The sequence below is a fragment of the Mya arenaria genome, chromosome 2 (assembly GCF_026914265.1).
Source record: "Mya arenaria isolate MELC-2E11 chromosome 2, ASM2691426v1".
Classification (NCBI taxonomy): Eukaryota; Metazoa; Mollusca; class Bivalvia; order Myida; family Myidae; genus Mya; species Mya arenaria.
In genome coordinates, this window is record NC_069123.1 from 69,268,015 (window position 1) to 69,492,353 (window position 224,339).

The 224,339-nt window shown below is 38.2% G+C and overlaps 4 protein-coding genes across 14 annotated transcripts; 1 reads left to right on the forward strand and 3 right to left on the reverse strand.

Annotated features, from left to right (window-relative positions):
- Positions 1-14,647: 14,647 nt before the first annotated feature.
- Positions 14,648-70,706, reverse strand: LOC128246806 (long-chain-fatty-acid--CoA ligase 1-like). Of its 3 annotated transcripts, none has more exons than XM_052965261.1 (19): positions 70,589-70,706; positions 55,941-56,083; positions 50,897-51,011; positions 49,097-49,164; positions 43,654-43,755; positions 40,544-40,643; positions 36,588-36,760; positions 36,282-36,314; positions 35,951-36,073; positions 33,912-33,995; positions 32,976-33,110; positions 32,451-32,533; positions 31,924-32,147; positions 30,695-30,783; positions 22,948-23,064; positions 22,251-22,394; positions 19,083-19,187; positions 18,498-18,569; positions 14,648-17,805 (listed from the first exon to the last, which is right to left on the reverse strand). In XM_052965261.1, the coding sequence occupies exons 2-19, from the start codon at positions 56,070-56,072 to the stop codon at positions 17,668-17,670; spliced, it is 2,037 nt and encodes a 678-aa protein (XP_052821221.1). In that variant the 5' UTR covers positions 56,073-56,083; positions 70,589-70,706; the 3' UTR covers positions 14,648-17,667. The 3 variants fall into 3 exon arrangements, with proteins under 3 accessions (XP_052821221.1, XP_052821229.1, XP_052821237.1); XM_052965269.1 differs by lacking the exon at positions 70,589-70,706 and adding an exon at positions 65,798-65,899; XM_052965277.1 differs by lacking the exons at positions 55,941-56,083; positions 70,589-70,706 and adding an exon at positions 53,506-54,285.
- On the forward strand, positions 54,542-91,840 carry LOC128246824 (ketimine reductase mu-crystallin-like). 5 transcript variants are annotated; one of them, XM_052965297.1, is made up of 9 exons: positions 67,076-67,091; positions 69,423-69,563; positions 73,623-73,776; positions 74,361-74,423; positions 77,052-77,153; positions 77,389-77,566; positions 88,076-88,197; positions 88,478-88,562; positions 90,051-91,840. In XM_052965297.1, exons 2-9 carry the CDS (start codon positions 69,466-69,468, stop codon positions 90,116-90,118), a joined length of 870 nt encoding a protein of 289 aa, XP_052821257.1. In that variant the 5' UTR covers positions 67,076-67,091; positions 69,423-69,465; the 3' UTR covers positions 90,119-91,840. The 5 variants fall into 5 exon arrangements, with proteins under 5 accessions (XP_052821282.1, XP_052821273.1, XP_052821257.1 ...); XM_052965304.1 differs by lacking the exon at positions 67,076-67,091 and adding an exon at positions 67,108-67,157; XM_052965322.1 differs by lacking the exons at positions 67,076-67,091; positions 69,423-69,563 and adding an exon at positions 54,542-54,609.
- Positions 91,841-93,755: 1,915 nt separating this feature from the next.
- On the reverse strand, positions 93,756-208,785 carry LOC128205504 (uncharacterized). Of its 5 annotated transcripts, none has more exons than XM_052907222.1 (17): positions 208,333-208,785; positions 187,849-187,908; positions 142,621-142,678; positions 129,567-131,661; positions 113,387-113,467; positions 112,065-112,172; positions 109,638-110,559; positions 109,293-109,426; positions 108,677-108,751; positions 107,525-107,679; positions 107,019-107,136; positions 106,004-106,155; positions 104,570-104,710; positions 99,682-102,026; positions 98,149-98,194; positions 95,733-95,767; positions 93,756-94,596 (listed from the first exon to the last, which is right to left on the reverse strand). In XM_052907222.1, exons 4-16 carry the CDS (start codon positions 131,635-131,637, stop codon positions 95,741-95,743), a joined length of 6,375 nt encoding a protein of 2,124 aa, XP_052763182.1. In that variant the 5' UTR covers positions 131,638-131,661; positions 142,621-142,678; positions 187,849-187,908; positions 208,333-208,785; the 3' UTR covers positions 93,756-94,596; positions 95,733-95,740. The 5 variants fall into 5 exon arrangements, with proteins under 5 accessions (XP_052763182.1, XP_052763173.1, XP_052763164.1 ...); XM_052907213.1 differs by lacking the exon at positions 208,333-208,785 and adding an exon at positions 192,257-192,302; XM_052907204.1 differs by lacking the exons at positions 187,849-187,908; positions 208,333-208,785 and adding an exon at positions 167,785-167,982.
- LOC128216821 (paternally-expressed gene 3 protein-like) lies at positions 181,522-182,391 on the reverse strand. Its single transcript, XM_052923507.1, has one exon. The coding sequence runs from the start codon at positions 182,389-182,391 to the stop codon at positions 181,522-181,524; it is 870 nt and encodes a 289-aa protein (XP_052779467.1).
- Positions 208,786-224,339: the final 15,554 nt, after the last annotated feature.

The window sequence follows — 224,339 nt, forward strand, 5'->3', positions numbered from 1 at the left end:
TTTTAACATACCATTACACAAGTCGTCTCATTATTGACAGATATACCACATGCGCTACAATATCTATGCAGGTAATTCAACAATATTTGACACCTTCTGCATTCTACGAAGATAATCAACGCGCGAAGCAAGTTTTGCAAGTTTTATTTGAACTATGGGAATGGGTGATGGGCACATAGATAAAAGTGAAAAATGTGCCGAGGGCCAAGACCGCTTGTGCCCACACTGGGCGAGGAAACAAACATATCTTTATCTATTTTAGGGCGTCTTGTGTCATTTTGTTTATGTAAATGTCACTTCAATCGTCGTAATACCCCTTCCGCATGTATTTAATGTTAAAATGCACGCCCCTTTCAATCATTTTCGCTGCTTTGCTTAGATATCATACAATAGGAAAATACGATACATCATGTATATTATTTCCTTTTATGAACATATACGTTTTGTTTAATGAAAATAATTTCTTAACGAACAACTCCAGCAATAATTCCATTTCAAATTGCACAGCGTATCAACTTCAGTCGACGTCACGATCCCCATGTATTTAAAATTACAATGCATGCCCCTTTCAATCGCTTCTAAAGGTTTTTCGGTGCTTTGATTAGATATATTACGTAAGGCAAGTTTTATAAACATACACGTTTTAAATGTTTGAGGAAAATGATTTTATTTTTACGAGCAACTTTAGAAATAATTCCTGAGCTTATCAGATGGGTCGTTTTCCCGCGGTGAGGACAAACATGTGGTCAGTTAATGTATGTAGAAACTATTTTTAGAAAATCTGTCAGTTTTTGTAGTTGAAACTATTTTTAGATTATCGGAAATTGTCTGTTCTAAGAATGGGAATATGATTGCTTTTTCAAGTTTTATTGATAAATAAATGTGATTTATGTGTTACGTAAATATCTGTGTAGAAATAATACAAGTACTGTTATGAAGGCTTCGCACACTTTAGATGTTTTACAGGTTAAATCCGAACTACTTTGCTTCATCAAGCGTATGCATGACTCACTGTCGTATCAGGGCATGTGTGTTAGAATAAATTAAAGCCTTATGTCCAAAACAATGGCAAGAATTCACCGGAACGAAGCTATTACGCAAAAAAATGAAAACATCTTATTAGAAAAGAATACGCCTAAAAATCATAGAATGAATAGTATTTTGTAATTGTATAGCAGTCATATCATAGTATTTGAAGCATTAGCAACGCGAAATTGAGATACAACTATTTTGACTTTCAGATAATCCTTTTTGTTTCTTATATCATTAAAGTTTTATCAAATATACACCATTACAAATAAGCGTGCTTCCGGGTCACTACAGGTTTAATATAATAACAAACCCTGCAGGCGATGGGACACTTGCGGTCGGTAATAATTTCTGGAACATCTTGGGCTAAACTCAGAGTGAATATCAGTATGTTACTTTCCTACCAGAGCTTCCATTATTTTGACCCATTAATCTGATAAATATAACGATCTAAAAATAGTTATATCCTGCTAAAAATAAAACGCCGGGATACAGAAATACAGCGCGGAAATAGGCGAATAACCAAGAACTCGTACTCGAAACGCAATACAACTAATCTATTTTTATGATTTCGTCGTCATTCTGCTAAGCATAGAACGCATTGAGACAAAAATGGGTTAAAACGACATGAATAGAAGTAGTTCTTTGGAGTTTGCGGTCTTAAGACTACCTGCGCGCATGTGCAGATAGTCTAAAAACCGTATCATTGGCGAACCCCCCCATAAACAAACGTACATCAGCAAGTGTAGTTGCATCTATATCATTTCTGTCTAAATGATTTGTACAATGAGTGTTGTCTTGTGGCGTTGTGTGGCTCTCGTTTTTATCCATGTGCTTCTAAACAGGATTGCGGTTACATTTTAAGCGTCTTTGATCGAACCAGTTTCCATTGTTTCTTGAACCAATTAAATGTAGGAAACATAGTTTAGTAGTGTCGCAAATTGTTTGGAAACAAATAAAACAGTTTTATTTTCGTGATGACCCCGTTCTTTATCATGGTTACTTAAGTAGTGCGTTCGCCTGATGGTCAAAATATCTTGTTGACAAATTATAATAGAAATTTGTATAACATTTAGCACACGCACGTGTTCTTTTATGCAAGTTAATGTTTACGTGACGTTTTTATGGCAATGTGTTTATTATAAGCTACTTGGTGAATAGGTGAGTATATAATTCATGACAGATAAAAGAAAGGTGTTGAAATTCTCTAATAACCCCACACTGTAACGCAACATGACAAAGACAGTTTGAAACACTCCGTTGGTATCAATAAGAGAAGTTGCAATTTTGTACACCTGGAGATGGGATTGGAGAGAATGTCTACAGAATGTCGCTAGATCTACATGTACATTACTCACCCAATATAAAAGTAGGTATTAACCAAGCACATATAAAAGGCGCACTTCGTTCAAGGTGACAGTATTGCTTTCATGGCAAAGAGTTAAACATGATCATGTTCAGCCATAACATGTATGGTACGAGTCTGTTATTGTTATTAACCGTTCATCACACAATCAGCTCAAAGGTGTTCGATGCTTTTATGGCAAGGGCGTTTCTGTCACACGCCGGAAACAAACTTGAACGACTTGGTGATTACAAAAGAGCAGAGGGAAATGAAAAACTTACCAAATCGACGTTAGAAATTATTTCGGGTACCAAGGCCGTGAGCAACGAACCCGGAAAATCTATCAAAGTTCACTACGAGGAGGAAAACGTCAATGGCATTGGTGAATCCGGAATTAGTGAAGCGTTGCACAAGAGGGCATGGGACTTCGGATACGGGTCACGAGTGGAGGCAGGCCATGCGATGGGTCAGGCGGTTAACGGATTCATTTATGGATCTAACGGACCAGGTAAACGGTCGGTCAACCACAACAGTCGCCATTTGCATGCGGCTCGTATGTGGCATGGACCACGTGTCATGACGCACAAACGATTTGTATGAGTAGCAGAATTGTGAACTGCGCGTAGAATCAATTCCGATGCCAAAGATGTTTCCCACAAAAACTCATGCATATATGGTTGTGTGCATTTGCAGATAATTTAGGACAACATTTATTTGACTATATTCTAGAATGCCCATCATATTATGCAAACATTTACTAGTCTTATTTTAAATGTAAACAACAAATGCAATCCCATATACTAATTTCGATTTCATGACTTTGTTCATAATCTGAACGACTTGAAAACAAAACAATATGTAAGCTGATTGTATTCTTGTGTCTATATTCCCAATGTGCCGGGGTCTATTCTGCATAATTTATGTAGCCATGCTTTTCATAATTGTCTTTCCTATAATCGTCTGTTGAAATTTAAAAAATACTATATTTTCCAATTTACAGCGTTTATTATATATGTTCTCATAAACTATCAACCAAGTACCAGATGAGTTGGTTCCATCACACCAGGCACCGCTCCGAGCTTTGTCGAACGTTTCTCATTCGTTGCTGTATAGCTTCGTCGCTTCGAAAAGCAACATTTGAAAGTCAAACGATCTGTTTGATAAAGGGAAAAGGATCGACACAAAGGCGTTGTAATAATTCTCGTTGGGTCTTATTAACGAATTATTTCGACAGTATTTTCAGACGATTTGCAAGTCTCAAACGATAGAAATGGACATCTGAGTCCCTGGATTAGACCCCCTATAGTCATCACTGACGTTAACAAGGGGACATACTTGTGTGGTAATATCGATCAGTCGGACAGTCGGACAGTCGGTCGAGATTTTGGATGGTCGGTAGATCATGTACATTGGTTGATCGGAGAAGGAGGCGCACTGAAATACGGACAGACAGTAAAGGAATACAGCTGTACATCTAGTTATCAATTAATAAATCATCAAGCTATAAATCTCGGTTAAAACGAATAGATGGCAAACATAGTTAAGATACTTGATTTTAAAAATGAGATTTCAGGGAAAATTGCGGAAAATGTTTTCGTAAGATATAACCACTATAACATGTGCTAGCAAATTATACGGAGCTATAGAGTCATGCAGTCGTCGCCTTTTGTCCATGTTGCGTTATTACCTGTTTTGAGAAAATAAATTTTAAAGTTTCAGAAAGTAATTCAAATTGTTGTGATACGGATTTTTGAAAGTAAGGTTCGACCAGGAATACAGTTCAATAAACAAACTTATTTATCCGTTAGAAATGTCTCGCGCAGACAGTTCTAACGGTACCAATATCACCAGAATGGATGTACGGGGTATTAAAATAAGGCGACGCAGTGTGTAAGTCAGGTGGAGCGCCAAATAACCGCAAGACAGACGAAATACAAACGGACAGACGATGGAATGAATATGAGGCAAAGACAAACGGACAGTTGCATGATGGAATGCACATATGAGATTAGTTAATATAGGGTACAATATTTCAGTAGACATACGAACTGTTTCCATGTTTTTGATAGATAGTGTTAATAGCGGTATAACAATAGATGCTATATCCTTTATATAAATGTTGTTCGCGACATAGTTATTTTTTTAAATTTAGAGGACTTGCAAAATAGTCTTGATCTTTTAAACGAATATTGCAAAAAAATGGGGATTTGAAGTTAACTTTTTATAAGAGTAACTTTGTTGCTTTTAGAAAAAGTGGTTATGTCAAAAAATGAGAAATGGTTATATGCTGATAAAACCCTAGAAGTTTTAGTTATTTTTGATTACTTAGGTACTGTATTTAACTACACTGCAAATTGTGTACTCAATCAAAGTACTCTAGCTGGTATAGGATTCGAGGCGCTAAACACATTGTTAGTAAATATAAAGCCTTTTGTTTTTAAATGAAGTACTGAGTGTCAGTTGTTTGATGCCTTTGTTAGATATTAGATAACGGAAGTGAGATATGGGGATTCAGTAAGAATAAAGAAATAGAACGTATACACTTAAAAGTCTGTAAAACATTGTTACATGTGAAAACATCAACATCTAAACCAGCTGTATATGGCGAGCTTGGAAGATACCCATTGTATATTAATAGATATGTTAGGATTATTAAATTTTGGTGTAAAATACTAGAATCTAATAATATTATAGTACAAAAACTATATGAAATATATGTTAGTTGATATTGCTCGATGAAAAAATAATTGGGCATCTAATGTTAAGAACTTATTAGACAATGCAGGTTTCTCAGATATCTGAAATAATCCAATTGGTATAAACTTGAAATATTTCCATGTCCTGTTCAAGCAAAGGCTGTTAGATCAGTTCAAACGAGTATGGTTTAATTCATTACAGATTAGCCCTGTTTTGATTTTGTTCAAGGAGTGTAAAAATGAATTTGAGTTATCATTATATTTGGATAAAGTTCCGAAAAATTACCGCATTGCAATTACAAAGCTAGGGCTATCCTCGCACTCCTTACGCATTGAAACTGGTAGATATGACAATGATAGAATAGGGCATAATCAGGGATACTGTCTTATTTGTGATTCTGGAGATATAGAAGATGAGTATCACTTTGTATGCATTTTGAAGGGTGGAGTCTTAAAAACGAGGAACATTGGGTCAAACTATTTTATTTGCAATTTCATACAAAAGTGTAATCGTTTTTAGGGTTTAGCAAATCCTTCACATATTAGTATTTTCAACTGAGTAATGGTTGCCTCATTTTTAAACGTTATTGGCTATACTTGTTTCGATTTTGTGAACGTTCATCGAAATCCAGATGTTAATGTTGTCAACGTTAATCTGTAGGAAGTTTTGCAAGTTCTATAGAAATCAGATTATGACTTTATCCAGAACCTTATCATTTAACACTGCCCGTGATCAATCCTGTGAGGAACTACATTCTCCGGTGTTGTAAAAGGTACGCACTGTTTTCCTCCATTTTCCACTCGTTATTACAGCAACGGAGCATTCGTTGATGCATTTTCAATGCATACCAAAGTGTTGTGGCTTCAATGAGTGGCCGTCGTGGAAACAACATCTCCCAACAATGCGTCGGACTGTCCTTTCCGTGTCCCCGGGTTATCAATAACAATTCAAGCATCACGCTATGATTATTAATTCTAAATGACATCACGTCATAAAACAATCGTTATAACTTAAGACGTTTAAAACATATGAGGTAACATAGATGTTACCTTATATGATCATCCTATTATGTCCGCCATTAACACACAGTTACACACAGCATTAGCAACTTTGAAAATATTCATAAAGACCATTGATTCTATCATAACTAAATGGTTAAGTTTCAGCATGGCAATTGCTTAAATCAGTGAACATGTGAGGCATTTTTTAAGAACAATAAGATAATTTGCATACTTTCAGCTAATTTGCACACTAGAATCCATATTTCAAATGCTAAACGGACTCATGGGACATCTTAGGATATGTCACATCGTTGCACAAATATAACTTGGTATGCATTATACTAATTTGCGATGCGTCGCTTGCATTATCTGATTTTTCTTAAGTTACGTAATTCGTTTTAAAGCCTGGTGAATATATAAGCTTCCCATATTTTGGGTGTTATAGATCGAGGAAATATCCGAAATGGGGATAAGTTTTAATACAGTTATTGTAATCCAAATCTTAACGATTGCTCAACATGGACAACAGTGTTCGTGTTTCTCGTTGGGATTTGCTCAAAATGGAAATGAAAATATATCTCAGAACAAAAATGTACTCCATATCATTAATAAACGCAGTATAGACTTTGTGCCAATAGAAACACTTTGGGATCAACCAATTGATAAACGGACACTCGATTTCGGCTACGGTTCTAGAGTGCAGGCTGGCAACAATATAGCGCAGGCTAAGTGGAACAAGAAAAACATATTCGGCGAGTTTGGGCCAGGCAAACGTTCCGTTGATAAAAGAACGTTTTCTGACTTTGGCTACGGTTCCCGACTTAAAGCTGGTACGAATATTGTGGACGACTGGAAAGAGGCGGAACTGTACGGAAAGCACGGGCCAGGCAAACGCTCCGTCGACAAAAGAACGTTTTCCGACTTTGGCTACGGTTCCCGACTCCAAGCTGGTACGAATATTGTGGACGACTGGAAAGAGGCGGAACTGTACGGAAAGCACGGGCCAGGCAAACGCTCCGTCGACAAAAGAACGTTCTCTGACTTTGGCTACGGTTCCCGGCTCCAAGCTGGTACGAATATTGTGGACGACTGGAAAGAGGGGGAACTGTACGGAAAGCACGGGCCAGGCAAACGCTCCGTCGACAAAAGAACGTTCTCTGACTTTGGCTACGGTTCCCGACTTAAAGCTGGTACGAATATTGTGGACGACTGGAAAGAGGCGGAACTGTACGGAAAGCACGGGCCAGGCAAACGCTCCGTCGACAAAAGAACGTTTTCCGACTTGGGCTACGGTTCCCGACTCCAAGCTGGTACGAATATTGTGGACGACTGGAAAGAGGCGGAACTGTACGGAAAGCACGGGCCAGGCAAACGCTCCGTCGACAAAAGAACGTTCTCTGACTTTGGCTACGGTTCCCGGCTCCAAGCTGGTACGAATATTGTGGACGACTGGAAAGAGGCGGAACTGTACGGAAAGCACGGGCCAGGCAAACGCTCCGTCGACAAAAGAACGTTTTCTGACTTTGGCTACGGTTCCCGGCTCCAAGCTGGTACGAATATTGTGGACGACTGGAAAGAGGCGACACTGTACGGAAAGCACGGGCCAGGCAAACGCTCCGTCGACAAAAGAACGTTTTCTGACTTTGGCTACGGTTCCCGGCTCCAAGCTGGTACGAATATTGTGGACGACTGGAAAGAGGCGACACTGTATGGAAAGCACGGGCCAGGCAAGAGGTCAGGCGGAAGTATATTTCCCTCAGACGTTGGGTCTCACTACAGAGTTCTCGCACTGAAGAATATTATAGATAACATGGATACAGAAGGCGTAAACGGCGTCTTTGTGCCAGGAAAGCGGCCGGTAGACTTTGATTACGGTTCCAGATGAAACAGTTGACGACATCATTGTGATTAAGGACAATACATTTATAGAACTGGTGGAAAAAGCTATAGGCGGACTTTGGTTACGTATCTCGAAATCAGAGGAAATGCAGGTAGACTCCATCTTGATGAGAACGTTACTGTTTTAACAAACCCATTTTGTTGAAAAATAGACATGATTTCAAAAACAGTATTTGGTCAAGTTTGATTTATTTGTATAAAATAAGAACTAAAATAGTTTATATGATCATAAAACAAGCATGTAAAACTGTAGTTAGCGTATTCACGTTTCAGTCTAACTAACGGTAGCGATGTAGCTCAGATGCTGGTTATTTTAAATCGTGCTTAATGATATTGGAACATTACACTTTGTTAATTCCAATAAAAATATTGAAAATTCAGAAAACAAGAATGTTATACCTATTTCTTTTTCCTGGCATTTTTTTCTTCTTTTTGGAACTGCTTAAGTATAACAGTCCGTTTATTAGATCATAAAAGCATGGCATTTCTTAACGAATCTATGCATTACAGGTTTAGGTATCTCCATTTTGCCAAATGAATTGCCGTAAGTTTATCATGATTATTAAATGAAAACTTTCATGTAATACTTAAAAAAATAGAATTACACAAAATACACCGAAACAAAATCCCAAGTTGTAGTATACACTAACAGAAAACTTGGGCGAAAACAATGCCGGTTACAAAACAAATTGTTGTAAACTTGCAAAATTTCCTACCTAATTGATGGAAAATTCAGATGCAATAATACTAGTAGCAAACATCCTAATGAATCGAGTATACAAGGTGCCAGAGCAGGGTTCATTTATCGAAATATAGTGTTAAAAAGGTCGTGCTTGTGTGATACTCAACTCAACATCTTTATTTCCCCCATGGCTGGAGATATTCATGGTATATACAAACATTTATAGACATAGAACCTATATAATATATGTATAATAATAGTACAGTTCTAAAGTATTGCGTATTGGTGTCAAAATATTTATACAAACATTGCAGGATATAGCTTCATATCTAAGTATAAATAGAAAGCTTATATTCTACATGCAAATAAGATTAGTCTATTTGACTTCCATGATAGTATAGTTGTATGTGATTCGCCGCTTGGATGCAAAAATCTTGTCAAAACGAAATACAAGAGATTTGCAGCAGCGAGTTATAGCATACATAATTTTGTTTACGTTAGAAGGATAACATGAGCATAGATTAATTGATAAGAGTAATCCATAAATTGCCTAGCAGTTTTATATGAAAAATGTCACTATGTTGACTCCCGCCTAGACGAAACAGCACATTGTAGAGCTTGGATTTTACTAACGAAAGGTTAGTAAAAGTATCTGTTTAAACAGCGTGTAATAAATTTAAAACATAATTTCAAAAATACGACGTGTTGATCGATTTCCAGTAGTGGCTCGATTGGGGCCCCTAAAACCTTTAAGCACCAGGTAAGGCTGTCAAGAGAAGAAAGAGTGTCACAAAAGTCGTGGTTGAAAGCTTCTTTTAGTTGGTTTGTAAAGTTTGCTTTTTCGAATAGTGTAGCTTTACATTCACACAGAACATGTGTCAGTTCTTCCTGGTATATCCTGTCACATTTAATGCAGGTTCTTGTAGCAAGCACAGCTGATCTGCACCATAGTTTTGCTATTAATCTAAGAGTCTCCCTGAATACACTTTTTCTTGAAACAGAGTATAATATAGAAGGCGAGACTACAGGGTGGAGGATTCGAAACAAAATAAAGTCACAGTCATTTGCGGTGCGATTTTCCCAGCAGTTGAGTTCTAGTAATTTGACTGAGTTATTAACAATCCTTTTCCATGTTGTTTTGAGTGGTAATTGAAATGACACGGTAAGGTACTCATTAAGTAAAAATTGCAAATTGTACTTTGTGAGTATTCTGCATATGTCCGGGATAAAACCAAGTTTAACAGAGTAATTGTCTTCCAAATACATACAATATTTCCTGATGAAAATCTCTTTCGTTATACAATGTTGAGGCAAACTTAAAATTTTGTACAAAAACATCGTTTTCCGTTGGAAATGGCCGAGGTGTTCCGAATGCATGTGAGTTGCGTTTTTTCTCTGTCTAAAGTTAAAGGTTGAATATACCCAACGGACCGATTGCTTAGAACTTTTTTAGCGTTAACTACGTGATAAGCGACATCGCTGTTAACTTTTAAACGAGAAATGTTTGATGGTGTTTTAATATATTCAAACAAAACAAGATCAGCTGAACTAATTGTCTAACACATTGTTACGAAAACGGCAGATAACAAGTGTGTCCATTAAACGTTAAGAGCAGTAACGACTTGAAAGTTAACAATACCGTCGTTAATCACGTTGTTAACTTTAACAACTTTCTGAACAATCGGGACTGTTAGTTAACTGAGCGTATCATATACCAGCACACACTAAACACTCACATATTTATGACTATAGCAGGCCTGTACTAACCGCCAGCTCCACCACATCATCACTTATCGTGGTGCTGAGACAATGAGCTGTCGACACTGCCGTGGTGCAGCTGTTCTATTGTGTAAATGTTCATACGTTGGTATGATTTATATTTCATCTGATATTTTTGTTACTTGGATATAACTCGAATTTCGGAGAATGTGGTACTTTGAAAGAACACTTGTACTACAGGTTGGCTTCGATTCCGTTTCAATATAGGAATTATGGGGGTAGGGCTGCAATAAGAAATTATATTATTGATGTGCAACGAAAGTAAAATTTAGATTTTGAATTGTAAAATCCTAATTAATTTAAAAGCCTGCCACAAAGGCTACGGGCAATTCTCGGTCCATGACTGTCACTAAGACATACAGCTCTGATGTACAGGCTAGTCTCACAAAACCGATTTTACAAGTCAAAATATTTTGGGTGCGAGCGTAAGTTATACACAAAACAGTTTTGGTTGCATGCACCATCATTTTCTTACGGCATGTCTATGCACTGAAATACAGTCAAAATGCTTACAGATCTCAAGATACGCGCAAGTCCGAATGTAATCTGATCTAAGACAACATTATCAAGGAGTACATTACATGCACATTTTTGTTCTCGGAGAGAACCCACGGACTAACCCGTTTCACATTTACACCTATAGTAGTAAGGGAAATGTACACCCAACGATATAGGGACCGTCGTAAGTCACTTATTACATATTGAAGCTAAACCTGGTAAAATTGGAATAGTAAAAACAACTTTATTTAATATATAAATATAGATTTTTGAAACGGATTTCAGTTCAAAGGTAAGCGAGATTCCGGACTCCAGTCCAGTCCACCCGTTCCTGGGTGAAGGTAAGCACTTCCCGCCTCCAAATGCGCCCTCTTTAACGTCAAATCCTGAAACCGCCCCTGTACCTGTTCATGGTTTTAAATGTGCAGTATCTGTTAAGAACATAAAGGCACTTTACCTAATTTGCAGCAGAATACATAATCAACATGACAAACATGTTCTAAAATACTCGAGGGGACATCTAAGGATGTATCAAATATCATGCACTAAATACGTTGCTTGCATACATTTGCATTTCTCCAGTATAAGCCACTGTCCCCTGTGGTGTTTGCGTATGCCATTTAGTGTCTAAATAGTATAAACATTTTTAAATATTTGGGTAACATAAGCTGTAGGGGAAACAAACTACAAGCTTTTATATAATTACTGTTGTGCAAATCTTATTGGTGGCAGTTATAATGGCGCAGCCGTATAGCAGTAACTTTTGCCGACGTATGTAAATATTCACCTCACGTTTAGCATAAGTTGTAATAAGGTATGTCATTTGCTATAACGCTAAATTCACGCAGGTATAAGGTGGCATACGTTGTTGTTTGCAGAGGCCGAAATAAATGTATGTGCATGCAATATATTTTAGGGCGTATGCCGACGTCCTCTTCGTAGGTTAGTCATACGTTAGGCATACTACAGATAAACGCTAGACCTACATTAAATACACTAGAGGTAATTCATCCGTCGAGATACGTCGGCATGGAGGTGTACTGTATGGTTAAATTTGTGTGAGATGGTTACTTCAAAATAAATCTTACCTATATCAGACATATCTGCGACGCATATTGACGTATGTCTGACGTTTGATAGCTTTGATACAACAGGCGTATTAGTGGCGTGTTGCCAGCGTTGTGCGGTCCCTGGAAGTGAGCTGGTGTGGTTGTCTCTGTCCTAAACCATCATCTGCGGAGTTCTGAAGTATTCCCCATCCGCTGTGCCTGGTCCTCCAATATATTGCCTTTCTTGTCAGTCCCCCAGTAGTCCGTCATCTTCAGGTTCCACAGGACATGATTGTTTTAGAGAAACTCAAGCGTGAACTCCTCATTTTGCACTGACAGGGAGCATGCAGTCTGCTTGACACTCCTCTTCTTGTTCTTGTCTTGAGACTGGCTGGAGTACATGTAGGTGGAGGCAACTGATGCAGCAACAGAGTCAACAGAAGTGGAACGGGAGGCAAGAAAACCATATCCGGAATGAGGAGATGGGGAACGTGGTTAACGCGAGCAGCTTGTTAGGGACATAGCAGGGAGATCATGGGCAGTGTCCAAGTAATTGGATGCCAGGGAAGCATCTGGTTGCTGATGTAGTCATTTTTTGCTATCGAAATCATTGGTTGATACGGAAGTCGTTGGTTGCTATGACTGTAAGTAGTTTTGGTTCTTATTTGTTGCCAAGGAAGTCATAAGTTGCTAAGAAAGTCATAGTCTGCTATGGATATATGTTAAATGTAGTTGCTTAGGAGGTCATTGGTTGCTAAGGAAGTAAGTGGATGTAAAGCAAGTCAATGGTTGCCAGGGAGGTCAGTGGCTGCTAAGGAGGTCCTTGGTTGCTTAGGAAAAGAGTGGTTGCTAAGGAAATCATTGGTTGCTATGAATGTAGGCAGTTTCTTACCAATAAATGAGGCTACATACAAGATATCGTGGGTCTGGGCCATGCATTTTCGGAGATGGTTTTCGAAGACTACTATATATGTTAATTGCTATTTCAATAGCTGACCTTGATCACTCCATGCAATTGAAACTTACAAATACCAGTAGAAGAGGAACATTTCATGATAGCCTGAATGTGGATCTACAAACATTTTATGTATTGCCATTTACCAAGTTTCATTTGAATCTCATAAGAACATTACAAGATATGGCCCGAAAAATCAACCGTTATCAAAAAAATATCATTAAGGGGAGAAAACTAAATAGAAATATGATAATTATTCGTTGTACTACTTTTCTTGTTCACCAAGTTTCATTTAAATCCCTCATGAAGATATGAGATGGCCTGGACAAGCATCCATTATGAAAAAAAACAAAACAGATTTAGGGGTGATAACTAAATAAATATGAAAGATTTGATTAGGATTCTTGGGTTATGCACTTTCTCTTATTTCAATCTATCTATATTTCAAGTTTCATCTCAATCCCTTTAGCATTTTCCAAGATATTGCCTGGACAAGCGCCAATAATGAAAAAAATGGTTAAGGGGAGATACTTAATAAATATGTACGATAGGATTATGGTTCTCGTGCATTGCACCTCTCATTGTCACCTATCTCTAAACCAAGACATATTTAAATCCCATCAGTAGTTTTGAAGTTATTCTCCAGACAAGGGTGTGACGGTTTGACAAATGGATAGATGGACGGAAAAAGCAGCAACCTTTTGCTCTCTTAGGGGAGCTTAAAACCAATGAAATTTAGATTGGCATTACAATTCTATTCCGTGACATCTGGGATGCTAGGACTTTTTGCTTGACCACTAAGGCATTTATTTGTAACAGGTATTATGTTACACTATACAATTCACGATTTTTATCAGAATTTGTCAACATTGAAGCCAAAACAGGTTTAGTAAACATGAGTGAAAGCTTATTTATACTCACACTCGGGCCGATTGTCAGGTTTAGTAAACATGAGTGAAAGCTTATTTATACTCGCACTCGGCCCGATTGTATCAGCAGTACTTGTGCCATTTGCGACAGCTTTAAACTGTTCGACGCCATTTGTTGACAAATACGTCGCCTCTGCAACGATATTACCATTCTTTCAATAGACATTAAAATGTTTTGCCTTGCCCATTGGGTGAGTGCTCCCATAAGATTGTTAGTCATTTTATGTTTTTTGGAGCATAGTGCTCAGACAGAATGTAACCCTGGTTAGAGCTACCCTGGTTCTTAAAAGTGCACAAGTCTATAGCACTGTCACACTGGAACCCCATTAAACGGCCCTTCCGGAACACAATGCCAGAAGAATTTTTAAGTGGTTCGGCCGGAGATTCTAACTTGCGACCCCTGGATTGACAGTCAACTGTGTTAACACTAGAGCACAGATCCGCCAGTGAATATAAAAGCTATCTCTTCTATTTAAGAGGTCTACTGCAACAAGTTTTTTGTTTCTTTATTCGTGAATATGAACAAATTACTGACCCAAGCTGAGAGTGTGGCAATTATTGAAGTTAAACAGTACTGGTGATAAATGAACCATAGGAATTTTGCTAAATGTATATGGCCCTAAACTTTAGCAGTTAAATTACATCGTGAAGGTTTTAGAAAAGTACTATGTACTATGACAGACAAAGTAAACACTAAAGATGGCTTAAACGCAATGTAAAACTAGTGGGAATCAATTTTCCTGTGAGCATTTTTTGTCTGCTATGATCAATAAAACACAAAATCTTAACTTTTCAAAAATGTATTTGCCAAACCATTAACATAAATGCACCAGCTTAAAATAATGAAGCGTCTGAACATCTAACTAGCATTTAACATACATTTATAATGGAAACAAAACTTCCAGTTAGCAACAAGAATAATATTAATCTGGCATCAAAGTAGTCAAACTAGCCAATCATTGTTAACAATGGGAGTATTTCTATTTCAGTACTTAAACATTTGATGGAGGAAGTGAACTCCTACATATATCCAAAAGGACACTGAATATATGAATATATGAATACTAGACAAAAGGAACATTTACCAGTACAAGACATTGTCTACATCTATTGTATAAAATATTAAACATATTCAACCTTCCATTTTACGTTGATATATAAATACATTTAGATATAAAGAAAAGATTGAAATAAATAGAAAAAAAACCCCGAGTAAATATCCAAAGAACAATTTCCATATACGAAAACAATATAAACTGTGAAACAGTGTGTAATCCTTTTAATTTGTGCCCATTATTGGATTCATATGATGAAATCGATGTTTCTATTAGAAGTACAACCTATTACATGGTTGTTCCCATTTTTGAAAATAATGCATGTATATAGTCATCTTATAAGCCAAAATGGTTAAAAAGACCTAAGCCAAAATGGTCCTCATTTGTAATTTTTACCCAACATTTTGATTTTGTTATATGTACATGCTATATTTATATGTAACTTGTGTTTTAAACTTGTGCTGATATAAATAATAAATCCAAAATGTCAGTTCAATACAGCTGACAAACAAATGTGGTCCACAATTTCATTTAAACTGTTTCTTAAGCACTAAATTCTGATCTTTTTAATGGAATCTATTAAGGTGAACTTCACATAATCAATGATAACTTCATGAATGTTCCCTGGATTCTACAGAACACAAATCATACTTCAGAACAATGGTGTTGTATTACAGACAAAATGAGTTCTTTGTACATTTAGTAATAATTTATGTTAAACAAATTTTCATTTCCATTGTGACTTACTTTTTAGCTATTCTAAACAACTCCTATATAGCCCCTAACAGCCAGTTGTATTAAACCTTGATCATTTGTACACAGCTTATCTTTAGGCTAGTTTGAACTTTTCAATGATTTGATTGGTTGATATTAAATTTTCAAATAAAAATTGACCAATCAATGAATATTTTGACCAAACTAAAGACTTAACCAGTTTTATACAATTGGCTGCTAAGAGATATATGTGGGGGTATAATTACCAAAGCAGTCTATGGTCAGGTACAATACTAATAATAAAGTTTATATGTGACTACATAATTTGAGGATGAGATACTGATAAGTATTAAATTGTGGATACAAAGTCCAACAACATTAAATGAGCAAACTCGTGGAGATTCCAATGCAGGCTTACTGACCAGAGTCTGTAGTCACAGATAAATAATTCATCAAAACATTTCAAATAAATACTGCCATTAGACTTTGATATGCATTAATGACATACACATATATACTATATGATATAATTAATGACAAATGCAAATGACACTGCGTATATCACTCAATACATTCACAAACGAAGTGAACAAGAATATTTGGTCAGCACACAAACACCATGCATGTATAACATACAAATAAGAACTTTAATAAAGGTCAAGATGGAGTCCAACACTGTTCCTTTAATTTGAAATACAGGGACATTGCCGTTTAATAATGTGTCAGGATCTTCTAATATCAAAATGACTGTGCCGTATATATATATGAACGTAATAGCCAGAAAACAAAAATTAATGTCGAATACTTGAATAACACAGAGTGAATGAATAGCAGTAATTATTGATAAATATTAATATTCCTGATATAATCTCACACTTAGTCAGTACTCACATCTATATTACACCCTTACTTACCATAAATGTCCTATTAAACATGCATGCCATAATGATGAGTAAACTCAAAGTGTGACCTTGAATGTTGAGGTAAGGACGTGGGTCTTGCATCTGATACATCATTATGTACTGAACTCATTATGTACAGAACACATTTGCCAATTAATGTTAAAGCCACCCTTGCATGACCAAGTTACAGCCTATGAATACTGTATGTACATATATGGAGCATTTCATAATGGCTCAACTTACATGTATGTGTGACCTTGGAACTTTTGGTCTTGCACGTGAAACATTGCCTTCATGAACCAAATACATGTGCCAATTTATTTTAAAATCCCTCCTACATGAAACAGTTACAGCTTGGAGACAACCAACTAGACTGTATATGAACATATGCATCATTCCATAATGATTAATTAGTAATTGTGACCTTGACCTTTGAGGTGGGGACGAGGGTCAACAAATCCCCTTTATACTAAAATGTGTGGCAGTTTATTTTAAAATCACTTTGCGCATGACAAGTTAACAACAAAACTGACCAACTATACTGGATATGCATCATTCCATAATTATTAAACTGTGTGACCTTGAACTTTGAGGAAAGGACGTGATTCTTGCAAGCAACCCGTCGTCATTTTGACAACATGTGCCAACTAAAAATCCCTCCATGAATGACAAAGATGAAGCCAGAAATGGAAAACCAGGCAGAGTACTCACGTTCACGGGCATCAAAAGGTGAAAACTAGTCAATATTGTAGTAATGTATGTTCTATGTGCCACTATCTTAGTAGATAAGGTATAAATTTGAGTCATTTTTGTATTTAAAAGCTTTGGACAATTTTTCTCCATGATTCAATTCAATTTATGCATATTGTCTTTGAACTTTGCTTTTTTACTCTTTACATGCCTGATCATGGAATCTAGCGAATTTTAAGTTTTCTGAATGGGGAAAAAAGATTCTTATTTCTTGTGCAGGTTTCTCCCAGCGATTTTAATAGGATATTTATGGTATGTAACAATTTTAAGACAGACTGCTTTAATCAAACTAGCCAATACATGTTTAATAGGAACACACATAATCTATATTAAAAAACCAAAACTGAACAGGTCCAGTCGCACATGAACTATGAATGAGTCGTCTAGGGTAGATCTTTATACATTTCTTCAATCTCCTTTTTAAAGAAGACCTTCAGTGTATTCCTCTTGGACTTGAAAGTCGGGGTAAGGAGTTCATTCTCAACCGAAAACAACTCGGGATAGAGGTGAATTGCTTTGGCCTAAAACAACAAGAACAACATGTTAAAATACTTACATTGTTTTGATATTTTCTCTTTATAGTATAATTGTATACTATCAGTTTAATTGTATACTATCAGTTTCATATAAAAAAATTTTATTAACTTGACAACACAATCAACTATTTAAAACTTATTAAATTGGAAACTGCTAGTATTATGCATAATTTTATTATCATATATAAAATTTTGAATTTTTTCGATTTTGCACATGTGACATGCTCATACAAAGCTTGCCATACATTCTGTCAACATCAATACCTTATATCAGCCAAAAGCATTAAATCTTTCAAATAACAAATAACTATGCATACATAGCTATAAATACAGAGATTTAACATGGTTCATACAGATTTTCAACTACAGAAATACAAGGACTTTTTAAGGACTATTTTCTATTTTTATTAAGTATAATTATTCATTCTGCTACCAGTTTTGCTTTTTGTTTTTTGCAGTTTCTTAAAGATGTTAACTCATTAAATTGACTAAAAAAACAAGATTGTTTAGGTTTTTAGTCTTTTCCTTGAAATTCAATTTATCTATATAAAAGTAAGTACTTTTCTTGGATTTTATAATTTTTTCCTAGATTCAAGGACTTTTTATAAGGATAGCTATCAAATTCAACGTGATTTTAAGGCCTGTGCAAACCCTGTTTAAGAAGACACATCCTTTACCTGTTCAAATGAAGCTAGTCCTGCCTTCTTGCCGACTGATGTGATGTCCTCCATGATCACCTTCTTCACTTGCTAGAAAACAAAAACACCACTCACAGTTAGGCATATGATAATACAGATAGAAATACATGGACTTTCCCCAGAAAATAATGACTTGAAATGATGATTCTATTAATTGCAGAAAAGTAGAGGTGGGGGGAGGGGGTAAACATATGGTTAGACATGGAGAAATACCTAGAAGAACACACACATCTCACAAAGAGGCATGAAGAAAATCGCTTCAGTCATGCAGATATTTGCGAAGTATATTAAAATAATTACAGAACAAACAAGTTAAAAGTTGTAAAGTAATAACATGTTATTACCTAGCAGTACACGCACCCCAAACAGTTGGATACAATGTCATAAAGGCTTGTCAATGGCATAGGAACCAGTTGTATCATATACACACCTCTCACAGTTAGTCACAATGTCATAAAGGCTTGTAAATGACTCGGGCACTGTTTGTATCACATACACACATTTTTCTTTCCACTTCCCTACCCACTAGGTTACAGGTTACGCACTGGGTTAAAGACTACCTACCTCATTATTGCACAGCTCCGCCATGTCCCCAGACAGGCCGAGTTTGTCCCTGGCGAATGCCGGGAAGGTGTCTGGATCTGGCACTATGACAGCTATGAGGCTTGACTGAAATATAAGACAGTATTCAATACCTCATACTAGAGCTTAATGTTACATTGAGAGTTTGAAACATTGAAATATTGCTTTATCTCTTCCTATAATGAAAATAGAGTCTGTTACAGAAGTCTGTAAAATAGTCATTATCACATTGCAGGACTGACCAGTTTTTGCAGGTCCGAAATATTTTGTGTACATTTTAGTCATTCTCGTCAACCAGAGTGATGATGCTATGCACACCATACCGTTAGATTTATCATTATCAAACCTCTGATGAATGATCATGATTTAATTGAAAGTCAGGGCTTTCAACAGGGTCTATAACCCAAGAGTCAATGACCCTTGAGGTTTGATTTTCAAGGTTCAAAATCAGATCTTTAAGAGCCATTGTCTGTTATATAAATTCTTTGCCGTTTTTCATAAATAATAGTTCTTATCTGTCACAAGATGGCATTGCAACGTTCATGCTTTCTATTCTTGTTTAATAGCTTTTGAAACTTAATTTAAAGCTGAATTCTCACAGAAAAAAACACAATCAAGGGCCATAATTTGTATTTAGGGTTAAAATGGAGTTATGTGACCTTATTGTAAGATGGTCGTCATTAATTGTGTGAAGTATGAACTGCATTGAATGCAGGGTATAGAACTTTAACCTGCCCTCTAACTTTAACCTAAGTTTCTAAATCATTCCGGAGCCATTACTTGTATTAAGGATTATATGGAGTTATGTAACCTCATTGTGTGATGGTCCTGAACAACTGTGTAAGGTATTAAGTCCATTGAATGAAGGTTATAGAAGTTATTAATAAATATCCCAACCTGCCCTTTAACTTTAACCTAAGTTCCATAGTCAATCAGGAGCCATAATTTGTATAAAAGATAATATGGAGTTATCTTACCTCATTATATGATGGCCCTAAACAACTGTGTGAAGTATTAAGTCAATTGAATATGGGGTAATGAAGCTACAAGAGAAAATCCCAGCTTGCCCTAAAACTTTAACTGGACACCGACGCTGGGGCGAGTAGTAAAGCCCTCCTTATCCTTTGAATAGTCGAGCTAAAAATGTTATTTTTTTCTGTTACACATTAAGAACTAATACAAATATACTTTTGAATTTCCAGTACTGGGTAAGACAAGATATAAACTAGAAATGTGTCCATAGGACACGGATGCCCCCACTTCGATTTTTTGTCACAGAAAATAAGCCATAATGATTATTCAGGATAATCTGAGGGCCCTAACTCCTAAATGATTAAAGCGATTTCCATGGCTATCGAACTTGATCAAGATATTATGGTCACAAACATGTGTTAAAAGTTTGGTGAGGAATGGACAAACAGTTTTCAAGAATTAGATCGGAAACAATCTTCGTGACGTATTTTTCAAGTCTTTTTTTGCAAATAAAGGGCCGTAACTCCTAAATGACAAAAGCGATTTCCATGGCTATCGAACTTGATCAAGATATTATGGTCACAATCATGTATGTAAAGTTTGGTGAGGATTGGACACATACTTTTCAAGAATTAGATCGGAAACAATCTTCGTGACGTATTTTTCAAGTCTTTTTTTGCAAATAAAGGGCCGTAACTCCTAAATGACAAAAGCGATTTCCATGGCTATCGAACTTGATCAAGATATTATGGTCACAATCATGTATGTAAAGTTTGGTGAGGATTGGACACATACTTTTCAAGAATTAGATTGGAAACATATATTTTTGAAGTATTTTTGGCAAAAAAGGGCCGTAACTCCTAAATGACTAAAGCGATTTCCATGACTATCGAACTTGATCAAGATATTATGGTCACAAACATGTGTTTAAAGTTTGGTGAGGATTGGACAAATGGTTTTCAAGAATTAGATCGGAAACAATCTTCGGGAATTTTTGGCAAAAAAGGGCCGTAACTCCTAAACGACTAAAGCGATTTCCATGACTATCAAACTTGATCAAGATATTATGGTCACAAACATGTGTTTAAAGTTTGGTGAGGATTGGACAAACGGTTTTCAAGAATTAGATCGGAAACAATCTTCGGGACGTACGTACGTACGTACGTACGTACGGACAAGGGCAACCCTATATGCCGCCACTTTGTGGGGCATAAAAAAGAAGAAAACAAAATATGTTTTAGCTTTGTTGTTTTTCGAACCATGGTACTTAGTGAAAAAGCCAAATGAACGGAGTTATTACGTCATTGAGTTTGAGTTGGTAACCGGTCAGATTCCAGATCGATAGTCACTTGTCACTTCGGCATTTAATTTCTTTTGATTTTAATTGATTTAACAAACATTTAGAGCTTGCCGTGCGGCTGCTTTCAAATGATACAGACTCTTGCACTGAAATTCTCCTGGGTCAAAACTGACACATAGTACAAATTATTGATGCATCATTTCTGGTCATTTACGATTTCTGTGTGTCCAAAACCCAGGTCAATTGAAAGCCCTGAAATTTATGTTGGTTTGACCAAGTAAACATAGGCTAGTTAATTATATTAACAAGAATCAACTTTGAGACATAATTATTAAACAACTGATTTCCCCCAAATTATTGCCGGACACGCAGGCCCACAATATGCAATTGCCGGACCTCGCCATTTATTACCGGCGGGAGCCGAGGTCCGACGAAATTTCATACAGACTATTACAGACTATGACTGTTACAGACAATGTTATGAGTGTATTGTTTATCCATTCTACCTGTCGTCATATTGCCATATTTTGATCAATAGTAAAATAATCTTAGATGGTGGATATGAGAAAAATTAAAGTAAGCAAAAGCCACTTCTCGACTTGTGTTTTTCAGTGGATAAAGGATAATTAAAACCTTAACCTTATTAAATATGAGCTATGAGACTTGCAATTTTTTTTATTGTCTCTTGCAACACCTGTACCAAGTAGTTTCATTTAATTTTTTCTATGAATTTTGAGTTATGGCCAAGGTTAAAAAAACAACCTGTAATACAAAACACCATCGACACTAAGGAATTGACAACATGTCCACTTTTTTGTTTGAAAAAAGATAAATGCTGAAAACCTTTCACTGGTAATTATTTTACTACCCTCATTTACCTTAAGGCTGTCACCATGAATGTAGACCTGAGCAACGTGTGGGGATCGTACGTACACATTCTCAATTTTCTCTGGAGCTATATACTCTCCCTGCGCCAGCTTGAAGATGTTCTTCTTACGGTCGATGATCTTTAGACAACCATTCTGTAGGTGATTCAATGAATGTAGGCAAGTATTAAAGAAATTGTCTCGCATTTTCGGTTTCCTCAGTCAACAAGCAAATATCACATATTGCTTTTGATTAAAATAAAACAACAAATGACTTATCACTTAAACACTTTGTACAATGCAAATCATTTTAAACAGATGGTGATAGTATATCAATAAAGATATATGAATTGTACTAAATGCCCACTTAGTTTTTGTAAGTGTTGTTTGTGTAGTGGCCACAATAAGCACAAGGCCACAAGCCCTGTAAAATGCTTTCTTGACTTCCTCACATTGTAGATTTTATATTAAAGGGCTTGTTGAAAATGTATATGCAAAGCACTAGTGTAACATACGGGCTTGTTCATTACAATGCTACATGTCTGATGAATTATAAAAAACTTCAAATGAACATGTTCATATTTTTTTTAATTCTTGCACCATGCTGATAGTGATACATACAAGAAATTGTTTGTTGCGCTGTATTATTTTGCTTTGTATCACTTCTTAATAAATATTTTGACAAGTTGAAACAAAGAAAACATCGTACATCCATCCACTGTCCAACGTCGCCGGTGTGGAGCCATCCATCCTCGTCGATGGCCTCCTGTGTCTTCACTGGATCCTTTATATAGCCTTTAAACACATTTGGTCCTTTGATACAGACCTGAATACACAAAAGAAAACGTCAATAGGACAAGGGCATAAGAAATATTAAACAGAGATAAAAAACATTTCTTGATAGTAAGAATAATTTCTAACAATATAAAAGAGGTACTACACAGCAAGTGGATTCCAATGTTGCCTCAATAGAGGGGTACTACACAGCAAGTGGATTCATATGTTCCCTCAATAGAGGGGTACTTCACAGCAAGTGGATTCATATGTTCCCTCAATAGAGGGGTACTTCACAGCAAGTGGATTCCAATGTTCCCTCAATAGAGGGGTACTACACAGCAAGTGGATTCCAATGTTCCCTCAGTAGAGGGGTACTACACAGCAAGTGGATTCCAATGTTCCCTCAATAGAGGGGTACTACACAGCAGGTGGATTCCAATGTTCCCTCGGTAGAGGGGTACTACACAGCAGGTGGATTCCAATGTTCCCTCGGTAGAGGGGTACTACACAGCAGGTGGATTGCAATGTTCCCTCGGTAGAGGGGTACTACACAGCAAGTGGATTCCAATGTTCCCTCAATAGAGGGGTACTACACAGCAAGTGGATTCCAATGTTCCCTCGGTAGAGGGGTACTACACAGCAAGTGGATTCCAATGTTCCCTCGGTAGAGGGGTACTACACAGCAAGTGGATTCCAATGTTCCCTCAATAGAGGGGTACTACACAGCAAGTGGATTCCAATGTTCCCTCAGTAGAGGGGTACTACACAGCAAGTGGATTCCAGTGTTCCCTCAGTAGAGGGGTACTACACAGCAAGTGGATTCCAATGTTTCCTCGGTAGAGGGGTACTACACAGCAAGTGGATTCCAGTGTTGCCTCGGTAGAGGGGTACTACACAGCAAGTGGATTCCAATGTTGCCTCAATAGAGGGGTACTACACAGCAAGTGGATTCCAGTGTTCCCTCAGTAGAGGGGTACTACACAGCAAGTGGATTCCAATGTTCCCTCAATAGAGGGGTACTACACAGCAAGTGGATTCCAATGTTCCCTCGGTAGAGGGGTACTACACAGCAAGTGGATTCCAATGTTCCCTCAATAGAGGGGTACTACACAGCAAGTGGATTCCAATGTTCCCTCAATAGAGGGGTACTACACAGCAAGTGGATTCCAATGTTCCCTCAATAGAGGGGTACTACACAGCACGTGGATTCCAATGTTCCCTCAGTAGAGGGGTACTACACAGCAAGTGGATTCCAATGTTCCCTCGGTAGAGGGGTACTACACAGCAAGTGGATTCCAATGTTCCCTCAGTAGAGGGGTACTACACAGCAAGTGGAGGCCAATGTTGCCTCAATAGAGGGGTACTACACAGCAGGTGGATTGCAATGTTCCCTCAATAGAGGGGTACTACACAGCAAGTGGATTCCAATGTTCCCTCAATAGAGGGGTACTACACAGCAGGTGGATTGCAATGTTGCCTCGGTAGAGGGGTACTACACAGCAAGTGGATTGCAATGTTGCCTCAGTAGAGGGGTACTACACAGCAAGTGGATTCCAATGTTCCCTCGGTAGAGGGGTACTACACAGCAAGTGGATTCCAATGTTCCCTCAGTAGAGGGGTACTACACAGCAAGTGGATTCCAATGTTCCCTCAGTAGAGGGGTACTACACAGCAGGTGGATTGCAATGTTGCCTCGGTAGAGGGGTACTACACAGCAAGTGGATTCCAATGTTCCCTCAGTAGAGGGGTACTACACAGCAAGTGGATTGCAATGTTCCCTCAATAGAGGGGTACTACACAGCAAGTGGATTCCAATGTTCCCTCAGTAGAGGGGTACTACACAGCAAGTGGATTCATATGTTCCCTCAATAGAAGGGTACTACACAGCAAGTGGATTCATATGTTCCCTCAATAGAGGGGTACTACACAGCAAGTGGATTCCAATGTTCCCTCAATAGAGGGGTACTACACAGCAAGTGGATTCCAGTGTTCCCTCAATAGAGGGGTACTACACAGCAAGTGGATTCCAATGTTCCCTCAGTAGAGGGGTACTACACAGCAAGTGGATTCCAATGTTCCCTCAGTAGAGGGGTACTACACAGCAAGTGGATTCCAGTGTTGCCTCAGTAGAGGGGTACTACACAGCAAGTGGATTCCAATGTTCCCTCGGTAGAGGGGTACTACACAGCAAGTGGATTCCAATGTTCCCTCGGTAGAGGGGTACTACACAGCAAGTGGATTCCAATGTTCCCTCAATAGAGGGGTACTACACAGCAGGTGGATTCCAATGTTCCCTCAATAGAGGGGTACTACACAGCAGGTGGATTGCAATGTTGCCTCAATAGAGAGGTACTACACAGCAGGTGGATTGCAATGTTGCCTCAATAGAGAGGTACTACACAGCCGGTGGATTCCAATGTTCCCTAAATAGAGGGGTACTACACAGCAAGTGGATTCCAATGTTGCCTCAATAGAGGGGTATTACACAGCAAGTGGATTCCAATGTTCCCTAAATAGAGGGGTACTACACAGCAAGTGGATTCCAATGTTGCCTCAATAGAGGGGTACTACACAGCAAGTGGATTCCAATGTTCCCTCGGTAGAGGGGTACTACACAGCAAGTGGATTCCAATGTTGCCTCAATAGAGGGGTACTACACAGCAAGTGGATTCCAATGTTGCCTCAGTAGAGGGGTACTACACAGCAAGTGGATTCCAATGTTTCCTCAGTAGAGGGGTACTACACAGCAAGTGGATTCCAATGTTGCCTCAGTAGAGGGGTACTACACAGCAAGTGGATTCCAATGTTGCCTCAATAGAGGGGTACTACACAGCAAGTGGATTCCAATGTTCCCTCGGTAGAGGGGTACTACACAGCAGGTGGATTGCAATGTTGCCTCAATAGAGGGGTACTACACAGCAAGTGGATTCCAATGTTCCCTCAATAGAGGGGTACTACACAGCACGTGGATTCCAATGTTCCCTCAATAGAGGGGTACTACACAGCAGGTGGATTGCAATGTTGCCTCAATAGAGAGGTACTACACAGCAGGTGGATTGCAATGATGCCTCAATAGAGGGGTACTACACAGCAGGTGGATTGCAATGTTGCCTCAGTAGAGGGGTACTACACAGCAAGTGGATTGCAATGTTGCCTCAGTAGAGGGGTACTACACAGCAAGTGGATTCCAATGTTCCCTCAGTAGAGGGGTACTACACAGCAAGTGGATTCCAATGTTCCCTCAGTAGAGGGGTACTACACAGCAAGTGGATTCCAATGTTCCCTCGGTAGAGGGGTACTACACAGCAGGTGGATTGCAATGTTGCCTCAATAGAGGGGTACTACACAGCAAGTGGATTCCAATGTTGCCTAAATAGAGGGGTACTACACAGCACGTGGATTCCAATGTTCCCTCAATAGAGGGGTACTACACAGCAGGTGGATTGCAATGTTGCCTCAATAGAGAGGTACTACACAGCAGGTGGATTGCAATGTTGCCTCAGTAGAGGGGTACTACACAGCAGGTGGATTGCAATGTTGCCTCAGTAGAGGGGTACTACACAGCAAGTGGATTCCAATGTTCCCTCAGTAGAGGGGTACTACACAGCAAGTGGATTCCAATGTTCCCTCAGTAGAGGGGTACTACACAGCAAGTGGATTCCAATGTTCCCTCGGTAGAGGGGTACTACACAGCAAGTGGATTCCAATGTTCCCTCGGTAGAGGGGTACTACACAGCAGGTGGATTCCAATGCTCCCTCGGTAGAGGGGTACTACACAGCAAGTGGATTCCAATGTTCCCTCGGTAGAGGGGTACTACACAGCAAGTGGATTCCAATGCTCCCTCAGTAGAGGGGTACTACACAGCAGGTGGATTCCAATGCTCCCTCAGTAGAGGGGTACTACACAGCAAGTGGATTCCAATGCTCCCTCAGTAGAGGGGTACTACACAGCAAGTGGATTCCAATGTTCCCTCAGTAGAGGGGTACTACACAGCAAGTGGATTCCAATGTTCCCTCGGTAGAGGGGTACTACACAGCAAGTGGATTCCAATGTTCCCTCGGTAGAGGGGTACTACACAGCAAGTGGATTCCAATGTTGCCTCAATAGAGGGGTACTACACAGCAAGTGGATTCCAATGTTCCCTCAGTAGAGGGGTACTACACAGCAGGTGGATTCCAATGTTCCCTCGGTAGAGGGGTACTACACAGCAGGTGGATTCCAATGTTCCCTCGGTAGAGGGGTACTACACAGCAAGTGGATTCCAATGTTCCCTCAATAGAGGGGTACTACACAGCAAGTGGATTCCAATGTTCCCTCAATAGAGGGGTACTACACAGCAAGTGGATTCCAATGTTCCCTCAATAGAGGGGTACTACACAGCAAGTGGATTCCAATGTTCCCTCAATAGAGGGGTACTACACAGCAAGTGGATTCCAATGTTTCCTCAGTAGAGAGGTACTACACAGCAAGTGGATTCCAATGTTCCCTCAGTAGAGGGGTACTACACAGCAAGTGGATTCCAATGTTCCCTCAGTAGAGGGGTACTACACAGCAAGTGGATTCCAATGTTCCCTCAATAGAGGGGTACTACACAGCAAGTGGATTCCAATGTTCCCTCAATAGAGGGGTACTACACAGCAAGTGGATTCCAATGTTGCCTCAGTAGAGGGGTACTACACAGCAAGTGGATTCCAATGTTTCCTCAGTAGAGAGGTACTACACAGCAAGTGGATTCCAATGTTCCCTCAGTAGAGGGGTACTACACAGCAAGTGGATTCCAATGTTCCCTCAATAGAGGGGTACTACACAGCAAGTGGATTCCAATGTTCCCTCAATAGAGGGGTACTACACAGCAAGTGGATTCCAATGTTCCCTCAATAGAGGGGTACTACACAGCAAGTGGATTCCAATGTTCCCTCAATAGAGGGGTACTACACAGCAAGTGGATTCCAATGTTGCCTCAGTAGAGGGGTACTACACAGCAAGTGGATTCCAATGTTTCCTCAGTAGAGAGGTACTACACAGCAAGTGGATTCCAATGTTCCCTCAGTAGAGGGGTACTACACAGCAAGTGGATTCCAATGTTCCCTCAGTAGAGGGGTACTACACAGCAAGTGGATTCCAATGTTCCCTCAATAGAGGGGTACTACACAGCAAGTGGATTCCAATGTTCCCTCAATAGAGGGGTACTACACAGCAAGTGGATTCCAATGTTCCCTCAATAGAGGGGTACTACACAGCAAGTGGATTCCAATGTTCCCTCAATAGAGGGGTACTACACAGCAAGTGGATTCCAATGTTCCCTCAATAGAGGGGTACTACACAGCAAGTGGATTCCAATGTTCCCTCAATAGAGGGGTACTACACAGCAAGTGGATTCCAGTGTTCCCTCAGTAGAGGGGTACTACACAGCAAGTGGATTCCAGTGTTGCCTCAGTAGAGGGGTACTACACAGCAAGTGGATTCCAATGTTCCCTCAGTAGAGGGGTACTACACAGCAAGTGGATTCCAATGTTCCCTCAATAGAGGGGTACTACACAGCAAGTGGATTCCAATGTTCCCTCAATAGAGGGGTACTACACAGCAAGTGGATTCCAATGTTCCCTCAATAGAGGGGTACTACACAGCAAGTGGATTCCAGTGTTGCCTCAATAGAGGGGTACTACACAGCAAGTGGATTCCAATGTTGCCTCAATAGAGGGGTACTACACAGCAAGTGGATTCCAATGTTCCCTCAATAGAGGGGTACTACACAGCAAGTGGATTCCAATGTTCCCTCAGTAGAGGGGTACTACACAGCAAGTGGATTCCAATGTTTCCTCAGTAGAGAGGTACTACACAGCAAGTGGATTCCAATGTTCCCTCAGTAGAGGGGTACTACACAGCAAGTGGATTCCAATGTTCCCTCAGTAGAGGGGTACTACACAGCAAGTGGATTCCAATGTTGCCTCAGTAGAGGGGTACTACACAGCAAGTGGATTCCAATGTTGCCTCAGTAGAGGGGTACTACACAGCAAGTGGATTCCAATGTTGCCTCAATAGAGGGGTACTACACAGCAAGTGGATTCCAATGTTGCCTCAATAGAGGGGTACTACACAGCAGGTGGATTCCAATGTTCCCTCAGTAGAGGGGTACTACACAGCAAGTGGATTCCAATGTTCCCTCAGTAGAGGGGTACTACACAGCAAGTGGATTCCAATGTTCCCTCAATAGAGGGGTACTACACAGCAAGTGGATTCCAATGTTCCCTCAGTAGAGGGGTACTACACAGCAAGTGGATTCCAATGTTCCCTCAGTAGAGGGGTACTACACAGCAAGTGGATTCCAATGTTGCCTCAATAGAGGGGTACTACACAGCAGGTGGATTGCAATGTTCCCTCAGTAGAGGGGTACTACACAGCAAGTGGATTCCAATGTTCCCTCAATAGAGGGGTACTACACAGCAAGTGGATTGCAATGTTCCCTCAATAGAGGGGTACTACACAGCAAGTGGATTCCAATGTTCCCTCAGTAGAGGGGTACTACACAGCAAGTGGATTCCAATGTTGCCTCGGTAGAGGGGTACTACACAGCAAGTGGATTCCAATGTTCCCTCAATAGAGGGGTACTACACAGCAAGTGGATTCCAATGTTCCCTCAATAGAGGGGTACTACACAGCAAGTGGATTGCAATGTTCCCTCAATAGAGGGGTACTACACAGCAAGTGGATTCCAATGTTCCCTCAATAGAGGGGTACTACACAGCAAGTGGATTCCAATGTTGCCTCAATAGAGGGGTACTACACAGCAAGTGGATTCCAATGTTCCCTCAATAGAGGGGTACTACACAGCAAGTGGATTCCAATGTTGCCTCAATAGAGGGGTACTACACAGCAAGTGGATTCCAATGTTGCCTCAATAGAGGGGTACTACACAGCAAGTGGAGGCCAATGTTGCCTCAATAGAGGTTACTACACAGCAAGTGGATTCCAATGTTGCCTCAGTAGAGGGGTACTACACAGCAAGTGGATTCCAATGTTGCCTCAGTAGAGGGGTACTACACAGCAAGTGGATTGCAATGTTGCCTCAGTAGAGGGGTACTACACAGCAAGTGGATTGCAATGTTGCCTCAGTAGAGGGGTACTACACAGCAAGTGGATTCCAATGTTGCCTCAGTAGAGGGGTACTACACAGCAAGTGGATTCCAATGTTGCCTCAGTAGAGGGGTACTACACAGCAAGTGGATTCCAATGTTGCCTCAATAGAGGGGTACTACACAGCAAGTGGATTCCAATGTTGCCTCAGTAGAGGGGTACTACACAGCAAGTGGATTCCAATGTTTCCTCAGTAGAGAGGTACTACACAGCAAGTGGATTCCAATGTTTCCTCAGTAGAGGGGTACTACACAGCAAGTGGATTCCAATGTTGCCTCAGTAGAGGGGTACTACACAGCAAGTGGATTCCAATGTTGCCTCAATAGAGGGGTACTACACAGCAAGTGGATTCCAATGTTGCCTCAATAGAGGGGTACTACACAGCAAGGGCAATCCAGTTTTTTACGAACTAAATCCAAGAAGGCCTTAACATCAATTGTTGCCTTTCAAAAGCAGGCACACCTATTAATGTTATTAAAACATATTTTTTATCCTGAATCTTGTTTACGGTTCAGGAAAAGAAATTATGTCATCAAGCCTATACCTCTCCCTTGTCATCTGAGGCATTGTAGTTCATGTCAGGCACATCCACCAGCTTGATGTAGTTACACCTCAGAGGAGGTCCAACATTGCCTGTTGATACAAGAAATGTAATTTATACCATGTCTACAGTAGATTATAGCAATCCTCGATAATAACCAATTTTGTTAAACAAAAGACTACATTGAATTAATATTTGTTTGTCAAAGATTCAGTATTCACAAAAACTTTTTGAGCTTAATGGACATTTTGTTTGACGTCTATAAGGATTACACCAGGGAGTTTTGTCTAACATCTATAATACTCACTCAGGACAACTTTGTCTGACATCTTAAAGTCTTACTCAGGTCAATTTTGTTTGATGTCTATTATGCTTACAAAGGACAACTTTGCTTTGACTGACATCTAAAGCCTCAAACCAATGGCCAAGTGCTATTGCAGTATGGTGTGAAAAAATGAGATGATCAAGTTTGAAATAAGGATTGATAAATAGGTGTAAAATGCCAAATCAGGACCATAATTTTTACTTCAAAATAGCGATTTGGTATCATTGATTAAAAATTTAGTTAAACAAAGAAGGAGTAAAATGGGGACCGAAAAATAATTTTGAAAAAATGATTAAATTTCGGATAAACAGTGTTTGGAATAGCGGTGTTAAAATGTATTGTTACTTTATTAAGTTTATTGTTCAGAAGTTACCCTGTAGTGTGAAAGCATGTTGTTGAAATGCTTATTTACTGGCATGCAGGCAAGTATGTTTTAATAAATTAAGGTCACCAATGTTTATAATGTTGTTCTATTACATAAAATACATTTAAAAAACAACAAAAAGAAGATATTTTACAAAATATTAAACTTCTGACAAATGGTGTATTTCAATAAGATGCTGCTCATGTTTTAATCAATCCCATACCACATTTCACACATGCACACCTGTGTTCATGTACATATGGGTTAGCATGTGACTTGTGAATCTCCCCATTGGTTAAACAAAATTTATATACATGACTTGGGATTGTCACTTTGTAGGTTCGGACAAAAGTGTTAACAAATGCCTGCAGTTCCCCGAGATAGCTCGTCAGTGTTAATTGGCGGTTAGCACTGAGTTCACAGCACAAGGTTTCATAACTGTGACATAGCAACCAAATTATCTATGTTTTTTAATCTTTCCTTATGAGTAAAATAGGCAAGCTCAAAAAACAGGGCATCACAGTTCTATACAAGGTTGCCTACCTATCTGTCCGTCTCCGGGGACCTGCAGAGTACAGATAGCACCACACTCTGTCTGTCCGTACCCCTCCAACACAGGGGCGCCCACACAGCAGCGTAGGAACATGAGTATTTTGGGTGAGAGGGGGGCTGAGCCAGTGGTGAGAAGGCGCACACGCCCACCGAGGCTCTCCTGGATCTTACTGAACACGAGCTTATCCCACCACGAGTTCTTACGGATGATACCGCTGCAATGGTTCACAAGTTTTGGTGAGAATTTGTGTGAACTAACAGAAGTCATACACATACTTAAAGTCAATAGAATGCCCTCAGTATATACGTCTTTTTTAAATCTAAATATGTGCATATAAATATCCCTCAAAATCAGTGTAAAGAACACGTAAAATACTACAGAAATGACAAGATTTTGAAGGGACCTCTTTAAGGCTAAGAAACAGACAGACAACTTAGAATTTAAACAACTTGCATTAAGTCCTATAATCTCAACGGACAATGGTGATATCTGACCATAGACTACCATATAAACATACCTCTTAATCTCAGCTTCTTTAGATGCTAGTGCCATATTCAACATCTTGGACTTTATGGCACTGACACTGGCCCCTGCCATTACCTGTAAAATCCATACTAGAGCTGTATACTAGGTTGGGTCAGCAAACAAATACTACATTATATCAGTTGTGTGCATAGCAGATACTTGTATGTAAATATATTACAACAATATCATTCATCTTTACTGCGTGCATAGCACATACAACTATTTGTAAATATATTACTACAACATCATACATTTTCACTGCTAGACATTAGTTATTAAGCTATAGGTGACGCACATATGGAAAACCAAGTGCCAATTTATTTAAATACTATTAACCCAAGGGATATAACTCAATAATTACATTGGCCTGGGTGATAGAACATGAGTATGCACATAGGAAATATTAATATTTTTACCATAATTTATATCAATATATGTTACAGTTTTGACTTATTTAGATCAAATAATTCAAACAAGTGCTCTTTTAAAGCAAGCTGAAAGCGGGCTATTATCCTACCTTATCAAAGACTCTGTTGAGCAATCTCGGTACAGACGGGAACACGGTCGGCTTTAACTCCTTGATATCGTCCATGAGTTTACGGACGTCTCCTTGGAAGAACCCAATCTTTCCTCCACATGAGTACATGCATGCCTGCAAACATTGGATGGAGTTCAATAATGTGTTGCCTTTTTCCATGATACATTTGTATTGTTTTTTATATTTTCCTTTTCAGTTTGATAATATGGAATATACTAAACAAGTCACATCTTAATCAATATACAGGTAGGAATTTAAATGAATTAAATTGGGAAGTAACAAACATTACAAATTGACAACATATAAAGTGATCAAATAAACTGATAAACTGTCACTTATCAGAAAGAAAACAAATTGTTTTTAACTAGAGAAATAAGGGAAACTCTGTAGTGATTTCTGGTCAAATTCATGTGTACAAATAATTAAGGCAAAATAAAATATGGCCATCTAGAATCTGATTGAAAAAAATTATGTCAAATACCACACCTGCTCAAGACAATTAATTATTTATTTAATCCAGAAGATGCAGCATGACCTTGAAAAGTTTGCTCAAAATGATAATGACAAAATCCAATATGACAGTCAGCACTCTTGAAAGCAGATGGAAAAAGTTTTATGCAAGGTACATGAAGTCATACTGTAGAGTCACTGTGCAAAGTAGAAAGAAATACTTGTAAAAAATCAAAGAGCCATAATTATTCCAGCAAATATGCCAAAGTTAATGCATAACTCGGCTTGGGACTTATTATTCCTGTGAAGTTTGATCAAAATCCCACCGCTAGATTTCTGGCAGACAAACTTTGTGATGTCCATCAATCCAGCTATCTAATCAAACAGATGGCCAACACAACATCAAATTGAATCCTATCCTATACGGGGGATACATAACTTCTCCTCTTGTCTAATAAAACCTACCTCACACAACCTTTCATACGAGTGAGCTAGGGGTAGATAGGATATCAACACATCATCTGGCTTCACAATTAAGTTGTTGCTATCCTGAAATAGACAGAATAAAAAAGACTGATTCAAACACATGTATTTCTTTTCTATAACATAATATTTTCTACAATGGGAAACTTACATACTAGATTAATATATTTCCATGTTCAGCAAAGATACATATAAAATAAAATGAAGTTATTTGACCTTACAACCCTACTTTAAAATGAGTCAGTAAAAAAAAAGTTGAAAAATACATTGCGAGCCTCCTCATCACCTTCTACATTTTGATGTAATTCACCTAGATCTGTAACCATCCCTAACATGTTGGTCTATTTAGGAGATTGTCACTTCCCATGTTTTACTGCAATCCATCTCACATTTAACAAGCCTTTACTCATATCTATAGTAGGCATTATCAGGTAGAAATGATGATTTTTGAATAAAATTACCCCATATATATATATATATATATATATATATATGACAACCCCTGAAGAAAAGGGTAAAAAGAAGGCGAAGTAATTATTCGAGAAAATCGAGTTTTAAGTTTCGCTGGAGAACTTTTATATGTGGTTCTTGTATTTTATATTAATTGCAACCAGTAAAATGCAACCAAGTATGAACATATCAAAGGTTCCGTATTTCCCCGACTATAAGGCGATCCGCTTATAAGATGACCCCCTTACTTTGCCCATGAAATCTGGTGTTTTTGTCTAGACTCGTTTATAAGACAGGGTCAATTTTTAAAGCAGATCCAGCATTTGAATTTCTCCAAGTCTGTGATAAAGTTCAAGCTAAACAGTCAATTATCAACTTAATTTGTTTGCTAGCTTGAAGAAAATTTGCCAATTTTATGTCAACTGTAAACTTTCTAATGTGGAGGTAGTTTAATAATAGAACAAGGTTACGCTGTTAAGGATTTATTTAAAGTATCATTTTTTTCGTCCAGCCAAATTTTCATTCATATTTGTAGTAAACTCAAATATATCAGTCATGATTTGAAGGTTCTCAGACGAGGATTACTGAAATGGGATCATACGGCAAAGACTGACCCATTTAAAAAAAACCCATTCACATGCACCTTTGATCTTTACACAGCTCATGCTGTGACGTCACAAATTGTACCTCGCCTCGCCTGTAAGACACACCCCCAACTTTAAGCTTAAAATTCAGGTCCCAATTTCCCCGTCTTATAGTCTAGGAAATACGGTAGTTGCAACACATTTGCATTGATTTTACAAATTTGTTTAAATATTTCTAAGAATGTACCCATGTAAATGAGCATTATTTTGTAGTACTTGATCATAAAGTTTCAGTACGATCTACATGTTTCAGACTGAACAGAAATCAGTGTTTTGTAAAAAATAATTGTAAGCTGTGAAAAAAATATGTTCTAAATATAATTTGAACATGAGAAACATTGCAAAGATATTGTTTCAAGAGTGTGTATCATTTGATTTATAAGATGATTTGATTACAGCAAGGGAGATCAATCTACTCAGGTAGTGTACAGCTGGGACAGTACATGTCTACATGTACCTGTTTAAGCATTTATCAAGGCATACACTATAAATCTCCCCTTTAAAATATTTCAATATCACATATACACAATAAAGTATCATTTATGCACATACTCATTGGCTTCCACACACGATTTTGTCAACAAAAATTGGGAAAAGGTCTGGACTTTTTATTTCAGGGAAATTCTTATCATGTGAACACTTCAAATTGGGACATTTTAAGGTGTACACTTCAAACTTACGAGGTATTCATTGAAATAATGACAAATAATTAGAAACAACCACTATGATGTCAGCACAAACAATGATTCCAAAACAATATTATTTTTTTGTAAAAAAAAAAGTTAAAAAAATTTGGAAAAAAAATATTCTTTTCTTTTCAATTGGGAGTAGGCATATTCCTGGCTTGTTCAAATACATGTAGGTGAGAAAACACTGCCATATTGCCTACTTTTATTTGTAAATCAACATTTGTCAGTTCTGACTTACAAAGAGGTTAGTACAGGCTAGTGTGGGAGCGAGGCAGTTCTCGTGTGTCAACATGGCTCCCTTGGGCAGCCCCGTGGTTCCGCTCGTGTAACATACAACCGCCAGGTCATCAGGGCCACTTGGCTGGAATAGAAATATGTTCAATGGTTCCATCAATTTATCATCCTTAAACATTTGTAGAGTTTCTTACACTTATGGTCTTTTGATAGTCTTAATGTTGCTCATATATAGGGGCTGAATTAAAATCAATCTAGATGCATGCATATCAGTTTTCATATAAAAAATAAAGTTGCTAATTACAATTAAAATAAGTAAACAAATAGAGTCAAACCTTAAGGTCCTGTGGGGCTTCCTCGCCCTTTTTCTGGAATTCGAAAATACAAAAGAATTGAGCGACCAAATTCTACCTCCTCTGTCAAAAAAATCACACAACAATCAGATAATAATTGGAAAGACTGCAGTAGTTCTGAAAGGATACAAAAGGAGTGCAATAGGTGAAAGTTTTATTATATAAAATTATTGACAATAGGGTGCTCAAACACATAACACAAAAGCAATATCTCATCAATGCAGCGTATTGAACACATATTTAATCAATTTTCAAAAAAGTGTATTTCCTGAAATTCTAAGAGCTTACCTCTAGGTCTGAGTATTGTATAAGGTCAACGCTGTGTTTTTGTGCTAGGGCCTTCACATCATCTGTGATAGTTTCCATGACAACAAGAATGCGTAGGTTTGGGGTTTCAGACATCCGACCAAGAAGATTGGTAACCTTCTCATTCTTGTCACAGATTATCAGGCTTAACTCAGCTGCAGATAAAACAACAACGGTCATTGTCACAGATTATCAGGCTCAAATCAGCTGCAGTTAAAGCATCAATGGTCATTGTCACAATTGATCAGGCTCAACTCAGCTGCAGATAAAGTAACAATGGTCATTGTCACAATTGATCAGGCTCAAATCAGCTGCAGATAGAGCATCAATGATCATTGTCACAGATGATCAGACTCAACTCAGCTAAAGATAAAGCAACAAGGATTATTGTCACAGATTATCAGACTCAACTCAGTTGCAGATAGAGCATCCATGATCATTGTCACAGATTATCAGACTCAACTCAGCTGCAGATTTATAAAGCAACAAGGATCATTGTCACAGATTATCAGGCTTAACTCAGCTGCAGTTAAAGCATCAATGGTCATTGTCACAATTGATCAGGCTCAACTCAGCTGCAGATAAAGTAACAATGGTCATTGTCACAATTGATCAGGCTCAAATCAGCTGCAGATAAAGCAACAACAGTCATTGTCACAGATGATCAGGCTCAACTCAGCTGCAGTTAAAGCATCAACAGTCATTGTCATAGATGATCAGGCTCAACTCAGCTGCAGTTAAAGCAACAACGGTCATTGTCACAGATGATCAGGCTCAACTCAGCTGCAGATTAAGCAACAACGGTCATTGTCACAGATTTTCAGGCTCAAATCAGCTGCAGATAAAACAACAACGGTCATTGTCGCAGATTATCAGGCTCAACTCAGCTGCAGATAAAGCATCAACGGTCATTGTCACAGATGATCAGGCTCAACTCAGCTGCAGATAAAGCATCAACAGTCATTGTCACAGATGATCAGACTCAACTCAGCTAAAGATAAAGCAACAAGGATTATTGTCACAGATTATCAGACTCAACTCAGTTGCAGATAGAGCATCCATGATCATTGTCACAGATTATCAGGCTCAAATCAGCTGCAGTTAAAGCATCAATGGTCATTGTCACAATTGATCAGGCTCAAATCAGCTGCAGATAAAGTAACAATGGTCATTGTCACAGATGATCAGGCTCAAATCAGCTGCAGTTAAAGCATCAATGGTCATTGTCACAGATTATCAGGCTCAAATCAGCTGCAGTTAAAGCATCAATGGTCATTGTCACAATTGATCAGGCTCAAATCAGCTGCAGATAAAGTAACAATGGTCATTGTCACAATTGATCAGGCTCAAATCAGCTGCAGTTAAAGCAACAATGGTCATTGTCACAGATGATCAGGTTCAACTCAGCTGCAGTTAAAGCAACAACGGTCATTGTCATAGATGATCAGGCTCAACTCAGCTGCAGATTAAGCAACAACGGTCATTGTCACAGATTTTCAGGCTCAAATCAGCTGCAGATAAAACAACAACGGTCATTGTCGCAGATTATCAGGCTCAAATCAGCTGCAGTTAAAGCATCAACAGTCATTGTCACAGATGATCAGGCTCAACTCAGCTGCAGATAAAGCAACAACAGTCATTGTCACAGATTATCAGGCTCAAATCAGCTGCAGATAAAGCAACAACAGTCATTGTCACAGATTATCAGGCTCAACTCAGCTGCAGATAAAGCAACAACAGTCATTGTCACAGATGATCAGGCTCAACTCAGCTGCAGATAAAGCATCAACAGTCATTGTCACAGATGATCAGGCTCAACTCAGCTGCAGATAAAGCATCAACAGTCATTGTCACAGATGATCAGGCTCAACTCAGCTGCAGTTAAAGCATCAACAGTCATTGTCACAGATTATCAGGCTCAAATCAGCTGCAGATAAAGCATCAACAGTCATTGTCACAGATTATCAGGCTCAACTCAGCTGCAGATAAAGCATCAACAGTCATTGTCGCAGATTATCAGGCTCAAATCAGCTGCAGATAAAACAACAACGGTCATTGTCGCAGATTATCAGGCTCAAATCAGCTGCAGTTAAAGCATCAACAGTCATTGTCACAGATTATCAGGCTCAAATCAGCTGCAGATAAAGCAACAACAGTCATTGTCACAGATTATCAGGCTCAAATCAGCTGCAGATAAAGCAACAACAGTCATTGTCACAGATTATCAGGCTCAACTCAGCTGCAGATAAAGCAACAACAGTCATTGTCACAGATTATCAGGCTCAAATCAGCTGCAGATAAAGCAACAACAGTCATTGTCACAGATTATCAGGCTCAACTCAGCTGCAGATAAAGCAACAACAGTCATTGTCACAGATGATCAGGCTCAACTCAGCTGCAGATAAAGCAACAACAGTCATTGTCACAGATTATCAGGCTCAAATCAGCTGCAGATAAAGCAACAACAGTCATTGTCACAGATTATCAGGCTCAACTCAGCTGCAGATAAAGCAACAACAGTCATTGTCACAGATGATCAGGCTCAACTCAGCTGCAGATAAAGCAACAACAGTCATTGTCACAGATTATCAGGCTCAAATCAGCTGCAGATAAAGCAACAACGGTCATTGTCACAGATTTTCAGGCTCAAATCAGCTGCAGATAAAGCATCAACAGTCATTGTCACAGATTATCAGGCTCAACTCAGCTGCAGATAAAGCATCAACAGTCATTGTCGCAGATTATCAGGCTCAAATCAGCTGCAGATAAAACAACAACGGTCATTGTCGCAGATTATCAGGCTCAAATCAGCTGCAGTTAAAGCATCAACAGTCATTGTCACAGATTATCAGGCTCAAATCAGCTGCAGATAAAGCAACAACAGTCATTGTCACAGATTATCAGGCTCAAATCAGCTGCAGATAAAGCAACAACAGTCATTGTCACAGATTATCAGGCTCAACTCAGCTGCAGATAAAGCAACAACAGTCATTGTCACAGATGATCAGGCTCAACTCAGCTGCAGATAAAGCAACAACAGTCATTGTCACAGATTATCAGGCTCAAATCAGCTGCAGATAAAGCAACAACAGTCATTGTCACAGATTATCAGGCTCAACTCAGCTGCAGATAAAGCAACAACAGTCATTGTCACAGATGATCAGGCTCAACTCAGCTGCAGATAAAGCAACAACAGTCATTGTCACAGATTATCAGGCTCAAATCAGCTGCAGATAAAGCAACAACGGTCATTGTCACAGATTTTCAGGCTCAAATCAGCTGCAGATAAAGCATCAACAGTCATTGTCACAGATTATCAGGCTCAACTCAGCTGCAGATAAAGCAACAACGGTCATTGTCACAGATGATCAGGCTCAACTCAGCTGCAGATAAAACAGCAACGGTCATTGTCGCAGATTATCAGGCTCAACTCAGCTGCAGATAAAGCATCAACAGTCATTGTCACAGATTATCAGGCTCAACTCAGCTGCAGATAAAGCAACAACAGTCATTGTCACAGATTATCAGGCTCAACTCAGCTGCAGATAAAGCATCAACAGTCATTGTCACAGATTATCAGGCTCAACTCAGCTGCAGATAAAGCAACAACAGTCATTGTCACAGATTATCAGGCTCAACTCAGCTGCAGATAAAGCAACAACAGTCATTGTCACAGATTATCAGGCTCAACTCAGCTGCAGATAAAGCAACCACAGGCTAGAAAGTATTAGAAAGTATATTATCAAGAGCACTACAAGTGAATGCATATTGTCAATGGGAACGTGTTTGTTGTGTTAACATCTTTTACAGTTTCAACATAGTTTAACACAACCACTATGACAACAACTACAACAACATATTGACTGATCACTGAGTCTAAAGGGAGTCATCTGAATGGTTGACTACAACATAACCTTGAACGATAGGCTAATACTTACCCTGATTAATGATGTAGTTGCAGGCTTCAATACCCAGGGTATCGTATAATGGAACAATGCACATTGAGTACATATAGCAGCCCTGCTCCGATATAAAGTACTGAAACACACAAGGAAATATCGTACATTAGGCGACTATAAAATAATTGCAAGATTTTCATCCCCGCCCGCCACCTTCTTTTTTCTGCCGCCCCTCGACTTTTATTGACTCAAATAAAGATGTTGAACTAGAGTCTATATTTGCGAATCAGTCTGGTAATGTCCAGGACAGTGTTTATAAATACATACTACAATGTTGATGTATAACATTCACATTTTATAAAGGAGAAAAGTTTGTGTTCGATTTTGTCTAGAAACAAGAGTATGTGGTCCCTTATGCAATAGGAAAGACCATGAATAGGAAATCAACAGTGAAACAGTCTTCAAAGAAAAATAAAATGTCATTCCCCCCATTTAAAGAATTTGAATGAAAATCTAGTGATTAATTTATAATGACGTTAGTACAGAGAATATACTGAAAGTATAAAGTACGACAGGAAAATATATCTTGTTAATTTGATAGTTCTATCAATCATTAAGTGGCTTAATTCCCTATGCATACAGCAGGGTTATAGTAAGCTGTCAGGCAATATACAATAAGAACAATTTAGATACTATGCAATATTTTCCTCCTAATATATCTTAGGAAGATACACCAGCTTTGAAACGACATGCATAAATATTCAACATTATCTTGAAATAATGGACTAAACCTTGTCCACCTTATAGTACTATTTCTAAGGTAAATACATTGCCTATAGTAAAGCTTTGCCAATATCTTTTAAAGAGGTCCATTTCCGATTCAAGTATTTACTAGGTGTGCAAATGAATATTCTATAAAACGTTTGGTATTCGAATGTCAAAATCAGTATTCGAATATTTGATGTCTTTTAGTTGAAAAAATAAAATAATTAACCTTTTGCCTACAATTAGGTTGTTGTGTATAAAGTTTATATGTCTTGTTTTTACAACCATTGGCCCATATTCATATTCTTATCAAGTCAGTTTGTCACTACAGTACCTTAGGCCAAAAAAAATAATTGTTTGTTTAGGGTAACTTTCCCAAATTTTTTAGGTAGGGTAGGTAGGGATTTTTTTTATTTTTATTTTATTTTTTTCAAAATCTGTCGTAAGTTCAGTGTTTCCTTGCACATGGCAGTCTTTCCTACATTACTGTCATTGCCTGACTTTGTTTTATCATATAAACAATAATTCTGATTGTCCAATTCCAAAAACATAATTTTTTTTTAGGCCTTACAACAAATTTTCTTTGTTATTAAACTGCTAAAGAATTGGTTTTCAAATTCTCATGTTTGTGATTTAAGAATGATTTTTAAAACATGTTAATGTTTACTTCTTACCATGTAAGAATTTAGTTTTCTGAGTTGTCTGAAAGAAAATGTTCTTGTAAAACATATAGAATATTAAACTGCTTGTTGAACTTGTTACTGACTGATTATTTAACAGAAATTGATATCTTTCTTTGTGTTTATTTTACACATGTATACAATACTAAATGAAAGACAAAAATAAAAGCCTGTGGTCTCATGTTCTGTAATAGTAACTTGTAAATACAAAAAGATAGTTGCTTTCTGAATGAATAATGTAATTTATACAAAGAAATGTACAAACAATATTGTAAGGGAACATTAGTGCTTAAAATTGGTGCATGTGCTGAATATGTATGCCTTAAATATGATGACCAAAGATAATTAAATAATGATTAAATCAATTAATAATTGATCATTGATCGGTTTCATCAACAGATATCGATAGTAATTTTTCTGTCCAATTCCCAACACTACCATCATCCTACCCCCCCCCCCCCATTCCCACACAACCTGACCTCCATATTCCCACTCAACCTCACATCCGTATTCCCACTCAACCTCACTCCCACTATCCCACTCAACCTCAACCCCACTCAACCTCAGTCTACACATTCCCCCTCAACAACTTCTCACCATCTCACTCCACTCAGCCCCTACCTTCCCCCTCAACCTCAGCACCCATATTCCCCCTCAACCTCTGCATCCACATTCCCCTCCAACCTAAACCCCACATTCAATATCAACCTCACACCAGCATTCCCCCTCAGCCCCCACACGCCCACTTAACCTCGACCCCACATTCCCACCCAACCTCAGCCTCCACATTCCCACTCAACCTCACCACCACATCCCCACTCAACCTCACCCCCACATTTCCACTCAACCTCTGTCTACTCATTCCCCTTAACAACATCTCACTGTCCCCCTCCACTCAGCCCCTACCTTCCCCCTTAACCTCAGCACCCGTATTCCCCCTCAACCTCTGCCTCCACATTCCATATCAACCTCACCCCAGCATCCCCCCTTAGCCTCCACACTCCCCTCAACATCAGCCCCCACCTTCACCCTCAACATAAGCACCCATAGTCCCCCTAAACCTTACCCGTAAATTCTCCTGAATCTCACCCCACCTTCCTCCTCAACCCCCACCTCCCCCTCAACCTCAGCCCCCGTCTTCCCCCTCAATCTCAGCCCCACCTTCCCCCTCAACCTCTGCCCCCACCTACCCCCTTAACCTCAGCCTCATCTCACCCCACCTCCCCCTCAACCTCAGCCCCCACCTTCCCCCTCAACCTCAGCCCCCACCTTCCCCCCTCAATCTCACACCCACTTTTCCCCTCAACATCTTCCCCCACCTTCCCCCTCAACCTCAGCCCCCACCTCCCCCCTCAATTTCACCCCCGCCTTCCCCCTCATCCTCTGCCCCCACCTTCACCCCTCAATCTCACCCCCACCTTCCCCCTCAACCTCTGCCCCACCTTCCCCCTCAATCTCACTCAGCAATTATAAAAACAATTTGACAGACCAAAACCCATAAAACAAACTATCATATTTGTGCAAAAGACATGCATGCCTTAGATGCATTAGGGGTCGTTTCTACTAACGTTACACACTACTAGGTTTACAAAATATTTGGACAATACTTCTCAAAAAGGCACATGCAGGGAACGTCAATTTGGTTGAGTATGGTACCTGTTTCTGAAAAAATACAGATGTCAATGTAACTGCCATTCAACTCACCTCTACTCTGTTCTGTGAGTAGATGCCAATGTGTGTGGAGTTAGATGCCGCCTGTCCCATGGCTATCAAGCCTGCTCCTACCCTACTACCCTTTGTCAGCACCTGAAATTTGGATATAGTGCTGTGTAAGGAGGTTGTGAAATCATTACAACTAGTTTTACATGTCAACAATTACTAATGTTGCGTTTATATGACAAACATTTGCCCATAGGACAATTTTGCCCCTAGGATACTTTTGGGATGTGTTAATATGGCAATTGAGAAAATGTTGTTTAAAAAAATACTAATAGTTTGTGTTGATAAAAATAAAGACATAATCATGAAGCTAATATTACTATTGTATGATATCAATATCTGTAAATAATACCACTCTTATTCATTCAGCTATAGTATGTTGCCTTCAGGAAAATAATCCAGATCTGTGACTTTCAAAAAAAGGTCATACTGTTAAAAAAACTCTGTGTCTTTCCAACGAAAATAGGTCATACTTTTAAAAAAACATTTAAACTGTACGCATTCATGCTTGTTTCATTCTAAAAAAAATCAAGCAAGCGTTAGCTGATAACTTCCAAAGTATCAGCTGAAATAATATAGCATGATAGCTTTTAATAAAGTGGGATTGAATGTAGCACTTCATTTTGATAGCATATTGGTCCCACAGTATCATGATAGCATATTGGTCTCACAGTATCATGATAGCATATTGGTCTCACAGTATCATGATAGCATATTGGTCTCACAGTATCATGATAGCACATTGGTTCCACAGTATCATGATAGCATATTGGTCTCACAGTATCATGATAGTATATTGGTCTCACAGTATCATGATAGCATATTGGTCTCACAGTATCATGGTAGCATATTGGTCTCACAGTATCATGACAGCATATTGGTCCCACAGTATCATGATAGTATATTGGTCTCACAGTATCATGATAGCATATTGGTCTCACAGTATCATGATAGCATATTGGTCTCACAGTATCATGATAGTATATTGGTCTCACAGTATCATGATAGTATATTGGTCTCACAGTATCATGATAGTATATTGGTCTCACAGTATCATGATATTATATTGGTCTCACAGTATCATGATAGCATATTGGTCTCACAGTATCATGATAGCATATTGGTCTCACAGTATCATGATAGCCTATTGGTCCCACAGTATCATGATAGCATATTGGTCCCACAGTATAATGATAGCATATTGGTCTCACAGTATCATGATAGCATATTGGTCTCACAGTATCATGACAGCATATTGGTCCCACAGTATCATGATAGTATATTGGTCTCACAGTATCATGATAGCATATTGGTCCCACAGTATCATGATAGCATATTGGTCTCACAGTATCATGATAGCCTATTGGTCCCACAGTATCATGATAGCATATTGGTCCCACAGTATCATGATAGCATATTGGTCCCACAGTATCATGATAGCATATTGGTCCCACAGTATCATGATAGCATATTGGTCCCACAGTATCATGATAGCATATTGGTCTCACAGTATCATGATAGCATATTGGTCTCACAGTATCATGATAATACAAAGGTTTTATTTGTTAATTACAATTTTTTCTGTAAACAAGAGGCCCAAAAGGGCCTATGCTCTACTGGCATGGCTTTTGTGGTCATATCAATCTACAGCATGTATGTATGGGTAAAAGGCAACAGACATATAGTTTATGTTTTGTGTTTGGGTTACCTGAAAACGTAGCACGTTCAACATCTGAGCCCAGAAAGCATTGTATGAACTATTTTAATATGTGCCAAGTAAAAGTCATCTGACAAAAAAACAAGAGGCACATCAGTGCCTGTGCTCCACTGGCCAAAAGGTTCAAGCAAAGACCACCTAACGAACATTTTCGTCAAGTTTCATAGAAATACAATCATCAATTTTTGAGGAGAAGTTATTTAAAAAAATTTTTTACTTTAATAGCTCTGGCTGCCATGTTGTGCAGTGGATCGAAATGATTTGGGCAATTTGAGTAAAGGAGCACCAAACAAACATTTCTGTCAAGTTTTATCGAAAAAAGGTCATCGGTTTCGACGACAAGTCGTATAAAGTTTTTTTATTTTTTAGCTCTGGCAGACATGGTGTGCAGTGGACTGGAACCATTTAACAAATTTTGGTTAATGACCACCCAAGGAACATTTCTGTCAAGTTTCATCAAAATCTGATCATCGGTTTCTGAGGAGAAGTGGTGTAAAGGTTTTTCCTATTTTTAGCTCTGGCTGCCATGTTGTGCAGCGGACCGGAACCATTTGGGCAATTTTGGTTAAAGGGCATCCCGATGAACATTTATGTAAAGTTTCATCAAAATCTGATAATCGGTTTCTGAGAAGATGTAGTTTAACGTTTTTTTCTATTCTTAGCTCTGGTGCCCATGTTGTGCAGCAGACCAGAACTGTTTGGGCTATTTTGGTTAAGGACTACCCAAGTAACATTTCTGTCAAGTTTCATTGCAATGCGATCATCGGTTTCTGAGGAGAAGTCGTTTAAAGGTTTTTCTATTTTACCTCTGGGGGCCATCTTGTGCAGTGGACCGAAACCATTGAAGCAAATTTGATAAAGGACCATCCAAGGAACATTTCTGTTAAGTTTCATCAAAATCTGATCATCGGTTTCTGAGAAGATGTTCTTTAAAGGTTTTTCTATTTTTTTGCCCTGGCAGCCATGTTGTGCAGCGGACCGGAACCATTTGAGCAATTTTGGTTAAGGACCACCCAAGGAACAATTCTGTCAAGTTTCATCAAAATCTGCCTATCCGTTTCAGAGGAGATGTCGTTTAAAGATTTTGCTATTTTTAGCTGTGGCGGCCATATTGTGCAATGGACCAGAACCATTTGAGCAATTTTAATAAAGGACCACCCAAGGAACATTACTGTCAAGTTTCATCAAAATCTGCCGAACCGTTTCAGAGGAGATGTCGTTTAAAGATTTTGCTATTTTTAGCTCTGGCGGCCATATTGTGCAATGGACCGGAACCATTTGAGCAATTTTGGTAAAGGACCACCAAAGGAACATTCCTGTGAAGTTTTGTCAAAATCCGCATATCAGTTTCAGAGGAGATGTCGTTTAAAGTAAAAGTTTACGCACGCACGCACGCACGCACGAACTCACGACGGACAATCTGTGATGACATAAGCTCCATGGCCTTCGGCCATTGGAGCTAAAAATGCTTTCAAAACTGTACTCATAGTAAAAATTTCTGTAGTTTTAAAAGTTAAAAAAAGTTGGTCAAAAGGTCAAAGTCAAGGGCATCCTAGGACAACATTGATCAATTTGAACAAACATTCCCAATCAATTGTGCTGAGATGGATGCACGAACACACAAAAAGATTTTCAAACCTTTCCAGATTTATGTTTACCAAACCTGTGAACCCTGGGTGTGGCCAGTAATGACACCAGGTGCATAACTTAAACATTCACAACCAATTTTGTTAAGATGAATGCACAAACTACAGAACTTAAAGCTAAAAAATGGCCTTTGGGCTTTCAACAAGAACAAGGCAGAGTAATTCACAAAATCAACTGCAGAAGCAAAAAGCAAATTGTCTCTCAAAATCCTAGACTTGCAAATTGTATACCTTAACTCTAGACTTGAATTTACTTGTACATGTAAACTTGGCTAAAAATAGAATTCGCTCATGCAGACCTGGCTAAAAATGGTTTTCGAAAGGAAGCGAGCTCTAATGGATATCTAGATACTGTACAAGTTTCATCAAGATACAATCAAAACTGAAGACTGTATCGTGTTCACAACAAATTGTTTACAGACGCACGAACGCACGGACGCACATACTACGTACACATTACCATCGCATAAGCTCTTCTGGCCTTTGGCCAGTAGAGCTAAAAACCTGTTAAAATCAAATTCCCCCCACCCTCTCGGCAAAGGGAATAAAACATGACAGCTCTCATAATGTTTGTTTAAGTAAACAAACATGATATTCACACCGGTATTTGAAAGATACCGTGTATTGATTTAAATAGATATATGGGACCCTTCATGTCTATAAATGTTAAGAAGTAGTTTGCTTCTACAAGAGCTTGTACAAGATTGCTATAATTTTTCATTGCCTTGAGTTTTCATGACATTAAGGCCGAGATAAGATTGTGATCACATGCTTGATAATAAAAATAAAATCTCTTAACCCTCAAATGTACTAAGGCCTTCTTTTTTTAATTCTATGTTTTGCAAACACCGCTGCTCCAAAAAACTCATTTTTGAAATAAAAATAAAATTGTGATTTCGTTGTTTTTTTTTATTTCCCCAAATTAAACTTCATCGCGGCAAATCATTAAAAGCAAAGGACATCGCATAGCTGTAAAATTATTGGTGTAAACATCTCTGAAAAAGTTTGAGCCAATGAAAAACATTCATTGGATTTGAAGGCTGGTGCTAAAAACCCGGTATCCGGTACCTGGTATCCCCCAGTATCCGGTATCACTTTCCGATACCGGATTATGTTGATATCGGGGTTATTATCAGATGATAAATCCAAGTATCCACGGTCCGTTATTTATTGCTTATTGACAACCAATGCATACTTTAAATAACACGGTATCAACACAATCCGGTATCATAAACTGTGATAATGGCTTTTCTCGATATCGATACCTGGTACCGGGTTTTAGCTCACCTGGATTTGCATCGTCATTGAAAAAATGGCTGCCCCCATTAGTTCCTGGCGGATAAATATTCGCTGTATAGAAGGAAACAAACAGATAAAAAGCTCTTTTGCTAACTGTAACAATGACATGGTTGGTGAATTGGTATCGGACAATTTGCAGCCAAGACAACGCAGTGGAGTGATGGCCGATTCCTTAAATTCTTAATGGCAAATAAATTTACCGAAAATAATTGATTTTTTTTTTATTTCACTTGTCTATTATAACATGCATTTACAAAGTTTAAAGAGTGATTAATGAAAATATGAAGTGAACTTGTCAGATAAAACAAAAACAAATGTGCACACACTTACATATATATTGACTTGACGTTCAAATAGAAAATCATAAAGGATACATCATAGCTTTTGCTTTTCTGTGTGTTTTTTTCCCCGACCAAAAAATAAAATTCCAGAAATGTAATTTTATTTTTATTTTTATTTCCTCCTCCTCTGACACTTTTACCTCTCTGGCCGTTCGTAAAACATATAATTAAAAAAAAAGGCCTAAATATGCACAATACTTTTGTTCTGTACAGTAACTATACTGTGCTTTTTCTTCACATCATGTAATAATGTCTATATTACAACTACACGCCTTCACACTTTCTTCAGATCTAAATTAATTCTACAGCTTACTAGATTGTTACATTTTACCATCAACCCTTGGAGAACTATCATAACAGCTTTGTATATTATCATTCTTTCATACACTGCCCAATAAGCCCACATGTGTACTATTTTAACTCACATCGTTATATGAGATCCAGTTGTAGGGCTCTGTTGGGGAGGGCTTCCATCCCAAGCACGGGCCATTGTCTGAAATAGAATAATACAGGTACGCTATAATAACTAACCCTACTTTTAAGTGACCAACAAGAGCTTGGCTATTGTTAACTTACAAGTATCCTAAAGACTAAAAAAAGGCTTCTGTACAGTCAAAAAGAGAGAGAGGTTGGTAGGTGGTAAAACTGTTTGCCTCACATCCAAGAGGGTCATGGAGTCCAACCTTCGAACATCTGAATTCAAGAACATCAGTACTGGTTTATACACTGGAATAGACTCTAGCTACCAACCATAGACCATAGACTCAATTCCCCTTTTGACAAGTTATCAGCTCTCATGAAAAATAGGAACATGGCATTTTCATGACCCAACACAAAACACTTAACTACTAAGAATGAATAACCTTGAAAGAATAGCCTCTTATCATAGCCTCTCCATTGATAACCTATTGTATCATTATACAGACAAGAATGTGGTCCATGTCTGTAACAGTTGAAAAGAAAGTTTACATCTTTCTGCTTTTGTGTATATTATGTATGAGCAATACAACAGTTGTTTCCTGTCTTTGAATGTTCTCTCTTCATCATAATCATGCTTTTGATGGAATTTGAACTGTTCATATAAACATGCATTGAGCATTGGCCAACCTAAAAATAAACCATATTATGCTACCATATAATTTGTTAAAATAGCCAATTCATGCATTGGTCATTGGCTGTTGGCTAAATATCAAATATTTTAAAGTGATTGATGATTAATTCAGAAATTAATTGTGTATTTGATGTCATCATCCGAGTATGAATGCAGTTGGGCTGGTTGAAGTGCCAATCGCACTAATTATTACTTATATTTACACCAATAGTCCATTATTTCTTTCTAGAATTGTTAAATCAATACTGAATTTCATTTATGAAAACCTTACAGAAATTCTTTCTCACCAATTCTGTAAACAGAATGACCCCACCATATCCAAACAGTTGACATTATAATAACACTGGAAAAAATCAATCTTCATAGTTGATACTTTAAATCACTTTTTAAAGTAAAATTGATACGCTGATGACAACAATAAATATAACAAATCATAAATTAAATCTTTTCAACATGTTGATAAAAGTTTTTTGTGGCTTGCTGACATAATACAAACGAGATGAGCAATTTTCAATTCATATTAATATGCAATTTTTTGCAGTATGAACATATCCGAAGATGATGCGTTACTGGAAAATATTCGCAATTGCCAAAGGCCGTTCATGGAATGGAAGTTGAGGTGCCAATATGTATAAATGTATGTCTCAAAATTCATTGATCGTTTTTTTCTTATAACATCCATTTGTATTCCAGATAATTCTTTCTATATTTTTATTAAGGAATCAAAGTATGTGTAGTAATTGGATAGCATTTTTACTTGTTTGAAGAACTAAGAATGGCCTTAGTTTGTTCTTGTTGTTTTACAAACCATCTTTTATTGCATGAGTTACAAAATGATATTTGACTTCAATAAACCATGTCTTGCCTCAGGCATTTGGTAAGCAACCACAATCCAGGATACTAGCCATTCCCTATCATAATTATTCACGACACATACTTGATATGCAGTCCGTACATAAGGTTGAAACTCAATCAAAGTCATTCAGAAATGTCACAAATATATTTTAAAACCCAGAACAACCTATCATAAGTCTGAATGTATTCATCAATTGAATATTACATTAAAACAGACCGTACATCATTAAGTTCTTTACTATGTGGTAGTTATACGTACTGGAGATTCTTGCGCCCTTCTTGAAGGCATCATGAAGCGTGCGCACATCTTCTTCATCATAAGCCACAGTCACCCCTTTTTCTGCCTGCTTGCTGATTTTTGCTTTCTCTGGACCCTGTTAACAAAAACATTATGTAGAGCTGGCAACAATTCACTTAGAAACTTGTCATGAGAAGTTTAATTCATTAGGCTTGCGTGACTCTTGAGTCTGATGTTAAAAAATAACAGCAAACTATTCATAGCGCCTGCTTTATTTCCACCCCACCTTTCTCAATTCACTCTGTGGCACTTTTGTCCTAAATCTTTTTTTTTTTCACGGTTAATTGTCCTAAGCTCTACTGCAATAAAGGAATAGATATCAAAACGCTTTAAAAACAAATTTAAAAATACCAACTACATAATTATGTTATATGACATGTTATTTTTATGATTTTTTGCCAGGGAACACTTACAAGATCAGGTGTTTATAGCAAAGATGAAAGTCTCCAATTTCAATTTATGGATTGTAAAAGGTCATTATTTTTACGGCTATGATCAGTTACCTGAAGACCTTAATGTTAAATGGTCATTACTATGAATAGATTTTCAGAGGTTTACAATTTCATTCCTTTCTGTCCTATTTCAGTGTGAGTGACAGAAAATTGTCACAGAATAAAAATAGTCTTATATTATTGCTCTTTTTCCTGCAAAATAGTAAGTATATAAAATTATAAACAGAAATTATATATTTGTGCAGCTGTGAGAATCTTTAAAGATCCTATTGCTTTAATTTCATTAATAATTGAACGGTCATGGTACACCAGTCCAACAGACAGGAGGTATTTATCACCAAATATATAAACATTTTATCACTTAATATAACAACCATAAAATTTTCCCTTGATCGATGTGAGAGGATGGTCCATTACTGTACATGCATGAGCACATATACATCTTGGCAAAGTCAAAGCTATTTCTTATTGACTTAAGTACGGTTTTATTCACTGTCATACAGTTTTAATCAGGTTTTACAAAAGAAGGGTATTTCAGACAAGGGGAGAAAAAGGCATATTGCATGGGCTGAGAAGAACTTTTCGAACATCATCTGACAGAAAATGTGAGGGATTGTGTTTAATTGAAGTAATAGTTAATCAGGTTTCAACTACCAAATATGTAAAGATTGTATGCATTTATAATCATATTTTATAAGTTTTACTGGAAACAAATGAAATGTTTGACAGTCTTAAGCATTTAACTCTATGCAGGTAGAAGGGGGGGGCCATAATATGGTCTCCATGAGGGCTGAAGGATGCTGCCTAAAAAAGGACAGGGTGCAGCACCCTTCAATAAAACACTCTAAACTTATAATACAGTATGCTTTTGGGTGGTTGAACCATATGATCATGCAAGAATGTAAATGCCTTTCTTTTTTTTAAATAACCCTTGAAACATGAAATCAACTTATAGAACCATATTTAATACTAAGAATTATTACATGGTCACAACTTGTAAGAACTTCCAAGATGATACTGGTCATAGATTCAACACATGCAATCCCTATGCTATTTTAAACAGTCTTGTCAGTTTTAAGTAAGCTATGGCTATACTTCATTCAAATGTGAACAAATGCATTGTCACACCAAACTGACTTTGCAGTTACAAAACAAGGAAAGGACTTAACTGCCACTAATCTATATTTTAGGCATACATGTCGATGAATTGAATATCATTTTATGACCAACTTCAAAATATTCAAAATGTACAAAAATCAAATATGAAGCAGCCAAAAAAACAATGAAGACAATAAAGACTGACGAATATGGCATTGTACAGTCCTGTCAATAGTTGAAGCCCGGAATTATAAATATTCTGATTTTCCCGGTACAAACAAAATTGAATCCTTTTATATACTGTGGTGAGTGTGTGGGCTAGAACCAGCCACTTGACTAGCTCAGTTGTTTAGAGTTCCATGCTAGTGTTCCGGCAGTCTGGGTTCGAGTCCCACACCAGGCGCACACTTTTCCTCCAAGGTTTATTTTACTGGTGGCAGCGGCCAACGACGAGAGTGCTTCGGATGGCTTAAAAGGCTAATTGGGGGAGGATTGTGGTGTGTGTGGGCTAGAACCAGCCGCCCGGATAGTTTAGTTGGTTAGAGCTCCATGCTAGTGTTCCAGCTAGGGTTCAAGCCCCACACCAGGCGCACTTTTCCTCCAAGGTTTACTTTAATAGACACGTTACTTTGGAAACAACAGAATCATTAATCTGTTACATTAAATTCAATAGCTTGAATTTCACTGTTTTATTTGTACCTCCATGGGAAAACCCAGTTATGTGAACTCCAGGTTACATATATTATGAGCCCAATATTGACGATAGAAGACGATAGAATTGTCCCTGTAGATTAACTCATCTTATGTTCATGTTTGTGAAAATCAATAATCAGCCTTAAGTTCCACTATTATTACAATGATAAGTAAATAATGTATTCCTGACAATTTACAGCCTTATCATGATGCAATTAAATCAAACAATTATATCAGACTAAATTTGAAAATGCACTTGTACTACAATATAGTAAAATTTAATGTATACAACAAGTGTCATCCCCTCGGCACATGACTGTGTCCCACCTGAATGTTGGTGCTTTGATGTCTCAAGGCTTCCTGGTCCGTGAATGCACTAGCAGATCCTCCCATAGTTTTATAGTCACTATAACTGCCTTTATAAGAATTAAAGATTCACTTTCTGCAATATCTTTTTTAAATTCACTTTGTCAAACTAGACATTTGCACTAATTTTAAATGTAACTCTAGAAATTTAAATCCACACACACACAGTGAAGCTCACTACCAGTTTGACACTAGTTCACAGTTAATGTACATGAGGGTATGTACTTCTCTCCATCTAATTCCCTACTGAATACCTGTGTATAGTCACTAGTACTCCTACATGAACTATAGCCTCAATAAGCCCCAAAACCAGTTACACTGATACAAAACTCGTGAAGTCAGTGAAGCATATCTCTCTGGCCTTGTTATTTTAAATCACTCAGGTAAATCATCCTTATTGTCTTGGTGTTTGTTAACCATACAAGCAGCATATGAAATCAATGCTTGCGACCTTAACTCATTTAAACTACTTTCACTAATAACACTGGTAAAACTAATTCCGCTAGTCAGAATGGCATGTAACCTTCAGCTCTGACTTATTTAAATACGCAAATCTTGACCGTCAAGAGTTTGTGCACAATAAAGTATTTTTAAAACCACTTCTCTTCACAGCGACAGATTTATAACTTTGATTAAATAACTTATGGACACTTGCAATGTTAACTTTGCTGACTTTTATATTTCTAATAGCTGAAGTCCCAATAATAAACATTTTACATCTTCTTTTCAGCTTAACCTTCCTTGAAATGAAGAATGCTTAATAACTAGTACTTCTATGACCGTCACACCACTATATACAGATGAATCATCAATGGTAAACAACAGTAAACATACCATAGTATTTCATCAGAATCAGGCCATTATGACATATTATTGGTTCTATCGGCCCATGTTTACATTCATTTCTATTCTGAGAATGATGCTGCTTCTAAATATATAGCTCTGGGATTTCCAGAATGAATGCCTATGCTTTGATGTGGCATTAAAGAAGTACATGTACTGCATTGCCTGGAGGGAATTTAACTGAAAGATTTTACACCAATGTTTAAACTTAATCATTTACTGGTAGGTAATACTCATTAACTAAAATTTAAAAATAGCATGTATCTTTGTCCTAGAGGTAGTTACCTTCTTTATATTTCCCACAATAGTTTATAAAACTGCCATATGCATTATCTTCCCTACTAATACAGTGGCACATGTATTTCGTTCAAATTCAGTTGTACTGTTGGTTAATAATGAATCTATCATTTGTGTTCATTGTCAATTTTGAATAGGTGTTTTATGTATGTTTCTATCACTCTTGGGTGGAATTAAGAAGCATTTACCAAACTGAAGGTTTGTGACAGGTGGCCTTGTATTTAACTATTAAGTACTGTGGTTTTTTAAAAAAGGGCATTTTCGTGGGTACATCAATTCGTGGATTTTCAGTTTTTGAATTTTTTTTTAAACATGTGACCCTTAATCATCAGCAAATTCACCATGCGCCAACCTTGCGTTATGTATTATATACGTCATGCAGATTATGACACTAAAATGGGACAATATGTAAATTATCGCTTGATCGGTAATTCAAGGGTCATACATAAAGATGCACTACATCTAGCCTAACACTGTATTATGTGAAATAAGAAAATGACATGAAATCTAGAAAACCATTGTTCACTTCCACAAAACTGTGCATAACAAAGTTGGGGATTTCACAACCAAAATGCTCAAAACCAAAGGCACTTTGGTGCAATATTTTCAACAATATCAAATATGAAAGTACTTTGTTGGTGTTATCTATGGATATAAAATAGTGAAGTCATTGAATTTCAATTGAGAATTTTTGCAAAGTGTGAAAACACAGGAAGAGCGTTTTATTAAATAATCAATTAAATATTTGATCAAAGAAACAAAATCAAGTGGCGACCCTCAAACACAAGAGGTAAATAATCAGCATGTTTTACATGTGCTGCACAGGAGGTTGATAATCAGCTGGTTTTAATGTTCTGCAATGACTGGCAATGTCATACAAAAAACTCAATGCAAGTACTAATAATTGTCTTTAATTTATTTTCATTGAGGTTAATAATATATTATATAAAACATATGAATAGTAAAATAAACTATGATTTCAGTACTTTAAAGTTATATACCACGACCATGTATTTTCATGTGAATACATGTATATACCCTTTTACATAGCCAGTATGATTTCAGAATTGAAGGTCAAATTTTCGTTAGGATCTTGAATTTGTGGATAAGCTGACCCACGAAATCCACGAGAAAAATTAATGTCCCACGAATATTTATGGTTTCACAGTAATTTGTGTTTAAGGCAAATAACAGTGGAGATACCATTTGACAAATGATCTCCCTTAAATAGTTACATAATGTTCAGCTTAACTTACCAAGGCATTGTATGTCTGTTCAGTGAAGTCAACCGCCGGGTTGAAGTTTGGTGGACTACGTGTGAGCCAGTAGGCAGCTGCCGTGGCAACTACCGTCCCGGTTCCCAGCACCTTCAATACAGTGTCATCCATTAGACGGGAACCTGCAATCACATGAAACACATTAAGACACAATCGAGAATGTTTTTTTTTGTTTTATTTTAAACTTGATACCATGCCGCAGACACTGATGCACATACACATTTCAGGGTGTTGTATACACCCAACAGCACTTCAGGGCTCATTTAAAGTTACTCTTTCCATCCCACTAATTTTATTTGAAATCTTGCAATTTACACCCAGTTGATTTTTTTTCATATTTCATCCTGAATTGAACTTTCTGTTCAACTTCAAATTAAATGATAATTTACACTAACTAGACAGCTAGGAAGAGACAAAAATGAATGAACCAGAAATTTAATTATGTAATATTATATGCATAAACTCAATAATATAAACTATCTATCTATCTGTCTATATTATTGAATATTCCATCACACAGTGGTACATGTACTTTATTTGAATTCAGTAAATGAACAATTCGATTTCAAGCTCTCATATTAGTATATTTATTAGTTCAAGTCCAGTATGTTTTAATTGGCAAGATTTAACAAATGATGAATATTTACTATTGTCAAATATTAATTACCTATACGCTTCATAGTTTTAACTAACTAAAAATGATCTCTAACAAAATAATCCAAGTATTCTTTGTGGCAAGAAAGCATTCAAATATGGGTTGTCCTTGCAGTGCATCACATGACCTTGGTGATACTAGGACCCTCTGTAAACTGTGATCATACTGGTACCAAGGTCAAGGTCAACAACTATTTGATCACAAGATGGACTCGCACGATTATCTAACAAAATGTAGAAGTGATGTAAGAGTGCAAAAACAGAGTCCACTAAGTGGACATACCCTGATAACTGACCATCTTTAATATCATGTCATCATCATGTCTATCAGAACAGAAATCCATGGCTTGTTGATATACAGTATTAATAAAATAAAAATCAGAGATAATACCATAGGCCTAAAAAAAACCACTTGATTTGGGTTACTTGACTCTGCCTACAAAATAGGCGCACACCATTTTTAAAGTCAGCTAGTTGGTAAAAAATCAATAATTAAAAATATATTAAATATAAGTGTGTGTTTTAATATTAAGTTTAAACCTTTAAAGCTTTATTTAAACGATAACTTAAATACCATTCGCCAATGATGACAATAACGTTCTTTAAACATAAAGCCTATTTAAAAAAAAAAGCCTACCTGTTTTTGAAAAGGATGTAACCCTAACCAAACCATTTTAATTTTTTTGCACTAGAATCTAGGACTGACAGACAACGACAAAATTTGTGCTGTTTATATCTTTGTATGAGTGATTATTTTATCACATGGACCATAAGGATATTTCATGAAAAGTTTATATGGTATGAAAAACGCTTTTGAGTGTTTCCCTGAAATGTTGCAAATTTAATGAAAGCAGTACCTCAGGTCCATAACCATGTGACATATGCCTCGCAGAACAAGCTTGCGGTGATTCATAATGTCCATCTTTAGTAGATTTACCCTCTATTACCGAAACAACATACCATTAGTAGGTTTTTAATGTTTGGTATTTTACAAGATAATAATATTTACGCATGAATTGCACTTAAATTCGTCTGTCACTGCATTTTGCAAAATTTCTATCAGTTTAAAAATATATAGAACTTTATATCCATGCTAGGATGTACTATAGTTATTAAGATCAATAAAAATAGGACCAATCTTGTCATTGTTTGAAGTTAATTTTATTTATTGGTTCAATGCATGTTACAATCCTCAGGGCTCTCTGTTACAGCATTATTTAGCTGTTGCCATGTCTGAATACAACATGTATACTTTCAGGCTTCAATGCTGAACAAAGTATTTTTTCCAGCACCTGAAATTCTTTGCCAATACATGGTGCCACTTGTTTGCAATGTGTATTTCTATGTACTTTTCATTTTTAATTCTGTATATGCATTTTTCACCACTATCTGACAAGTATAATCAGCTATGTCGGTTGCATTGGATATGTACATGCAAACTAAGTGGAAATATAACTAAGATAACACTGTACTAAATAGTTAGCAGCAGAAAAGAAGATTAGTTGAAGATGAGGAACGCGTGTGACCAAATCTGTTTTTAATAAATATTAAAGGGACTAGACACCAGATGATACAACTGCAAGAAAAAAAGAATATTGGCAAAAACATAAAATTTACATCATTGTGTACAACGCAATTAACAGCTTACATACTGATGTATCTTATTGCTTACAACATATGCATCTTTCGAAGTTTTTGCACATTTTCCCAATTTATGCAAATCCCAGTAAGTTTAAAAATAGTGTCGGTATATTTATCATGTGAAACTTTGGCAATGACAGAGAGGTAGATTTAGGCCTCAAAAGCGGTAGTTTGGGTTCAAAAGCGGTAGAATTTCTAATTCCTTTAATTTCCAGTCAAAAGCAATGATAGAAACAATGTAAACAAAAACATGGTATTTGTTACTATTTTACGCATACAGAAAATACGCATAAATTATGTCATGGTTAAGAGACTTGTCAAATGTCAGTGTTCAACTGTTTTTGATTGAGAAACAGAAGGAATATTACCTCTTGACTTGTAAAAACAAGTTTATATTCAGAAGATAAAGAAACATGATTGTTGCATTTATTCTTGTAATCATGTAAAATTATGTATTATCGCCTTGTTTTGAGGAAATACTGTATCTGGCGACTTTTGGACCATCTGGTGTCTAGTCCCTTATATATTTAGCTAAAATGATAACAAACACACTCAGGTGTTGACAGCAAGCATGGGGCAAACAAAACTTCTGGTTTATATTTAGAATTAAATGAACATTATTCAAGTATTGCATTGAAAGCCAAGTTCTGTATGCCTTTGCTAATATGAATTCAGTGTAGTAAATAGTTGCATTACTTGTTTAGAGCAAAGCATGATAATATATCTATAGGAGTTTGCATTAATAAAGTGTTGACATTATATACCATGAAGGCTGGGGAACTGGGTGTTGACATAATACACCAAGAAGGCTGGGGAACTGGGTGTTGACATAATACACCAAGAAGGCTGGGGAACTGGGTGTTGACATTATACACCAAGAAGGCTGGGGAACTGGGTGTTGATATTATACACCATGAAGGTCAGGGAACTGGGTGTTGACATTATACACCAAGAAGGTCAGGAAGCTGGGTGTTGACATTATACACCATGAAGGTTGGGGAGCTGGGTGTTGACATTATACACCATGAAGGTCAGGGAGCTGGGTGTTGACATTATACACCATGAAGGTTGGGGGGCTGGGTGTTGACATTATACACCTTGAAGGTTGGGGAAGGTCAGGGAGCTGGGTGTTGACATTATACACCATGAAGGCTGGGGAACTGGGTGTTGACATAATACACCAAGAAGGCTGGGGAACTGGGTGTTGACATAATACACCAAGAAGGCTGGGGAACTGGGTGTTGACATTATACACCAAGAAGGCTGGGGAACTGGGTGTTGATATTATACACCATGAAGGTCAGGGAACTGGGTGTTGATATTATACACCATGAAGGTCAGGGAGATGGGTGTTGACATTATACACCATGAAGGTTGGGGAGCTGGGTGTTGACATTATACACCATGAAGGTTGGGGAGCTGGGTGTTGACATTATACACCATGAAGGTTGGGGGGCTGGGTGTTGACATTATACACCTTGAAGGTTGGGGAAGGTCAGGGAGCTGGGTGTTGACATTATACACCAAGAAGGCTGGGGAACTGGGTGTTGACATAATACACCAAGAAGGCTGGGGAACTGGGTGTTGACATAATACACCAAGAAGGCTGGGGAACTGGGTGTTGACATTATACACCAAGAAGGCTGGGGAACTGGGTGTTGATATTATACACCATGAAGGTCAGGGAACTGGGTGTTGATATTATACACCATGAAGGTCAGGGAGATGGGTGTTGACATTATACACCATGAAGGTTGGGGAGCTGGGTGTTGACATTATACACCATGAAGGTTGGGGAGCTGGGTGTTGACATTATACACCATGAAGGTTGGGGGGCTGGGTGTTGACATTATACACCTTGAAGGTTGGGGAAGGTCAGGGAGCTGGGTGTTGACATTATACACCATGAAGGTTGGGGAGCTGGGTGTTGACATTATACACCATGAAGGTTGGGGAGCTGGGTGTTGACATTATACACCATGAAGGTTGGGGGGCTGGGTGTTGACATTATACACCATGAAGGTTGGGGAGCTGGGTGTTGACATTATATACCATGAAGGTTGGGGAACTGGGTGTTGACATTATACACCAAGAAGGCTGGGGAACTGGGTGTTGACATTATACACCAAGAAGGCTGGGGAACTGGGTGTTGACATTATACACCATGAAGGTCAGGGAGATGGGTGTTGACATTATACACCATGAAGGTTGGGGAGCTGGGTGTTGACATTATACACCATGAAGGTTGGGGAGCTGGGTGTTGACATTATACACCATGAAGGTTGGGGGGCTGGGTGTTGACATTATACACCTTGAAGGTTGGGGAAGGTCAGGGAGCTGGGTGTTGACATTATACACCAAGAAGGCTGGGGAACTGGGTGTTGACATTATACACCAAGAAGGTCAGGGAGCTGGGTGTTGACATTATACACCATGAAGGTTGGGGAGCTGGGTGTTGACATTATACACCAAGAAGGCTGGGGAACTGGGTGTTGACATTATACACCATGAAGGTCAGGGAGCTGGGTGTTGACATTATACACCATAAAGGTTGGGGGCAGGGTGTTGACATTATACACCATGAACGTCAGGGAGCTGGGTGTTGACATTATAAACCATGAAGGTTGGGGGGCTGGGTGTTGACATTATACACCATAAAGGTCAGGGAACTGGGTGTTGACATTATAAACCATGAAGGTCAGGGAGCTGGGTGTTGACATTATAAACAATGAAGGTTTGGGAGCTGGGTGTTGACATTATACACCATTAAGGTTGGGGGGCTGGGTGTTAACATTATACACCATGAAGGTCATGGAGCTGGGTGTTGACATTATAAACCATGAAGGTTGGGGGGCTGGGTGTTGACATTATACACCATAAAGGTTGGGGGCTGGGTGTTGACATTATATACCATGAAAGTCAGGGAGCTGGGTGTTGACATTATAAACCATGAAGGTCGGGAAGCTGGGTGTTGACATTATACACCATGAAGGTCGGGAAGCTGGGTGTTGACATTATACATCATGAAGGTCAGGGAGCTGGGTGTTGACATTATACACCATGAAGGTCAGGGAGCTGGGTGTTGACATTATAAACCATGAAGGTTGGGGAGCTGGGTGTTGACATTATACACCATGAAGGTCAGGGAGATGGGTGTTGACATTATACACCATGAAGGTTGGGGAGCTGGGTGTTGACATTATACACCATGAAGGTCAGGGAGCTGGGTGTTGACATTATAGACCATGACGGTTGGGGAGCTGGGTGTTGACATTATACACCATGAAGGTTGGGGAGCTGGGTGTTGACATTATACACCATGAAGGTTGGGGACCATGAAGGTTGGGGAGCTGGGTGTTGACATTATACACCATAAAGGTTGGGGAGCTGGGTGTTGACATTGAACACCATGAAGGTCAGGGAGCTGGTGTACAACATACTTATACTCTTATATTCAAGAGTTAATTTTTTGGTACAACTTTGACATGAGAAATGCAAAAATTAAAAATAATAATTTGCGCAAGCACACATTTTTTTTGGCTGAGCTGATTTTATTTGTATTCTTCTGAATTTTATCAACCGAAATAATCAAGGGGATCTCACTGTGGAGAGATAAGAGAAAAACCATTAATCCATTAGTATTAAAGCGGTTTGTTTGTTTATCGTATATATGGGCATTGAGGCAATGGCAGCCGCCGCATTATTCTTCAAACGGAAACATCATTATTTCACAAACTGCACTTAATATTACGACCAGTGCCAAATTTGCAGACCTGTTTGATACAACTTATTCAGATATTCTATTGCTCCACAGTTAAATCCATAATGACTTCTTTTTTTAAATATTCTTTGTATTATTACCATTTTCCATCTTCTGTCACATCAAGGTTGCAACAATTTTATCATGGGCCTCGAGTTGTTCAAGTGCAGATATCTCCCAATATTTTGAAAAGCTTGAATTAAAGACTCTTATTAATCTTAAAATGCTTTTTGTGCCAGAAAGTTAGATAAGAATGCCATGAATACAATAGTTGTTCAATTTAGTTTTAGAATGAATGCACGTTATTGTGAGGATGGATGTCTTTACTATCTCTATGTTTAGCACACAACTGATACATTATCAGCCAATTAAATTGCAGGTAGGCATTAGGCTTTATCATTAAGAACTGTCGGGGGGGGGGGGGATATCTACTGCTACTCATACGATACACACTCCTTGCTAGTGGCAATATGTCAGCCACTGAAGTTGTTTTTTAAGTCAGTTAGATGACCTGAAGAATATCTTAATGATCTGAAGGATTCATGCGCTATGCTCACTCTGCCCATTCATAGTCATTAAGACTTTATCATCTTTAACTATTACTTAAATTGCTTTGGCAATGACACTTAATAGTTAATAGCACTGGATCTTGTTGCCATTTGTTTAATATTGAGAAATATTTTCATGTGCCTACTATAAAAACCTCTTCATTTATAACTGAGACCTTTTTTGCAATTAAAAAGCACTTTTTTACACAATTATAAGATAAATTTGGTAAGGAACACACAATTTTTTTTATGTAAATTTTTCACTTTTCACTTTCCATTGCCTATGATTTTCTGAATAATTTTTTTACTTGCTCGCTCGCTCCTACTTTTGTACGGCAAAATCTGTAGACCAAATGATCAACTTGTTATGGCCTAAAGCAAAAGCTTTAAATTTGAATACTGAGATGTTGTGTTTGATTTTTGTAATCAGCTGTAACATATCATAATTTTTTATTTTATTTTTTGTAAGTTTTGTCTTTATTTCAATTCCCCGTGAAATTCAATGAAAGGTCTCCATAAACTCCTATAAACCAAGTTTGGTCACAATATGTCTATCCTAACTAAAGTTATTCAGTACCAGTGACCCTAGGGGCCCCAAACCCAATCCCATGAAGTCTCTATAAACTCTTCCCATATACCAAGTTTGGTCACTATATGTCAAACCTAACTCAAATGATATGATACCAAAGTTAAGTTTCACCCTACCCTACCGCCTGCCTACCCACACTCCAAAACGACATAATGTCATTCTAATAACCAAGCTCACTTTGTGAAAACCTGGTTAAAAACAGAATTTGAGCAAGCCCAGAGAAAATTTTACCAGTGCAGGGCTTGTGGGCTTGTGCTTATTTTGTCCACTATTTACAAATTTGTATATTCCCCATGGAGATTCAAGCCCCCATGGAGATTCAAGCGGTAGTATTCACAAATATAATGAAGCAGGGGCATTCAATAAAATGCTGTGCACAGAATGAGCATTATCAAAGCAACTGTCTGTTCATGCATTGAACTCCTTCAATTTGTCAATATCAAGACACCTTTATTGACTTCCAGGACCAAACTACGCCATTCTCAGCTACAAAATAGATAACAATCTGACTAGAGAGAAATCACATCTGATTTTATAAAATACCGCCAAAAAATAAAACTTGATTCATCCAGTCAACCAGTATTAAAGGAAATCTTCAGTCAGTATTAAACTCTCCATTTCTTTCTTTCACAATTCACCTCTTGCCAAACACACTGTGGTGATTAAATCATCACAAACTCTCCATTTCTTCCCTTCACAATTCACCTCTTGCCAAACACACTGTGGTGATTAAATCATTCAAAAACATTGATTAACACTAGAGCTTTATTTTTGATTTCCAACATAGTATTACTTTCATTGTCCATACATGCCTAAAACTGACATTTCATAAAACATGACCTTTGGAATGCCAGCTGAACATGACAGGAAAAAAACGTTGTTTTATGACATGATGCATGCTGACATTCGGTACATCACTGGGATTAAAGTGATTAAAGCGTGTCAAAGTGCTAGCTCAGCTTTTGAAAGGATGCCGGCACCAACATCTCAAATGAGCCTCGGGAAAATGCTGGTACAATGTAGATAGTCATAGTGTTACATGTACTGTTATATACTGTTTTCCTAGGCTAGTGTCAATATTGACCTTACCTCGCCTTGCACCCGGTCCATAAATCAGGCCACTTGTATGTCTAACGTAGTCCATAAATCAGGCCACTTGTATGTCTAACGTGATAAGATACAGAGCGGTCATATAAGGTGACCAAGCCACCCTGTAACACTGTCAAATATACAGTGATTTCTTTCAGTATTTATTTCACCACCTGTGACTTCAAAATTGGGGAAAAAAGTCTACCTTGGGGAAAATACAAAAACCTGCTAATATAGCTTCTAATATAGCAAATATACATTTTAATGCATACACTATACTGTTATATTAAGAAAGCTAGTCCTGTAAAGATATTTTTTTCCTGGTGTAAGGTTAAGCCCTGGTGCAAAGGTTAAGCCCTGGTGCAAGGTTAAGCCCTGGTGCAAGGTTAAGCCCTGATGCAAGGTTAAGCCCTGGTGCAAGGTTAACCCTGGTGCAAGGCCAAGTCCGGGTGCAAGGTTAAGCCCTGGTGTAAGGTTAAGCCCTGGTGCAAAGGTTAAGCACTGGTGCAAGGTTAAGCCCCGGTGCAAGGTTACTGTATTATATCATGCATAGGACACACTTTTTTACCCCCAATTATCGTCTTAAAAATTGCCTGCTATTAGAATTTCATCTGTTTTTTTCCAAGTCCATTTCAGGTCGAAAATATCAGACCGAGAAGAACGCAGTAATAGTAAGTATCTGTACTGCGTCACCGAAGTGAACAACTGACATAGGTAAAATCATGCAAGTTAACACACGCAGAAATATATTGAATGTTTACTTTAAAATGATTTATTGAGAAATAAATTGAAAACAAACACGAGTGTTTACTTTTTTACAAAAGGGACGCTACTCATAAAAACTCGATGTGAGTCAGCACTTTAACTGGATTGAGTTATAACGGCAACGGAAAATCGGGAAAGGAGGTATTTATCAATTAATCGTTGTTCATAATTTTAATTGTTTCGATATTTTACAAAACATTTTGTTGTATGTTACTGTTTTAAAAAAATAATAAAGGAATGTGCATAACGCAAAGTAGCATTATTGTCACTATCAAATCTTTTCAAATAAGGTGTGAAAAACACCCGCTGTCTGTCATTAGAAAAACATCAATAGAACGAATTATTGTGATGGTAATACCGTATTGTTGTTTGTTCGCACTTTACCCGAGGTGCCTTCTGCTGGCAAGGCTAATTACCGACACGCAATAATTATGCTGACATGCTTTAATCCGCGCAGCGACAAGCCTTATCAAAACAATCATTAGTTTTGACAATACACAGTTTTGCAACGGTTGCAACGGTTGACTGTCATTCAGAAGGCATGTCGGGAGATGCAACGGTTGCAATGGTTGACTGTCAGTCAGAACTAGTCTATTACAGCATTTGTATAAGTCTTATATTATGCGTTAATGTTCTCAAAATGTCAAGACATATATCATTGTTGTGTACGTTTAATTACCGAAATACGACAATAATTATCAAAATACACAAGACACTTATTGAAATATGCCTTTTATACAATTTTTGTTTGTTTTTTTACTTCAATATATGTTATAAATACTTTACCAACCTCAATTTTTCGGCTCCGATTTTGACATTTTTCCGCTGCGTCCTATCTTATATATTAAGGGGTTTTACCCGTTTTCTCAACGTTTTTTTTGCCTGCGTCCTATCTATGCTAGCATCCTATACATGATATAATACGGTAAGCCCTGGTGCAAGGTTAAGCCCTGGTGCAAGGCCAAGTCCTGGTGCAAGGTTACGCCCCGGTGCAAGGTTAAGCCCTGCTGCAAGGCATAAGTCCTGATGCAAGGTTAAGCCGTGGTGCAAGGCCAAACCCTGGTGCAAGGTTAAGCCCTGGTGCAAGGCCAAGTCCTGGTGCAAGGTTAAGTCCTGGTGCAAGGCCTAGCCCTGGTGCAAGGTTAAGCCCTGATGCAAGGCCTAGCCCTGGTGCAAGGTTAAGCCCTGCTGCAAGGCATAAGTCCTGGTGCAAGGTTAAGCCCTGGTGCAAGGCCAAACCCTGGTGCAAGGTTAAGCTCTGGTGCAAGGTCAAACCCTGGTGCAAGGTTAAGCACTAAGCCCTCGTGCAAGGCTAAGCCCTAGATCTAATTATGTCAGGTGACATAAAATCATCAGTTTTTTCAATGTGTGTACATGTACACAGCTACAGATGTAGTGGTGAACATCTAAGCGTATTGGCACATTGAATTGCATACATGTATCTGAAAAGCTTGATTTTAATCACAGAACTTATTCAATTGAAAACACCAGGGGTGGTATTCAATATTTAACTTAAGTTAATCTTACGGTCATAAACCATTGACTTCATTCACTCTATTGGTCAGTTATTAATAACAAGTAATCCGATTAGCTACACCGTTCTTAGATCCAATTAAGGCCAATATTGAATACCAGCCCAGTACTTGCTTCCCTTTGGAAAAAAAAGGGTCGTTAAGGGAGATCACTGTGTAGGAGTTGAATTGTTACTAGACGGATTTAGACGGATTTAGTGACCAACTTTGATCTTTTAAGGATGGTTGTTCCAGAAACAGTCCAAAACTGATTGAAGTAATGGTATGTCCTCATAACAATATTATCCATAAAAATACAATCAGATCATTCTAATGTTTAAATTGTTATTGTTATTGGCCATTTTTAAGCATACTTAATAACAACCCTTATCTATAGCTGTGCCGAGGAGATAAAATTAGCAAAACGCAAGGCTCAAATACTGGGCCTTCCTAGTAGAATTTATATGGCGACCATTACCTTAAACCAGGAAGGACATACTCAAAACACGGATCAAAGTTTTATTGGTATTTATAAATGGTTATTGGATATCATATGGAATGGGCAAACAAAAGGTAAACATGACCAAACACATTCTTCAACCTTTGTTTAGTTCTTTTTTTGAAGCAGATATTTTTTTGGTAAGAATCACTTGATTTGTGTCTTTTATTGCTTTAAAATGTAGGTTAGACTGGAACTTAAGAATATATGTGAGTATCTGTATTTGCTCGATATTATCTTAAATTAGGTCGAAGATCTATTTTTTAACTTTTGGTACTAAATCACATGAATTATTATATTTTTAAATTATATCATCCTATAAAAAAAGGAAAGGGAGAGCTCATTAAACAGTGTTTATACTTTTTCCGCAAATGTGAATATGAAAGTCCCAATTTCTGTTTTTAAGTTTTCAAAAATAAATAGAGAAAATTTCAAATTGGATCCCCAAACTGTTTGTGTGTGGCAGAATCGGTGTACTCTTAAAGAATCAATCATTTTTATTTTCTGTCTATTATTTAAAGCATTCCCATTAGTTTCTAAGCAAACTAGTATTATGAAACATTTAAAATATTGCTTCAAAAAAATCTAAAAACATTAAATGAACACATAGTACCTTAAGTATACCGACGATGCTCGTCCAGGTAAACCAATATCATTTGAGGCTTTATATTAATATACTGTATCAACACTGACTACTGTTATATTATTGTTAACAGAATATTATAATATTAAGGTAATTAATAACTTCAATCAACTTTCGACTGACTTCATTTGTCAACTTTAGTCTTTACCTATAACTTATTAGTCGCTAAAAGTGAAGTTAGTCGGAAAAATTAGATTATGTTGATAATAATAGTAGATAATTATAATTATTGCAAAATATCTATGAAAATTAATTCAATGGTATCATATTTTATAAAAAAAAATCAACAACATTATATTATTTTAACTATGCTAGAGTTCACAATTGGTGTGCCATCTATGATGTAAGGTGGTTGTTAATTAATAGTCATTTCGCAATTATTATTATTAAAGTGACATTCTTATTCAAATCAATACATACACATGTATAACAAACATCAATTTTGACTGATATACCTTTTTCTATTTACTAAATAATGCATTTAAGGGCAATATTTATTACTGATAACAAGATTGTAAATGTGTATTTACCGGTAATAGCAGGAAGCGCACAAATATTAAATGATTTGTGAATGCTTAAGGATTTACTGTGGTCTACTATAGTCTCATAAGGTAGAAATACCGTGTTTTAAAGCTGCACTCTCGCAAATTTACTGGTTTTCAAACTTTTTTATTTTTTGTCTTGGAATTAGCAAATTTTTGCGTAAATATCTGCAAACCAGTGATGAAAGACTGGTGACAAAAGATCAGATGGCAGATTTTCATATTTCCACTCCAAATATAATGTAAGGTTTGCAGATATTTACACAAAAAATTGCTCGTACCAAGACAATAAATTAAAAAGTTGTCAAAACGTTCAATCTGTGAGAGTGCAGCTTTAAGCTCATTTCTTTCAAACTTAACTCGGTATCCTTCATAAGAACCATTATTTCGACAATAAATTTTATTGATCATTTTTGGAGTAGTAAATGAATATTTTTAATTGTGGTAAATCTCATTTTGGAGTAAGAGTGCATATTTAATGATTTTTTTTCTGTTAAGATTAGGGTATAGTTTAAGTTTAAGAATAAGATTTATAAAAATAAAAAGCAAAGTGATAATAAAATTGCTCAGTGATAATAAAATCGCTCCTTATTTATTTTTTGTTTTTGTTAATGCTGTCTTGCCTAAAACCGAATGTTTGATATTTAGGAACCTCAATAACAAACATTGACAGAGAGGAAAATAAAAAAAGATGGAAAGAGTACGAACTGACACATGGAAAAGGAAGTGGAAATAAATATATCTTGCGTTTATATATGTATCTGTACTAAGTTTCACTAAAATGTATACAAAATTGTTTGGTCCAGCAAAAACTGGTCCCGTCCTGCAATGTGGTAATAACTGTTGTACAGACTGGATGATAATTAATAAGTATATTTTTATAAGAATATGTTTTTATGATCATTTTTTTGGATTAAGATGTATTCAACAATACAGTAGACTTTTACATTCATAATGAAAATAAAATATTTGAAAGTATACACGCCATTTAAGAGAAACATTATACATGAAGTGAAGAACACTGTTTTATTCCTGATGATGACTACGGAGAAGATTGTATAAAAAAGGCAGCATATAGATCTACATATATATATATAAACATTTATGTAGCATGCTCTCCCCTACTGGTTAGTTTTTTTGCATTTCTAAATATACAATGTTACCACATTGGTAGTAAATGAGTAAACCGGGTGGCACTGATAGTTACATTAAATCCTTAGATTCAACACTTTGGCAAGACAGGGAGAATGGGAGTGAACTAACATGTGGGCCTTTTTGGACCTGGCCTTTCTGATTACTGGGAATTTCTGGTACCCAGGGCTGTTTGGGAATTGGGCAGACCTAACCCAGATACATTGTGTGTAAGTGTCTTCCAGTAGCAATTTTGGAATGTATTACAAATTTTGTAGCCAATTGTAAATCTTGGTTTAGCATGCCCATGTGACATGACTTAAATAGTTGTCGGTAATTTTTTTAAAGATTTTTGATATGGCAAATACCTCACATACAAATTGTGTTGTACCATAAGTGGGTAGTTATTCCGATCGGGATTCCGGGTTAAAGCATATTACGTCTATAAAATATCCTAAAAACAAGAAAATTACCGGATAATGTTATTTTATATATGTTCCGTTCACAAAAAATAAATATCCAACAAATAATTATGAGTTTGACAGGTTTTCTTCATTTCATTCTGTCAACACATAATGATATATACATGAAGGGCACCTGCAAGGCTTCAGGGCACAATATTTAAACAATCGGAACATTTTGGCCATGGCTGTTACAATTGTATTAACGAGGTCTATCTCAAAGCTTGTCGGAGGTGGACGAGTTATTACGATTGGATCAAGTTGTTCCGCTTGGCATAATTGTTGTCTGTGTCAGTCAACTTTCGTTTTATTGGAAAGGTAAACAATGTGTTTTAATGCACTAAATGCTCATTGCACATCACATGTGCAAAAAAGTTTTCACTTAGATGGTAAAATATCAATATAAACCTTTATGATCAATTTCAACCATAAAATACTTCACTTTATACAACTTCAATATTTTTCAAACACTCCCGGTTTTTGCACAAACCCGTTTAGACGTTAGGGATTGGAAGAATCCCGTATAACATGTCCATCATTTTAGACTATAAAGAACCAAGAAAGTCACTTTTGGAAATGCAAAATAAAACATATTTAAAGTTTCAATTTTGGTACGCTTAGCAACAAAGCATGCCTAGAAACCAGAAACCCTTCGTCACGGTTTTGTGACAAGCCGGTGCACCGATGTCGTTATGAATCACTTTAATCGCGAAAACATATGATATTTTGTTTCTATCATAATGACAATCGTCCACCCATTTCTGCAATCGCAAACTCAGCATTTATTTAATTACCGTGATATAAATGCTGGACAGCTTCTATCTTCTTCGATTCGGCTAGTTAAAGATTAAGTGCGTGTGTGTGCTTTTATCGAGTCTTTGATGCCATTGACGTCACTTGCCTGGAAGTCGCTTGACAAAATATATGCAAAAATGATAGTTATTGGATGAAACGTATAACTATCCAACTTTGCAATTATTTGGTGACCAATTGTTTAATTCTATGTTATTGTAATAAACAGATGGGGATCAAACCTTAAACGTTTTTAGTATTTGATGCTGTAAGCGGCAAGATAAGCTGGTCATTTGGGACGGGTCATGTGATACCAACATTAACTGGTGAAAACAGTGTATATTGAACAGTGTTTAAAATGGAGTTTATAACAGCAGAGAAAATTCAATCGGTTTTAACATATGGCCGTTTAATTCCTGTAATGGAAGATGCATTAAAAATGTTCTCAAGTAAGAAAGTGGTGCAGCCTATCAGAAATATTATTCCTGTGGAAAGTGAGGGAGGGTATGTGTTTTTTAATAATAAAAAGAAATTGATATAAAGAAATCAAGAACTTGACAAGTGTTACAAAATAAACATGATAGATTGAACGCCTTAATTATAGATAGCCTGGTGGTAGAGTGTTCGCTTCTAGTGCAAGAGACCACAGGATCAATACCTGGCAGGGCAATTAACATCCTTTAAAGCTACACTCTCACAGATATACCATTTTTATATTTTTTTATTTTTTTGTCTAGGAAAGAGCAAATCTTTGCATAAATATTTGCAAACCAATGATATAAGATTGCTGACAAAAAATCAGATCGTAGATGTTCATATTTCCATTCGAAAACTAGAGCTATCACTGAAGTAGGTTAATACCCCCCGAACGCCGCCCTGATATGAAATTATTCAACTATTTGGAAAGCCAACCTATAAATGACAACTTTATTTTATAGACTATCATCAGTTATTCATTTTTTGATTATGTCTTTAAAAGTTAGAAAAAATGCTTTAAACAATATCAGTGATGCTAATACTGAGATGTTAATACTGATATATTTGATGTTCTATTACTTCTAAAGCACCGAATATACGATTGCCTAAGACCATCTATAAATGAGTTCAGTTACTTTTTTTATACCAGTTGTTTAAAAGTAATGGTTTATATAAACATATTTAGAAAGGAAAACACATGAAATGTTATGGATGGGGTTATTTTTGTTTTGTACAATTTCTGACTGTTAGAAAATAACGCTTTTATAATTGTTGTGCATTGCACAAGTTTACATGGCAATCAATAAATGTTATAAAATTTCCAGTTATGGTGATGGACAAAATTTTGATTGAAGAGAAACAAACAAAAGAGCACTAAAAATGTATGTGAAATATAAACAAACCTCTTTTGCCTGAACTTTATGTATTCATCAACTTGGTTCTTCCATGAACTTTATTTAAACTGTTATCACTGATGGCCTTTTTTTATGAAGTAACAAAGGGCAATAACTCTGTGATTAGCTAAAATGTAGTTGTGGTTCCTGTACACTGCACTTCCTCTCATTATGATTTATCATTGTATGAAGTTTTATGAAATAACATCTAGTAGTTTTCAAGTTATTTTCCGGACAAAAGTTTGACCAAAAAAACACAGAAAAAGGCAATAACTCTGTAATTTGCTAAAATAGTGTAATGATTCATGTACACTGAACTCCTTCTAATTGTGCTGTACCATTGTATAAAGTTTTATTACATTCCATCCGGAAGTTTTCAAGTTATGCTCCGGACAAGAAAAAAGTAACAAAGGGCAATAACTCTGTAATTGGCTGAAATAGAATTGCGGTTCCTGTACACTGTACTTCCTCTCATTATGATCTATCACTGTATGAAGTTTTATTAAATTCCATCCAATAGTTTTCAAGTTATGCTCCGGACAAGAAAAAGTAACAAAGGGCAGTAACTCTGTAATTAGCTGAAATAGAATTGCGGTTCCTGTACACTGCACTTCCTCTCATTATGATCTATCACTGTATGAAGCTTTATTAAATTCCATCCAATAGTTTTCAAGTTATGCTCGGGACAAGAAAAAAGTATTAAAGGCCATTACTCTGTAATAAGCTAAAATAGAGTTATGGTTCTTGTGCACTGCACTTCCCCTCATTGTGCTTTACCATTGTATGAAGTTTCAATAAAATCCATCTAGTAGTTTGCAAGTTAATGTCTGGAAAAAAATCGACAGCAAAAATCAACAAAAAAGGGCAATAACTCAGTAATTAGCTAAAGTAGAGTTATGGTTCTTGAACACTGCAATTCCTCTCATTGTGCTTTACCATTGTATGAAGTTCCAATGAATTCCATCCAGTACTTTTCAAGTTATACTACGGCCAAAAAAAAAGTAACAAAGGGCAATAACTCAGTAATAAGCAGGAATATAGTTATGGTTATTGTACACTGCACTTCCTCTCATTATGCTCTACCATTGTATGAAGTTTAATGCAATTCCATCCATGTTTGTCAGGGGGTATAATTAATGTTTTATGGCTTAAACCGTTACTAACTCTACCATCTGATTTTTTGTCATCAATCTTATATCATTGGTTTGCAGATATTTATGCAAAACTTGGCTCGTTCCATTACAAAAAATAAAAAAGTTGTCAGAACATTCAGTCTGTGAAAGTGCAGCTTTAATCCAGGCACATCATAGGTGCAAAGGTGCTACTGTATTTAAATATAGCTAGGGTATTGCACCCAAATCTGTAAGTTACACTCTCTATTTTTATCCCTTCAGCAAATATCTTTATATCATATAAAGGGGAAGATAAATAGGTATAACAAAGACTGCGAGTTCTTTTTATAATATAGGAACTTGATTTAGTTTATAAAAAGCAATCCTTTTGTGTAAACATGGTAACATGGTAAGGTTGGAGTAATTACATGTATCTTCCCTAAGCTGTCCCTAAGCTGAGTTACTGTAGTGTTGATTATGACAGGCTTCTGCTCATCAGACCCGTCATCAGCATACATCACAAAAATTACAATTCATTTTGTGTTTTATTGCAGTTTTTTCGGATCAATGCCATCTTTGTGTGAAGAGAAGGAGATACTGGGGACAAAGCTGGTTACGTTTTACCCGAACAACTTCACCAGGCATGGCAGGGCCACTCACAATGCTATCATTGTTCTCTTCCATAAAAACACTGGAATCCCCAAAGCTGTAATTGGAATAACATGTACATGTATAAGCAGAAAGAGTATATTAACACACATTCATTAACACACATACATACATATTTGTTCTCCCCGCCCTCCAAACACAATTTGACTTAATATTTTCTGACTATTACTTAAAATATTTTTATTAAAATTTTTGTTCTCTAGATATTTATGTTGACCTCAAGTTGTTTTTGTGTATGTATGTGTGTGTGTTGTGTGTGTGTGCGTGCGTGCGTGCGTGTGTGTGGAGGGGGGAGGGGGTAGGGCTAGGTGCAATTAAGCCACAACAATGATAAATATCTCTTGAATTTGAATATGAGTTACTTGTGTACTACATGTAAATTACTGCAATATAGGTACATGTTGCTCAGAATAAATTAAACCTTGAGAGTTTGTGACTTTGAATTTTGTTTAAGATACATACTACCGGTAATGTTATTCACTGATACATTTCATTTAGAAAAAGCAATATCTGCTTCTTACATACTTGTAGGTTCATTTTCTTTTCTTTCTTTGTAATTGTTCGATATACTTTTTGATTAGAGACCTTAGAGACCTCTATTTGATGACATTGTTTTACTGCAGATAATGGATGGTGAGGTGGTAACTGCCATGAGAACCGCTGCTGCTTCAGCCGTTGCCACCAAGGTACTCAATCCTGTGGTTGAAACAGTTAAGGGACTTGTGTTAAGGTCTTAAGTCAGGAATCTGCTGGGCGCACTTGTCATTTGCATAGATTGTTTGAATTTGGTGAGGAATTATTTTGGCCAATTTTGCTAGGTTTAAAAATTGCCATGTCATTATATAATCATTGAAAACATTGGGAAATTAATATTTTGCAAGGTCTTAAATTTGTGACTCGATTGATTGGCAAAATGTCTCGAGTATTAATTCTTAAAAATTCCACATTTGTTCTGACTTGTCTAAATTGATTATTAACCAGGTTTTCAATGTAAACCAGGTTATTAAAATGGGGATGTCCTTGGACTGTAGGACGGGCAGGCAGACTTTGAGCAAACATTGGTTTCAGACTTTCCTTCCAATAAATTGTGCTAGCATTGATGGGTAGTAATGAAAGTTGGTGTGTTGTTAGCTTATGATAAGAGCTAAGCTTGGGATTGCCTATGAGGGCTGTAGGGTCAAAATCACTGTTACTTAAAATAAAAAAAAAATGGTTTCCACCCAATAATTAAAATAAGAATTGATGGAAAGTGATGAAAGTTGGTGTTTAGAGAGCTTATGTGAAGAGCTAGCATAGGATTGTTTTTGAAGGGGTCAGGGTCAAGGCCTCTGTTACATAATAGAAAAATGGTTTAATGCCCAATTACTTCTGACTGTTAGAATTGATGGATAGTAATGGAAGTTGGTGTGTAGGTAGCTTATGTGAAGAACTAGCTTGTGATTGCTTTTGAGGGTGAGTGTGTGTGTGTGGGGGGGGGATCAAGGTCAAGATCACTGTTACTAAAAATAGAAAACTGGTTTCTGCCTTTAGTTAGAATTGTTGGAAACTAAACACATAAGATACCTAGAGTAATTTTCAGTTATGTCCTTTTATGATAAAAGTAAAGATAGAAGCTGCTACTTTTTCCTAAATTATTGATTAATTGGCAATAACTTATGTTTGCCAATATTAAAAGCCTGGTTTTGTCGGATTGTGGTGCTTCTAGTTTTTTTTTAATATTGTGAACATTTTCAAGAGTAAAGCTAAGAAAACATGAACGACTTTCGATCTAAAAAGTATTTCCTAGATATGCTACAGCTATATCATGCAATCAATTTTTTAGCTCGACTATTCGAAGAATAGGTGGGCTATACTACTCGCTCCAGTGTCGGCGTCGGCGTCAGCGTCTGGTTAAAGTTTTAGGGCAAGTTGGGATTTTCACTTATAAGTCCAATACCCTACATTCAATTGACTTAATACTTCACACAGTTGTTCAGGGCCATCACATGATGAGGTTAGATAACTCCATATTATTCTTTACATAGGTCATGGCCCCTGATTGACTATGGAACTTAGGTTAAAGTTTTAGGGCAAGTTGGAATTTTTATTTATAACTTCTATATCCTTTGTTCAATTGACTTAATACTTCACACAGTTGTTCAGGACCATCACACAATGAGGTTACATAACTCCATATTATCCTAAATACAAGTTATGGCCCCTGATTGACTTAGGTTAAAGTTTTAGGGCAGGTTAAAGTTTTAGGGCAAGTTGGGATTTTCACTTAAAACTCCAATACCATTCATTCAATTGACTTAATACTTCACACAGATGTTCAGAGCCATCCCATAATGAGGTTAGAAAACTCCATATTATCTGTTATACAAATTATGGACCCTGATTGACTATGGAACTTAGGTTAAAGTTTTAGGGCAAGTTGGGATATTGTTTAATCACTTCTATACCCTTCATTCAATTGACTTAATACTTCACACAATTGTTCAGGACCATCACCCAATGAGGTTACATAACTCCATATCCTTAATACAAGTTATGGCCCCTGATTGACTTAGGTTAAAGTTTTAGGCAAGTAAAAGTTAAGGGCAAGTTGGGATTTTAATAAAAAAAACTTCTATACCGTTCATTAAATGCACTTAATAAAATTCAAAATTATTTACGACCATCTTACAACAAGAAACATAACTCTGTTTTAGGCCTAAATACAAATTATGGCCCTTGAATTTTTTTTTTTTAATTTCCTTTGAAGGGCATATTTGTATATTCTTAACCACATTTTCATAATGGGAAATCAAGTTATTTGAATGACTTGCGTCATTGTTTGGGCGGGCTGGTGGGAGGGCAGCATCAAAGTCACCTTATGTATCGAATAATTTTAGTTAGGTTTGAGATAAAGAGACCAAACTTGGTATTATTACATCGTTATTGTATTCTAAGTCAAAGCGGCATAGTCGAGCGCGCTGTCTTATGACGGCTCTTGTTTAATCAATTGTTAGTTTGGCTCAACAACTTATATTATCACTTGTCCTTACTTTCACAGTTCAGTTAGTAGAAGTGGCCACCAGGGGTCGTAGCTAGTGGTTCTGATTTACTAACATGCGTAAAATCAGTTACAAAAGTCGAAATAAATCATCTATTAAGTTAAACTGGCAAATGATGGGTAATGCCCTTGAACTGGAGTATAATATATCAAAATGGGCCTTTTTACAACCCTGACCAAATTCAGTGTTATACTCTTACAATTGATTGTAGCAGCCAGCTTATTCAGTCTTTATTATCTAAATAGTATGTCGCCCTCTTCATATTATATATTTCAGTACCTTGCGGGGTCAGGCAGTGCTAGCTTAGCCATCCTGGGTGCCGGGGTTCAGGCGAGAACTCACTTCCATGCCCTCTCACAGGTCCTCAACATCACACAGGTAACATCGTTCACCATATGATTGATGTGGTATATGTTCCATTAATAAAGGTTTTATCTGTTTATTTTCATATTTTTCCTGTGACTGGTTAATAAGACATTGCATAAGGAAACATAAGCTAGATCTAAAATATTAGAAGATTCAATAAATCTGAAGAAAACAATACAATATTATATTCCTAAACAGTCATTAAATTTTTTGCTCTGACCTGAAATTAATTTTTTTTCGATCCTAGGTTAAAGTTTGGTCACGGACATTTGAAAATGCAGAAAAGGTTGCTATGGAAACAGGAGGTGTGGCTTGCAAGACGGCAGAGGAAGCTGTAAAGGATGCAGATGTGATCATCACAGTAACAGGGGCCACAACTCCAGTACTTCAGGCAGCCTGGGTGAAACCTGGGGCTCATATCAATGGTGATTTACTGTAGTTCAGGTGACTGGGTGAAACCTGGGGCTCATACCAATGGTTATTTACTGTAGTTCAGGTGACTGGGTGAAACCTGGGGCTCATACCAATGGTGATTTACTGTAGTTCAGGCAGCCTGGGTGAAACCTGGGGCTCATACTAATGCTGATTTACTGTAGTTCAGGCAGCCTGGGTGAAACCTGGGGCTCATATCAATGGTGATTTACTGTAGTTCAGGCAGCCTGGGTGAAACCTGGGGCTCATACCAATGGTGATTTACTGTAGTTCAGGTGACTGGGTGAAACCTGGGGCTCATATCAATGGTGATTTACTGTAGTTCAGGCAGCCAGGGTGAAACCTGGGGCTCATTCCAATGGTGATTTACTGTAGTTCAGGTGACTGGGTGAAACCTGGGGCTCATACCAATGGTGATTTACTGTAGTTCAAGTGACTGGGTGAAACCTGGGGCTGATTCCAATGGTGATTTACTGTAGTTCAGGTGACTGGGGAAACCTGGGGCTCATACCAATGCTGATTTACTGTAGTTCAGGCAGCCCGGGTGAAACCTGGGGCTCATACCAATGGTGATTTACTGTAGTTCAGGCAGCCCGGGTGAAACCTGGGGCTCATACCAATGGTGATTTACTGTAGTCAAGGCAGCCAGGGTGAAACCTGGGACTCATATCAATGGTGATTTACTGTAGTTCAGGCAGCATGGGTGAAACCTGGGGCTCATACTAATGCTGATTTACTGTAGTTCAGGCAGCCCGGGTGAAACCTGGGGCTCATATCAATGGTGATTTACTGTAGTTCAGGCAGCCTTGGTGAAACCTGGGGCTCATATCAATGCTGATTTACTGTAGTTCAGGCAGCATGGGTGAAACCTGGGGCTCATACTAATGCTGATTTACTGTAGTTCAGGCAGCCCGGGTGAAACCTGGGGCTCATACCAATGGTGATTTACTGTAGTCAAGGCAGCCAGGGTGAAACCTGGGACTCATATCAATGGTGATTTACTGTAGTTCAGGCAGCATGGGTGAAACCTGGGGCTCATACTAATGCTGATTTACTGTAGTTCAGGCAGCCCGGGTGAAACCTGGGGCTCATACCAATGGTGATTTACTGTAGTCAAGGCAGCCTGGGTGAAACCTGGGGCTCATATCAATGGTGATTTACTGTAGTTCAGGTGACTGGGTGAAACCTGGGGCTCATATCAATGGTGATTTACTGTAGTTCAGGTGACTGGGTGAAACCTGGGGCTCATACCAATGGTGATTTACTGTAGTTCAGGCAGCCAGGGTGAAACCTGGGGCTCATACCAATGGTGATTTACTGTAGTCCAGGCAGCCAGGGTGAAACCTGGGGCTCATATCAATGGTGATTTACTGTAGTTCAGGTGACTGGGTGAAACCTGGGGCTTATACCAATGCTGATTTACTGTAGTCCAGGCAGCCTGGGTGAAACCTGGGGCTCATACCAATGGTGATTTACTGTAGTCCAGGCAGCCAGGGTGAAACCTGGGGCTCATATCAATGGTGATTTATTGTAGTCCAGGCAGCCCGGGTGAAACCTGGGGCTCATACCAATGCTGATTTACTGTAGTTCAGGCAGCCAGGGTGAAACCTGGGGCTCATACAAATGGTGATTTACTGTAGTTCAGGTGACTGGGTGAAACCTGGGGCTCATACCAATGCTGATTTACTGTAGTTCAGGCAGCCCGGGTGAAACCTGGGGCTCATACCAATGCTGATTTACTGTAGTTCAGGTAGCCCGGGTGAAACCTGGGGCTCATACCAATGGTGATTTACTGTAGTTCAGGTGACTGGGTGAAACCTGGGGCACATATCAATGGTTATTTACTGTAGTTCAAGTGACTGGGTGAAACCTGGGGCTGATTCCAATGGTGATTTACTGAAGTTCAGGCTGCCTGTGTGAAACCTGGGGCTCATACCAATGGCGATCTACTGTAGTTCAGGTGACTGGGTGAAACCTGGGGCTCATACCAATGGTTATTTACTGTAGTCCAGGCAGCCAGGGTGAAACCTGGGGCTCATACCAATGGTTATTTACTGTAGTCGAGGCAGCCAGGGTGAAACCTGGGGCTCATACCAATGGTTATTTACTGTAGTTCAGGTGACTGGGTGAAACCTGGGGCTCATACCAATGGTTATTTACTGTAGTACAAGTGACTGGGTGAAACCTGGGGCTCATACCAATGGTGATTTACTGTAGTTCAGGCAGCCTGGGTGAAACCTGGGGCTCATATCAATGGCGATTTACTGTAGTTCAGGTGACTGGGTGAAACCTGGGGCTCATACCAATGGCGATTTACTGTAGTTCAGGCAGCCTGGGTGAAACCTGGGGCTCATATCAATGGCGATTTACTGTAGTTCAGGTGACTGGGTGAAACCTGGGGCTCATACCAATGGTTATTTACTGTAGTTCAGGTGACTGGGTGAAACCTGGGGCTCATACCAATGGTTATTTACTGTAGTTCAGGTGACTGGGTGAAACCTGGGGCTCATATCAATGGTGATTTACTGTAGTTCAGGTGACTGGGTGAAACCTGGGGCTCATACCAATGGTTATTTACTGTAGTTCAGGTGACTGGGTGAAACCTGGGGCTCATACCAATGGCGATTTACTGTAGTTCAGGCAGCCTGGGTGAAACCTGGGACTCATACCAATGGCAATTTACTGTAGTTCAGGTAGCCTGGGTGAAACCTGGGACTCATACCAATGGTTATTTACTGTAGTTCAGGCAGCCTGGGTGAAACCTGGGACTCATACCAATGGTGATTTACTGTAGTTCAGGCAGCCTGGGTGAAACCTGGGGCTCATACCAATGGTGATTTACTGTAGTTCAGGCATCTTGGTTGTTGAAACCTGGGACTCATACCAATGGTGATTTACTGTAGTTCAGGCAGCCTGGGTGAAACCTGGGGCTCATTCCAATGGTGATTTACTGTAGTTCAGGCAGCCTGGTTGTTGAAACCTGGGGCTCATTTCAATGGTGATTTACTGTAGTTCAGACAGCCTGGGTGAAACCTGGGGCTCATATCAATGGTGATTAACTGTAGTTCAGGCAGCCTGGGTGAAACCTGGGGCTCATATCAATGGTTATTTACTGTAGTCCAGGCAGCCTGGGTGAAACCTGGGGCTCATACCAATGGTTATTTACTGTAGTTCAGGTGACTGGGTGAAACCTGGGGCTCATACCAATGGTTATTTACTGTAGTTCAAGTGACTGGGTGAAACCTGGGGCTCATACCAATTGTTATTTACTGTAGTTCAGGTGACTGGGTGAAACCTGGGGCTCATACCAATGGCGATTTACTGTAGTTCAGGCAGCCTGGGTGAAACCTGGGGCTCATACCAATGGCGATTTACTGTAGTTCAGGTGACTGGGTGAAACCTGGGGCTCATACCAATGGTTATTTACTGTAGTTCAGGTGACTGGGTGAAACCTGGGGCTCATACCAATGGTTATTTACTGTAGTTCAGGTGACTGGGTGAAACCTGGGGCTCATACCAATGGTTATTTACTGTAGTTCAGGCAGCCTGGGTGAAACCTGGGGCTCATACTAATGCTGATTTACTGTAGTTCAGGCAGCATGGGTGAAACCTGGGGCTCATACCAATGGTGATTTGCTGTAGTTCAGGCAGCCTGGGTGAAACCTGGGACTCATACCAATGGCAATTTACTGTAGTTCAGGCAGCCTGGGTGAAACCTGGGACTCATACCAATGGCGATTTACTGTAGTTCAGGCAGCCTGGTTGTTGAAACCTGGGGCTCATATCAATGGTTATTTACTGTTGTTCAGGCAGCCTGTGTGAAACCTGGGACTCATACCAATGGTGATTTACTGTAGTTCAGGCAGCCTGGGTGAAACCTGGGGCTCATACCAATGCTGATTTACTGTAGTTCAGGCAGCCTGTGTGAAACCTGGGACTCATACCAATGGTGATTTACTGTAGTTCAGGCAGCCTGGGTGAAACCTGGGGCTCATACCAATGGTGATTTACTGTAGTTCAGGCAGCCTGGTTGTTGAAACCTGGGACTCATACCAATGGTGATTTACTGTAGTTCAGGCAGCCTGGGTGAAACCTGGGGCTCATTCCAATGGTGATTTACTGTAGTTCAGGCAGCCTGGGTGAAACCTGGGGCTCATACCAATGGTGATTTACTGTAGTTCAGGCAGCCCGGGTGAAACCTGGGGCTCATATCAATGGTGATTTACTGTAGTTCAGGCAGCCTGGGTGAAACCTGGGGCTCATATCAATGGTGATTTACTGTAGTTCAGGCAGCCCGGGTGAAACCTGGGGCTCATACCAATGGTGATTTACTGTAGTCAAGGCAGCCTTGGTGAAACCTGGGGCTCATATCAATGGTGATTAACTGTAGTTCAGGCAGCCTGGGTGAAACCTGGGACTCATATCAATGGTGATTTACTGTAGTCCAGGCAGCCTGGGTGAAACCTGGGGCTCATATCAATGGTGCATATCAATGGTGATTTACTGTAGTTCAGGTGACTGGGTGAAACCTGGGGCTCATACTAATGGTGATTTACTGTAGTCAAGGCAGCCAGGGTGAAACCTGGGGCTCATATCAATGGTGATTTACTGTAGTTCAGGCAGCCAGTGTGAAACCTGGGGCTCATATCAATGGTGATTTACTGTAGTTCAGGCAGCCAGGGTGAAACCTGGGGCTCATATCAATGGTGATTTACTGTAGTTCAGGCAGCCAGGGTGAAACCTGGGACTCATATCAATGGTGATTTACTGTAGTCCAGGCAGCCTGGGTGAAACCTGGGGCTCATATCAATGGTGATTTACTGTAGTTCAGGCAGCCTGGGTGAAACCTGGGGCTCATATCAATGGTGATTTACTGTAGTCCAGGCAGCCAGGGTGAAACCTGGGGCTCATATCAATGCTGATTTACTGTAGTTCAGGCAGCCAGGGTGAAACCTGGGACTCATACCAATGCTGATTTACTGTAGTTCAGGCAGCCTGGGTGAAACCTGGGGCTCATACCAATGCTGATTTACTGTAGTTCAGGCAGCCTGGGTGAAACCTGGGGCTCATATCAATGGTGATTTACTGTAGTCAAGGCAGCCTTGGTGAAACCTGGGGCTCATATCAATGGTGATTTACTGTAGTTCAGGCAGCCTGGGTGAAACCTGGGGCTCATATCAATGGTGATTTACTGTAGTCAAGGCAGCCTTGGTGAAACCTGGGGCTCATATCAATGGTGATTAACTGTAGTTCAGGCAGCCTGGGTGAAACCTGGGACTCATATCAATGGTGATTTACTGTAGTCCAGGCAGCCTGGGTGAAACCTGGGGCTCATATCAATGGTGATTTACTGTAGTTCAGGCAGCCTGGGTGAAACCTGGGGCTCATACTAATGCTGATTTACTGTAGTTCAGGCAGCCCGGGTGAAACCTGGGGCTCATATCAATGGTGATTTACTGTAGTTCAGGCAGCCTTGGTGAAACCTGGGGCTCATATCAATGCTGATTTACTGTAGTTCAGGCAGCATGGGTGAAACCTGGGGCTCATACTAATGCTGATTTACTGTAGTTCAGGCAGCCCGGGTGAAACGTGGGGCTCATACCAATGGTGATTTACTGTAGTCAAGGCAGCATGGGTGAAACCTGGGACTCATATCAATGGTGATTTACTGTAGTTCAGGCAGCATGGGTGAAACCTGGGGCTCATACTAATGCTGATTTACTGTAGTTCAGGCAGCCCGGGTGAAACCTGGGGCTCATACCAATGGTGATTTACTGTAGTCAAGGCAGCCTGGGTGAAACCTGGGGCTCATATCAATGGTGATTTACTGTAGTTCAGGTGACTGGGTGAAACCTGGGGCTCATATCAATGGTGATTTACTGTAGTTCAGGTGACTGGGTGAAACCTGGGGCTCATACCAATGGTGATTTACTGTAGTTCAGGCAGCCAGGGTGAAACCTGGGGCTCATACCAATGGTGATTTACTGTAGTCCAGGCAGCCAGGGTGAAACCTGGGGCTCATATCAATGGTGATTTACTGTAGTTCAGGTGACTGGGTGAAACCTGGGGCTTATACCAATGCTGATTTACTGTAGTCCAGGCAGCCTGGGTGAAACCTGGGGCTCATACCAATGGTGATTTACTGTAGTCCAGGCAGCCAGGGTGAAACCTGGGGCTCATATCAATGGTGATTTATTGTAGTCCAGGCAGCCCGGGTGAAACCTGGGGCTCATACCAATGCTGATTTACTGTAGTTCAGGCAGCCAGGGTGAAACCTGGGGCTCATACAAATGGTGATTTACTGTAGTTCAGGTGACTGGGTGAAACCTGGGGCTCATACCAATGCTGATTTACTGTAGTTCAGGCAGCCCGGGTGAAACCTGGGGCTCATACCAATGCTGATTTACTGTAGTTCAGGTAGCCCGGGTGAAACCTGGGGCTCATACCAATGGTGATTTACTGTAGTTCAGGTGACTGGGTGAAACCTGGGGCACATATCAATGGTTATTTACTGTAGTTCAAGTGACTGGGTGAAACCTGGGGCTGATTCCAATGGTGATTTACTGAAGTTCAGGCTGCCTGTGTGAAACCTGGGGCTCATACCAATGGCGATCTACTGTAGTTCAGGTGACTGGGTGAAACCTGGGGCTCATACCAATGGTTATTTACTGTAGTCCAGGCAGCCAGGGTGAAACCTGGGGCTCATACCAATGGTTATTTACTGTAGTCCAGGCAGCCAGGGTGAAACCTGGGGCTCATACCAATGGTGATTTACTGTAGTCCAGGCAGCCAGGGTGAAACCTGGGGCTCATACCAATGGTGATTTACTGTAGTTCAGGTGCCTGGGTGAAACCTGGGGCTCATACCAATGGTTATTTACTGTAGTACAAGTGACTGGGTGAAACCTGGGGCTCATACCAATGGTGATTTACTGTAGTTCAGGCAGCCTGGGTGAAACCTGGGGCTCATATCAATGGCGATTTACTGTAGTTCAGGTGACTGGGTGAAACCTGGGGCTCATACCAATGGCGATTTACTGTAGTTCAGGCAGCCTGGGTGAAACCTGGGGCTCATATCAATGGCGATTTACTGTAGTTCAGGTGACTGGGTGAAACCTGGGGCTCATACCAATGGTTATTTACTGTAGTTCAGGTGACTGGGTGAAACCTGGGGCTCATACCAATGGTTATTTACTGTAGTTCAGGTGACTGGGTGAAACCTGGGGCTCATATCAATGGTGATTTACTGTAGTTCAGGTGACTGGGTGAAACCTGGGGCTCATACCAATGGTTATTTACTGTAGTTCAGGTGACTGGGTGAAACCTGGGGCTCATACCAATGGCGATTTACTGTAGTTCAGGCAGCCTGGGTGAAACCTGGGACTCATACCAATGGCAATTTACTGTAGTTCAGGTAGCCTGGGTGAAACCTGGGACTCATACCAATGGTTATTTACTGTAGTTCAGGCAGCCTGGGTGAAACCTGGGACTCATACCAATGGTGATTTACTGTAGTTCAGGCAGCCTGGGTGAAACCTGGGGCTCATACCAATGGTGATTTACTGTAGTTCAGGCATCTTGGTTGTTGAAACCTGGGACTCATACCAATGGTGATTTACTGTAGTTCAGGCAGCCTGGGTGAAACCTGGGGCTCATTCCAATGGTGATTTACTGTAGTTCAGGCAGCCTGGTTGTTGAAACCTGGGGCTCATTTCAATGGTGATTTACTGTAGTTCAGACAGCCTGGGTGAAACCTGGGGCTCATATCAATGGTGATTAACTGTAGTTCAGGCAGCCTGGGTGAAACCTGGGGCTCATATCAATGGTTATTTACTGTAGTCCAGGCAGCCAGGGTGAAACCTGGGGCTCATACCAATGGTTATTTACTGTAGTTCAGGTGACTGGGTGAAACCTGGGGCTCATACCAATGGTTATTTACTGTAGTTCAAGTGACTGGGTGAAACCTGGGGCTCATACCAATGGTGATTTACTGTAGTTCAGGTGACTGGGTGAAACCTGGGGCTCATACCAATGGCGATTTACTGTAGTTCAGGCAGCCTGGGTGAAACCTGGGGCTCATATCAATGGCGATTTACTGTAGTTCAGGTGACTGGGTGAAACCTGGGGCTCATACCAATGGTTATTTACTGTAGTTCAGGTGACTGGGTGAAACCTGGGGCTCATACCAATGGTTATTTACTGTAGTTCAGGTGACTGGGTGAAACCTGGGGCTCATACCAATGGTTATTTACTGTAGTTCAGGCAGCCTGGGTGAAACCTGGGGCTCATACTAATGCTGATTTACTGTAGTTCAGGCAGCATGGGTGAAACCTGGGGCTCATACCAATGGCGATTTACTGTAGTTTAGGCAGCCTGGGTGAAACCTGGGACTCATACCAATGGCAATTTACTGTAGTTCAGGCAGCCTGGGTGAAACCTGGGACTCATACCAATGGCGATTTACTGTAGTTCAGGCAGCCTGGTTGTTGAAACCTGGGGCTCATACCAATGGTTATTTACTGTTGTTCAGGCAGCCTGTGTGAAACCTGGGACTCATACCAATGGTGATTTACTGTAGTTCAGGCAGCCTGGGTGAAACCTGGGGCTCATACCAATGATGATTTACTGTAGTTCAGGCAGCCTGGGTGAAACCTGGGACTCATACCAATGGTGATTTACTGTAGTTCAGGCAGCCTGGGTGAAACCTGGGGCTCATACCAATGGTGATTTACTGTAGTTCAGGCAGCCTGGGTGAAACCTGGGGCTCATACCAATGCTGATTTACTGTAGTTCAGGCAGCCCGGGTGAAACCTGGGGCTCATATCAATGGTGATTTATTGTAGTTCAGGCAGCCTTGGTGAAACCTGGGGCTCATATCAATGGTGATTTACTGTAGTTCAGGCAGCCCGGGTGAAACCTGGGGCTCATATCAATGGTGATTTACTGTAGTCAAGGCAGCCTTGGTGAAACCTGGGGCTCATATCAATGGTGATTAACTGTAGTTCAGGCAGCCTGTGTGAAACCTGGGACTCATATCAATGGTGATTTACTGTAGTCCAGGCAGCCTGGGTGAAACCTGGGGCTCATATCAATGGTGATTTACTGTAGTTCAGGTGACTGGGTGAAACCTGGGGCTCATACCAATGGTGATTTACTGTAGTCAAGGCAGCCAGGGTGAAACCTGGGGCTCATATCAATGGTGATTTACTGTAGTTCAGGCAGCCAGGGTGAAACCTGGGGCTCATATCAATGGTGATTTACTGTAGTTCAGGCAGCCAGGGTGAAACCTGGGGCTCATATCAATGGTGATTTACTGTAGTTCAGGCAGCCAGGGTGAAACCTGGGACTCATATCAATGGTGATTTACTGTAGTCCAGGCAGCCTGGGTGAAACCTGGGGCTCATATCAATGGTGATTTACTGTAGTTCAGGCAGCCTGGGTGAAACCTGGGGCTCATATCAATGGTGATTTACTGTAGTCCAGGCAGCCAGGGTGAAACCTGGGGCTCATATCAATGCTGATTTACTGTAGTTCAGGCAGCCAGGGTGAAACCTGGGACTCATACCAATGCTGATTTACTGTAGTTCAGGCAGCCTGGGTGAAACCTGGGGCTCATACCAATGCTGATTTACTGTAGTTCAGGCAGCCTGGGTGAAACCTGGGGCTCATATCAATGGTGATTTACTGTAGTCAAGGCAGCCTTGGTGAAACCTGGGGCTCATATCAATGGTGATTTACTGTAGTTCAGGCAGCCTGGGTGAAACCTGGGGCTCATATCAATGGTGATTTACTGTAGTCAAGGCAGCCTTGGTGAAACCTGGGGCTCATATCAATGGTGATTAACTGTAGTTCAGGCAGCCTGGGTGAAACCTGGGACTCATATCAATGGTGATTTACTGTAGTCCAGGCAGCCTGGGTGAAACCTGGGGCTCATATCAATGGTGATTTACTGTAGTTCAGGCAGCCTGGGTGAAACCTGGGGCTCATATCAATGGTGATTTACTGTAGTCCAGGCAGCCAGGGTGAAACCTGGGGCTCATATCAATGGTGATTTACTGTAGTTCAGGCAGCCAGGGTGAAACCTGGGGCTCATATCAATGGTGATTTACTGTAGTTCAGGCAGCCTGGGTGAAACCTGGGGTCATACCAATGGTGATTTACTGTAGTTCAGGCAGCCTGGGTGAAACCTGGGGCTCATTCCAATGGTGATTTACTGTAGTTCAGGCAGCCCGGGTGAAACCTGGGGCTCATTCCAAAGGTGATTTACTGTAGTTCAGGCAGCCTGGGTGAAAGCTGGGGCTCATATCAATGGTGATTTACTGTAGTTTGTTTCAATTGTGCATGGGTTTTGCAACTTTTTACATTATTTTTTGGTAAATCATATGTGCTATTGAATACATTATTTTGTTACAAATTGCTTTGGTTCATGGGAAACGATCATTTTTCTTTAAAATTATTACAAAAGCTTGTTGAAGACATAAAAATGTATTGCATACTATTCAGCTGTGGGTGCATGTCGATATGATTGGTGTGAGCTGGACCCTGAGCTGACCAGGTCTGCGGTATTGTATGTTGATAGCAGGGAGGCCGCGCTGAAGGAGAGTGGCGATGTCATCTTGTCCAAGGTCATCTTCCATTGGTCTAATTTATCAGCATAAAAATGCTTTCATTTATAAAACATAAATTTTCTTATGTTCATTCTTTACATGGAAACTACAGTTTGACATTATCCAACAGTTTGCATATGCGCATCTTAAGATGGTTTCTATAGTTTGCCATATCATTCAGTTTTTCATATGCTCATCTTATATATGGTTTCTGCAGTTGGCATTATCAAACCATTTATATATTTTTTCTATTTTGCCCAATTAGAATTTGATATAGAAGGTAAACTTTTAATTACAGGCTGATGTTTATGCTGAAATAGGGGAGGTTATTCTTGGACAAATGGAAGCAAAGAAAAATGAGCTCACCATATTTAAGTCCCTTGGTAATATTCATGTTTTTGAGAAGTATAATACACATCAAATTGTTATATACCGGTACATGTATTCCTAATATGTGTGTTAGTCTTAAATGTAAGATTAATATTACAATTTTCCACGTAATTTCATGGTATTTTCTCATATGACTATCCTATTTGTACAAATTTTCCATAGCAACACCAACTGTTGAGATTTGGTTTCATTTAGTGACCTGACATGCGTGTTCAAGTATAGTGACCTGACATGCGTGTTCATGTTCATGTTCATTTAGTGACCTGACATGCGTGTTCATGTTCATGTTCATTTAGTGACCTGTCATGCGTGTTCATGTTCATTTAGTGACCTGACATGTGTGTTCATGTTCATTTAGTGACCTGACATGCGTGCTCATGTTCATTTAGTGACCTGACATGCGTGTTCATGTTCATTTAGTGACCTGACATGCGTGTTCATGTTAATGTTCATTTAGTGACCTGACATGCGTGTTCATGTTCATTTAGTGACCTGACATGCATGTTCATGTTCATTTAGTGACCTGACATGCATGTTCATTTAGTGACCTGACATGCATGTTCATGTTCATTTAGTGACCTGACATGCATGTTCATGTTCATTTAGTGACCTGACATGCATGTTCGTTTAGTGACCTGACATGCGTGTTCATGTTCATTTAGTGACCTGACATGCATGTTCATGTTCATTTAGTGACCTGACATGCATGTTCATTTAGTGACCTGACATGCGTGTTCATGTTCATTTAGTGACCTGACATGCGTGTTCATGTTCATTGAGTGACCTGACATGCGTGTTCATGTTCATTTTGTGACCTGACATGCGTGTTCATGTTCATTTAGCGACCTGACATGCGTGTTCATGTTCATTGAGTGACCTGACGTGCGTGTTCATGTTCATTTAGTGACCTGACATGCATGTTCATTTAGTGACCTGACATGTGTGTTCATGTTCATTTAGTGACCTGACATGCGTGTTCATGTTCATTTAGTGACCTGACATGCGTGTTCATGTTCATTTAGTGACCTGACATGCATGTTCATGTTCATTTAGTGACCTGACATGCATGTTCATGTTCATTTAGTGACCTGACATGCGTGTTCATGTAGTCTTACATGTATAATATGTGAGATACTTTTCTTAATTTTGTTCATGAAAATAAAAAAATGGATATCCATCCAGAATCTGGCCCCACTAATTTGATATCCATCCATCCATCAGCTGGCCCCTTTAGCTACAGGGACACACCAACCGTGTATCCATCCAGCAGTTGGCCCCTTGAACTACAGGGTCACACCAACTGGATATTACAACCGGATATCCATGCAGCGGCTGGCCACTTGAGCTACAGGCTCACACCAACAGGATAACCATCCAGCAGCTGGCCTCTTAATTAATGTCAGCAAAATTAACTGCAAAACAATAAGTATTAATAACTGCATTATTGATATTAATAAACAAACTGATCTATCTATTTCCAGGTATCTCGATTGAAGACACAATGGCTGGAGAGTTGGTTCTACAGATGATGGCTGAACAGTCAACTTGAACAAGTGGCTTGGTTTTACTTCACAAGACTATATCCCAAACCAATATTCAAGTGAGAGTGGACTTCCGTTAACCTCACAAGACTATGTTCATGGTTGACTCAATTGAAAAAATTGTTTCAGAACATTTATAACTTAGATCTAATCTCTGGTCATGCAGGTGTTTGGAATGACAAATGCTTGTGTGTAACCAGGCCAGTTAAATGTTAACAACATGGCTTGGAGAAACGATGTATCCGAAAAGAGAAACAATGAATATGAATAAGTTTGAAATAAATATATTCTGATCTTGTTGACAACTTGCTGATGTTACAAGTCTGTCTGTCATTGTGGATTCTCCTCAGACTGCAGCTATAAAACTACAGCCTGACATTATTAGAATATATATATCTAGGCTGATAAATGGCTTGTTAAATTCAGTCCTGCTAAATCTGAATCAATGGTCTATGTTATAAAAGAAACAATTGATTCCTGTGTACCTGTTCAACAGTGTTCAATCCCTTGTGTGGAATCACACTTACACATAGGCATCTCATTCTTTGATGATGGCAACTGGCATCAATTATAATAATTAACCATATTGACAATGCTTTGTCTAGAATGATCTTCATAAAGTCCTTACTATCAACTTGAGGTCCTAATTTATATACCTCTTTCGTGGGACCAATCTTGGAGTCTGCTGATGTTTTCTGGAATAATAGTACACAGTTTGAAAAAGATGAACAAGATAACATCCAAAATGTAGTCGCACGAATCATCACTGGTTCTTGTCTGGTCTCTCTGCATTTGCATACTTCTTCTCTTCTGCAAAATGAAAAATGATCACTTGTCATTTGGTTCCTCAGACAATAGGGCAAACATCAACAACATAACTAAGAAATTCATCCACCATTTCCGGTTTTTGAAACTATTACTCCTCCAACATTTCAGGTTTTTGAACTGTACATCAATGTACCCAACTTTCTACAATCTCAGCATGGAGTTCTCTTTCAAGTGAAGTAAAGGCTGTGGACTTGTTGCTAATTTTAAATCGTCCCTTAATTCAGATTTTCTCAAAACAAATAAACTGTTCTCTGATGGGAATCTTCTGCACAGTCACCTGCAGACCGATTGTTGTTCCCTGAACCACCATCTTCATGTAATGTTGTTCCGTCCTCCCAATGAAGTTGTGGAAAATCAGGAGACAAGTAATCATAGGCGCCCAATGTAAAAGCTTTAACCATTTTAATAATACTTTCTTTTCTATCTGGTGAAGACATCCTGACAGAAGTGCGAAACAAGTATTGTTTGAAAGTATTAATTGCTGTATTCACATGACAAAAAGATTTGATAGTCATTGATCATTTACACTCATAATCTCTTCCTTGCCTCTCTTTCTTCTCAGAACATCTAACGTTATGAACTTCTACTAAAATCAGATTCAATGCTTCTACAACATAATTAGATTTTCAAAATATTTAATTTCATATTGCTGTCTCCCAACCAGTACTCTTTGTTTGTTATATGCTTGTATAGTGAGCCTGTACTATAAATTTTTCTGCTGAATATTACCTTCCTTAAAGAAGAACTTAGTTTATTTCTACCGTTCCAATCATGCATGTAAAATATGTTCTTATATGGACGTGTTGTGTACTCTAGCTCAAGAAAATATTTAACCTACACACTGAAATGATTATAATATATGTTTTGTTTTATTTGTATCTGAATAAAAGAGCACAAGTGTTTATTAGTATATCATATTAATGAAGCTATATATTTTGGATCATATGGTATGGTGGTCTATTACTTTGTACTGCTGTATATGTTGTACGCATTGCCGTACATTTCTTTGTATGGTAAATTACAATATACCTTCGTACGGCACTCCTAGTATCTACTAAATCGATACCTGTGGTATGCTCAAAACAACTGTTAAATAGTGAAATTCAATTGACAAGGTGTTCAAGAATTAGAACCAATCATGGCCGGGTGTTCAGAAAGTAGAACCAATCATGACCAGGTGCTCAGGAACTATAACCATTCTTGACCGAGTGTTTATGAACTACATATATAACCATTCTTGACCGAGTGTTCATGAACTACATGTATAACCATTCTTGACCCAATGTTCATGAACTACATATATAACCATTCTTGACCCAATGTTTATGAACTACATATATAACCATTCTTGACCCAATGTTCATGAACTACATATATAACCATTCTTGACCCAATGTTCATGAACTACATACCTATATAACCATTCTTGGCCAGGTGTTTAAGAATTAGAACCAATCATGACCAGATGTTCAGGAACTATAACCATTCTTGACTGAGTGTTTATGAACTAGAACCATTCTTGACTGAGTGTTCATGAACTACATATATTACCATTCTTGACCGAGTGTTCATGAACTACATATATAACCATTCTTGACCCAATGTTCATGAACTACATACCTATATTACCATTCTTGGCCATGTGTTTAAGAATAAGAACCAATCTTGACTGGGTTTTCAGGAACTATAACCATTCATGACTGAGTTTTCATGAGCTAGAACCATTCATGACCAGGTGGTTCATGAGCTACATATATAATCATTCTTGACCAGGTGTTCAGGTACTAGAGCCATTCCTGACCAGGTGTTCAGGTACTAGAGCCATTCCTGACCAGGTGTTCAGGTACTAGAGCCAATTCTTGACCAGGTGTTCAGGAACTAGAGCCATTCCTGACCAGGTGTTCAGGAACTAGAACCATTCTTAACCTAGTGTTTAGGAACTATAACCATTCTTGACCAGCTGTTCAGGAACTAAAACAATTCTTGACCAAGAGTTCAGGAAGAACACTTTCGAACAAGTGTTCAGGAGTTTACTGGAAGCATTCTTGACCAAGTGTCCAGGAAGAACAAGGGTCAAGGTCAATGTTACTAAAAACAAAAAAAATGATTACGGTAGTAACTTCAGTTTGGGTTGACATCTTGTGACCAAACTTGGTATATAGGAAGAGTTTATGGAGATCTTTCATGGGATTGCATTTAGAGTCGCTACGGTCAAGGTCACTAACTAAAAACAGAAAAAATGTTTGGTACTAAATAATTTCAGTTAGGGTTGATATATTGCGACCAAATTTGGTATATAGGAACGAGATTATGGAGACTTTTCATGGTATTGAGTTTGGGGATCTGTTTTTAAAAAAGAAAAACAGTTGAAACTAAAAAACTTAAGTTAGGGTTGACATATTGTGACAAAACTTGGTATGTCGAAAGCGTTTATAGAGGTCACTGCTATTATAATAGAAAAACAGTTGAAACTGAATCTCACAATGAAGGCTGTATTTTTTCAGTCTATCATTGAAATACTGATTTCCTCACATTACGGCATTTCGAGTTACCTTATGTTCTAATTCAAGAAAAAGATCTTGTCATTGCGTTTGTATTGTTGTCATTGTAAGTATGCAAATCTAAAAAACTTGGCCATTACTCCAAATCAAGATATTCAAGTGATACTTGTTACACATGTTGCAGGAGACAAAATGCTAGCAATGCCTGTTCAGTTACGTCCCATGTTCAACTTAAGACTCTAGATGGCCTTCACTCCACAGCACTCTTGTTGTTCAGACAGGATTAATTCTCTTTCATAAAAATAATTGAATATGATCCTCTTTACAATTTTATTTCACCAGAAATACATACCAAATCTTTTTATCAGAGTTACAATCATAAAATAACTATAAGCAAGTGTTCACTTTCAAAAAGTAGTATTACATTATTATGGTCATACTTTTTAAACTAATTATTTATAATAATTTGCTCAATATTAAAAACAATTTTATATTATCATCTAAAATAGATTAAATGTCTGTAGTATTTTTATTATTATTACACAGTCATCCATACATACATTCAATACACATACATTGACTAGTCGAGTACAAATAATTTAACATAAATATTATAGCACCATTAATTAGTATTTCATATGTAAGATATAAAGTGAGTAAGTAAAATAACTAGTTCCATTTGTATACTTGTACAAAATCAGATGTCAAATGTTGCATATCACAGCTATGTAATGTATTCATATAATGTTAATATTTCAAACTTCAAAAAAAAGTATTGCACATTGCCTCACAACAGTTTTATTTAACATTGCACTTCATTATCATGTCAATCTTGTGGTATATACCTCTAAATAACCTTTTAAATGTTTTAAATACTTGTGTAATGGTAGATATTTTTTTAATAAAATAATCTCACTCTTCCCTAAAAGAAGCTTGTATATAAACCATACTTTTCTGAACTACACCATTAATTTTCAAATTTGTTTGAAAGTCTTCACATTGTTGCTTATTTTAGATTTGTCTCTGTTCTATGACCTTGACCTCTCAGTCATGTGACCCATACTGGGCCAGCTCTTCCATTTCACTCCCTTGTTGCCAGGCGATGGGAGGTGATACATTCCTAACGTCGACCTTGACCTTCATGTGTCTAGATATTGCTGAAAAGATTAAAATTAGGCAGATATTAAAACACTTTTATTCAGAGACATGTTAATTCATAGAATTCAAACAAAATAAATGTGGAGTAATAAAGACATGTGAACTTTACCTGTGGTACATGTACTTTGTTAACCCACCTACCCCTCTACTCTCCAAATTATTTTTAGTGTGATTTGATAATTATTGCGTAACTGACAGCATGAATTTTGACATGACATGAATTATATTTTTACATTTTCTTGGCAGTCTACTGAACTTTCATTGAATTCAAGCTGTATTTTTTTTCTAATGTACATCCCAAAAAGATGGAAGGTAAAAGATTTAATCTTTACATACACGAACAGAGGCCCGGTTGTTGGAACAATCGCTAAATACTTTACGATGAAATTTATTGTTATAATGACTAAAATCGCTATATTTTAGTTAAAATTTAGCGATTGTTTCAACAACCGAGCCATAACTATCTATGCGGTTCAATTTATAAAGAAATAAAAATTATTCATCATTTTGCCTCCATGGTAATGCCTCCAGGTCAGTTGAGAGTATAATGACATTAACCTTGGTTCACATGTCTGTATGTTACTACATTTATTCAGTTGTTAAAATCATGGCAATAATTGAAAACAATTTGGTTGATTTCACGTCTAATATCATTTTACTTAATTCTTGAAATTATAACTTGTTAAACAGATTTAAACAAAATAACTGTTAATTCAAAAAGATGATTTAAAGACCACCAATATTCTTCTATGGCAGAATATAATACAGATTGAAAAATAAGATATATGCTGTAGATGCCTTTGAGCTGTTCTATTAGTTTTTGAGACAGAATTGAACATGACATGCACTATCACAGACTGTTTTTGAGGCCCAGATGTATAAATACAAGCTGAAATAGTTCTCTGTAAAGGTCAGCATGGCAATATATAGGCTGTGAGTATGTTAGTATTTAAGAATGTCTAACAGCAACTTAGTTTCAAACCAAAAGCGAGGTTGCATTATAAATACATTATGAAAAAGAGATCCATAAGCCATAGTTGATGTGAAGAACATTAATAAACAAGGCATCTCAGAAAGGACAAACACTCATTCAAATTCCTCCAACATTTGAAATACATGCTCAAATCATCTGTACCTGTATAGTTAAGTTTGTCTGTGAATAGTTTTCATCTGTTGGGAGAAAATACAACATTTATGTCAACAATATCCAGAAATGGTCAGTTAATTGGTTAAGTCATTAACATGTACATTTAAACACTGTTAATCAGAACACTGTTTATCCGATTATCGCCATTTCGAATCAAATTTTTTGGTCCCAATTTTATTTCTTCTTTGTTTAAATAATTTTTTTATCGATAAATCAAAATTGTTATTTCCAAATTACGGCTATTTCTTAGTCAAAATTATGGTCCCAAGTCAGTATTTCACAACTATTTATCAATGTTTGTTTTGAACACAGTCAACTCACAGTTTTCACACTATACTGCGATAGCACGCAAGGCTTGAGGTGATAATGAAGCACAAATTAGCACTTGTTAAAGAATGACATTGAGCATGCATTTGTAGCAAACATCAATGCCAGATAATGAGCGATTTATTGTGGTAGTGTATTTTGTATATAATGGCTGATTTACACAAATGAATGCATGCATGTGCTGCTATTTTGTTTTAAATGCATCAGGTTGTTTCAAAAAGAGTATATAGTAACAAATTATTTGTCATTTGTTAAACATCATTTAATGTACATGTAAACTAAACTGATCACTCAAACACAATACAACATGGTGATGTGTAGTCGACATAATCTTAACAACTTAATGTCACCAATTTTACGGGTATGCTGTCACTTTCTGAAAGTTGTTTATCCGAATAATAATTAATCCAAATTTTTTATCTGGGTCCATATGACTTCGGATAAACGGTGTTCAAATGTAGTTCTATAGTCTTATGTGAAATTGGATAAACAAAACATGAGGCACACTTGGTGCCACGTGATCTTTTATCCTTCTAAGATCAACCTACACAAATATGTTGTGAATATTGTTTGACACTACATCTTGTGCATGCCTTTCAAACAGTGCATGTATTTGTTTTATGACAGTGAAAAATCTGATGGCTAGACAAAACAAGAACATTCATCTGAAGCCAATTGTAAAAAGAATCGTTAATTCTTTCTTTTGTCAAATTTAAATAGCCAAAATGCTCATTTATTTGCCAATAGTAATATATCTAATAATTACTGATAAACAAACAATTCATTTAAACCACATCAATCTAGCCAAAAGGTAACCTATGGACTATTTACCGAAGTTGTGTACAACTGGCTGCAGAGTAATAATGCCAATTCAGGGGTGTATCTTCTTATAGGCCATGTAGGCCGCAGTTTGCACTACTTTCTGACTTTTTCTTCTTCAAAATGCCTTTTTGATTTATGAGAGCCATCAATTTCAGGTAAAATGTAGGATATTGATGTTCTTGTTAAGATATTTACTGGTACAAATATACGCCCAAACACACCATTTTCAGCCATGCTACACCCCTGGAATGCACACCATTTAAAGTTCTAAATTCACATAGCTATTTATGTATGAAAATGATAATGCCTGCATGTAATAGCTGTCTTGTAAAATTATGGATATGTTTTTGTACACAGTGACTATTTGTAACAAAAGTAAACATTTGTAGGATGAAGTTACTTTGAACAGTTCCTCACATATTTGGCTAAAATCTACAAACTATGGTGCATTTGTAGGACAATAATACATCTATTTACACAACAATCATTCCCTTTGACCACTGCACGAGTGTCACATGTTACTAGCAGTGATGGCACAATGGGTGTTGACAAAATGTGAACCAAAAACAGAAACAGTTAAACTGAACATAAAATCTACAACCTTCTTCATATACATGGGGAAACCACATAGAAACCACAAAGAAACAACAAAATCAGAAACACCGATGGGCAACAGGCCTTTATGGCTCATTCAGGGCTTATTCAGATTAAAGTTGCATTTCATACTCAATATTGAATACTTTACTTTTCAATATATATTGAGTATTGAAGTGCTGTTTAAGATTATTTTTGTAGTTTGAGGTGTAGTACATCCAAAATACAAGTTTCTTTGCAAATCACTTTAAATAGCGCAGTAGCTGTTCATCTTTAGTCTTACTTAAAATAATTTTGAATACAACTATTTTTTTCAAAAGAAATATATAAATATGTGAAATTGATTTGAAACCTCATAACATTTTTGTTATTCTCTTCACAAAATACTTGTATACTTGTATGATGAACCACTTTTGGAGTCTATAAATTCAATAGAAGATCTCTAGGTCCGTTTTCACATAGTCTATAATTATATTCGCTTAAAACTACTATTGAATCGTTAGTGATATTAATGAAGTAAATTCCCTGAAATGAAATGCGTTAAGGATACAGAATGAGGTTTGCCTTTCACTTATAGAAGTTATTTTCATGATCACAATGAATGAGGTTAAATAACGAGAGTGCCCAAATGCCCGGGTTTCCGTAGCAACAAGAAACGTACCTCTCTGTCGGAGCCACAACATTCAAAAGATGGACAGCGCCCTTGCCTGGTTAAATAATGTGAGAATGAGTGAAAATAGAACAACGCAAAAATAGTAGAAAAATACGGCCTGGAAATAGGACTTGCATGAAACTTGTCCTTTTTCATACAAAGAAATAGCTTTGATTACTATTTTTAAAATGCAGAGTTTTGCATCATGATAAAAAATCACCCTTTCATGCTTTCATAGGACAAAATTATTCTATTTCCAGCCCATCTAGGCAACAAATGCAAAAAGGAGCATAAAACAGGACAAGTTTGACAGATACTGAAGTTATTTAAGACTACAAGAAGACCAACAACAGTTTCACATAAACAAAATATACAACGAGGCAACTAAATCCATCAATATACCGTTCTAATAATGTTGAAAAACAAAGCGAAAGCCACAATGATGAAAATAAAATGAAAAGCTCAGGATGAAGCCAGCAACCAGCAATATATAAATATAATGTGAATATGGTACATCAAAGAAATATGTTATGTTTGAATGATGAAAATAAGTCCAATACAACTGATTCCTATAAAATGACTACAATCATAAAGTTCATGAAGCATTGCTAGTGCTCCACAGCTGTATTCCACTGGTCATAGGGCATAACTCAACACTAATCTAACCCATTCAAATCCTTAATATGCATTATTCCCATTAAAAGCATGTGTCCAGAGTTTCATGCAAATATCTTGACAGTTTTTGAGTTAAGGCTTAAGCTTAAAGCTTCACTCTCACAAATTGACAGTTTTGACCTTTTTTTATCTTCTTTGTCTCAGAATCAGCTCATTTGGCATCAGTGCCTTCAATTCAGTCATATAAGGTAACTCACAGTAGAAAAGATCTTAATTATTTGGTAAACTGCCAAAATTTCATTTTCCTTACGGCGTAAGTAACTCTAAAACATTAGCTATAAAATATCAATTTTCAAATGTAAATATTAAAATCTGCCACCTGATATTATGTCACCAGTCTTATATCACTGATTTGCAAATATTTACGCAAAGATTGGTTCATTCCAAGACCAAAAAAAAAAGTTGTCAATATGGTCAATCTGTGAGAGTGCAGCTTTAAGGTTACGGTCATTGCACAACTCTGCTGCCACTGCCAAAAAGCAACAATACTAGCCCTATGTCAATGTCTCCACTTCTCTTCTAGAAACAGACAAGCTGGCACCAAGGATTAAGTAAAAATGCACTATGCCATTGAATAAGTCTATTACCTAGAAACAGAACCATCAATATTGTTATTTTCTACTGGTACAATGAACTACCTGGTACTCTATTTTGATGCATGCAAACATAAACTGTAGAAGCATCTGTATAACATAGATTTATGAATGCCTTAAAACAATAACCAATAACCAAATAATAATTTGCTTTTTCATGATAAAGTAAGCAAATGATTTAAATGTAACTTAAAGATAGCTGATCAAAGTATGGCTTAATTTACACAGGGATATTTACAGCAAAGATTAAACAATGAATGAGTTAGATACTTACTTCGAAACTTTAAAGAACTTTTTGGATTTCTGTATGAACGAAGAGTCCATAATTTTTTTGTGTCGTGATTTTTTCTTGTCCCCTGACATGCCTGCTGATGCCCCTTCCAATTCAGACTGTGAGCTAGCAGACGTTGTGGAGGAAGTTGAGTGCCTTATGGGTAATGTGTGAGATCTTCCTTCGTCCCCTTGAGCCGCCGCTGCAATCTCCTCTTGAGCATGCATAGAAACCCCTAAATCAAACGTCATAGACTGTCTACATAACACCTCTATGGTCCCTTGTGTCGCCTTTTCCTTGCGTTTCAGCTTAGGTGAACGTCTTCTGACATCGATGATGGATGGTGAGAGTGGTGGTGAGAGTTGTTGAGGTTTTAATTGTTGAGCAAACATTGTCTCCCCTGGTTCTTCAGTAAGGATTTCTATTGGTGAAGGTTCTTGTACACGCCTCCGTCTCCCTGGTGAGGACGGGTCTATTAATCGTCTCATTCTGGCAGGGGACAGTGTCGGGTGTATGATACGCCTTGACTTGCCCGGAGACAGGGAGACAGCCACATGGACACGATGTCGGGTTGACGGGCTGCCCATTGGTGAGTGAGATTTGCCCCGAGTGGAGGATGACGATGTGGTGGCCGATCTCTCCCGACCGTGGTCCTCTCCCTCGAGACTGAGCATGGGCATGGAAGAGTAGGTAACTCTTGTCGAGCTACCACTCCCATTGCCCTTATCAGGTGTGTCAGTTTTGGAACCAAGGTGAGGAAATGTCAATGTGGATGATGTTGATGATGATGATTCATATGGCTGTGAATCTGGTGAACCTTTTTTGTGTACAACAAGAGTCTCTGAGTACCTTCTTTCATGTAATCCTTCAAGGTTTACAGCATAAGCTTGCTTAAGTTTCTGAACCTGACCACCATTAGTCAAATCCTTTAACAGGACACTTCTCTCAACACTTGCCTCAGATGGTGTTGACAGTTTTCTGACTATATGTGACACAAATTCAGATTTGGGAGATTCAGTTCCTGAAGTTGGTAAACCTCTTGGGGTAACTTTTGGTGAGCCTCTAGAATCTGGGGTTCCCTCCCTTGATAATTGTTTAACCATAGCTTTCACATATCCAGATGAAATATTTTCTTTTTCACTAACACGTTTTGTTTCATCCATAATTCGACTTCTACATTCAATTTTCATTGGGTATCGTTTTAAGATCCTTGTAAGATAAATGGAATGACCACTACGATATCTTTGGCTTTCATCCAAAAGTTCTTGAGCTGGTTTAATTTGTTTGGTTGGAATGGCAGAAACATGATGTCTGGAGATTTGCCCACGTCCGCGTAACTGGTACCCCGTTGGTGGTTTCCGTAGCAATAGTGGAGTTCCATGCGTTTCGATGGAAACTTTTATCATCGAGTGAGGTCGACTCTGTCCTGGGTCTGAGGCAGTCTCTATTGGATCTTGAGGAGGTCTATGTAACACCTGAACATCAACTGGAAACATTGGAGGCTCCAGTTTTATGGCAGGGCTTGGCTCTGGGGTTGTAAACTTCAATGTGTCCTCACTAGTTTCACTAGAATCAAGACTCCTATCCACTAGAAGTCTTGCCATTCTTTCATCTGGCCTAGATTTATCCGGCACAATCTCGGTTTCTTGTAAGACTTGTCTCTCTGGAATAAACACTTCACCATCAGATTCAAATGCCTCATCTGAATCTATATGTGGCACTCTCTGCAACTGTTTTCCCCCCTGTGATTGCTTTTTCCACGCTGGAATAAGCAGTTCAGGGAATTTAGGTTCTGTTCCTTTTGAGGTTTGCACCTTTTTCTCACTACTGTCACTAGATGTGTCCAATGTTTCTTTCTCCTTAACAGTTGGTATACTTGTTTTCTTCACTAAAGATTTCTTTACAGTAATAACTTCAAGTGGAGAGTATTTGGGTAGCACAACTTTAGCTGTTGGTAATGTTACAGTTAAAACCTTTTGTTCCCTTTTATGTTTTTTGGTTGATAACACATTACTAAGAGTAGTTATATGTTCTTCACTTCTTTCCACACTTCTTTCTGGCATTCTACTTTCTGGAATAGGCTGTTGCGCTATTAAGGAGTCTTTCTTCCTCAACTGAGGTGATTCTCTTCGTTTTAAAGAAGGAGAATCTCGTTTACGTGTCTTTGGCGAGTCTTTTTTGCGGGTTTTTGGAGATTCTCTCTTTCGAATTCTTGGAGATTCTCTACGAGGTGGTGTTTTGGTTGGCACATCACTGTCACTATCTGTGGTGCTAGGTATTGTGGGTCGAACACTGCGTAGGCGCTGAACTCTCTGGAAAATACTGTGCTTCTGATCTTGCATCGGAAACTGAAATACACAAATTTACCATAACTTCACAACAATCCTTGAACTCATCAACTAATACAAACTTTTCCAAAGCAGTTTGGATAGTTATACTTAGGGCTATTCCATTTAAACATATAACCCACGGGGGGAAGGCACTTTTGAACTGGCCCTCCCCCTTACAGAAGCAAATTAACCTTTTGAGGGTCCTACCTCAATTTGTTTTTATAGATCCGGAATAACCCCCTTCAGAAGCGATTTATGATTTACAAGTATAAAAGTTAAAAAAATTATTTCACTGATCTTGCATTAGGCTTTCATGGATGCTGTTAATGATGATACAGATATTGATCCATTTCTCTTTTTAATTCACAACATTTTCCCTAGATTTGAAGGGTTACTATCATTTTAATGTTACACTCTATAGTCACCGTGTTTTATGTTTCAAATTATCTTATTGCTGAAGTGCTGAAGATACATTGAAATCATCGATTTACCGCTAAAGGAAGAATCACATGGCACATCTCCAGTCCATTTGTTAAAGAGAACTAGTTTTTAACTTTTTTAAACATACCCTTTAAACTTTTCTCAGAAATGGCAAAAGCTCTTTCTTCAAGGGACTTCCCTTGACTTCAAAGTGGCAAAGAGATCTCATCAAACCTAATGATGCATTAGAAATTGATGTGAAATACAATTAAATGATGCAACTGTACTTAAATCATACATTTTGATGAGAACTAGAGCTATCACTGAAGGTGATTAATACCCCCGAACGCCGCCTCTCATTATGATTTATCATTGTATGAAGTTTTATGCTATTCCATCTAGTAGTTTTCAAGTTACTGTCCGGACAAAAGTTTGACAAAAATAAAAACACAGAAAAAGGCAATAACTCTGTAATTTGCTAAAAAAAGTGTAGTGATTCATGTGCTGTACCATTGTATAAAGTCTTATTACATTCCATCCGGTATCCGACCAACCGACCGACCGACCGACAACAGGGTGACTCCAATATACCCCCTTCAAACTTCGTTTGTCGGGGGTATAATAAGCGTATAATTTATGCCATAAACTCTTTGTTTGTTTGCTGTGCAAATTTAAATGGCATATTTATCATTTTTGAAGCAAGTTGATGTGTCATTCTTAAAAAGTAATTGGAAAACAAACAAAACATGGTTGTACAGATTTGTAATTTATTGAAAGGTCCGAAGTTATTGTTTATAGTATAAAATAATATGTTGTGCATTATAAATATTATTATTGAATAATTGTACCTGAAATAATAATAAGCACTTAGTAGTAAGTACTTAAAATGTTAAAAATATATGACTATCAATAATCATGGCCCAGAAAACCAAACAGTCCGACATAGCACAACCAATGAATGGGAATCCAACCAATAATCGCTATCCAATTTACAGAAGCTGTGCAGCCATCACTTGCGGTCAAATCAGGCAAAAATAGAGGTCCATCCATTAATTGCAGTCCAACCAACACTTATGGTCAAACCAACACTTACAATCTATAAATAGTTGTTTAAACAACACTCCTGGTCCAATAAGTATATATAGCCATCCAGAAACAATAGTTGTCCAACCAACAGTAGCAGTTCAAACATCACTAGCTGTTCATTACACTAGCTGTCCATCCAGCAGTCCAGCCAACAACAGTTGTCAAACCAACAAGTCCAACTACCAACTATCTGGTGTTCAACCAACACTCATGTTCCAACCAAAATAGCGCTCAAATAAACGAATGCTGTCAACAGTAGTCTGTCAACCAGCACTAGTTGTCCATCACTGTCCACTTGCAGTCGTGGGTGTACTAGCAGCCAAACAAATTCTAATGGTGATGGAAGTAATGTTCTCAAAACATAACATCAGCATATTTGAATCATATCTGTAAATAAAAGGAAGGGAGTATTTTAAGCAACAGTGTTTTGTCTATATGATTTAAAAAAACAACATAACAGTAAACAAATATGAATAGGAACAGCATATATTTTTCTGAAAAGTTTACCCCACCCACCACAACCTCTGTCTAGGTAGTGTGTCAATCGATTTATATCTTATGTCATGCATATCATATCTCTACAATGTATTATAAACCCATTGAAATGCCATATATAATGAGAAAATATAATTTCTAACAAACCTGCGGTTGTAATAAATCCGATTTCAGTGCTGTTATTAGACTGCATTTTAACCCGGAAAGAAACCGGAAGTTACTATGACGCAAAGGATTATGGTATATTGTGAAGTTGCGATCAACGAAAAAAAACCCAGAGGTTTTCCGCAAAGTAAAAACATTTCAAGGGAGGTAACACAAATTATCTGTTAGATCGGTCTGAAGGGATTTTTACCCTTACGTCATATGCGATTTAAATTTCGACACCCCCCATCAGAAGCAAATTTCACAATTTGGCAACCACCTACAGATGCAAATAAGCGACAAAGACACCCCACCATTTATGATTTAAAAAATTGCCGTCCCCCCCTGGGTTATATGTTGAAATGGAATAGCCCTTTAAAGTTCATAAATCAGTGAGCACACATTGCATGGCATACCCCTGCTCGAGCCCTGTCCTCGTTGCCACTGTACGTGTTCCAGCGTTTTATAGGGACCCTTTTCTGTGAGTACTCCTTGTAGTAGAGGAGCTCCGCCTCCCGACGTGTCACATCAGCCTGGAGAAGCAGGTTGTTGGCCTCCTGGGTATGGGGAGAAAAATGGGAATAATGTTAATCTGGTAGTTTTTTTTTTTATTTTTTTTATTTTATTCTATGTTTTTGCAAAGTAAGGTTTAATCTGCAACTCTTGGTAATAAGTCAATTGCTCAAACAGGACTATAATTTATAAGTATACTTATTAAAATACAATGTAAAAGTCTACTTTATTCACAAAACATTGTACTTATAAATTCAAAAACTGAGAAGGTGCCTCTCCAAGATCTCATTGTTAATCTACAGATTTGAGTGGAGCAGGTTGCTCATGAACTCAATACCCATACTTTCCTGTAGCAGGAGATGCCTCTCCAAGATCTCCTTGTTAATCTACAGATTTGAGTGGAGCAGGTTGCTCATGAACTGAATACCCATACATACCTGTAGCAGGAGGTGCCTCTTCATGTTCTCCTTGATCCTTTACATCTTGGAGTGGTGCACATTTCTCATAAACTGAATACCCATACATACCTGAAGCAGGAGGTGCCTCTTCATGATCTCCTTGATCCTTTACATCTTGGAGTGGTGCACATTTCTCATGAACTGAATACCCATACATACCTGTAGCAGGAGGTGCTTCTTCATGATCTCCTTGCTCCTTTACATCTTGGAGTGGTGCACATTTCTCATGAACTGAATACCCATACATACCTGTAGCAGGAGGTGCCTCTTCATGTTCTCCTTGATCCTTTACATCTTGGAGTGGTGCACATTTCTCATGAACTGAATACCCATACATACCTGTAGCAGGAGGTGCCTCTTCATGTTCTCCTTGATCCTTTACATCTTGGAGAGGTGCACATTTCTCATGAACTGAATACCCATACATACCTGTAGCAGGAGGTGCTTCTTCATGATCTCCTTGATCCTTTACATCTTGGAGTGGTGCACATTTCTCATGAACTGAATACCCATACATACCTGTAGCAGGAGGTGCCTCTTCATGATCTCCTTGATCCTTTACATCTTGGAGAGGTGCACATTTCTCATGAACTGAATACCCATACATACCTGTAGCAGGAGGTGCTTCTTCATGATCTCCTTGCTCCTTTACATCTTGGAGTGGTGCACATTTCTCATGAACTGAATACCCATACATATCTATAGCAGGAGGTGCCTCTTCATGATCTCCTTGCTCCTTTACATCTTGGAGAGGTGCACATTTCTCATGAACTGAATACCCATACATACCTGTAGAAGGAGGTGCCTCTTCATGATCTCCTTGCTCCTTTACATCTTGGAGAGGTGCACATTTCTCATGAACTGAATACCCATACATACCTGGAGCAGGAGGTGCCTCTTCATGTTCATTATCTCCTTGTTTCTCTCCAGTTGGGAGAGGCGCAGGTTGTTCATCTGCATCTGCAGCTGCATCGCCTGGCTGTACAGCTTCTCAAAGTGGTGCAGGGCGGAAGATTTCTTAGACACCTCTTCTGTAACCAAAACATTCATAATGTTTGCATCAAAGAATGCTTATAGATGTGTTCTATGTGAGATATCTCATAATTGCCATGAAACATCACTCTACAATACCAACATCATTTAGTACATCGATGTTTAAAGCTATCTTTCAATTTTTCAACCTTGTTGATATAAACAGGTGTAACATCATTGATGTTTTACCATCCTATACCCCCACAGTCTTTCAGTACAGAGATGGGTAGGGTAAAATTTCTACTAGTTTCATTCTGAACATAGTGGAAGATCAAGAAAGAAAATTTATTTATTTCATGCCAAACTGTCGTCTGCTCTATGTCCTTCTACATCTGCACCAGCACTATATTTATAAGATATATTTCAGCTGGAGTAATGTATAGGTGGTAATATGGCAGTATATATTACCAAACAAATATGCTGTTATATGAATCAGACAAGAAGAATGCTATTTATTTCTCACAAAATAATTAATTTTGTAGAGCCAATACCAAAGACATTTCCCTCAATTACTGCGAAGCTGTTTACAAAACTCACAAACTAATTCCTTCAGAGCATTGGCTTACATTCATAAAGCAAACTAAGCAATGAACTTCTTTATGTAGACTTGTATTGTTCAAATAGTTTTGTAACGCATATATTGCATGTTACTTAGAGACTTTAAATCATGTAAAGGAAATGAAATTTTAGATGGGACTTATATATATGATGAGATCTTCACAATTTTGAGGGAAGACGTGAATAAAGGCACTACTGTACAATGTAAAATAGCCTGCCTTGAACTATTGGGTATGCTCCCTACAAAATAAGACTAGCATTACTGTGCAATGTGTGAGAATATATCTATGCAGAGCCTCCATACCAAGTGTGTTTCCCCCTGTGAGTGTGGCCTGTCCTAGGAGCAGCCTCATCTTATCAAGGAGGTCGACCAGCCGGGTGTTGATGCTCTCCTCTCCCTCAACTGTCTGGAACTTACCAACCTGTATCATAGACGTATTCTACATAAGATACCAGCCTGCATCATGGACATATTCTACATAAGATACCAACCTATATTATAGACGTATTCTACATAAGATACCAGCCTGAATCATTGACATATTTGACAAAAGATATTCTACACTGAAATCCATTTAATGTCAGACACTTCATTATTTACTGCAAAACTTTATGCTTGAGTTATAGAGGAAAAATGAGACATGCTTCAAAATCCCAAAATAACATTGACATTCAAGTATGACAAATAGAGATCTACACTATACAAACAATTTCATCATAGTAATGTCATAAGGAAAAAACAAAGACGTTATATGCTGTTAACAATTGATAATACTCATAATTCATAAGATTTAAGTTTCCCACACTCACAGCAGCGCCCTCCATGGACATGGCGAGTTGTTCCCCAAACTTCTTGATCTCCCCAATCTTATCCTCGAGGTGCTCGAGCGTCTGGGTCATGTGACGTGTGTCAAACGACAGGTCACCCACACCATGCGTATCGACCAGCTGCTTCTTGTACATGTCTGCGTGGGTTACAATTGGTAATAACTTCACATTTTATAGTGTGATAGTGAAATTATTCATCAGTGTTTCCAGGAAGAACCAGACACTAGACCACCTTAAGTGAAAGTTTTAATTGTTGATATTAATGAACACACTTTGATAAATGTTCTTTGAAACAAAGCATCTTTCCTAAATGGCCTCTTACTTTGTGTTTGGCCTTTATGGCCTTAAGAATTCTCATAACCACTGATTCAATGTGATAGCAACATACATAAAATTTGATTGCAGTAGTCATTACATTTTAAGAACTAGCAAATCCTCTTTCCTTTCAATGGTAAAATCTTTGATGAATGTTGGTGAAATATTGAATCAATTAAGCAGAATGTGGGATGATGAAACAGATTAAAACAATTATTACAACATCACTAAACAATACACAGAATGTTAGACAGGGTACAAAAATGGAAATTTGGCAGCATGAATCATTTTACACATAAACATCACTGATGTTCAATATTTGATTAAAAAGTTCATGCTAATGTTATGGTTTTAAGATTGAATACAGAAATGAAGCATGCGGAAGGATGACAACAAAATTGTACAATAGTTTTGTTTTTATAATACAAAAAAAAGTTGTTCGCAACCAATTACAAATAATTGCTTCATAAGAACTTAAATATATCAAGAAAAGAGAACTTAATGTTGTGTATGGAATTCATTCAGCACACTAATAAGAGGGTGAAAGTGAAAAGGTTGTATCTGCATTTGTATTTAATGTCACTTATAGCCTTTACGCCTTCACCCCTCGCTATGTTACCTTGCTCATGTGATCTTGTAAGGGCTGACAAAAAGCAGAGGCTTATCATATCCCACAATATCAGATAATGAGGGGAAAAAATGTACTGTGGTAGAAATAAACTTCTGTGGTATGATAATTGTTTGATGTGCACCATCAAATGTGAATGTCAAAAACAAGAAAATATTTATTAGATACTTGGAGTAGAATTTGTTCCTTACCAAGAGAGATAGGAGAGAAGATCTCGGACATGTTTTGAGTTTTTGTCATAATATCTTCCTGATTTGTTGAGATATCTAAAAATAAATTCTAAATATTTTTATATTAGAATATATTTCAAATAGTTTAAAGAAAAATTGAACAGTTCAATTTCCATTGAAATAATCATATTCAACAGAGCAAATATCTTGATTGTAATCACAATAAAACATGATGATCCCAAACATCTTACAATTTATATAAATCACCAATACTAATATGTCATTTAAAACAAGGCGAAAATTATGACTGTCCTGAGATCCACTCTCCAACTTGTAGCTATCTCCATAATTATGACCACTATGTTAAAAAAGATTTTCTGGACAATTTAGTTTTTACCAAATGCTTTAATATGGCAGTCAGATATTCCAGTTTAACCAGTCTGTTAAATCTAACAAGGCTGCAAAGTTCTATTGTGATCCATTACATTATTAATCAGTCATACCAAGGTAACAATTTTCCAGCAGCCTATTCTATCTCAATTTTATCTAAACAATATAAAATTTAAAGAGCATTGTTCGGCCAGAAAACCTATATCCATTTCATTTCCATTTTAGTTAAGTAAATTTCAGCTAATACCTAGCTCCAGGACATGTTCATTGCGGAAGTTGATGAGCTGGTCGTTGAGTATGCGGACCTCGTCCTGCAGGCTGTTATACTCGATCTCGCGTCGCCTTAACTCCTCCAGAAGCTGCTTGTTTGCCTTCTCCAGGCTGGTTAAGAGGAAAACATTCAGGTGCTGTTATATAGTTTATGCTCACTTGTTCAAACTACATGGAAAATGTAGTTGTAATTTACACACATGCTTTATGACATATTGAGGCATCATTAGTTTTCATCTCAGTTATATTAAGATAATACATCAAATAAAATCTCCTACAACATCCTTTTTTTCTAGTTATTTATATACCAATGCACACCCACCTTATGATGTTGTGCTGCGTCATGCTTTCCATGGTCTCTGTACTACGATCATCCATCGAGCTGTCATCTGACACAGGAGCCCCAGGGGAATGTTCCGGGGACTCCCCACATGGAATGAGGGTCAGTGGAGGGGGCTTCCTCCGATCTCTGGGTAGGCCCCCATCAGGCTCATCCATGAGGAACATGTCCTCTGACTCACTGCTGGTTTTCCGCATCTGCCCATCATCTGTGTCAGTTGTTATTGGCCTGTCATGGGCTACCTCAGGCGTGTTGTTTAATATTTGGTATGCATTCTGGTACTCCTGGGTGAACTGCAGACTTCTCTTCTGGGCCTCCAGGTACATGGCCGTGGAGATGTCCTTGCCCTTCATCACCTCCCACTCGTGCAATTTCCGTGCAAAGTCTGCAGTTACCTTATACTCTGTTAGTGGACCTAGGACTGGGTTTTTCAGCTTTGCCTCCATATCCGGCTGCGAAAGACGACCTTTCATCTTCTCTATCTTGGCTTCTCGTTCAAGAGCCTTCATTCTTTCCTTTTCAATCCTTATCCTTTCCTTCTCTAACTTTTGTTCTTCTCTTTCTACCCTTAGAATTTCCCGTTCACGCAATTTCTCCAGTTTTTCCCGTTCTTTTTCTTCCTTAGTTTTCTTACTCTTCGGCCTTTCCTTGAAGCTGGGTTTGTGTGGTTGAATGTCCTTGACGTCGCTTGGGGTGCTTGTTGTTCGTCGGTACTTCTGCCTCTCCCATTCCTCCATTTTGCGGGAAAAGCTGTCAGTGAGTTTGCGTTGCATCTCCTGAACGTTGATGGAGGGTCTGGCAGTCCCGGGCGGGGTTGTCACCTCCTCTGCCTCGTCTGATGAGCTCTCCGTCTCATGCTCCTGCTCTATCTGACTGTCTCGCTTCTTCTCAACCACTCCAGTTTCTGTGAATAACATCATCATTCACTTGAACAGTTCTTTTACAATCACATAGTCTTCCCAGTTTTTAGGCAATAACTTTTACGAGTTAACATTCTTACAATGATCAATCACAATTTTCATTCAGATGTAGAAAAATATGTGACAATCATGTTTCTAGTTTGATCCCTGTAAAGCATGTGATAAACAATACTTAGATTAAATTAAGACCTTTTAGCATGGGAAGAGAAAAACAAGAGGGCCTTGATGGCCCTAGATCACTCACCTGTAAAACGGTCTAAACTGTTGTGTTAACAAGGTTTTTCCATATTTGGATTCTGTGACCTAGTTTTTTACCCTGGATGACCAATACTTGATCTTGACTTAAAAATTATCATAAAAGCCTTTCTGACAAATTTCTAGGATATTAGGTTTTTCTATATTTGGGCTCTGCGACCTAGTTTTTGACCCATGATGACCCATATTCAAACTTGAGCTAGAAATCAACGCAACAACCTTCCTAACAAATTTCCAGGATATTTTGGCTGAAAATGTTACCTCTAGAGTGTTAACAAGGTTTTTCCATATTTGGGCTCTGTGACCTAGATTTTGACCCCAGACGACTCATATTTGAACTTGAGCTAGAAATCAACGAAACAACCTTTCTGACAAATTTCCAGGATATTTCAACTGAAAAATGTAGCCTCTAGAGTGTTATCAAGATTTTTATATTTTTGGGTCATGTGACCTAGTTTTTCATTCCAGATGACCCATATTCGAACTCATCCAAGTAATTACTGGGACAAACATCCTGACCAAGTTTCGTGACAATTGAGGCAAAAATGTGACCAATTAAGTGTTAACAAACCAAGTATGGACATTCATTGATCATAATAGCTCACCCTCAGCCTACAGCTTAAGTGAGCTAATAAAAGCCATCACAGAACAAAACAAAATAATGCCCTAGATTAATGCCATTAGTATATGACTTATTTTGCTGAATAAAAAGTTTGATCAAAATCCCTTTTATCTGAGGTGCTCTACAAATCTGAGAAAATCTCCATTTTCAGCTAGAACATCATGGCTTAGATACTGTGATTTGTTCAACATTGGCCTAAACATGTGACCTTGATCTTTGATATTGAGAACACAAATGTCATGCTTGACACGCATTCAAATTGAGCTAAACAAGTTTGTGAAATATTTTAAAATTTTAATATTTAACAAGGTCAGAATGACCTTGACCTTTGACCTACTGACCTAAAATGGTGTGAGTCATCTGTTGGTCATGGCCAACATTTCTAAAATGTTTGTGGCTATTTTGCCCATGTTATCTTCAGTTATTGCTCAGAAATAGAGGGGACAGACAAAAAGACAGACCGACGGTCCAAATACTATATGCAGCCCTTTGTGCGCATAAAAAACGTTAGGTAGGACTTTCACAATAATTACAGTTTTAGAAAGCTCTGTTTATATTATTCTCCAAGATAAACAGCCAATAAACAAGAATTAAGTGAAAACATTTGTGTACCTCTGATGGCCTTGAGTCGTTCCCATTCCTCGAGTTTCTTAAGAAACTCTGGTGACACACCTCCAGCACTTTCGTAGGACACGCTCTCTGATAACTCCGGAGACGGGTCTGTAACAGGGGAAAGTAACTCATGATGAGCAGAATTGTTGCAAGCAGGGGGAATAACTCATAATGAACATACAGGATTGTTGCAGGCAGGGGGAAATAACTCATAATGAACATACAGGATTGTTGCAAGCAGGGGAAATAACTCATGATAAACGTTCAGGATTGTAGCAAGCAGGGGAAATAAAGGAAGGAAATTAGTAGAGAACTGAGGAGTTATGAATACTGACTGTCCTCATCTAACGATCAAATAACGACTACATCTACAATCATATTTTCACCATCAGAAATAAACCTCCAGAAATATTTCATTTTATTGGTATAGTATCCAGACTTCAGAAAGAAATTGTATTACAGAATACTTAAAAACCCAATTTACGTCAATTTATTTCTAACCAATGATAAAACTACAGTCAATTACACTGACAATTTGTCTTCATCAGACGATTTCCATTCAGATAGGCAGCATCACATCACAGGGAGAACATAGAAATAAATCAAGAAAGGATTTTGTTATACTCATTGGTGCCATAAGGAATCAATCATTGAGATTTGATAATCTAGCTTTACAAGCAAAATTCGTTCAGAGTACATTGTATCACTGAAATGTCTCTTGTTGATATATATCGGGACTTATGCAGAAATGTTGGATGGCAAAGAGTCTTAAGAAATTATATGTGTCTAGAGTTATATGAAATTATATGTGTCTATGTCTAGACTTTTGACAGCAGGAAATAGATAAGTTTGACAGGATGTATATTTAATAAAAATATAAATGGTTCATGTCGCCCAGACTCCTGGTAATTAAAAAAGCTCAACTGAGATGATGGAGAACAATTTTGAATTAGCCTTGAAAATCCAGTATTGGTAAGAGTTGTGAAGGTTATCATAAAATCAACACTAAAATTAAGTGCTTTATGCAACAGAAATCACAAAGAGTACTGCAAGCAGATACAAAGATATTGTCCATTATTCTCAGACAGCCAAGGGTTGTAACTCATAGCAATTACATTAGCCAGAGTGATGGACCTTGCTACTAAAATTATGCTATGTCCTTTAAACAGGAGACTGATGAGTGATAAGTTTCATTGTAATATATTGAATAGTATTTGAGTTATGCCCAGGATTACACTAAGGCTATGAAAACATCTGTAAAACAGATGAGCAACAAATAGTATCAATGTTATATATGGAGTGCATCATGAGTACTGTAGTACCTTTAAAGAGTGTGGATGACCGCTTGCCTTTCAGTTCCTCCCAGGCCTGGAGTTTGCGTGTAAACTCATCTGACACCCCACCTGAAAACATGTCGGCAAAAGAATGTAAACAATGGCATACCATGTAAGAAGCTGGTCAAATAGCGATTGTTAATTAGGAGGGGCATTCAATATATCATGTAACTGCTCTTTGTATGTTTAAAATGTTCACTGTATGGCAAGTATCCCCCCTGCACAGATTACACACTTTTGAGGTCTTGCTATCCACAACCCTTACGATGCAAAGTAGTCTCCCTTTTGTATACTGTCAAGACACTGAAAAATGGCAGAACCCACAGCAATCCTAGTTGCATTGTGCTTACCTTTTTACACTCTCAACTACATGAAATTCAAATGCTCTCATTCAACATGGTTTCTATAGATATCATTGGTTAAAGTAAAAGATGATCTCAATTGCTGAGACAGGTACCATGCATCACATTACAGACATAACTGCATCGTAAAATACAAGACTCCTGCATATTAAAAATGAAATAATGAACTAAATTCATTCCTTAAAGATATTGGTGTAGTAAAACTTATACACACATATATATATATATATATATATATATATATATATATATATATATATATATATATATATATATATATATATATATATATATATATATGTGCGTATCTTAGATACTTATATTTGAGGTTTGAAAATGAAATGAATTTTTCACAAACATTTTCCATTTTAATAACCAGGCTGTGCATGTGAAATTAATTGGCATTTTTTTTTAGTCATTTACAAGTGAATTATATTTTCACAGTTAAATATTTATTGATTTTTTTATATATACATAAACAAGTTTACTAGATCACTGATTTATATTAATTACATCAACAAGAAAGCTTAAAAAAGCTACCAATATTGTTTTTTATTTTAAGTATGAATTTCAAAGAAAGGTGTATTTTTTAAGTTTTGAGCGAGTGTAGGCATTTTATTATGTTCATGTCCCATAATGCGTAATTTATCTGGATATCATTTTAAGCAATAGAGCTATTCAAAATTTATAACCTTTTTACATAAAAAACAGCAATTAGGAAAAAAAATAAATCTGAATTAATCTTACTTATGTCTAAATTTATTGAAAAAAAAGAACAACAACAACAAAAAACAAATAATTACAACAGAAAATGATCTCAACAAGACAATGTCATACAATAAAATATATATATTTTTTATTTCTACCTGTTTCAATTTCTTTGTACATATTGTTATCCGACACCCACAGGAAAACTTCATCATCACCAACATAATCGTAATCACTGTTTTCACTGTCATTTGATTTTTCTTTACATCCAAAACCACGAAACATGATTACTTTATTTCTCTTTTTTTTTATCAATCACAAACTCTTGGAGTGGTAAATATAATTTTCCCTTTTTACAAATCAGTTGACACAAGTCTTTTATACTTCTAACAATTTAGTATATCAAAGTAGCCCTTGTTTTTGTCTTAATTTTTCTTTATTTTCTTGAACTTTATTCAACAATGTGAGGTGATTTGCATGGTCACCACTGATAGGAAAACTCAGAAAACACTGAGAAATATGGAAGCAAATTCCAATACAGGCTTTTTTTGCAATGAAAGTATTCTAAACATTTATGGAACTTGGAGCTGTAACAGGGCTACAAGCTGCGGAACTTTCTAAAGAATCCTGCCCAGGAAAAGGATTTACACTGAATTTTATTGGCAACAACATTCTTTGGAAAGAATAATTATTAATTAAAGACTGGTTGAAAACGCTGCAAGGTGCAACTTTGAATCATGTACAGCCAAGTTTTAGCCATTCCTCTAAAAAGTTATACAAAGCTGAATCATAAATTGCTTTCAAACAATAGTTAATTCTATCTTTTACGCAAGTTATAATGTAGCTGATTTACAATTCCTAATAAACAGCTAACAACCAAAGCAAGTCAATATTGCTATTAAATATAACATCTCCTTCCCTTAGGCTGAGGTAAATTACAACCAGGAACAAAGAGTTTGATGCTAGTTAAGTGGAATTTCTTCTTGACACTATTATGTGACCTAGACCTTTAATACTATTAAAGTGACACTCTTATTCAAAATCAATACATACACATGTATAACAATCATCAATTTTGAGTGATACACCTTTAACTACTTACTTAATAATACATTTATGGAAAATATTAATTACTGATAACAAGATTGTAACAGTGTATTTAATAGCAGAAAGCACGAAAATATTAAATGATTGGTGAATGCTAACAGATTTACTGTGGTCTACTATAGTCTCATAAGGTAGAAATACTGCGTTTTATGCTGCTTTCTTTGAAATTAAACATGGTATCTTCCATAAGAACCATTGTTTTCAACATCTATTCATCCATTTTGGAATATTAAAACAATATCATTAATTGTGGTGAGTTTTATTTGGGAGTAAGAGTGCATCTTTAAAGAATTGGATGCTGCACATTACATGTTGTGTATTGTATCACAAATCAGATTCTATCATTGTTTCAAAGTGACCTTGCCTTACAATCAGTTATGTACAATAAACATTTCTAGAATTCTATAAGTAAAGGGCAGTAACTCTTGAGAGACAAGAACAAATTGGCTGGTTACCAAACATGTCTAAGATCCATTCTGACTAAATTTGGTCATGATTGGACAAAAGGTTCTTAAATTATTTATCGTTCTCCGTGCACCCAGACTTCACCACATCTTAGTTTTTTTAATGGGTGTAAAAAATCATGAAAAATATGTGTCATAAGAATCACTTCTGTGAAATTATTTTTAAATCGGTACAGCCGATTCTGAGGAGATGATTTACAAATTTGTTTACATAAACATATATTGTGATAAGTAGCCCTGCCTGGCAGCTATGTTATTTAGGAATCAACATGGTTGAAGGAATTTATTACAGGGTCACCTAAGGAGCATTTTTGTGAAATAATGTTGGGATTGGGCCAATTGTTTCCATGAAAAAGAATTTTAAAGTTTTCCTTTTGGTTGCCATGGCAAGCAGAGTTCAACATGAAACAATTTTTATTGAAGGAATCTGGAAGAAGACCACCAAGGAAGATTACTGCGAAGTTTAGTAGAAATTGTCATAGTGGTTTAGGAGGAAAAGTTGTTTGAAAGAAAATGTTGATTTTTTTTGTCAAGGTGATTAAATCATTGAATGAGCAAAATAAGTTGCCTGGTTTGTGCTTGTCCATCCTATTATATACTATTAATAGAGGCTTGTTTGGCTCAAAACCCTATTATCTGATTAAAGCCACAATGATCTTGACTAGAATTTGACCTGATGAAGTTGATGATGTATAAGATAGCCTTAGCCCCAGTTTTACTGCTTGGTCTGAAATGATGTTTGAAAGTTGTTTCTGATAAAAACTGAAAACAACAACAATATTTAGTCACAAACAGCAATCTGTATCAAAAGGGATAACTGGTTCCTACAGACCAAAAAATAGGTAAGCATACTTTGTTATCTGTTTTCTTTTACAGCATAATCTGGGATCAACAAAAAACTCAAAAAGTATCATAATTCAGTAGCAAATGTAGTTTTACAGTGATTCAGGAAGATAATTGTTCAAACCATTTCATAAATGCAGAATTATCATTTATTATGATCAACAACGGGCAATGTGGAACATGTATTCTTTGCATTGATTGTACTGTTTGGAGAAGAACTATAGGTTATAAAACTTGTCAAATATTTTTACCAAATGTCATGGAGATAGGATGACGAGGTTGCCTTTTTCCTGATGACCTAGACTTTAACCTTAGGCGACCCATATTCAAAATTGTTCAAGACAATAGTAGACAAGTATTCAAAATTTCAAAACAATTTGATTAGAACTATTGAATTTATGAATGGAATATAAACTAAACACAGAATTTTTAGCGATATACTCCCACTCATCCCATGCAATACCCAACCTGTAACCCATGATTTATTGGCTTCGAGCCTTAAATTGAATATTGTATTTCTTACTATGTAACTCTCAGTATAAATTTTGAATTTTATAAAATGTGCATAAATTATAACGGGATATTTTTCTAAACTCTTATATGCTTTGGATGTAAGTTATGATATACTAGTGATAAAATACAAACAATCTACTTACTGTGATACTAATTTAAAGGGATATGATTATATTCATGAGTGGTCTTAATTATTTTTATGTAAGTTAAAATGCCTCTGTATGTCATGGCACCAACATTAAGGACCTCAATGGAATTAAGGGTTCTCTGTGACCCTTTTTTTGAGTTATCCTTGGTGCTAGTGTGCAGGGCATGGACCAATCATACATGTATGTAAAAAATTTTTATTTACTTTACATGTTGTTTTGATTGTCCATGTTATCATTGCTGAAATAAATCTATTTAGTTCAAGATTGTGTTGGAGGTCTGTACAAGATTAAAGATATTGCTCCTCAATGCTGACTGTGAAACAATTTACAACACCAAACACTATGGCACTCGAAAAACAAAATGAAAAATATTCTAATTTCAAGAGCAGTCTAAAGGGAGGCAAAAATGTAACTGAAAAATACATTTACAGCAGTTCATTCCCTTGGTTATGAAACACTAGCCTAAATATAATTTGGATAGCATACATGTAGCTTGAGTATTATAAACTTGTTTACAAAAAAAACAAAACATCAAAGACATAATCTACACTTGACCTGTAACTTGTAACACCTATAAGACACCTCACCTTGGTACCTCCTATTTTTTCTTGAAGTCACTATAATAGAAAGTGGCATAACCTTGCAAGAATTTTACATTTGTCTTAAATACAAGGTTTTGGGAAGACTTAAAGGTATACAATAGTTGAATGTACTGTGATGAATGACTTCCAGACAAAACAATATTTCACTGTAAGTCTTGCTCAAGTTTTTATGCAAAAATTCAAGGATTTGCTATAACAAAATTAGACCACCAGGAAAGCAGGTAACTTGGGCAGAAACAAGAACAATGCCCATAATCAAAATCAGTGACAGATGATTTAATAAACAAGATTATAACTGAAAGTGACGAATGCTCCCAAAAGTCATCAGACATGTATTGGTAGAAAATAAATGGTTGTAGTATTATTAAAGACAGGTTAAACAAATTTATAACAAGCCAAACAATTGGCAAGTTTGGGGATTTTTTACAATAGAATTTAAGAAATGGCATAAAAGAATACAGCAATACATATAGCCCGGAATTAACATAACTGGGTTTTCCCATGCCGGTACAAATAAAAGGTGAATTTCTAGCTATTGAAATGCATGTAACAGTCCAATGACTCTATTGTTTCTGAAGTAACGTGTATATATTACAACGGTTTAATTTTGTTTGTACCGGAGGATTAAGTTGGGAAAACCAGAATAGCTATAATTCCGGGCTACAACTATTGTAGTGCGCAGAAATATCGGTAGAAGAGGAATGCTTATAGCATACACAAGGAACTTCAACTGAAATATGGACAAATTAGAGAACAGTAATAAACAGTAGATTTCAAGAAATGAAGCAAAATGGTGACCAGCAATGATGTCTTTAAGTTATATATAGAATCAAGAAAAAAAATCTATGAAATAAATATGGTTCCTGTGCATGCACTTCTGAAGTGATTACCTTAAAGACTTTTTGAGAGAAGTTTATGGTACTGACACACTTGAGGTATGAAAAGGTTCATGAGTCTAAAATTACCAAATACAGAGCTATGCTTCTTCACAGTGCACTGCACTTCTCCTCAATACAATCAATTTGTATATGAAAAAAATAAGTAAAAAAGAAATATGGGAAAGAAGAGATAATTCAGTAAATATTGAAGGAAGTCTTAACGCCCTTGTAAACTGCACTTCCCTTCATTGCTATCCATCTATATTCAAAGTTCCATGTAAATCCATTCCATACCTTTTGCGTATGTTTTGGACATTAGCAGCTTCCTTATTAATGCAAACTGTAATGTCAAAGGGGGGAGGGGGGGATGATTCAGCTAAAAATAAAGGTAGGATTATCGCGCGCTGAACTTGTGCATATTGCCCTCTTTCTATGTGTTTTATGTTTCAGTGAAATACAACGAGTAGGTTTTATTGTATCTTCCTTCCACGGATGTGATGGACAGATGGACTGTATGAGTGACGGACACAGAGGCGATTACATAATGATCTTGCCTTGTCTCCCTTGTTCTTTAGGGAGCATATAAATCTAAATTAATCAAGTCTATAATAGTACATTAATTTTTATGAGTCAAATACAATTTCTATAAGTAATGTCTATCCAGATAGATGCATCATTTTATAGCTTGAAGAAGAAATTTCAACAATAAATCATGTGAAATAAGTTACAGCTGCATGACCACATTTAAATATCAGATCTTTTTTATTGATATTTTGGAAAACAAGATTTTTTAAATATAGAAGCTAATAACTACAACTGAGAGGGGATATGATCATAAATGAATCTAATATTAAATTGAGACCCCCCCCCCCCCAGTAATCAAAGCAATCACCATTAGACAGTGCCACCCTGGAGCCAGGAGATTATTTATCTCTAGAGTGGGTTATTGTTCCCATCATCCTTTTGTGACCTTAGCCAACCTCTACACCAGGGCTGGTATTTATAAAGCATCTTCAGTCATTTACTAACTTAAGTCACTTTCCTAATTAATTTAAGTATCTCATTGGTCATGTGATATAAAAAAAAACTTTATTGACCTTATACATTCCTATGAATTGACTAAGAAAAAATTTAAGTTATGAAATGACTTAAGATGCTTTATGTATACGGCCCCTGCACACCTTCATGTAATCTATACAGGCTTTATAGCCTGAGCCCTAGGCATGCCGGCCCCTGCACACCTCCATGGAGTCTATACAGGCTTTATAGCTTTATAGCGGGAGCCCTAGGCATGCCGGCCCCTGCACACCTTCATGGAGTCTATACTGGCTTTATAGATTTATAGCCTGAGCCCTAGGCATGCCGGCCCCTGCACACCTTCATGGAGTCTATACAGGCTTTATAGATTTATAGCCTGAGCCCTAGGCATGCCGGCCCCTGCACACCTTCATGGAATCTATACAGGCTTTATAGATTTATAGCCTGAGCCCTAGGCATGCCAGCCCCTGCACACCTTCATGGAATCTATACAGGCTTTATAGATTTATAGCCTGAGCCCTAGGCATGCCCGCCCCTGCACACCTTCATGGAGTCTATACAGGCTTTATAGATTTATAGCCTGAGCCCTAGGCATGCCGGCCCCTGCACACCTTCATGGAGATTATACAGGCTTTATAGATTTATGGCCTGAGCCCTAGGCATGCCGGCCCCTGCACACCTTCAAGTAGTCTATACAGGCTTTATAGATTTATGGCCTGAGCCCTAGGAATGCCGGCCCTGCACACCTTCATGGAGTCTGTACAGGCTTTATAGATTTATAGCCTGAGCCCTAGGCATGCCGGCCCCTGCACACCTTCATGGAGTCTATACTGGCTTTATAGATTTATAGCCTGAGCCCTAGGCATGCCGGCCCCTGCACACCTTCATGGAGTCTATACAGGCTTTATAGATTTATAGCCTGAGCCCTAGGCCTGCTGGCCCCTGCCCACCTTCATGGAGTCTATACTGGCTTTATAGATTTATGGCCTGAGCCCTAGGCATGCCGGCCCCTGCACACCTTCATGGAGTCTATACAGGCTTTATAGATTTATAGCCTGAGCCCTAGGCATGCCAGCCCCTGCACACCTTCATGGAGTCTATACTGGCTTTATAGATTTATAGCGGGAGCCCTAGGCATGCCGGCCCCTGCACACCTTCATGGAGTCTATACTGGCTTTATAGATTTATAGCCTGAGCCCTAGGCATGCCCGCCCCTGCACACCTTCATGGAGTCTATACAGGCTTTATAGATTTATAGCCTGAGCCCTAGGCATGCCAGCCCCTGCACACCTTCATGGAGTCTATACTGGCTTTATAGATTTATAGCGGGAGCCCTAGGCATGCCGGCCCCTGCACACCTTCATGGAGTCTATACAGGCTTTATAGATTTATAGCCTGAGCCCTAGGCATGCCCGCCCCTGCACACCTTCATGGAGTCTATACAGGCTTTATAGATTTATAGCGGGAGCCCTAGGCATGCCGGCCCCTGCACACCTTCATGGAGTCTATACAGGCTTTATAGATTTATAGCCTGAGCTCTAGGCATGCCGGCCCCTGCACACCTTCATGGAGTCTATACAGGCTTTATAGATTTATAGCCTGAGCCCTAGGCATGCCGGCCCCTGCACACCTTCATGGAGTCTATACTGGCTTTATAGATTTATAGCCTGAGCCCTAGGCATGCCGGCCCCTGCACACCTTCATGGAGTCTATACAGGCTTTATAGATTTATAGCCTGAGCTCTAGGCATGCCGGCCCCTGCACACCTCCATGGAGTCTATACAGGCTTTATAGATTTATAGCCTGAGCCCTAGGCATGCCGGCCCCTGCACACCTTCATGGAGTCTATACCGGCTTTATAGATTTATAACCTGAGCCCTAGGCCTGCTGTGCCGTCCAGATATGAGTTGAATTTTAGCCCCGATTGCGCATGACTTAATGGCAGAAAATTGGCAAAATAATAATTGCCAAGTTCTTTGTTACGAGTGCTGACAATCACCCTAGGGCAGCAATAAAAATACTGGCCCTAGTGCAACTACAGGAATGTGAATAGCAATGATTTGGGTACTAATTAAGAAGATTAACAATTGCTCAAACATCTGTAACAATCCTCAATAACTAGCAAATCAAATGGTAGAACAGTACTGTCCTTTTGTACTGAATCTACATCTAATTAGTCATTATCGGTTACAAATGCTTACCAAATGACCGTAAGACAATGCCTGATTGAGTTACGACTCCATTAAGGTGCTACAAGTTAAAAAGGTCATAGCAGCACCATGACAATTTGAATATCCTTATAAACCAGAATCCCCATAGACTGTCACATTTAGCCAGGATACTGTTACGATGTGTTTAAATGTGTCGATCGTTGCCTAAACAGTGATAGTGAGAGCAAGGCCTGAGTTGTAGAGGTGCTTGAGCCAGAGTGGTCAAATAGCATGAGTGGTCAAATAGCAAGTGATAAAATAGCCATAGTGGTCAAAACGCCAGAGTGGACAAACAGCCAGAGTGGACAAACAGCCAAGGTGGACAAATAGCCACAGTTATCAAATAACCACAGTTATTAAACTTGCTACCTTGCTATCGTGTGGTCAGTCACCCATTTTAACGGGAATGATTTGAAAGGATACATGAACAATTTAACCACTTGTACAATATAACCAAAGTTATGTGCCTAAGGCCAAGACAATTCCTAGACTACTTTTTTTTGAAAAACAGACAAGCTCAATATGTATTTATTGTATTTAACCTACTACACGTAGAAATCAGTGTTTTCTTAGCCTATAAAGTACTATACAGCTGTAAGAAACATCAGCGTGTGCATTCAGCCAGACAGAAAGTACAGGTATTGCCACCATTTCTGTTGCCATGGAAACCACAAAGCCAAGTGTTACAAGCAAGTATCCAGGTTACATACAACATTACTTGTGGAATTTCTAAAATATGTAAACAAAAACTCTTTTTTGGATCAAATGTACATCTAGGACATTGTAGGTTTACTTGGCTCTTTATAACTTAATATCATCAGTCCACAGAATTACGGAAGAATATAATACCACATACATAACCACATACCACCATCATTTATAACTGGTACTTATACATTGCTTACATATATCAAACCATTAAATACAGATTTATTTTGTAAGATTAGCTAGAAATGTGTCCAAAGGACAAGGACAGCTCCACAGTCATATAATTTATGTGCCACAAAGTTAATTCATGATCAGTGCAACAGAAATTGTTAATGAGCATTAGACTGTTATAAGTATTATTCATGAAGAAAAAACGACATGCCATAATTCTGGAAACAATGTATGCAGCACAAAACCCTTCAAGTAGGCAAATTCTCTAAAAATTGTATGAGAAGTTTTAAAGGGGCTGTACTCCGTATGATGAAGTACCACATATTTTACAATTTAATTTATTTTTCGCAGTTTTTCGTATTTTTCCATTAATTTTTTTTAATAGGTATGTCTACCTAATAGAATTCATTCCTTATGCGTGATTGGCTAGTCGATGTTATCACATGATATAACCAAGTTAGGTATATTGCTTAAATATTTCAACTGTATACAGTGGATACAACACTGGACTGCAATTTGGCGACACCGGTTCAAACCCGGTCTCCGACTTGATTTTTTTTTACATTTTGGTATTTTTTTTTATAATTATGATATCAAAGAGTAAACATTTTATTAAATTATTGTCCTGAGATTCATTACAGAAAAAAACTTTTTTTGGTGTCAACCTGGTGTACAGACCCTTTAACACATGCTTTTTTACAATATCCTTAAAAGATGAAAAAAAGTTTCAATGGACCAAAATGACTCCTCAAAATGTACAAATCATTTCTTCACAATCATCTGCAATTCTTAAAAAGTCGAGAAATTTGACAAATGGTCATAATTCTGGTTGTTATGGACACACACAAATCTTTCATTTACAAGCATCTTCAATGCAGCATATGTAACATAGCAATGTTTCATCAAGAACTCAATGATGATTTAATAAGTAGAGAGGCTTTTAACAGGCAATACAACAGTTAATGCCAGAAAATTTCTCCTAGGTATCACTCCAAGATTCTTGTAGAAATGGCCCCCAGATTATCTGTTAAAATTGGAAGAAATATCCCCCCCCCCCCCCCCCCCCCCTAAAAAAAGGAAACAAGGACACACTGACAGGAGCAAGTACGAGGAGTGTACCCAAGGTTTCAGGATGTACACACAGACAGGAGCAAGTACGAGGAGTGTACCCAAGGTTTCAGGATGTACACACAGACAGGAGCAAGTACGAGGAGTGTACCCAAGGTTTCAGGATGTACACACAGACAGGAGCAAGTACGAGGAGTGTAACCAAGGTTTCAGGATGTACACACAGACAGGAGCAAGTACGAGGAGTGTAACCAAGGTTTCAGGATGTACACACAGACAGGAGCAAGTACGAGGAGTGTAAACAAGGTTTCAGGATGTACACACAGACAGGAGCAAGTACGAGGAGTGTAACCAAGGTTTCAGGATGTACACACAGACAGGAGCAAGTACGAGGAGTGTAACCAAGGTTTCAGGACGTACACACGGACAGGAGCAAGTACGAGGAGTGTAACCAAGGTTTCAGGATGTACACACAGACAGGAGCAAGTACGAGGAGTGTACCCAAGGTTTCAGGATGTACACACAGACAGGAGCAAGTACGAGGAGTGTAACCAAGGTTTCAGGATGTACACACGGACAGGAGCAAGTACGAGGAGTGTACCCAAGGTTTCAGGATGTACACACAGACAGGAGCAAGTACGAGGAGTGTACCCAAGGTTTCAGGATGTACACACAGACAGGAGCAAGTACGAGGAGTGTACCCAAGGTTTCAGGATGTACACACAGACAGGAGCAAGTACGAGGAGTGTACCCAAGGTTTCAGGATGTACACACAGACAGGAGCAAGTACGAGGAGTGTAACCAAGGTTTCAGGATGTACACACAGACAGGAGCAAGTACGAGGAGTGTAACCAAGGTTTCAGGATGTACACACAGACAGGAGCAAGTACGAGGAGTGTAACCAAGGTTTCAGGATGTACACACAGACAGGAGCAAGTACGAGGAGTGTAAACAAGGTTTCAGGATGTACACACAGACAGGAGCAAGTACGAGGAGTGTAACCAAGGTTTCAGGATGTACACACAGACAGGAGCAAGTACGAGGAGTGTAACCAAGGTTTCAGGACGTACACACGGACAGGAGCAAGTACGAGGAGTGTAACCAAGGTTTCAGGATGTACACACAGACAGGAGCAAGTACGAGGAGTGTACCCAAGGTTTCAGGATGTACACACAGACAGGAGCAAGTACGAGGAGTGTAACCAAGGTTTCAGGATGTACACACGGACAGGAGCAAGTACGAGGAGTGTACCCAAGGTTTCAGGATGTACACACAGACAGGAGCAAGTACGAGGAGTGTACCCAAGGTTTCAGGATGTACACACAGACAGGAGCAAGTACGAGGAGTGTACCCAAGGTTTCAGGATGTACACACAGACAGGAGCAAGTACGAGGAGTGTACCCAAGGTTTCAGGATGTACACACAGACAGGAGCAAGTACGAGGAGTGTACCCAAGGTTTCAGGATGTACACACAGACAGGAGCAAGTACGAGGAGTGTAACCAAGGTTTCAGGATGTACACACAGACAGGAGCAAGTACGAGGAGTGTAACCAAGGTTTCAGGACGTACACACGGACAGGAGCAAGTACGAGGAGTGTAAACAAGGTTTCAGGATGTACACACGGACAGGAGCAAGTACGAGGAGTGTAAACAAGGTTTCAGGATGTACACACGGACAGGAGCAAGTATGAGGAGTGTAACCAAGGTTTCAGGATGTAAACACAGACAGGAGCAAGTACGAGAAGTGTAACCAAGGTTTCAGGATGTACACACAGACAGGAGCAAGTACGAGGAGTGTACCCAAGGTTTCAGGATGTACACACAGACAGGAGCAAGTACGAGGAGTGTACCCAAGGTTTCAGGATGTACACACAGACAGGAGCAAGTACGAGGAGTGTACCCAAGGTTTCAGGATGTACACACAGACAGGAGCAAGTACGAGGAGTGTAACCAAGGTTTCAGGACGTACACACAGACAGGAGCAAGTACGAGGAGTGTAACCAAGGTTTCAGGATGTACACACGGACAGGAGCAAGTACGAGGAGTGTAAACAAGGTTTCAGGATGTACACACGGACAGGAGCAAGTACGAGGAGTGTAAACAAGGTTTCAGGATGTACACACGGACAGGAGCAAGTATGAGGAGTGTAACCAAGGTTTCAGGATGTAAACACAGACAGGAGCAAGTACGAGAAGTGTAACCAAGGTTTCAGGATGTACACACAGACAGGAGCAAGTACGAGGAGTGTACCCAAGGTTTCAGGATGTACACACGGACAGGAGCAAGTATGAGGAGTGTAACCAAGGTTTCAGGATGTACACACGGACAGGAGCAAGTACGAGGAGTGTAACCAAGGTTTCAGGATGTACACACAGACAGGAGCAAGTACGAGGAGTGTAACCAAGGTTTCAGGATGTACACACGGACAGGAGCAAGTACGAGGAGTGTAACCAAGGTTTCAGGATGTACACACGGACAGGAGCAAGTACGAGGAGTGTAACCAAGGTTTGAGGATGTACACACAGACAGGAGCAAGTACGAGGAGTGTAACCAAGGTTTCAGGATGTACACACGGACAGGAGCAAGTACGAGGAGTGTAACCAAGGTTTCAGGACGTTCACACGGACAGGAGCAAGTACGAGGAGTGTAACCAAGGTTTCAGGACGTACACACGGACAGGAGCAAGTACGAGGAGTGTAACCAAGGTTTCAGGACGTACACACGGACAGGAGCAAGTACGAGGAGTGTAACCAAGGTTTCAGGACGTTCACACGGACAGGAGCAAGTACGAGGAGTGTAACCAAGGTTTCAGGACATTCACACTGACAGGAGCAAGTACGAGGAGTGTAACCAAGGTTTAAGGACCTGCACACAGGCAGATGGACAGGAGCAAGTACGAGGAGTGTACGCAAGGTTTCAAGACCTGCACACAGGCAGATGGACAGGAGAAAGTACGAGGAGTGTACGCAAGGTTTAAGGACCTGCACACAGGCAGATGGACAGGAGCAAGTACGAGGAGTGTACGCAAGGTTTCAGGACCTGCACACAGGCAGATGGACAGGAGAAAGTACGAGGAGTGTACCCAAGGTTTAAGGACCTGCACACAGGCAGATGGGCAGGAGCAAGTACGAGGAGTGTACCCAAGGTTTCAGGACGCACACACAGGCAGATGGACAGGAGCAAGTACGATGAGTGTAATCAAGGTTTCAGGATGTACACACAAGACAACATTTTGTTGGGGCATTAAACAATCCATATGTTTAACAATTAAGGTTTTATGTAAAAAAATATTAATTGAAAATGCAAATTACAACTGAAACCTGAGACAGGTTAAGGTTTTACAATTTTAAGTACAGTACATTTTCAATTAATTAAAAACTAGTTGATCTGATTTGGTTTGTAAATCATTGCAATATACATGTATTTCATGATCATCTCACTTCAGTGACAGCCTGACATGGTAACATATCAATTAACATGACACATGTACCAAGTGTACAATAGATATCTACTTACTTTTCCCCCTGACAGCCAAGAAACATTTAACATTATGATTAGTGATTTTATTTCGAAATGTCAACAAAAAGGTTACACAAATTTAGTTACTGCAGAGTGTTTTTGTCATTAAAATTAATGTGTTTCCATTTACATTATTACCAATGTTCAATGTGAAAATGATGCAATGGTAAAAAATGATGTCATATTTGTTATTGTTTAAATACTAAACGTTTATACTGTAAAAATACTGTACAACAACATAGAATTGATAGCACAATTCTTTAAGTATTTCTTTTAGGCCAAAAAAAAAAAGAGCTGGGTTTCCGGTTACCCTACCGACCCAATTTTTTCCTCGCTGACCCTAATCTTTTTTTAAACATAAAAGTAAAAAAAATAATATTTTTTAAATTCTTTCGTAAAACAATTTATTTCTTCAAATATATCGTTATTATTTTCGTTGTTTGTCTTTCAATGTCCCCAGAGAATATACTTTCATTCCTTATTATGTATTACCAAGACGGAAAAACAAAATGGTGGAGGGCGGCGAACCCTGTCCGATATCTTAAAATTGGCAAACGCATGTTTACGGTCAAAACACGTGGTTGATCACCGAAGACATATTTTGCTGTCTTTGTAATGAAAATATTTTGAATTATAGTTGGCGGTGTTATTTATCCATATCCATACCCAAATTAAAACTTATTTTTTACGATAAGGCTTTGCGTATATCATGCAAGCTTCTTACGAGTAGGCTTTGCGAATTCATGCAGGCTAACTGCCAGGTTCCAAACCACATTTCATTTATCGTTATATTAATTTATCCGCAATTATCAATGGTTATTTATTTCGCCTTATTTAAGTCCCATCAACTGAAATCCAAACAAAAACCTGAGAAAGTTAACACATTTATTGGAATGTGTCGGCTGCAGATCAAACCGTACAATTTGTGACGTCAGAGCACGAGCGGTGATAAGATCAAAAGCGCGTGGCTATGGTTTGTATCTAATTCAGTCAGTCGGATACCGTACAGCCAGGATTTCGCCTAGGCTGGTACGAAAATACCATACGATCGAAAAAAATAATAATCAATAATCGTTGCCTGGGAATCTTAAAACAATGACGGAAATGTTTGAATTCACTATAAATATGAATGAAACTTTGATTGTAGTGATGTACGAAAATGAGATAAATCCATAACCGCGTTTACTTGTTGTTTTATTAACCTACCTCCACTTGAAGGCCTAGTTTAAGGAGCTCACATTTGACAAGAAAATCAGCGATTTTCCTTAAGCAAATTAAAAATTTAGTTGATAATCGACTGTTTGGCTAAAACATTATCAAAGATTTGTTGAAATTAAAGTGCTGGATTTTTCCTAAAAAACGATCACGACTTATAAACGAGTATTGTATACAAAAAAAGCACCAGATTTCATGGGCAAAATTGGTGGGAAAATACAGTTGTCGAAGGTAAGGAAATGATTTCAGACATTAAACAATGCTGTTTTATCAGACTTTTTGTAAATTAGGAAATGCGTAGATATAACATAATTGTTCTGATGCAACAGAAATTTGCATGATATGGAAAGTGTAAAAAAAAAAAAAAAAAAAAAAAAAAATCCCGACCTACCGACCCTATTTTTTTTCGCCATGTTACCAGAAACACAGGTATTCTTTTTTTGGGCCTTACTAAAACCTTTCACATTAATGACAGACAGTTTAACAGTATATTACTATTTTAGCTTACATTTACTTTAATATTCATTGAAATAATAGCTTCATTGACTCATTGAAATATCTGGAACATTTCCATGCAATAGTCCCATTAAGAAGTTACTCTCATTTGCTTACCTAACAATGCGGACACATCAATGCTTCCTGATGCTGTTACTGGCACATATTTGGCCGATTCCTTCGGTCGCTGGCGTCCTCGCTGGCTGCCTGGCGGGGAACTACTAGGGCTTTTATCTCGATGCTTTTCCCGAAACACAACTGGTGACATTTTCGGAGTTGACCGGCTAACTGGTCCCTCTAACAATACTTCATGCACATATTTCAAATCCTCATACACTTCCAAATCTGTCTCTGAAACTTCTTCAAATCCAAATGAATCACTTTCTCGCCCACCTTTCCTGTGTTTCTTTTTTTCACTATCTTTCCTTGTATGAATGATGTTTTTCATTTTCCCCCAAGGTGTTCGATGTTTTTTCTCACCCTTATCACTTTTATGGAATGATTCATCTTGTTCTTTAGCAGTTTCTTGCTCTTTACAGCTAGAGGATCTTTTCAATTCTTCCATTTCCTCATCATCCCCCGACTCCAGCAGAAGAGGGCTGGACTGCCTTCGAACCATTGGTAACTGTAATGTATGTTCATGTTCTTCCTCATATGTACTTCCAGACAATGGTGAACCTATATCACCTGGTTCACTTTTTGGTGATTCACTAAGAGTCGATTTCTTCAGCAATTCTTTTTCTTTTTCACGTTCCTTTTCAATCCATTCTGGTGGACCTAACCAAATTCCTTCATTTTCAATATCATCTAGCTGGGGAGTTGGAACATCAATGTGGCGCTCTGTGAATCTTGTTGGGCTGGGAGGCTCATTAGAGGACGTTGAGCGTCTAACGTCCATTTCCCCATCCATACCGCTACCTACGCCGCTGTCTACAGACCGACTCTCTGCAGCAGAGTGAGTTGGAACAGTAAGCTCTCTGCCTGCCATTGGACCATATCGTAGATAGGCTCCTTTACCAAATCCCTTTATAGATTTTATTCCTGAACTTATATTCTCTGATAGCTGTTGTTTGTTTAAAACTTTCTTAACTTTGGCCCACTTTGAAAATTTGGATTTTCTTTTCCCATCAGGTGACTTAGCTAATTTTGAAGAACGTTTTTCTTCAAATGGATCAGAAAGTCTCTGAGTTCCAATGTCATCTTCTGACTGCTCTAAAATGTCTGACGGAACTTCCAGAGACCCAGTCGAAAAACTTCGCTTGTAAAGTTTCCTGTTACGTTTAGGGGCACGTTCAGAACTTGAATCTCCATAGCTTATGTCTATAAACTTAGCATCTTCTGCACTTGGCAGCCTTGGTCGCAATATTCGTGGTTCACTTCCTTCAGAACCTACAGACTTGACAGGACGAGATTTGGATTTTTTTGTTCGAGGTAAAGAATTAGATTCATATGGCATTTGTTCAAACGCATTGTCATCATCATCATCTTCATTATCTAAATTACTTTTAGCCACAAGAAGAGTTTTTGTGCTTTCTAAATAATCACAGCGATTTTTTAGTTTGGAATTTTCATCCCTTAGATTACTTAACTGTTCCATAAGTTTCACAAGATTATCTAAATGATCCAATCCTATACTCTGTCTAATAGGACTTGGACTTGGAGTTCTATGTTTCTTTGTGGAAGACCTTTTAACCAATTCTTTAGTTATCTTTTTATCTTCAAAGAATTCAATAAGATCTTCAGTCTTTTCGATGATGGAATGCGATTGTTCGACTGTCAAGCGGCTGCCAAGTTTTGGAGAAGATGGTGTAGGTTCTGTGGATGTTTTTGTCACGTCCGATGTTTGTGTGTCAAGTCCTAATCCTGGGGAGGTGGAAGCCTGGAAAGGATCGCTTGTAAGCTCCACCCCTCCATGTGGACTGACGATTATCCCCACAATTCTATCAGCGTCATCGTCTGTTGTGTCTTTCAGCTCTGCAGGTTTCCCATTCTCAACTGTTGTCATGATGATCTCCGGGACTGCTGGGCGCACAGGGGGTTGTGGAGTCGGCCCCGCAGGGACAGGAAGTGGGATCCTCAGTTTGATCTCCTTCTTCTCCAGCTCCACAGCAGGAAGTACTTCCCTGTGCGCCTGCTCGACCCGGACTCGCATTTCTTCATGGTCAATCCGAGACTTGCCTGCTGCCATTTAGCAGCTACTGATTACACCAGTCTGAAAATTCACAAGAAAATGCTATTATGAACATGATTCCAGGTACAAAGTTGTCTATTTTTCACCAAATTTTAAATTCATTAGCTGCCATTTCTTAATCACCACTTGCAAAAAAGTCACATTTTTGCAAGGACTTACAATATTTCAATAGCTTACATTGGTACTTATTGTGTCCATTTTTTTTATACATTTTTAATACATTAGAGAGTATGGTGCACATATGAAGAACTGGTAAATATAATTATACACCTGAAAAAATTAAGAATCAGACGATAACATGCAAGCTCACAAAAAAAAAGCTCTTAAGAATTCTAGTTCATTTTCAACACACACAAGATGAAAAGTCATCATAAATGCATTGCAAACTATTATAATCTAATCAACACTTTAATATCTAACCATATCGAAATCTACCAATTCCATATATTGTCCATATTTTCGAAAAACTGCCCAGCCACAGTGGCCCAACACTGTCCATGGAGTATTTACAACTGACCAGCAGACTGGGAAATGTGGTTCACAGTACATGCAGCACAAAACCTGGGAGTGCATTCCAGTGCCATAACACCCAGTCATAGACTGGGTCACACACTTGGCTTACAGTGGGATGGGTGGCAGATATTCCTATTCAACTCAGAATATTACCCACAGTGTAAAAATTATGGCACTTGAAATGAATGACTTTCATCACTTAACCTACCGTATATAATAAGATGGAAAAACAACTTGCTTCAGATCATCAAAACTGTGTTACCAGTAGGTAATCATGCTATTTAGCAAAATGTCACCCCCTTAATAACAAGCGATGTTTTTGTATGAAAAATAGGATAATGCAATAAATATTCAGTTTACACCTTTTCATATCCACGAAATGAATTTTAATCCTGGTTTTAAAGCGACTGTGCACCAGATGATCAATTTGCAAGAAAAAAAGAAAATTGTCAAAAACTGTCAGAAACTTGGTATTAATGTGTACAATGCATTAAAACTTACAAACTGAAGAACCACATAGTTTACATTTTATTTAAGCTTAGCAGTTATTTTGCATTTTTCCATAAAAAAAAAGATTACTGGGTATGTCTACCTAGTGGAATTCATTCCTTATGCGTGATTGGCTGGTCGATGTTATCACGTGATATTACTGAGTTAGGTATATAGCTTAATTATGTCACCCGATAAGAGTAAGCCTTCGTAGCTCAGTGGATACGATGCTGGACTGCAATTTTGGCAACACGGGTTCGAACCCGGTCTCCAACACATGTTTTTTTACATTTTGGTACTCTTTTTTTTACAATTATGATATCAAAGCATAACACATTCTATTAAATAATTGTCCTAAGATTCGTTAAAGAAAAAAACCTTTTTTGGTGCCAATCTGGTGTACAGTGCCTTTAATACAGAACTGCTCTGTATCTTTTCACCAAGACTAGGCACCAGTCTACACATACAATCACAATTACCTGCTAATCAGCCATGATAAGCCCAGTGGCTTTCAGTAATGGACAGGTAAGATGTTTTACTTCCGACTTATCCAGAAAGTGTGGAGATCCATATAATTTATATAATGCAAATCCATTTAATGGGTATTTTTAGAACAAATGTTAATCACCTGATATTGAGAAGTAATAAGAGTTGGTTTCACACAAGGAATAAGGTCATTAACTTATCTATCACTGCTAAAATATTATAATGGATTTGACCCGTTTTTGTGCAATTAATACACCCTTCAATTCTTGATATCCTCAAAAATGCTGTTCAGCTAAAATATTTCTGTATACAATATATAAAAATTAAAGACAGCCATCCTACAAAATAAACATGCTGAATTTCCAAACTAACAATGAACAGATACATGGAGCGGATGAAACACAAAGGTAAACAATTTGTGGTTGATGTCATCCAAAGACCAAAACATGGAGGTGAAAGCCTACATTCTGTATATACATCCTGAAGTTCAAAAAAACAGTGGGCTCTTTGAGGCCATATCAATTGCCAAGACAACAATAATATTTATATTCCATTTAACCAAACAGATAATAACACTGTGTCTTCAGAAAATACTTTGTTTGCAGGCCAAACAACCTGATTATTTTTTCATATTTGTCTCTTTTCATCAATGAACAACTTCACAGTCCTTTTTTTCATATAAATATATTATCAGTGTCATGAACACTCATTAAAATATATGTGGCTTCGCCCAATGGGCCTCCACCACTGTCTGAACAGGGCGCCTATTCCTTCAGATTAGTTAGCCCTTAATTCTAATTACTATCTAAATAATTTTGGACATTGTAATAATAATTTGCAACCAAACTTAATGATGTACACTGGTATAAATCTCCCAATACTATACTACAAATGAAACTAAAATACCACCTAATAATAATAATAGTCTGTAAAATTCTTTTTTTTCTCAAAATATTTTGCTACTTTACATGAAGGATGTACGACTCATATAAATGGTGGACAGAATAAAATTGAAATCTAAAAAAAATAAGTGAAAAACACAATCTACAAATTGATTGCCTTTTACCTGGCCTTTAACTAGTGCCTTAATGCCAGAATGACTGTTTCGACATGACAGCTGCTTTCCCTCAACCTCATCAGAGGTAGCATTTACATGGACAATGTAAAACATTGTTCTGATAAAAGCTTTGATGGAATTCTTGAAATGAATGAAATTGACCATTGGCTGGAAACATTCAGAATGAAAGCCTACAATCAAGTGGGCAATTAAACAGATTGAGAATGCCTCTGAGTACATACATGATCCAGTCCTGAACCTTCTTTCTGTACCATACTCAATACAACTGGATCAAAGACATTTATTGTCTTGGAAAAATCCTCTACACCTATTAGAATTTCATCAATATCTTGCAAGTAATGGAACTGAAGTCAGACAGCCAAAATATTCCATTGAAATTCTGCCACAGATCTGCACGGGACACACAATGCCAAAAACCTTAACCTAACCGCATCAAAATCTGTTTTCTGTGCACAATGCTGCCAAAATGAGTACGTTTGATACACCAGTACATCTCTGTGGTTGTAAACAGCAGGAAAAACTGGCTGAACAAATCGCTTATTATTGCCAATTAACCCCTACCAGTGACTGACACAGGGTGGTTTTAGTCAACCCTGGAAATGTTCAAGGCCTGAAGGTGAACCAGGGACACATAGTCCTGCACCCTGTAACCCCCATCAAAATGTTCATTGCTAAATGAACCAGGGACACATGGTCCTGCACCCTGTAACCCCCAAGGAAATGTTCATTGCTAAATGAACCAGGGACACATGGTCCTGCACCCTGTAACCCCCATCGAAATGTTCATTGCTAAATGAACCAGGGACACATGGTCCTGCACCCTGTAACCCCCATCGAAATGTTCATTGCTAAATGAACCAGGGACACATGGTCCTGCACCCTGTAACCCCCATCGAAATGTTCATTGCTAAATGAACCAGGGACACATGGTCCTGCACCCTGTAACCCCCATCGAAATGTTCATTGCTAAATGAACCAGGGACACATGGTCCTGCACCCTGTAACCCCCATCGAAATGTTCATTGCTAAATGAACCAGGGACACATGGTCCTGCACCCTGTAACCCCCATCGAAATGTTCATTGCTAAATGAACCAGGGACACATGGTCCTGCACCCTGTAACCCCCATCGAAATGTTCATTGCTAAATGAACCAGGGACACATGGTCCTGCACCCTGTAACCCCCATCGAAATGTTCATTGCTAAATGAACCAGGGACACATGGTCCTGCACCCTGTAACCCCCATCAAAATGTTCATTGCTAAATGAACCAGGGGCACATGGTCCTGCACCCTGTAACTCCCAAGGAAATGTTCATTGCTAAATGAACCAGGGACACATGGTCCTGCACCCTGTAACCCCCATCGAAATGTTCATTGCTAAATGAACCAGAGACACATGGTCCTGCACCCTGTAACCCCCAAGGCAATGTTCATTGCTAAATGAACCAGGGACACATGGTCCTGCACCCTGTAACTCCCAAGGAAATGTTCATTGCTAAATGAACCAGGGACACATGGTCCTGCACCTTGTAACTCCAAAGGATATGTTCATTGCTACTTGAACCAGGGACACACGGTCCTGCACCTTGTAACCCCCAAGGAAATGTTCATTGATAAATGAACCAGGGACACACGGTCCTGCACCTTGTAACCCCAATCGAAATGTTCATTGCTAAATGAACCAGGGACACACGGTCCTGCACCCTATAATCCCCAAGGCAATGTTCATTGCTAAATGAACCAGGGACACATGGTCCTGCACCTTGTAACCCCCAAGGAAATGTTCATTGATAAATGAACCAGGGACACATGGTCCTGCACCCTGTAACCCCCAAGGCAATGTTCATTGCTAAATGAACCAGGGACACATGGTCCTGCACCCTGTAACCCCCAAGGCAATGTTCATTGCTAAATGAACCAGACACACATGGTCCTGCACCCTGTAACCCCCAAGGCAATGTTCATTGCTAAATGAACCAGGGACACATGGTCCTGCACCTTGTAACCTTTATGCACAATAGTCCTTTACACATACTGCTTGTCAGTCCTTTACTCATACAGCACAAAAGTTATTATTACATACAGGTCGACAGTCTTTTACACATACAGGACATTTGTCCTTTAAACATCGGTTGACAGTTCTTTAAACATACAGGTCGACAGTCTTTTACACATACAGGACATTAGTCCTTAACACACACAGATTGACAGTTCTTTAAACATACAGGATGACAGTCCTTTTCACATACAGGACGTCAGTCCTTTTCAGATACCCCACGACAGTCCTTTTTACATACATGTCAACCTTCCTTTTCAACTACAGGTTGTCAGTCCTTTTCAGATACAAGTTCCTTTCTCCTACAAGAACTCTTTTCTTTCTAATACAAGACACTGTCCTTTCTCATACAGGATGACTGTCCTTTCTCATACAGGATTGCTGGCCTTTCTCATACAGGATGACTGTCCTTTCTCATACAGGATGACTTGCCTTTCTCATACAGGAAGACTGTCAGTTTTCATACAGGATGGCTGTCCTTTCTCATACAGGAAGACTGTCCTTCCCCATACAGGATGACTGTCCTTTCTCATACAGGATTGCTGGCCTTTCTCATACAGGAAGACTGCCCTTCTCATACAGGAAGACTGGCCCTTCTCATACAGAAAGACTGGCCTTTCTCATACAGGAAGACTGGCCTTTCTCATACAGGAAGACTGGCCTTTCTCATACAGAAAGACTGGCCTTTCTCATACAGGAAGACTGGCCCTTCTCATACAGAAAGACTGGCCTTTCTCATACAGGAAGACTGGCCTTTCTCATACAGTACGACTGGCCTTTTTCATTCACAAAGACTGGCCTTTCTCATACAGAAAGACTGGCCTTTTTCATACAGGAAGACTGGCCCTTCTCATACAGAAAGACTGGCCGGAAGACTGGCCTTTTTCTTTCAGGAAGACTGGCCTTTCTCATACAGGAAGACTGACCCTTCTCATACAGGAAGACTGGCCTTTCTCATACAGAAAGACTGGCCTTTCTCATACAGGAAGACTGGCCTTTCTCATACAGAAAGACTGGCCTTTCTCATACAGGATGACTTTCCTTTCTGACATACAGGAAAACTGTCCTTTCTCATACAGGATGACTGTCATTTCTTATACAGGCAGACTGTCCATTCTCATACAGGAATACTGGCCTTTCTTGTACCGGAATACAGGCCTTTCTCATACAGGCAGTCTCATACAGGATGACTGTCATTTCTCATACAGGAATACTGTCCTTTCTCATACAGGATGACTGTCCTTTCTCATACAGGAAGACTGTCCTTTCTCATACAGGAGAACTGGCCTTTCTCATAAAGGATGACTGTCATTTCTATTACAGGCTGTCTGGCCTTTCTCATACAGGTAGACTGTCCTTTCTCATACAGGAAGACTGGCCTTTCTCATACAGGAATACTGTCCTTTCTCATACAGGAGAACTGGCCTTTCTCATACAGGATGACTGTCATTTCTATTACAGGCTGTCTGGCCTTTCTCATACAGGTAGACTGTCCTTTTTCATACAGGAAGACTGGCCTTTCTCATACAAGAAGACTGTCCTTTCTCATACAGGAAAACTGTCCTTTCTCAAACAGGATGGCTGTCCTTTCTCATACAGGAAGACTGTTCTTTCTCATACAGGATATTTGTCCTTTCTCATAGAGGATGTTTGGCCTTTCTCATACAGGAAGACTGGCCTTTCTCATACAGGAAGACTGGCCTCACTCATACAAGAACACTTTCCTTTCTCATACAGGAAGACTGGCCTTTCTAACTCAATTTCTAATGTTCTCATACAACTGCTAGAAATATGACGGCATAAAAAAGTGGCATTCAAATAAACCTAGATGAAAGCTCAGACAATTCATAATCTAATTGTTGCAATACAAAACAACAACAGCAGAATTAAGAATTGCAGAAAGATTTTCCCAATTATTGTATCCTAATCATAGATATGTTTATATCTTTCATTATATCATCTTCATTTTCCTTTGTCCAAAATATAATTTTGCCACCAGAATACTTCAATCTGTGAGAGTGCATCTTTAACCCATCCAGAAATATTCGGTCCACCATCTTAGATAAATGAATGAATACATTCAATTAATTATGCAATACTGTATGAAGAAGATAACATAATGATTACATTACCCGCATGCCGGGCATTTCCCCCCTACTGTGATGAGCTATTGTTTGGTCAGATGTACAAATTGCCAGCCACAATGTAGGTCCCAAGTTATGTATGTCCACCACCTTCACACCGACAGGGTCAACCCATAGATCAGAGTTATAATGGCACATTCATTCACTCTTTTTTATCTAGTTAAGGCCATTTGTGTTCTCATTAGCATAATATTTATACTAATAAGCTAGGGTTATTTGTTTCTAATTAACTTGCTTCATTATTTATTACATGTTGCTTCTCAAATACGACTTTCTTTATTGCTGAAGACAAAATGGTTTCCAGAATTATGACACATTTTTACAAAAACACTACCCAAAGTATCTGCAATAATTTTAATTTAACTTGATAGCAGGTTGTTGTTTTTTTTCCCCATTTTTTTGTTAAGCTATTATTCATCGAATAGTTACCAATGCCAAAGATATACATTTTTACCTAATTTGAAATGAAAAAAAAGAAAAAAGGGTAAAAAAAATGACAAAGTAAGGTACTTTTTTAATAAAGGCATTAAACAAATGTAATACAATGATAAAATTATCAATGATATATCTGTTGGCTTTATACATAGCATTTATTTAAATATTTGAGTCTTCCTTATGTTTAACATCTGCAAACTATAACTCCCAATACAACTGGTATGGGTCATCTCCACATAAACTAGCCCCCAAAACAGCTCTGACTGGTAAAAATGTTCATTTCTATTAACCTCTCAAATAATGCTTGGAAGGTTCAAGCAACTTCACAGGGTTGGATATTTGCCATTTATACAATTTAACAAGAACAAAACAACTTTTTTTACAACATTCTATTAATTCAATTAAGATTGTTTACCTCATCATGACAACTAACATCTGAGACACCAAGTCATTTTTTGTGCACCATGAACTTTTTTCCATCAGAACACAAAATCTTATAAATACAAATATGTTCACATAAAGCAACCAATAACCTGGTAATTAATTAATTGATAATTAATACAATGGACAGAACATCCATTTGTACAAAGAGAATAATTACAATACCTTTACAATCTAGTAATTCCATACAATGTTATTTTATTCAGAGATGTATATGAACAAAATATTTGCCAATAAAAATTACACCACAACATTGTCACCATATCCCAACAATCAGACCAGAAAAATGTACTATCCACCTAGCTAATAGATAAATAATTGCAAGACAATAAAAATACTGGATCCTCATCCCTTTTTTGTGTGATAATCACATAACTGCCATAAGTGATCAGCATCAGCATCCCGACATGGGGCACTTTAGCGTGCTACATGAGCCCTAGGCCTCCCGACAGGTGAGGCTTAAATGGGAGATAGAGGCAAAACCTCGATGACCCTGGATTAATTAATTAACATGCTGTCATGTACGGTCACTCATTGAATTCACCTCATGTCACATCTTGGTCCAGCCAGTGAGCTAAAGATAATTAATGAAACCCACTTAGCTTACTAGCTTACTTTTTTTCATTATAGTGACATTTTTTCAATATAAGTGACATTAAATAAGTAAATGTCAAAGAAGTTTTGATGAAAATGTACTATCAGAAGGATCTTAATGAGCATATGTATCAAGATTAATTTGTTGCAAATATAATGTTTCATGCATGCTGATGATGACAAATAATGAGATAATCTTTATTGACAAGTAATTTTTTTAATTTAACCAATTTCATACATCGAAATCAAAAATCTTCAAAAACATTACATCATGACAGCCATAAACATCTTTTTGGTCATCTACATGAATATTGTAGGAACAACCTTGTTTGCTGTATTTCAAAACTGTTATAATTAATTTGACCAAACATGTTACTTTGCCCTTCCTTATACACTCTTCAACCATTTCCAAGCTCATCAACAAGCCGAGAAATGCACACTGGTCCTCACCCTGATGTCATAAAACACAACTGACATATTCATTGGCAAAGGCAATTAATTGTTGTTGCCATAGTGCAAAAAATATGCAATTGACTGAATATATGGAGAAGATGGCGAGCACTCGTTCACCTCAGCCCATTTACTTTTAGTTGACCTTATTGTTAATGGGACCTTAATTGGACTCGCTATACCAAGCTTTCCAGTAAATTACTATTAAACAAGAGCTGTCACAGAGACAGTGTGCTTAACTATTCTGCTGCTTTTAAGTTTAAGAATTACAAAGCTTTAGTGAACAGAATTGATCACTGTAAAATAAGATTAAATGCAACACAGTCACCAGCATTTCTAAGTTGAATAACAAGAGCCGTCGTAAGACAGCGCGCTCGACTACGCCGCATTGACTTAGAATACAATAACGATGTAATAATACCAAGTTTGGACACTTTATGTCAAACCTAACTAAAATTATTCGATACATAAGGTGACTTTGATGCTGCCCTCCCACCAGCCCGCCCAAACAATGACACAAGTCATTCAAATAACTTGATTTCCATTATGAAAATATGGTTAAGAATATACAAATATGCCTTTCAAAGAAAATTTAAAAAAGTGCATTTAATGAACGGTATTGAAGTTTTTTTTATTAAAATCCCAACTTGCCCTTAACTTTTACTTGGGCCTAAAAAAAAAAAATGTTTGGTTAGGGTTACATCCTTAAAAAAATAGGTAGGGTAGGTAGGCTTTTTATTTTTTTTTATTTATTTTTTTTATTAGGTTTTATATAAGAATATACTTTTCATCATTGAAGAATGGTGTTAAAGCTATCTTCTGTACAAGCATTTAAGGTTTAAACTTAATATTAAAAAGCAATTAAAAAAAAAAACGATTTTTTTTTTTTTTTTTTTTTTTTTTTTTAGTTTTTCATTTTTTTTTCAAACTGACTATAAAAACGGAAGGGTCGGCGCCTATTCCGTAGGTAGGGTCGGGTAACCCGAACCAAATGTATTTTTTTTTTAGGCCTTGCCTAAAACTTTAACTTAAGTCAATCAGGGGCCATAACTTGTATTAAGGATAAGGAGTTATGTAACCTCATTGTGTAACACTAAAAAAGTGTGATTATCTGCAAAGTACAGTTATCTAACTTGGTAATTTAAGGAGGTTGGGTGGTTGAGTACCATTGCATAAAGTCTCAATACAATACATGACGTAGTTGCTGAGATATTAACCTGTTTGCCTAAAAGCAAAACCTTAACCAAATTTTTTATATAGAATAATAATGGGCATTTATTTGCATGATATGCATCATAGATTTATCTAAATTGATTTTATTAAAATGGTTGGAGGGTTGGGTGCCCTTGTATAAAGTTTCAATGCAAATCGTGATGAATTTGTGGAGAAATGGACTTAAATGTGGTTAACACGCAAAACCTTAACCAGAATTTGTAAGTCAAATAATAAAGGCCCATTATTCGTAAAATACAGTTATCTATGTGACCAGATGACACACCCAGTACCACTTACATTATGGGTTGACCGGATGACACACCCAGTACCACTTACATTATGGGTTGACCGGATGACACACCCAGTACCACTTACATTTTGGGTTGACCGGATGACTCACCCAGTACCACTTACATTATGGGTTGACCGGATGACACACCCAGTACCACTTACATTTTGGGTTGACCGGATGACTCACCCAGTACCACTTACATTATGGGTTGACCGGATGACACACCCAGTACCACTTACATTAAGGGTTGACCAGATGACACACCCAGTACCACTTACATAATGGGTTGACCGGATGACACACCCAGTACCTCTTACATTATGGGTTGACCAGATGACACACCCAGTAACTCTTACATTATGGGTTGACCGGATGACACACCCAGTGCCTCTTACATTATGGGTTGACCAGATGACACACCCAGTACCACTTACATTATGGGTTGACCGGATGACACCCAGTGTACCACTTACTTTATGGGTCAAGCAGATGACACACCCAGTACCTCTTACATTATGGGTTGACCAGATGACACACCCAGTACCACTTACATTATGGGTTGACCGGATGACACCCAGTGTACCACTTACTTTATGGGTTAAGCAGATGACACACCCAGTACCACTTACATTATGGGTTGACATATGACACACCCAGTACTACCTAGTTATGGGTTGACCATATGACACACCATGTACCACTTACATTATGGGTTGACCATATGACACACCCAGTGTACCACTATAATTAAGGGTTGACATTATGACACACCATGTACCACTTACATTATGGTTTGACCAAATGACGCACCGTTTTGAGGCTCCTTGCACCTGCTTTGCAATTCTGAAATGGACGAAGAGAAAACTATGTTAGACATCTTTCTCATGTGTACTTTTACCTAAAATTTGGACAAGAGCAGTGACCTCTTTCTTTAAAATCCTGTAAGAAAAGTAGAGCAGATTTGAGCATTGAAAAAGAAACAAATCTATAATTTTCAGTAAGGCTAAAGAAAAAAATGTTTGGTTCAGGTAACCTGACTGACTATTTGTTTGCGCCAACACTAAAACTTTTTATTTATTTTAAAAAAAAGTGTCTGTAACCTGAAATGATAAGAATTGAGTTTAAAACTGAAATGCTTGGAAAGCGTCAATTGATAGTTGAAACAAACATGGCAGTAGCCACAGTGTTTGCCCTGACAGTAGAAAAATGTGTCCATGGACTTTTAAAGCAATTATGATTCCAGTCATCAACTCATCTACTGTTGGGGAAGTTTTTGCCTAAATTCGTAGACTGGTGGTTTCACTGGTATGGCCCATCAGAAATGGTTGATGAGAATCCATTTGAGGAATAAACAAACATGACAAACAAGGAATTCCAATATTTCATTTTTGCTGTCCTGGCCCCAATTTCTCGAAAATTCTTAAGTACGTTAACTCAATAACATGCTCAGTAAAAATAACGCTCTCAGCTGAGTAGGTTAGCTAAATCCCATTTCTTGAACGTGCTCAATAAGCTACTCAACTGAGTGAAAATAACGTGATTATCTTTTCGGTCATTTCGGTTAAAAGAGAGCTCTTCAGTAAAAAAGGTAAGAAAGTATAAAGTTCGGGAAAATCTGACAACAGACGATAGAAATGAAAAAATCTTGCACAATGGACAATGGAAGCAAAAGAGCTCCCAACTGGACAGAAGCAGAGAAAAGCTACTGCCTCGAGCTTATATCAGTCGAGTCTGATGTACTGTTTGGAACATTTCGAGGGGCCACACAAGGTGGCAAGCTAAAAAAAAACAGCCTGGGAAGGCGTTTGTAAAAAGCTTAATGCGTAAGACACGCCCCTTTTGTTCACATTTTTTTTATCAAACGTGCATTATTACAGTAATTAAATAACTATACGATACAATAAACATGTTTATACAATAATTTATTATTTTGTCATATGATTTATTAAACGGTAAACAATACGGGCATGAATTTCAAACTTTTGAAAGGATCTTACCGCAAAGAATCAAGTGCCTTCTATCTTTCATTGGCTGCAACTGTATCATTGTTATTTAATTGTTAAGTCCTGGTTCACATATTTTATGTAACGTGTAAAGTTTAGTCCACCTGGTCCTTTGACGTTTATTATTTATTGTATCAGACTCGAGACAGGGATACAGAAGAAATGTCAAAATAATAAAAAATATCCCTGATCGCTCTCGATTATTGTGGCTAGTGTAAATTTAGCTTTGATCATTGTGAAATATGCTAAAAGAATCCCGTAAAAATTGAACACACCGTTGAACACAGTTGTGTCTATTTTTATCAAGACACCTTCAGCATGATTTGTTTTCACTTCCTTTTCTAAGTGTTTGTCGATGTAAGCTTTTATGTATGAGAAATTGGTTTCTTTCCATTGTCTGTAAAAATCACATGTTAAATGTACTGGAATAACAGCACCTATTGTATTAACTGAACCAATTCTGAGAAAGTAGATATGGAAATTCAGCCCTATTTCCATTTGGTACTTTATGTTAACTTTCACTGATTATATGTAAATCATAATATCAGTATATTACAAAAATGTTAACACGGATATTTCTCAAGTACCGGTATTAAATCCGCACGGCTGCAGGCATTAATATTTCCATTTCAAGGCATATTTACTGCCTGTGTAATGTAAATCCATTGCATAGATACGATAATTATACATCCATTTTTCTCACAAATATTAGATTTGCACTGTGTAAAAGTATGACCGTTTTCCCTCAGGTCTGACGAATGACTGATATTTTTGAAAACTTTACACATGTCAGGCATCGAACGATGACGTCATCTACATGAGCAATCAAACTGCACATCGCGTGTGCGTGTTAAATTTGTGTGGTATAAAATTTCATGTTATAGTGTATTGAATGTTTTTATCAACAGTCGTGACCCTTATTGGTTTAATACATAACGATACATATACAACAACCTTCAATCGATCTATGTTTTATTTATTATGTCTTGCCATTACAGAACTATGGGATGTACTGCAATGTATCACCATTAATCGCAATTAATCAGTTCCGTGCTTTTATAATATGCATTCTATTGAATGCTAGTTTTTGAAAAAAAAATATATGATATTGTTTTACAATATTTTAACTTGTTTATATTCTATGTCCTAATTTTGTTTTAAGATTGACGTTTTGTTTGTTACCTTAACATTATGATGAAGAACTCGATAGTATTTTGTTTGTTACCTTAACATTATGATGAAGAACTCGATAGTATTTTGTATCTTTTTTTTAGCTCTGGTCTGGTTACAAACATGAGGAGTGTTGACGAGATAAAGACGATGTGGAGAAACGCAAAAGGAAGAGGTTCGCTTACTACGCTTACTACGCTAAACTGTCGAACCCCGTTTGCTCTAACTCAGGAAAAATCGGGCTAGGTGGGATGTCTAACCTTCAGAATATAAACATCGGTCCTTCATATCCAGTTCGATCAGCAATTCTGGCCAAAAGAGTTCGAGCCAACGGGGTGCGGCTGTATTTAAAAGTTTAATAATATTTCTTGTGTCGCCTGTACGTATGACTGACGGTCAGTCAAATATAAGGAACCGTTTGCCACAATGTATTATCTATAAAAAAGATGAACTTTACTTCAATATGCTGTACTATGTGAAGAATCTACGTCAATTAATTTGCCTTTGCTTTTAAATCACCACCGCACTTATTTTGTTAACCGCATGGTGATATTTACTATAATACATTGTAGCTGTACTGATACTTGAATTTTGCTTTCTGTTTTCAATGCATTTTCATACACGGACGTTATTTTATTCAGTAAAAGAAAAGGTAGATAAAAGTAAAATGACTGGTGCTGGTGTGATTGAGCCCCTAACAGCATGCGAAGAGTTCGTTAGCAACCACATGTACGCTTACAATCAGTGCCAGTTACTAGGGATTCCCGGAGGATCAGAAACAGGTGAGATTACTGAATTCGTACATATTTCGACTGTTGTGATTGTTCAATATGCATTATATTAACATTACTCAATCGCCAAAATTCAAAACATGAGAAACATTAGAACGCTTTAAGGCCGTGCGTATTTGTGTGTAACGATCTGTAACTATAATGCACCAGTCAGTAACCACGGCCCCTCCAGGTCGGGGTAATAGCGGGGACTTTGACTTTCGGTACAGCCAACCCCAGGTAAGATCGCCACCCTGTGGGAACGAACTGATGGTCAAATCCCCGTGAAATGCCCCCGCACCCCAGGGAGCCTAAGTAAGGCAAATTTCCCGCTTTTTTGCGAAAATACAAAACCACCGCATTCAACCGGCACTGCGGGGCCACATGAAAGGTAAAAACACGGCCCATTTCCCCGGCTGTCCCCGGACCTGGTGGGGGCGTGGTTACAATTGACTTGTGCATAATTGTTAAGAATAATATATTGATTATTAATATGTTAATTCTTTTTTTCAGCCACTTATGTTGCACAGTCATTACCAAGCGGCCAAGAGATTACCAGAGACAATGGTCTGATCGTGCTACACCTTGACGACAACATGAACATGTAACTTATACTTTACACAATAAACTGACAACTAATTATGTTAACATTTGCGAAAGGGAATATTTACCGAACTGTTGTCTGAACATGACCGTCTATCAGTAGTAGTATTGCAATGGAAGTAGGTGATTATTGAAGAAGTACTAATTGACTTTATATGAAGAACATATTAGTTAAATTGTATGATGTGTATACAAAGTTCCTTGATGCATATCAGTTACTGAATGTATGTTTTGTTTTTAGCTCGGAGATAATGCAAACCCCAAGCCCAGTGCGAGATGAACAAGATTGTGATCGTCAGGCGACAGAAAAGAAGCCGATGTGTAAAGGTGGTAACTAAACCTTAATATAAAATCATCAATCTGTTTGAAGGCCTCATGACCGCAATTACAGATCGCCTTTACATTCAATGAGCACATTTTAGAACTTAAATGTTATAGATTAAAGGCATAACACATGTTTGTCAATAAATGAAAATCAGGAAATAACATACTAAATATTTATTAACAGGGAAGAAAAGCACACTGAAAAGAAAAGGAGAAAGAACAGAGGATTTGTACGACCTTGAAAAGCAGCGCTTGAACGCTGAATTAAAATCATTTAGGGCCCAAGAGAGGTATTGGACGGAAAAGAACAAAAGGGAGGCAGCAGTTCATGAACTTAACATTGAACTTTTGAAGAGAAGAGTCAAAACGAAAACTATACTTAAAATATAATTAAATGAATGTAAAATTCCCAACATCATCTTAAGAACCAATTCTTCGTATTTGTCATTTTTAGCTCTACTTTTCAAAGAATAAGGAGGCCTATACAACTCGCCCAACGTCTGCGTCCGGTTAAAGTTTTAGGGCAAGTTGGGCTTTTCACTATAAATCGAATAGCCTTCATTTATTTGACTTAATACTTCACACAGTTGTTCATGTCCGTTACATGATGAGGTAAGGTAACTCCATATTATCCTTTATACAAATTATGGCCCCTGACTTGCGTTTACCAGGCATGTTAAATTTTATCGATGTTCAATCATCGATCTCATGCAGTCGCGATTGGCTACGTCATAAGCGACAGTGGTCGAAGGTTAAAGGAGTTTGTTTTGAATGTTATTCATCAGAACAGTAAACAGTTTCAAAGAAACATTAACCTGTGCATGTAAATGAACATTATTTTGTCACCGGAACATTGGGGAATATCTCAATTGTGTATGGATAGGGCGTTACTTACCGGCAATGGAGAAGAACTCTGCCTTAACAGCATCTAAATCCCGACGGAACTGGATCTTCTTTCTTGCAACTCCAGAAAGTATAGCGACAGTGGTTTTGATGGCGCGGCAGACAGACGAAGCGGAAATGCCATGGACGTCACCAACAACGATATAGTGGGCTCCAGTTGCCAGAAAATGGAGAGAAACAAGTACGGAAAGAAGAGGGGGTAGTGGACAGGAGCGTCCAGTGGCTCGTTCCAAGTAAGGAAAAAGGATGTTGACGAGAAGAAGAATAGAATGAGGACGAAAATGATACCTCTGGAATATTTCAGGAGAAGATAGTCTCCAGAGGGTTTGAACGGTCTTGAAAGACCCTCGGAAACGGAAGATCACGAGTTCTCTGGCGTAGTATCTGCAGACGACGCTGTATGGCGGCCATATTTGAGAGGAAATAACTGACTTAAATCAACTACCTAGTTGACTCAAATAACGTGCTCAACATCCAACTTAATTAAGTTATTGAGCAAGTTATTTTTTCGTGAAATGCAAATAATTAACGTGATCAAGCTGAGCACGTTAATAACGCGCTCAGCACATTTAACGTACTTAAGAATTTTCGAGAAATTGGGGCCATGAGTACATACTGTAAAATCCTCATTTGAACACACTGTCAGGTCTAAATTCCAGTCCAACCTGTTAATTTCAAATTTTATCACAGGAAGTTGGTCATCTGTTCTTCTCAAGCCAGTGGGGAAATTGTAGAAACTGCACTTGCTGCAGCTCCCTGTAGACTTGATAGAGCCATTTCCAAATGAAAGCTACTCTCACACAAATTGTTTTATGGTTTCTGGTGCTTTGTGAATGTTATAAGCCCATGCACATATTAAAAACTCAACCCACTTGATCTTTTTTTACTTGCCATTAAACAGGTTGCTTATATATTGGTACATTTAAATTTTAAATATAGATTCTTTTTTATTAATTAAATTTGAAACAGCATGTACATAAAATTATGTGCATGAAATTTAATAACTTTTTATATGTCTCAATATACGTCTTTTAGGTTTTTTTTATGTATGAACACACTGTTATTGTACCAACATAGGGAGTTCAACATAATAAAGATTGTCATGGCAGATACCAAATCTTTTTTTGCTATATTTCAAATGGGAAAATTGTATAATTTCAGGTGCTGTGCAATCCACTTTAGTATGTGAGAAACCACATGCTCATACTATTAGAAGGAGAACAATGTCTCCACAATCCTTCATGATTGTGTATACGAGTTCTCTGGTTACGATGACGAAGAGGAAAGATGTGAAGAGCGACCCGATGTCCAGTGTGGTCCTGAACGGGCATGCGAAGACTCTTGTTGGATTGATGGACAAACTATATGTGAACTGAAGCACTGGAGAAAGGGCAGACACTAGAAAACCTTTGTCTGCTCTTGCAGCCTGTTTATTTTCATGAAGAGAACATCTTAAATAGCTTAAACTGTCACTTCTAGAATTAATAAAGGGCTTTCACCCCCCAAGAATGGATGATTAGTGTGCTTCAGTTATACATTTAAAAAAAATCTGCATTCATTCACGACAGATATAAACTTTGTGATATGGCTATTGTTTCTCAATGTAGAAAATATTTAAAGGAACACCACACATTGCAGTTGTCAGATGTTAATTAAAATACTTTAAACTGTTAAGTGTTTTTTTTTCTGTTTAGTCAAGCAAGATTGTATTCCAGGACCAGGATTTTAACCTGGGTTTCACTCTCAGTAAAGAATCGTGTCTTGACCACTAGACCATCCTGACCCAATATTGTCATTGAACATCCAGGAAGTTTTTATGCCATAAAATTAATGACAACTAAAAGAATGCCACTAAGACTTATTGCATATGTTTATGAGATGTCATCAATGTGCATAAAGCACACGTCTGACACCTTTCACGTCTGTAATAACTTGCAGCTGAAGAAAATAAAGGCTACCTACCAACCCTATTTTTTACCAATGTTTCCTAAACCACACATATTTTTTAAGCCTAATATTTGGAAAAAATGACAGAACTTCTGTTACAAAAAATTGTATTTCACAAAGCATTTTGTCCCGAATATTTTTAACATAATGTAAGTTTTGTTTTTTAAATACCCTTAAAGTAATGAGGAGAAATGTTTGTCTGTTCCCTGGATATCAACTAATTGTACTCTGTGGGGAGAGTTGTTCAATCAGCCTCTGTGAAAACCTAGCATCTCATCATCATATTGACAAGATATGAGAAGAACATGAAATTATGGGAAAACTACATAAAATATCTGATGAATGACTCACCAAATGTCTAAAGAAGATAATACACAGTGCTAGATAATATACCCACTGATATCATCTTTTCTCAGGCATCTTTTCTCAAACATACAATTTATAAGAAGGAAACATGGAAATGAATTTCAAAAATAGTTTTCCACATCTGTTTTCTTGATCGACTATGTCCTAGATAATAAAGAAGCCATGCTGTGCATTTTGTTTGCTGGAGGGTTTTAAGTATTTCTCTGATTGCGGCACTGTTCATTAGGTTCGGAATTACTTTAAATTGGTTATATCTACAGGTGCTAATTTTTATGATACAGCTTTTCAGAGGATACATTTTTTTCTAAAATCATATAATATCAAACAGAAAAAATCGATCAACAATCCATGAGCACTAGGTTTAAATTTCACAAGAGTATCAAGAGGGCCATGATGGCCCTAAATTGCTCCCCTGAGTAACAGTGTTTGACCTTTGTAATCAATATAGCTTGATACTTGTTTTCAAAATTCTACACATGGTCCAAATATCTTTGCAGAAGCTTCAAAAATAAGAAAGTAGGTCAACAGGTCACAGTCAAGGTCATCCATTCACAACATTGTCATTTGTTTACAGAAGTGTAAATATGGTCAAACTTTATTTGCTGTAGCTTTAAAGTGACACTCTTATTCAAAGTCAATACATACACATGTATAACAAACATAATTTTTGACTGATAAACCTTTGCTATTTAGGCCAAAAAAATTTAAATTTTAGGTAGGGTAGGTAGGGATTTAAAAAAAAAATATATTATTTTTTTTCAAAATCTGTCATAAGTTCAGAGTGTTTTCTTGCACATGGCAGTCTTTCCTACATAACTGTCATTGCCTGACTTTGTTTTATCATATAAACAATAATTCTGATTAAAATCTGCATTTATCCACCCTTCGTAACTCTCTATTCGCTAACGAATATTTTTTTGGCTCAGAAACGGAAAAAATAGTTAGGGTCGGCGCATTTTTATAGGTAGGGTCGGGTTACCCGAAACAGACATATTTTTTTTAGGCCTTACTAAACAATGCATTTATGGAAAATATTAATTACTGATTACAATATTGTAACCGTGATTATAATAGCTGGAATGGCAAAAATTAATAAATGATTGGTGAATGCTAAAATATTTTCTGTTATCTTCTATAGTCTCATAAGGTAGAAATACTGTGTTTTATGCACTTTCCTTTCAAACTCAACTCGTTATCCTTCATAAGAACCATTATTTTAAACATTTAGTCTTCCTTTTTGGTATGTTTAAACAATTGTATTAATTGTGGTAAATCTTACTTGGGAGTAAGAGTGCATCTTTAAAAATAAGACAGTAGGTCAAAAAGGGTGACCCAAGGGGCATAATTTGCACAATCTTGGTAGAGGACCACTGTATGATGATTGTTAGATTTTTAAGAATACCCTATATAAGTCCACAGAAAACCTCAGGGCGTGGGCAGTTTGACCACAGGCATAATTTGACGTTAACAAGCAATTATGTTAAGTACAGACACATGAACGATGGACAGTGCACAATCCAATAAAAGCAATAATCTGCCTTAACCTCAGAGGGTTTGATAAAACTATACAATAAGCAGCATCTTCTATCTAACACAATATATAAAAGAAAAATGTTGATGCATAGCATCAAGTCGGCGCAATGAAATTAGAAGAAAAACATGCATGCAGATAACCAAAAATGGTTATTATTTCAATGATAATATTTGTTTTTATGTTGGGTGTACATATGCCTGAATGACATTATGGTTAATATTATAATATTGTTACAATAGTTTAAGCCCGGAATTATGTTATGTGAATTCCTTGCTTTATATTTTGTATAAATTTTTGCAACACATTTCACTCATATGAGTATATAGAACGGGGATAAAAGTTATATACATCAAAATGGAATTATCTGGAGTTCATTCTTTCGAATGAAATTTGCAAACCAAACAATTAAGCTCAAGGTTAATTTTTCAAAACTCGGCATTTTTTGCCGTCACCAAGGGAGATTACTGTGTCGGAGGTTTACAAACATAACGGATATTGTAATAGTACCGTGTAACCTTCATCTATTGATATCAATCAGAACACCTCGGTCTGTATCTATCTCGGAGATGGCTGAGTTGTTATGATTAAGTTGGTATTTAAAATCAAAATTTTCAAAATGATAAGCAGGGCTATTATAATTTAAGGTTTCATTATCAATTAAAGAGTAAAGTTTTATAAAGCATACAAAAACTTCATATTTTATCACTAACTATTGAAAGCATTGTTCTGCAATTTATGAACTATAGTCCCTAAGTTTGAATATTTCTAAAGTAACCCTTCTGGGCGCCGACTAATAATGTGGAAATTCTTGTTGAGATAAGGTGTATTTACTATCCATGATAAGATAGTAGCTTACAATCGTCTACATGTAGTTCAATGGAAAAGTCTGATTATTAAATTCGTCTTTGAGTACAAGCTCTGAATATACTGGAACAAAACAATATTTAGAAATTAAACTGCATGTTTAATGTTATCATTTTTTTATTTTTTATTTAGATAAAATATATTGTATAATTGAATGCCTTATTAGTTAATTTATTTATACAAAAATCATGTTTTCAATTGAACTACACATGAAGTTTTGAACTACACTTTATGTTCAACTATATGAACTTTAAACTTTAACTTTTACATCCAAAATAAAGAAAAAAAAACACCATAAAAATCATCACAAATAATACATAATACATAATACAAATACATATGTATGTATTACTTGAATCTTTTAAAACACATTGATTTTAAGAATCAATTTGTAAACCCAGATCTAAACTTAATATAAATTTATTTGATTATTGTTTACAAGATTCCCATGCATTCAATTAAACTACATTTTTATCTAAATAAAATTCAGAAAAAATAATTATGTTAACATGCAGATTAATTTTTAAGTAAAGGTCTATCAGTGTGTTCCATTTTAGTCAGAGCTTGTACTCTCAATATGTATAAAATCTCAATATGTGTAAAATCTGGCCTCGTCTGGCCTAGCCAAGCCTGGCCCATACAAAATGCTGAGTCAGCAGGCCAGGCCAGAAATACCATTCTAGCTTACCAAAAATCACAAACAGGACTTCAGAGTGGCATGTTTGTATTTTTGTGTCAGGATGTAGCCTCTCTCATACTGGACTTCAAAGTGGCTTGTTTGTTATTGGTAAGGATGTAGCCTCTCTCATACTGGACTTCAGTGTGGCTTGTTTGTTATTGGTAAGGATGTAGCCTCTCTCATACTGGACTTCAAAGTGGCTTGTTTGTTATTGGTAAGGATGTAGCCTCTCTCATACTGGACTTCAGTGTGGCTTGTTTGTTATTGGTAAGGATGTGGCCTCTCTTATACAGGACTTCAGATAGGCTTGTTTGTTATTGGTCAGGATGTAGCCTCTCTCATACAGGACTTCAGATAGGCTTGTATGTTATTGGTCAGGATGTAGCCTTTCTCATACAGGACTTCAGTGTGGCTTGTTTGTAATTGGTTAGGATGTAGCCTCTCTCATACAGGACTTCATTGTGGCTTGTTTGTAATTGGTTAGGATGTAGCCTGTCTCATACAGGACTTCAGTGTGGCTTGTTTGTAATTGGTTAGGATGTAGCCTCTCTCATACAGGACTTCAGTGTGGCTTGTTTGTAATTGGTTAGGATGTAGCCTGTCTCATACAGGACTTCAGTGTAGCTTGTTTGTAATTGGTTAGGATGTAGCCTCCCTCATGCAGGACTTCAGTGTGGCTTATTTGTAATTGGTTAGGATGTAGCCTCTCTCATGCAGGACTTCAGTGTGGCAAGTTTGTAATTGGTGAGGATGTAGCCTCTCTCATACAGGACTTTCTCATACAGGACTTCAATGTGGGTAGTTTGCATATGGTCAGGATGTAGTCTCTCTCATACAGGACTTCAGTGTGGCTTGTTTGTAATTGGTGAGGATGTAGCCTCTCACCTACATGACTTCAGTGTGGCTAGTTTGTATATGGTCAGGATGTAGTCTCTCTCCTACACGACTTCAGTGTGGCTTGTTTGTATATGGTCAGGATGTAGTCTCTCTCATACACGACTTCAGTGTGGCTTGTTTGTATATGGTCAGGATGTAGTCTCTCTCCTACACCACTTCAGTGGGGCTTGTTTGTAGGATGTAGTCTCTCTCATACACGACTTCAGTGTGGCTAGTTTGTTATTGGTGAGGATGTAGCCTCTCTAATACAGGACTTCAGTGTGGCTTGTTTGTTATTGGTCAGGATGTAGCCTCTCTAATACAGGACTTCAGTGTGGCTAGTTTGTTATTGGTTAGGATGTAGCCTCTCTCATACAGGACTTCATTGTGGCTTGTTTGTAATTGGTTAGGATGTAGCCTGTCTCATACAGGACTTCAGTGTGGCTTGTTTGTAATTGGTTAGGATGTAGCCTCTCTCATACAGGACTTCATTGTGGCTTGTTTGTAATTGGTTAGGATGTAGCCTGTCTCATACAGGACTTCAGTGTAGCTTGTTTGTAATTGGTTAGGATGTAGCCTCCCTCATGCAGGACTTCAGTGTGGCTTATTTGTAATTGGTTAGGATGTAGCCTCTCTCATGCAGGACTTCAGTGTGGCAAGTTTGTAATTGGTGAGGATGTAGCCTCTCTCATACAGGACTTTCTCATACAGGACTTCAATGTGGGTAGTTTGCATATGGTCAGGATGTAGTCTCTCTCATACAGGACTTCAGTGTGGCTTGTTTGTAATTGGTGAGGATGTAGCCTCTCACCTACATGACTTCAGTGTGGCTAGTTTGTATATGGTCAGGATGTAGTCTCTCTCCTACACGACTTCAGTGTGGCTTGTTTGTATATGGTCAGGATGTAGTCTCTCTCATACAGGACTTCAGTGTGGCTTGTTTGTATATGGTCAGGATGTAGTCTCTCTCCTACACCACTTCAGTGGGGCTTGTTTGTAGGATGTAGTCTCTCTCATACACGACTTCAGTGTGGCTAGTTTGTTATTGGTGAGGATGTAGCCTCTCTAATACAGGACTTCAGTGTGGCTAGTTTGTTATTGGTCAGGATGTAGCCTCTCTCATACAGGACTTCAGTGTAGCTAGTTTGTATATGGTGAGGATGTAGTCTCTCTCATACAGGACTTCAATGTAGCTAGTTTGTATATGGTCAGGATGTAGTCTCTCTCATACAGGACTTCAGTGTGGCTGGATTGTATATGGTCAGCGGGTAGCTTCTTTCATACAGGACTTCAGAGTGGCTAGTTTGTATTTGGTCAGGATGTAGTCTCTCTCATACAGGACTTCAGTGTGGCTGGATTGTATATGGTCAGCGGGTAGCTTCTTTCATACAGGACTTCAGAGTGGCTAGTTTGTATTTGGTATAACAAAGTCTCTCTCATACAGGGCTTCAGAGTGGGTAGTTTGTTATTGGTCAGGATGTAGCCTCTCTCATACAGGACTTCAGTGTGGCTAGTTTGTTATTGGTGAGGATGTAGTCTCTCTCATACAGGACTTCAGTGTGGCTAGTTTATTATTGGTCAGGATGTAGCCTCTCTCATACAGGACTTCAGTGTGGCTTGTTTGTTATTGGTGAGGATGTAGTCTCTCTCCTACACGACTTCAGTGTGGCTAGTTTGTTATTGGTGAGGATGTAGTATCTCTCTCATACAGGACTTCAGTGTGGCTAGTTTGTCATTGGTGAGGATGTAGCCTCTCTCATACAGGACTTCAGTGTGGCTAGTTTGTTATTGGTGAGGATGTAGTCTCTCTCATACAGGACTTCAGTGTGGCTAGTTTGTTATTGGTCAGGATGTAGCCTCTCTCATACAGGACTTCAGTGTGGCTAGTTTGTTATTGGTCAGGATGTAGTCTCTCTCATACAGGACTTCAATGTAGCTAGTTTGTTATTGGTCAGGATGTAGCCTCTCTCATACAGGACTTCAGTGTGGCTAGTTTGTTATTGGTCAGGATGTAGCCTCTCTCATACAGGACTTCAGTGTGGCTTGTTTGTTATTGGTCAGGATGTAGCCTCTCTCATACAGGACTTCAGTGTGGCTAGTTTGTTATTGGTGAGGATGTAGTCTCTCTCATACAGGACTTCAGTGTGGCTAGTTTGTTATTGGTGAGGATGTAGCCTCTCTCATACAGGACTTCAGTGTGGCTAGTTTGTTATTGGTGAGGATGTAGCCTCTCTCATACAGGACTTCAGTGTGGCTAGTTTGTTATTGGTGAGGATGTAGCCTCTCTCATACAGGACTTCAGTGTGGCTAGTTTGTTATTGGTCAGGATGTAGCCTCTCTCATACAGGACTTCAGTGTGGCTAGTTTGTTATTGGTCAGGATGCAGCCTCTCTCATACAGGACTTCAATGTAGCTAGTTTGTATATGGTCAGGATGTAGTCTCTCTCATAAAGGACTTCAGTGTGGCTGGATTGTATATGGTCAGCGGGTAGCCTCTCTCATACAGGACTTCAGTGTGGGTAGTTTGTATTTGGTATATCAAAGCCTCTCTCATACAGGACTTCAGTGTGGCTGGATTGTATATGGTCAGCGGGTAGCCTCTCTCATACAGGGCTTCAGAGTGGGTAGTTTGTATTTGGTCAGGATCTTTTAGTGTTCTTGCAAGTTCCAGCTCAGTCAGAAAGGTTTCTACAACTTTGTGGGACGCTTAAGATTTAGTGGACTCTCTGGAGTTTTATTTGAAATGCAGTTTGTTTGTCGATTTCATTCTCTTAAAACTAAAAAATAAAGTAAGCTTATTTTAATTATTGACAACACCTTTTTTGGCATGCATTGAGCAAAGGAGCATTGAAGAGCAACTCAGAACAGCCAAGCAGCAGCAGTAGCAGTAGTTTACTGAAGGACATGTGACAGATACGTTTCAGTACCTCATTACAGGGGCTAAATATACATCAGCATTCATAAATCTGTGTCGATCAGAGGAATGCCTCCAAGCTTCCATCACCTGGCAAGTCCTATTTTCAGTAACAAATCAATGCAAAAGTGTGGGAACATTCATGTACAATGAGGCATTTACCTGTGCTAACAGTAATCATGCCACAAAAAATAAGTCAAGGCATCCCTGGTATGTTGCTCTAGTGGAAAGCAGTTGCATATTGTTTGGAGTAACTCAATTATTTGCTCTGAGCCTCATGCCTTTCTAAGAGCAAACATTTGGATGGGGCATTTCAGGTCATAACACAATTTTGGATACAAAATAGTAACTTCTTCTAGCACTGTGTCTTTCCTGATGGTGCAGTGTGATAAGCACATTTTCTATATCAGCAATACCCACTTTTTCTTTACAAGCAATACTTTGCACTTAAAGGTCTATTGAAAATCATTCATAAGAATCCCCCTGTACAATGTGTCATTGCTGGTCATTCAGTACATTATTTGGAGCTCTGCACCTACATAAGAGGTCAACATTAATTCAAGACAAAAAGAAAAAACATGTATTTAAAAGGCAGAAAGCCAAGAATTGGTGCTAACCATCAAACTCATGCAAAAGAATGAGGAGAACGATCAACAGAACAATCAAAATGATGTTGAATAATTCAGTGAAAGCAATGCTGTATTAATTTTACATCATTGCTTTTATCATAATTTTGACAGCTTAAAGGCACTTGCCCATGTTTTGGAAGGATTTTTTTTCCCCAGTAATGCATCTGAAGACACTAATATTTCAACTTTTTTACTCTTTTTTAACAAAAAATGCATAAAAAACATTTAAAGTTTAAAAAATATTCTGGTTTTAGTTTGGCCCGAACCAACACTGAAACAGTCAAGGAAAATATGAATACTGAAACAAAACCACACACAGACAGGAAGTCATACACAAACATAAGGATACCTTTAACCCTTTCATTGAAAAATGTTACTAACTCATTTCGAATCATTATAATACTTCAAAGACAATATTTGTGCATATAACAACATTTGTTAAAGGGCTCGATCCAGCCAGTCAGAATCTTAGTTTTAACACTCCCAATGATTTGCCACACTTTATTTTGTCATAAAAAAAGTGCATTTAACTAAAATTTCCTGTAATGCATCTGAACACAATTATATTATAATTATTTTGCTCTTTGCTATTGAAATCGCAAGAAAAAAACAACAATAGAAGTATAAAAATAATAAATGGATTTAGTGGGTAGCAAACCCTCGCCAAAAAAGTCAAGAAAAAAGTAGAGAACCCAAACTTTATCCACTCGCCCACAGGCACTCAAACTAAGCTGACAGAAATTTAAATTTTTAGCAAGACAGGGAAAAGAACTTTAAAACAAACTTGGCCAGGGTGCTCTACTATTAATCAACACATAAAAGTCACCTCAAAACAGGAATAGAGTGTCTATTATAAAAGAAAAAAAATGTTCTTCTTCCATCCTGCTCCACCAAAATCTCAAGGAAAAATCCTCACAACTCTAGAGATGAGTTTAGTGACCAGAAATATTGGCAATCATACAAAATCCTGCTAAAAATACAATTGTTTATACATACAGGAGAGGTGAAGGCAAAAAAACTGTTCAATTCTGTGATCTTTCTCACCTTCCCTGACCAGGAACAAAGGCCAACAGTTGGCCTCCTCCATCATACAGATAGTCAAACACTTTCCCTAATGTTTTTTACATTACAACTTGATGTTGCTGAAACTATGGACAAGATAATGGCACAAGGAGCATGAGTACCAGGTACAAACATTCATGTTTATACACTCACCAGGAGGAGTGTGCAACATGTCAATACAATCTGGTTTTACATTTCAATATTTATTCCCATATTTTTTCTGACTGATCTTAATTTTCAATTTCCTTGCAAACTGACCAACTGAACATAGTTAAAAAAAAACGTAATAATATTTCAGAATTTCACCATACATGCCATATACCCCCAGTGGGGGGAAAAATCCCCCGGAATTCTGACCCATCCCCTGGTCCCCTGCTGAGGGATCCGGCATTTCCACTGCATTTTTTTTATTTATTTTTTAAACGCTCAATTTTGACAGTGGAAAGCATCCAAAATGAGTGTGAAATTCCATAAAGGACCATGATGACTAAGTCTTTAAATTATTGAAGTATGTGTTTTTGTATTTATTTTGACATCAGAAATGTAGATATTGCGCTAAATTTCGCTGCGCCATTTGTATTAATTATTTTTTGTATGTAAACCTAGCTGAAAATGTTTGACAAGTAAAATGTAAGGAAGAGTACAGAAATGAAATGCAGTCATTGGCAATAATAAATTGTGCAGGAGAATCTAACATCTTTCTGAATCCATTTCCTGAAAACTATACCGCATTTTGCAACCAGGTACAATAGGTGTAACTGTTGAAACCTAGAATTCCTGCAAGCCAGAACTGATGAGTTAATATTCCTCATATAAACCAAACATAATGGCACAAACATCAAAGGCTGAAAAGCAATTTGGGTTCAGGTTCACAACAAATACTCAATAACTTGTTTTCCTGGTTAGTTTTTTGTATTTTTCCTCTCAGTATTTGTTGTTCTTGTTTTGTGATTCATATGGTCTATATGATAAATTAGATACAAATCTTTATGTCAGAATATTATTTCAATTAATCATTTGAAACAGTTTGAACCAAGCTACCAGAGTTGTGTTAATGATCACCATTTTTTGCCAACATTTTTGTCTGTAGTGCCAGCACCATGCAGTCATGCACCAACCTAATGATAATTTTATTATGTAATATTAAGTATGATGCTATATATTGGGCCGTGACTTCCTACTTAACTATCTAGTTCCCAGTGTTTCAAGGATAAACTATGGTTATAGTTTATGTATTACAAATTTTATGCTGTCACTCTCTTGTTATAAATGTGTTTTATTTGTAAAAACATTAACTGCTTTCAGATTATAGCCTACATTTCCAGCCTCAAGTAAGTACCTTGCTAAATAACTAAGACTTACAGTTTTATAACTTTACAGACACGACGTCATAATTTGGTTCCCTGCCTCATGAGACTGGTTCTAACACTCCTTCCGCACTTCATAATCATTAAGATTTTACATGTATGTTCTAACTGTTACTACCATATGCTCTTCATGACATCAAACTATATGATGCACTCTTCAACTCACGGAGGACTATCAGTCAAGATCTGGAGGATTATCAGTCAAGATCTGGAGGACTATCAGTCAAAATCCGGAGGACTATCAGCCAATATCAGGAGGACTTTAAGTCAAGAACTGGAGGACTATCAGTCAAGATCCGGAGGTCTATCAGTCAAGATCCGGAGATCTATCAGTCAAGATCTGGCTGACTATAATCGGTCAAAATCCAGAGGACTTTCAGTCAATATCGGAAGGATATATCAGTCAAGATATGGAGGACTATTCGAGTCAAGATCTGGAGACTATCTTTCAAGATCTGGAGGAATATCAGTCAAGATCTGGAGGACTATCTGAGTCAAGATCTGGATGACTATCAGTCACGATCTGGAGAACTATCTTTCAAGATCTGGAGGACTATCAGTCATGATCTGGAGGACTATCAGTCAAGATCTGGAGGACTATCAGTCAATATCCGGAGGACTATCAGTCAAGATCTGGAGGACTATCAGTCAAGATCTGGAGGACTATCTTTCAAGATCTGGACGAATATCAGTCAAGATCTGGAGGACTATCTTTCAAGATCTGGAGGACTATCAGTCAAGATCTGGAGGAATATCATTCAAGATCTGGAGGACTATCAGTCAAGATCTGGAGGACTATCAGTCAAGATGCAGAGGAATATCAGTAGAGATCAGAAGGACTACCAGTCAAGATGCAGATGAATATCAGTCAAGATCTGAAGGACTATCATTCAAGATGCAGAGGATTATAAGTCAAGATCCGGAGGACTATCTGAGTCAAGATCCGGAGGACTATCCGAGTGAAGATCCGGGGGACTATCACAGTCCCTAAAGCTAATTAAATATCTTTTATAAGGCCTTAGACCAAGTGACCCACTTTTTCGCTAGAAATTACTCAAATCTCACTTGACCTAGAAGATAAAGACAAACAAAGGCCCAAAAGGGCCTATGCTCTTCTGGCATGGCTTTTGTGGTCATATCAATCTATAGCATGTATGTATGGGTAAAAGGCAACAGACATATAGTTTATGTTTTGTGTTTGGGTTACCTGAAAACGTAGCACGTTCAACATCTGAGCCCAGAAAGTATTGTAAGCAGATTAGTTGCATGAACTATTTTAATATATGCCTATTAAAAGTCATCTGACAAAAAAAAAATGCTTTCAAAACTGTACTCATAGTAAAAATTTCCGTAGTTTTAAAAGTTAAAAAAAGTTGGTCAAAAGGTCAAAGTCAAGGGCATCCTAAGACAACATTGATCAATTTGAACAAACATTCACAATCAATTGTGCTGAGATGGATGCACGAACACACAAAAACATTTTCAAACCTTTCCAGATTTATGTTTACTAAACCTGTGAACTCTGGGTGTGGCCAGTAATGACACCAGGTGCATAACTTAAACATTAACAACCAATTTTGTTAAGATGAATGCGCAAACTACAGAACTTAAAGCTTAAAAATGGCCTTGGGGCTTTCAACAAGAACAAGGCAGAGTAATTCACAAAATCAACTGCAGAAGCAAAAAGCAAATTGTCTCTCAAATTCCTAGACTTGCAAATTGTCTCCCTTAACTCTAGACTTGAATTTACATGTACATGTAAACTTGGCTAAAAATAGAATTTGCTCATGCAGACCTGGCTAAAAATAGAAAGCATTTCTTTAAAACTTTAATGGCCCATAATCTAGGCATTTATGGGCGGATCTGGTTTTCGAAAGGAACCAAGCTCTAATGGATATCTAGATACTGTACAAGTTTCATCGAGATACAATCAAAACTGAAGACTGTATCGTGTTCACAACCAATTGTTTACAGACGCACGACCGCACGACCGCATGGACGCACGACCGCACGGATGCACATACTACGTACACATTACCATCGCATAAGCTCTTCTGGCCTTTGGCCAGTAGAGCTAAAAATCTGATCAAGTTTCAGGAAGATTCTGTAAAAAGTGGGCCAACAGGGTATTTACAACATTTTTTATAAAAATTTGACCTACATGAACTGACCCTACTTTTACCTTACATGAACAATTGTCAATCTTAACATACATTCTGACAAAATTTCACAATAAATATTTAATAGAATAAGCAGAGGGTTTTTAGATCAATAGACTTGTAAACCTACTTTTTAACCCAACAATTGCACCATAATTGAAGCCGACTTAGATTTTAAAAGGCCAGGTTTCATGAATATTTGATAGAAACTTTTACTTCAATTCAGATAACAAATATTTGAAACAGTTGACCAATTTACCAACATAATCAACATTGCCATATACTTTCATGAAGGCTCAATTTCTGACCAAGTTTCATAAAGATTGAGTAAAAAACGTGGCTCAGCTATCAATTGTTGTTTTTAATATCTGACATATTTACCTTCTTTTTGACCAAAGGTTACTCTGATGATATCAAGACTTCACAAAGAATTCACAGGTAAAAAGTATTAAGTCATTCATTAAATGATTGGTAACAAGGCATATTTGAGCTCTAAAGGAATGGGGGCCGGGGAATTGCCAAAGGAAAATTGTTCCAGAAAAAAGGGATTTTAAAATTATTTATACTTCTGAAATAAAGTATAGGTGAGCTGAACTGTGTCATGTAGGCAATCCATTCACACAAGTTTAAAAGGACTCTAGTGACTGCATATAAAGTGACTGCACATTGTGGACGCTAGTGATTGCACATTTGGGACATAAGTGACTGCACATTGGGCACTCAAGTGACTGCACATTGTGGATGCTAGTGATTGCACATTTGGGACTTAAGTGACTGCACATTGGGCACTCAAGTGACTGAACATTGTGGACTCTAGTGATTGCACATTGGGGACTTAAGTGACTGCACATTGTGGACGCTAGTGATTGCACATTGGGGAATTAAGTGATTGCACATTGTGGACACTAGTGACTACACATTGTGGACTCAAGTGACTGCACATTGTGGACTCTAGTGACTGCACATTGCAGACGCTAGTGACTACACATTGTGAACTCTAGTGACTGCACATTGTGGACTCTAGTGACTGCACATTGTGGACTCTAGTGACTGCATATAGTGGACTCTGGTGACTGCATATAGTGGACTCTAGTGACTGCACATTGAGGACTTTAGTGACTGCATATTGTGGACTCTAGTGACTGCACATTGTGGACTCTAGTGACTGCACATTGTGGACTCTAGTGACTGCACATTGTGGACTCAAGTGACTGCACATTGTGGACTCTAGTGACTGCACATTGTGGACCCTAGTGACTGCACATTGCAGACGCTAGTGACTACACATTGTGGACTCTAGTGACTGCACATTGTGGACTCTAGTGACTGCACGTTGTGGACTCTAGTGACTGCACATTGTGGACTCTAGTGACTGCACATTGTGGACTCTAGTGACTGCATATAGTGGACTCTGGTGACTGCATATAGTGGACTCTAGTGACTGCACATTGAGGACTTTAGTGACTGCATATTGTGGACTCTAGTGACTGCACATTGTGGACTCTAGTGACTGCATATAGTGGACTCTAGTGACTGCACATTGTGGACTCAAGTGACTGCACATTGTGGACTCTAGTGACTGCACATTGTGGACTCCAGTGACTGCACATTGTGGACTCTAGTGACTGCACTTTGTGGACTCTAGTGACTGCATATAGTGGACTCCAGTGACTGCACATTGTGGACGCTAGTGACTGCACATTGTGGACTCTAGTGACTGCACTTTGTGGACTCTAGTGACTGCACATTGTGGACTCTAGTGACTGCACATTGTGGACTCTAGTGACTGCACTTTGTGGACTCTAGTGACTGCACTTTGTGGACTCTAGTGACTGAACATTGTGGACTCTAGTGACTGCACATTGCAGACGCTAGTGACTGCATATAGTGAACTCTAGTGACTGCACATAGTGGACTCTAGTTACTGAACATTGTGCATAGTAGTGACTGCACATTGTGGACTATAATGACTGCACATTGTGGACTCTAGTGACTGCACATTGTGGACTCAAGTGACTGCACATTGTGGACTCTAGTGACTGCACATTGTGGACCCTAGTGACTGCACATTGCAGACGCTAGTGACTACACATTGTGAACTCTAGTGACTGCACATTGTGGACTCTAGTGACTGCACGTTGTGGACTCTAGTGACTGCACATTGTGGACTCTAGTGACTGCACATTGTGGACTCTAGTGACTGCATATAGTGGACTCTGGTGACTGCATATAGTGGACTCTAGTGACTGCACATTGAGGACTTTAGTGACTGCATATTGTGGACTCTAGTGACTGCACATTGTGGACTCTAGTGACTGCATATAGTGGACTCTAGTGACTGCACATTGTGGACTCCAGTGACTGCACATTGTGGACGCTAGTGACTGCACTTTGTGGACTCTAGTGACTGCATATAGTGGTCTCCAGTGACTGCACATTGTGGACGCTAGTGACTGCACATTGTGGATTCTAGTGACTGCACTTTGTGGACTCTAGTGACTGCACATTGTGGACTCTAGTGACTGCACATTGTGGACTCTAGTGACTGCACATTGTGGACTCTAGTGACTGCACATTGCAGACGCTAGTGACTGCATATAGTGAACTCTAGTGACTGCACATAGTGGACTCTAGTTACTGAACATTGTGCATAGTAGTGACTGCACATTGTGGACTATAATGACTGCACATTGTGGACTCTAGTGACTGCATATAGTGGACTCCAGTGACTGCACATTGTGGACTCAAGTGACTGCACATTGTGGACCCTAGTGACTGCACATTGTGGACTCTAGTGACTGCACTTTGTGGACTCTAGTGACTGCACATTGTGGACTCTAGTGACTGCACTTTGTGGACTCTAGTGACTGCACTTTGTGGACTCTAGTGACTGCACATTGTGGACTCTAGTGACTGCACATTGCAGACGCTAGTGACTGCATATAGTGAACTCTAGTGACTGCACATAGTGGACTCTAGTTACTGAACATTGTGCATAGTAGTGACTGCACATTGTGGACTATAATTACTGCACATTGTGGACTCTAGTTACTGCACATTGTGGACCCTAGTGACTGCACATTGTGGAGTCAAGTGACATGGAATTTTTTATATCCTGGCTAGTTTATTTCAGTTTTCATCATATAAACACATACATGCCATACTTTGTGAAAACGTCCAAGCTTGCTCATAAAACCAGGGGATTTTGACCTTGATCAGGGGATATTCATTAATCGTCATTTATCGTTCTGATGCAATGATATTTTTCCAAATCACTTTTTTCAAAATTCTTTGGGGTATTTCTCCCAGACCAACGGAAGAAACAAAATTCCAGAAGATATGGCATGAATGCATACACAGGGCAATATAAATGGGATTTTTTCTCCAAATTAGGGTAAAATATATACTTTTTAAGGTGGGGAATTTTTGCCGAAAAATAATTAGACAGACAGCCCTTCAAGACACCTAATTTTCTTCAAAATAAGATCTATAACCAACTTAAGATATAAATGAATATACTGACAAAGTTTGATGAACATTGAGTAGTCCCTTTGGCTGCTTGAGTGATAACAAGCAAATGATGAAAATGAAAGCCCACAACAGTTGATCATGAGAACAAACTGAGAGCTAAAAGTTGATCATTCAGAATTACATGACAGCAATATACTGTCAGTAATGCAAAGCAATTCAAATAAATTACAGAATATCATCCATTTGTGATTCCAAGAGTTTACCTTACAAACTTACCTGAGGAGCAGGTTACTATCCAACTTTTTTGCCCTAGATATTTTAATCAGAAAGACAAGCTAGGCGGAAAACAAAACATACATGAACCAAGCACAACAAATCGAGCACAGTTACAATTGGACAATGCAGAATGACAAAGCCCTAAAACAGAAAGCAACGACAACACCTCATGTTTTCCCATAGTAGTTGTATTATTTTATACTAAATATTATATACTTAGAATTTGGGTCAATTTGCTCCAAAATATTTTTCTCAAGATGTGGCTCCTTTGCTCTATTAAAGTGAAACACAAACTGGCAAAATCTTCCCTATACTGCTGAGTGAAAAACTCTGAGAACAAATCACATTCATATTTCAGCTCAGAGGGCAACGGTCAAAACATCACATATAGAAATGAAAATATCAGACAGAGCTTTACTTTTTGTAATCAAACCAATAACTCTGTTTTTTTTATATTCCGCAGAAAGACTTTCTTTTATGTGACTACAATTACCAATCAAAAAGGTTTCCATACCTCGATGCAAAACAGTGGTTCCATTTATGATTTAAAGTAGGCAGAGAATGACAGACCATGGCAACATCCATACAGACCATGGTAACATCCATACATACAGACCATGCCAACATCCATACAGACCATGGCAACATCCATACAGACCATGGCAACATCCATACAGACCATGGTAACATCCATACAGATCATGGCAACATCAATACAGACCATGGTTACATCCATACAAATCATGGTAACATCCATATAGACCATGGCAACATCCATACAGACCATGGTAACATCCATACAGACCGTGGCAACATCCATACAGACCATGCCAACATCCATACAGACCGTGGCAACATCCATACAGACCGTGGCAACATCCATACAGGCCATGGCAACATCCATACACACCATGGTAACATCCATACAGACCGTGGCAACATCCATACAGACCATGGTAACATCCATACAGACCATGGTAACATCCATACATACAGACCATGGCAACATCCATACAGACCATCGTAACATCCATACATACAGACCATGGCAACATCCATACAGACCATGGTAACATCCATACATACAGACCATGGCAACATCCATACAGACCGTGGCAACATCCATACAGACCATGGTAACATCCATACAGACCGTGGCAACATCCATACAGACCGTGGTAACATCCATACAGACCATGGCAACATCCATACAGACCATGGCAACATCCATACAGACCATGGTAACATCCATACAGACCATGGTAACATCCATACAGACCATGGCAACATCCATACAGACCATGGTAACATCCATACAGACCATGGTAACATCCATACAGACCATGGTAACATCCATACATACAGACCATGGCAACATCCATACAGACCATGGCAACATCCATACAGACCATGGCAACACAGACCATAGCAACATCCATACAGACCATGGCAACATCAATACAGACCATGGCAACATACAAACAGACCATGGCAACACAGACCATGGCAACATCCATACAGACCATGGCAACACAGACCATGGCAACATCCATACAGACCATGGCTGGTAAAAGTAGAGTCCGAAAATAATACAAAATGGAGTCAAGTACTTTTGTTGTATATCTGTAATTTCATTCCAAGGCCCATGTGATATAACTTATAAAGGAACAGAGCATCTAAGTGTATATGCACTCAAGTGTCAACTTCCTGTAGCCAAAACCTGATCTGCAAAGTACGCTGCTATGTTATTTTTTGTTATTTTTTTCGAGAATGATTTAATGAAATGAGGAATAATCTAGCACATAATTGCATGAACTATAATACAAAGCCAACATAGATTAAAGTACACTATTTTCTAACAAACAACAAGAATGAACATAAAAATACACAACATTTCCATCTTTACTACTACATATTCCTACAGATATCTAATCTGCAGCTAAATTAAAGACATTACCCAGGTATCAGCACAAAAGGTTATCATTTGTATATAAATGTTAACAATTATAACAATAACAAGTACAAGACTTACCTGGCTTATTCCAGAATTGTTCCCGAAAACATTCACAGATGACGCTGATAACCAAGATGAAATTATTAATGTCAAAATGTGTTTTTGACGCAAAAAATTGTCCTTATGACAATTGTGAAAGTATCTTGATGAATTGTGGGGATGTATGCCACCAGAAAAATTGTTCACAATGATGAGATGTGTATGGTTAAAGCTTCATAGCTGTTCCTGGATTGAGGGGAAAACACTACGGTGAAGCAGTCTACTATACCTCTGCTGAAATCTGATACACCAGTCTATGTTGGGAGCAGGCTCGGGAAGTTGCCAATTTTATGTTTATAATTTTAATATTTTTATATGTTTGTTTTATCAACTGATATTTAGACCACATAAATTTGTTGCAACACCCTTGGTTCTTTGAACTACAGTACAGCAATCACAGAAAATAATGCCATATGCATAATGAAATAACTGTTAGAATGCTCACTTTACTTAAAACAAATGTCCTTATGCATAAAGTACTCACAAAGTTTGCAACCATTGTCATAAAATTTTTTAGTGACAAAGCGCAAGCAACATCAGACAGCATGCTCCAAATTAAACTAGAGATATCACTGAATGTGATTTAAACCTGCAAACGCCACCCTGACAGGAAATTGCAATGAAATATTTAGAAAATCCCACCAAAAAATGACAATGCTGTAGACAGAGTTATGGTTCTTGTACACTGCACTTCCTCTCTTGTGCTTTGCCATTTATGAAGTTTAATTCAATTTCATCCAGTAGTTTTCAAGTTATTCTCTGGACAAGAAAAACATTAGGGCAATAACATGCATGAAGTTGTATTAGATTGATCCAATAGTTTTCAAGGTGTGCTTTGGACAAGAAAAAGTTAAAAATGGCAACAACTCTCTAACAAGCAAAAATATTAGTTATGATTCATGTACTCATAATGTTCTATCATTGCATGAAGTTTATTTGTTGAGTTGATATCCCCACAAGATTATGCAAAGTAGATACATTGTAGCATTGAACTGACATGTTGGTGAAATATTTCAACCAAAACATGCAATATGGCTGCAGTTTAATGAATATTTGAGTGGTTATATTGTCTCTGTGACCCATTTTTAAGTCTACCAGATACACCAAGGGGAACAGTCTGATCACAGTCTAAAGAGAGTCTGACCAATCAATAGCAATATTTAGTTCCTGAAATGACTTTTCAAAGTGTTGACCTAGTGTCCTAGATACTGACTTCATGTGACCGAGTTTAAAACCTCAAGGAAAAGATTCTGATAAATACCATAAATATTAGACCAGATATATTTCCTCTAGACAAAAAAAATATAAGATTTGACCTAGTAACCTAATTTTTAAATAAATGTGAACCAGTTTTAAATTTGTTGAAGATTTCAGCAAGGTAAAACATTCTGATTAATTTTGATGGATGGTGGACCAAATATAACACCTCTTAGGTGTTCAAAAGATTTTTCTTAGATTTATCCTAGTAATATAGTTTTTGACCCCTTTTGCGACCCACTTTTACAAGCAGTCGAAGATTCATCAAGGGGAACATTCTGACCATGTTTGAATGTTATCTGACCAATCCCTACCAAGATATGGTTATAAAGAGAAAAACCAGACCGACAGAAGGACATATGGACAAACAATGCAAAGAAGGAACTATCCTTCTATCGAAACGTCCTGTTGGGTGATGGATAATTGAATTCCATCCCTTAATTTTCAAGTTGTGGTCCGTACAAGGAAAATTGTAATGCTTTGACAGAACGACTGACCAGCCACAGGGTGACTCTAAAATATCCCCTTCAAACATTGTTTCTTTGGGGTATAATATAAAAAAAGCATTAGAGAGATCCAGCTTCTATTGCAGAAATTGCTGGACATTTCATTTAAAACTAACTTCACAATGTCATCATTTTTTATCAATGATATATCTGAGTGGAAAAGCTATTGACTTTGACAATGTTGCCATCTGAAGACATCATTGCTGATCCAAAAAATGATTCCAATATAAATTATGATCATGTTTAACAATCCTTGTATATCCACAAATCAAAATAAGTTGGAAGTGTTATGCCTTTATTCCAACACAGAACAAAGTCGGGTAAGTGGTGCATTAACCTAAACTGTCTAACCGAGGGATAGAACATGGTGGGGCAGGTGGTTCATTACCCCTCCACTATCTAGAGAATGGATAGTACATGGTGGGACAGGTGGTACATTACCCCTCCGCTATCTAGAGAATTGATAGTACATGGTGGGACAGGTGGTACATTACCCCTCCACTATCTAGAGAATGGATAGCACATGGTGGGACAGGTGGTTCATTACCCTACACTATCTAGAGAATGGATAGCACATGGTGGGAGAGGTGGTACATTACCCCTCCACTATCTAGAGAATGGATAGCACATGGTGGGGCATGTGGTTCATTACCCCTACACTATCTAGAGAATGGATATATCATGGTGACACAGGTGGTACATTACCCCTCCGCTGTCTAGAGAATGGATAGCACATGGTGGGACAGGTGGTACATTACCCCTCCACTATCTAGAAAATGGATAGTACATGGTGGGACAGGTGGTTCATTACCCCTACACTATCTAGAGAATGGATAGTACATGGTGGGACAGGTGGTACAATACCCCTCCGCTATCTAGAGAATGGATAGTACATGGTGGGACAGGTGGTACAGTACCCCTTCACTATCTAGAGAATGGATGGAACATGGTGGGACAGGTGGTTCATTACCCCTCCACCATCTAGAGAATGGATAGAACATGGTGGGACAGGTGGTACATTACCCCTTCACTATCTAGAGAATGGATAAAACATGGTGGGACAGGTGGTACAGTACCCCTTCACTATCTAGAAAATGGATAGTACATGGTGGGACAGGTGGTACATTACCCCTCCACTATCTAGAAAATGGATAGTACATGGTGGGACAGGTGGTTCATTAACCCTACACTATCTAGAGAATGGATAGTACATGGTGGGACAGGTGGTACAATACCCCTCCGCTATCTAGAGAATGGATAGTACATGGTGGGACAGGTGGTATAGTACCCCTTCACTATCTAGAGAATGGATAGAACATGGTGGGACAGGTGGTTCATTACCCCTCCACTATCTAGAGAATGAATAGAACATGGTGGGACAGGTGGTACATTACCCCTTCACTATCTAGAGAATGGATAGAACATGGTGGGACAGGTGGTACAGTACCCCTTCACTATCTAGAGAATGGATAGTACATGGTGGGACAGGTGGTACAATACCCCTCCGCTATCTAGAGAATGGATAGTACATGGTGGGACAGGTGGTACAGTACCCCTCTGTTATCTAGAGAATGGATAGAACATGGTGGGACAGGTGGTACATTACCCCTTCACTATCTATAGAATGGATAGTACATGGTGGGACAGGTGGTACAGTACCCCTCCGCTATCTAGAGAATGGATAGTACATGGTGGGACAGGTGGTACAATACCCCTCCGCTATCTAGAGAATGGATAGAACATGGTGGGACAGGTGGTACAGTACCCCTCCACTATCTAGAGAATGGATAGCACATGGTGGGATAGGTGGTACAATACCCCTCCGCTATCCAGAGAATGGATAGTACATGGTGGGACAGGTGGTACATTACCCCTCCGCTATCTAGAGAATGAATAGTACATGGTGGGACAGGTGGTACAATACCCCTCCGCTATCTAGAGAATGGATAGTACATGGTGGGACAGGTGGTACAGTACCCCTCCACTATCTAGAGAATGGATAGTACATGGTGGGACAGGTGGTACAGTACCCCTCCGCTATCTAGAGAATGGATAGTACATGGTGGGACAGGTGGTTCATTACCCCTACACTATCTAGAGAATGGATAGTACATGGTGGGACAGGTGGTACAATACCCCTCCGCTATCTAGAGAATGGATAGTACATGGTGGGACAGGTGGTACAGTACTCCTCCGCTATCTAGAGAATTGATAGTACATGGTGGGACAGGTGGTACATTACCCCTCCACTATCTTGAGAATGGATTACCCCTCCACTCTCTAGATAATGGATAGAACATGGTGGGGCAGATGGTGCATTACCCCTCCACTATCCAGAGAATGGATAGAACATGGGGCATGTGGTGCATTACCCATCCGCTATCTAGAGAATGGATAGCACATGGTGGGACAGGTGGTACATTACCCCTCCACTATCTAGAGAATGGATGGAACATGGTGGAAAATGTGGTGCATTACCAATCGGCTATCTAGAGAATGGATAGCACATGGTGGGACAGGTGGTTCATTACCCCTACACTATCTAGAGAATGGATAGAACATGGTGGGACAGGTGGTTCATTACCCCTCCACTATCTAGAGAATGGATAGCACATGGTGGGACAGGTGGTTCATTAACCCTCCACCATCTAGAGAATGGATAGTACATGGTGGGACAGGTGGTTCATTACCCTACACAATCTAGAGAATGGATAGAACATGGTGGGACAGGTGGTTCATTACCCCTCCACTATCTAGAGAATGGATAGCACATGGCGGGACAGGTGGTACAGTACTCCTCCACTATCTAGAGAATGGATAGTACATGGTGGGACAGGTGGTTCATTACCCAACACTATCTAGAGAATGGATAGCACATGGTGGGGCAGGTGGTTCATTACCCCTCCACTATCTAGAAAATGGATAGTACATGGTGGGGCAGGTGCTGCATTACCCATACGCTATCTAGAGAATGGATAGAACATGGTGGGAGAGGTGGTGCATTACCCCTCCACTATCTAGAGAATAGATGGAACATGGTGGGAAATGAGGTGCATTACCAATCGGCTATCTAGAGAATGGATAGAACATGGTGGAGCAAATGGTTCATTACCCCTACACTATCTAGTGAATGGATAGAACATGGTGGGACAGGTGGTTCATTACCCCTCCACTATCTAGAGAATGGATAGAACATGGTGGGACAGGTGGTTCATTACCCCTTCACTATCTAGAGAAATATATAGAACATGATAGAACAGGTGCTTCATTACCCCTCCACTATCTAGAGAATGGATAGCACATGGTGGGGCAGGTGGTTCATTACCCTACACTATCTAGAGAATGGATAGAACATGGTGGGACAGGTGGTTCATTACCCCTCCATTATCTAGAGCATGGATAGAACATGGTGAGAGAGGTGGTGCATTACCCCTCCACTATCTAGAGCATGGATAGAACATGGTGGGGCAGATAGTTCATTAACCCTCCATTATCTAAAGCATGGACAGAACATGGTGGGGGAGATGGGGCATTACCCCTCCAATATCTAGAGCATGGATAGAACATGGTGGGGCAGGTGGTTCATTACCCCTCCACTATCTAGAGAATGGATATATCATGGTTGGGCAGATGGTTCATTACCCCTCCACTATCTAGAAAATGAATAGAACTTGGTGGGGCAGATGGTTCATTACCCCTCCACTATCTAGAGAATGGATTGAACATGGTGGGGCAGGTGGTGCATTACCCCTCCACTCTCTAGAAAATGGATAGAACATGGTGGGGTAGATGGTGCATTATACATCCACTATCTAGAGAATGGATAGAAAATGGGGCATGTGGTGCATTAACTCATCCACTATCTAGACAATTGATAGAACATGGTGGGGCAGGTGCTGCATTACCCATCCGCTATCTAGAGAATGGATAGAACATGGTGGGACAGGTGGTGCATTACCCCTCCACTATCTAGAGAATGGATAGTACATGGTGGGACAGGTGGTTCATTACCCTTCCACTATCTAGAGAATGGATAGAACATGGTGGGGCAGGTGCTGCATTACCCATCGGCTATCTAGAGAATGGATAGAACATGATGGGGCAGGTGGTTCATTACTCCTCAACTATCTAGAGAATGGATAGAACATGGTGGGGCAGGTGCTGCATTACCCATCGGCTATCTAGAGAATGGATAGAACATGGTGGGACAGGTGGTGCATTACCCCTACACTATCTAGAGAATGGATAGAACATGGTGGGGCAGGTGGTTCATTACCCTTCCACTATCTAGAGAATGGATAGAACATGGTGGGGCAGGTGCTGCATTACCCATCGGCTATCTAGAGAATGGATAGAACATGATGGGGCAGGTGGTTCATTACTCCTCAACTATCTAGAGAATGGATAGAACATGGTGGGAAATGTGGTGCATTACCAATCGGCTATCTAGAGAATGGATAAAACATGGTGGGACAGATGGTTCATTACCCTACACTATCTAGAGAATGGAAAGAACATGGTGGGGCAGGTGCTGCATTACCTATCGGCTATCTAGAGAATGGATAAAACATGATGGGGCAGGAGGTTCATTACCCCTCCACTATCTAGAGAATGGATAGGACATGGTGGGAAACAGGTGGTTCATTACCCCTCCACTATCTAGAGAATATATAGAACATGGTGGAACAGGTGGTTCATTACCCCTCCACTATCTAGAGAATGGATAGAACATGGTGGGACAGGTGGTTCATTACCCCTGCACTATCTAGAGAATGTATAGAACATGGGACAGGTGGTTCATTACCCCTCCACTATCTAGAGAATGGACAGAACATGGTGGGACAGGTGGTTCATTTCCTCTCCACTATCTAGAGAATGGACAGAACATGGTGGGACAGGTGGTTCATTTCCTCTCCACTATCTAGAGAATGGATAGAATATGGGGGGGGGCAGGTGGTTCATTTCCCCTCCACTATCTAGAGAATGGATAGAATATGGGGGGGGGAGAGGTGGTGCATTACCCCTTCACTATCTAGAGCATGGATAGAACATGGTGGAGCAGGTGGTTCATTAACCCTCCACTATCTAGAGATTGGATAAAACATGGTTTCAATCAAATTCCAAACAATGAAGGGGGATCACAAATACTGCCAAACATGCTCTTGAAAATGGTAGAACAATGCAGACAACAGTTATGTGACTGGGCTTATATAGAGTAAGTTACCTTAAAGAAAGAATACTTGTTGTTCATAAGCCAGATGAAGAGGTCCATTACATAACAGTGTGCACATGGAAACTGTCAAAGGTCCATACACCCAACATATGATAGGAACCAGGCTCCCATCCTTTCATAGACAACCACCAGGCAGCTAATTAGAGCACCAAGGAACTCATACTGACAAAATAATATACCAATTAGGACATCATTAGGTGATGAAAGTTACCCTCTAATAGGTATCCACTATTAATTTGACAGGAATCAGAGTTTAAGGGCAAAGCTATTACATTTAATAACATATTAGATGGTCTCATTAAAGTATGTGTAATCGTAATTTGTGCAAACCTTGAAGTATTCTTTTTCTTATCAAATGCTAGTCAATGAGGTTCTACCCTTTTGTAAAGGCAGTGCCAAACATTGATTTACTATTGTAAAGGCAGTGCCAAACATCGATTTACTATTGTAAAGGCAGTGCCAAACATCGATTTACTCTTTTGTAAAGGCAGTGCCAAACATCGATTTACTCTTGTAAAGGCAGTGCCAAACATCGATTTACTCTTTTGTAAAGGCAGTGCCAAACATCGATTTACTCTTTTGTAAAGGCAGTGCCAAACATCGATTTACTCTTTTGTAAAGGCAGTGCCAAACATCGATTTACTATGTACAACAATAAACATGAACACTTTTTTAATGCTTATGACAGGATTGCTTTTGTGTTTAACCTTGACATTCCATTGACCATAATATAAATATAATCTAAGAGAAGCCATGGAGTGTTTGGGAAAAGGCCATGGCCGTCTGTTTTGCTTTGAAATGAACAATGCTTTAAGAAATAGATAGAATGATAAAAGAATGCGATAAAATTTATTTAAGAAAACATAAACTATTCCATACAAAAATGATTAGAGTCCAATTCTTTAATGATTTTTTTTTTAAAGTATTGAAAAAACACTAAATGCCCATATATATGTTTAAAGTGAATCATTCAATAAAAAAACATCAAACTGTGTGTTTCTGGGATGATTTGATGGTAACTTCCTGAAGTGAAGTGCTGGGAAATTATATCAGTGATTGTAGTTTTTTTCATGATATTTAAGATAACCATGAAAACTAAGAATAGCTGAATGTGGTGATAAGACTCATTTCAAGTTCTGCAAATGAGAAGCTGTAATAGATAGTGTTTGCAGCCCACCATTACGGTATCTCATCTCATGTGCTTTACATAAAATCCATTCATTCATTTTTTTTATGATGTATGTACAAAACAACTACACAGTTAACTTTAACAAATTTGAAGTATTTATTACCATAAAGTTGTTTAACAATCACACAATAAAAAATCCAGCAACAAGCATTAATAAAATAAAACCAATCTTCATGACACCTTAATAAAATGAGATCTTATGTTCCAGGTGAAACAAATGGTCCTGCTTAGAAACCTTGACATTAAATTCAGAATGGGACTGAAGCCTATCTGACCAGCATATAGACCTTGGCATGAACTAGAGAATTGGGGTGAAGCCCATCTGACCAGTCATACACTAGAGAATGGGGGTGAAGCCCATCTGACCAGTATGTAGACCTTGTCATACACAAGAGAATGGGGGTGAAGCTCATCAGACCAGTATGTAGACCTTGTCATACACTAGAGAATGGGACTGAAGCCCATCTGACCAGCATATAGACCTTGGCATGAACTAGAGAATTGGGGTGAAGCCCATCAGACCATTATGCAGACCTTTGCATAAACTAGAGAATGGGGGGTGAAGCCCATCAGACCATTATGCAGACCTTTGCATAAACTAGAGAATTGGGGGTGAAGCCCATCAGACCAGTATGCAGACCTTTGCATAAACTAGAGAATTGGGGGTGAAGCCCATCAGACCAGTATGCAGACCTTTGCATAAACTAGAGAATGGGGGTGAAGCCCATCAGACCAGTATGCAGACCTTTGCATAAACTAGAGAATGGGGGGTGAAGCCCATCAGACCAGTATGCAGACCTTTGCATAAACTAGAGAATGGGGGGTGAAGCCCATCAGACCATTATGCAGACCTTTGCATAAACTAGAGAATGGGGGTGAAGCCCATCAGACCAGTATGCAGACCTTTGCATAAACTAGAGAATGGAGGGTGAAGCCCATCAGACCAGTATGCAGACCTTTGCATAAACTAGAAAATGGGGGTGAAGCCCATCAGACCAGTATGCAGACCTTTGCATAAACTAGAGAATGGGGGTGAAGCCCATCAGACCAGTATGCAGACCTTTGCATAAACTAGAGAATTGGGGTGAAGCCCATCAGACCAGTATGCAGACCTTTGCATAAACTAGAGAATGGGGGTGAAGCCCATCAGACCATTATGCAGACCTTTGCATAAACTAGAGAATGGGGGTGAAGCCCATCAGACCAGTACGTAGACCTTTGCATAAACTAGAGAATGGGGGGTGAAGCCCATTAGACCAGTATGCAGACCTTTGCATAAACTAGAGAATGGGGGTGAAGCCCATTAGACCAGTATGCAGACCTTTGCATAAACTAGAGAATGGGGGGTGAAGCCCATCAGACCATTATGCAGACCTTTGCATAAACTAGAGAATGGGGGTGAAGCCCATCAGACCATTATGCAGACCTTTGCATAAACTAGAGAATGGGGGTGAAGCCCATCAGACCAGTATGCAGACCTTTGCATAAACTAGAGAATTGGGGTGAAGCCCATCAGACCAGTACGTAGACCTTTGCATAAACTAGAGAATGGGGGTGAAGCCCATCAGACCAGTACGTAGACCTTTGCATAAACTAGAGAATGGGGGTGAAGCCCATCAGACCAGTATGCAGACCTTTGCATAAACTAGAGAATGGGGGTGAAGCCCATCTGACCAGCATATAGACCTTGGCATGAACTAGAGAATTGGGGTGAAGCCCATCAGACCAGTACGTAGACCTTTGCATAAACTAGAGAATGGGGGTGAAGCCCATCAGACCAGTATGCAGACCTTTGCATAAACTAGAGAATGGGGGTGAAGCCCATCAGACCATTATGCAGACCTTGTCATACACTAGAGAATGGGGGTGAAGCCCATCAGACCAGTACGTAGACCTTTGCATAAACTAGAGAATGGGGGGTGAAGCCCATCAGACCAGTATGAAGACCTTTGCATAAACTAGAGAATGGGGGTGAAGCCCATCAGACCAGTATGCAGACCTTTGCATAAACTAGAGAATGGGGGTGAAGCCCATCAGACCAGTACGCAGACCTTTGCATAAACTAGAGAATGGGGGTGAAGCCCATCAGACCAGTACGAAGACCTTTGCATAAACTAGAGAATGGGGGTGAAGCCCATCAGACCAGTATGCAGACCTTTGCATAAACTAGAGAATGGGGGTGAAGCCCATCAGACCAGTACATAGACCTTTGCATAAACTAGAGAATGGGGGTGAAGCCCATCAGACCAGTACATAGACCTTTGCATAAACTAGAGAATGGGGGTGAAGCCCATCAGACCAGTACATAGACCTTTGCATAAACTAGAGAATGGGGGTGAAGCCCATCAGACCAGTATGTAGACCTTTGCATAAACTAGAGAATGGGGGGTGAAGCCCATCAGACCAGTATGCAGACCTTTGCATAAACTAGAGAATGGGGGTGAAGCCCATCAGACCAGTATGCAGACCTTTGCATAAACTAGAGAATGGGGGGTGAAGCCCATCAGACCAGTACGAAGACCTTTGCATAAACTAGAGAATGGGGGGTGAAGCCCATCAGACCAGTACGAAGACCTTTGCATAAACTAGAGAATGGGGGGTGAAGCTCATTAGACCAGTACGTAGACCTTTGCATAAACTAGAGAAGGGGGGTGAAGCCCATCAGACCAGTACGAAGACCTTTGCATAAACTAGAGAATGGGGGGTGAAGCCCATCAGACCAGTACGAAGACCTTTGCATAAACTAGAGAATGGGGGTGAAGCCCATCAGACCAGTACGAAGACCTTTGCATAAACTAGAGAATGGGGGTGAAGCCCATCAGACCAGTACGAAGACCTTTGCATAAACTAGAGAATGGGGGGTGAAGCCCATCAGACCATTATGCAGACCTTTGCATAAACTAGAGAATGGGGGTGAAGCCCATCAGACCAGTATGCAGACCTTTGCATAAACTAGAGAATGGGGGTGAAGCCCATCAGACCAGTACGCAGACCTTTGCATAAACTAGAGAATGGGGGTGAAGCCCATCAGACCAGTACGAAGACCTTTGCATAAACTAGAGAATGGGGGTGAAGCCCATCAGACCAGTACGCAGACCTTTGCATAAACTAGAGAATGGGGGGTGAAGTCCATCAGACCAGTATGCAGACCTTTGCATAAACTAGAGAATGGGGGGTGAAGCCCATCAGACCAGTACGAAGACCTTTGCATAAACTAGAGAATGGGGGTGAATTGCCTAGGTGAAGCCCTCTTCTCTATCTTGGTGACCTTTGTATGAGCTTGAGAAAGAAGGATGCACTGCCTAAATAAAGCCCACCTAGACATAACCTGAAAATGAAGAAAGAATTGCCTGAGTGTAAGCCTGTGAGTTCAGCATATTGACTTTGGCATAAACCTTAGAAATGAAAATGAATTCCCTAAATGAAGCCCATCTGTCCAGCTAAGTGACTTTTGCATAACGGTCAGAGGGCCCATCTCTCTAGTGACCTAAGCATAAACTTGTTTAAGAAGAATGAATTGCTCGGGTAGATTTTAAGCCAATCTGTCCACCTTGATAACCTTGGCATAAGCTTGAGATAGAAGAATGCACCACCTGAGTAAAGCTCATGTCTTCAGCTTGGTGACCTTGACATTAACCTGAGAATGCATTGCCTGAGTAAAGCCCATGTCTTTAGCTTGGTGACTTTGACATAAACCAGAGAATGCATTGTCTTGGTATGGCCCATGTCTTCAGCTTGGTGACCTTGACATAAACCTGAGAATGCATTGCCTGAGTAAAGCCCATGTCTTTAGCTTGGTGACTTTGACATAAACCGGAGAATGCATTGTCTTGGTATGGCCCATGTCTTCAGCTTGGTGACCTTGACATAAACCTGAGAATGCATTGCCTGAATAAAGTCCATGACTTCAGCTTGGCGACCTTGACATAAACCTGAGAATGCATTGCCTGGGTAAAGCCAATGTGTTCAGCATTTTGACTTTGGTATAAACATGAGAAATGATAATAAATTGCATAAATGAAGCCAATCTGTTCAGCTTAGTGACTTGAGATAAAGTGAAGCTCATCTGCTTAGTGACCTAAGGGATAAACTTGAGTAAGAAAAATGAATTGCCTAGCTAGGTGTCCTTGACATACGCTTAAGAAAGAAGATTGTATTATCTTCTTGAAGCCCATCTGTCCAACTCAGTGGTTTTGGCATAAACGTGAAATAAAAGAATGTATTGCCTTGTTAATCTCCATCTCTTCAGCTTAGTGTCCTTGTCATGCCATAAGCTTGAAAATGAAAAAAATAGAAAAAATTGGCCCATATGGCAAGTTTGGTTACCATGGTATTTACTTATAAATGGATAATGAGTCATAATGAGTAAAGCACATAATAATATCATGTTTGGTGACTTTAGCATAATAAACTTGACACTGATAAATCTTAAGGTTACAGAATATCAAAATTGGATACAAAACTCAGAGTGATCTTTTACTAAATCAGTTTATTTTCTTAATGTTGAAGGAATCATTTTTGAGGGACAAGATACGGACAAAATACATAAACTGAATCAATTTCAGATTTTATCAAAATATATTTCAGACTTACATCTAAATATCTTCTGAAAATCACAGATACTTGGGTAAAACAAGTGGCATTTCATAACGGAATATGAGTCATGGCCTACCTGAGTTCTCAAGTGCTACCAGAGAATACCCTGAAAAATATTTGTGCTCCTAATCTTTTAAAAAGCTGATCTGAGGCCATTAAAGTAAAGCTTAATGCCATATTATTGTTGTAAAAGTAAAGTATTGCAACACTTTTATTGTAGAAGAAACCAACCCAAGTAGCTTCAGGCCACCTAGAATGTACAATCATAAAGACTTTTAAGAACTATCCTAAGATATATAGCTCTGTTTTCAAGGTGCAAGCTTAATGACCAATGCAAATAACCAAATGTAAATGTAAAACTTCTCTTACTTGTCTGACATTTTCTGATGGTTTCATCTACACTGTAATTGAAATCTTGCTCACTGTTTGTGCATGTTGGGTAACAAGAATGTGACATGTTCTTGAATGAGCTGGCTATTTGTGTATGTGGGTACCAATGAGATGACAAGTTCTTGCACGAGTTGGCTTGTCTGAGTATATTCATGTCGGAAAATAGCTCATTGAGCTAATGTTTCTTGTTAACACATACCTGACTTTAAATAAAGATTCTTGTATCTAGTTGGGTATATAACCTCGAGTTGACAAGTTCTTGCGTAAGCTGATAAAGGTTTGCATAGGTTGGGAAACCAGAAAGTGTTATGCTCTTAAATGAGTTGCTTGTTTCTGCATTTGAGTAACTAGGGCGTGACAAGTTCTTGCAGGTTTTGGCTGTTTGTGTAAGTTGGGTAGCAAGAAGGTAACATGTTCTTCATGGAGCTGGTCTTTTGTATTTGATAGTACCAAAGAGGTGAAGAACTTATATGTTCTTGCATAAAGCTGGCTTGCCAGAGCTTGCCGGGTAGCCAGGAGGTGATATGATATTGCATGATGCTGGCTTAAAAACATATGATGTGTTGCCAAGAGGTGGCAGGTGATGGGTAGGCAAAAGGTGATATGTTCTTGCATAATGCTGGCTTGCTGGTGTATGATGGGTACCCAGCTGGTGACATGTTCTTGCATAATGCTGGCTTGCTGGTGTAAGATGGGTAGCCAAGAGGTGACATGTTCTTGCATAATGCTGGCTTGCTGCTGTATGATGGGTACCCAGGTGGTGACATGTTCTTGTATAATGCTGGCTTGCTGGTGTATGATGGGTACCCAAGAGGTGACATGTTATTGTGTAATGCTGGCTTGCTGGTGTATGATGGGTAGCCAAGAGGTGACATGTTCTTGCATAATGCTGGCTTGCTGCTGTATGATGGGTAACCAAGAGGTGACATGTTCTTGCATAATGCTGGCTTGCTGCTGTATGATGGGTACCCAAGAGGTGACATGTTCTTCCATAATGCTGGCTTGCTGGTGTATGATGGGTACCCAAGAGGTGATATGTTCTTGTATAATGCTGGCTTGCTGGTGTATGATGGGTACCCAAGAGGTGATATGTTCTTGTATAATGCTGGCTTGCTGGTGTATGATGGGTACCCAAGAGGTGATATGTTCTTGTATAATGCTGGCTTGCTGGTGTATGATGGGTACCAAAGAGGTGACATGTTTTTCCATAATGCTGGCTTGCTGGTGTATGATGGGTACCCAAGAGGTGATATGTTCTTGTATAATGCTGGCTTGCTGGTGTATGATGGGTACCCAGGTGGTGACATGTTCTTGCATAATGCTGGCTTGCTGCTGTATGATGGGTAACCAAGAGGTGACATGTTCTTGCATAATGCTGGCTTGCTGCTGTATGATGGGTACCCAAGAGGTGACATGTTCTTGTATAATGCTGGCTTGCTGGTGTATGATGGGTACCCACGAGGTGATATGTTCTTGTATAATGCTGGCTTGCTGGTTTATGATAGGTACCCAAGAGGTGACATGTTTTTCCATAATGCTGGCTTGCTGGTGTATGATGGGTACCCAAGAGGTGATATGTTCTTGTATAAGGCTGGCTTGCTGGTGTATGATGGGTACCCAAGAGGTGATATGTTCTTATATAATGCTGGCTTGCTGCTGTATGATGGGTACCCAAGTGGCTTGCTGGTGTATGATGGGAAGCCAAGAGGTGACATGTTCTTGCATAATGCTGGCTTGCTGGTGTATGATGGGTACCCAAGAGGTGATATGTTCTTGTATAATGCTGGCTTGCTGGTGTATGATGGGTACCCAAGTGGCTTGCTGGTGTATGATGGGAAGCCAAGAGGTGACATGTTCTTGCATAATGCTGGCTTGCTGGTGTATGATGGGTACCCAAGTGGCTTCCTGGTGTATGATGGGAAGCCAAGAGGTGACATGATCTTGCATAATGCTGGCTTGCTGGTGTATGATGGGTACCCAAGTGGCTTGCTGGTGAATGCTGGGAAGCCAAGAGGTGACATGTTCTTGCATAATGCTGGCTTGCTGCTGTATGATGGGAAGCCAAGAGGTGATATGTTCTTGCATAATGCTTGCTTGCTGCTGTATGATGGGAAGCCAAGAGGTGATATGTTCTTGCATAATGCTGGCTTGCTGCTGTATGATGGGTACCCAAGTGGTGACATGTTCTTGCATAATGCTGGCTTGCTGCTGTATGATGGGTACCCAGGTGGTGACATGTTCTTGCATAATGCTGGCTTGCTGGTGTATGATGGGTACCCAAGAGGTGACATGTTCTTGTATAATGCTGGCTTGCTGCTGTGTGATGGGTACCCAAGAGGTGACATGTTCTTGCATAATGCGGGCTTGCTGGTGTATGATGGGTACCCAAGAGGTGATATGTTCTTGCATAATGCTGGCTTGCTGGTGTATGATGGGTACCCAAGAGGTGATATGTTCTTGCATAATGCTGGCTTGCTGGTGTATGATGGGTACCCAAGTGGTGACATGTTCTTGCATAATGCTGGCTTTCTGCTGTATGATGGGTACCCAGGTAGTGACATGTTCTTGCATAATGCTGGCTTGCTGCTGTATGATGGGTACCCAAGAGGTGATATGTTCTTGCATAATGCTGGCTTGCTGGTGTATGATGGGTACCCAAGTGGCTTGCTGGTGTATGATGGGAAGCCAAGAGGTGACATGTTCTTGCATAATGCTGGCTTGCTGGTGTATGATGGGTACCCAAGTGGCTTCCTGGTGTATGATGGGAAGCCAAGAGGTGACATGATCTTGCATAATGCTGGCTTGCTGGTGTATGATGGGTACCCAAGTGGCTTGCTGGTGAATGCTGGGAAGCCAAGAAGTGACATGTTCTTGCATAATGCTGGCTTGCTGCTGTATGATGGGAAGCCAAGAGGTGACATGTTCTTGCATAATGCTTGCTTGCTGCTGTATGATGGGAAGCCAAGAGGTGACATGTTCTTGCATAATGCTGGCTTGCTGCTGTATGATGGGAAGCCAAGAGGTGACATGCTCTTGCATAATGCTGGCTTGCTGCTGTATGATGGGTACCCAAGTGGTGACATGTTCTTGCATAATGCTGGCTTGCTGCTGTATGATGGGTACCCAGGTGGTTACATGTTCTTGCATAATGCTGGCTTGCTGGTGTATGATGGGTACCCAAGAGGTGACATGTTCTTGTATAATGCCGGCTTGCTGCTGTGTGATGGGTACCCAAGAGGTGACATGTTCTTGCATAATGCCGGCTTGCTGGTGTATGATGGGTACCCAAGAGGTGATATGTTCTTGCATAATGCTTGCTTGCTGGCGTATGATGGGTACCCAAGAGGTGACATGTTCTTGCATAATGCTGGCTTGCTGGTGTATGATGGGTACCCAAGAGGTGATATGTTCTTGCATAATGCTTGCTTGCTGGTGTATGATGGGTACCCAAGAAGTGATATGTTCTTGCATAATGCTGGCTTGCTGGTGTATGATGGGTACCCAAGTGGTGACATGTTCTTGCATAATGCTGGCTTGCTGCTGTATGATGGGTACCCAGGTGGTGACATGTTCTTGCATAATGCTGGCTTGCTGGTGTATGATGGGTACCCAAGAGGTGACATGTTCTTGTATAATGCTGGCTATCTGCTGTGTGATGGGTACCCAAGAGGTGACATGTTCTTGCATAATGCCGGCTTGCTGGTGTATGATGGGTACCCAAGAGGTGATATGTTCTTGCATAATGCTTGCTTGCTGGTGTACAACAATATACAAATAGATTGTGCATGCATTGAATTAATTCAATCATTAAACAGTTTTATGTTACATATCAAAATGAATATCTCCCTTTTCAATCATTGACATCAGACACCATGATGAAACATTGACATCACACACCATGATGAAACATTGACATCACACACCATGATGAAACATTGACATCAGACACCATGATGAAACATTGACATCACACACCATGATGAAACATTGACATCACACACCATGATGAAACATTGACATCAGACACCATGATGAAACATTGACATCACACACCATGATGAAACATTGACATCACACACCATGATGAAACATTGACATCAGACACCATGATGAAACATTGACATCAGACACCATGATGAAACATTGACATCACACACCATGATGAAACATTGACATCAGACACCATGATGAAACATTGACATCACACACCATGATGAAACATTGACATCACACACCATGATGAAACATTGACATCAGACACCATGATGAAACATTGACATCACACAACATGATGAAACATCGACATCAGACACCATGATGAAACATCGACATCAGACACCATGATGAAACATTGACATCAGACACCATGATGAAACATCGACATCAGACACCATGATGAAACATCGACATCAGACACCATGATGAAACATTGACATCACACACCATGATGAAACATTGACATCAGACACCATGATGAAACATCGACATCAGACACCATGTTGAAACATTGACATCACACACCATGATGAAACATTGACATCAGACACCATGATGAAACATTGACATCACACACCATGATGAAACATTGACATCACACACCATGATGAAACATTGACATCACACACCATGATGAAACATTGACATCACACACCATGATGAAACATTGACATCACACACCATGATGAAACATTGACATCACACACCATGATGAAACATTGACATCACACACCATGATGAAACAAGCAGGATACACTTGGTGAGGCCCCAATACAATTTCTGATAAACATATTATTAAGACAAACAACAAATTTGTTGTTTTTCTTCTATATTTTTTCTTCATTGCTGAAACTATTTTAAAATCAAACTATTGATTACATTTATCCATTTAAAAATAAAAGACATCTGGCCAAAACAACTCATAGGGCCTCAAGATAGGAGAGTCAGTGTATGGAAATGTGCAGCTAATACATGAAGGCATCCTTATTTCTTATATCAACATGAGATTTGTCTTAATAAACACCAAAGCCGAAGCATACATGTACATGAAATACAATGATATTTTACATTTCATCAATGCATCATTAAGATCTGCACCAGTTCTGAAAATAACATAATAGTGCAAGTTCTGTTGGATTAACAGGTTTGAAGAAGTTTGAGAGATTGCCAGGCCAGGGTATTAAGCTTATTGTACCAGGATTGAGGGAATTTAGCTTCTCCACGAGGCAATGGTGCAGTTCTCTAGAAAAATCTGTCCGCACAAAATGGAGAGTGCATGATGTTTTCAAATTTAAATGTATTCTTTTATATTATTTAGATGAAAGGTATCAACATTTCAGGTGAATAAAATCCAATCATTTATATCAGACACATTTTTATTTAAAAAATTAGACTTAAACAATCTTAGTGGTAATTCCAGGGGGCTGCATGGACACAGTAATGATTAGATGTAGAGTTGTGACATTTACATGTAAAATATGAAAGCCATTCCAAGTGCACAACAGCCCATGCTGACACACATTCCTATGGAGTATTATGAGAGGAGGCATAATACTTTTAGTGCTGCATGTGACACAAGTTCTTTCATACATTTTTTTACGAAGTCAAGGGTCATAATTCTTGTTAAACCAAGTGAAATATAAAGAAGAAGGCAGGTGCACCAGTCGTTCCATGCTGACCATCATTCATATGTTTCATTAGTGTAAGTACAAAACATTTTGTTCTTGTATGCAGAAAAGTTTATCCAGATCATTTTTTACTAATTCAAGAGCCGTAACTCTTTAAGAAAAAATTGAATTGTTAAAGAAATAGTTGAGTGTAGATGAATTTCTTCCTGTGCTACATAGAACACAAGATTTCTCATACAAGTATTTAAGTAAGTCAATGGCCATGTTTGCCAGAGAGAAATGTCAAATAAATTGCATGTGCAAGAATTTCCCATGCTGACCAATGTTCTTAAGATTTAATGAAACATCATTGTTATCTTCACAGACATTATATATAACAGACAGAAGCTAGTCTAAGTTACAAGGTATGTACTACAAACTTTAGGTTGCTCTAATGTTGAAATTCGCTTAATACCATAGGTCAAAAGAGTTTCTGGTTGCCTGCAAATAGGTTAAGAGTGAGGGGAAAATAATGTAAATTGTTTCTCAAATTGTCTGCCATTTACAGCTTGCCTGTTTTAAACTGACAGGCAATTTACCTTAATTCTGAGATATGAAAATTGTGAAATTGTTTTATTGCTTTAAAAAAGTTTTGTCTCTCACTCAAGTGGCTGAAAGCTTGGAACAGATCAACACTTCTCAGAAATGTCAATGGAAATTATCATATGACTAGAATAACTATAGCCTTATACTAGCTTTGTGGAAGGGTACTAAATATGTTTTTATTTATTTTAATTCAAGAAAAAAACAATGAAAAAAGATTTTGTGGGTAAGGTCAATAAAGATTAATTAAAAGCCAATGAAGCTTACTTAAATTAACATTGAGCCTGTAATTCACCTTTATTTTAAAAGACTATTTTGTCCAACCATCGTTAACTATCAAGCATGCCAACATTGGTGGCTGAAGTGGATAACATTAATGACTTTGGATCTGAGTTTTGATTTGAATCCCTGCTTGGGGCTTGCGTCAATGAATAGCAGTGACCACAACGACGCCACTGGATATACATATCTCTATATCTGCCATGTTTCATGGGGGACACAAAAACATCTTAGAGGCCTTCTATGGTGTATAATGTGCAAGGCAAACAAGACTGCCATAAAAAATGTACCGCAAAATGTACTCCCATCAGGCAAAAATGTGTATTTACTACAAGGGATACCACCCAGTGTATGACCACCCACAACATACCAGCATGCTTATCTCACCTTCATCATCTCTGAGACAATCCCTGACCAGAATATCAACTCCGCAGTCAGTAATCCAACCTGCAAATAGAGGGAGAGAAGTATATCAGCCAGGAAACAAGTAACATAGGGAAGGCGTTTGCTGATAGGCATGGTAGCCTCCCTTGGAATGTGAAAATATTCATCGCAAAATGCCTGTAAAAGTAACAAGACTGTTGCAACAATATTGCGCAAAAAACAGAGTTTAAAGGTTCAACATATTATTTTACCAGTCTAGTAAACTACTTCGCCATAGTTTGACCAGATACATGACCACACCCTGATTTGTGCCTGCATGTTTTGTTGAAGGTCAGCAAGCAGGACAGGGCTGTGTCCCCAGGATTTGTCTTCAACATGTTTTTCAAAAAATTAACCTTAACTCAATAAGGTCAGTATAATGGGTCTTTGAACAGCGTAAATAAAGCATATTGAAAAAAGTGGTGCTTTGCAATTTATGGGAGTTAATAACCTGATGCTATAGTAAAAAATCCCAGACAGTGGTTAATATTGGCCAGCTTCTTTCTATTACCTTAGATAAAACAGTAATTATGACAGAGAGAGCAATTAAACATTGATAATTGCTGATACTTATAGTAACATATTACCAAAGGTGATTGGACTGGTTTTGCTCCACATAAATGTGCCTTTCTGCAGAAACCATTATTTATTTTACTATGTTCATACATCAGACAATGTTAGTAATAAAAGTTATTAAAGAAGCAAACCCATCGTAAAAGGATTTAAAATGGCAAAGGCATGTCGGGAACTTATGTTATACGATGCATTTTATCAGAGTATAATTTCGAACCAAAATGGCTTTGAAATTAACATTGCATGATGTAATGAACTCTGCAGTATGTGATAAATATGTGCTTAATTATTTTGCAACCCTTTGGTGCAATCTGTTGTTGAAAAGTAAACAAAAATGACTGTCCAACCTTTGACCCCTAAGTTGACCTTGAATGAAAAATCAACATGACTGAAATATGCGGTGTGCACATCACATCCATTAAATCAACCATGACACTCAATAGTTTGAAATCCTTCAAGTGGTTGTAAAATAAGAGATGACAAATCTGAGCTTTGAACCCCAACATGTGATATGCATTTGAACCAACATAGTTGCACTCCATTTGCTATATTCAAGTAAAGTGGCAATATTTGTTTGCAAATTGTTTAAGTGTACAAGAGCAGGATGACATACAGGGCAAACAAAACACAGCTGATTCCCCAAATGAGCTTACACCTAAAAAGATGCAGGTCAAGAAGACAAATGTTAAAAAGCAAAATAGTTTTACAATAAGTAATTTATTTTATGTTGATGCTATGCTCTTGAAATGGGAGGAGATATGACTGAGGAAATGGGAGGAGATATGACTGAGGAAATGGGAGGAGGTATGACTGAGGAAATGGGAGGAGATATGACTGAGGAAATGGGAGAAGATATGACTGAGGAACAAATGGGAGGAGATATGACTGAGGAAATGGGAGGAGATATGACTGAGGAAATGGGAGGAGATATGACTGAGGAAATGGGAGGAGATATGACTGAGGAAATGGGAGGAGGTATGACTGAGGAACAAATGGGAGGAGATATGACTGAGGAACAAATGGGAGGAGATATGACTGAGGAACAAATGGGAGGAGATATGACTGAGGAAATGGGAGGAGATATGACTGAGGAACAAATTCCTGCCAAAATGGGAGGAGATATGACTGAGGAACAAATTCCTGCCAAAATGGGAGGAGATATGACTGAAGAACAAATTCCTGCCAAAAAGCCATGTAAATGTTTTTCTGCGGGTAATTGTGGGTGAAACTATTGCACTTACATTAAGCTGTAATAGCTGGTAGAAACTGGGAATATAATAATCCCTTAGCTGCGGGATGGATTCTTAGTTATGATATCTATTTGTCTAAAAATATTTTTTGGTAATTATTCAAAATTCCAACAGCTAATAAAGAGAGCACTAAAATAATATTATGTGACGGCTGATATAATCTCACCTCCTGCAATAAAACAATCATTTACCAGTAAGACTGTCTGGAAGACCAAGGACAATGTGTTAGTTGAAAGTGAAATCATTCTATCTGCTTCTTTATTGAATGTGGTGTAAAACCTTTTCACTTAAAACCCTCAAATATAGATCTAACATTTGTAGTCTTCAAAATCTTTAACTGTTGCATTCATTTTAACATTGCTGTTGTCAATCAGTGCCAGTCAGTATTAGTATTGGATAATCAGACAAATTTCATAACCGATATTTGAATCGAAATCCAGGACAACCATAATCATTAAACAAGAGGCCCAAAAGGGTCTATGCTCTACTGGCTGGATTTGTGTGGTCAACATCACTGTTTTCGAAAAGAATCAACCTCTTATGGATATCTGAATACTGTACAAGTTTCATCAAGATACAATCAAAACTGAAGACTGTATCATGTTCACAAGCATTTTTTACACAATAGCATTTTTTTATACTATCAAGGCTCATAATCTAGGCATGCATAGGCAGATCTAGTTGGTTTTCGATAAGAACCGAGCTCTAATGGATATGTAGATACTGTACAAGTTTCATCAAGATACAATCAAAACTGAAGGCTGTATCGTGTTAACAAGGAATTGTTTACAGACGCACTGATTTTTTATACTATCAAGGCCCATAATCTAGGCATGCATGGGCGGATCTGGCTGGTTTTCAAAAGGAACAAACCTCTTATGGATATCTGAATACTGTACAAGTTTCATCGAGATACAATCAAAACTGAAGGCTATATCGTGTTAACAAGGAATTGTTTACAGACGCACGGACGCACAGACGCATGGACGCACATACTACGTACACATTACCATCGCATAAGCTCTTCTGGCCTTTGGCCAGTAGAGCTAAAAAATCAGAAATAATAATAATTGAATGTGCAATTCAACGATGATAAATATCAGTATGAAAATACAATTTATGTTTATTTCAAACCTCGTCGCCACCTCCCATCAAACACCCCAAGTTAACATTTAATGTCAAAATATGTCAATATGGTTGAGACAATATCCATAGAACACACAGGAATGCACCATGGTTTCCTAACACTTGATAAATGTTTAGGTTTCAAGGGAAGGGGTGCACCTAGTTGCGCCCCTTCGATGACAAAATCTGAATCTGTCTATTACACACATCATGGAGCACAAAACTAAGTTCTGAAGCTAATAATAACCATGTACTATCTGCATTCCAAAGAAATAAAGTTTTATAGCAAACCTTGATGTACAATTTAGAGCAGATTTACTACTCCATACAAAAGTGGTACCCAATTTACGCGCAATAAGTATAAAAATATGAGAAGTCATTACAATAAGCACCATCATACACCTCAAAACATTGGAACCAAACAAGAGCATCAATGATGCGTGTCAAAACATGCTACATTATGCCGATACTGTCACTGGTAACATGTGTACTATGCTACATTATGCAGATACTGTCACTGGTAACATGTGTACTATGCTACATTATGCCGATACTGTCACTGGTAACATGTGTACTATGCTACATTATGCCGATACTGTCACTGGTAACATGTGTACTATGCTACATTATGCCGATACTGTCACTGGAAACATGTGTACTATGCTACATTATGCCGATACTGTCACTGGTAACATGTGTACTATGCTACATTATGCCGATACTGTCACTGGTAACATGTGTACTATGCTACATTATGCCGATACTGTCACTGGTAACATGTGTACTATGCTACATTATGCCGATACTGTCACTGGTAACATGTGTACTATGCTACATTATGCCGATACTGTCACTGGTAACATGTGTACTATGCTACATTATGCCGATTCTGTCACTAGTAACATGTGTACTAAGTTTCATGTGAATATCTTAAACAGTTGAAATCTTGCATGCCCAACAATGATGCCAAGGACGACGCCAAGTCTATCATAATACATATTCTTCTTTTTTTTGAAAACCAGACAAGCTAAATTGTCAGAGTCCGACTATTTGTCCATGTTTTGTTATTACCTTAACGTTGACCTCTGCGTTAATGGTGCAACTCAAGACCACACACTCGGGGTATTGTGCCAACAAATGTGATTTATATAATGTTAAAATATCTTGTTTTACAATTGTTGTAAAAACTAACTAAACCTTCCTGACTGAAATGCAACATACCAGCATACCAGTGCACACTTAATACTGCACACACTGTGTTTTCATATATCATGAACAACTTGACAACATGTCACAAAGACCTTATTCCTGAAATGCCAATCATGAGACATGAGCACAAAAATAGTCCAACACAAAGTATGTAATAATTCTAGACACAACAAAAGTTATGAATTATAAATAAAACAAAGTGTTAACAGACTTACTAAAAGCCTACATCCCTAAATTCCTTTCACAGCCCACTCTTAGGAAGACAATTACACGGGAATGTATCTACCAAAGGAACGCCTGGAACGAAGGCCCAGGAATTGACAGAATCTTGGAGACGGTTCAACGACTACTGTCAAGACGAAAATGCTCATGATAATCACATAATTTACTCATTAGACTACAATACATTATGTCTTCAAAGAGGAAAGATTCCTGCCAAACATTTGTTGTTGATAAATGATTTTATATTCATTGTTTACAAGCAAAATCAACATGACTTGTACAAATATCACATGTTTATCCTAGATATTACATTAAAAAACTTAATGCTGATCATTATTAATTATGACATGACAAAAAATTAAGCTTGTGGACAGTTTCCTTAAAAAAAAAAGTTACCACAGAATACTTCCTTAAAAGAACAAATGATGAAAAAATTGATATTTTAATTATATTATTTTATGAGTTTGATCTTCCTGCATGCAGACACTCACAACATTGTATAAAAAGTTTTTCAAGCGAGACATCACACAGAAACAGCTCTACATTCAAGCGAAAAACGTCAGATTCTACTGAAAGGTTAGAAATTACCATGACACACATAAACACTTAAACCAAATCAAATCAAAAGTAGCTAGGTTCCACAGGTTCAGTCTCTAGCCAGAAGGATAAAAAATCCCACTTGTTTTTTTAAGAGTGATATGGAATAACTGCATAACTGTGCCAAATGGTTGTAAAGATAGTTCTTATCTTATCACTCTCCACCTTCAAGGACTCCCTCAAGACCAACATCTAGGGTGTACCTGTTCACGGCAAGTCATGGAAGCTTGATAAATCAAATGACAACTGCAGCCTGCTGTTTCCATTTTGTTTTCACAGTAATGCATCTTCAAGAGCTTACACAGAAACCTCAATACAGATTCCAGAATTACATTGGAAAATCAAGATTTGTGAAACATGTCACTCAACTTCCTAGGACATTCAGTAGACATTGCTGGAATGGAAGGTGACTCTGTGACACCAAACTGTCACACAATTTCCGGTGACATTCAGTAGATATTGCTGTAAAGAGAGGTGAAGCATGTCACACAACTTCCTGTGACATTCAGCAGACATTGCTGTAAAGAGAGGTGAAGCATGTCACACAACTTCCTGTGACATTCAGCAGATATTGCTGGAATGGAAGGTGACTCTGTGACACCAAACTGTCACACAATTCCCAGTGACATTCAGTAGATATTGCTGTAAAGAGAGGTGAAGCATGTCACACAACTTCCTGTGACATTCAGCAGACATTGCTGTAAAGAGAGGTGAAGCATGTCACACAACTTCCTGTGACATTCAGCAGACATTGCTGTAAAGAGAGGTGAAGCATGTCACACAACTTCCTATGACATTCAGCAGACATTGCTGTAAAGAGAGGTGAAGCATGTCACACAACTTCCTAGGACATTCCAAAGATACTGTTGGGGGGTGGGGAAAATATTTTCACACCAACCTGTCACACAACTTCTTTCGACATTCAGCAGGCATTCCAATGAAGCCTACATGCAACACAAAACTGTCACAACTTTCTGTGAAATTCAGAAGCATAACTGTGAAGAGTGGTGTAGCATGTCACTCCATACTCATACACATCTTCCTGTGACATTCACTAGACATTGCTGTAAAGTGATGTAATACTGTGAAATCATTAATGTTCGTGGGCATGAAATTTCGTGGTTTGCCAAAAAAAAACAATTTCGTGGGTACTTGAATTCGTGGATTTTCATTTTTGAAAAAAAAAAATCGAAGATGCGATCGTCTGCATAATATCCACGCGCTGGCCCGTGATTTCCGTCTTCTACGTCACTCGGTTTATGACACTCGCTAATGTGGTACGACATGCCAATTAGTGCATATACTCATGTCACTTATCGATTTAATTGGGAATAAAGGTAATAAAAGATGTACCCTGATCATAAATACAGATAGGGGATGCCATTTAATGCCAATTAAGAATTTTGCAAACTGTGAAAACACCGAAAAGGTGCGTATATTGTCACGTTCGGTGCTTAGTAACCTTCAATGTACTAGTAATCGATTAATTATTTCATTAAATAAAAAAATCGAGTATGGACACTCATCACGCACATATTGTAAACTTGGAGATTTTCATTAACAGCACACGTTTAACCACGTGCTTATAACTGTCCTTTGCTGCATAAAACACATTTAATTGATTTGGTTCATTATTTGTTAAAGGCAGTTATAATATATTAACAGAATAATGATCGTAAGTTATACAGTGAGACAGGTTTTAACACTGTATACTGCGACCTCTGTAAAGAATATACTAGAGTATGTACGTAACAAGGCAATTGAAAAAGTGAATAAAGGGTTTATATTTCGTGGGATCTTGAATTCGAGGATCACCCAACCCACGAAAACCACGAACATTAATGCCCCACGAACATTAATGATTTCACAGTACATGGGACACTAAACTGTCACACAACTTCCTGTGACATTCACTAGACATTGCTGTAAAGTGATGTAATACATGGGACACTAAACTGTCACACTTCTACCTGTGACATTCACTAGACATTGCTGTGAAGTGAGGTAAAACATGGTTCACCAAACTGTCACACTTCTTCCTGTAACATTACTAGACATTGCTGTAAAGTGATGTAATACATGGGACACTAAACTGTCACACTTCTACCTGTGACATTCACTAGACATTGCTGTGAAGTGAGGTAAAACATGGTTCACCAAACTGTCACACTTCTTCCTGTAACATTACTAGACATTGCTGTAAAGTGATGTAATACATGGGACACTAAACTGTCACACTTCTTCCTGTGACATTCACTAGACATTGCTGTGAAGTGAGGTAAAACATGGTTCACCAAACTGTCACACTTCTTCCTGTAACATTACTAGACATTGCTGTAAAGTGATGTAATACATGGGACACTAAACTGTCACACTTCTTCCTGTGACATTCACTAGACATTGCTGTGAAGTGAGGTAAAACATGGTTCACTAAACTGTCACACTTCTTCCTGTAACATTACTAGACATTGCTGTAAAATGATGTAAAACATGGTTCACTAAACTGTCACACAACTTCCTGTGACATTCACTAGACATTGCTGTGAAGTGAGGTAAAACATGGTTCACCAAACTGTCACACTACCTCCTGTGACATTACTAGACATTGCTGTGAAGTGAGGTAAAACATGGTTCACTAAACTGTCACATTACCTCCTGTGACATTCACTAGACATTGCTGTGAAGTGAGGTAAAACATGGTTCACTAAACTGTCACACAACTTCCTGTGACATTCACTAGACATTGCTGTGAAGTGAGGTAAAACATGGTTCACTAAACTGTCACACTACCTCCTGTGACATTCACAAGACATTGATGTGAAGTGAGGTAAAACATGGTTCACTATACTGTCACACTACCTCCTGTGACATTCACTAGACATTGCTGTGAAGTGAGGTAAAACATGGTTCACTAAACTGTCACATTACCTCCTTTGACATTCACTAGACATTGATGTGAAGTGAGGTAAAACATGGTTCACTAAACTGTCAAGCTACTTTCTGTGACATTCACTAGACATTGCTGTGAAGTGAGGTAAAACATTGTTCACTAAACTGTCACACTACCTCCTGTGACATTCACTAGACATTGCTGTAAAGTGATGTAAAACATGGTTCACTAAACTGTCACACAACTTCCTGTGACATTCACTAGACATTGCTGTGAAGTGAGGTAAAACATGGTTCACTAAACTGTCACACTACCTCCTGTGACATTCACTAGACATTGCTGTGAAGTGAGGTAAAACATGGTTCACTAAACTGTCACACTACCTCCTGTGACATTCACAAGACATTGCTTTGAAGTGAGGTAAAACATGGTTCACTAAACTGTCACACTACCTCCTGTGACATTCACTAGACATTGCTGTAAAGTGATGTAAAACATGGTTCAGTAAACTGTCACACAACTTCCTGTGACATTCACTAGACATTGCTGTGAAGTGAGGTAAAACATGGTTCACTAAACTGTCACACTACTTCCTGTGACATTCACTAGACATTGCTGTGAAGTGAGGTAAAACATGGTTCACTAAACTGTCACACTACCTCCTGTGACATTCACTAGACATTGCTGTGAAGTGAGGTAAACCATGGTTCACTAAACTGTCACACTACCTCCTGTGACATTCACTAGACATTGCTGTGAAGTGAGGTAAAACATGGTTCACTAAACTGTCACATTACCTCCTTTGACATTCACTAGACAATGCTGTGAAGTGAGGTAAAACATGGTTCACTAAACTGTCACACAACTTCCTGTGACATTCACTAGACATTGCTGTGAAGTAAGGTAAAACATGGTTCACTAAACTGTCACACTACCTCCTGTGACATTCACTAGACATTGCTGTGAAGTGAGGCAAAACATGGTTCACTAAACTGTCACATTACCTCCTGTGACATTCACTAGACAATGCTGTGAAGTGAGGTAAAACATGGTTCACTTAACTGTCACACTACCTCCTGTGACATTCACTAGACATTGCTGTGAAGTAAGGTAAAACATGGTTCACTAAACTGTCACACTACCTCCTGTGACATTCACAAGACATTGCTGTGAAGTAAGGTAAAACATGGTTCACTTAACTGTCACACTACCTCCTGTGACATTCACTAGACATTGCTGTGAAGTAAGGTAAAACATGGTTCACTAAACTGTCACACTACTTCCTGTGACATTCACAAGACAATGCTGTGAAGTGAGGTAAAACATGGTTCACCAAACTGTCACACTACTTCCTAGATGTACATTGCTGTGAAGGGAGGTAAAATATGTTATGCCATTCTGTCACACAACTTCCCAGGACATTCAGCAAACATTGCTGTGGAGTGAGGAAAAAAATGTTAAACCAAGCTGTCAAGCATTTTCATGTGTCATTCAGCAGACATTACCGTGAAATGAGGTGAAGCATGTCATTCCAAGCTGTCACCCTCACAACTTCCTGTTACATTTAGTAGAAATTACTGTGTAGCGAGGAAATATATGTTATCCCAACCTGTCACACATCTTCCTGTCACATTCAGTAGACATTGCTGTAAAGGGAGGTAAAACATGTTGAACAAAACTGTCACATAATTATTTTCTTGGCTATTCAACAGGCAATGCTGCTGAGGGCTGTGTAACATGATACTGCAACCTGTCACACAAGTTCCTAGATGAACATTGCTGTAGAGGGAGGTAAATCATGTTTCACCAAACTTTCACAATACTTCCTGTGTCATTCAGTAGAAATTGCTGTGAAGTGAGGTCAAACATGCTATGCCAAACTGTCACACAACTTCCTAGATGTAAATTGCTGTAGAGGGAGGTAAAACATGTTAGACCAAACTGCCACACTACTTCCTGTGTCATTTAGTAGACAATGCTGTGAAAGGAGGTAAAACATGGGTCACCAAACCGCGACACATCTTCCTGTGACATTAAGCAGACATCGCTGTAAAGGGAGGTAAAACATGGCTCACCAAACCGCGACACATCTCCCTGTGACATTCATTAGACATTGATGTAAAGGGAGGTAATAAATGGCTCACCAAACAGAGACACATCTTCCTGTGACATTTAGTAGACATTGATGTAAAGGGAGGCAATAAATGGCTCACCAAACAGAGACACATCTTCCTGTGACATTCAGTAGACATTGCTGTAAAGGGAGATAAAACATGTTACACCAACCTGTCACACAACTTCCTGTGACATTCAGTAGATATTGCTGGAATGAGAAGTGAGCATGTTACACCAACCTGTCACACAACTTCCTGTCACACTCAGTAGACATTGCTGTGTAGAAAGGCAAAACTGGCACATATTTTTCTTGACTATTCAACAGGCAATGCTGCTGTAGGCTGTGTAACATGTTACTGCAAACTGTCACATATCTTCCTGTGACAGGCATTGCTTTGGAGGGAGGTGAATAAGGTTAAACTAAATTGTCACACATCTTCCTGAGACATTCAGTGAAACATGTCACCCTGAAGTGTTACACAACTTTGTTGGGACATTCAGCAGGCATTGCTGTGAACCGGCATGTTTTTCTACACCGTTTTTATAGGTCTTAGGCCATCTTTTTTATCAAAATTTACGAGGGAATGCAAAGCAAAATCTTGGAACAGTCAGATGCCAATGCACGACAGGATTTGCGGAATCATTCAAGGGGGCAAAACATGACCAGTATTTAGTAAATTATGGGATTTTTTTGCGTGTTTATTGTTACTCTGAACATGTGTTACAAGTTTTATGTTAAAATCTTTAAAAGTCATAGCAAATATTTGGGCTGCCACTGACACTTTCCCTATAATGGCTTTTTTCTTGACAGTCTAAAACCAAGTAAACCAGTTAATGGCACCATTTTTCAGGAAAAGGAATGACAAATATGAAGTAATTTGTTTATCTAACATCACTTACACCAATTACTTGGAAGATATATATTTCAACAGCCCATTGCCAGCAAATTGATTGGCATCAGAGAACAAGTCATAAAATAAAATGTCAATGACCCTCCCACTTCATTTTCACCAGATTTTAAGAATCACATAAAATAAATAGAAAATCGGAGGTAAAAGTGCCGAGGTTCATAAACAGTTAATTTGTGGAAGTGTATTAGGCATAAGTGATTTTCCTTTCATATTTAATGGCAGTCATAGTAATAGGGTTGTTCACATGCCTAGGAACTCATCAAGTCCCTATTTGTCAAACTAGTAACATGGTAGCGGACAGTTTATTAAACATGCAACACAAAGGACAGACAGACACCTGACCGTTGTTGTCTTAACAATGATTCAGCCTGTCGACCCTCCGTTAAAACACATGTTAGTGTCATAAATATATTTTGTCCAATGGGAGAGCAGTATTTTATCTGCTGTACTATTATTTTGGTAATGAGTCGGTCATTATTGGTATAATATAAAAGAAACAGGTCAAAACATCCTTTCTAAAACTGAGCAGGTTGATGCAAGTGGTCGCCCGACAAGCATCCAGCTTCACCCACCACATGTAATTTAATAACTGCATATTAACAAACACTATATGCAAAAAAAATGCGCAAAAGTCTTTTTTAAGAAATATTCTGGGACCAAAGGGGATATGAATATTCATGAAAAGTTACAGAAAGCAGTACTGAAGCACTATACATTATTTATATCACACTAATTGTAGAAGGTATTTTTCATGAAATTCCGATGTTACCAAATGGGAAACAAACATTTATGAGAAGTCATAGAATAGTGTAGCGAGCTACTTAAAATATTATTTAATATACCATACTAAAGGTGCAAGGTATTTTTCGACAAATTCCAATGTTACCAAATTGGAAAAACGTTTTCATGAGAATTCACAGAAAATATTAACATACCACTAAACATTGTTTCTATCATATTGCAGACACATTGGATGTGTTATTAAACAATAACTGTGCTGACATTTACAATCAAATTACAATAAAGCTACCAGAAAGCTAAGATTACTATCAGAACTTACTCATCAGCTTATTTTTTCATTTACGATTCATCTCCACATGATATTATAAGCCATATCTTGCCAGGATAATGCATAATCTGTTTCTAAAATTTTATTCAATTACCTGTGAACACTTTTAATTTGAATCTATTCCAAAATTATGGCCACAGAAACAGGCACCCACAGAAAAACTTCAGAAACACCAAAATCTGCCCCATTTAATACAAAACAAGACCTGTTTTATTCAGAGTATAGTTTGTTATGAGCAGACTCCCTGTTGGTTCGGAAATTCCACCCAAACCTCAAGTGGTTTCCTCAAGCAACAGGTTGTTATCAATGAAGAACATATTAAACTTTAAACTTTTCAATACATAACAAAATTATATCAAATCTTTTAGGAGGATATCAGCAGAGTAAGGACAGCAAGAATATACCACTGGCTACATATGCTTGGCCATTAACAAACATTTATTTCCACAGAAATGAGGCAAATGCAACTTAAAGGATTAGACTTTAATATTAGACAATGAACATACATCTATCTCCACAGAAAATTAAGTGAGGCAGCTACAACCATGCAAACTGCACTTCAATGTTGGACAATGAACATACATCTATCTCCACAGAAAATTAAGTGAGGCAGCTACAACCATGCAGACTGCACTTCAGTGTTGGGCCATGAACATACATCTATCTCAACAGAAGTCAGGCAGCTACAACCATGCCAACTTCACTTCAATGTTGGTAAATGAACATACATTCAGCTTCACCGACGTCAGGCAGCTACAACAATGAGGGCTACACTTCAATGTTGGTAAATGAACATACATTTAGCTTCACAGAAGTCAGGCAGCTACAACCATGAGGGCTATATTTCAATGTTGGTCCATGAACATACATTTAGCTTCACAGAAGTGAGGCAGCTACAACCATGAGGGCTACACTTCAATGTTGGGTCATGAACATACATTTAGCTTCATAGAAGTGAGGCAGCTACAACCATGAGGGCTACACTTCAATGTTGGGTCATGACCATACATTTAGCTTCACAGAAGTGAGGCAGCAACAACCATGAGGGCTACACTTCAATGTTGGGTCATGAACATACATTTAGCTTCACAGAAGTGAGGCAGCAACAACCATGAGGGCTACACTTCAATGTTGGGTCATGACCATACATTTAGCTTCATAGAAGTGAGGCAGCAACAACCATGAGGGCTACACTTCAATGTTGGGTCATGACCATACATTTAGCTTCACAGAAGTGAGGCAGCAACAACCATGAGGGCTACACTTCAATGTTTGGCCATGAACATACATTTAGCTTCATAGAAGTGAGGCAGCAACAACCATGAAGGCTACACTTCAATGTTGGGTCATGAACATACAATATTTAGCTTCATAGAAGTGAGGCAGCAACAACCATGAGGGCTACACTTCAATGTTGGGTCATGACCATACATTTAGCTTCATAGAAGTGAGGCAGCAACAACCATGAGGGCTACACTTCAATGTTGGGTCATGACCATACATTTAGCTTCATAGAAGTGAGGCAGCAACAACCATGAGGGCTACACTTCAATGTTGGGTCATGACCATACATTTAGCTTCACAGAAGTGAGGCAGCAACAACCATGAGGGCTACACTTCAATGTTGGGTCATGACCATACATTTAGCTTCATAGAAGTGAGGCAGCAACAACCATGGGGGCTACACTTCAATGTTGGGTCATGACCATACATTTAGCTTCATAGAAGTGAGGCAGCAACAACCATGAGGGCTACACTTCAATGTTGGGTCATGACCATACATTTAGCTTCATAGAAGTGAGGCAGCTACAACCATGAGGGCTACACTTCAATGTTGGGTCATGACCGTACATTTAGCTTCATAGAAGTGAGGCAGCAACAACCATGAGGGCTACACTTCAATGTTGGGTCATGACCATACATTTAGCTTCATAGAAGTGAGGCAGCAACAACCATGAGGGCTACACTTCAATGTTGGGTCATGACCATACATTTAGCTTCACAGAAGTGAGGCAGCAACAACCATGAGGGCTACACTTCAATGTTGGGTCATGACCATACATTTAGCTTCACAGAAGTGAGGCAGCTACAACCATGAGGGCTACACTTCAATGTTTGGCCATGAACATACATTTAGCTTCATAGAAGTGAGGCAGCAACAACCATGAGGGCTACACTTCAATATTGGGTCATGACCATACATTCAGCTTCATAGAAGTGAGGCAGCTACAACAATGAGGGCTACACTTCAATGTTGGGCCATGAACATACATTTAGCTTCATAGAAGTGACGCAGCAACAACCATGAGGGCTACACTTCAATATTGGGTCATGACCATACATTCAGCTTCATAGAAGTGAGGCAGCTACAACAATGAGGGCTACACTTCAATGTTGGGCCTTGAACATACATTCAGCTTCACAGAAGTGAGGCAGCTACAACAATTAGGGCTACACTTCAATGTTGGTCCATGAACATACATTCAGCTACATAGAATTGAGGCAGCCATAGCCATGAGGGCTACACTTCAATGTTGTGCCATGAACATACATTCAGCTCCACAGAAGTGAGGCAGCTACAACCATGCAGACTTCACTTCAATGTTGGTCCATGACAATACATTCAGCTACACAGAATTGAGGCAGCTACAATAATGAGGGCTACACTTCAAATGTTGGGTCATGACCATACATTCAGCTCCACAGAAGTCAGGCAGCTACAACAATGAGGGCTACACTTCAATGTTGGTCCATGAACATAAATTCAGCTTCACAGAATTGAGGCAGCCATAGCCATGAGTGCTACACTTCAAATGTTGGTAAATGAACATACATTCAGTTCGACAGAATTAAGAAAGCTACAAACATGAGGGCTACACTTCAATGTTGGTCCATGAACATACATTCAGCTCCACAGAAGTCAGGCAGCTAAAACCATGAGGGCTACACTTCAATGTTGGACCATGAACATACATTCAGATCCACAGAAGTGAAGCAGCTACAACCATGCAGACTTCACTTCAATGTTGGTCCATGAACATACATTCAGCTCCACAGAAGTTTAGCAAATAATCATGAGGACTACACTTCAATAACTGGCCACACACATACTTTAAATTCTATGTTAATATCAGTGATTTATACTTGAATGGCTTCAAATTCTTTCTTTAGTAAGTTTACCTTGAAGCTGGCCGAATATTAATTAACCGGTGCAATTTGGACAATATCTTTAACAAATGTTACCTTTTAACTTTTCTTAAGTAATATATACTGTGCCTTACAGAGACTTTTCAGAAAAGTGTAAGATTTATTTTCAGTGAAAATAAGAACTATTCTTGGCTTTAGAAAAAAAACATAAACCATACAAATGTTCACACCTGAGAGACTACAGCATGTCAGTTACCTGGAAAATCAGTTCATCAAGTCAAGTGCCTGGTCATTTCTCATGTTACAATGAAATATGGACCTGTGTGCCAGAACACCATGCAATTATGTATCTGGAATTGTTCTCATTATGCCAAATACTAATTTATCTTGTATTCCCATTGCATTGCGGTGTACAAGCCAAGGCAGAATACAGGAAATATTTCTTGTGTTGGCATAAGGATATTTAATTGTAAATACAATTTTAAACCATGCAATGTTTACTTCAAAATATTAACCTTAAACAGCTTCATCCTTTTCACTGCTGGTAACATGAAAGTAAGCTGACTTGGTGTCATAAAGTAATTTTTACTTTTTAAAAACAACAGTTAATTATTTTCATTTCTCATTTTCTATGGTGGAGGGTGGGGGTGTAAAAATCATGTTTCTCCCATGATTTGGACAATATAGCAGTGCAGTAGTCCTAGTAATTTCTATTCACATTCCACTCTAACATACATTGAATATATGTTCTTGTTCTACTGTGAAATCATTAATGTTCGTGGGCATGAAATTTCGTGGTTTGCCGAAAAAAAAACAATTTCGTGGGTACTTAAATTCGTGGATTTTCATTTTTGAAAAAAAAAATCGAAGATGCGATCGTCCTAGATCGTCTGCATAATATCCACGCGCTGGCCCGTGATTTCCGTCTTCTACGTCACTCGGTTTATGACACTCGCTAATGTGGTACGACATGCCAATTAGTGCATATACCCATGTCACTTATCGATTTAATTGGGAATAAAGGTAATAAAAGAAGATGTACCCTGATCATAAGTACAGATAGGGGAAGCCATTTAATGCCAATTAAGAATTTTGCAAACTGTGAAAACACTGAAAAGGTGCGTATATTGTCACGTTCGGTGCTTAGTAACCTTCAATGTACTAGTAATCGATTAATAATTTCATTAAATAAAAAAATCGAGTACAGACACTCATCACGCACATCTTGTAAACTTGGAGATTTTCATTAACAGCACACGTTTAAACACATGCTTATAACTGTCATTTGCTGCATAAAACACATTTAATTGATTTGGTTCATTATTTGTTAAAGGCAGTTATAATATATTAACAGAATAATGATCGTAAGTTATACAGTGAGACAGGTTTTAACACTGTATACTGCGACCTCTGTAAATAATATACTAGAGTATGTACGTAACAAGGCAATTGAAAAAGTGAATAAAGGGTTTATATTTCGTGGGATCTTGAATTCGTGGATCACCTAACCCACGAAAACCACGAACATTAATGCCCCACGAACATTAATGATTTCACAGTATATAGTAATTTGTCAGGATTAGAATTCTAACAGACTACCTGACAAACCACAACTGCCATTATGACCTCTTCCAACTGTAATATAAATTAGTGACCAAATACCAGTGCAAATACATCAAGCAAATGTTCCAGATACAAATGAACAGGTAATGCTTGATAAAGCAAATTTAGCATCTGACATCAGCTTTCATGCAGAAAAATTCTTTAGAAACAACTGAAATAGCACCTTTACCTTCTTGCACGAAAATCATGAAATCAGACAGTTTTGATGTCATATGAAAGCAAACATTGAGGCATAAATAGAAGCCAACTGTCTTATACCTCTCCCACATTTGACAGATGAGCAAGTCCTCATTTAACAACAGAAGAACATGCTCTTCCTTTTAACACTTTTTCATTGTCAGACTCATAAATTGATTCCTAAAATACATTCAAACTCCTTTATTTCAAAGAACTCAAAGCTAGAACTAATTTACATAAATTGCTTCATGAGGAATGCTGAAGGGTTAAAGATGCTAAGGTTACACCTTGAAACATGAAGCTGGGCTCACCTGCAAAAACACTTAAGCCTAAGTGATCAATTTTCATTTTTCAAATATTCAGATCTTTACTCCTGCTAATAAGCCAGAACTAATAAGTTGGTAATAAGTAGGTATGTATACAAAATGGAATTGCCAATTAATCAGTACAGGGAGAATGTTGGCATTTACAGGACAAAGGTCAAACAGCAAAACATCTTCCAAATAAATAATGGGGTGCCTATTCTAGAACCATAAAGGCCAATCACTGGAGCCAAGGTCGTCACTTTGCAACCAGTATTTCAGCACTTCCTACAAACTAAATCAACAGTAGTCTAAACAATAGGAATTCTGCATTACTTATTTATCACTTGTTTATTACCTCATTTCTCAAGAAGCAAAGCCTCCCAAAGAGATTACAAAAAATCCTAATACTACTAACAGCAAATGTCACTTTTTCAGCATATTCTGTTTTTATCCTTTTTTATATAATGTGTGAATTTTTAACAAATACATTGTGTATTGGTTAATAATAGTAAACAGTATTGCCAAATGTCTGAGTAATTTCTTCATATTACTTAAATTATAACCGGAAAGTTTGTTTCCATGCCATTTTAAGCATATCATTGGCAATATTCTCTCCCCTTGAGCAGTTGCTGAAACTTCACAGCAAAAGAAATATCCATCATACAACCAATTTGTTTCCTTTTCTCTGGTACAGTGACCATCAAAGACCTCCACATAACTGCTACCAGATTTTCTATTAAAGCCACAAATACTTGGTCTCAGATCTCACATAGCTACCTCAGTTATCCAAATTAACCACTTCATCAGTACTTAATCAACCAACACACCAACCAAAATAAACAAATAGTTTTACATAGAAATTATGACATCTCAACAGTTTGGCCACAAAAATAATATCAGGAACATGGTTTTTATTCACTGCTGAGACATGTGCAGTCAGTCATTATTACTAGTAATCATTTCAATAAGAGCTGGTACCTTTGATAGGAAGATGTACTATTGTGTCAAAGGAACAATACATTACTTCCAATTACTTAGCTATGGAAAAAAGGATTGCAACAAGGCACTTGAAAAAGGAAGAAATTGTCGGAGGAAGGTAGAGGGTTTTGCATTTGAAAAAAATGCCCTACATTTTCAGCAAACTGCATTTTTATCAAAGAAGGATCAGGGCAGATTAAAATTAAGACAACTCATAAATAAAACTATTTCATACAATTGATGAATTTGTAATCTAGGGTAAATACAAAGTATTTTATAATTCTTTAAATTATATATTTTTAACGGATTGGTCCTTGCCATCTTGTGTATCTTATTCTTGAAAACAGGTATTTTTCCCCTTTATTGTTCATTGCATATAACTATTTTCAACATTTCAGCAGTATGTACCTAGATAGAATTCCAGTTGCAAATTGCTGAAATGCAAAATGCATGAACTTGTCCTGCATTCTTGCACAAAGCTCTAAAAATGAATAAACTTGTCTTGCTTTCTTGCACAAGGCCCTAAAAATACATGCACTTGTCCTGTATTCTTGCACACGGCCCTAAAAATGCATGAACTTGTCTTGCATTCTTGCACACAGCCCTAAAAATACATGCAATTGTCCTGTATTCTTGCACAAAGCCCTAAAAATGCATGAACTTGTCTTGCATTCTTGCACACAGCCCTAAAAATACATGCACTTGTCCTGTATTCTTGCACAAGGCCCTCAGAATATATTTATTTGTCCTGCATTCTTGCACACGGCCCTAAAAATAAATGCACTTGTACTGCATTCTTGCACACAGCCCTTAAATGCATGAACTTGTCCATTCTTGCACACAGCCCAAAAATGCATGAACTTGTCCTGCATTCTTGCATACAGCCCTAAAAATGCATGCACTTTTACTGTATTCTTGCACAAGACCTAAAATGCATGCACTTGTACTGTATTCTTGCACACAGCCCAAAATTGCATCCACTTGTACTGTATTCTTGCACACAGCCCTAAAATGCATGCACTTGTACTGTTTTCTTGCACACGACCTTAATTGCATCCACTTGTTCTCTATTCTTGCACACAGCCCTAAAATACATGCACTTGTACTGGATTCTTGCACACGGCCCTTAAATGCATCCACTTGTTCTGCATTCTTGCACATGCCCTGAAATGCATGCACTTATACTGTATTCTTGCACACAGCCCTAAAATGCATCCACTTGTACTGTATTCTTGCACACGGCCCTAAAATGCATCCACTTGTACTGCATTCTTGCACACGGCCCTAAAATGCATGCACTTGTACTGCATTCTTGCACACGGCCCTAAAATGCATTCAATTGCCCTGCATTCTTGCCCACGGCCCTAAAATGCATGCATTTGTCCTGCATTATTGCACAAGGCCCTAACAATACATGCACTGTACTGCATTCTTGCACACAGCCCTAAAAATACATGTACTTGTACTGCATTCTTGCACACGGCCCTAAAGATACATGTACTTGTACTGCATTCTTGCACACGGCCCTAAAAATACATGCAGTTGTACTGCATTCTTGCACACAGCCCTAAAAATACATGTACTTGTACTGCATTCTTGCACACAGCCCTAAAAATACATGTACTTGTACTGCATTCTTGCACATGGCATGATGTAAGCAAAGTGCATCAACATTTACAAAACTTTTACAATATCATAATAATAATTGGAATTTAAAATTAGAAAATCTAATCTTCTATGTACATATTTCAATTAACATTTAAAAAAAGTGATTATCATTGTTTTATGTATATTGAGAAATAATAGGTTATAAAGCTTGCCAGTATGGGCACTGCTACAAATTAAAATGTCAGTTAAGTGTATTTTAATGCTCCAAATGTTTACTGATTTAATTCTTAATTTACTAGAACATGCTTTAAACTTTTTAATATTCATATAAGCACTCAGTAATTTATGAATTTAGGAGAATCAAAAGTGCTTTTGATACAATAAAGTCATGTTTAAGTGCACCCATTTCTGATTTTATGTTTGAACAAAAATGAAAAATGTTTAAGATTTATTATCACAAAGAAGAGTCACTATTAACAGAAGTAGATATTAAAAAAATCTATTTTTACATTTTCACTTTTTTCGCTCTGTAGACAAAATAATTTGGGACAAAAATATGATTGATTAAATTAAAGTTTAAAGTATTAAAAGTTAAGTAATCCTGTGAAATAAAATTAACAAAAGATAACATAAAAGAAAACAAACCTACCTGCTAATTCATTCCAGTTTTCTGCGAATTCCAATGTAAGTGTCTGCAAATGTTTTGCAACCATTCAATTACCTAAAACCATTTACAACGTTACCCATGCAACAACTTGAGCTGGTTAAACCTGCACCAATGTATATGAACAAACTGCACAAACACAATGGCATTTATTGTTCTCCAAAATGTTATTATTTTCACAAACTACCAGGCAATAACATGTTGTCATGAATTTTCACTATTGAAATATTTCAATATACACACAAAAATGAAGCTTGAAAGTCAAATCAGATGTCTGCCCAGCATTTGTACAACAGAAGTGTCAGACTCAATTTCAATCTCTGATACTGATTTCACAGGAGTAAATTCCAAATTTTTCCCTTGGAAATATATCTATCCATTTATTCTCTTATAAAAATATATATGATAAATATTCTAAGTTTTTCATTCATATCATAATATCATAGTACTCTATCAAGATTAATTGCACATTGATTATAATCAAGCTGCTGGTGACTACAGATTAAGCCATCTTAAAAGCCGAATTGCTTATAAGCAAACTGTATAATGAGCCACTAGCCAGACTAGCTAGCATTAGTGATGTGGTAATTATTATTGGGGTACACCTGATCCATACTTCCTACCCAGCAGTTGTAGTGAAGAGCTCCACATTAATTATATAAGTCAGCAGGATCAAAATTTGAGCCCAACATAAATTTACATATAACTTTAGACTTATGATAAACTATCAAAGTTCATCTCAAAGTTCCTCTTCTTTCATAAGTCCAAGACATTTGTGCACATCATATAATTAACTACCAAAGTCATCTGAAAGTATTAACTCCTTGGTTTGGTAAAACATTTATTAATTTGCCAATAAATCTTTGATTTTCTTTTAAAAAAACCCTGCATGATGGATGTAATTTATTTGCAATGGTAAAGACATCAATAACTTTGTCAAAAAGACATGAATCTGCCAATGATAGGCCCAGATACATCCCGGACAATCAAAATACAACTAGAGCTGTCACAGGAGTGACGAATACCCCCAAATGCCGCCTGGACACAGGAATGGCAAACCATTCCTTTGAAAAGAGGCCATAACTCCAAGGTTACTGCACACTGCATCTTCTTTTATCATGCATGTATTGTTTGTCCAGAAACCGTTTTTCTATTTTCGTAACAGTGCACAAAAACCTTTACTCCACTGGCCCCATTTTCAATCACAAGCATTGTCTTCACAGAGGCTGCCTATACAGCAAGTTTCATCACAGTATCTCATGCCCAATTAAAGTTATGAAGCAGAAACCATTTTTCTATTTTTAGTAACAGTGACCTTGACCTTGGCCCCACCAGCCCCAATATCGAACTTGACCTGTATCTTCTGAAATGTACACCTGTGTACCAAAAAATGTTCAAATCTGTCAAGCCTTTCATGAGTTATCGTCCAGAAACCGTTTTTCTATTTTTAGTAACAGTGACCTTGACCCCACCAGCCCCAATATCGAACTTGATCTGTATCTTCTGATGTTACACCTGTGTACCCAAAAATTTTCAAATCTGTCAAGCCTTTCATGAGTTATCGTCCGGAAACTGTTTTTCTATTTTTAGTAACAGTGACCTTGACCTTGGCCCCACCAGCCCCAATATCAAACTTGACCTGTATCTTCTGATGTTACACCTGTGTACCCAAAATTTTTCAAATCTGTCAAGCCTTTCATGAGTTATCGTCCGGAAACCATTTTTCTATTTTTAGTAACAGTGACCTTGACCTTGGCCCCACCAGCCCCAATATCGAACTTGACCTGTATCTTCTGATGTTACACCTGTGTACCAAAAATTTGACCGACCGACCGACCGACCGACAGACCGACCGACAAGCTCACTCCTATATACCCCCTCAAACTTCGTTTGTGGGGGTATAATGAACTTTGACCTTTAATCTTTGAAGGTGACCTTGACCTTTGTCCTACTGACATGGGTCTTGCATGCAACATACAGTCTTCTTATGAAGAACAATAATGCAAAGTTATTTTAAAATTCCCCAATGCATGGCACAGTTAAAGCCTGGACAAACAAAAATACCAATTATTCTGACCAATGCCTCTTAAATGTGACCTTGAAATTTGATCTACAGACAAGGGTGTCTAAAACTCCATACACTGTTTTATCCTGATAAACATTAAAACCAAATTATTTTTATATCCACACATGAATGGCTGAGTAAGAGCCATGACAAGAGCAAATACACAGATTTTTTTACCAATGACCCTTGAGTGTCAGGCCTTGACATTTGACCTACAGACATAGGTCTAAATAACAATGTATCAGCCATACTATCATTTTTTGGTAAATAACCTGTGTCTAGTTATTATAAATCATCGAATGCATGGCGATGTTACAGCCAGGATAAGTCAAAATACAAGGTTTTTTACCATTGACCTACAGACATGGGTCTTGCTTGTGAAATGTTGTCCTCTCATTGTGAACATTTTTGCAAATGCATTTCCAAATTCTCTAATGCGAAGTTACAGCCCAAACAAGCCATAATATGAGGAATTTTTACCAATGACCATACAGTGTGACCTTGACCTTTGACCTATTGACATGCGTCTTGCACACGACACACACTGTTTTCTTATGGCGAACTGTTGTGCAAAGTTATTTTAAAATCATTCAATGCATGGCCAAGTAACAGACCAGACAAGCCAAGTCTAACAGACCATTGCATGCACGCAAATACACTAAAGAACCATTGTGGCAAGTATCATTGCAAGCTTAAAACAAGATATGACGTAATGCAATAAAACTAGGTTTTCAATGATTGAAAGAAAAACTTCAGTCTGTGTTGTGAGATTCAGTTTTTTTATTTATAGTAACAGTGATATTGACCTTGAGCCTAGGTGCCCTTAATGCAATCCCATTAAAGGTCTCAATAAATTCTTCACTATATACCAAGTTTGGTCATGATAAGTCAACCTTTTATCCAGTAACAGTGATCTTGACCCTAAGGCCCAAAACACCACCCCAAAGAAAGATTTACATTAACTCTCCCTTTTTACCAAGTTTGGTCTTAATATGTCAGCCAAAACTTCAGGTTATCCAGTTTCAACCGATTTTCTATTTTTCGTAACAATGATTAACCCCGTGGCCCCAAATGTAATCCAATGAAGGGTCGTAAAAACACTTCCCATATACCAACTTTGGTCATAATATGTCAACCCTAACTAAAGTCGTCAAGTTTCATAGGTGAGTTTGACCATTTGCCTGCTCTCACGCCAGCCAGCCCTAAAAACGACATACATCATTCTAATAACCAGGTTTTAGGTGAAAACCTGGTAAGAAATGCTAAACCTGTTCTTGGCATGTCCTGATATATATATATAAAGGAAAACGATTTCTTTAACACATGATTTTCTTTACTACTAGAATGAGTTTAGTGTACCTTTTTTCTTCTTACCTAATAATTGTCAGCAGTTAGGGAGGCACATCAACACATAGGGCTTGTATCTGAATCTCCCACTGCAAACATAGAAATCCAATCACCTGTTATGTTTTCACAGAACCTGCAAACATGTGAAATGCATGAACATAATAATAACTTATGTTATCCTCCAAATATCAACACGCTTTGTAGAGACTAATGCAACTCTCATCTGGGTAAATAAATAAGTTTCATTGAATACTGTTAATAACAGCGCTACATATGTAAACGTATTAAAGCTTGAGTTTCCTTTGATGGTTAACAAGTGCGCTGCAAGCATTGTCCATTTTACTCACAATTGACCAAGGGCCATAACTCAGTGAAACATTAAGTCAGCTTGATAGAACTTGTCACACAACTGCATTATTGTCACTGTGAAAATATGCATCAAGTTTCATGTAAGTAGCAAGAAACTATTAACAATTACCAAGATTAAAGTTGTCCATGCAGCTGACACTCCCCTTTACTCACAGTTCACTCAAAAAGTTTTTAAGCTTGCTACACAATTGCATACGTCATTGTAAACTTAAATGCATTTCGATTCCTGTAAATATCAAAGCTAACAAGCAAATTCATTGAATTGATATCCCCCGCCAGATTAGGCAACGTAGATGGTGAATTATTCCAATCAAAACATACAATATGGCTGTAGTGTGATGGACTCTTAAAATCATTGGATATGAGATGTGAATTTAATTGCAACTGTTTGAAATAAAATAATTTCATAAATTATGGTGCATTTAGATTTGACTTACTTTATTATTATTTATTTTTACTTATTTTTTCAAAAAAATAATAGGTTTCATCAAAGCCAGATTTTACCAGAAATATTGCAAGAATATAGCCTCTAGAGTGTTGGTTGCAACTGTTTGAGATAAAAGAATATCATATATAATTTAGCATTTAAATTTGACCTAGAAACCTAGATTGACACCAGATGACCTAGTTTCAAATTAATCCTATAAATGATCAAAGGAAAACGTTCTGATAAAGTTGCACCAAATATAATGTCTCTAGTGTGTTCCAAAGATTTTCCTAAGATCTGATCTACTGACTTAGTCTTGACCCCATTTGACCACCATTTACAAGCAATAATTTATAAAGGGGGATAGTTTGACAAAGTTTGAACATTATCTGACCAATCTGTAGCACCATATGGTTCCAGAAAGAAAAAAAATGTGACGGACAGACGGACAGACGGACAGAATGACATTCGGCGGGGGGGGGATAACAACAATCTCCAACTTTTAAAGTTTTTGCATGATCAGTATGCCTTCAAAGTCTCAACTTATTTCTTAAGACAGCTGTAATGTGTTACGCCAGATTACAAATTACCAACCATGTTCTGCAGTAACATTATTTTTACAGCATTAGCCTAAAATCATTATCAGTAGGATAAACCAGTGCAAGTTCATTAAACATTTAAGAAAAATTTATGTTTAAGGTTTTTTTTGCAATAATATTTTCATGAACAATTTATTATCAAAATGAAGTATAAAACACTATACTATCTCACTTAATTGTAGAATAGCATCACTCTTGTGTGTTGTTTTCTCAGTGGAGCAAGGGGAATAACCCAGTAGAATGTTAAGCTATACAGATATTACTTTCTGCACAAATGAAAAAAAGGAGTAATATGAACATGTGTACTAAGTTTTATGATTATGTCTTTAATTGCAAGTCGCTACCTCCAATACACATGAATGATGACACAACTGTTATACCAATTCCTTATCTTATCTCATTTCATAAACATCCAAGCTAAAGATGCAATTACTATTAAATCTCTCTTATGCATAGCTTAGGTTGAAATACTTTAAAGGCCAAATTCTATGTAGTCCCAGGGCATGCTTTTTTCTGCTAGATAGTTTGAAGTGTGGTTTGTAATTTTAAATCTTCAGCTATTCGGGGGGGGGGGGGGGGGGGGGGGAGTGTATGCCTTGGCCTACACAAGCCTCTGTTATTTTATGCTACGCCTCTTTTAATAACTTATGTCATGCTATTTAATTGATTTCTTTATCTAGATGCCATTATTTCATATAAAGCATCATTTGAATGTTAAATCAGATAAAATACACACTAATGTTTAGAAATAATGAGTATTTTAAGTATACAATTAACAGGTATATTACTGATAAGCCTACCCACTTCTTGTCACTGGCTGCTGTGGAAAGTTGTGTTGCTGCATGCTGGCTTTCAACTTCATTTCCTGTGAGGGCAGCCTGCCACCTTCCGTCCATGAAACAGGAAGTGGTCCTACTCAATGAATATTCACATAAATTCAATGGGATGCTCCCAGTAGCTTTCATCACCTGGAGGAGGCAGATATTAAGGATTCAATTGTAATATAAATTTAGATAATTGTTTCAGTATGTCAGTGCAATACATTGTTAGGAATCAATTTTATGAGAGTTAACATACAATGTATATACCAAAGGAGTATTTCTGATTAAAGATGTCAATTAGTTACACTTCCACAAGTATCACCAATACCTGTGGTAGGTAGTCAACTGGTATCCAACCAGTTCCTGGCAATTTCTGGCAGGAAATTAATAAGTATAACAAGGTTGCTGTGCGACTATCAAACATGATTTAATAGACTCATTAAACTAAAGGCAATCAATTAGATTGATGTCATATTATAAGTTCATTTAAGCCTTTTGTAAGTGCTTATAAATTGCTGATCTGCAGATATCAAGATATTGGCATTCTCTGTCGACCAGGTGCCATAACTCAACATTTAATTCAAGCTAAAAGATCAGAGGCTTGATTAACATGTCATAATATAAACAAGGTAAGAAAGTTCTTTCTTTACACTGACATCCCCACCCCCAGAATAGAGTAGGTAAGTAGGCATAACCTTTTTTTGTTCTATTTGGTTTTTTTCAAGAACCAATAATCTGTTCCAAACCGACCTATATCCGGGTATATTGCTAATGTAGAAAAATTTAAACATAAAATGGTCAAATTTGAACATGTTCACTCAAAAAATGCACATTTTGGGGGAATAACAAAAAAATCCACACTACCACAAAAGTAAGTGCCAGGCCGGGGGAAAATAGGGTCTGTTAGATTAGTGGAAACAAACATTCATCTTTTTAAGCCTTATCAAAATGCTGTCACCCACTGCCACATGTTAAACAGTCTCCTTTTTAAGTTCTTAAGGAATGGCCTAACCTTTCTGGTGTTACGCATATCCTATGACAATACCTTGTCTGTACCTTTTCTATAAAACCATATGAGGCACAATGACATGTACAGTGGAAACTCACTAAACCGGACAAGGTCCGGACTGGGCAAAATTTCCGGTTTAGTGAGGATTCCGGTTTAGTGGGGATTTGATGTACGGGGTAAGTTTACTCAAAATATTAACTGAGTTAACCTTTAAAGTCTTTTGTCCATTAGGGACAGTTCAATTCTCCGACGTTTAAACGGAGGTTGAGACGTGATTAAAGCACTTGCAAAAGTGATAAGCATAATTAAACATTTCTGCGTTTTTATAATGATCTTTTTTCCAAGTCTTGAAATAAAACAACTCGCGTAATTTAATGCTTGTTTAGTATGTTTGTGATTTAATTAACGCACCGCTCTAATTTGATTCAATCATAGAAGTCTTAAGATAAAACAACCCTCCAAAATGATCACTATTAAAATATCTGTTTCTAGTTCTTTATTTTCTGCAACAAACAAATTAATGTTTCAATCAATTTTCTTTTCACAAGTTTGATTATCGTTTGATTATCGCGCGACAGTCAATCCACAGCACAATCATCATTATCGAGTTAACACAACATCACAGGTGTAATATTTAACGACGCACCGGCTGTCAAAACAAAGTGACACGCGATTCGCGAATTCCTAATACACAAAATTATTTTGACATGTTTGAACAAATAAACGTCCGGTTTTGTGAGGTAAAATTATGTTGACAACTAACAAATTTTCTCGATTTTTTGTCCGGTATCCGGAATTCCGGGGTTCCGGTTTTGTAGGGATTTTTTTACATTGAAAATAGAAGGGGAAAAACGGGACTCTGAAAAAAGTCTGATATCCCGAGGATTCCGGTTTTGTGGAGATCCAGTTTATTGAGTTTCCACTGTATATCATTTTCAATATGCAACAATTGTTAATTCATTATATTTTATGAAAGCCCTGGCATGCAAATGAACTATAACCTTGAATGTAGGCTGTCCCCGATCCCACCCCCACAGGTTAATTTGCTTCTCTAGATCTATAATAAGTGTCTGGGAGTCATGCCCAAAGCAGGGTCCTGGGTCTTAAACCCCCTTTTGGAGTTGTATCCAGTCATTTACATTCATTTTATTTGACTTTGTATTGTTTATAATGTTTGAAGTTAAAAGATCTATTTCTTGATTGAAGATGGGAGACAATCATGCTACAACATACACACAAAATACATAGTTGCTTCCCTTTAACTCTTTTCCAAATTTAAAATGTTTTTGGATAATAAACTGGACACAAAACCATGCTTGTCTCATTCTGTTAAAGGACAATTTGACATAGAGATACTGAAATCAGCTTGTTGATGTTGTGGCTATAAAGTGGACGTAGGACACATGCCTTATGAAAATCATTGAAGGCTTCAGAAACAGACTGATATGATAAAATAATAGTTTCTTCGATACATGCTGTACTGAATTACCCTTTTCTTGTCATACTCTCACGGAAGACAGCAAAGCCTGATATGGAATATAGAAACAAACCATAAATGAAACTTTTTTGTTTTACAATTATTTATTGTAGTGAATCAAGCGTTTTGTGTCATTTTTTACACAGTTATGAAAGGCGATTTAGATCTGATATATTGTACGCAGCAGGCACAAAATCTATAGCTTTCTGACCTTGAATTGTAGCCTTGACCTCAAGTCTGCACATCTTAAATGTGAGTTCATCTGGATGTGGTGAATATTTGACTCAAGTAATTTATGTTTGAAAAACATAATTAATGTTTATATTCATGTATTTTACTGTGTAAGTGCAAAGATATTTTGCACAAAACAAGGATTAAATGCATTAAAACACAGGATTTGCCTATCCAATAAAACAAAATTGACTGACATAAACAACAATTATACCAAGGGTAAAAAGTCAACCATCTCCGGCAAGCATTAAGATAGATCTCGTAAATACAATCAAATCAACTCTGCCATGGCCGAAGTGTTCAGATTGTTGTAAAACTGTGAACCGCAGCCTTGCAGGTGCTTTTCATGTATATATTGTTATGTTTTCACAGTATGAAATGGAAAAAAACCGCATCAAACTCATAATAATTTGTTGGATATTTATTTTTTATGTGTACGGAACTAATATAAAATAACATAATCTGGTAATATTTCTTGTTTTTATGATATTTTATACACGCAATATGTATTAACATTTCCCAACTGCTTCTTTTTAATAAACCTATGTAGATTTTTTGCCTTCATTGAATTTGATAATGGGGGGACGAGGCTATAGGGTGTGGCATTACCTAGCATCCTGTCCCTGTGGTTAATACATGTTTTTCTGACAAAGTACGCGAATTGTTTCCCGCCATCTATCATCGTCAAGCTTGATTTTTATTTATTATTTAATCGATTAGGTCAAACAGCAGGAAATGCTAAACCGGGTCATATGGGTATATACATATATGTACATGTATATACACATCACTTGAAAATGCATGAATAAACAAGAAACAAATGTTGTATTTATTTGAGTAAAAAATGGGGCTTGTCGGAATTTCCACCGATTGCGGTTTGCGGGTTTACAAGACAACCGAGGTAGAATTGTTTTTTACGACGCCACAGACTTACCCATGTGCGCCGGACGCATTGGGAGTATTAGGCTTGTTGAACGTGCGCCAGTGCATATAACTTTCTCATAGGATATCCCGAAATATGATAAGTGTTTTGAATGATAAAATGGGGAATCGAACGTGCGACCTCTGGGTTGCAAGTCAAGTGTGGTACCGCACCTCATCGTAAAGAGGTCATGCCCCATGTATTGTAAGTGGATTTTATTGGCAGCAAATGGATAACGTTCATTTTCAACGAGTATGATTATCTTTCAGAAAAAAACACGATATCAATATCTGCATTACCACGGACCTACAGACCTACATGGTTCATAACATCATACTAATTAGCAACTGCTGATTGACCAAAAAATCAATATGATATGGAAATTAATGAAACATAGGAATATGTGTCTTATGTCATAATCGAACAGTTACCTTTTCCCAGTTTGTTTAACTGGTGGTTGTATTTGTATAATATACACAAACATACAAACGTCCACAATATTTGCCTGTCTATCATAAATCTTGATTATGAATGGTTTGATTGACAGTGACCACGGGGAGTCGTAAATTACGTGTAATTGGTCACTAATTATTTCGGCCGGAGGGGGCTGCTTTCAACATCTGGCGGTGTGCCTTTGATACATTTAGATTATTTTATTGTACAATTTTCGTATTTGCAATGTGGCTGTTCATTTTATTTTTCAGAGTTTTATTCAATTCATTAAACATTATTTTGGAGCGGGCATACAGTTGTCGACGCGAGTGACGTCTTCATAAAAACTTAAACATACTACATTAAAACATCACGACGTACATCAGAAGAGATAGATTGTATTTGTGCGTCTCGCAAAACACAGTCGCCAGTCCGCTTTGGTAGTTTTGATAGTTTTGTTCAACAAATTGACGTATGTCAATGTAGTATGTCAAAAATAATCCTCGAATATGACGTCTGAAGTATCGAACAAGATTTACGAGAAGGGCGCACACGCCCCTATTTTACCCGGCTTTTCGGCACCCCCTGTCGGATAGATGTCGTTCAAGACGCCATTCATATTTGTTTTGCCTTTTGAAATGTATATTTTGTTGAGTCATTGCAGTTGGTGACAAGTAACCTTAACACAAAAATCAGATCGTAGATTTTAAATTAATGTTTTATGGCTTAAACCGTTACTTACGGTTTAAGAAAAATGCATCAAGCACCATTTTTTTAACTTCAATATAAAAATCTGAGATCTAATTTTGTCAGCTGTCTTATATAACTGGTTTCCATGGATTTTCGCAAAAATTGGCTCTTTCCAAGACAAAACATAAAATGGTTTTCAAAATATTCGATCTGTGAGAGTGCAGCTTTTAAGAAAGCTTATAAGCAATTTTTAATTTTTAATTTGAATGAATGTTACGTGAGTTTAGTGCATTGATCTTTTTGTCACCGTAGACGACAACAAATAACACTTTTTACATCTTAAAATAAATAGCCGAGAAATATGAATATTAAAAAAATGATAAGTTCATCATTATTAAAACCTTTCAATCAATCTGTTTCGTTTGCCAGAGATTGTTGTTGTTTTTTATGCGTGCGTGCATGCGTGCGTGCGTGTGTGTGTGTGTGTTTTTAATTAAATCTTTATTTTTGTTTATAGATTAATTATACGAAAAAATCAATCAGCTATTAATCGTCGTACAAATGAATCGAAATTTTAGTCTTAAATGTGCCTAGTTTTTAAAATCATTTCCCCCAACGATAGGACAATGATGTTCAGAATTATGACACGTATTTGTAAAGAGGGTAGAGAATGCCTCTATTGGAATTTGAATTGAAGAAATTTTATCATATTTCACAACGTCCCGTGGGGTATAGAACGGCCATTTCGTATCTTTATTATAGCATAAATTACAAACTAGCAATAACACGTCAACATCTAAGTTCCGCCGCCCATAAAAACTTAAAACGCATTTGTTCAAAAAAATATTGCCATGTGTCCACGACAACGATTGGTTTGATGGATAGGTGGGGATCACATTTTGCGCCACAGGGAGCTTACTGTCATGGACGGAAAATGGACGGTATTTTAGATAAGTGTTGACAGCCAACAATAATTTCTGGAAAGGATTTTTATCTATTCTGCGTTAGGTCCAGTCCTTTTTTAGTACTCAAACGGTACATTTACTGTGGTTTGCTCGTTTCTTCTAATGGCACAGCTTCTTTTACGTTGCCTCGTTGACATGAGCCTATGAAACGGTAATTCCAGCCACGATTTATGAGACAGGCTATAAATTTGAGATGAGCATTGGGGCAGTCCACACGAAACAGTGTCATTATTTTTGCGTGCTTAATACGACATTGGTCTTTAAAATGATGTCGATAAGATCGCTTTGATAAAACTTTATTACTGTTTTCGTTTCCACTATTTTATTTATTATGAGCACACATTTCCAGGGTATTTGTCTCTGAAATTTGCAATGTCACTCTAGTACTTCAATAATCTGAAGGCTTGGTTCTGCAAAACAAACCTTACAGTTCTTGATAAAATATTCCAAGAGTTATGAATTAGTTTTTGCGATACAGTTTTATTTTTCACGTTGACACACAACATCGATAAGTTTATTACATCAATTGTTCTTTTTACTAATGCCTTTTTAGAAACCCTATCATCACTGTCCATCTTGCAATATAAGGATTTACATAAACTATTAATTTAATAGTGCTGAAATAAATTACAAAAAAGTAAGTCTATTAGGGTTTAATTTGGGATTTTCTCAATGACATTTCAAGTGTCGTGTAAACAAAACCCAAAGGCTCAGGTCTTATACAAAGCTTGCGGATGTCTATGATGGCGACTGTGTTTCTATACAAATCTTATGTCAATGGTACTTGTGAACTGAATATACGATGAAGATGATACAAGTTATTTGATCCTTTCGTCCTTTTGCGGTTTAAGTAGAGCTGCATTAGACCCGTTGCATATTCGTGAATGGGTCTCAGGTCAATTAATTAGTTAAGTGTCATTTAAACTTATAATTGCATCCTTCCATTGAGATTATTGTTTGTGTGAGGTTGACCACTTGAATACCGGCACGAGCACCTGACTCGAAAATCACACAAAAACATAAGTAAAATCTTATTCTCAATGTCAACTCATTTAATACTATCATGAGTTATTAAACATTGCATATGTTTTACGCTTTTTTGAAAGCGCAAGCTCTCGTAGAATATGTTGGGGTAAAATCTTTGGTCAACATTTCAAAGAAATATTAATCATACAGCCACAACTTTTAATTCAGTTCAGCTCATTGTTTTTTTAAGCAATTACTCCTTAGAATAATGTTTTATTGAAATGATGGAAAAAGGTTTAATCATCATAATCTAAAACCCAACTCACCTTAACGTAAACTCAACTTTCCTTACGTTTTTAAAAAGAATAACAAAAAAACATGACATATTTGAGCCAAACTGTGTTTTTATGCAGTAAAATGAACCTGAAGAGATTGAGACTTAAGTTGTGTATTGTTTGTGATATCGGGCCCTCGAAACATATTGTGTTCCTTGTAAACGGATTAAGATAAGCTCACTATTTTTGTTTTTGTATAATTCATTTATTATTTACATTGTTAAGAGATTTTCGACTTTACAGAAAGTGTTTGCATTCACATTTCCAAGACGGTGGGCAATTTTGGACGTATGATGTATGGACTTTTAGAAAGCTGTATTGCATGGTTCTTGTTGAATTATTAATGGGCGAATGATTACTGCAAGGCGTTTAAGCAACATCTCCAATTTTATTTATATATTTGTCCATTTAAATGTGCCTATATTTTAGCACACTGCACCGGCTTAAATATTGACCTGGTCCATTCAAAGTGCAGAATATGACAGGGTGCCAACTTGGTATAATGTTGTCGTCAAATGTTCTGGAACATTCGTCACGAGAAATATCTTGTCTATAATCTATCTTTATTAAAAAGTACGATTATTTAGACGTTACCATATTCATTGGAAAGGTTCAAATTTGTATTTTAAATAACGCGCAAAAATATGGATTGCTCATTTTAGAAGTCTGTAAGAAAGAACGTAGAAGAAAGATGGTCACATATTGGATTAAAGGGTGATCGAGAATATTAACTCTGTGCCATTTTAGATGATAGTTTTTACGAAATAATATTGTAATGGGGCATTGTGGTACGTTTGCAAAGCCCCATCCTTGGACACAAACAAAAGTTTCAGTATCATGGTGAGTGCTAAAGCAAAGGAACGGACGTTTTTGATAATATAAAAAATTCTGAACCATAGCTTGTGACTCCACTAACGAAGGTTGGGTAGTTTTTATAGCAAAGGTTGTCTAAATATGACAGGTTTCACTTACTAAGACTTGTGCAAAGCAAGTAAAAGAGTGCATGCTTATTGCCAAAAAAAACCTGGACGTATGATATACATGTTCGCTCAAAAGTATTAGAATGTAAATTTAAATAAATCTAAGAGCCTTATCCCCAAATATATATGTATAAACGCTGTTTAATTACAAAGAAATTAAAGGGACTCGCTCATGTTTTGTCAAATGCACTTTTTATGACGAAATAAAGTGTGGCAATGGTTAAATTATCCGTCAGCTTATTCATGTGGGCAAGTGGTTTTGTTGTCAATTTTCGAACGTTTGTATTGACTGTTCCGGCGTGACTTCGCTCCGCACTAAAACCAGTTTTATTATACTTTAATTGTATTACTTTCTGCAATCTCGATATCAAACTGTAAACAATTTGTAATATAAGTGTTTTAGATGCTTTACCGTAAAGGAAAAATGTTCCAAAAACATGAGCGAGTCCCTTTAGATGCCAACCGTATGTGTCCAACAATAAACAAATGTTTAGGTGAAATGTTGTTCTATAAAATCGGTAAGGAGTTGAATTTTTATTTAGCCCAGCTTTACAAAATTCCTAAGCAAATCCCAAATACCTCATACAACATTACTTGCGCATGAAATGTCTTGCGTGATACATGAATGTTGACTTGAAATTTCCTCGAATTGCTTATTTGAGCTTAATTTATTGATTATTGAATTTTAATTTTATTTGTTGATAGATACAATTGTATCCCTCATTTTTTATATTTATAATTAACTCTTCGGTGAGAGTTTTGCCAATAATTGTTTAAAAACAACAACAACTAAAAACAAATCGTAGTTGATATTGAAATTAACAAGACGTCAAATTACTCCCGGACTCCCGTCCACCATGTGGATGACACCCCCATCTCATCGAGTACAAGAAATGTTGGGTCACACTACGCCCATGCCTTTTAAGAGACCAGGGAGTCAACAATATCCATATATTTCTGTCTCCATTAAGACAACATGTCAGAAATAGTATTATTCAAAACCTTGAAAGTAGTATTAATGACTCTTCATGGGCGATATTTTACAGGACAGTCATTCATTTTATTGTTCAACCTTCATAACTGAAATTGCACTAATATCCCGAAATAGAGAATTGCAAGAATGAGCTCACATTGATTGAACGTAGAAGTCGGTAGATAGAATAGAACTCATTTGAATGAAAGACTCTGTTTTTGTGTTATGTACTTGAAGACGAGTTCCTTTTAACTTTTGAATCTCCGATGAATGTTTAGATATTTAAATCAATTATTAAAAGTATCTAAATATTATCGTCAACGCCTTTCTATGTCATTTTTTTTTAAATATGTTTCAGCCAGAAAACAAACGCATACGCCATAACTCATCCATCTTTGTATATAATGCCTCTAAATTAAGAAATTGAAATGCTCAACTGTAACTGCATGGTTGTTCTGTAACCTGTCGTATTTACAGATACGTTTTCATAGTTATTGTATAAGATTTTAATTTTCGCATATTTTGATGTTTCTATTCGCTTATAATTTGCGGATATCATTTATGAATGACACACCGAATAAGATACCGATTCAAACATGTTTGTGTATTGACACCATTACAGACATATGAATACATCAAGGTTTTTTTTCATATAGATAACTCTTATTTTGACACAAATTGCCATAAACTGCTGAAATGCTATTTCATGTTTTTTTAGCCTAGGTATTCATACAGTTTGGGTTTTTTTAATTTATAAGTCAAATTCTATGACCTATCGCCATGTTTATATGTATTAAATACAATTTTCAATGAGCAATGGTGATTCTACCTATTTTATTGTATGAAATGTTTAAAAATATTTTTTTTTTTACTTTTCTTTTTAATATATGCCGATGCTACGGTGGTGAATGCTAATTTCGAGGGCGACTTAAATCTGTTCTGATTACTAATCGAACCTAAACATAAACTTTAATAAGTCACAATTTGTGATATTATGAGGCGAAATAGAGATGATAAAAGAATAAAGTATGAGCCAATTTTGACATATGGTTGCGAAGACTGGGTGTTTCGTTTGACCAAATACATACAAAGTTGGATTGTTGATGTTAATTTTTTTAAATGTTTGAACTATAAAAGGCTTTATGATATATTTCGTTATGAATGCCATTGTGAAAATATTCTTCATTTATTTTTGCAATATTTGATAAAATTTTGAATGTGTAATCATTGTCGCAAAATGGACCATGGCTTACTATTAAACGAAATGATGAGGAATGTCATTTTTGTCAATCAAACGATATTGGTGAAATGTTTTTAAAATGTTTTAGAATGCTCTTACTTTGTTATTGCAAGTCAACGACCTTTGCCGTATGTTAAACATGTA

Excerpts from the sequence above, each read along its gene's own strand:
- LOC128246806 (XM_052965261.1), bottom strand. The coding sequence starts at position 56,072 with ATGGATGACACTGTATTGAAGGTGCTGGGAACCGGGACGGTAGTTGCC. Across the intron at positions 36,761-40,543 it reads CAACTACATCATTAATCAGG|CTGAGTTAAGCCTGATAATC; the intron begins GTAAGTATTAGC and ends TTTTATCTGCAG. Across the intron at positions 18,570-19,082 it reads CGGAGCTGTGCAATAATGAG|CAAGTGAAGAAGGTGATCAT; the intron begins GTAGGTAGTCTT and ends TTTGTTTTCTAG.
- LOC128246824 (XM_052965287.1), top strand. The coding sequence starts at position 70,945 with ATGGAGTTTATAACAGCAGAGAAAATTCAATCGGTTTTAACATATGGC. Across the intron at positions 77,154-77,388 it reads AGGTCCTCAACATCACACAG|GTTAAAGTTTGGTCACGGAC; the intron begins GTAACATCGTTC and ends TTTCGATCCTAG. Across the intron at positions 88,563-90,050 it reads CACCATATTTAAGTCCCTTG|GTATCTCGATTGAAGACACA; the intron begins GTAATATTCATG and ends ATCTATTTCCAG.
- LOC128205504 (XM_052907222.1), bottom strand. The coding sequence starts at position 131,637 with ATGGCAGCAGGCAAGTCTCGGATTGACCATGAAGAAATGCGAGTCCGG. Across the intron at positions 113,468-129,566 it reads TGATGTGTCCGCATTGTTAG|GTGGGGTGTCAGATGAGTTT; the intron begins GTAAGCAAATGA and ends ACATGTTTTCAG. Across the intron at positions 104,711-106,003 it reads AGAGGCACCTCCTGCTCCAG|GAGGCCAACAACCTGCTTCT; the intron begins GTATGTATGGGT and ends CCCCATACCCAG.
- LOC128216821 (XM_052923507.1), bottom strand. The coding sequence starts at position 182,391 with ATGTCACCTCTTGGGTACCCATCATACAGCAGCAAGCCAGCATTATGC.